This window comes from Bufo gargarizans, chromosome 4 (genome assembly GCF_014858855.1).
Source record: "Bufo gargarizans isolate SCDJY-AF-19 chromosome 4, ASM1485885v1, whole genome shotgun sequence".
Lineage (NCBI taxonomy): Eukaryota > Metazoa > Chordata > Amphibia > Anura > Bufonidae > Bufo > Bufo gargarizans.
The window spans coordinates 300,268,496-300,556,853 of record NC_058083.1 but is presented as its reverse complement, the minus strand read 5'-3'; the positions used below and the strand labels follow the sequence as shown (position 1 = coordinate 300,556,853).

The following is a 288,358-nucleotide window of genomic DNA, read 5'->3' as shown; positions in this document are numbered from 1 at the left end:
AACCTCACTGTGCAGCAAAGCCACCTAGGCCCTGGGCCCCATCATTCCACCAGCACAGCACACAAGCAGCGACGGCCACCGTCCAGCACCGCATAACGTGAACAGGTGCAAAGAGATCACCTGTTCACCTCTCAGGGACACCAACTGAGAGGTGGTAGGAATTTATAAACCCTATGCAGACTTCTGCTAATTAAAAGCACCTGAGCCGAATGGGGAGGAGTGCTGATCTGTTCACATTATGCGGTGCTGGACGGTGGCCATCACTGCTTTTGTGCTGTGCTGGTGGAGTGATGGGGCCCAGGGCCTAGGTGGCTTTGCTGCACAGTGAGGTTGCTTTGTGGCGGCTGGGTCCTGTTGCCTGCTGGAGCGGTGCAGGGGCACGATGGTCGCCGCACAGTGCCGCGCCAAAGTTAGAGTAGGTCCCCACTTGATAGAGGCAACCTTGTCATGGTAAGTGGGCCTATGCTCTTTGATCAAACTGTATACTAATGCCTCCTAATAGTGCATAGCAATATATTGATAATAGTGCTGTATAGACATGTTTTATCATGCTTAAATTTTAAACAGTTGTTATATCAAAAGCATAGTAATGAGGATGTGCGATCCATATTCTCTCTCCCATATTGAATACATAATGTAAAATGGCTGCCAGATCGGGTTCTGTTATAGGGTGGGGGTGTGTCCATGTGCTGAAACGTCTCAATTGGCTGTCCTGTCCCACCTGATGGATGGTCATGGGTCAAAGCTCGGCGCAATGTAAAAGAATATGGCACGCGCGGACATCACCATATCTTCGCATGTTTGGCGGATCGCGAACGCGCAAAGTTCACCGCGAACCGCCCGCTGGGTGAACCGAAAGGCCATCAGTAATCATATGCTCATTTAGTAAATTTGAGATTCTTAGCAAATATATTTTATACAAAATTATTTGGCCCGTCTGCCCTTCTGCCAAACGTCATTGGCGATCTCTGTAAGACGGGAACCTAACACTAAACGCTACCTGTAATGAGCCCTCACAGCCACTATAAAATTCATGGAGTGTCGGTTCCACCTGCATGCTGGATACAATCTGCTACAGGGAACGCAGGTACCAACATGCATGCTGAGCTCACTCTGCACCTTACCTGGTGTCAAACGGCTTCCAATAACAGTGAGAGTCCACCCTATACCTCTCCGGATGCCAAAAGGTTTCAGGGAGAGCAGGCTACAGTTTTGTATATATACACAAACTGTATAGATATTCACTGTTGGCCTTGAACAAGGTCCAGAAAGGACTGAAACATTGGCCATATATACTTTTTGGAATATTTACTTTGTTCTTCTGCTGGATTAAAATAAACAGCATTTTTTTTTCTTACTTTGATTTTCTGGATTGCCTTGAGTGCTTTTTGTAGAAGAATACTGACAGGCAGACACAATACACTTCACTACTTATATAGTTCATAAAAAATGATTGGAGGTCAGCTCACCACAATGAGTCCTCTCATTGGCTTGTATACATGTCCATGCATAGTGACAGAAAAAAAGTACTAAAATAAAATCACTGACAGATGACAGGAACCAAGTCATGAGTGTCATGGATGGAGGGGATCAACCAGCAACTGAGTAGATGGAAGATGGATGGCATACAGGTAGATAGTGGATGAATGGCAAGGAACAGAAAATAGAGCAATACTGAACTGACCCTATTCTGAATTCATGTGTAATACTATTAACATGATAGCTTACCATGATTGTAGAATCGTCAAGGTCCGGAAAACAAGGTAGGAGACCAGTGGCTGTGACAATCTGGATGACGAGTTTACTAAAGCAAAACATAATCAAATAACCATCCAATTTCAGTACACTGATGAATGGTGACAGTTGTAGTGTGAGGCAGAGGTGTAGTCAGATAACAGTACAAGTTCAGTACACTGATGAATGGTAATAGTTGTAGTGTGAGGCAGAGGTGTAGTCAGATAACAGTACAAGTTCAGTACACTGATGAATGGTAATAGTTGTAGTGTGAGGCAGAGGTGTAGTCAGATAACAGTACAAGTTCAGTACACTGATGAATGGTAATAGTTGTAGTGTGAGGCAGAGGTGTAGTCAGATAACAGTACAAGTTCAGTACACTGATGAATGGTAATAGTTGTAGTGTGAGGCAGAGGTGTAGTCAGATAACAGTACAAGTTCAGTACACTGATGAATGGTAATAGTTGTAGTGTGAGGCAGAGATGTAGTCAGATAACAGTACAAGTTCAGTACACTGATGAATAGTGACAGTTGTAGTGTGAGGCAGAGGTGTAGTCAGATAACAGTACAAGTTCAGTACACTGATGAATGGTGACAGTTGTAGTGTGAGGCAGAGGAGTAGTCAGATAACAGTACAAGTTCAGTACACTGATGAATGGTAATAGTTGTAGTGTGAGGCAGAGGTGTAGTCAGATAACAGTACAAGTTCAGTACACTGATGAATAGTGACAGTTGTAGTGTGAGGCAGAGGAGTAGTCAGATAACAGTACAAGTTCAGTACACTGATGAATGGTAATAGTTGTAGTGTGAGGCAGAGGTGTAGTCAGATAACAGTACAAGTTCAGTACACTGATGAATGGTAATAGTTGTAGTGTGAGGCAGAGGTGTAGTCAGATAACAGTACAAGTTCAGTACACTGATGAATGGTAATAGTTGTAGTGTGAGGCAGAGGTGTAGTCAGATAACAGTACAAGTTCAGTACACTGATGAATGGTGACAGTTGTAGTGTGAGGCAGAGGTGTAGTCAGATAACAGTACAAGTTCAGTACACTGATGAATGGTAATAGTTATAGTGTGAGGCAGAGGTGTAGTCAGATAACAGTACAAGTTCAGTACACTGATGAATGGTAATAGTTGTAGTGTGAGGCAGAGGTGTAGTCAGATAACAGTACAAGTTCAGTACACTGATGAATGGTAATAGTTGTAGTGTGAGGCAGAGGTGTAGTCAGATAACAGTACAAGTTCAGTACACTGATGAATGGTAATAGTTGTAGTGTGAGGCAGAGGTGTAGTCAGATAACAGTACAAGTTCAGTACACTGATGAATGGTAATAGTTATAGTGTGAGGCAGAGGTGTAGTCAGATAACAGTACAAGTTCAGTACACTGATGAATGGTAATAGTTGTAGTGTGAGGCAGAGGAGTAGTCAGATAACAGTACAAGTTCAGTACACTGATGAATGGTAATAGTTGTAGTGTGAGGCAGAGGTGTAGTCAGATAACAGTACAAGTTCAGTACACTGATGAATGGTAATAGTTGTAGTGTGAGGCAGAGGTGTAGTCAGATAACAGTACAAGTTCAGTACACTGATGAATGGTAATAGTTGTAGTGTGAGGCAGAGGTGTAGTCAGATAACAGTACAAGTTCAGTACACTGATGAATGGTAATAGTTGTAGTGTGAGGCAGAGGTGTAGTCAGATAACAGTACAAGTTCAGTACACTGATGAATGGTAATAGTTGTAGTGTGAGGCAGAGGTGTAGTCAGATAACAGTACAAGTTCAGTACACTGATGAATGGTAATAGTTGTAGTGTGAGGCAGAGGTGTAGTCAGATAACAGTACAAGTTCAGTACACTGATGAATGGTAATAGTTATAGTGTGAGGCAGAGGTGTAGTCAGATAACAGTACAAGTTCAGTACACTGATGAATGGTAATAGTTGTAGTGTGAGGCAGAGGTGTAGTCAAAGTTCAGTAACAGATAAGCACAAGAGTTTGCAGGAAGCTTAGGAGCAGTAACTGGACTAGAGGTCAGACATATAATAATCTGACAAGGAGAAAGTGGCGGTTAGGCCTGGCTTAAATAGGAAGTCTAAGGCCCCTTTCAGACGAGCGAGTGTCTCGCCGCGGCCTGAACTCACATAGCATTATATTGACCAGAGAGTAAGACAGCCGGCACTCCAATATTCATGTGCGGTGCACGTGTCCAGGGTCGGCGTCCCGCAGCTATATAGAGAAGAGGACCGGCACTCGCTGAAGTAGATACAATACTTCTATTTATTGCCACATAGAGGACAGATACGACTTATCTGTCCTCTATGTGGCAATAAATAGAAGTATTGTATCCACTTCAGCATTATAGTGAGTGATAATGCTATGTAACCCTTACAGTTCTGGAATGTATTGGATAACACTGACAGCATTATGTCAGTGTCATCTAATATATTCCAGAACTGTAAGGCTTACATAGCACCATAAATCAATATAATGCTATGTGCTGGAAGTTCTGGCCAGGAGCTGTGCTGCAGACTCGCAGCATGACACACGCTCGTCTGCAAGGGGCCTAAGAGTGGAGCTAATTAGGCAATCAAGGTGCAAGAAACTGTCCATCAGATTCAGGAAAGCTGCTATCCAGAATTGCCAGTGGCTCAGTAAGAAGAGATACTGGGTTTAAATTCTAAAGGCTGTACAGGTCCTTCTCCAAAAATTAGCATATTGTGATAAAGTTCATTATTTTCTGTAATGTACTGATAAACATTAGACTTTCATATATTTTAGATTCATTACACACCAACTGAAGTAGTTCAAGCCTTTTATTGTTTTAATATTGATGATTTTGGCATACAGTTCATGAAAACCCAAAATTCCTATCTAAAAAAATTAGCATATCATGAAAAGGTTCTCTAAACAAGCTATAACCTAATCATCTGAATCAACTAATTAACTCTAAACACCTGCAAAAGATTCCTGAGGCTTTTAAAAACTCCCAGCCTGGTTCATTACTCAAAACCGCAATCATGGGTAAGACTGCCAACCTGACTGCTGTCCAGAAGGCCATCATTGACACCCTCAAGCAAGAGGGTAAGACACAGAAATAAACTTCTGAACGAATAGGCTGTTCCCAGAGTGCTGTATCAAGGCACCTCAGTGGGAAGTCTGTGGGAAGGAAAAAGTGTGGCAGAAAACGCTGCACAACGAGAAGAGGTGACCGAACCCTGAGGAAGATTGTGGAGATGGACCGATTCCAGACCTTGGGGGACCTGCAGAAGCAGTGGACTGAGTCTGGAGTAGAAACATCCAGAGCCACCGTGTACAGGCGTGTGCAGGAAATGGGCTACAGGTGCCGCATTCCCCAGGTCAAACCACTTTTGAACCAGAAACAGTGGCAGAAGCGCCTGACCTGGGCTACAGAGAAGCAGCACTAGACTGTTGCTCAGAGGTCCAAAGTACTTTTTTCGGATGAAAGCAAATTTTGCATGTCATTCGGAAATCAAGGTGCCAGAGTCTGGAGGAAGACTGGGGAGAGGGAAATGCAAAAATGCCTGAAGTCCAGTGTCAAGTACCCACAGTCAGTGATGGTCTGGGGTGCCATGTCAGCTGCTGGTGTTGGTCCACTGTGTTTTATCAAGGGCAGGGTCAATGCAGCTAGCTATCAGGAGATTTTGGAGCACTTCATGCTTCCATCTGCTGAAAAGCTTTATGGAGATGACGATTTCATTTTTCAGCACGACCTGGCACCTGCTCACAGTGCCAAAACCACTGGTAAATGGTTTACTGACCATGGTATTACTGTGCTTAATTGGCCTGCCAACTCTCCTGACCTGAACCCCATAGAGAATCTGTGGGATATTGGGAAGAGAAAGTTGAGAGACGCAAGACCCAACACTCTGGATGAGCTTAAGGCCGCTATCGAAGCATCCTGGGCCTCCATAACACCTCAGCAGTGCCACAGGCTGATTGCCTCCATGCCACGCCACATTGAAGCAGTCATTTCTGCAAAAGGATTCCCGACCAAGTATTGAGTGCATAACTGAACATAATTATTTGAAGGTTGACTTTTTTGTATTAAAAACACTTTTCTTTTATTGGTCGGATGAAATATGCTAATTTTTTTACATAGGAAATTTGGGTTTTCATGAGCTGTATGCCAAAATCATCAATATTAAAACAATAAAAGGCTTGAACTACTTCAGTTGGTGTGTAATGAATCTAAAATATATGAAAGTCTAATGTTTATCATTACATTACAGAAAATAATGAACTTTATCACAATATGCAATTTTTTTTAGAAGGACCTGTATAAGACAGATTATGCAGGTCATTGTCAGGAAGAAAGCGTTCCTTCCTGGCAATTGCCTGCTCGTTAGCTTGAGGAGACCGCTGCTTTTACATGCAGTGATCTTTTCCAGAGTATGGGAAACAGCGATCTTTTGTCCCCATATTAAATAGTTACTTGCCGGCCGCGGATCATGATTAGACAACACAATCTGCCCTTAGCAAACAATGATTTTTGAACCTGTTGAAAGATTGGGATTGCCTGATGAATGAGCATTTGTTCGTTCATCGGGTAATCCGCGACAGTATTAGGCTACTTTCACACTTGCGGCAGTGTGATCCGGCGGGCAGTTCCGTCGTCGGAACTGGCTGCCGGATCCACCGATCTGCCGCTGACTGAAAGCATTTGTGAGACGGATCCGGATGCGGATCCATCTCACAAATGCATTGCAAGGACGGATCCGTCTCTCCGCTTGTCATGCGGACAGACGGATCCGTCTTGTACATTTTTTCACATTTTTGCCGATCTGCGCATGCGCATGCCGGAACGACGGATCCAGCATTCCGGTATTCTGAATGCCGGATCCGGCGCTAATACATTCCTATGGGAAAAAATGCCGTATCCGGCGTTCAGGCATGTATTCAGTTTTTTTGGCCGGAGAGAAAACCGTAGCATGCTGCGGTTTTCTCTTTTGCCTGATCAGTCAAAACGACTGAACTGTAGACATCCTGATGCAAACTGAACGGATTACTCTCCATTCAGAATGCATGGGGATAAAACTGATCAGTTTTTTTCCGGTATAGAGCCCCTGTGACGGAACTCTATGCCGGAAAAGAAAAACGCAAGTGTGAAAGTACCCTAACACTGCCAGATCATCGCTAACAAATGCTACTATGATAATACAGGCTTCACACTATAAGATAGCCACACAAAAATAAAGCTGCAAACAAATCCCAAGAGTTAGCAAATGTGGTAAAGTGTATGGAAAAGTCCTGTATATCTCACCCAGGTTCCTCAATTGGGTGAGGTAAGTAAAATCCAGAAAAGCTAAAGTAGTTTGAGAAAGGTGTAGGTTGCTGAGACAGTTTTGTTAAAAGTTCAAGGGCTGGATTTTATTTGGACTGGGAAGGTAGGTTTGGTGGTGGGACCTCCCCAGTCCACCCCAATTCAAGGGCAGGTTTTCCCCTAGCCTGAGGGATCCCCAGGTGTAGCCAGCTGGGATCATTAGGGCGAAATAAAAGCACATCCCAGGCTGTCAGTCTGGGAGAGATATGCCTGGAAAAGTCTAGGAAGCTGGATGCCTTGCTGGCTAGAGACACCAGATTCTCTGTGTGTGACCTGCGCTCAATAGGTGAGCTAGAAACAAATTTGTATTAGTTAGAGCCCAGACGGGCAGGAGTTTATTTTGCTTTGTGGTGCTGGAACGTCACCGTACCTAGTGACTTATAACTGGTGTTGCCTGTAAATTGCCAGAGTGCCATAAAAAATAAAGCATCAATTTGGACTTTATTCCTGTGTCTGCAGAGGCATCTGCCACCACCGCCCTGCTTGAGAGAGCAATTGCTTACACAAGTAAGACCCTGGAGCTAAATATTCCAGAATACAAAAAAAGATGCAAAAGTATCTGGAAAGAAAGGCCCATGTAAAGGTATTAGCAATTGTGGCGCGCAAAAGCAAGCCCGTCCCCATAGACTCTACTAGTTCCAGAGTTAGGATGCTGAGCGGTAGAGTGACTATGGATGTCATAGTCCTGCACAGAAAGTTCGTAATTTGTAGGAACTGAAATGAGTAATTGAGTTGATTTACGAGATACTGGCATAAACAGATAGCAGCTCATACAGAATAACAGTAGCTCTTGGCTCCAGCAGGTTTTAGGGTGCACTGGCAATTGAACCAGGTTTTTTCCTCTATTACCACTGTGCTGAATGCTCCCTCTTGTCTGGTATCTTGCCCGGATTGATAGACTTTTGGGTCTCAGTTACAACTCTTACAACCCCTGGGTTAGGGCTGTAGATTTCCTGCTGTGCTCCCTGTTGGGCTTCTATGCCAGGGCTGCACTGCACTACTTCTTTAGCCTCTGGCTAGGACCAACAACAAGGAGAGAATGTAATGGTTAGTTCCATTCTACCTATATCTCACTGCTAGACACACTGTCACCTGCTGGTAAACCAGGCACAGTGCATAAAATACACTAAATAACAGCTACATAGCACTTTCCGAACAAACCTGGAAAAAAAACGGCATAGTGGTGTCACACATTGATTAGGCATTACAGACAGTAGCAGGTTGTAGGAATTGTAGTGCCCGCTCTGGAGTACTACACAATCACCCAATGAATGAGCAAATTCATCAGGTGAGGATTGAGTACTTTTAGCCAGCACAAAAATCATTGTTTCTGTGCAGCAGATCTTGTGTAAACAGGGAACTGCTGCCCAGAAACAGTGATGCTTTGTGCGGATATGTGATCCGTGTAGCATATGGTTGATAATTGCACGTAACATCGGTCACTGTAAAAGGATCTCTCTTAACTCCTGGATATATATAGGCTCAGCAATCCGTAAAGCCTCATTCATATGTCAGTGTTTGGTCAGTGATTTCCATCAGTGATTGTGAACCAAAACCAGGATTGGAGCCTCCACAGACATCAGGTATAAGGGAAAGATCTGCACCTGTTCTGTGTGTAGAGCTGCACCTGGTTTTGACTCACTCACAATCACTGATGGAAATCACTGACCAAAACACTGACATGTGAATGAGGCTTAGGCTACATGCACACGACCGTATGTGTTTTGCGGTCCGCAAAAAAAAAAACGGATGACGTCCGTATGGCATCCATTATTTTTTTTTTGCGGATACATTATAATAATGCCTATCCTTGTCCGCAAACTAGAAAAAAATAGGACATGTACTATTTTTTATTTTTTTTTGCAGGGCTACGGAACGGACATACTGATGCGGACAGCACATGGACCCATTGAAATGAATGAGTCCGCATCCTATCAGCAAAAAAACGTAACGGACAAAGAAACAAAGCACAGTTAGTAACTAGGTGAACATGGAGCAACAGGGAAATTCCTGTTGCTTGTAACATTACCCCCACCTCTTCAGGGAGGACTGAAAAGCCCTTAACCCCTTACTGACCAGCCTGTTTTGGACCTTACTGACCAAGCGTTTTTTCTTTTTTCATCGTTGCGTTCCAAGAGCTATAACTTTTTTATTTTTCCGTCTATATAGCTTTATGAGGGCTTGATTTTTGTGGGACAAGTTGTAGTTTTTAATGGTGCCATTTTGGGGTACACATATGTGACGAATACCACACCTCGTGCCTGCTTGACGTCGCCTACGTTGAGCTCACGAGATGCGGTATAGTCCCGGGTTACCAAAAACGTGACGTTACGCCCTCCAGAGGAGCAGGTAAGGTCAGGTTGGTACATTTTACACACACACCTCCTGTCCACGCGGGCGCAGAGAGGCAACAAGCTGAGAGAGCCTTTTTACTGCCGCAGTGAAAACAGCGCTGTCTCAGCCCGGGTATCTGCCACCAGCTTCTCGTTTGATATAAGCCCGGTCCGCTAAAGGGATTATATAGGGTGAGAAACCAACCCGCGGTAGCTTATAACTAGGCCAAAACACGGACGTAGGGGTTCGTGATCAAGATACCAGACAGCACAAGATTAAATTATATATTTAATCGCCGTAAGGGCACACTAGATATGACACAATATACACAGAGAATATATACAGTGGTCTGAGGTTACAGATGTGGGTTATATGGGTACAACAGGGTCAGGCCTCATGCACACAACAGTTTTTTTTCACGGTCCGCAAAAACGGGGTCCGTGGGTCCGTGATCCGTGACCGTTTTTTCGTCCGTGGGTCTTCCTTGATTTTTGGAGGATCCACGGACATGAAAAAAAAGTCGTTTTGGCGTCCGCCTGGCCGTGCGGAGCCAAACGGATCCGTCCTGAATTACAATGCAAGTCAATGGGGACGGATCCGTTTGATGTTGACACAATATGGTGCCATTTCAAACGGATCCGTCCCCATTGACTTTCAATGTAAAGTCTGGAGTTCTTTTATACCATCGGATTGGAGTTTTCTCCAATCCGATGGTATATTTTAACTTGAAGCGTCCCCATCACCATGGGAACGCCTCTATGTTAGAATATACTGTCGGATATGAGCTACTTCGTGAACCTCAGATCCGACAGTATATTCTAACACAGAGGCGTTCCCATGGTGATGGGGACGCTTCAGGTTAGAATACACTACAAACTTTGTACAAGACTGCCCCCTGCTGCCTGGCAGCACCCGATCTCTTACTGGGGGATATGATAGCACAATTAACCCCTTTAGGTGCGGCACCTAAAGGGGTTAATTGTACTATCATATTCCCCTGTAAGAGATCAGGGCTGCCAGGCAGCAGGGGGCAGCCCCCCCTCCCCAGTTTGAATATCGTTGGTGGCACAGTGTGCCCCCACCATCGCCCCACCCCCTCCCTCCCTCTATTGTATTAAATCGTTGGTGGCACAGTGTGCCAACCACCATCGGCCCCCCCTCCCTCCCTCTATTGTATTAAATCGTTGGTGGCACAGTGTGCCAACCACCATCGGCCCCCCTCCCTCCCTCTATTGTATTAAATCGTTGGTGGCACAGTGTGCCAACCACCATCGCGCCCCCCCCCCTCCCTCTATAGCAGTAACATTGGTGGCAGTGTGCGGTCTCAACAGTAGAAGATTCATACTTACCTGCTTGCTGCTGCGATGTCTGTGTCCGGCCGGGAGCTCCTCCTACTGGTAAGTGAAAGGTCTGTGCGGCGCATTGCTAAAGAACTGTCACTTACCAGTAGGAGGAGCTCCCGGCCGTTCACAGACATCGCAGCAGCAAGCAGGTAAGTATGAATCTTCTACTGTTGAGACCGCACACTGCCACCAATGTTACTGCTATAGAGGGAGGGGGGGGGGCGATGGTGGTTGGCACACTGTGCCACCAACGATTTAATACAATAGAGGGAGGGAGGGGGGCCGATGGTGGTTGGCACACTGTGCCACCAACGATTTAATACAATAGAGGGAGGGAGGGGGGCCGATGGTGGTTGGCACACTGTGCCACCAACGATTTAATACAATAGAGGGAGGGAGGGGGGCCGATGGTGGTTGGCACACTGTGCCACCAACGATTTAATACAATAGAGGGAGGGAGGGGGGCCGATGGTGGTTGGCACACTGTGCCACCAACGATTTAATACAATAGAGGGAGGGAGGGGGGCCGATGGTGGTTGGCACACTGTGCCACCAACGATTTAATACAATAGAGGGAGGGAGGGGGGCCGATGGTGGTTGGCACACTGTGCCACCAACGATTTAATACAATAGAGGGAGGGAGGGGGGGCGATGGTGGAGGCACACTGTGCCACCAACGATATTCAAACTGGGGAGGGGGGGGGTCTGCCCCCTGCTGCCTGGCAGCCCTGATCTCTTACAGGGGAATATGATAGTACAATTAACCCCTTTAGGTGCCGCACCTGAAGGGGTTAATTGTGCTATCATATCCCCCTGTAAGAGATCGGGTGCTGCCAGGCAGCAGGGGGCAGTCTTGTACAAAGTTTGCAGTGTATTCTAACTAGAAGCGTCCCCATCACCATGGGAACGCTTCTGTGTTAGAATATACTGTCGGAAATGAGTTTTCACAAAGTGAAAACTTAGATCAGAAAAAGCTTTTATGCAGACGGATCTTCGGATCCGTCTGTATGAAAGCAACCTACGGCCACGGATCACGGACACGGATGCCAATCTTGTGTGCATCCGTGTTCTTTCACGGACCCATTGACTTGAATGGGTCCGTGAACCGTTGTCCGTCAAAAAAATAGGACAGGTCATATTTTTTTGACGGACAGGATACACGGATCACGGCCTCGGCTGCAAAACGGTGCATTTTCCGATTTTTCCACGGACCCATTGAAAGTCAATGGGTCCGCGAAAAAAAACGGAAAACGGCACAACGGCCACGGATGCACACAACGGTCGTGTGCATGAGGCCTTAAGCAAAGTAAAAGTCAGTTACCGGGTAAATGGAAGTTCCTTTGGGTCATAAGGGTGGAATAGCCCTTGGCTGCAGTCACGTGGGGGCAGTGAGGTCAGCTGGTTCCTGGTCTCTCCAAACACATTGGCACGATGTGACCCCCTTCAGAAAAGACACCGCCTTCTGGCTAGCATGGACTTATAACCTGTAGCCGGCCGCTCCCCTCCCCACCCCACCTATAGGTAGGGTCCATCCCTCCTTCTGTGGTGCTGGGAGTAAATGACCTATAAAACCCCTTAGGGCTCATAGCCCCAGACCAGAATGTCGCAGGAAGATGGTTCCGGGCCCAATTGATCCGCCTGGGTTCCGGCTACAAGTAAAGTCCAAACATGGTACCGGTATTTGGTTTCTGTGGGGAGATATGGATATCTCCTTTCCCTGGCATGCCCCCGTACATCGTGGCCACCGGGACACAAATATGTATGTGGTTTGCGCCTGCGATGGCCTGGCGATTCATAATTCCTTATGAAATGTAGGTGCCAACATGTCTGGAAGGTATCCTTGATCCTGGCAAGGGCTGATACCTCCTGCTGGGAGTTTTCATGCAGGATTTAGCTTGCCTCCAACTTGGTTGATTGAGGTGTGACCTTCTCCACCTGGGGCCTCCTTGAAGCCTGGACCCCTGGGGCTTTCTTCCTTGCCAGCTGACACTCAGATGGCTGGGGGATGGGAACTTATTTTGCATGTACACTGATGAACATGCCAAAAGGTGAATCAAATGACAATCAGGGCTGGGGCTTTGAAGCAGGGCCCTCCTGTGGAGTTCACTACCTCCACTATCTGTCAGCAAACAGTAAATATTAATCCATATTCCTCACAACATAACTTTCTGATTAACTTTTATTAACTCTTTCTGGGAGGGAGATGGGAAAAACAGCAATACTGCCACTGCGTTTTTTCGTTATAAATTTTACGATGTTCATTTTTTGGTATAAATAACATAATATCTTTATTTTCTGGGTCAGTATGATTACAGTGATACCAAATACATATAGTTTTTTTTTACATTTTACAACTTTTTTGCAATTGCCGCTTCCCAAGAACCATAATTTTTTCTATAGAGTTGTGTGAGGGCTTTATTTTTGCGGGACGACTTGTATTTTGTATTGGTATCATTTTGGAGTAAATGGCGCTTTTTGATCGCTTGTTATTACGTTTTTTCTGAGGCAACTAAGAATAAATTAGCAATTCTGTCTTTTTTTTATTTTATTTTTACGGCATTCACTGTAGGGGATAAGTTACATGATATTTATGTAGTCCGGTTCGTTACAGACACGGCAATATCAAACATATGGGGAAGAATTTTTTTTTGTTGCAATTTTTTTCATTGAAAAACTATTTTTTTATTGGATTTTTTTTCATCAGTAACCTCCCTTCTTGCTTGTGGGCCAATGAGAAGGCTGCAATGTCTTTGTCTAAGCTTAGCAACATCCCTAGGAACCAATAGGAAAGTTGCCTACCCCTTACTATATAAGAACCTCCCCAGCAGCCATTTTCTACAGTTTTTTTAAGTTCTGAGAGAGACAGTAGTATCATTGCTGTGCTCTGTGCTTATATACAGTATATGTTACAGATAGTTAGTGGGAGATAGTCAGTGTAGGTTATATCCTGTGTAGCTGTTGCAGTGCAGTGTGTTACTCTAGGTAGTGTGATAGGTTTTGCTCGACATACATACATGCAGACCTGCTAGAATGTGAAGTTTCACGTATTGCACCAAAATATTCACATCATTAGTGCCGATTAGCGCAATTGCGAATATATTGGAGCACTCTAACTGCATATAAAGCCATTTTTAATGTTCTGCCGTGCCAACCATTTTCTCCAGTCTCAGGAAACTTCTAGCAGCTTTGAAAATGTAGCAAAAGTGACCCACGTCTGTATTTTGCGCGCATTACACAAATATTACATTGCTGATTTTTCGCAATTAAGAAAATAATCTCAAATTTGCGAATATATGACAAATATTCGCCCAACTATTCGTGAAATATCACAAATTCAAATATATCCCCTGCTGCTCATCACTATTAAACAGCCCGGATCGGCACTCCTTAGGCCCAGCCTGTCCCCTTAGTGACCGCCATCAAAACACATATGGGTGGTCACTAAGGGGTTAAAGGGGTTCTCCAGGAATTAATAAAATAATAAGTTTTTTCATTTTATTAGAAATATATTCCCAATTCCGTTATGCAGGGGAGTCCTCTCCTGATCCTGAGCCCTTTCCTGCATAACGGAAATGAGACAGATCCGTTTTGCAGACCATAGACTTCTATTATGACGGAATGAATAACCGAATGCCTCTAAAGGCATTCCGTCATAAAATTGCTTTATGGTCCGTGGTAACTGAATCCATAATGCAATTCTGCTTTTTTTTTTTTTTAATCAAATCGTTTTTATTGAAACAATAGCCGTAGGACATCATAAAAACAATACAGTCTTTCCTCATCATATCCACCATGTGGAATCGAAATACAACAGTTTCCATATAAATACCAACATATGTTTATACCAGGCATCTGTATACAACATGTACATTTGTAGAATCCGGTAATGAGACAAAAATTTGTACCTGTCCTAACTAGCCCCAAGACCCCTCCCAAGTTCCCAACCCCCCCCCCCCCTCACCCATCCCAAACCCCTCCCCACCCAACTAACTCGTCATGAGCCATCCAAGGTCTATATAACCACATGAGTATGAGATAGCCATTCACTCCACAATTTATCAAATTTCTGATAACACCCTCTCTTCACAAACACCCCTTTTTCCAATATCAACATGTCATGCACCTTCCGTTCAAACTCTTCTAATGTGGGCGGACTTCCCTGGATCCACCTCATGGCCACCAACTTCCTAGCCACATACAACAACCTCCCCACAGCCACCTTAACCGATTCAGTCCCTCCAATCTCAGACACATACCCCAACACACACACCTTAGGGTCCTTTTGAATTTGCAAAGACATTTTACTGTTAATCATATTCCTGACAGCATCCCAATAAACACCAATAACTGGGCAAGACCACAGCATATGCAACAAATCCGCCCCCTCTTCCATACACTTAGGACACTTATCATCACTTCTTACTCCAACCTTTTTTAGGAACACCGGCGTTTTGTATACTCTATGTATGATAAATAGTTGGGACAACTTGCCCTGTTCACTCAAGGACACCCTGGGGACTCCTTCCAGTATATCCTCCCATTTATCCTTAGACATACCTCCCAAGTCAGCCTCCCATTTCTTCATTCTTAAGAGCGGGAACTCCTCTAAGAATTTATCAAGTAAAAGAGCGTACACCTGTGATATCAGCCCTCTTTTCCCCCCTCCTGCCGAGAGAACAAGCTTATGAACCGTCTCCATTTGTGCTATCACACACCCTTTCCGCAGCGTGACCTCAAGGGCATGCCTCAATTGAAGATATTTATAGAACCATCCCCTAGGGATATTAAATTCCTGCTGCAGGTTCTGAAACGACTTGCATAACTTGCCCTCCATCAATTGGCCAATTCTCATCACTCCATAAGATTCCCAATTCCGAAGTCCTGTCATGGCAAAAAATTCAGGCAATAGGTGATTATTTCTAATAGGGGAAAGCTCACTGATTCCACCTACACCTCTCAGTTGCTTCACCTTTGCCCAAACTTTTTTCATAAGTTTAACCAGAGGGACTTTTCCCCTCCCACCATGCATACCTGACCCTTCCAGAATACCCATGAGGTCACGACTGCCCAACCAACTCTGCAATATCTGCCCTGTCATGTCCGGCACTTGGAAGCTAATCCAACCCTTGAAATGCTGACACTGGGAAGCTAAAAAGTAAATCCATGCATTAGGAACAGCCAGGCCGCCTTCAGACTTAGGGTACTGCAATGTCTCCAGTTTAATCCTGGCCTGACCATACTTCCATATGAGATCCCTAAATATAGAGTGAACTTTCTTAAATCTGTCCAGGGGTATCCACACGGGAGCATTGTTCAGTACATATAGCAACTGGGGCATCATAACCATTTTCAATAGATTCACTCTACCCACCACCGAAAGAAAAAGCCTACACCATGACCTCACCTTCAACCTAAAGTTAGCCAGCAACGGAAACAGATTAAGATCCTCAAAATCCGATAGTCTAGGAGTTATATACAGTCCCAAGTATTTAAATTTATCCACCCAGGGAACCAAACTATCTACACGCCTACCTGCCAGGGCCTGCCCATCAATCGGCATCAAAGAGGATTTTTGCCAATTTATCCGAAGCCCAGAAAAGCCTCCAAATTTGTCAATCAACACCATGGCCGCATCCAGGGATGTACCCGTGTCACCCATAAAGAGCAGAGTATCATCCGCGTACATGGCCACTTTATTATGCAACTCGCCGTACCTGAACCCCTCTATATTTGTTGATAAGCGGATATAGGCCGCAAGCGGCTCTATTGCAAGAGCAAACAACAAGGGCGACAATGGGCATCCCTGTCTGGTGCCCCTGGCGAGTGCGAAACAGTCTGACAACCCTCCATTTGCTCTGATTCTCGCCTTGGGACTAGAGTATAGGACCTTTACCCACTGAACGAACCGCGGACCAAATCCCATGTTGCTCAAAACCCCCCACAGGTAGCTCCACTCCACACTATCGAACGCCTTGGCGGCGTCAAGAGCAAGCAAGGCCCTGTCTCCACAATTATCCGCCGGAATATTTAGGCTAGCATATAACCTACGAAGATTAATAGCCGTCGACTTCCCAGGCATAAAACCCGTCTGATCCGGGTGCACGATAGTCAGAATCACCCTGGACAGCCTGTTCGCCAACACCTTCGCCAGGAGCTTAACATCAGCTGTGAGAAGCGAAATTGGTCTGTAAGAATCCGGTATCTTTGGATCCTTCCCAGGCTTAGGTAAAACCACAATTATAGCTTCCTGCATCGAATGTGGTAGCGAACCTGCCTCCAACGAGTGCTCAAACACCTTAAGTAATTCAGGAAGTAGTATCCCTTGCAACTTTTTATATACCTCTACAGGGAGGCCATCAGCACCAGGCGCCTTACCATTCGCCATACCCCCAAGCGCAGCTTCCAATTCCTCAAGAGCTATCGGCTCCTCCAGCCTTTCTCTATCCTCCTCTGACAGCACCGGTAACTGTGCCCCCACCAGGAAATCAGTCAGAGCCTCCTCAGAGCTAGAGCCAGTGGAAGCGTACAGAGATATATAAAAACTTTTCAGAATATCTAATATTCCTTTTGTGTCCTGCCTACCATTCCCCATGTCATCCCTTAGCTCCTGAATACAAGAGGAGGCACGCTGGGCCTGCGAGACCACCGACAACAGATGCCCCACCCTTTCACCCTCTTCAAAGGATCTTTGACGATAAAAACTCCTCTTTCTCTCTGCGGCCTGTACTAAATGACACCTCAACTGCTCCTGAGCTACCGCCAGCGCTTCACTATTAACCAGGGTGGGGAGTCTACCAAACTCTCTCTCAGCCTCAGCCACTAGAACGTGCGCCTTGACATCCGCCTCCCTAGACCTGGATTTATGCTTGCTAATTTCTTTCATCAGGACTCCCCTCAGGAATGCTTTCATGGCGTCCCAGACCCCCGGTATCGAAGCTGTCCCAGTATTAATAGCAAAAAATTCCCTAATTTCCAGAGAGATCCCCGACAAATCCTCCAACACATTCAGCCAATGTGAGTTACATTTCCACAGCCTAGGTCCCTGTCTGAGCACCCCCAGGCACAAGTCAATCTGCACCAGAGAGTGGTCAGACAACGACCGAGGATGATACACCACATCCCTCACCAGCGGCAGCATTACGTCATTAACAAGGGCCAAATCAATACGCGATAGCGAATGATGCGTGGCTGATCTGCACGAGAATGCACGCTTATCAGGGTTACGCAATCTCCATACATCATGTACACCTATTTCACACATAATATTCCTGAGGGCCCCGCTCCCCGGTGAACCCCCTGCTCCTTCCACCCTACACCTATCTAGGGAGTCATTCAGCGTGCAATTAAAGTCCCCAACCAGAAGCCACGGCAACCCAGGGAAGTCTGCCACAAATTCCATAATCTCTCTCATCAATGGGGAAGCAAATGGTGGGGGCACATACACAGACACCAGCACCAACCGAATCCCATCCACCTTACACACCACACACACGTACCTACCATCCGCATCCACACAATCCTGCATATGCTCAAATCTAATACTATTGTGCACAATCATGCTCACACCCCTAGAGTGAGAGGAATGGATTGAATGCAACGCATAGGACACCCAATTTTTACTCATCCATTGTAAATTGTCTCCAATCAGATGCGTTTCCTGAAGAGCAATTCTGCTTTTACCACCAAACAAAGCGTGAATGAATTTCATAACATGAAATTCGCTCATCTCTAATTATGACATCTGAAGTAATTTGTCCTGCTGTGTGATTAGGACAGGTTGTCTGTGTACTAGTTGGATGGCGGCCATTGTATTTCCCGATTGCTCCCCAGACAAAACGACCCATTATAACTAATAACAGGTATTTGGGAATATATTTATAGTAAGTAATATTTACGTATTTCCATTTTCCTAATTCCTAGAGAACCCCTTTAAAGGGGCTGTGCAAGCCATATACATTGATGACCTATCGTCAGGCTAGGTCATCAATATCAGTTTGATGGGGGTCAAACACCTTGTAACCCACCAATCAGTTATTTGAAGAGGAGGTGGCACTCCATCTGCGTGCTACTTCCTCTTCATTGCATTGCCTGTTGGGGGTTATCAATATATGTGGCTTGCCCAGCCCCTTTCATCTTGGGTTTACCTGGATTGACTGCATGAAAGACTCTTATCAGCATGGATGTTCCTAGTATGATCCTAGGATTTTTACTCTGGACCATTGTCCTGCCATTTAGCAAGTGTCACAACCAGACAGCTGAGAAGCTCTGACAGAAGCCTTTCAGAACCTCCTCCTTGAGTTTTCTTTGTTGTAGTGTTCAGTTCCTCATCTCGTTAGCCTCTCTCAGCTGTCATGTAGTTGGACTGATTGCTTCCCTTTAAACTCCTCCCCATAATGCATTACTGGGCGGCTTATACTTCTTCCTGGAGTGTGTGCATGCTGATCCTGTTTCCCAGTCTGCTACAAAGTTAAGTGCTGTACATTTATCGGTACTGGATCCCAGGTGACCCTGACTCCCTCAGTGTCTGGTGTAGGGAGCCGGTGGTCGTGTCCCCTCACTATTGTAGGGTGTTCAGGTGTTATATAGTCGAGGTACGTGGATATGCAACCATCCACCTCTGGGATTTTTGCATAGGCTGAGCAGCCAGGGAAAGTGCCAGGTTTTGTGCAGGGGTCTCCCTTTTGGTTCCTCAGCTTTGGATCCAGTGAGTCATATATGCATGTTGCATTGTCTTGTTTCCTGTACACCTTCCGTGACAGCAAGGCATGGTTGCTTTCTCCTAAAGGGAGACACAGCTTTAAATTCACTTCAAACCCAACTAAACAAAACTGAATTGATGTGTCTTAGTATAAATCTAGAACACACTTGCCAAATGGTTGTCTTAGCTAGATTTTTCTAGCAGTGTTGAGCGAACTTATGTTTTAAGTTCGGCTGTTAGAAATTATTATATATAAATATATACTATACACAATACACCCTTTTACTGGGTCTGATTCAAGGTTGGATGCAATAAATGAGACACAAGAGTGAACATATAAAAAAAGATATATTGTATAGTGTGGAAAATTGATATTACAGTATTATTATTGAGGAGCATGGAGTTACGGTGGAACAAAAATAAATTATTTTACCTAGAGGGAGACTTATACACACATGACAATAATTACAATTACTTCACCAATCCAAGAGGACAAAACTTATACAACAGACAACTCTTTAAACCTTACAGTACATATTTACCACACATGGCCTTTTTAGGTCTGTCCACCAGTCTCCTCTCCTGTCCCCTTCCAAGTTTCTCCCAGCCTCCTCCAGATTTTCCTCCAGCTTCTCCCATATACCCCAAAGCATCGATATTTTATTCCTTGAAAGCTCTTAATCCCCATTCTTGTCAACACCCATATCAGTTATCTGAGAGTCTGTGGCCTGCCCAGAAACTGAATCTTGGTCAACCAGTTATTTTAGCAATTTATGACACTTCTCCATTCCTCACACATTTTGGGTGCCTTTTGCTCTCTGCCAATCAGCATATGTAAGAGATAGTATGGATATAGAGACTGGCCCTCTAAATCTGAGGTCGCGCAGAGGGTTAAACATATAACTAATTTAATATCAATAATAAAAGTACAGAAACACACCCATGAATCAGATACATTCCAATGAAATAAGATAAAATAGGATAAAATAGAAAAGGATAACCCCCCTGTAATATGTAGGTATTAGTTCTGTGACAATTCACACTGTAATCACCTGATAGGGAGAGAAGAATGTAAACTGTTTAAAACAATATGGAGAGTATAGAAAAGGAGCACAATCTATAGATGCACTATTAGTCCACATCAAATCTGTCTCTAATGTGCTCTGTCCTGTATAACCACCATGTGGTATTTATAATATTGCCATCAGTTCAATATATAACGCTGCAGATGTTGTTTGTGGAGAAGATATATTACCACAGGGTGGCAGCAAAGACCAGAACTGAGCAAGAAGTAAGTACTGTATATCAGCTTGCTCAAAATATGTTCAAAAGGTGTACACATATAGCTGTAATTTTGTAACAGTAAGTTCCATCGGTTATTTCCGTGTGCTCAACATGCTTAATCCCGGTCAATAGCAAAATACCGCTGCTCTGATCAATGCACTAATCAGATATCACCACTTCTGCCGATGCAATTCACCAAGGACCAGCAGGGACAGTCAGAAATTATCTCAGCATGTATTTTTCAGTACGTCCATTTGGCAGATAGAATAATAGCAGGCCTGTGCTCCCCGATGTTCAACAGTGGCGTACCACTGTACACGGGTGTGCTGGCCGCTTGCCTGTCCTGGTGTCCGCCTGGAGCTCTCGATGTTGGTGAAGGCTGGATGCTTTGCCTGCAATTAGCGTCCCACGCGTTGCCTCCAGTTCGGCATCCCACGTGTGTGTATCGGCTCCGTGTATTTTGCTTGCGCGGGCAGATCGTTATTTGATAATACTAATGGAAGCGCTTCCACTTTAAATGCCCGGTATATTCCTTCTCAGAGCGGTGTATACGGGTGTTCTATCCTATCTTTTACACCAGACGCGTTTCGAAGTCAATTCCCGACTTCTCCCTCAGTGGTCACCCGTTACCCCCTGTTGCAGTCCTTTAATTCCCTCACCGGGTTAAATAGAAAAGGTGAAGTGGATCCCACAGTCAGATAGTCAGTGACACCATAGAATTATTCTTGCCGTACCGTTGCGTTATAGTTGTTCACATTTTTTTTCTTAACGGAAATGTAAATATGATCGGTTGTTCCATTCCCATATACATTTATTTCTCAGCAACATGGAGATATGTGAAAATATACCATATTCATTCAAAAGGGGTTTGAATGTTGTGCTAGAGTTCCTAGTGCAGTAAAAAAAAGTTTTTTTTTATCTTTTTCTGTACTCCCTATTCAAAATAAGTCTATATCACCTTTATGTGTCACAGAGTTATAATAGAATAGGATTATCACTAGAATAGAGTAGAATAAGATAAGATAATCCATTCCTAGATTTATACTATATCGCTAAATGAAAAATACAATAAAAATATAATAAAAAGCATGTATAAAAAAACATATATGAAAAAAATGTATAAAGAAAAATACACCAGATCATCATATTCATTAGTTCCAAGGCATCTTTATAAAAATAAAAAACATAAAAAACATACATAATCAATATCAGAGATACTCCCAATAAAGGGGGAGTGTATATCTGAAGAATGTAATATTTCTTGATTTGTATCATTACTCTTCTTTCTTAGTAGGGTATTGGAGTACTGTAATAATAATAATAATAGTATTGATAGAAGTATGGGGACAGGGGACCTTGCACCAAGGGGGGATCGGGGTGCTGATAAAACAGCCTGACACTGATTCTCCGTCGGCATCTGGGATTTTTATTTTAACTTGTTTGGTCATCTATGTGTGTTTTTGAAGGTCTGTCTTAATGAATACATTGTCTGTTGTCTGTAGCTCACACAAGAGCTATACCGTATTCTTCGCCCCATAAGATGCCCTTTTTTCCCACAAAAGGGGGGGAGAAATGCCCCTGCGTCTTATGGGGCGAATGCTTCCATTTTACATCGCAGTCTGCGATGGGGCAGGGCCCGGTGCAGTCACTGTACTCTTACACCGGGCCTCGCCACTCACCACAGTAACTAAAGCTGCGGTCTCCCCTGTATCAGTACTGTACTTACTAACAAGCTTCCATAGCAGGCAGAGCAGGCGGCAGCAGTAACGTCACTCACTGAAGTCACGCGCCTGCTCCTCCCACTTCCTCCCGTCTGCTCTGCATGCTATGGAAGCTTGTTAGTAAGTACAGTAATGATACAGGGGAGACCGCAGCTTTAGTTAAACTTATTAACAGGTTAAGGATTAATATTTATAAATACTGTGGTGGGTCGGTATATTGGGGGACATTGTTATGAGGGGGAACTGTGGATGACACATATATAGCAATGTCATCCACAGATCCCCCCCCATAACAGTGCAATCCACAGATGCCACCCACAGATTCAGCACCCCATAACAGTGTCATCCACATATGCCCCTCCCCATAATAGTGCCATCCACAGATCCCCCATAAGAGTGCCATCCACAGATCCCCCATAACAGTGCCATCCACAGATCCTCCACATGACAGTGCCATCCACAGATCCCCTATAATAGTGCCATCCACAGATCCCCTAAAACAGTGCCATCCACAGATCCCCCATAACAGTGCCATCCACAGATCCCCCACATGACAGTGCCATCCACAGATCCCCCATAATAGTGTCATGCACAGACCACCATTAGTTCATAACCCACCAAAAGCACACCTTTTGGTTAAAAATATATTTTTTCTTATTTTCCTCCTCAAAAACCTAGGTGCGTCTTATAGGCTGGTGTGTCTTATAGGGCAAAAAATACGGTAAATACACAGTAGTTTGTTAGTCAAGTATATGAAACGTCATACACAATATTATATTGTACATTTACACTACATTATCGGTTTTCTAAATATCACAAGGTCTCTCCAAAAAGGTATTTTCTCAAAGTGAGCTCTCTTTCTTTAATAAATAGCTTTTTGTATTTTTATGATATAACTTGGAACTGATATAGAGGTGCTGAGACAAAGGTGATATGGACAACCATAGCAATTGGCTGGTAGTACAATACTCTAATTTGGGTTAGTTTAGTAATAATTCCTGAAGCCACCAGTGTCCTGTTATCTTGTACCACAGGTGATGTGTCATATGTGAATATGTTTGCATTTCTGCTCCAACCTGAATAATGACTGCTCCAACACCAGTGCATCAGTGAACAAAAATCTATCCGATAAGACGGCTCTGATGGACTGAAAACTGTGAAATGGACATAATGGTGTGAGTGGCACCGAAAAAAGAAACAAGCACAGTCAAGTGAGATCCTAGCAGTCGTCCGGAAGGAGCCTCAAAGGAACAGTGTGAGCTCGCATAATAGTGGTGGTGGTGGTCACAAGTGTATTAAAGAGCAGAGAGTGTGGACTTTGTTGTGTTGAATATAAAACTTGTTTGTGTGGTGCGAGGTCTTATAAGGTGGCTGATGGAGCAAATAATACATTGCGGTATCTGTGAATAATATTAGATGGTACAAATTTAACTTCACAGAACATGAAATTATATTGATGGTTGTCAGGTTAAGTCTGTCTCAGTAATTCTTATCACTTCCAACAGTAAAGGTATCAGCACAACCCCCAAAATATCAGACACTCATGTCAAGTTATCATTATGGATTTATTTATATTATGTCTAGAGGGCTCATTCCTATGCAAGTTTTTCACCCTCTAGTGTGGGAATATGTAAGAGATACAGGTTTTGGAAATAATATATGCATTATGTTGCATTATATTTTATAGATTATGAAGGATTTATATGTGTGAATCAGAGACGAGTAGGTGCATTAGTATGTATCTACAGGGAGTGCAGAATTATTAGGCAAATGAGTATTTTGACCACATCATCCTCTTTATACATGTTGTCTTACTCCAAGCTGTATAGGCTCGAAAGCCTACTACCAATTAAGCATATTAGGTGATGTGCATCTCTGTAATGAGAAGGGGTGTGGTCTAATGACATCAACACCCTATATCAGGTGTGCATAATTATTAGGCAACTTCCTTTCCTTTGGCAAAATGGGTCAAAAGAAGGACTTGACAGGCTCAGAAAAGTCAAAAATAGTGAGATATCTTGCAGAGGGATGCAGCACTCTTAAAATTGCAAAGCTTCTGAAGCGTGATCATCGAACAATCAAGCGTTTCATTCAAAATAGTCAACAGGGTCGCAAGAAGCGTGTGGAAAAACCAAGGCGCAAAATAACTGCCCATGAACTGAGAAAAGTCAAGCGTGCAGCTGCCAAGATGCCACTTGCCACCAGTTTGGCCATATTTCAGAGCTGCAACATCACTGGAGTGCCCAAAAGCACAAGGTGTGCAATACTCAGAGACATGGCCAAGGTAAGAAAGGCTGAAAGACTACCACCACTGAACAAGACACACAAGCTGAAACGTCAAGACTGGGCCAAGAAATATCTCAAGACTGATTTTTCTAAGGTTTTATGCACTGATGAAATGAGAGAGAGTCTTGATGGGCCAGATGGATGGGCCCGTGGCTGGATTGGTAAAGGGCAGAGAGCTCCAGTCCGACTCAGACGCCAGCAAGGTGGAGGTGGAGTACTGGTTTGGGCTGGTATCATCAAAGATGAGCTTGTGGGGCCTTTTCGGGTTGAGGATGGAGTCAAGCTCAACTCCCAGTCCTACTGGAAGACACCTTCTTCAAGCAGTGGTACAGGAAGAAGTCTGCATCCTTCAAGAAAAACATGATTTTCATGCAGGACAATGCTCCATCACACGCGTCCAAGTACTCCACAGCGTGGCTGGCAAGAAAGGGTATAAAAGAAGAAAATCTAATGACATGGCCTCCTTGTTCACCTGATCTGAACCCCATTGAGAACCTGTGGTCCATCATCAAATGTGAGATTTACAAGGAGGGAAAACAGTACACCTCTCTGAACAGTGTCTGGGAGGCTGTGGTTGCTGCTGCACGCAATGTTGATGGTGAACAGATCAAAACACTGACAGAATCCATGGATGGCAGGCTTTTGAGTGTCCTTGCAAAGAAAGGTGGCTATATTGGTCACTGATTTGTTTTTGTTTTGTTTTTGAATGTCAGAAATGTATATTTGTGAATGTTGAGATGTTATATTGGTTTCACTGGTAAAAATAAATAATTGAAATGGGTATATATTTGTTTTTTGTTAAGTTGCCTAATAATTATGCACAGTAATAGTCACCTGCACACACAGATATCCCCCTAAAATAGCTAAAACTAAAAACAAACTAAAAACTACTTCCAAAAATATTCAGCTTTGATATTAATGAGTTTTTTGGGTTCATTGAGAACATGGTTGTTGTTCAATAATAAAATTAATCCTCAAAAATACAACTTGCCTAATGATTCTGCACTCCCTGTAGCTCCTTTTGTCTTACTCTGATTCTCACAGATAAAGGCCTTGTAGGATCCTGTATCTCTTACATATGCTGACTGGCAGAGAACAAAGGGCACCCAAAATGTGTGAATAGTGGAGAAGTGTCATAAATTGCTAAAATAACTGGTTGACCAAGATTCAGTTTCTGGGCAGGCCACAGACTCTCAGATAACTGATATGGGCGTTGGCAAGAATGGGGGTTGAGAGCTTTCAAGGAATAAAAGATCAATGTTTTGGGGGTATATGGGAGAAGTAGGAGGAAAATCTGGAGGATGCTGGGAGAAACTTGGAAGGGGACGGGAGAGGAGACTGGTAGACAGACCTTAAAAGGCCATGTGTGGTAAATAGGGCTGAAATGATTACTCGATTGAATTGAGCAATTTGACACAAAAAAATCATTGATGCAAATTTTTTTCATCAAGGATTCATTTGTGTCATGCGACCACGGAGTGGGAGTGAAGCGCTTGCTATTACTTACTGCTCCGTGGTCACCCGCCGGCCCGTACTGCGCTGCACTGGATCCTGACACATCGTCAGGTCATAGTGCACGTGAGCGCGCACCATGACCTGACGCTGTGTGACATCAGGATCCAGTGCAGTGCGCGGAGAAGAAGAGGAAATATCTGTGGAGTGGCGCCCCTACAGGAAATGTATTTTGTTTCACTGGCACTGGGGACAAGGCACTGAAGGGGGACAGTCGGCAATGGATGGCATTAAGAGGCAGATGGCAGTGGGGGGCATGGAAGGGCTGATCTGATGGCCCTGGGGGACATGAAGGGGCTGATCTGATGGCACTGGGGGACATGGAAGAGATGATATGATGGCCCTGGGGGACATGGAGGGGCTGATCTGATGGCACTGGGGGACATAGAGGGGATGATCTGATGGCACTGTGGGACATAGAGGGGCTGATCTGTTGTTGGCACTGGGGGACATGGAGGGGCTGATCTGATGGCACTGGGGGACATGGGGGGGCTGATCTGATGGCACTGGGGGAGTGAGGGAAATGGCAATGAATGGCATGGAGGGGCTGATGGCACTGGGGCAGTGCAGCTGAAGGCACTGGGATGGGGGACAGATGAAGGCACTCGGGGAACGGAGCTGATGGCACTGGGGTGGGGGAGAGCTGAAGGCACTGGGGGAACAGAGCTGATGGCACTGGGGTAGGGGGGGGTTGTTGATGGCACTGGGGGAACTGATGTGTAACACCCCAGAGTTGTGTTACTACACGGCTCTACTCCGCTACTATCTTCTATGAGCCTTTATACTGTTATCGGATGTGATTTTGCTTATGTCCGCCACAAATGTGCATACAAAACCATGTCAAATGCAATTGTTCATGTAATTTTCCTGGTTACCAGTAGGTGGCAGCAACACATTGGCAAGTGCAAGTCACAGTTTAGTGTATCTGAGCTGGAATGGATTATTCCAGCTCAGCTCCCCCTCTGTGGAGAGAGTGGGCTGTTCCCACTTCCTGCAGAATGGGTGGAGAAGGAAGTTAGAGTCTCTCCTGCTAGAAGAAGGCTGTGTTATAGTGTCCAGGAGATCCCCTGCATAGGGAAGATAGCAAGGACCTAGTCTCGGCTGAGACTTGGTCATATTCCCAGCAAGAGCACCTTCAGCTCTGCTGGATGAAAGGAAGCAGAAAACTACAGACTACATTCCCTGAGAAACCATCTGTGAGATAGGTCCAGTGACCTAGGAGAAGCCATATCCTCCTCAGCTAGTCTGTCCCCATACAGCAGCAGTTACAGATAAGTGCAGAAGCTAATGCTGCCACAGTTACAGAGCTACCAAGCAGACGTTTATTCTGCAAGCTCCACATTTAAAAGCAGAAGTATTCATTTATGCCAATCATTGCCAAAACCTGCTGGGACCAAGAGACCAAAGCTGTATACTGTTTGGATGCAAGTTATTTCAAGTAAAGCAATGTTTGAACTTCATCTAAAGGTCTGGACATCTTTTCTTCTGCAAAATTCCTCTATTACTCCTACTATCACTACGCTCAAATTTATCACAAGTGAGCCAGGAGTCCGGCCGTACCCAGGTAGGAGACACCGCGACACAATTATCACTACCCTACAGAGACATTATAGATGATTACACCACTCTAGCATTCCTAATCTGGGACGTGCGTTATAACACTTGGAAGGGCCCTGGGATAGTACCCTGCGCACGCTGCAATTGACGTCACGACAAATACAGAATATTATCCACCCGTATCCTGGCCTTTGCATTTTTGGCGTCACAAACAGGATCAAAATGTGTGTCTAACACTACTACAAAATGTAAGAACTGTGTTAAAACGCCGAAAATGTACTTTATTGCTTCTATTGCGGTGCCAGAAAGCACTAAACAGTGTGCACCAGCACTCCAAGGGTTAAACCACCATATTTCTGTAATGGCGCAGCTTCTTCATGACCCTCAGAAGTGGGAAAACACAGAAACGCCCTCAGGAGCGCAAAAATGCTGACTACGCCCCCCTAAAAGCGGGAAAAGTTAAGCCTGCCCACCAAGAACTTTGCAGTGTGAGCCAAGGGAGTGAAGACTCCTCCTCTCAGGCTCCACCTTCACTTCCTGCATCCAGTCTGACTGAAGTGGGACCAAGTCACCGTAAAAGGCGAACCAGTGTACGAAAAATACCCCCCGGAAGTCCGGGTCTCCCAACTTGTTTGCAAGAAAGGCCTGTCGGTGTTTGCCGTGATCCCAGAGGCTGCAGAACTCCATTAACAGGGCTGAAGCATAACTATCAGTAACTATCAAGAAGTAGAATAGTAAAATGTGTCTTAAACCTTTTTGTTCTACAAATCATTTTACAAACTGTATATCAAAGTTTTCATAAAAATCAATGACAAATGAAGAACAAATAAACCAAAACATAGAGATATCCAAATTAAGTTCTGACATTTTCACAGTCTTCATTAAACGGTAACTGCACCTGTCCATGGGAAGTGCATAAAAAAGGATATTATCTCAAGCTAAAACCTTTGCTACCTACGCTTAACAATGGTAATTGGGAACTACAAGCAGCTAATAATCTGTGTCGGAAAACAGTCCACAATAAAAGTCACCAGCACTGGATGATATGTGCCAGAAGTAAAGCACTTTTTTTTCAATCGTCACATGCGTCAAACAGCCAACGTTTCGGGGCCACACATGGTCCCTTCTTCTGGGCGACATAGTGACTGTCACTACTCTTGTGTACAGAAGAGCATGGGGGCAGATCTTGGTATGTGAATTTACCACTGCCATACCATTTGTCAAATCATCATATTTTTCCCATGCGTAATCAGACCTTTTACAATAGGCTATGTAATGGCCTAGAAAGCTTCTGGTAGCTGGTTGTCAAAATGCAACAACAGCTCTCTCTCGCTGGTGATAGAGGCAACTTACATTTTTTACCTGAAATTGTTCCTCATATCACTTGGCTTTGTTGTTACCTGCCACTCTGGACTGGAATATTGGTTCCATTCTTCAAAACTTTTAATGTCACAGCAAGTTCTGCTAGTGTAGAAGTGCAGTTTAAGAACTTGAAGCACTCTGTTCTCAAACATGAAACCTTGCCAATGCGAGTTGACAAGTTTCTCATCCATCACTTATCATACATAGAAGGAGGTATGAGAATATCAGCTGCAAAAGACAATATTTCCTAGGTGTTACCACAAACAGTGTGTGATGATACTGTCATAGCTGAAACCGGTATAGAAAATAAGGAGTCCCTTTACCCAGAAGATGATAAGGTTGTAGAGAATTGGAGAGGACTTGCTATTCCTCCAAAAAAACAAAGAAGTACATACCTTTCCCCTTGTACAGAGTGGTTGCATGCAGACACATCAGTCTCAATGAAAAAGGCAAAATTAGGTTTAATAAGGAATGGCAACATCAGAGACCTGCAACCTGTAAAGCCTTGCGGACACACAGTGAGAGTCACAAACACATGTGCATTTGATGCATTTTGTCAGTGCCTTTTGTGACAGCACATCCAGATCAGCTATGACAGCCATGCTAAATCTCAAGGTGTCAATTAACAATAGCTGCTGCTGACACGTAAAATACCGGCTTACTTCACCGAGGCCAGGAACCTCGGTGACACATACCATTCATCCACGATATTCTTACATACCCCCCTCTTTGTTCAATCCTGAGGGGGTGAACACCTGCTATACAGTATACCCGGGACAGGGCATCCGCATTTCCCTGCAACCGGACTGTCCTGTTTTCCATGAAGAACTTAAAGTTCTGTAAGGACAGGAACCACCTGGTGACTCTGACATTTCTCTCTTTGGCCTGGCTCATCCACTTGAGAGGAGAGTGGTCAGTCAACAGGCAGAACTTTCTCCCCCAAAAATAGTAACGGAGAGACTCGAGTGCCCACTTGATAGCCAGGCACTTTCTGGGCTTGCGGCTTGCGGCTTAAAAAGACAATGGGATGCTCCTCCCCGTTTACTTCCTGAGAGAGTACAGCATTGAGGCCTACTTCGGAGGCATCTGTCTGTACAACAAACTCCCTTTTGAAGTCTGGCGACACAAAAACCGGTGACCCGCACAGGGACGACTTCAAAGTGGAAAAAGCCTCTTCCCCCCGCTCATCTCAGCAAACCATCATTGATTTTCGTCTCTTCAAGAGCTCTGTCAAGGGCGCGGCTATAGTGGCAAAGTGGGCAACAAATCTCATTTAATAGCCTATCATTCCTAGTAACGACTTCACTTGTTTAGTGGTGACAGGTTGGGGCCAATTTCTTATCGCCTCTATTTTGTTTACTTGGGGTTTGATCACTCCGCGCCCAATGACATACCCCCGGTTTTTTGTCTCCTCTAACCCTATAGCACATTTTTGGGGGCTAGCAGTTAGTCCAGCTTTTCGAAAAGATAGTCTACTACAGCCTTCACTTTGGGCAGGTGACTTTCCCAGTCGGTACTGTGGATGACAATATCGTCCAGGTAAGCCGAAGCGTACTGACGATGTGGTCTCAGCACAATGTCTATTAGCCTTTGGAAAGTGGCAGGGGCGCCATGCAGACCAAAGGGTAACACCTTATACTGGTACAGCCCCTCCAGTGAGATGAAGGCCGTTTTCTCTTTGGCACCCTCCGTTAAGGGTACCTGCCAGTACCCTTTGGTGAGGTCCAAAACTGAAAAATACCGGGCTTGTCCTAACCTCTCAATCAGCTAGTCTACCCAGGGCATGGGATATGCGTTGAACTTAGATACCTTGTTTAATTTTCTAAAATCGTTACCAAACCGCAACGACCCGTCCGGTTTGGTATCAGCACTATAGGGCTGGCCCACTCACTTCTAGACTCCTCGATGACGTCTAGTTCCCAAATATCAAATTTCACGTTTACAAGTTGTCCAGAACACAGCCGCCAGACTGATAACTGGAAAAAAAACTGGGAATCTATTACCTCGCCCTTAAAGACCCTCCATTGGCTACCCGTGAAGGATCGGATCAAATTCAAGACCCTCAGCCTCACCCATAAATGTATACAAGGGAAAGAACCCCAATACCTCTGCAAAAAAATAAAGCACTACACCCCAGGTCGCCCCCTCTAGTCAGCTAACCAGATCCTCCTCCATATCCTCAAGACCCGCTACAAATCAAAAGGCGAACGAAGGTTCGCAGTCCAAGGACCCCGGCTATGGAGCACTCTACCTGCGGAGATCCGTTCAGAAGAAAACCATCTAGCCTTCAGGAAGAAGCTCAAGACCCACCTCTTCTGAAAGCACAGGCGGTCAAGGGCTGCAAAAGCACCTTGAGGCGATTTAGTTTGCAATTGTAGCGCTATATAAGTTATTCATTCATTCATTAGTTGTACTTCCTCAGAGATGGCCTGTTGCCGAGCCTTGGGTACCTGGTATGGTTTCAACTGAGGCTCAGTGACAATGTCATGCTGGATTATGGAAGTGCGTCCAGGGAGGTCTGAGAACACATCCGTGTTCCTGCTGACCAACTCCCTGGCCTCCTGAGTCTGTTTAGAGGAGAGGCTGCAGCAATCTTCACTGTGGCAACTGCTTCCCTTACATCAGACTTAGGGAGCGGAACCTCTCCCCCTAGAAAACTCGGCCGCGGGCTATCGTCAGTACTGGTCCCCCTATCCTTCCACGGTTTGAGTAAATTCACATGGTACACCTGCTCCAGCTTCCGTCGCCCTGGCTGGTGTACCTTGTAGTTTACTTCTCCAACCTTTTCGAGTACCTCGTAGGGTCCCTGCCACCTAGCCAGTAACTTACTGTCCACTGTTGGTACCAGAACCAAAACCCGATCTCACAGGCTTTACCCTATATAGCAAATTCTGGTGGACCACAAAATGGGGAAATATCTACTTGGCCCCAGGTTGTTGGGATACACCATCAAGTACTAACACATTCTCCCAGCCCCGGGATAGGGTTGGGTCTCGGCTTTGGGCTGTACCGAAATTCTTCCCGAGATGTTGAGATCTGCCAACCCAGGACCCGGTGGCAACTCCTCCACATCTCGCACCATTACCCCATGCGGGGTTGTCTCCTGTCTTCCACCGAAGTGGCGGTCACCCCTACTGCTGGCCCTTCAGCCTCATGTTCCAAGGGTTCTGGCCGTCCCCCTGAACGAGGCCAAACTCTCACAACCGGCCATAGAGCAGGGAAACCTGGAAAGTCTCTTCCTATTATGAGTTCATAGTGGATATTTGTGGCGACTGCCACTTCGTGGACCTACCTGCCGTCCACCGTGGTTAGAGACACCAGCGCAGTGGGGTAGTCTTTCAAGTCTCCAGGAATGAACATCACCCCAACTTTCCACCCAGTATACTCAGCGGACCGCACCAGGGTAGCCCTTACCAGGGTCACCAAGCTCCCTGAGTCCAGCAGTGCCTCCACTTGAGTTTCTCCCACTTCCACCTGGCACAAGTGGTCTAGAGCCTCTGGGGTACCTGTGGAACACAGTTTCCTAGCATATAGCCATTGTCGATAACTACAATTAGTGTCCATGGGCTCAACCTGATGAGGACACTCAGCCCTGGTGTGGCCAGGTTCCTGACACCGCCAGCAGATTAACTGAGTCCGGCCCATAGGGGGAACCTCCCGGGGTGGTTTCATTGGCTCATACCGGTGGGCCTGGGCTGGGGAGTTCTGGAGCTTGCCTGCCCTCCTCCCAAAAGAACCCCCCTTGCGTTCCACCAAGTCCACCATTTCCAGGGCATTTCCAGGAGACACCTGGCTGATCCAGTGCTGGAGAGGGCGTGGCAGCGCCCTCCAGAATATGTCAGCCAATAGTCTATCCAGCATCGCTGCGGGACTCAGTACATCAGGCTGTAACCACTTTTTCAAAAGGTGGAGCATATCATAATTCTGGGGTCTCGCATGCTCAGGCGGCTCAAACCACCACTGATGTACCCGCTGGGCCCAGACCAACATATTCACCCCCAGTCTTCCCAAAATCTTACCCTTTACCTTCGGGTAGTCGGCTGCTTGATCGTCCGGCAAGTTGGAAATACACCCGCTGGGACTCTGATGCCAGGAAAGGAGCAACAACCTCAGCCCACTGGTCTCAGGGCAGCTTTTCCCTGGTGGCCACTTTCTCGTACATAGCCAGGTAGGTTTCGATGTTGTCTGCTGGTGTCATCTGCACGGACTGCTTTCTGGGCATCGTGGACGCTTGGGGTTGCTCCTGCTGTCTGCAAAGCCATCCCGTGTTGTAGCAGCAACTGGTTGGTCTCTTGCTGCTGCTTATTAGCCTCCCATTGGTGCAGCTTGGTCTCTTGCTGCTGCAAATTAGCCTCCATGAGGGCCTTCACAACAGCCTCCATTTTGTTGTGTCGCACGGGTTGAAATACAGCTGGTTTGATGTACGACATACAACTGTGCCCAAAAATGCAAGCCCCAAAATATATCAGCGTTCACGCCAGCCTCACTGTGCTTGCACGCATCCTCCACCAATTGTGGGGATTCGCTCTGGTAGTTAGGACTAGCGGATGCAGTATAGAGGCAAAGTACACAGTTTTTTTATGAAACAGTGGTGTTTATTCACACATTGATGTATAACAAAATGCAGATAAGCTGTATCACAAAACATAGGTGGCTTGGTGTTTGTTCACACACAAGGAAAGTCCATAAACAAAAAAAGTCACCTTTTCTCCTGGGTGTTAATTCATACCCTGTTAGCCGTTCAGCCTCATCAAGTCCATAGGCGGCCTGTTTGCCTTTAGAGGGGCCTGAGTCCTCTAGACCGGCTCAAACCTCAAATCCCAGCACAGCCCTCAGTTCACAGCACTCAGACTCCTGAGCGCCACTGTCAGAGGGATGTAAACCCACACACCTGGCAGTGCTGGCTGGTTTTCATGCCTGGCACTTTGACTACTCCCAGTAAGAGCTGTCCCGGATTAGCTATCACAGCCATACTAAATCTTTAGGTGTCAATTAGCAAAAGCTGCTGCTGACACATAATATACCGGCTCTTACTTTAACGAGGCCAGGAACCTGAGTGACACATACCTTCCATCCACGATGATTCCAGGTACCTTCTTACAGCCCCCTTTATAGTAATAAAGTCCTCTGTGACCCCTCTGTATTAAAAACAAAAAAACACAGTAACTACTCACCTTGTCCCATTCCTGAAACTCACATACCTCTCTACCCTACGGTCTTCCTGCTTCACCATTCAGAGCGCCGCCGGTCTGAAGGAGGGGAGGAGTGCTGGGAGCTGAGTGGTGAGTGACAGGACCCAGCTTCTTGTGCTCCAGCAATGAGCGCTTCCATCTGTATTGATGGAAGCGCTCATTGCTTCTGGCAACTTTTCTGTGGGCCCCGGCATTTGCCCGGGTATGCCGGGTGCTGATGCTGAACTTACTTTAATCAAGTGTTTAATAGGGTGTTCTAAGATATTTTTAATGATATAATTTGGACATTGCCAATGCCTTCTCAAACAGCTGATCGGCAGGGATCCCGGATGTCAGAAGCCCCTGATCAGATACTGATGACCTATCCAGAGGCTAGGTTATCAGTAAAAATATTTCAGAAAACCCCTGTAAGCAGTCATTTGCCAGAGAAATGTAAAGTAATTTTAATGTTGGATATACAGAGATGATTTTTGCAGTAAACTTGCTTAGTACTGCAGCATGAAAATGCTGTCTGTCTGTCCTATTGAAGCAGCTTGGAAGAAACCTTTAACTTTAAGTCAAATACCCCTAGTATCTAGCAGTGGGGACACTTAAATGCATCTGTCGACATAGTTCATATCAGCCTGGAATCTCTTTGATATAAAGGTAATCTACTTGACATCTCTTGTGGAAAAAGCGGGGGCCTTGGGCAGATTCCAGAGATGCAGTAAAGGAGACAACAAGAGGGCGAATTTCAAAGGACACTGAATTTGCAGCTGTGGAATCACGTAATTGTTAATATTACTTAGGCCTCTTGCACACAAACGTATTTTCATTCCGTTCAGGTTTTTTTGCGGACCGTATACGGAACCATTTATTTCAATGAGTCCACAAAAAATTCCGTATGTTTCCGTATTTCCACTTTGCAAAAAAAATAGAACATGTCCTATTATTGTCCGCAATACGGACAAGGATACTACTGTTCTATTAGGGGCCAGCTGTTCCGTTCCGCAAAATACAGAATGCACACGGATGTCATCCGTATTTTTTGCGGATCCGTTTTTTGAAGACCGCAAAATACATACAGTCACGTGCAAGAGGCCTCACTCAGTGGAGTGCCAACAAACAGGTGATAGAAATACGGCTGTCATTAATTTGTCAATGCTTCACAATATATAAGTCCTAACATACTGTATCTATGACATGTCAGTGGAGGAAAATGCAAACATTACTGGAAGTGTTTAATCCAGATGGCAAAATAGTGAGCTAGATAGAGGAAGAGAGACAAAAGAGAAATAGAGAAATGTGGCTGCAATAAAACTTAAAGGGGTATTTAGCATCTGAGACATTCATGGTATATCAAAAGTACAGGGTGGGCCATTTATATGGATACACCTTAATAAAATGGGAATGGTTGGTGATATTAACTTCCTGTTTGTGGCACATTAGTATATGTGAGGGGGGGAAACTTTTCAAGATTGGTGGTGACCATGGCGGCCATTTTGAAGTCAGCCATTTTTAATCCAACTTTTGTTTTTTCAATAGGAAGAGGGTCATGTGACACATCAAACTTATTGGGAATTTCACAAGAAAAACAATTGTGTACTTGGTTTTAACGTAACTTTATTCTTTCATGAGTTATTTACAAGTTTCTCTTTGTTTACAGCCATTGACATGTCGCCGAGGTTAACACGTGCGGAGCGGATAGAAATTGTGTTGATGTCTGGTGACGTCATGGGTCAGTTGAATGGCCCCCAAGGTCTCCCGATCTGACCCCCTTAGACTTTTAACTTTGGAGTCATCTGAAGGCAATTGTCTATGCTGTGAAGATACGGAAAGTGCAGCACCAGAAACTACGGATACTGGAAGCCTGTGCTAGCATTTCTCCTGCAGTGTTGCTATCAGTGTGTGAAGAGTGGGAGAAGAGAGTTGCATTGACAATCCAACACAATGGGCAGCACATTGAACACATTTTTTTTTAATTTTTTTTTTTTTTTTTTTTATAACTGTTTTTATTAAGTTTTCAAATATTTAAAGAATAAACATACAAACAAAGGCAGTGTCGCACTGCTACCATTGGTATCCATTCTTACAAGTGCAAAATAATTTACCAGTTGTAGTGTCCGTGAACATACAGAGGCTGACAAAAACCCAACTAAGCTGTCAGTATTAGCCGTCCGCCTCCGTGGGATACAATAGCCGCCATCCCCGAGTGAGCCTTAATATTATAGATTGATATGATCCCCAGTGGGCTCCCGGGGTAGATGCCCTGATATTGTCTCATTCCTATTGTACCCTGTAGTAGTGAATTAGAGAACGACACAGACAAATAAAGAAAAGACTAGAACAAAAACGGAGATGCTCGGGACTGTTTGGGCTCAATGATCCCCCCCCACCCCCCAATCAGGATAGTAGAACCGGTTCTTCGCCAGCTGTCATCTGTTGCAGAAACCATGTGGTCCCCGAAAAGCATTCGTGTATGGCCTTACGGATATGTAACGGCAGTATATTAATAAAGCTTTCCCACACCTGAAAGAAATGTTCTACTAATTTGTCTTTTTGGTGTGACGCCTCCACCCAGTCCATGCGCATGATATAAGATAGTTTCTCCAAGAATAATTTAAAAGGGGGAATTGTGGGCTGAAGCCAGACTTGCAAAATTGCCTTGGTGCCCGCCGCTGCCACAAAGTGTAGCAGTTTCCTACATCCCGGGGTGCAGTTGTATTTGTCCTTATCCAAATAACCGAACAGCGCCCAAAGTGGGTCGCGTGGGGTAAAATTGGTCAAGTGTGCGTTAGTGAAGGTGATGACTCTGTCCCAGAACTTTCTTATCATTGGACAGTCCCATAGACAATGGTAAAGTCCAGCGTCCAAAGTCCCGCATTTAAAGCAATTGGTGGTGTCATATATACCCATTCTAAACCCCCTTCTCGGAGTCAGATATGATCTATGACAGATTTGTAGGATCATCTCTGTGTATCTTGCTACAGGTAAATGTTTGTATGAGAATTCCAGTGCCCGGAGTATCACTGATGGGGTGGCTTGTGGTACCTCTGTCTGCCATCTAGTCATGGGAACTGTGGATGTGGAATAGTCAATTGGTACATGGAGGAATTTGTAATTTGTTGAAATTTGTTTCTTCCCCTCATTGGGATTCGAGAACCATTTTTTAAAGTATGGACTCCACTCACGTTCCGTCAAGGCGGAAATCACTTCATTGATATAGCTTTTTGCTTGTAAGTATGGGAAAAAGGGAAAAACTATGTGTGGGTATTCCTTCTGCAAGTCCTGGAGTGGTTTAACCATTCGTGTTTGCGTGCTTATAAGTTTGTCAATGTTGGTGATGCCTTGCGATTGCCAGCATTTGAACGTTGAGTGGGAAGATCCGTTCTGAAATGAGGGGTTCCTTACTAGTGTCAGATGCACTGAAAATGATGCATGTAATTTACACAGAACTCTTGCCCTGCACCATGCCCGCCATGTTGTCATGAGGAGAGGATTCGTTTTTACTATTTGAGGGAGATTTCCGAATGAGATATGCAGTAGGTTCGGTAGTGCTATATGTGGAATAAAGGCTTGGTCCAGCGTAACCAGAGTGTATTTCGACGTAGAGTGTAGCCAGTCTCGTACCACTCTCATCAGAGCCGCAATATTGTATAATCTAATATTAGGAAAGTTTAGGCCCCCATTTAATTTTGGTTGTTGTAGTATGTGCCAAGCTATTCTAGGGCGCCTCCCATTCCAGACAAACATCCTATATAGATAGTTTATCCTTTTTTCATCTTTAGGCCTAAGGCAGATGGGCAGCATTTGGAGGATATACAATAGCCTGGGAAACTCTGACATTTTAAGAAGGTTTGTCCTCCCCACATATGAGAGTGTGAAATGTTTCCAGGTCGCCAGGGTAGACTCCAGAGAAGAGAGATAGGGTCCTATGTTACAGTTATACAATTGCGATGGTTTTCTGGGGATAGAAACCCCTAGGTATGTTATGGTCTTATCGTTCCATGAAAATGGGAACGCCCTTGTCCATATCGGCCTCCCAGGTCCGCTCACTAGTAGTGCCTCCGTTTTGTCCAGGTTAATGGTATATCCTGATAAAGTACCAATATCCTGGATCTCAGCCAATAAAATTTCAAGTGAATTTTTGGGGTCGGAGATCATCAGCAGGACATCGTCTGCAAATGCTGCCGTTCTCATTTCCGTGTTACCTATCGTCACCCCACGAAAACTATGCGTGGATTGAAGATGGTATAGGAGCGGATCCAGGGACAGATTAAACAAGATTGGGGAAAGGGGGCATCCTTGTCTCGTACCCCTAAAGAGGTCGAGGACTCCCGAGTTTTTCCCGTTAATAGTTATCATAGTTGTGACATCGGTATATGTATTAGTTATGAATTGCCTAAATCCGTTGCCAAAGCTGCGGATATCTAGGACGGTTTGCAGGAAGGACCAAGACACCTTGTCGAAAGCCTTCTCGGCATCTAAGCCGAGAAGGAGTATTTGTGGTTGTGTGGGGTCCTGAGCCGCGACTGTGGCTGCTACTACTCTGCGGACATTGTTAACTGCATGTCTCCCTTGTGTGAAACCCATCTGGGTGGGGTGGATTAGGGTCGGAATAAAGGTTTGCAATCTATTTGCAATGATTTTAGCAAAAAATTTGTAGTCTTGGTTCATTAAGGTTATTGGCCTGTAGGATTGTGGTAGGTCAGGATCCTTATTTGGTTTGGGAATCACTATCACCCTAGATTCGGTAAATCTGTCTACCTCCACACCCTCTTTGTACATTTGTGTGTACAACGTGGTCAGGGTTGGAATAATCTCTGGTGCTAACATCTTGTAATATTCCGCAGTTAGGCCGTCAGGCCCTGGTGTTTTGTGATTCAGCGTCTAAATATGTTTTTTGTTCTTCAGATAGGGAGGGCATGGACAGGGAGTTCAAGAAGGATCGATTTCTCCCCTGGTCTGTGGGGGAGGCCCTATAAAGGTCCTCGTAATATTTAAAAAAGACCTCAGTTATTTCATCTGTCGTAGAGTATAGGCGGCCAGTCTCAGGGCACTTGATTCGTGCAATTGGTTTAGTGCTTTTAAAAGGTTTAGTTAGGGAGGCTAGCAGGGTTCCCGCCCTATTGCCCCAGCGGAAATATTTGTTCTGTATGCACCGGGTAAACCAGTGTGCCTGACCCTGGACGAATGTATCTAATAGTGTTTTGGCATCTATGAACGCCTGTTTTGTTTGAGGTGTGAGGGACTCTGAATGGGCTTTCTGAGCTGACAGAAGGTCGCAATGTAACGTGTTGAAGCGATCCCTCGCCATCTTTTTCTTGTGTGCCATGTAAGCTATTACATGCCCGCGCATAACCGCCTTGGAGGTTGCCCATAGCAATGGGGTGTCTTCGAGATGCACGTCATTGTCATCCAAGTAATTAGTCCATTGGACCTTGAGGTACGTCCTAAAGTCCTCTGACTCAGAAAGGTATGTGGGGAACCTCCATAGGCGGGATCTTATTTGCGGTTGCAAGGCTTGAATAGTGACTGTTACAGGTGCATGGTCCGAAATTAATATCGGGTGTATAGTGGTATCCAGCAGATTATCCAACAGAGTGGTGGAGGTCAGAATCAGATCAATTCGTGAGAATGAATCATGGGTTTTGGAGTAGCAGCTATATTCTCGAGTGTTGTCGTGAATCGTTCTCCATATGTCACATAAGTGTAACCGGTCCATTAGTTGTAATATCGCGCGGGAAGCCGGTGAGGTTTGTGGTCTATGGTGTGATCTGTCTAAGTGTGGATTTAATGTGGCGTTAAAATCTCCTGCCATTATGAGCCTGCGTGACACTCGATTGGTGAGTATCCCTGATATTTTGGTAAAAAAAGCCGGGCTCGGGGAATTGGGGGCCTATATATTTAGTAAGGAGTATGGTACACCTTCTATCAATACGTCCAGAAGGAGGTAACGTCCCGCTGGATCTATTGATGAGTCTTGTATCTCATATTTTAGTCCACGTCTGAACAGAATCGCCACTCCCCTGGACTTAGAGGTGTGTGAGGCTGTCAGACACTCAGAGAGCCAAGGGGCTTTTAGTGTAGACTGGGAGGATTTCTTCCAGTGCGTTTCTTGGAGAAATATAATGTCGGGTTTAAACCGTTTAAGGTGTGTCACAACTTTCCTTCTCTTAGTTGGGGTATTTAACCCTGCCACATTCCATGTGAGCAGTTTTAAATGTGGTGAGGTGTTGTAGGTGGGTGTGGTGGATTCAAATGTGGTACTCATCTGGCCAAGGGGGTATATGGTAGTCATCGGAAGGGTCAGTCACATTGAGGTCCTCTCCCACCCGTCCCAGCGAGCGAGCAAGAGTGGCGTTACGCGGTAGAGAAGGGGGTCCCAAGTCCCGAGCATCACAGTTAACAGTCTGAAACATAAAACACAACTTGTAAAATACAAAGATAAACATTAGTGGATGTCAAGTGACATCCCTTGGTAGGGCATTCAAGTGCAATTCAAAAGGCAGAAACACAGAACAATTGAAATTAGGAGGTTCTCCCCCCAATGTGTGACGAATGTTCATCCCGCATCTGGTTGGCCGAAGAATCTTCTGGCGTCCGCTGGGTCGTCGAACAGGTGCGTGCGTCCCTCGTGTTGGACTCGCAGCCTTGCCGGGTACAGGAGCTGGAAGCGAATGCCACGGTCATGGAGGTAGCTGCATATTCCCACAAACGCTTTTCTTTTCTGTGTCACCAATGCCGAAAAGTCTTGGAAAATGAGTATTCTCTGGCCTTCTATCACCATTTGTCGTTGGTTACGGTAAGCTCTGAGAATCTTTTCTTTGGTGGCCCAGTGGACGTATTTAGCAATTGCGGGTCTAGGGCGACCCCCCCCTTGGTCTCTGGGTGGTCCTATTCTGTGCGCCCTCTCTACTATCATAGGATCAGCTGGCAGGTTAAGCTGTAGGGCCTGCGGAATTTTTAGTGCCAGATAAGCTGTTAGTGCCTCCCCAGTCACCGACTCTGGAATTCCCACAAATCGGAGATTGTTTCTCCTATCCCTGTTCTCCAGGTCTTCCAGTTTTTCTCTAAGCAGCGTCTCTGTGGCTTCGCACTGTCGTAATGAGGCCAACGCCGCCTCCATATTAGTTTCTCCTGTGACCACCCTGTTTTCTAGATCTGTGATCCTCTGTGTATTAGCGGTGATCTGGGCCATTGCAGAGTTAATGGAGGCGTGTAGGACGTCAAATCTTTTATCAAACAGTGGCAGCAGTAGACGGGTCACTTCTTGGGCCACTGCCGCAGCCTGTGCGTTGTCCTGGGGTGGCTGAGGAGACGGGCTGTGTGGAGGTGAAAGGTTTGGTGGCGTGATATCATCCGTTATCATTTCTTGCGAAGAGTCTTGCGAAGAGAGTGGCGACTCAGGAGCCTGTTCCTCCATTTGGGACGATGAAGGTGTCTGTTTATTCCTCAGCGTAGGTTTATTGGAAACTTTAGTTGGTTGAGATTTGGAAGCCATTTGACTTGGCTGCGTCTTGCGTTGTAGTCTCTGTGGTTGGGGTCCCATGAGGAATTTGTCCATTCCTGTGCCCTATGTAGGGAGAGTGAGGTCGGTCGGTCAAGAGGGGGCCTTAGAAGAACCAGATCTTTACATTAGGAGGGTGGGCCTCTCTTCCGCTGGAGTAATTTATAGCATTTGATGCGGAGGTCTATGACTGCTGGAAAAGTGAGCGATTGGTAAGAAGTTGCTCAGTGTTCTGCGCGGTTGTACGCATTAATAGGTTTAGATGTGCCAGCATGGAAGATATTGGGGTCCCAATTGGTCAGGACTGCTTCGTCTGATTGCAGAGGTATTCTGGAGAGCTATTTCAGTTGGCGTAAGAGATCCGTAGCTCAATTTGCCTTTTATGGGTTAACGGTCACACGGTACGTTCACCCGGTACAATATTTATACCAATAGGAATAAAAAGCAAGGTTTGGCCATAAAGAATTGCAGGAACAGTAGAATTAGTATTAGATGGTGTTATACAGGAATACACCACTAGATGGCACTGTTGGCTCAAAGATTAACCACGTGGAGAGAAGTGAAGAGAACTTCAGCATGGACGGGGAAGCGCTATCTTGGAGGTACTCACAAGTCCCTGTATTGCGGGTAAGGTACCTTCTTCACCCCAGGAGAGGGTTCTGTGTGGGGTCGCTGGTCTCCCTGGCAGATACACTATGTCCCAGCTTCTGGTGTTGTACAGTGGGGGTGGGAGGGTGCCGGCCTCGGTGGTGAGGATTTCCTTCAGGGCTCTGGCAGTGGATCTGTGGCCCCTGCGCTTCCTCCCCTTCCTGGGAAAGGGCCCGCCTGGTGTGCTGCTCTGTTGCTGGCCCAGACGATCGGATGGAAGGGGCCGGGTGGCAGGGAGCGGGTGCAGGCAGCGGCCTAAACCAGTGCTGTGCAGCTCACTGCTGCGGACTCCGGGCAATGTTATCGGTCTCCCTCCAATCTTTGTGTCCTGGAGGGTTTATGCCTTCTTAGTTAGGTATGTCTGACGCCTTGTTGGACGCCGATGGTGGCAGATTATTTGGCTGATGAGGAGGACGTTGTTAAAATGCGGCCATACTTGATGTCCCGCCCCCGGAAGTCCCCTGAACACATTTTATAAGTGGTCAGAAACTTGTAAATAACTCATGAAAGAATAAAGTTACGTTAAAACCAAGCACACCATTGCTTTTCTTGTGAAACTCCCAATAAGTTTGATGTATCACATGACCCTCTTCCTATTAAAAAAACAAAAGTTGGATTCAAAATGGCCGACTTCAAAATGGCCGCCATGGTCACCACCCATCTTGAAAAGTTTCCCCCCTCACATTTACTAATGTGCCACAAACAGGAAGTTAATATCACCAACCATTCCCATTTTATTAAGGTGTATCCATATAAATGGCCCACCGTGTATATTACCTAAATATCCGATTCCATTTTGAGGACTCCCACCTACAAGAAGAATAGGGTCTCATTCGCTCATCAGAAAGATGAAACTATGCATGGAAGCAGCCCTGTTAGTTGTAGTTTAACCGATTTCCTACCATTGCACGACTGTATACGTCAGCAGTAAGGACTTTAAAGATGGAGTGGACACCATTGTCGCTGGGTGCCTGCTGTTTAACATAGCAGACACCCAGGGCTAATGTCTACAAACGGCAATATAATGCTACTTTCACACTGGCGTTTCTGGGTCCGCTTGTACAAGCGGACCAAAACGGATCAGTTCAGCCCCAATGCATTCTGAATGGGTAAGGATCCGTTCAGAATGCATCAATTTGTCTGCGTTTCGTCTCCGTTGCGCTATTTCGACGGTCACTAAAACGCAGATTCTAAACTAATCTGTCCTGACTTACAATGTAAGTCAATGGGGATGGATCAGTTTTCACTGACACAATATGGTGCAATTGAAAACGGATCCGTCCCCCATTGACTTTCAGTGTAAGTCAAGAAGGATTGACTTTTTTAAAAATGAATAATGCAAACGGGTCAGTTATGAACGGATACAAGCGATTGCATTATCGGTGCGGATCCGTCTGTGTAGATACAAGATGGATCCGCAACGAACGCAGGTAGTCTAACCCTTCAGATGGTCACATTTAATACAAGGATGACATCTGTGTGCTGTCCGCATTTTTTTGCTGACCCACAGGAACGATTAGGTCCACCTGCAATCTGCAATAAATACAGATTAAACGTGGGCCCAAAATATGGTTGTGTGCATGAGGCCTTAATTTGAGGTGTCGCTTCTTTATAAATCTATAGGACAACAAATGTTCACTCTATCAAACCAAAAGCATTTCAATAGAAAAATGAACCTCTCTTGTGTAGACGAATGGTCACATAAGGAATACATCACACCAAATGTGCACATTAATCACTTGAATAAGTGGATGGCAAAACTTAAACACCCCGTCAGGCGCCAACCAACCTTTCCTAACAACTGTCCGTTCTTGATAAAGGTGATCTGGAGTTATTCCATAGAGTGACAATGGTGACAAGAGCAGAGTTCCCAGGTCTTAACCATAACTGTAATGGAAGGCAAGTACAATCTCTACTCCAAAATGATGACGCTGATCTGGCAAAACAAACTCCTTACAAAAATAAGAAAGAAGGTCTGGTTTTGAAAAACCCTGCAGTAGCCAAAACTGCAGTAGTTTCTAAAAGATATAATGAAGGATAGATTTTACTCAAATTTTTAAAGATTACAGACACCTTTGGAGACATTTTTATTAACTTACCGCATTATTCACCCTATAAGACGCATTTTTTCCCCTCAAAGTGGGGGAAAAATGTCACTGCATCTTATGGGGTGAATACTAATGTGTGTTTCAATTATGGGAGCACTTATTAGTACTGGGGGACAAGGAAGCGGTGAGGTGTACTATTTATATTGGGGCTGATTGTGGGTCTGATCTGAGGTCTGATTGAGGGTCTAATTAACATTGGGGGTCTGAGTTTTGATTAAGGGCTTGTTAACACGACTGTGTGAAGCCCGTGCCCATGCTGTGGACCACAAATTGCAGTCCGCAATGCACAGGCACCGACTGTGGACCAGCCGCATGGGAATCGCGGACCCATTCACTTGAATAGGTCCGCGATCCATCTGTTCCGCAAAAAGATAGAGCATGTTCTATCTTTTTGTGGTGCGGAGGCACAGAACGGAACCCCTGGAAGCACTCCGTAGTGCTCCGTTCCGCACTGTTCTGCATCTCTAGATTTGCGGACCCATTGTAGTGAATGGGTCTGCATCTGTGATGTGGAATGCACACGGAACGGTGCCCATGTATTGCGGATCCGCAAATGCAGGCCTCAATACGGCAACGGGAAGCACACGTTCTTGTGAATGAGCCCTAACACTGGGAGTCTGATTAGGGCCTCTTGCACACGAACGTATTTTCATTCCGTGTCCGTTCTTCTTTTTTTCCGGACCGTATACGGAACCATTCATTTCAATGGGTCCGCCAAAAAAGTGTGAATTCCGTTTCCGTATTCATTCTGTGGGATATTCTCAAATCCCGACCGGTAGGTGGGTCCCGAGCATCAGAGTTAAGAAACCCTGCTCTAATGCAAGCACCTATATTTGTCCAGTCAAAATCCAGCACAGATCCCTGCCAGATCCCATTATAACCAATAGGCTCCAGCGGTAAACGGCAGTATCCAGCTATGCTGGATACAGTGAACTCTAGATGTGAAAATGGCTGATCACCAAAATGCATATTAAACAATGACAATGATCTGTTTACAGCAGTAAAGAATAGCACGTGCCGCTGTGCCCATGCCTTTCCTAATAAATAAAAAAGCCGTGTCTGATGCTCATTCTGGCATGCTGCTGATGTAGTCCCAGTTTGCGATAAGCTTCACATGGTGTTCCTTCACACCGCAGGGAATTCAGGAAAAAAAGTCTATATTTAGAAGTGCAGAGGAAGAGCAACTAAGCGTAAGGCAGCTTCAGTACAGAGAGGATTGTCATACACTGCTACTCGCACAGAAATGCTACACTGTTCACAGAAGTAGGACACTGAACAACATTTCAGTACAATATGTGACGAGAAAACAAACTCAGAATAGCCTGGATAAGTAAAAGCATTTTAAAGTTATCACCACATAAAGTGACACATGTCAGATTTGCAAAAAATGGCCTGGTCCTTAAAGGGGTATTATCAACACGCCGTTTCATACTTACCTGCTCCCGGTGCGCTGTACACTTCCTGGTTTCGGCACTCGGCAGGGGACGGGCTCCATCTTGATTGAAGTTTTCTCCCGGCCGGGCCATGCGCTGGTCTAAACGCGCACGCCGAGGCCGCGCATGCGCCCTGGTGACTTCTTCCTGGCAATTATACTATACTGGCCCTGAAGAAATTACCATAGCACATGCGCAGCCTTTGTGTGCGCTTTTGGGACTGCACGCGGCCGGCCGGGAGAAGAGAAGAAGTCGTCTGTGCAAGCGCGGCCACCGCGATTCCTGAGAAGACCGGTGGCCGTAACCAGCGGAGACGGAAGACAACAGTCAGGTAAGTATATGTTTATTTTCTTTTAAGGGGTGGGAATTAGCTAATTAAATATATTTAGAAAAATGATCACTGTTAAATCATTAACAGATTTAACAGTGATCATTAAGATGAGAATACCCCTTTAAGGTGAAAAATGGCAGTGTCCTGAAGGGGGTTAAACCTCACAGAGCCATGTTTTATTCACAATAGAACATAGAACACATATCAGATGTTGAAAGTGAGACCTTTTACCATTATGGCAGCAATGCATCATAAAAGTTGGGACAGGACCATGTCCACCATTGTGTAGCATCACCTCTTCTTTTATCAACAATGTATCAATGTCCGAGAAGTCAGGAAACCAATTGCTGGAGTTTTGGGAGAGGGATTTTTTGTTTCATGATGTTTTCTATTGGTGAAAAGTCTGGACAGCAAGCAGGCCTATTCAGTATCCGGACTATTCTCGTACGAAGCCAAAGTGTAGTTATGGATGCGGTATGTGGTTTAGCATTGTCTTGCTGAAATATATAAGTACTTTTCTGAAAAAAACATTGTGCTAGGAGGATAAATCTGACATTAATTTGTCTCTGTATTTGTATGTCTTTCAGTATGCTTTCCTTCTCTTGCTGGCCAGCAAACCTATTTTTCTCTATCCTATTACTGGTATTTCTACAGACAGACTAGGGCATTATTCACACTAATGGGCTACGGTGGCAGCAGTGGGATTGCCGTTTGTACTGGACTAAGTGCAATTGTATAGTCAGTATATGGCAGGAAGAGGACGTTCCAGAAGATTTATAAGTATTTATTCTCCTAGACAATCTCAGCATACCAAGCAGACTAAACGTTCAAGAAGGGCAGAAAAACCTCTCTCAGCAGCTCAAGCTACTCTTGTATCTGAGATGGAAGGTACTCAGACAGAGGTGGGTGAACCTATGATTCCTGAGAAGGGTGTTGTGAATGGGACTGCTCTACCTGTAAGTTCAACTACTCCAAAAAGTATGGTGGAACTTCTTGTATGGTAGGTTCACTGCCAAGAATTAAAGAGCCACTGAAGAAGGGGTAACTTTATCCCGAAACGCGTCTGGTATTTGAACAGTGAGGGATTTACACAAACATCTGAATGACATCTTATCCATCCGGGAGAGCCTGACAGCTATTGGCCCCCTAAGATCAAGCAGAGACTGCGGTGGAACCCTTATTCCCAAAACGGAACTTAACACCTCCCCGCTTCAAGAGTCACATGTGAGATCTGCAGACCACATGGGGCGCCACACAGGACCTTGCAGGACAAAGCTAAGTGAAGTCCGGATCTTCTGCTCCACTGCCAAACATTCAACCTCCGATTGCTGAGTCCTGAGGCAACTACAGAGCGGTAAAGTACATTAAACTGCATACCACTGCCACTGTCTTCACGGCAACTGGCAGGAACTACTGTACAACAATCATTTTTGCTACACCCCGTTTACATCTTTGATACACTCTGCTTACATGTACAATACGTATGTGGTGAGGCTGTGACGGCACCTCCTGTGTGACACAGACTTTGTCACAACTAATCACATCACGGAGTGTGCATATTGGAATATAATATATCCATTCAATATAGGAACTTTCTATATCCACTCCGGTTACGTTTGCACCCCCCACAGGTGGTCCTACTCTAATATATTATATAGAGACACATGTGGTCATCCTCTATTATATAGGACTATATGGAATCCATCCTTTTGTGATCTACTATATACTATTGACACTTTTATCTTATGTTATTGATGCCATTTTATGTATTTATGTATATTATTTTCTATTATTAAATTGTTTTTAGAGATATTTTACATTCACCAGTCCATATTCTTGCCAAGTATGAGTTCCCCCATTGACTACTTCTACCCCCCTTTTCATTCTTTATCAGCATCGGGAGTGCTGAGGGGTCGTGCACCTGTTCATTTGTGGGTAGGCTAAGTGAGCCACTAATTTCACTTTCTTCTACTACCCCAAGAATTAAAGTGGACCTTTCATGGGTCCAGACATTATGAAATAAGTAGGGGGGCGTGTAGGGCATAATTCATGGATGCAATATTGTTTACTAGTGTGTCTGTCCGGCACTCTGTTCCCCCGCTGTTGCCCCAGTTCACTTTGCGCGACTGAGAAGCTAATGAATAGCATCAGTACAGGGAGGAGGAGACTGCCCTGTTTCTCAATGGGCGCCTCCTTCTCCCTGGCAGTAGCGCCATCCAATCACAGCGGAGAGCGTCACAGCCAGGGAGAACGTGAGCTTTTTTTTAATCCCTGGCTTTGACGCTCTCCACTGTGATTGGACCACGCTACAGCCAGGCAGAAGGAGATGCCTTTTGAGAAACAGGGCAGTCTCCTCCTCCCTGCACCGATGATATTCATTTCCATACCAGGCAGGAAAAATAAAAGGGGGGCACATCGGGGAACGGAGCACCGGACAGATAAGCTAGTAAGTGATCTAAGATGCCTGCACTATGTCCTACACAACCCCCTACTTATTTCATAATGTCTGGACCCATGAAAGGTCCTTTTTAAGTGACCTAAAACAGTAATAGTAGCTGATACAAAAAAGTTATTAGAAGCTGGAACAATGCCTAATCTGAAATATCCTGTGGTTCTAGGCAAGATATACCTGTTTTCTGTAGTACCGTATTTTTCGCCATATAAGACGCACTTTTTCCCCCCCAAAAGTGGGGGGGTGTATCAGCTGTGAGGGAGGAGGGGCTGGGGGCTGGCATCTGCTTTTATAATGACAGCGGGGCCCGTGCAGTGACTGTATTCTACTACACGGGCCCAGCTCACTGTATAATCGTATCTCTAATAGTTAATTGTTATGTATATAATCGCATAATGAGCGCTGTGTATTACTTACAACTACAAACGCTCGCCGCTCGGTAGGTAGCAGAGAGGAGGGAGGAGGCAGGCTGGGAGGACGGGCGCTGGCAGTGTGAGTCATACGTCACGCGCCTGCGCCGCCCACTTTATGAATCCTTATTACAAAATAAAACGCCCTCTACTGAGTAATGAGGGGGGAGTCGCAGAGAGCGACGAGGAGAAAGCAAAGCTATTAAATATTTTTTTCTCCACTGGATTCACTGAAGAAAATAAACTGTCAGATGAAATGCAGAATGTAAAATTAAATTCCCCATTAAAAGTGTCCTGTCTGACCCAGGAAGTAGTGCAGCGGCGTCTTAAAAAGATTTAAATAGACAAATTGCCAGGACCGGGTGGCATACACCCCCGTATCCTAAGAGAATTAAGCACTGTCACAGCCAGACCCTTATTTCTGATATTTAAGGACTCTATACTGACAGGGAGTGTTCCACAGGATTGGCGCATAGAAAATGTAGTGCCAATATTCAAAAAGGGTCCAAAAACAGAGCCCGTAGACTGTAGGCCGGTAAGGCTACTTTCACACTAGCGTTCGTCGGTCCGCTCGTGAGCTCCGTTTGAAGGAGCTCACGAGCGGACCCGAACGCCTCCGTCCAGCCCTGATGCAGTCTGAATGGAGCGGATCCGCTCAGACTGCATCAGTCTGGCGGCGTTCAGCCTCCGCTCCGCTTGCCTCCGCACGGACAGGCGGACAGCTGAACGCTGCTTGCAGCGTTCAGCTGTCCGCCTGGCTGTGCGGAGGCGAGCGGATCCGTTCAGACTTACAATGTAAGTCAATGGGAACGGATCCGCTTGAAGATGACACCATATGGCTCAATCTTCAAGCGGATCCGTCCCCCATTGACTTTACATTGAAAGTCTGAACGGATCCGCTCAGGCATCTTGCGCACTTAGAAATTTTTCTAAGTTATTAATGCAGACGGATCCGTACTGAACGGAGCCTCCGTCTGCATTAATATGATCGGATCCGTTCAGAACGGATCCGATCAAGCGCAAGTGTGAAAGTAGCCTTAGTTTAACATATGTCGTGGGTAAACTGTTTGAAGGTTTTCTAGAGATGCTATCTTGAAGTACCTCAAGGAAAATAAGCAAATAACGCCATATCAGCATGGCTTCATGAGGGATCGGTCATGTCAAACTAATTTAATCCGTTTTTATGAGGCGGTAAGTTCTTAACTTGACAGCGGAGAATCAATGGATGTCGTATATCTGGACTTCTCCAAAGCATTTGACACTGTACCACATAAAAGGTTGGTATATAAAATGAGAATGCTTGGACTGGGAGAAAACGTCTGAATGTGGGTAAGTAACTGTCTGAGTGATAGAAAACAGAGGGTGGTTATTAATGGTACATACCTAGATTGGGTCACTGTCACTAGTAGAGTACCTCAGGGGTCAGTATTGGGCCCTATTCTCTTCAATATATTTATTAATGATCTTGTAGAAGGCTTGCATAGTAAAATATCAACTTTTGCAGATGACACTAAACTGTGTAAAGTAATTGACACAGAAGAGGACAGTATACTGCTAGAGAGGGATCTGGACAGATTGGAGGCTTGGGCAGATAAGTGGCAGATGAGGTTTAACACTGACAAATGTAAGGTTATGCACATGGGAAGGAATAATGCAAGTCACCCATACATACTAAATGGTAAAACACTGGGTAACACTGACATGGAAAAGGACCTAGGAATTTTAGTGAACAGCAAACTAAGCTGTAAAAAACTGTGTCAGGCAGCTGCTGCCAAGGCCAATAAGATAATGGGTTGCATCAAAAAAGGGTATAGATGCCCGTGATAAGAACATAGTCCTGCCACTTTACAAATCACTAGTCAGACCACACATGGAGTACTGTGTACAGTTCTGGGCTCCTGTGAACAAGGCAGACATAGCAGAGCTGGAGAGAGTACAGAGGAGGGCAACTAAAGTAATAACTGGAATGGGGGGACTACAGTACCCTGAAAGATTATCAACATTAGGGTTATTCACTTTAGAAAAAAGACGACTGAGGGGAGATCTAATTACTATGTATAAATATATCAGGGGTCAGTACAGAGATCTCTCCCATCATCTATTTATCTCTAGGACTATAACTGTGACAAGGGGACATCCTCTGGAGGAAATAAGGTTTGTACACAAACTAGAAAAGCAGTGAGACTATGGAACTCTCTGCCTGAGGAGGTGGTGATGGTGAGTTCACTAAAAAAGTTCGAGAGAGGCCTGGATGTATTTCTGGAATGTAATAATATTACAGGCTTAAGCTACTAGAGAGGGGTCGTTGATCCAGGGCGTTAACGGCAAATGGCGTAACAGAAAAAAGGGTCAAAATGGACGACTTGCCATTTTTTTCATTGTTTCTCTTACCAAAAAAATGTAATAAAATGTGATAAAAAAAGTCAAATACACTCCAAAATGATATCAATAAAATCTACAGATCGTCCCGCAAAAAATTAGCTCCCACACAGCACAGTAGACATAACGCTAAAAATGAAAGGGGGCAGAATATAGTGATGTAAAAAATAAAAAATGTTTTCAAAGTTAAAACTTATTTTTACACTATTTAGACATAAAAACCTAGACATATGTGGTATTGCTGTAATCGTACTGATCCAGAGAATGAAGAGCATTGGTCAGTGTTGCCAGAAAGGGAATATCGTAGGGACAAAACCCACAAAACGGTGGAGAAATTGAGTTTTTTTCCAATTCCACCCCATTTGGAATTTTTTTCCCACTTCCCTCTACATTGTATGCTACAGTATATTAAATGGTGGATATCAAAAGTACAACTTTTGGAAGATAGGGAATAAAAATAAAAACGCAAAAATTAAAAAATCTCAGGTTATCCTAAGGGATATCATTATTTAAATATTTTTTTTTTCATGTGTATATTCCTCATACAGTTGTTATAGATCCAGGCTCAAACTTTCAGTCTAATTTAATGAAGCAAATACATAATCTTCTAGGAATTAAAGCTTTGTGGACTACCTCTTACCATCTCCAAAATGATGATTTAGTAGAACACTTCACAAAACTCTTAAAAGAATACTGTATAGGTTTGTGCAACAGTATCCAAGACAATTTGATTAATTGTTCCCAGATGTGTGATTTGCATACAGGGAGGTTCCCCAAGCATCCACTGGTTTATCCCTCTTTGAGCTGCTGTATGGGACCAAGAGGACCCTTGGATGTGATAAAGAAACACTGGGATCATTCATTTTTCAACAGGACAATGACCCCAAACACACCTCCAGGCTGTGTAAGGGCTATTTGACTATGAAGGAGAGTGATGGGGTGCTGCGCCAGATGACCTGGCCTCCACAGTCACCGCACCTGAACCCAATCGAGATGGTTTGGGGTGAGCTGGACCGCAGAGTGAAGGCAAAAGGGCCAACAAGTGCTAAGCATCTCTGGGAACTCCTTCAAGACTGTTGGAAGACCATTTCAGGTGACTACCTCTTGAAGCTCATCAAGAGAATGCCAAGAGTGTGCAAAGCAGTAATCAAAGCAAAAGGTGGCTACGTTGAAGAACCTAGAATATGACATATTTTCAGTTGTTTCACACTTTTTGTTATGTATATAATTCCACATGTGTTAATTCATAGTTTTGATGCCTTCAGTGTGAATCTGCAATTTTTATAGTCATGAAAATAAAGAAAACTCTTTGAATGAGAAGGTGTGTCCAAACTTTTAGTCTGTACTGTATGTCTGATGAATGTCTGTAGGAATGGAGTTCATGAGGAGACTTGAAGTACAGAGAGGACAGACTGTGGTAATGTGGGGATGTGGCAATGGAGACTGCATACAAGTGCTGCTGCTCATCAGCCACATCCCCACCTCCTCTCTGTACTTCATGTCTCCTTATAAACTCCATTCCTACAGAGATTCAGCTGAAGATCTTATCAGCTGTATTCAGGATCATAATACCTGACAAGCAGATCAGAGAGGAGGATGATGCAGCTCTTTAGCTCAGTGTTCTGTGTGCTCAGGATTTTGTGTGCACTAATAGGACGGCGGCAATTTTATTTCTCCTAATGATTGTTCAAGAGACTAATCGAGCCATAATAACTAATGAAAGGTATTTGGGAATATACAGTCATGTGAAAAAATTAGGACACCCTTTGAAAGCATGTGGTTTTTTGTAACATTTTTAATAAAAGGTTATTTCATCTCCGTTTCAACAATACAGAGAGATTAAAGTAATCCAACTAAACAAAGAAAACTGAAGAAAAGTCTTTTCAAGATCTTCTGTAAATGTCATTCTACAAAAATGCCTATTCTAACTGAGGAAAAAGATAGGACACCCTTGCCCCTAATAGCGAGTGTTACCTCCTTTGGCTGAAATAACTGCAGTGAGACGGTTCTTGTAGCCATCTACCAGTCTTCGACATCGGTCTGAGGAAATTTTACCCCACTCCTCAATGCAGAACTTTTTCAGCTGTGAGATGTTTGAGGGGTTTCTTGCACGTACAGCCCTTTTCAAGTCACCCCACAGCATCTCAATGGGATTCAAATCTGGACTTTGACTTGGCCATTCCAGGACTCTCCATTTCTTCTTTTTCAGCCAATCTTTGGTTGATTTACTAGTATCTCCCCCAGATTTGCCACTATATTTCTGTGTTTTTGTCTTGTTTTATATGTAGTGTATGTGCCTTTACCTGGCATTTAAACACTCTCCTGTGCACCTGGTAGCCTCTATCACATGGTCTGATATGGGTGTGGCTTACAGTCTGGCTTTGTTCACATTGCACTAGTTGTCCTGCTAGGCGGTTGTGTGGAAGCTTGGCTGTGAGCTGTATTACATCACCTTCAGACCTTGTTCACCCCATAGGTAGCGTAGTGGTAGGACCCCTTGCCATGCTGAGAGCCGTGACGTGGTGCATGTGGGCTCCGATATCTTCCTGACAGGAATATATTGGCGAAAGTCTCAGCTTTTAATATCTGCATTTATGACTAGCCAGTATAGTCAGTGGCATATCCGTTTGGTGCATTTCTTCTGTGATTTATGATTATATTTTCATCCGCACAATGCTCCGTTTTGTGTAGGATGCCTTTGTGGTGCATGTGGACCGCGCCGACATCCTCCACCGTATGCAAAATATTTTTTGCTGGGGATAGTCGTTTGCTGCGGTCCACATGCGGTGGGACTGCTCCCCCAATGAAAAACACGCTACAGTGTTAGGGGTTGAGCAGCTCCCCCAGATTTGCCACTATATTTCTGTGTTTTTGTCTTGATTTACTAGTATGTTTTGGGTCATTGTCATGTTGCATGGTCCAGTTCCGCTTCAGCTTTAATTTTCTAACTGATGGTCTCACATGTTCTTCAAGCACCTTCTGATACACAGTAGAATTCATCGTGGATTCTATGATGGTGAGCTGACCAGGTCCTGCTGCAGCAAAGCAGCCCCAAACCATGAAACTTCCACCTCCATGCTTCACAGTTGGTATGAGGTTCTTTTCTTGGAATGCTGTGTTTGGTTTACGCCAAACATGTCCTCTGCTGTTGTGTCCAAATAATTAAATTTTGGACTCATCTGTCCAAAGAACATTATTCCAGAAGTCCTGGTCTTTGTCAACTTTATCTCTGGCAAATGTCAGTCTGGCCTCGATGTTTCTCTTGGAAAGCAAAGGTTTCCTCCTTGCACACCTCCCATGCAAGTTAAACTTGTACAGTCTCTTTCTGATTGTAGAGGCATGTACTTCTACATCAACAGTAGCCAGAGCCTGCTGTAGTTCTCGAGATGACACTTTAGGGTTTTTGGAGACCTCTTTTAGCATCTTGCGGTCTGCTCTTGGGGTGAACTTGCTGGGGCGACCAGTCCTGGGCATGTTGGCAGTTGTTTTGAAAGCCCTCCACTTGTAGACTATTGTTAGCGGTTTTTCTCGGCAGGTTTATGATGGTTATATGGAGGCATCAGACCTCCACACCCGTGACTATTTCCCGGTACAACGAATATCCCATTTGCTTCTGATCAGAGAGATAAGACAGCCCTGACTCAACATAGGTTGTCAATATCTGAAATCTTTATTTTCCCAGCACATAGTTTATAGGGCTTGTTGGGGGTGGGAACATAGTGTCCTTCCAGATTCAATTGGACCAATCCTCCTAGAACTCAGCAGGCATTGGGAAATATGTGTTTGTCAATATACAGTTGAAACTTTGCTAAACAATGCTGACATCTGCTATATACAATACATGAAAGGGTTATTTTACATTGAACAGGTTTTTCTCTCCATGCTAACAAGTTAAATAGGAAATCACAGGTTCCTGTCAATGTATAGAGGTGAGATGTTAAATAGCCTTTTGGTCAGGAAGGCTTCTATTGTGTCCAGCACTGGCAGGGTGTGATATGTGCTAATTCGATGTGCTGCATTTCACAAGAGAGGAGGCTTGTATAATATATGTGTCTAATCTGTAATGTATCAAAAGTAAGATTATGAAAATCCCTTTCAATCCAACCATTGATCCCAACTTTTATATATATATATAAAAACGGGATCACTGTATGTTTTCCTCCATCTAAGGGTGTGTGTGTATATGTATGTATGTGTGTATGTACACATGTATATACACACATACACACATATATATATATATATATACATATATACATACACACATACATACGTATATGTGTGTGTGTGTGTGTGTGACACATGAAGACACTAAAGACTATGAAGGAGATGAAAAAAACCTTCTGTGTAATTCGGCGCACAGTAGGAAAAAATCTCCTGCATAGTGAAAAGAGAGAAGAAAGAAAAGTAAGAAAAAAACATAAGGCATGCAAGTTCTACACATAGATAGGATATTCGGGTTAGACCTTTTACTGGGCTAACCCCACCCTCTATGGCACATGGCTGCCCAGTAAAGTTGCAGATATGCAGGTACATTCCACCTTATGCCTTGACCGATAGAAATTTTCTTTAGACCTGGAAGGTATACATTCGCACATTTCCTGAGAGTGCCGGTGGGTGGCGCTCAAACACTCACCATCCACCACCACACCCAGAACACGCGCAAATGCTCCCAAGTGAATCAGCCCTTTTTTTAAACAAATGTGGCCCTAATCGGACAGCATCTATTTAATCTGGCACAAAGATGCCACTAACCCACAGTGAATCTCTGTTAGACATGGTTCCAAAAGGGGGGATCAGTCCCTGAGGAAGGTCTTTTAAAACAGGGTCGACCAAGAAAGGTGATATAGCATTCACATGGACACCAGTCTCACCAACCAATGTTTCATGTTGGGGCGCCCATGGTTCAGTGCGACTGGCATCAGCGTGCCATACCCCACCGTTGCTGATGAGGACCCGCTGGTAGCTTTCACTAAGAACATTGCTCTCAGAGCCAGCAGCCATTAGATCCCTCTCAAACCAACGGTGGCGGCTTTCACATGGGTAGCAGGAACCAGAGTGCTGATCGATAGACCTACATACCATTCCTAAGCCAAACAGAAAGTCTACCATAGTCATCCTATGCTTAATAAAACTTTCCACGACAGTTCCCTCCTCTCTGCAATATGTCCCCTGTGTTCTTTGAGTCTCTTGCTGAATCTTCATTTTCGTCAGCTTGCCCTCGTCGATTGTGGTGCTCCTTGGGTGTTATTGCCTCCATGATGATGATCCCTCCTTCGGTTCGATTCTTCGGGGAGTAGACTCTGAGCCCTGATGTGGTAAGGTGTGACGTGGAGATGAACGTTTAGTTGGACATCCTTTCCATCAAACACATAGGTTGATCCGTGGTGTATCTGGGAGCTGCGATGAGGATGTGATTATCTGCACGTGACTGGGCGATCCGATCGATCAAACAGCAGGAGCATCTCACCAGGATATATATGATAAAGAGAAAAACAACAACATGAGGATATACTCCTATTTCCTTCAACCAGTTACCTATGGAAAACAGGAAATCTCTAAAACCACCCAAAGCTGTGAAAGGATTCTATCTCTCAATAATAGCACTATCTATGCCCTGAATTACAGTGACCTGATCTATATGGGCCTGGACTTTATCCCTGGTATCTGCAGTCCTCTCCTATAAACTCACAGAAACCCCCCCTTAGAAGCTAAAAGATAATCCAGTGCCATCTTTTCCTCTAAGACGAGGGTTGGGTTGGTGCACCTGTTGGCAAGGGAAACAAAAGCGAAATATCATCATAATCAATGTTTTTATTTTTTCAATCAGTTTGGTCATATATTCCTCTTGTATCTGCTGCAAGTATCTAGGCATCAGAATTAATGGACTCATTGTCCATGGGGCTGGGAAAGGTCTGCCCATACTACTCCTCCCTTTGAGCATAGACCATTTTGTGTCTTTGCTCATCCCTTGAATCTTTGATGCCCTTGCATATATTGTTCTACTGGGCTGTTTAGCATGCTCAGACAAAACTTGTTCCTCAGGTTCTGTAAAGTCAGGAACCTGTGGCAGAGTCAAGTGTGCGCACATCTCATCATCTGATTCTGTTGTTAATTTTGTTGCTACGGGATACAATGGCACGTATGGGGGTGGGACAGGAGTTGGAGTCACAATGGGGATTCTACTTTGTTGTTTTGTATTCGAACTGCACAAGTCAGTCCAAAACTTCTGCACAGATAGCCATGCTTGGCCACAAGTTTTCATATACATTTTATTCCAATGAGGGTCTCCTTTGTACCATGGAAAAGTGTCTATGTCATTCAGACATAGGCCCTTGATCATGGCCATATGAAAGTCTGAAAAAGACCCTTCTTTTGGCAACGGGTCAGTACATTTCATTCCTTCTGTCCATTTACACATATTATCAACCCAAGGATCAGTATAAAATGGACCTAAACACCTCTGGTCAAACACATTTTTTTTTTTTTTTTAGACTTTCCCCCAATTCATTTTTAGGAGACAGTTTCGCCATAGAGATTTGCAGCAGACTCAGGGTACATGATTTTCAGTTCCAAATTTTAAAATTGTTTCTTTATGGGATCCTTCTTACCATAAGAATTGCCCATTTTTACTTAGCTAAAATATACAGTGAGATCAGCTGAATTTGAAGGTTTATCTAAGGATAATTATGTTTGTGTTCAGTGCGAAAATACTTACTGATAAACCTTATGCTTATCAGTTTATGTGTTTTTTTTTTTTATCCTATTTCTTCTAATTCAGGTTCATAACTACTCATGAATCTATGGCAGATTTTAAACTATTCTGGATGGTATTACTTCTAATTCAGGCTCATATTACTCCTGAATCTATGGCAGATTTTAAACTATTCTGGATGGTATTCTAATTCAGGCTCATATTACTCCTGAATCTATGGCAGATTTTAAACTATTGATGGCCAATTTTATACCTTCAATTTCAGCATGAACTCGCATACAATCTATACATAATCTATACACAGTCTATACAGTAAAATTCAACCTTATACATATATATAACGACTAAAAATGCTTAAGCAACTATACAGCTATATACAGGTTTAGCAAAGGATATTCGTTGCACACAATACTGTTTTTCAAACTAGGGGAATACAGACCCCATTTTTTTCTTCAGGAATATCAGATTCCTGCGGGACTTCAGATCCCTCTATTACTTTAGGAATATCAGATTCCTCTGGGATTTCAGATCCCTCTATTACTTTAGGAATATCAGATTCCTGGGAGACGCTTATCAGAAGCGCTTACCGGGTTCAAATAATCCACTCTTACAGTATAGGGCAGTAATAATATATATCTTAAATATAGAATCACTTACCCGATACTGCTTTGGCGGATCCCACCTTCTGACACCAAACTGTTAGCGGTTTTTCTCGGCAGGTTTATGATGGTTATATGGAGGCATCAGACCTCCACACCCGTGACTATTTCCCGGTACAACGAATATCCCATTTGCTTCTGATCAGAGAGATAAGACAGCCCTGACTCAACATAGGTTGTCAATATCTGAAATCTTTATTTTCCCAGCACATAGTTTATAGGGCTTGTTGGGGGTGGGAACATAGTGTCCTTCCAGATTCAATTGGACCAATCCTCCTAGAACTCAGCAGGCATTGGGAAATATGTGTTTGTCAATATACAGTTGAAACTTTGCTAAACAATGCTGACATCTGCTATATACAATACATGAAAGGGTTATTTTACATTGAACAGGTTTTTCTCTCCATGCTAACAAGTTAAATAGGAAATCACAGGTTCCTGTCAATGTATAGAGGTGAGATGTTAAATAGCCTTTTGGTCAGGAAGGCTTCTATTGTGTCCAGCACTGGCAGGGTGTGATATGTGCTAATTCGATGTGCTGCATTTCACAAGAGAGGAGGCTTGTATAATATATGTGTCTAATCTGTAATGTATCAAAAGTAAGATTATGAAAATCCCTTTCAACTATCTTCCGGACAGTGGAATGGCTGATTTCAAAATCTTTTGAGATCTTTTTAAATCCCTTCCCAGACTCATAGGCTGCTACAATCTTTTTTCTGAAGTCCTCTGACAGCTCTTTTGCTCTCACCATGGTGCTCACTCTCACTTCAACAGTCAGGAGCACACCAAACTAAATGTCTGAGGTTTAAATAGGGCAAGCCTCATTCAACATGCAGAGTAACGATCTACTAATTATGTGCACCTGGTGTGATATACCTGTGTGAGATCTGAGCCAATTTAAGAGGGAATACATGTGAGGGTGTCCTATCTTTTTCCTCAGTTAGAATAGGCATTTTTGTAGAATGACATTTACAGAAGATCTTGAAAAGACTTTTCTTCAGTTTTCTTTGTTTAGTTGGATTACTTTAATCTCTCTGTATTGTTGAAACGGAGATGAAATAACCTTTTATTAAAAATGTTACAAAAAACCACATGCTTTCAAAGGGTGTCCTAATTTTTTCACATGACTGTATTTATAATAACGTAATATATAAGTATTTTCATTTTCTTAATTCCTGGAAAACCCCTTTAATGCGACACAATCACATATAAAACAATGGTATGATGAATCTGCTAATAATAATAAATCTTTTACTGTTACTGCCAACTGCAGATAATAAACTTCTAGCAAGGTTGCAGGGACCATTTGAAGTCCTGCGCCAGACTAGCCCTGTATATTATGAAATCTCTATGCTTGGCAGAATTCAAGAAGAAAATCGTCCATGCCAATCTACTTAAAAAATGGGTTGCTTGTAATATTCTATCAGAATGTCACCCAAATATTCTTGAGCAAGCTTACTCTGTATTGTCTCCCAGAGAGAGGTAAGAAACTTTCTGATGATCAGAACAAAAAGTTAACAAATTTGCTTCAGAAATAGAAGGGGAGGTCGAAAATATGCTAAAAGTAGTGCCATCCTGTAGTCCCTGGTGTGCTCCTATTGTGATTGTACCAAATTTATTTCCACTTTTGATCTGACCAAGGGCTTTTGACAGATACCACTTGAATTCCCATGAAAAAATAGCTTTTGACAGTCCAAAAGCATTAATTCAATTTACACACATGTCTTTTGGATTACATCATGCCCCTGCTACCTTTCCAAGGTTAATGGAGACCATGATTAAACCATAAATTATGTTAAATAATATGTGATATAATATTAATTGGTATTTAATATCAAGTATGTATTACACTACACAGTGACACCATTTATAGTGATATACAAGGGTGATGGGAGGTCTGTATGAGGACGTCCAGAACTATATTTGAAGTCTACCATATATGACAATGTATAAGCCCATACATTACTAAGACACGCCTGTATCTATGGTATAAATGACTGACAGGGACAGACAAGGGGGGTCTTCTTACACTCACTCTCAAGTCTGTTGGGGGTTGTTGTTGCTGGAGAAGATCAAGACACATGGAGCTTGAAGAGGATTCCTGGCCTTCAACAATGATACTTCAAGGACTTTCAACATTCATTCATGGACAATAGATTAAAACCTTTCCTAAAATATTTTTGTAAGTAATCATCTTTTATGACGACTGATAATAAATCCCATTATTCATTTTTTTATATAACTCTTGTTGAATCCTGGTGATGAGTCCTCCGGGTGTTCTTTACTCCAAATAAGCATACACTAGATTTGGAGAGAATTACCAAATCAGGTTGAAATATTTTTCATACATAAATATTTTACATTTGGAGAGATATTACACATGATCATACTCTGCAGCCTATCTTAATGATGTCATTGTCTATAGTTCTGATTGGACATTTTTTTCACTACGACAATGCCATAGCAGGAGCAGGACTCACAATCAATCCAGACAAATGTACAATAGCACAGAAAGATACATGTTATCTTGGCTATGTATGGTAAAAGGTGGTGAAAAACTTAGACCAGAAATTCTAGGATGAAAGCAGTAAAGGACTCTCCAGTTCCAAAAACAAAGATCAGTTTTGGGACTGGCTGGCTATTACCACCAATTTATTCCAAATGTTTCTCATTTAGCAGCTTCACTAAGTGATCTTACTAAAAAGGAGGAACTTTGTTGCGTGGACATTTGATTGAGAACTTAAAAGAGACACTTTGTAGTGCACCTATATTGAGTAATCCAAACTATTCTCTACCTTTTGAAGTTCAGGTTGATGCATCTGAGAGAGGTATCGGGGCTGATTTATATCAAATCCAGTATGGAGAAGAACATCCTATTCTGTACATAAGTAGCAAATTATTCGCCAGGGAATAGAAATACTTGTTACCAGGCAAATCACCTCATCTGATGTCTCCTCCATTCTAACATTCTGCACCTACATTAAACTTCCAAACGTATAAATGCAGATGGCAGGTGCAGTGCATTTGAATTGAAGAGACGTCACATGGAGGTGTTTTGCCAGGTCACATGATCCTCCTTCAGCAGCCATTTTATGGACATGCCTTCTGTATAGACAACACAAAATACTTTGCAAACAAGGTGGCATTGGTCAACAGTAACTAGAAAGTGGCCAACCCTTTATAAAACGGAGTCAAGAATAAATGTGATAAAATCTGAATTTACTTTCACTTTCAGCTGCATTCACCGCCATCCCGATTTCTAATAGCAATATCTTCCAATGGAGTGAAGATAATGCTGTGATTGTCAAAAATTTGGATTGGATTGTTTGAAACAAGACAAAGCACATATCTCTAGGTGCTACCAATCTGTAGATATGAGCAGCTAAGCATTGTTCCACCCTCCCCTCTCTGCAAGGGCACTCGGGCAGAACTGTTAGGTGACTAATGCAATACTTATTGTGGTGCATTTGTAACATTTATGTTTTGGAAATTTATAGTGTGTGTGTCCCTTCAAGACTATGTGATTCAGGTTCTTGTGTACTTAAAGAGGTTGTCCAAGAATATTTTTTTTGTTCTTTGTATGTTTCTAATTAACCAAATTTAAGGGGTGTACAATTCACTTATTTGATCTGCAGTGCCCCTTTCTCAGATTTCACTGAGGTCACATTTCACTATGATGTCAGCTTCTTTCCCTGATCTGATAATGTTTCGTGAACAAGCCTTGGGAGCTGTCCTGTGTCTGTGCACTAGACGTCACTGTGCTGAACACATCCCCCTGCACTGGCCGATCTGCTGCTGTCTGCCCTGTGTCTCCCCTCCCACTGGATTCTTTAGAAAAGTTTAATCCCTTCTACCAACAGCAGCACAGACACAGGGCTGGAGGATTTGCTTTGAAGAGACAAATGTTGGGCATAGGATCTTTCCTCCTTACCCTGCAAACACAGAGCTGACAGACTCGAGAAGTCCTGCAGAGCATCGCACAAAAACAGGTAAGGGGTAGATCCTATGTGTATCAGCAATGTAATTATACTGTACAGCTGGTAGTCCCACATATACAGATGTAGCAGGGTTAGAACTCCTGCTCTTAACTCAAATTTCATAACTCATCGTGTTATCTTAAGACAAAAGCAATTGAAGGTGTTTGCTTAGATTAGATAACACAACTTAGAAATCTCAGAAAACAGGAGTGTTAACTCTACTCCATCCGTACAACGTGAGTATGCCAGCAGTCGGACATTTCACTCAGGGCAGCACTTTTATATTTATACATTACATACATGTAATCAATGGGCCAGAAGAGAACTGGATAAATGAGTATTTTTTTTTAAACTCGTACAACCCCCTAAAGACACCTATGGAATGTTCTAGGGTTTCATCATCAGTTCAAATTGTGAGCTGGAAACTGAGAGCAGCTACTTGCTACCAAGGTAGTTACAAATATGCCTACTACCTCCTACCTCTGGGGATAGTTCTAATTTTATTTTGTTTTGTTCATTTTTTTTTTTCTTGCTTAAAATAAATCTGAACATTTATTTTGCCAAAAACCGAGTGAAGGCTTTTTAAAACACCACATATTCCCACATCTCAAAAGTCAAATATTGTTTATAATTGTAGAACTGCGACCCTGAGTGAGGCGGCTTCTGTGTTTGCCATCCTTTGCCCCAATGCAGTTTGGGAACTGCGCATCACATTCAAAGCCCTCAGCTATTCGCAACCAATCATCTACCTTGGGCATCACCGTGTTCTGGAGTTGCTGCCAAATGACTTCACACGTTTGACAAACAATTCTAGAAATAGTTGAGACGCCCAGCAGGAACTCAAAATGCGGTGAAGGAAAATAATTGGCGATTGCCAGGAATCTAAATTGAGTAAAAAAAATAAAATTACATGTAGCTAACAGGAAAAATATTTGACACTATAGTGAAAAACCTGAGTGAAATGTCCGACTGCTGGCATACTCACGTTGTACGGATGGAGTAGAGTTAACACTCCTGTTTTCTGAGATTAATACACAAAGTCAGTTAAAAAAACCTACCTCAACGTCACGATGAGCCGTTCCTCTGGTGAAATGCAGCGCCTCATATTTGTGTCCTGGTATGTGAGGCCAGGGCGTAAAGACGCTAACAAAATATCAAAGCTGCTCACAGACATACGAACCTATGAAATTTGTCAGGATGCTGTTGCAGATCCATGTATAGCGTGTGGAAGTGGCCCTTCAATCACCGCTGAGAGACAATTGTGTGAACCCAATGCCTCCTCCTCGGTTCCTCAGTCCGCATAGTTGGCTGCTGTCCGAAATTCCGAGAAAAAAGCCAGCAAAGAAGAACCGCTTCCTCCGTATCATCAGACATAATGCAACAGATAGCAGTAGCCAGAAAACAATGCCAGCCAAGCACAGTATTCCAACAAATCGCTCTCAATGCTGAAACATGCTGAAGAGAATGCTGTCAATACAATCACATGACCATCTTATATAGGAGGAGTTAAAAATGGGAAGTGCCTAAAATCTGTAACTCTTTATTTGCTCAAAAAATGGATGAAATACGGAAACCACACAGATATGTTTTGTGCAATAATGGAATGGAAGAGGACTTAAATAAGAGAAAAAAAACTCAGATGCAGAGCAACGGATCCGTTAAAAACGGAATGCAAAACAACAACGGTCGTGTGCATGAGCCCTTACACTGAGACTAATCACAAAAATGCCTTTGCTAAGCAGCACAACACAGGGTATTCAAGAATGATGCAGCCTTTAAATGGTATAGGAGGTAGTGCAGCTTCAAAGCTACATAACCTAAAGATGTGTGGCTTTATTGAAAAAAAAAAATTGGACAAAAAAAAGAATACGGATGAGCCTTTTCCTGGCCACAGGGTTGTTTCAAGCCCTCCAGAGGTGATACATGAGCAGTAAGAAGATGTACAAGTCAACATCAATGACACAGAGTTTTCCCCTGAAAGCAGCTCTTAGCTGAGCTTTCAAACACAGTCACACAGTCCTGCTGAGCAACAACTAGAGAGCCTTCCTGCGCAAGAGGATGTTGTGGTAGAAATGGAAGAAAGAGATGACCTGGATTTGGTTGTAGGATCTACCAGCCTGACATTTGTACTGAGTCCTTCAAGATCCACTGCAGAAAAACTAGCATTTGTTGAAAAGCACCCTTATCCACCAACCACTGTGAATTGTGACACCTTCCATTTAAAGAAGCATACTTCTACTATAGGAAAAAACAAAATGGAGAACAAGTTAAGTGCTCTTGGCTAACTGTGAAGGTGGTAGACAGAAAAACTGAAGCATTTTTCTGCAGCATATGTATTGCATTTTCAAGTGGTGTTTCACCTTTTGTTAGCGGCTGTTCAAATTTCAGACACTGTGACCAAGCTGTAATTAAGCATGAAGCTTCAGTCATTGTGATGCAGCTAATGCATATTTAATTGCAAAGAAAGACAGAAGCACTGATACACTAATGAACAAGGATTATGCTTCAAAATGCAAGAAGGAGACAAAACATTGAAGTCATAAAGCACATTTTTTACATGGTAAAACTTCTAGGGAAACAAGGCTTGCCGTTCCAAGGCCATGGCACTAATGAATCACTCTACAACAGTGCTATTAACCATGGTTTCTTAGAAATAACCTTACTGCTATCCCAATATGACATGGCTTTAAAAAATCACCTTGACAAATGTAGTCAAGAAAGTGAAAAAAGAAAAAGGTACTTACAGCAAAGAGGAAAAACGACAGTTGGCCATGAAAGTCTTGTGACTTTTTTATCATACAAGACTGTAAATAAAGTTGTGCTGTCAGCAGCAGAACATTGTAATAGAAAAATGATTGTTTCACGAATCGGTGAAAAGAGATTTAGCATCCAAGTTGATTCCACCCAGGATGCATGAATTGTAGACGAGGCAACAGTTATTGTTCGATATGTGAAAAATGAAGACATCCAAGAACAACATATCTCTGTTCTTCCTGTTACAGATGCATCTGGTAGAGGATTTAATGAATTGTTGATGGCTAACTTTAAAGAGCTTGGGCTTGACAACCATAAAATTTCTGCCAAATCATTTGATGGTGCTACATACGTGCGGAGCTCCTATGTACTGTAGGACTACTAGCACAAATTGCAAAAGTAGTGCCTGATTCCATATATATATATGGTGTTACAGCCATACCCTAAATCTTTGCATTTCTGATTGTTGTGACGTCCTTGAAGTCAAAAATTCTTGGGACTTTTAAATCGCATGGCGTCTTTTATTGGAGATTCTCACAAACAGATGAACATATGGGCAGAACAACTACAAAAAAGGCAGTGGAAAGAAAACCTTTTAAGATTGCAGAAAATTGGTGAAACAAGATGGTGAGCAAAAGAGGAGGCTCTTAATTGGCTGTTTGGAGAAAAGCAATCTCTTTATTTAGATGCTATTGAGGTTTTATTTTTGATCTCACAATTGCACAACTGTGATTCAAGAACTACATCTGAGGCCACGTATGAAAAGCTGTGTGAGTTGAAGACCATTTTAACAGCACATATTTTTCTTCCAATTTTTGATGTGATTGGTCCAGATTCAAAATACTTGCAAATTAGTGGCCTGGACTTCATGGTAGCATGGACAATGATTGAGAATGCCGTTGACCAGCTGAAAAATTGAGTTTGAACAAATTAAAGAAAACGCTACACATTTTGCATTAAAAAGGAATGATCTAATTTCCAGTAATTAAGTAATTTCCTTTGTGGAGGTTGAAACAGAGATCCCAGTGAGAAGGGTGGCTAAAAAGAAGAGAATGGCAGGTGAGAGTTCAGTGGATGAACGTCCAACTGATGAAATGCAACATTTTTGCATAGAAGTTTACAGGCCTATATTTGACCAGAGAGAGAGAGATTTTCAGAAAACAAGCAGCTTTCGAAAGGATTCACTAAAAGAGGGAACTTTAAAAAGGATCCCGAAATTGGAAAGAGTGAATGAGGAGTCTCTAGTCAGCTTAGAAGTTTTTCACACCTCTTCCCTAGGCTAACAGGACAGTTAGAAGAACCAGAAAGACCAATTGTACTTCCTAAAGGAAATGGTGTCAATGGAGATGAATGGGGTGCATCTGCACATATAGAGGATGAAAAAACTAAATGTAAGTCTTGTAAAAACTGCTTCATCTGCTATCACCGACTACTTTTGAAGTACAACCCAGTGCTCCAGACTAAAAAAAATACCTGGTAGCCATTGGCTCCTGAACTGAAAAATTTAGGAGCCAAATCTAATTTTTAGTTGCCAAATCGAAACCGAATCAAAATTTTGGTATCGTGACAACGCTACTCCGATCAGATCGGCATAGGGTTGTTTTGATACCAAAATTTTGATTCACTTTCGTCACCATAAAGTATTGCGATACTCAATACCGCGCAAAAAAAAAAACAAAAAAAGCCGCATGCATTTTGCATATTATGAAATGTTCGGCCCATAATAGAGCAGTCCTATCCTATTTTTTGGGGTGACAAGGTGACGAAAAAATGGTGAATGCTCACCGCATAGGAGATATTTTTTAATAATTTAATAGTTTGGACAGCGCTATGTAATATGTTTATTTATTCTTTATATATTTTATATGTAAAATTGGGAAAGGGGGGATTTAAACTTAATATTTTAGGGTACTTTCACACTAGTGTTTTTCTTTTCCGGCATAAAGTTCCGTCCTAGGGGCTCAATATCGGAAAAGAACTGATCAGGCATATCCCCATGCATTCTGAATGGAGAGTAATCCGTTCAGGATGCATCAGGAGGTCTTCAGTTCAGTCATTTTGACTGATCAGGCAAAAGAGAAAACCGTAGCATGCTACGGTTATATCTCCGGCGAAAAAAACCTGAAGATTTGCCTGAATGCCGGATCCAGCATTTTTTCCCATAGGAATGTATCAGTGCCGGATCTGGCATTCAAAATACCGGAATGCACCCGCACTAAATCCAGACCCATTCACTTCTATGGGGCTGTGCACATGAGCGGTGATTTTCACACATCACTTGTGCGTTGCGTGAAAATCGCAGAATGTTCTATGTTGTGCGTTTTTCACGCAACGCAGGCCCCATAGAAGTGAATGGGGCTGCGTGAAAATCGCAAGCAAGTGCGGATGCGGTGCGATTTTCACTCATGGTTGCTAGGATGAAAGTCTATTCACTGTATTATTTTCCCTTATAACATGGTTCTAAGGGAAAATAATAGCATTCTTTAATACAGACTGCTTAGTAGAAGGTCAATATAATAAACATTGGTGGCGCAGTGCGCCCCCCCATCACCCCAGTATGATAAACATTGGTGGCGCAGTGTGCGCACCCAATATAATAAACATTGGTGGCGCAGTGCGCCCCCCCATCACCCCAGTATGATAAACATTGGTGGTGCAGTGTGCGCACCCAATATAATAAACATTGGTGGCGTAGTGCGCCCCCCCCCCCCCCACACCCCAGTTTGATAAACATTGGTGGCGCAGTGCGCCCCCCAATATAAGAAACATTAGTGGCGCAGTGCGCACCCCCCCCCGACACCCCAGTATAATAAACATTGGTGGCGCAGTGTGCCCCCCTCAATATAATAAACATTGGTGGCGCAGTGGGCAGTGCCAATGAGGGTTAAAAAAATAAAATAAAAATTAACTCACCTCCTCCAATTGATCGTCTCCTGTTCTTTCTTCATGACCTGTCAAAGGACCTGTGGTGACATCACTGTGCTCATCACATGATACATCACATGATTCATCACCATGGTAATGGATCATGTGATGAGCTCAGTGACATCACCACAGGTCCTGAAGCAAGAACAGGAGACCGGTAGCTACTCGATCAACTGGAGGAGGTGAGTTAATTTTTTAAAATTATTCTTTAACCCTCATTGGCACTTCCCACTGTGCCACCAATGTTTCTGATACTGGGGTGTTGGGGGGGCACACTGCCACCAATGTTTCTTATACTGGGGTGTTGGGGGGGCACACTGTGCCACCAATGTTTCTGATACTGGGGTGTTGGGGGGGGGGGCACACTGTATAGGGAGTCTAAGAAAGAATCGAATGAGTCACAGTCGGATCTTTAGTTCTTTTCACCTGTGACTCATTCGATTCTTTCTCCCTGTACTTGTCAGTGACTCAGAGCTGCTAGTGCTCGCCTTGCCTTGCCTCAGCTCTGATTGGTTGGTGGGCGGGGAGGGGAGGGGCTGGCAGAAGCAGCCTCCACTCTAGGATCAGATTACACTGCTCCCAGCCCCTCCCCTCCCTGCTGCCAGCGTCTCTGTGTGCTGTGACCGAGCTGACTGAGACTGAGAAGAACATCGCCGGCGGCGGCAGAGAACTATCAGCTCCTGTGCCCGCCGCTGTTCAACAGCAGAGCTGCCGCGGAGGCTCTAGTCGCAAATGGCGACAAGACTAAAAAGTCTTGTCGCCATTTGTAAATTCTAAGTCGCATTGGCGACCATTTTGGTCGCCATCTGGAGCCCTGCAACCTTTATTTAGCTTATGAGAACCTTGGTATATGAGTACTTACTGACTATCATTTACACGAGTGGCATGTGAAAGAGCATTCAGCAAACTAAAACTCATAAAAACAAGACCGTGTTACAATGAGACAAGATCTGCTAACATCACTTATGATTATGTCAGTAGAGTGAGATGTTTTGGAGTAAGTTCAGTTTCAAGATGTGCTACAAATTGTCCATGAAAGTTCACCACTAATGAGATCTTTGCTGACTATTTAAATAATTTTTAGTATTGTGAAGAGGACCAGTCTCTCTTGACAATGAGGTAATTAAAAGTAATATTATGGGAATATAGTAATATTTTTATTAAAATACATAAAATTGTAAATCAACCCTACATAGCTGCAAGGTATAAGTAAAAGTCCATATAAAACGTTTCAGGGCTCTGTCCCTTCTTTAAATGTAGGACTAGCGGATGTGATAGCATATCTTAGCTGAGATGAGAGAGTTTGTGGCAGAAGAGGGTGGTCAACTGTGTCAAAGGCAGAGCATAGATCAAGCAGGTGGAAGGCAGACAATGTCTGCCCAAATAATCAAAGATAACACACTAATGTTTGAATATGTTGTATGTTAACATAACATTTTACATAATGTACATTTATTTAAATGTTATCTATATATTTGTGTGCTTTTTTGATTGTTGGTTTATTTTCTTATTTTCTAATTTGTTAATAAATTATATATAGTTTGGCTAAGTACTAAAGAAACTCTTATTTATTGCTATTTATATCTAATAGTACAAAAGTGCAAAAACACTACCAACTGCTGCATCTTAATAAATTAAAACACAGTAACCATTATAGTTTTTATATGGCAGGCGGAGGAAAATAGGTTTAGGATGGGCCGCTACTCATGGGCCACTGCTGTGTGATTGCCCCCCAGGCTAAAGATTGCCAGGCAGCCCCTGGCATCCAATATTGACGGCTTTGTCTCTCAAGCACAGGGATTTCTCCAGATTCTCAGAATCTTTTAATATTATGTACTGTAGATGGTGGGATATTGAAAGTCTTTACAATTTTATGTTGAGGAACATTTTTCTGAAATTGTACCACAATTTTTAGACAAAGTGTTTTACAGATTAGTGAACCTCTACATATCTTTTCTTCTGCCTCTCCAACATGCTCTTTTTATACCCAGTCATGTGACTAGAAATTGCTCCTCTTAGGCTACTTTTACACTAAAGTTAATATTTTCGGGTATTTAGATACGTCATAGGGTCTCAATACCGTAAAAAAAAAGCTTCAGTTTTGTCCCCATTCATTGTTAATGGGGACAAAACGTAACTGAACAGAACGGAATGCTCCAAAATGCATTTGGTTCCATTCTCATACCGGAGAGCATGCTGCGGTTTGCTTTCCGTCCTGGGATACGGAGCAAGACAGATCCGTCATGACCCACAATGCAAGTCAATGGGGACGGATTTGTTTTCTCTGACACAATAGAAAACGGGTCCATCCCCCATTGACTTCCAATAGAGTTCATTACGGATCCGTTGTTGGTATGTTAAAATGAATACAACCGGATCCGTTCATAATGGATGCAGATGGTTGTATTATCAGTAACGGAAGCGTTTTTGCAGAATCCTGACGGATCCAGCAAAAACACTAGTGTGAAAATAGCCTTAACTGTTTATTGGTACCATCAGTGATGGCCAGTTCGCCGTGTTCGCCCCCGAACACATGCGAGCTGCCATCTTTACTGACAAGTCCGGCGAGGCACAGGTAAGTTCTTACCTGTGCGTGAGACGGTCTGAAATGAAATGCGGTCACCGGGAGCAGGCACTTCTGGGAACAGCCTCTGGGGGCCTTCATCGGGCTTTACTCGGAACTGCCTGCACCCGGAGACCGCATTTAATTTCAGACCGTCTCACGCACAGGTAAGAACTTACCTGTGCCTCGCCGGACTTGTCAGTAAAGATGGCAACTAACATGTGTTCGTGGGCGAACACGGCGAACTGGCCATCACTGAGTAACACTTACTTTTCCAGCTTTTTGTTGCTTCTATGCCAACTTTTTTAGAGATGCGTTTCTGCCATCAAGCTCTAAATGAGTTAAATTTTTTAATGAAATGGCAAAAAGTGTCCCTTTTAACATCTAATATGTGTTCTATTGTCAATAAAATAAGAGTCTATGAGATTTGCAAATAATTGCATTCTGTTTTTTTTTTTACATTTATTTACATTTTACAAAGTGTCCCAACTTTTTTGGATTTGCGGTTGAAAAACCCCCATGGAGATTTTCAGTCTTCTTAGGGAATGTCCACACCACTGAAATTCGGCAGAGTTTCTGATAGAATTCTGCAGTAAAATATTGACTCATTCACTTTCCAAGTACTGTACAACACTGTAAATCTCTTGGGTACGCCCATGCATCTGAAATGTTGCAGGTTTGCAGACTTGGATTTTCATGCAGCAAATCTACAGCGTTGCACAGTGCTGCAAGGTGCATGAGTGGGATCTGGGTAATTTAAGACCAAGTGGCTCTGTGTATTCGCATTTCGCTATACCCTCCACCTGTCTGGGTCTAGTAAGTGTCTATGTTTAGCAGACAAACAATGCTCAATAATTATGGCCCTGATTCTGCAGTCTTTAAAATTGCAGTGCATTCGGAAAGTTTTCAGTCACTTTCACTTTTTTCATATTTACATGGCAACCTTGTGGTAAATATAAAAATTAAAGCTTTCTCCCCATCATTCTGCACTCAATACCCCATGGTAAAAACAGAATGTTCAAAATCTTTGCTAATTTATTGAAAAGGAAAAAAATAAACATTGCATTGCCATAAGTGTTGAGACCCTTTACTCAGTACTTAGTTGAAGCACCTTTGGCAACAAGTACAGCCCCCAGTCTTCTTGGGTAGGATGCCACAAGGTTTGATTTTCTGTTTCAATTTAGTCAGCTAGATGGGGACCATTGGTAGATAACCATTTTCAAGTCTCTCCAGAGATGATTGATTGGTGTCAAGTTAGGGCTCTGTTTGGGCCACTCAAGGACATTCGCAGAGTTGTCTCGCAACTCCTGTGTAGTCTTGGCTGTGTGCTTAGGGTCACTGTCTTGTTGGAAGGTAAACCTTTGGCCCACTCTGAGGTCCAGTGTAGTCTGGATCAGGTTTTCATTAAGAATATCTCTGTAATCTCCTCCAATCAGCTTTCCCTCAATCCTGACCAGTCTCCCCGTCCCCGCTACTGAAAAACTGTCCCATAGCATGATGCTGCCACCATGCTTCACTGTAGAGAGGGTATTGGGCAGGTGAGCAGTGCCTTGGTTTCATCAAACCAGAGAATCTTGTTTCTCACAGTCTGACAGTCCTTTAGATGCTGTTTTGCAAACTCCAGATGGGCTTTCATGAGTATTTTATTGAGGAGAGGCTTCATTCTGGCCACTCTGTCATAAAGTTCAGAGTTGGTGAAGTGCTGCAGTGATGGTTGACTTTTTACACACAGAATCTTTGGTGCTTAGCCAGAGTAACCATTGTGTTCTTGGGAATCTCTATTACCAAGACCCTAATTACTTAGTTTAATCCCCTGATTAGTTTGGGGGCAACCAGCTGTAGGAAGAGTCCTGATTTTTCCAAAATTCTTCCATTTAAGAATTATGGAGGCCACTGGGCTTTTGGGAACTTTCAGTGCAGCAGAATTTTTGTGTAACCATCTCCAGACCTGTGCCTCCACACAATCCTGTCTCTGACTGGTACACAATGTGGCTTGGTTCTTGCTCCGATATGTATTGTCAGCTGTTAGACCCTATATAGACAGATGTGTGTCTCTCCAAAACAACTGTGTGTCTGTCCAATCAACTCAATTTACCAAGGTGGAATCCAATTAAGGGCTCATGCACACAACCATATGTATTTTGCGGTCTGCAAAACATATGGATGACGTCCGTGTGCATTCCGTATTTTGCAGAATGGAACAGCTGGCCCCTAATAGAACATTCCTATAGGACATGTTGTATTTTTTTGCAAAACGGATATGCGGATATAAGGAAACAGAATGCAATTTTGTTTTGTTTTATTTTTTTGCAGACCCATAAAAAAAAACGGAATGGATACGGTATAGAAACATCTAAGGTATAGAAACATCTCAAAGATGATGAAGAGAAATGAGAGGCCTGGCCCCAGAGCTAAATTCCCAGTGTTCAAGTGTCACAGCAAAGGGTCATGCAAAATGTTTTTCCGTTTTAATAAATTTGCAAAAAAATCCCAAATCATATTTTCACTTTGCTAACATCTGGTATAGAGGGCAGTATTTATTGAAATTTTAGCCCAATGGTGCATCATAACAAAATATCCTAATAGTTCTGTAGAGGCCTTAAGCTGCAAAATCATTAGAAATCCCCCCCCCCCCCAAAAAAAAAAAAAAAACTCCCTGTTTTATGTAGGGATGTTGTGACTGTTGTTTGGGCACATGGCAGGACTCAAAAGGGTAGAATTCTATATTGCTTTGTATGTCACATTTGTACAGCCCAGAGGTACTAGTAAAATGAAATTACAAAACCCAGAAATTGACTCAATTTTGGAAACAACACCTCTCAAGAAATTCATCTACAGTAGGGTTGTAGTGATTGTTTTAAACCCACAGGTTCAGATGTATCATATAACATTTTTATTTTCAAAACTCTTTTTATTGGTTTTATCAATAATACATTACAATGTATGAGTATTACACTTAGACACATAATGTAATATTAAATGGCATAAAGAGTTATCTAACAGTGAGACAACTTTACAAAGAATATCCCTTTGAACTGGTTTACATGTATGATAGCGCATGTCGTCTAAAGTTACTTCTGGCCTGCTCAGTCATATGGACAAAGATGGTGGTCAGATATAACACAAGTGGTCTAACTAAAAGCAAAAAGGGTGGAGGAAAAGTTAGGTACTGGGGGGGGGGGGGGGGTATGTAGTCCTACAGACACACATTTACTTACATCTGAGAGGTCCTCGAAAGGTCCATGGATCAATTTCTGTAGTAATAGTGTATATAAGAAGCTATATTGAATAAAGTTAGATGCGAGAGTTTATGTCTTAGAAAATAGGACGTGCGAAGATATGGAGATGAGGAAAAGCAGTGTGATTAGTATGGAGAAGAAGGGGGGGGGTTAAGTGGGGAAGTGTCTATGTTGAGCCCATGGGTTCCAGATGGGTTTGCAGAAAGAATGAGATTTATTTATCCAACTAACTAATTCTTCTAATCGGTGTAAGAAATCTACTTTTTCAGTCTATTGTGATAGGGTTGGAGGTGTACGTGCTTTCCAGAACATAGGGATTAAAATTCTAGCTGCGGCAAGAAGCTGTCTCGTAATACAAGAGTATTTTGGGGGATTTTATCTAGAAAGAGGCATAGTAAACAAATCTCTGGTATAAGAGGGAGAGATAATCCAGTGATTTAGTTAATTTTTTCTAAAACAGAGGACCAGTAAGGTTTAATAAGAGGGCAAGACCAGAGTAAGTGGAAGTATGTTGCCATATGTTGGCCGCATCTCCAACAGCAGGGATCGTAGTTAAGATTATATTTATTTAGTAATACTGGGGTAAGATGCCATCTAACTAATATCTTATAACCACTTTCCTGCATTCTTACACATTGGAGGATTGTGTAGGAGCTAAAAATAGCCTCTGAAGATCCTCAAGCGTGAATTTCCGGTCTAAATCAGATTCCCATGCCTGGATGAAGGAGTGTGTTATATCTCCTGGTGGTGATAGTAGTACTTTATTAAGGGTTAATAACACCTTTTTAGGTGGTTTCTGTTAAGCGAGGAAGGATTCAAATTTGGTCAGTGGTCTATTAAAGGGGTTGTGTCATGGTCTTACCTTCTTGCTGTTCTCCTTCGTTTGACATGTGCTGGCGGCCATCTTGGTTTCTGGGTTTCTTGTAGCCTCCCACCCTGCGGCTTCTCCTTCCCACTGGGAGGAGCTGGATGCCTAGCTCATATATATAGGAGGTCTGTGGCTTCAGTTCCTTGCTTGGTCCTCCTGTGTTCACATGCTTCTAAGACTGCTGCTGCTTCTGGTTCCTGATCCTGGCTTCGTCTGACTACCCTGCTGGTTCCTGATCCAGGCTTCGTCTGACTACCCTGCTGGTTCCTGATCCAGGCTTCGTCTGACTACCCTTCTGGTTCCTGACCTCTGGCTTCGCAAGACCCTGCTTCGGTTTAGCCATCCGTTTGGACTTTTGCCTTACAGCTTGATTTTCAATAAAGCCTTCTTATTTCCACTTATCTCTTGTTGTACGTCTGGTTCATGGTTCCTTGACAGGTTGTCCGAGTTATGGAAAAAATAAAATATATAGCACTAAAAATCTGATGAGAAGCAATATATAACTAAGCTAATATATATATTTCCTCATTTCCCTGGTTCTCTTCTGGCCCTTGTTTACATGCAATAAAAACAATCTCTTCCCCTCCCCCTGCACTGCTAAGGGAGTAGATACAAGAGCTGCCCTGAGTGCTGGGAGAATCAACAGTAACCTGTATGTGTAGAACTACAAGTCCCAGCTGTATAATGACACTGCTAATACACACAGGATCTTCCCCCTACCTTCTTGTGCAATGCTCTCTCTAGTCTGTCAGCTCCTGTGCCCAGAATTGTCACTGCCTGCAGCTACCCAGTCTGTGCAGCTGAAGGGGTTATGAATCCTAGGAGAGAGCAGACAGCCCGGCAAGTGAAGGGAGGCGTGGCCAGCACAGTGACGTCTCATTTACAGGCTTGTAAACAAACTTTATCAGAGCAGGGAGAGAAGCTGACATCACAGGTCATGTGACCCTCAGTCAAATCTGATAAACCAGGCACTGCAGATAAAGTGAGTTAATTGTAAAATTGTTATATTTGCCTAGTTAGGAACATAGAAAGAACAAAAAAATAACTCAGACAAGCCCTTTAAGGTTTTCTGCACGCATAAGCTTTTTAACATAAAGCTTAAATTTGTTATAGAGTAGTGGAGTTACAGAGGGACATCGTAGTTGTCTAATCAATGCCTCGAAAGAAGGGAATGGGTCTTGAGATAAGAAAGAGTCAATATTGGTAATGTTGAGTTTAATCTCTTTCAGTATAGTATTGTTGTAGGTAACATCTGTGGTCAAAGAAATATCTCTGATTTGCATTAGCAGAGATGGGAAGGGTGAGCACTTTAAGCAAACACCTCCTAAATTCCACATTTCCACGTTTCTGAGATCAAGATATTACAGATTTTGGGGAGGGGTGGGTTCTTTTTTTCTGAAAAGACTATCTGTCTAAGTGGGATTTGAAGAATTTCTTCTTCTATAGATATCCATAGTTTTTGAGGAGGTCTCCTGATCCAATCAATTATTCTATTCAGGTGTACTGCCTGCGTAAATATCTGTAGGGTAGGAAGATCTATACCTCCGAATTGTCTCGGAAGTTGAAGTGTTGAGTATTTAATACACTTTTTTTTGGAATTCCAGACATATTTAGAGAGGGTCTTGTTAACCAAAATATAAAAGGAATTGGGAATATGTATAGGCAATGCCTAAAGCAAATATCTGATTTTTGCCAATATGAGACATCTGCCAACATTTTTGTGACCAAGCCAGGACATATATGGGGTAGGCCATGATGCTAAAAATTGTGACGGGTCCGAAGAGATCTTTATGCCTAAAAATTTTATATGGGGTTTTGACCAGTCAAACGGGGATGTGTCAGAGAGAAGAAAATTGGTGGCTAGGGAGTGAAATATTTAATACATGGTATCTACTCATATTAACTTTAAAATTAGAGATCTTAACAAAATCTTGAAATAATTGTCATCCACATATGCTGCAGCCTTGTGTTCTCTACCTCCACAGCTAAGCCCACGAATTCGGGATTCTTGTCAGATGTTTTGCAGCAAGGTCTCCATCATCAGAACAAAAAGTAGGGGAGATAATGGACAACCCTGTCGGGTACCGTTGGAGATGCAGAACACAGGCGACAGAAAATCATTTACCAGAACTCTAGTTGTGGGACCCTTATACATAGAAAATATTGCCTCAATAACCACGGGTGGAATATAGAAGGCAGACAGTGAGGATTGTAAATAGTCCCAATCAACTCAGTCGAATGCCTTTTCGGCGTCAGTACGGAGCAGTATTAAAGGTTTGGCTGAGAGCTTGGCATATTGAATCAGTTGTAGAACCCTGTAAATGTTATCTTTCCCTTCACTATTGGGCACGAAGCCTACTTGATTGGGCAATGAGAGAGGGAAGAATATGGGTCACAATTCACATACATGGACAGCTTCTCTCTCCACAGCTAGGGAGACATGTTTCAGACTTGTTAGTCCTTACTCGTAACTAGTTACGAGTAAGGACTAACAAGTCTGAAACATGTCTCCCTAGCGGGGGAGGGAGAAGCTGTCCATGTATGTGAATTGTAACCATTATGAATAAAGAAAACATCTAGGTTTTATCCTGAATGCTGAAATTTTTCTTCGTGCATCGCCGGCCCTTCGTTACAAGTTGGGTGTAGAAATTGTAAAATTTTCATGCTATTTCTTCGGTTTTATATAGGGAATTGCCAGAGGAGTCTTTAACCCCTTAGGGACCGGGCTAATTTTCACCTTAAGGACCAGGCCATTTTTTGCAAATCTGACCAGTGTCACTTTATGTGGTGACTAATCCAGGCCATTCTGAGATTGTTATTTCATCCCATATTGTACTTCATGACACTGGTAAAATGGAGTAAAAAAAAAATTTGCACATTTTCAAGTTTCAATTTCTCTACTTCTATAATACATAGTAATACCTACAAAACTAGTTATTACTTTACATTACCCATATGTCTACTTCATGTTAGGATCATTTTGGGAATTACATTTTATTTTTGGGGGACGTTACAAGGCTTAAAAGTTTATAAGCAAATCTTGATATTTTTTTAGAAATTTTCAAAAACCAACTTTTTAAGGACCAGTTCAGATGTGAAGTCACTTTGTGAGGCTTACATAATAGAAACCACCCAAAAATGACCTCATTCTAGAAACTACACCCCTCAAGGTATTCAAAACAGATTTTACAAACTTTGTTAACCCTTTAGGTGTTCCACAAGAATTAATGGAAAGTTACAAAGCAAGGGTTAAAAGCCAAACAAAACTCAATATTTATAGCTCTGATTCTGTAGTTTACAGAAACACCCCATATTTGGTTGTAAACCACTGTACGGGCACACGGCAGGGCGCAGAAGGAAAGGAATGCCATACGGTTTTTGGAAGGCAGATTTTGCTGGACTGTTTTTTTGACACCATGTCCCATTTGAAGCCCCGCTGATGCACCCTTAGAGTAGAAACTCCAAAAAAGTGACCCCATTTTAGAAACTACGGGATAGGGTAGCAGTTTTGTTGGTACTAGTTTAGGGTACATATGATTTTTTGTTGCTCTATATTACACTTTTTGTGAGGCAAGGTAACAAGAAATAACTGTTTTGGCACCGTTTTTATTTTTTGTTATTTACAACATTCATCTGACAGGATAGATCATGTGGTATTTTTCTAGACCAGGTTGTCACGGACGCGGCGATAGCTAATATGTATCCCACTTTCTATTTATGTAAGTTTTACACGATTTCATTTTTTAAACAAAAAAAATCATGTTTTAGTGTTTCAATAGTCTGAAAGCCATAGTTTTTTCAGTTTTTGGGCGATTATCTTGGGTAGGGTATGATTTTTGCGGGATGAGATGACGGTTTGATTGGCACTATTTTGGGGTGCGTATGACTTTTTGATCACTTGCTATTACACTTTTTCTGATGTAAGGTGACAAAAAATGGCATTTTTTACACCTTTTTATTTTTTTTACGGTATTCACCTGAGGGGTTAGGTCATGTTTTCTTTTTATAGAGCAGGTTATTACAGACACGGCGATACCTAATATGTATACTTTTTTTTTTATTTATGTAAGTTTTAAACAATTATTTCTTTTTTGAAACAAAATAAATCATGTTTTAGTGTCATAGTTTTTTCAATTTTTGGGCGATTATCTTAGGTAGGGTCTCATTTTTTGCGGGATGAGATGACGGTTTGATTGGCACTATTTTGAGGTGCATATGACTTTTTGATTGCTTGCTATTACACTTTTTGTGATGTAAGGTGACAAAAAATTGCATTTTTTTACACCGTTTTAATTTTTTTATTTTTACAGTGTTCCTCTGAAGGGTTAGGTCATGTGATATTTTTATAGAGGAGGTTATTGCAGATGCGGCGATACCTAATATGTATACTTTTTTAATTTACTTAAGTTTTACACAATAACAGCTTTTTTAAAACAAAAAAAAGATGTTTTAGTGTCTCCATATTCTGAGCCATAGTTTTTTATATTTTTGGGGCGATTGTCTTAGATAGGGGCTCGTTTTTTGAGGGATGAGGTGACGGTTAGATTGGTACTATTTTGGTGGGCATACGCCTTTTTGATCGCTTGCTGTTGTATTTTTTGTGATGTAAGGTGACAAAAAACTGTTTATTTAGCACAGTTTTTATTTTTTACAGTGTTCATCTGAGGGGTTAGGTCATGTGATATGTTTATAGAGCTGGTCGATACGGATGCGGCGATCCCTAATAACCTACTTTATTTGGGGAAAATTACGTTTTTATTTATTTTTACTTGAAACTTTTAATTTTTTGGGGGGGAAACTATATTTTTTCAACTTTTTTCACTTAATTTTTTGTCCCACTTTGGGATTTCAACTTTTGGGGTCTAATCCCCTTTACAATGCATTCCAATACTTCTGTATTGAAATGCATTGGCTGTATGAGTAACACAGTGTGTATTACTCATACAGCTTCCGGCCTGTGAGATCCAGGGGGCTAGGAGGAGGAATAATAATAGGGTCAGGAGGCCTAGGAGGAGGAATTGCCTGTGGGAAAAAAAAATAAGCAAAGAAATGTGAAAGACATCATGAATTCAGAAAGAGTCAGGTAACTGCAGACGAAATTACACTGGATTGATGACAGAAATTATCTTGTAAGGTCCAATAAATTTAGGCACCAGTTTACCTGAAGGCACCTTGAGACGTAGATTTTTGGTAGACAACTATACTTGTTCACCCAACACTAAATTTGACCCCTTGGACCGTCTTTTATTGGCCTGTCTAGATTGGATGCTTTGGGCTTTTTCCAGGTTCTTGCAAGCCTGGGCCCAAACTGTGCACAGATCTTCTATGATAGCATCCACAGCAGGAGTTACAGAACTAGAACCACACACTGACAAAAATCGGGGATTAAAACCATAGTTACAATAGAACGGAGACATGCCACTAGAGGAACTCACATGATTGTTAATAGAGAACTCTACACAAGATAAGAACTTTCTCCAATCATTTTGGTGATCTGACACAAAGCATCTCAAGAATTGCTCCAGTACCTAGTTGACCCTCTCAGTTTGCCCATTAGTCTCAGGGTGGGAGGCTGATGAGAAGGAAAGCTTAATTTCGTGCTGAAACCTCTCCAGAAATTTGAGACAAATTGGACACCCCTATCCAAGACGATGGAGTCCGGAATGCCATGCAACCTAAGGATGTTATCAATAAACGAGGTAGACCACTCTTTAGCATTGGGGAGTTTTTTTAATGGGATAAGATAACGCATCTTCGAAAACCTGTCTATTACAACCCAAATGACCGACCTACCCTGGGAGGGTGGGAGGTCAGTGATAAAGTCCATAGAGATGTGGGTCCAGGGTCTCGGAGGAATGGGCAAGAGGCAAAGCAAACCCGCAGGACGTCTCCTGGGTACCTTGGTCCTAACACATACGTCACAGGCAGAGACAAAGGCAACCACATCATGTGACCAGGTAGGCCACCAGTATACCCGAGATACCAGATGCTTAGTCCCCGCAACACCTGGATGACCTGCCAACACAGAACAATGAAATTCCTCCAGTACTTTAAGGGGTAAATTTGGAGGTACGAACAGTTTGCCATCAGGAAGACCATTGGGAGCTGAATCCTGACAGCCACCTATCTTAGTGGCGAAATCTGAATTAATAGCGGCAAGCACAACCCCGGGAGGCAGAATATTTCCAGGCTCCGTAACAACACTCTGCTGCTCATCAAAACTCTGTGATAAGGCATCTGCCTTTACATTAGCAGCCCCGGGACGATAGGTCACAACAAAGTTAAAATGTGTAAAGAATAGAGCCCACCTTGCCTGCTGGGGATTCAAGCGCTTGGCAGTATCCAGATAGGTAAGGTTTTTCTGATTAGTCAGCATGACGATCTTGTGCTGAGCTCCTTCTAGGAAATGCTGCCACTCCTCAAAAGCCCATTTGATAGCCAACAACTCACGGTTACCGATATCATAGTTTTTCTCAGAGGGAAGAGAATTGCCGGGAAAAGAAAGCACATGGTTTAAGGTTAGTCAGGGAGGTCAGCCCCTGACATAGAACAGCGCCAACACCTACCTCAGAGGCATCCACCTCAAACACAAAAGGCTGTGTAACATCAGGCTGCACCAGCACAGGTGCCTGAGTAAAACTCGTCTTAAGAGTTTCAAAGGCAGACACAGCCTCAGGACCCCAGTGGAGAACATCAGCCCCCTTCCTGGTCAAATCCGTCAACAGTTTGGCAATGACCGAGAAATTCTTAATACATTTCTGATAATTATTAGCAAAGCCTATGAACCGTTGAAGGGCTTAAAGCGAAGTCGGCCTGGCCCACTCCATAATGGCACACAGTCGGATCCATGCAGAATGCAGAATTTTTTGGGGAAAATAATGTAGCTTAGGAAAGAGATTTCTCTAACTCCAAACTCGCATTTACTTAACTTAGCGGACAAATTATAGTCCCTCAGCTGCTGAAGAACCTTCCTCACATGAAGTACATGATACGACCAATCAGGGGAGAACACCAGTATGTCGTCTAAATACACCACAACAAACTGGCCAAGAAACTCCCAAAAAATGTTGTTGACAAGGTTTTGGAAAACGGCTGAGGCATTACAGTCCAAAAAGCATTACTAGGTACTCAAAATGCCCCTCCGGAGTGTTAAAAGCTGTCTTCCATTCATCACCTTTCCTGATTCTAATCAGATTGTAGGCCCCCCTAAGGTCAATTCTTGAGAACCATTGAGCTCCCACAATCTGATTAAACAGATCCGGAATCAGAGGAAGAGGATACTGATTAGATACAAGGGTGAAGACTACCGTTCTTTTTCCCAACAAAAACGAATCCAGCCCCTAGGGGAGAAACAGATGGACGAATACGCCCCTTCCTAAGGCTATCTTGAATGTACTCTCTCATGGCCAATCTCTCAGGCCCATAGAGAGTGAACATCCTACCCTTAGAAAGTTTAGCTCCAGGGAGTAAATTGATGGCACAGTCGTATACTCTGTGGGGGAAAGGCCTCAGAAGCCTCCTTAGAGAAAACATCCTGATAGTCTTTAATAAACCCCGGAATGGAACCCTCCTCCATACCTAGGCCATCAAGCTGAATAGACAGACAGTGACTAGAGCACTGGGAGCCCCATTTAATCAATTCTGCAGTACTCCAATCAAAATATGGGGAATGGTACTTCAACCAGGGTAACCCCAAAACAACATCAGCAGATAAATTATGCAAAACAAAAAATGAACTTTTTACAGAATGAATAGCATCCCCTCATCACTAACTCAATAGTCTGTAAATCAATGTATCTTCTGGCCAATGGTGTAGAGTCAATTCCAGATACCGGAAAGGGTTTAGGTAATTTACATACTATGGGACCCAGAGCAGAGATAAAATCATAATTAACGAAGTTGGCAGCGGACCCTGAATCAACAAACGCATGACCAGCAACAATCCTTCCCTGTAAGGATAAACTCACTGGCAGTAGTAGTCTACCACACTTGTCCGGCGTGACCAAAGCGTGCCATCGAGAGGGGGCATGGCCTAAGCCTGAGTCACCAAGGGGTCTGGCACCGTGCTGCAGTGTCTGAGCCCCAGACTGCAGCGCTGGAGCTCGGACAGGCAAGTTGTTGACAAGAACTCTTCTATCTCTTAATATTTTAAACATTTGGGGGGGTAGTAATAAATCATTTAATCTCCAGCAACGGGAGCTTGGGGGAGAAGAAGGTATTGTATATACCAATTCTATCGGAAAATAGATAGAACTTGAGACAGTATGGACGAAGATTGGCAATTTTGAATTTGATTGGTGGGTAAGAATATGTAGTCGATTCTTTGGCAGGGTATCATCGAACATTTTTAACATGTGAATGTTAATGCATGAATGCAAGTGAAAAAAAAGTTTTCAATTTGTGGGACAACCCCTTTAAATGAAAGTATATTTCTATATATTGGGGGTCATTTTCTGATATTTTAATCATGAAAAGACTGTGTAGGAAACCATATAATTACATCTAAGACAGTAAATTTCATGAGTAACTGAATAAAATATAAAACCTCCACAGTGATAAAAAACAGAATAATAATTGCTACATAAAAGTATAAAACAATTGAACATGACAAACTGATGACTGTCAAATATAATTGTGAAACTATTACGTGTATTTGACAGTCTGATGCGTTATGACTGATAACAAGTCATACGCATATGACCGTACACGTTTCAGCCACTAAAATGGGTATGACACAGCATTCTGTAGACTGCAGAACTCTTTATGGGGTGTCATACTGTAAACAAAGTTTCAGCTTGAAATCTTGGTTTGATGTGCAGCATCTAATATAATACAGGGAGTGCAGAATTATTAGGCAAATTGTATTTTTGAGGATTAATTTTATTATTGAACAACAACCATGTTCTCAATGAACCCAAAAAACTCATTAATATCAAAGCTGAATATTTTTGGAAGTAGTTTTTAGTTTGTTTTTAGTTTTAGCTATTTTAGGGGGATATCTGTGTGTGCAGGTGACTATTACTGTGCATGATTATTAGGCAACTTAACAAAAAACAAATATATACCCATTTCAATTATTTATTTTTACCAGTGAAACCAATATAACATCTCAACATTCACAAATATACATTTCTGACATTCAAAAACAAAACAAAAACAAATCAGTGACAATATAGCCACCTTTCTTTGCAAGGACACTCAAAAGCCTGCCATCCATGGATTCTGTCAGTGTTTTGATCTGTTCACCATCAACATTGCGTGCAGCAGCAACCACAGCCTCCCAGATACTGTTCAGAGAAGTGTACTGTTTTCCCTCCTTGTAAATCTCACATTTGATGATGGACCACAGGTTCTCAATGGGGTTCAGATCAGGTGAACAAGGAGGCCATGTCATTAGATTTTCTTCTTTTATACCCTTTCTTGCCAGCCACGCTGTGGAGTACTTGGACGCGTGTGATGGAGCATTGTCCTGCATGAAAATCATGTTTTTCTTGAAGGATGCAGACTTCTTCCTGTACCACTGCTTGAAGAAGGTGTCTTCCAGAGACTGGCAGTAGGACTGGGAGTTGAGCTTGACTCCATCCTCAACCCGAAAAGGCCCCACAAGCTCATCTTTAATGATACCAGCCCAAACCAGCACTCCACCTCCACCTTGCTGGCGTCTGAGTCGGACTGGAGCTCTCTGCCCTTTACCAATCCAGCCACGGGCCCATCCATCTGGCCCATCAAGACTCACTCTCATTTCATCAGTCCGTAAAACCTTAGAAAAATCAGTCTTGAGATATTTCTTGGCCCAGTCTTGACGTTTCAGCTTGTGTGTCTTGTTCAGTGGTGGTCGTCTTTCAGCCTTTCTTACCTTGGCCATGTCTCTGAGTATTGCACACCTTGTGCTTTTGGGCAATCCAGTGATGTTGCAGCTCTGAAATATGGCCAAACTGGTGGCAAGTGGCATCTTGGCAGCTGCACGCTTGACTTTTCTCAGTTCATGGGCAGTTATTTTGCGCCTTGGTTTTTCCACACGCTTCTTGCGACCCTGTTGACTATTTTGAATGAAACGCTTGATTGTTCGATGATCACGCTTCAGAAGCTTTGCAATTTTAAGAGTGCTGCATCCCTCTGCAAGATATCTCACTATTTTTGACTTTTCTGAGCCTGTCAAGTCCTTCTTTTGACCCATTTTGCCAAAGGAAAGGAAGTTGCCTAATAATTATGCACACCTGATATAGGGTGTTGATGTCATTAGACCACACCCCTTCTCATTACAGAGATGCACATCACCTAATATGCTTAATTGGTAGTAGGCTTTCGAGCCTATACAGCTTGGAGTAAGACAACATGCATAAAGAGGATGATGTGGTCAAAATACTCATTTGCCTAATAATTCTGCACTCCCTGTAGAAACATGGTGGGTGGGTCATGTATGACCAGATATATGCCACTTTTGCACTCCATAGTGTGGCAGAATATACAACTTATTCCGTGCTCACATCAGGTCTAAAAAAGTGGGCGTGCTGAGGGTAGGGAAGGTGATGGACATGCAGGCCTGTCTCATTTCCCATTTTCTACACCTGGTTTAGTCATAGAAAATTGTCTAAATGTAAGACAGGTAGAAAGCTGCTTTGCATTTAGAAGCGTCTGTGGATCTGCTGAAGTTATGTAGAGGCCGGCACCTATAAATACAGTATCTAACAAAAGTGAATACACCCCTCACTTTTTTGTAAATATTTTCTTCTATCTTTTCATGGGACAACACTGAAGATATGACCCTTTGAAACACTGTAAAGTAGTCAGTGTACAGCTTGTATAACAGTGGTGCGCCCTCAAAATAACTCAACACACAGCCATTAATGTCTAAACCGCTGGCAACAAAAGTGAGTACACCCCTAAGTGAAAATGGCCAAATTGTGCTCAGTTAGCCATTTTCCCTCCCCAGTGTCATGTGACTCATTAGTGTTAGTTAGGTACAAGATCCCCGGTGTGAATAGGAGCAGGTGTGTTAAATTTGGTGTTATCACTCTTACACTTTCTCATACCGGTCACTGGAAGTTCTCATGGTATCTCACGGCAAAGAACTCTCTGAGGATCTGAAAAAAGAATTGTTGCTCTACATAAAGATGACCTAGGCTATAAGAAGAATGCAAAAATCCTGAAACTGATCTGCAGCATGTTGATCAAGACCATACAGCGGCTTAACAAGACAGGCTCCACTCAGAACAGGCCTTGCCATGGTCAACCCAAAAAGTTGAGTGCACATGCTCAGCGTCATATCCAGGGGTTGTCTCTTCAAAATAGACGTATGAACGCTGTTAGAATTGCTGCAGAGGTTAAAGGGGTGGGGGTGGGCAGCCTGTCAGTGCTCAGACCATACACCACACGTTGTATGAAATTGGTCTGCATGGCTGTCATCCCAGAAGGAAGCCTCTTCTAAAGGTGATAAACAAGAAAGCCAGCAAAAAGTTTGGTGAAGACAAACAGACTCAGGACATGGATTACTGGAACCATGTCCTGTGGTCGGTAAGACCAAAATAAACTTATTTGGTTCAGATGGTGTCAAGCATGTGTGGCGGCAATCAGGTGAGGAGTACAAAGACAAGGGTGTTTTGCCTACAGTCAAGCATGGTGGTGGGTGTGTCATGTTTTGGGGCTCTTAGTGCTGCTCACTGTGGGGAGCTACAGTTCATTGTGGGTAACATGAATGCTAAAATGTACTGTAACATACTGAAGAAGAGCATAAGCCCCTCCCTTCGGAAACTAGGCCGCAGGGCAGTATACCAACATGATAAGGATCTCAAACATACTTCCAGGACGACCACTGCCTTGCTAAAGAAACTGTACCCTATTCATCTGTGGGGCATCCTCAAACAGAAGGTGGAGGAGCGCAAGGTCTCTAACATCCACCAGCTCGGTGATGTCATCATGGAGGAGTGGAAGAGGATTCCAGTGGCAACCTGTGAAACTCTAGTTATGCAGTGCTGGAAAATAATAGTGGCTAAAATATTAACACTTTGGGCACAATTTGGTAATTTTTACTTATGGGTGTACTTTCACTTTTGTTGCCAGCAGTTTAGACATTAATGCCTGTGTGTTATTTTATGGACACACCAAATTTACTCTGTTATACAAGCTGTACACTGACTACTTTACATTGTATCAAAGTGTCAGATCTTCAGTGTTGTCCCATGAAAAGATAGAATAAAATATTTACAATAATGTGAGGGGTGTATTCACTATTGTGAGATACTGTAACTTTGGTGATCCACAGCCAGTGCAGATCCTTAATAAATGTGCCCCATAAATTGTAGGAAAAATTATATTAATTTGACTATGGGACCAGACCCATTTATTATAGAAGATATATAAACCAGTCACCAGCCAAGGGTAGAACGTTGAACAAAGCAGAGTGGAGAGATGTCTGTCACTAGGTTGGGGACACAGACAGTAGTCGCTGCCGAAACATGTATTGCAAACTGTGAATGTTAGGAGTGAGTCTAGTGGCTTAGGGTAATGACAGTAAAGGAATTGTTGTCTATTTCTAAGTACAGGGTAGATTCAAATAATATAAAACCATTTAGAGCTTTCAATATATATTCTCTACAGAAGGGTTTCACTACTGCAGTGTGACTGCTTTATAACCATACTATAGGCCATATCAAGCCCACAGTGCCCAATCCAAAAGTCCTATAAGCAGCAGAGGGGTAGACGTAGAACCTCAAAGTTTCCAATGTGGCCTGTACTTACAACACAACTAATGGCAGGTGCTTTTTCACACTGTTACCAGCAGATGGCGCCAAGATACTGCTTATTGCAAGGCACAAAATTGGCATTATTTTAACACTAACATCATGGATCTGTTTTGCAATGGGATTTGTGATTGCTCTGTTCACCTATGCTTTGTAACAGATTCGGTCAGATTTTTTAATCCATACATCTTTATTATACAGATTAAAAATAGTAAATACATACAGCAAAATTTAAAAAGGTTCTCTCTCACATGACAGCAGCTGAACAGAAGAGAGTCACATAAAAAATATGTACACATCAAGGGCATATAGCCACAATGCAATCAAGCACTACAGTATACAGAGCCCAGGATAAATCAGGCCCATCCTGATCACTGGTAAATGAATACCTAGAAGGTTCAAACTACTGACAAAAGTATTATAGGTTAATCCTTAATCCTTATATCGGGTATTGCGTTTATTGGGATTACAATTTTTATTTATCTAAGCTTTTTTAGAACATCAACCGCGAAGCTGTATATTACAATTTACACTATACAGACAAAAGTACTGAGACGCCTACACATTACTCCCACAAGAGATTTTATGGCATCTCATTCTCAATCCATAGGCAATAATATGGAGTTAGTCGCTCCTTTGCAGCTAAAACAACTTCTACTCTTCTGAGAAGGCTTTCAGATTTTGGAGTGTGAATTTTGGCCAGTTCATCCAGAAGAGCATTTGTGAGGTCAGACACAGATGTTGGATGAGAGGGCCTGGCTCACTAGCTCCATCCTAGTTGATCCCAAAGGTGTCTGATGGTGTTGAGGTCAGGACTCTATGTGGGTCAGTCAAGTTCTTCCACACCAAACTCACCCAACCATGCCTTTAGGGATTTTACTTTGTGCACTGGGACACAGTCATGCTGGAACAGAAAAGAGCCTTTCCCAAATTCTTCCTGCAAGGTTGGAAGCATAAAATTGCGGAAATATCTTGACATGCTGAAGAATTAAGATTTCCCTTCACTGAAACTAAGAGGTCTAGACCCTGAAAAACAACCCCATAGCATCATCCCTCTTCCACTAAACCTTACAGTTGGTACAATGCAGCCAGGCAGGTAACTTTCTCCTGGCATTCACCAAACCCAGACTTATCCATCAGACTACCAGATAGAGAAGAATGATTCTTCACTCCACTCAGCAAGTTTCCACTGCTCCACTCTCCTAGCAACCGTGTGTGAAAATCGCACCGCGTCCGCACTTGCTTGCGTATGCTTGCGATTTTCACGCAGCCCCATTCACTTCTATTGGGCCTGCGTTGCGTCAAAAACTCACAATGAGGAGCATGCTGCGATTGTCACGCAACGCACAAGTGATAAGTGAAAATCACCGCTCATGTGCACAGCCCCATAGAAATGAATAGGTCCGGATTCAGTGCGGGTGCAATACGTTCACCTCACGCATTGCACCAGCGCGGAAAACTCGCCCGTGTGAAAGAGGCCTTAGAAACCCATGCCATGGAGCTCCTGACACACAGGTTTTGTGCTGATGGTAATACCAGAGGAAGTTGGAAACTCTGCAGTTATTGAATCAGCAGTGTTGGTTATATTTATAAGGCCTCATGCACACGACCGTTGTTTTGGTCTGTATCCAAGCCGCAGTTTTGGCGGCTCAGATAGGGACCTATTCACTTCAATGGGGCCACAAAAGATGCAGACGGCACTCCGCGTGCTGTCCGCATCCGTTGCTCAGTTCCGTGGTCCGCAAAAAAAATAATAACCTGTCTGATTCTTGTCCATTTTGCGGACAAGAATAGGCAGTTATATTAATGGCTGTCTGTGCCGTTCCGCAAATTGCGGAACGCACACGGACGCCATCCGTGTTTTGCGGATCCCCAATTTGCTGACGGCAAAACACACAACAGTCGTGTGCATATAGCCTAAATTATTGTGGTCCTTTATTAAGAACAGCGATTTATACGCAGGTCTTAATACCCCTGCTCACAAGCCTCTACATCACTTAGGCACATGTTCCGGCGGCATACAAGCTTAAACCTATGCCAGCTCCCTTGCTGGTGTAGATTTAAGCCATTTTCTACGCCAAAACCAACATAAAAAATTATGAGCCGGCCCTCTTACACGTCGTGGTCCGGTATAAGAGAGAAAGAAAGTATGAGGGTCAGACAGATCTATTGGAGGGGATTCCACTGGATCTGAAGGACTTGAGGCGCCTCGGGTTTATAGGAGTGGGGTAGAAAAGAGGGTTGGGTGCTAGGTACTAGAGGCTGCTCAGGGTTTCGTCAGGTCGACCATAGTGTCTGCCTGTATAGAATATGGTAGTATGCCAAAATAGGGGGACTGGTGGGTGGAGAACCCTCCAGGTCTCGCCTTTTTCTGAATAAAACCCTTTATGGCGCCAGTAGTGGTTGAATGATAGTGGTGGTTTTAGTTAGTTGAGTGTGTAGTATGTTTTTGCATCAGCGCTATAATTGAAAACAGGGGGGTGAAGGTAGAGGGATGTGTGTAGAGATATTAATGTGTAGGATAAAAGTGTATAGATATACGCACACATATGTTAAAAATCTGCAAAGAAGATCAATTGATGGTGTACACATATATAAATTCTGCTGATAGGATAAAAAAGGATAAAAAATTGTACACGTAGGTGGGATCACTGCATACCGTCTTGAGTGCCTGAGAGGCCGTGTTCTGCAGTATCGTACACAATGTAGTAGGGTACAGTTTAGGCGAATCAAATAGGTAAAAACAATGATTGTTTAAAAGGATACCAATACATATATTAATGTGGTATCGTAGGTAAATTACTCGCTTCACGAGGGGGGCGGTTTACCAGCATAAGCATAATACACCTGTAAACCGAGTACCCCCCCAGCCTGGATCGCTTCTAGTTTTAACGGATGAAGGCAGCCAATCACACGGGTGCTTCTCTTCAAAGGTCTTTATTGCATGTACATAATATCCGGCTCAACGCGTTTCGGGACAGGCACGTCCCTTCATCAGGAGCAATAGTGTCTCTGTGTGTGGTCACAGGTATTTATACCCTAAATGGCTGTTAAAATGGCCACTAATTGCCAAAAGGGCGCCAAAAAACTGTGTTGGGGTACCGCCCATGTGTGGTAAAGGGCGTTTTTATTAGATCTGTGTGGTCGGCCGGAGGGGGGAGTGTCCGGCCGCGCTTTTTTTCTATGGCCGGAAGTTTGATGTGCTCCAAGCTGGAGCGCATTGCAGCTTCCGGGGCACTAGCGGTGTGTGGGCTGTAATAGGGGGACCGCCCCTGTGGGCTGGAGTCTCTCGCCAATTAGTGTAGCCGGTCGGAAGGGGGAGTGTTCATGGCTTGCGCTTTTTGCGCATGACCGGAAGTTTGATGCGTTCCAAGCTGGAACGCATCGTAGCGTCCGGTCTGGTGATGGTTTCCTTGCTGTTTTTCTAGGGGCGGTGCTTTAAGCCGGAAGTTCGGCTTTGCGTTCCACGCTGGAACGCATGTTACGCTTCCGGTTTTAGCGATCTTTGCTTTTTCTATATATATATTCATTGTTATTTGGACTATCAGGTCATGTCAGGCTTCATGATTAGGGGGCATTGTGTATAGTGGGGTGGAGTCTTCTATAGGGTATAAAAACAAAGCTTTGCAGTGTCAGAGTAAGATTTGTGCTGATAGATCCTTTGTGGTGGCATAAATAAGGCTCCTGTAGGGTCAATCTTGTTATATTCCAAAATATAGATGAGGGAAAAGAACGGGGGCGGGAAAGTGGGGGGGTTTGTATTATCTTTATTTAGGTGTGTCCGTGGGGTATGTCGTGGACTCAATTTATGAATAAATGAGAAATATCTCAAAAATATTAAAAAAAAAAGGTTGAGAGATATAAATATAATTTTTATTTTATTTTTTAAGGTGAAAGTGGAAATAAAATGGGAATGGTTCTGGTGAAGGGGTCGTTTACCTCAAGGTACAATGGGTTTGAGTTTAATGGGCCGAGACCTATGTGTTTAATATTTTTATAAATAAATGAATAAATAAAATGTGAAATCAATTTGCTCTCTTTCGTGTTGTTTCGTCCTTAATTCCTTTGTGTGTGTATCTATGTGTATATAGGCAGATATATGTGTGTGTATATTTTCTTAATGTGTGGTCAGCTTTCGTCGCTCTTTCTAGACCTTTTTCTATTTACCTACTCCGTTCCGGGTTTTATTTAGGGATTTTTATATATTTAGGGATTTTATATACGATGCTGCGGTGTTGTGGTCTGAATATGTCACGCAGATAGGTGGGTAATGCATGTTAGTTAGGCGGTGTGGAATGCAAGTCTTGGTGGGTCTGAATATTTTGACGGGTTTGTGTTTGGTAGTAGTTGCTGATTAGTAGTTGGCGTGTTCCAGTGTTTCGTTAAGGCCAAATGGAGTAAGGGTGTTTAGTTTAAAAATCCAGAACATTTCTTTTCTAGAGTTGTTGGTAGGAAGTGGTTTGCTCTAGGGGGATGACCTTTAAATCTAGTGGATTACCTTGGTGTGCTAGTGTGAAGTGGCGTGAGACGCTGTGTGTCATGATTTTTCTTTTTATGTTTGATCTTTGTTCGTTCATACGTTCTCTCAGGGTTTGTGTTTTGCGGCCAACGTAATAGATGTTGCAGGGGCATTGGAGTAAGTAAATGACGTTTCTACTGGCACAGGTCATTTGTTGTAAGAATGTGATTTTGCCTATGGGGAGTGGAATGTCTATCTCTTTATTTGCTGTTTTCATCATCTGGCAGCATTTGCATTTTTTTACGCCGCATTTTGAAGATCCCTTGGATTCTGATGTTTGTTTGTTGATTTTTGTCTGTGTCATGGTTTTTTCGGTGTGTTTGTTTGGGCATGACAGGGCTAGGATGTTTTTAAGGGTTTTGGCTCTTCGGAAGGTAAGTCTTGGTGTTTTCTGAATTTCTTTACCTAAGATGGGGTCTTTTAGTAATACTGACCAGTGTTTAGTTAAAATATGTCTAATTGCTTGGTGGTTTTTGTTGTATCTGGTGATTAATCCTGGTGCGAATGGAGTTTCTTTGGTTACTTTTATTCTAGGTTGGAGGCTTTCTTTCTGGTCTATTCGTGAGATTTTCTTTTTGGAATTTTTGATGAGTTGTGGGGGGTAGCTTTTTTGTAGGAATCTTTGGCTTAGGGTTTCTATTTGTGTTTTCATGTTATCCGTGTTTGTGCAGTTGCGTCTTATTCTTTTCATCTGGCTATAAGGTATGTTTGTTTTCCATTTATAGTATTGGCAGCTGTTAAAATCTAGGAAACTGTTGGCATCTACGTTTTTGAAGTGTGTGCTGGTGGAGATAGTGTTGTTTTCGCTGTTGAGGTGGAGGTCTAGGAAAACTGCGTTAGTCGGGTCTGATTCTAGTGTGAGTTTAATGTTCCAATTGTTTTGATTGAGGGTCTGTACGAATGTTTTGAGGTCATTATTACTTCCCTGCCAGATGAAGATGACCCCACACATACGTCCACACCACACCCTCTCGGCACTGGCGTGAGCGGCACGGAAGTGGGGGAAGTCGCAGATTTTTTCTGCAGCAAAACACCTTTGCGACAGAATCTGTACCTAATATACACCAATTATATTTGTTAATAAATTATCCCCTATGTGCCTCGGCACTCACTGACCCCGTTGTGTAACTTTACATGGTCTTCATGGCTGAGTTAATGTGGCTCCTGAATGCTTCCTCTTAATGATAATACCACTCACAGCTGATGGTGGAATACTTAGGAGGGAAGACATTTCACAAACTGACTTGCTACAATAGTAGCATTCTATTAGAGTATCGCGCTGGAATTCAGTGAGCTCTATAGAACGAGACATTCTTTCACAAATATTTGTAAAGGCAGACTGCATGGCTAGGTGCTGGATGACTTGTTGCAGGAAAAAATATGTACTTAACATTTTTTTTCATTAAAGAGTTGTCCGGGTTAAGAGCTGAACCCAGGTAAACCTCTATTTTCACCCAGGCAGCCCCCTGACTTGAGAATCGGAAAAGTTCATGCTCCGATGCTCTCCTTTGCGCTGTGCTAAATTGCGCAGGGAAAATGCTCTTTTGTTTACAATAACACACTGCCGGGCGGAGGCTTCCGCCCGGCAGTGTGTTCGGTGACGTCACCGGCTCTGATGGGGGGGCTTTAGCACTGCCCTAGCCGTTTTACTGGCTAGAGCAGAACTAAAGCCCGCCCATCAGTGCTGGTGATGTCACCGGGCTCACTGAGCAGCCGGAAGAAGAGGCTTCAGCGCTCCTGCAAGGGACCTGGTAAGTCACCGAGTCTAAGAAAACTTCACTTCCGGCAAACATAGAAACATAGAATGTGTCGGCAGATAAGAACCATTTGGCCCATCTAGTCTGCCTAATATATCTGAATCCTATGAATAGTCCCTGGCCTTATCTTATATGAAGGATAGCCTTATGCCTATCCCATGCATGCTTAAACTCCTTCACTGTATTTGCAGCTACCACTTCTGCAGGAAGGCTATTCCATGCATCCACTACTCTCTCAGTAAAGTAATACTTCCTGATATTACTTTTAAACCTTTGCCCCTCTAATTTAAAACTGTGTCCTCTTGTGGTAGTTTTTCTTCTTTTAAATATTCTCTCCTCTTTTACCTTGTTGATTCCCTTTATGTATTTAAAAGTTTCTATCATATCCCCTCTGTCTCTTCTTTCTTCCAAGCTATACATATTAAGGTCTTTTAACCTTTCCTGGTAAGTTTTATCCTGCAATCCATGTACTAGTTTAGTAGCTCTTCTCTGAACTCTCTCTAGAGTATCTATATCCTTCTGGAGATATGGCCTCCAGTACTGCGCACAATACTCCAAGTGAGGTCTCACCAGTGTTCTGTACAGCGGCATAAGCACTTCACTCTTTCTACTGCTTATACCTCTCCCTATACATCCAAGCATTCTGCTGGCATTTCGTGCTGCTTTATTACATTGTCTTCCCACCTTTAAGTCTTCTGAAATAATTACTCCTAAATCCCTTTCCTCAGATACTGAGGTCAGGACTGTGTCAAATATTCTATATTCTGCCCTTGGGTTTTTACGCCCCAGGTCCATTATCTTGCACTTATCCCCATTAAATTTCAGTTGCCAGAGTTCTGACCATTCTTCTAGTTTTCCTAAATCCTTTTCCATTTGGCGTTTCCCTCCAGGAACATCAACCCTGTTACATATCTTTGTGTCATCAGCAAAAAGACAAACCTTACCATCGAGGCCTTTTGCAATATCACTTATGAAGATATTAAACAAAATTGGTCCCAGTACAGATCCCTGTGGAATCCCACTGGTAACATGACCTTGTTTTGAATGTTCTCCATTGACTACAACCCTCTGTTGTCTGTCACTCAGCCACTGCCTAATCCACTCAACAATATGGGAGTCCATGCTCAATGACTGCAGTTTATTGATAAGTCTTCTATGTGGGACAGTGTCAAAAGCCTTACTAAAATCTAGATATGCGATGTCTACTGCACCTCCACCGTCTATTATTTTAGTCACCCAGTCAAAAAAAATCTATAAGATTTGTTTGACATGATCTCCCTGAAGTAAACCCATGTTGTTTTTCATCTTGCAATCCATGGGATTTTAGATGTTCCACAATCCTATCCTTTAATAGGGTTTCCATTATTAAAGAATTTACTATAAGAAAACAGGGCTTCAGAAACATGTGGAAAAGGTAGAACATGGATGTATGTTATATGTAGGTCTGTCTTGTACGCATGGAATAAAGTTCGTAAATCCCGGACAACCCCTTAAAGTTTTCTGGTACTGAGTTCCGTCCTAGGGGCCAAATATCGGCTTCAGTTTTATCCATTTCTGAATGGAAAGCAATTTGTTCAGTATGCATCAGGATGTCTTCAGTTTAGTCACTTTTACAGTATTTGGCCAGAGAAAATACAGCAGCATGCTGTGGTATTTTCTCCGGCCAAAATTCCGGAACATTTACCAGAATGCTGGATCCGGCATTAATTTTCATTGAAATGTATTAATGCCGGATCCAGTATGAAGTGTTCTGGAAAAACAGTTCCGGTTTTCCGGTCTGCGCATGCGCAGACCTTTAAAAGTGCAAAGAAAATAAATACCGGATCCGTTTTTCCGGATGACACCGGAGAGAGGGATCCAGTATTTCAATGCATTTGTCAGACGGATCCATTTGCACAAGGATTTCAATGCATTTGTCAGATGCTATCCGTTTGCAAGATCCGGCAGGCAGTTCCGCCAACGGAACTACCTGCCGGAATCCTCTAATGCTAGTGTGAAAGTACCCCAAGTCTCCTAAATAAATAAAAAAGTAAAAGTTTTTTGTAAGTGCAGCCAAAATAAAGATGTGAAAATATATTTCTGATAAAAATATTGAGTAGTATTTATGTATGTGATATATTGCAAGTAGGAAAATATGCAGATTCTTAAAAATTTTCATAGATTTTTTAATTTTTTAATAAAGATATGCATATGTTATTGGTAAAATTTTACCACCTAAGTAGACAATGTGACGAGAAAACAATGTCAGAATTAGGGTCCATTCACACGTCCGTTTTTTCTTTCCTGATCTGTTCCGTTTTTTCAGGAACAGATCAGGACCAGATCTGGACCCATTCATTTTCAATGGGTCCTGGAAAAAATCGGACAGCACAATGTGTGCTGTCCGTTTCCGTTGTTCCGTTCCACATGTCTGTTTAAATATAAAACATGTCCTATTCTTGTCCTGAAAAATCGGATCCTGGTACAATACAAAGTCAATGGATCCGCAAAAAACGGATGCCATTCGGATGTCATTCCGTATGTCATCCGTTTTTTGCGGATTCCGTTCCTGGAAACACATAACAAATTATTTTTTTTTTTTTTTTTTTTTTTTTTCAATTTTTTTTCAAAGAAATCCAAACAACTTTATTTGATTATTGAAATGTATACATGTTTCCGTTTTTTGCGGATCCGCAAAAAACGGATGACATACGGAAACATTTTCCGGAACAACGGATCCGCAAAAAACGGACCGTTTTTCAGGATGAAAAAAAACAGGACGTGTGAATGGACCCTTAGGGTCCATTCACACGTCCGTTGTTTGTTTCCTGATCTGTTCCGTTTTTTGCTGAACAGATCTGGACCAGATCTGGATCCATTCATTTTCAATGGGTCCTGAAAAAAAACGGACAGCACAATGTCAGATTTTTTTCAGGACACATTGAAAATGAATGGGTCCAGATCTGGTCCAGATCTGTTCAGCAAAAAACGGAACAGATCAGGAAAGAAACAAAGGACGTGTGAATGGACCCTTACTTTGATGTGCAAAACCTTTACGGAGTTATTCTCTGCTAAAGTGACACATGTCAGATTTCTAAAATCTGGCTTGGTTATTAAGGCCCAAACAGGATTGGTCACTAAGGGGTTAAATCCCCCCCCCCCCCCCCTGTGCCAATAGCCATTACTTTTTTACTTTTCCATTCACATAGCCATAGCTTTTTTTTTTCTGGGACAAGATACATTTTTCTAATGCCACCGTTTAATTTACCATGTCTTGTATTGGAAAACGGTAAAAAAAAAAAATTGCGATACCTAAGGCTACTTTTATACTCGCGTTTGGTGCGGATCCGTTCAGATTAGGGGTGCACCGAAATGAAAATTCTGGTCCGAAACCGAAAATTCAGGATGCCCCTTGACCGAAACCGAAACCGCCTTTTTGCCCAAATACTTTTAAAATACTTTTTTTTAAATGATTTTATTAATAATTCTTTTTCATGAATTTAATAAATCATATTACCCACCCACCCCATAACAGTGCCATCTACAGACCCCCACCCACCCCATAACAGTGCCATCCACAGACCCCCACCCACCCCATAACAGTGCCATCCACAGACCCCCACCCACCCCATAACAGTGCCATTCACAGGCCCCCACCCACCCCATAACAGTGCCATCCACAGACCCCCACCCACCCCATAACAGTGCCATCCACAGACCCCCACCCACCCCATAACAGTGCCATTCACAGACCCCCACCCACCCCATAACAGTGCCATCCACAGACCCCCACCCACCCCATAACAGTGCCATCCACAGACCCCCCCACCTCATAACAGTGCCATCCACAGACCCCCACCCACCCCATAACAGTGCCATTCACAGACCCCCACCCACCCCATAACAGTGCCATCCACAGACCCCCACCCACCCCATAACAGTGCCATCCACAGACCCCCCCCACCTCATAACAGTGCCATCCACAGACCCCCACCCACATCATAACAGTGCCATCCACAGCCCCCCCCCCCCCCACCCATTGCCGCTCCAGTACAGACTAGTTATAAAATGTGTACAATTAATAGAAAATAGCGAGGGGGGACTGGGAGGAGGAGCTGGGGGCCGGTGCGTTCACTGTGCTCCGGCCCCCAGCTCCAGTAGTTATAAAATGTGTGCAATTAATAAGCATCCTATTCATGAGGCCCCCTCTACAGTAGAACATTCAATATAGCCATATCCTACTCACAGGGCTGTCATCTTAATGCTGGCCGGCCGGGCAGACGAGCGGCAGCGTCACGACTGACGTCACATGCCTGCGCCGCCTCCTTCATTCAGAAAGTAGGCCGGGCACATGACGTCAGTCGTGACGCTGCCGCTCGTCTGCCCGGCCGGCCAGCATTAAGATAACAGCCCTGTGAGTAGGATGTGGCTGTATTGAATGTTCTACTGCAGAGGGGGCCTCATGAATAGAATCCTTATTAATTGTACACATTTTATAACTACTGGAGCTGGGGGCCCGAGCACAGTGAACGCACCGGCCCCCAGCTCCTCCTCCCAGTCCCTCCCCGCTATTTTCTGCCGATATGTACAAATATCGGCCGAAATGGATTAGGCTCATTTTCGGCCACCGGAATTTCGGTGCACCCCTAGTTCAGATAATACAACCGTCTGTTTGTTCTATCTGTAACATAGCCAAGACGGATCCGTCTTGAACACCATTGAAAGACAATGGAGGACGGATCTGTTTTCTATTGTGCCAGCGAAAACTGATCCGTCCTCATTGACTTACATTGTGTGTCAGGACGGATCCGTTTGGCTCAGTTTTGTCAGACGGACACCAAAACGTTTTGGTGTCCGCCTCCAAAGCGGAATGGAGACTGTTTGGAGGCAAATTGATGCATTCTGATCAGATCCTTTTCCATTCAGAATGCATTAGGGCAAAACTGGTCCGTTTTGGACCGCTTGTGAGAGAGCCCTGAACGGATCTCGCAAACGGAAAGCCATACAATTGTAGGTGCATAGTGCTGTACATGTACTGCATGATTCGTTAAGGGCTGTTTCACACGAGCGGATGCCGTGCGTGACATCCGCTGCGTGAATGACAGCCAAGACCCGATGCGGACAGCAGAAGCGTTAACATGATTGATAATGCTCTTTGCCTCTCTGTGATCTCTTTACTATGAAATCACGGTGACAACTTTATCTCACTGTGATTTCGTAGTAAAGAGATCACAGAGAGGCAAAGAGCATTATCAATCATGTTACTGCTCCGTGCCTCTGCTGTCCACATTGGGTCTTGGCTGTCATTCACGCAGCGGATGTCACGCACGGCATCCGCTCGTGTGAAACAGCCCTAAGAGGCTGACCCTACATCTAACATATCTGAAAAACCTGTCTTATAGAGATCGCCTTGGCGTGCGGCAGACGGGCTCAAATGATTTTGTATAAAATTTATTTGCTAAGCATCTCTAAGTTATTAGCATAGCATTTGCAATGTAATCTACTTTTGTACTTTATTTGCTTTGTAGAGTGCTGTTGCACTAGATGTTTTTCAGATATACATTTGCAGCCACAAGCAACGTGCCCCTGCGCATTGGGATGTGCTGACCCCTACATCTAACATATGAGATGTCAGGAAGGGGCTAAGATATGGTCTGGTTTGTGCTCCAGCAGTAACACATAAAACACTATATAGGTTTGGTGTGGCTGCATTTGTACCCACCCCCAACATAAAGTTATCGTGCCATTTATACCACAAGGTAGATTACACGGCAAATTGCCCCAGAATGCTGGTACTGGAAATGACAACCCATCCCGCAAAAAACAAGCCCCCAAATAGCTAAGAAAAAAAACTTTTAAAAAAGGTACAACTTTCGCAATGCGGAAACGCTACTGCCAGAGGTTAAAGAAAAGGTAACATGTCGGTAACAGAGCCAGTCACAGCATAACGCACTGCTGTCAATGTCCAATTCCACTATGGCCGCCTCACCGCTCCCCCGCCCCTCACGCTGTCAAGCGCGTCTCCGTGTGTTTGTCCCCGCCCACACGTCAGAGGAGACCTCCCTCTACCCCTCGGGGTGGAGCTTCGCTGCTATGGCGCGCCGTTGCCATGGTAGCGCAGACGCTCTCTACAGCCGGGAGCTCTCTGCTCCCCGCGCACCCGGAGAAGCGTCCTGCTGAGCTCCCCTGCATATCGGCCACCGCTGGGCCACACTAGGAGGACAGGCAGGAGAGAGAAGCCACAGCAGGGGACAAAGGGCACAATAAGGTACGGTGGTAGCTGGGAGTTTCTGGACTACCCCTTTAAATAACCCTTTGCACATAGTCCACCATCTATGAACATACACATATACATGAATCTGCTAAATTGTATGTGACAGAGCACACATCCCTCCATGTATTTCTCTGCTCATTGATTGGATGTTCATCCTGACTGTGCCTGTGTGCTGGGAGGGGGAGTGGAAGCAGTGCTTGCCTCAGTCACTGTGCACAGGCACATCCTCAGGCTGCACATCAGCACATTGCTCTGTCCTAATTCCTATACCATTGTGGCTGTCTTGCCTCTGGAGTGTCATCACCATCTCACCCTCCCTGACTGTTTCCTAGGGGGGAGGTAAAAAAGGATTGGAAGACGTGAAGATGGCGACAGGGATGAGCTGGCATCAGCAACAGCATTACTACGGCGGAGGGGCTTCTACCAGTACTGCCAAGTTCGTGCCCTCCTCTCCGGGGGTGATGGCACATCAAGCTGGACTGAGTATGGAGTACACCGCAGAACTGCACCTTAAGATGAGCAAGAAGATCGCGCAGCTGACTAAGGTAAGCAGAAGGGGTTAATGCCGCTGGAATGCATAGTAGCGTCGGCCTCTACGGCGCTGCCTCCTAATGCCATTCATGAATGGTGAGCTGATATCATCCTGAGCTTGCTGATGAATGATTGCCGTGTTTCCTTGTGCAGTGAGAATATCTGTGGAAGGAGTTCATCATAGTAAGTGTGAACTTGTACCAATCATCTATTATATGAGATGTCTCTACCAGCGCCGCGCCATATCGCTTGGAGTTTACAGTAATTGTTTGTGCTTTTTTGACTGTCCCCTCTTTGGAAATAACTTCCATCTAGGGTGATATTTGTCACTGGAAGTCTTGCGTCAGTAATGGCATTGAGTGATGCCAACTTAGTGCGGAACGGATGCGGACCCATTCTGCGGACTTGTGAATGGACCCTAAAAGGGTTTTCCACCTAAAGGGGTTTTATATCATCAGTATCAGATCAGCAGGGGTCCGACACCCAGCACCACCTCCGGGGTGCACCGAGCCTTTCTGCTGCCTGAAATACAGGTTCTTAACCTAATCCCTTTGCCACAATGAAAGCGCTCATTGCCCATGGTGCTTCCGCTGCCCCCCTAACCTGCTGCTGCCTGAGGCGATCGCCTCACCTAGCCTCATTGGTGCTGCACCCCTGCCGATCAGCAGTTTGAGGAGGTTGCAGTACTAGGCAAGCGCTGCTCCTTTCTCACAGCTTACCAAGCACAGCGCTGTACATTGTATAGCGGCTCTGTTTAGTATTACTACACAGCTCTATTTACTTGAATGGGACTGAGCTGCGCCTAGGTCATGTGACCGATGAACGTTACGCCAGTGGCTTAATAATAGGCACAGCGCTCACAGCAGTGCCGCATCCTCCTTAAACAGCTGATTGGCGTGGTCCGGCAGCTGGATCTTAGTATAAAACATTTGGACACCCCCTTTAACTATATATATATATATATATATATCTATCTCCTATCCACAGGACATATGATAAATGATCTCTAGGGGTCTGACCCCTGGGACCCCCAGCAATCATGAGAACGGGAGTCCCTGAGTCTCGTGTGTGAATGGCTGATCGCTGTACTTGGCCGTCTCTCAGTTCTCTAGAAATTAACGGATTGGTGGTCCCGCATGCGCAACAAATCTCCATTCACACAGGGACTCCCATTCTCATAACTGGTGGGCTATCACCTATTATAAGCCCTTTATAGAAATGTATACTAGGCGGTATTGTTTTTACTCTATTCACTTGTTTTTATAGTCGGCTACGCTTTGGAATACAGGTGGAGGCCAACATATACCGGTCATTGAGGGGTTAAGTCTATGCACGTGGTGGTGTAAATGCTAGGAGATTCTTCAGACGTATAAGCAGATAGCGCCCCCGAGACCTGGTGTGAATTGTGCTAATGGAGCAGAGTATTACCCTGCTTTCACACCTGAGCGTTTCTCAAATGCGCGTTTTACACGCGTTTTTGTCGCGCATTTTTATGTGCGTTTTTTGTAATAGTAAACGCGCGTTTGACGCGATCGTACGCGCTGTAAAACGCCCAGGTGAGAACCATTCCCATAGGGAAGCATTGGTTTTCATGTGTTGAGCGTTTTACAGCGCGTTTGAACGCGCTGTAAAACGCTCAGGTGTGAACTTAGGGTTAGGGAGAATTGAAGTCTCTCTGTGGAATACACTGCAGATTACAGGCTTCCACAGCACACCATTCACAAACTATAGATCTCCCTACTTAATGACAGATTAGTAGAGCAACCGCTGGGATGTTTGAAATCTGCAAAATCCTTTGCTTCATTTTATTGCTGTGGAGAAAATCCAGAAATATTGTTATGAGTTCATGCACACGACCGTGATCGTCCCAGGAAACACGGTCCATGTGTCTGCCAGATCTCCTGGGCTGGCCGCGGCTTCCCCGATCAACTCACTGTATCTTAAGTGTTTTATGATATCAGATCGCGGAATCCAGTCCTCCCTGCTGGGTTTTATTTTTCCTGGCTGCAGCAGTGACATTCTGTACACACCAGGTCACCACTGCAGCCAATCACTGGCTTCGGCAGTCACATCCCATATACTGTTGAGGCCGGTGATTGGCTGCACGGTGACAAGGCGTGTACTGAACATCCAGCCAAGAAGATGATGTCAGCGCTGGAGAGAAGGGGTATGACGTTGTGTTATTTTATGACATTTAATGTAGCTTCCCCCTTTAAATTTGAGATCTTATTTTTTAATATACCATTTGCAAATCTCACCACGTGAGGAGACCCTAATGAAAAGAGGACATTCCCTGGTATTATTTTACATACCGTGAATAAGCCTGGCCCATTTGGGATTGTCTCATGAAGATTTTTATTTTATCACCTATATAGCGCTCATATATTCTGCTGCTCTTTACAGCCATTACTATTTCTTGCTGCCCCCAGTAGAGCTCACAATCTAAATGATATGTCTTTGGAGCGTGGGAGGTAACCCACAAAGCGCAGGGACAACACACAAACTCCATGCAGATGTTGTCCTTGGTCAGATTTGAACGTAATGCTAACCACGGAGCTACCTGCACCAGGATGCCCTGTCTATATTCTCTAATACGGCATATGGACATCATGGTGGGGGGAGGTCCTCTGCTAGGTGTCCTTTTTATGAGTCATTGTATTACACGACCATTCATCTAAATCAAGGATGCTCAACCTGCGGCTCTCCAGCTGTCACAATGTCCTCCTGTAGACTGATAGCTGTAGGCTGTCCTGGCATGCTGGGAGTTGTAGTTTTGCAACATCTGGAGGGCCGCAGGTTGGGCATCCCTGATCTAATTAGTCATCATGTAATACTACATTTCACCTGCAGGGGAAAAGCCCGACTGCCTGCAGCGTCTCTTGGCCGTGAGCGGGATCGGGATCGGGGGCTTCCTTTTGAGACCATTGATCTGTCTACTGGGTGAATTGACTTGATCTCATGTAGGTGCAGAGCCTCCTATCTCTTCAGGACAGATGATCCGGGGAGAGCTTTGTGTGATACACCTGGCTTCCCCGCTGGAATGCTGAAGACACAGGAGACCAGTTCCTGCCTGTCCTTTATCAGGGAAGATGGAGACTTGTAGACGGCCCTATTGTGTGCTGATAAACCTGGTCATGCAGCGTGCACGCCGTATATCTCAACACATTTATAGGAATCTTGGGGAGACGGGCGCTGATTTGTATAAATGCACATTAGCCAGAAGGGAAATCTTCGCCGTCTTCCCATCCAGGCTCAGCTCGGGGGGCTCTTACTCAAATGCACAAATTATGCTGGCAGTGGAAGGAAACCCAGATTAATCGAGAAATGTTAATATATGTAAAGCCGAAGCGGCTGATTTATCCATATACCGGTCCGCCACTTCATTAATATTACTGTATGTGGTTAAATATAGACCCGTATTAGATTGGACGAGCGCCCTTCACATTCTGACATCATCCTGTCAGACACTATGACCTAGATATATCAAGGGTACTAAGCATTAGCTCTTATTAACTCCGTGCAGGAGCGATGGCAGACCGTATCTTAAAGGGTTTCTGTCATCATTCGCGATGTGCTAATGTCAGCTGAACCTAACTAGCCTACTTTTATCTGTGCCCCCGTTACTCCAGAAATATAACTTTTATAATATGCTAATTAGCCTCTAGGAACAGGGGGGGCGTTGCCCCTGCTCCTAGAGGCCCCGTTCTCCCACCTCTGGCCACGCCCTGTTACACCAGATTGACAGGGCCAGGCAGCGTTGGTCTCCTACTGCTGGCCCTGTCTGCTGTGTAAATCTCGCGCCTGCGCCGTCCCATTCAGTATTCGGCGCAGGCACAGTGAGTGAAGGGCGCTTGCCGGCTGCCTCACTGCGCCTGCGCCGAATACTGAGTGGCACAAGATTTCTCCAGCGCACAGGGTCGGCAGTTGGAGGTGAAGGCTGCCTGGCCCTGTCAATCTGGTGTAACAGGGCGTGGCCAGAGGTGGGAGAACGGAGCCTCTAGGAGCAGGGGCAATGCCCCCCCTGCTTTTAGAGGCTAATTAGCATATTATAAAAGTTATATTTCTGGAGTAACGGGGGCATAGATAAAAGTAGGCCAGTTAGGTTCAGCTGACATTAGCACATCGCTAATGTCAGCTAGTGTAATAGGGTTAATTCTGGTGACAGAAACCCTTTAAAGAGTCCTCCTCTGGTATCCACCACCTCTGCCGCACTTCATTCCACTGGACTTTTGTAGTATAGCAGGTAATGCCATGAATCTGGATGACAGTATGCAGACCAAGTGGTGTCATTCATTAACCCCGAAGTGTCTGTTACTAACAATATGAAAATGCATACATAGGCCTTCAGAGGCAAAGAAAGATTTATCAAACTGGTGTAAAGTAGAACTCGCGTAGGGGCCCATAGCAACCAATCAGATTCGACCTTTCATTTTCCAAAGGAGCTGTCCAAAATCAAAGATGGAAACTGATTGGTTGATATGGACAACTAAGCCAATTCTACTTTACACCAGTTTCATAAATGTACCCGATAGTTTACCTGCTACTTATTATAGCGTCACTTACTGATGGTATCAGTTCTGAGAATATGGAGAATTAGACGTTATATATAATAGATAGAAGATATTAGATAGAAAAATAGATAGATGATAGAAGTGGAGAGCATAGCGGGTATAGCAGCACAATATATTACTGCCTGCCATAGACTGAGAGGAGCCTGATATACCATGGACTCCTATACCCCCACCCTGGACGTGTCCCCACCCCCCACCCTACCCAATTATTTCCCACTTCCTTTGGCAATGCTAAAATGTATTTAGTCCTGCCAATAAAGCTGATTTGATTTGATAGAAGATATTAGCTAAATAGATAGATAGATAGTATGAGATAGATATGAGATAGGATATATTAGATAGTTGATAGGAGATGGATACACTGTAGAAGATATTAGATAGATAGTATATAAATACTTATACTAAATGTTAGATTTGTTACATGATTGTGCTATAAATTGTATATATTTAGAGGAGAGCGATTAACTATTGGTTGACCATTAAAGAAGTTAACGGGGGAGATTTATCAAACTGGTGTAAAGTAGAACTGGCTTAGTTGCCCATAGCAACCAATGAGACTCCACCTTTCATCCAAAGGAACTGTGAAAAATGAAAGGTCGAATCTGATTGGTTGCTATGGACAACTACTACCTGATATTACAGATATTACCTGCTTACACAGCAGTAGCAGGACACTACAAGACGCTGGATTATGGGGTTTGCTGCAGTGACTTCCCTGGGGAAAGATGATACTGGCTGGCCTCTCTGTACCTAGAGGTCTCCTCCACCACCCAATGTGTGTGTAATAATAAACTGGGCGGTTTATTAAATAATATACCCAGTTTTATACAAACGTAGGCTGGTATCTGTAAGTAGTGCAGTCAGTCTACTGTGCCATGTACCTCTTATGTATGGGATGGGGGCACTAAGAGCCCATCTTGCTCAGGGGCGGATAGGCCATAGTTTTTACAGGGAAATTTCCCAGGGGGCCACCCAAGCCCCCATCTCTGCTGCTGGCTGGTTACATAATAAGCTCTCATTGGTAATTAACGCTGTGTGAATCAGGTTCTTATGTACCCAGCCAGTGACATGCCCTCCTGAATTCAACTATGTCCCGCATCTAAGCCCCCTGCTCCATATCTTAATCAGAGATAACTGGAAGAGAAGGAGAATGGCCGCTATTGATGGTCAGCTCAGAGGGACAGCTTTTGGGGCAATATATTGTGCGGCACTGTGGTATGTGGTATTCTGCGCTATGATATTGCTGACCCCCCTACCTTTGTTGCCCCTGTTCCTGTCAATTTAGACCCTCGTACAACATGGGCCACTTTTAAGTATTTTTTTTCTAGGGACACTTTAGATTTCCAATCCGCCCCCCAACCTCCCCGGGTGACCCGGGATTCATCTGTTCCCCTGTGGGCCAGTCTGAGCCTAAAAGAAGCCATACTCACTTTACCGATCTTCTGCTTCGTCTGTTCTAATGACTTCTGGTTCCCCTGACGGTTTCTTGTCCCTCTCCAAACACAGGAAATGTCCGCTCAGCCAATCACTGGCTTCAGAGCTGTCCTGCCTCAGCCAGGGTGATTGACCACATTGTCGAGAGGAACCAGCAAGCAGAGACCAGTGGGAAACCAGGAAGCATCAGAGTGGGAGCAGTGGGGGATTAGTGGAGTATGTTTAGATTATGTATTTGCTACAGCCTGGAGGCTGCTGGACTATTGGGCTGAGAAAGCCGCACCTGAGACAGTGTGTGAACTGTGATGTATAGGTGAGTCAGAGAGACACGTCATATGTTTAGTTAGAGCCTAGACGGGCAAGTGTTTATTATTTTGTGTGGCTGTCACACGCGATGAGTTGAAGCTGCGACTTCATAACCTGTTTTGCTGAAACATCCGAGTTTGGACATTCTACCCTTGTCTGGTGAAGTAATCTGTGATGGCGACTCCCTAAAAGTAAACGATCCCTTACAATTCTCTTACACCATTTTGAGCTTTTTAAAAAGATTGTAATTGTTCAGCCTTCTTTAATATGTAGACAGAATGTACAAAGAGAGTATCATAATAAAAAAAAACTACATTCACAGGTTCTTATTAGAAATTCCTGTCTCAGTTGAGCCCACATTGTGGGACAGTTGTACCATTGCTTGGTATGAAGAATGTGCTTTCTAAAATGCAAATCATCAGAACGTGTTTAGTGCAGACATTGAACATTTCAGAATGCTGGGAGATTTCAGCTCTGAAGCCTCCATATTTGTAAATGTAGTGCTTTGCTATAACACATGCTGTAACTCAAGAGCACAGTTAAGGAGTACAGTGTATTCATATTCAAGTTACTGAACTATGGGTAGATGATTTTTTTTGTTTTAATGAGCAGAAATTATTTTATCATACATGGCTGAAAGAGTATATAATTGCTGTATTCATGGCTGTTGAGTCACATTGATCTATCGATCTATCTGACTATCCACATATGTATCATATGCTATGTTCTAAAAGGCCTATATTTATCTGAAAACAGTGATAACTAGCAGGGCTTCCCAATTCCACAGCCCTGATTTTGACATGCTGATATTGTATAATAGGTAGGTTATGGAAAGTAGACATCTGGTCTAGCAGAATGTACATCTGGCACCTGACAAGCATTGTAAAGCATACAAGGGCTCCATAGTAATAGTTGTACATCACTCCATGTGCCGCCATGGCATGGACATGAGTACAACCTCCATGCCATGTACAAGCAGGGGAGCACTTCATAAGCAGGAGCCTATTTAGAATACCACTCAACCATGTAATAAAGAACCTCTATAAAATGCACAAATGAAGTAAAAGGGACGACTGTAGTCCCGCACAGCTACTCCCGTTCAGAAGTCATAACCGTGTTGATTGACATATTTACATATGCTATATTATTGTAGTTGGCTTTTACAAACATACACTTTGATAGTATTGCATTTTTTATTGTGTGAATATATATATATTATATTTTATAAATGTATTTTAATATGCAATTTTGTATTGAGGTACGCATTTTTGTAATGTAGCCTTAATGCTGTTAATACCATCAAAGTCTTTTTAAATACTGCTGTCATGTTGAAGATCGGTACAATATTGAAACACATTGGCCCAGATTTCCTGATCCTGTAGATGGTGTAAACTTAGACAGGCAGTCTAGACCTGCACCAGATTAATCACAGGGGCTCTGGCTGGGTGATAAATCCGGTGAAGGAATAGACTCCAGCAAACCACATTGAGAGCTATTATCCACAAATGGAGAAAACGTGGAACAGCGGTGAACCTTCCCAGGAGTGGCCGGCCTACCAAAATTACTCCAAGAGCAGATCGACAACTCATCCAGGAGGTCACAAAAGAACCCAGAACAACATCTAAAGCACTGCAGGCCTCACTTGCCTCAGTTAAGGTCAGTGTTCATGATTCAACAATAAAAAAGAGACTGGGCAAAAATTGTATCCATGGGAGAGTTCCAAGGCAAAAACCACTGCTGACCAAAAAGAACACAAAGGCCCGTCTCCCATTTGCCCAAAACATCTTGGTAATCCCTAAACCTTTTGGGAAAATATTCTGTGGACTGACAAGACAAAAGTGGAACTTTTTAGAAGGTGTGTGTCCCACCAGATTTGGCGTAAAACGAACACAGCATTTCAGAAAAAGAACATCATGCCAACAGTCAAACATGGTGGGAGTAGTGTGATGGTCTGGGATGCTTTGCTGCTTCAGGACCTGGATGACTTGCTGTAATTGATGGAACCATGAATTCTGCTCTCTACCAGAAAGTTCTGAAGGAGAATGTCCAGCCATCAGTTTGTGAATTTAAGCTCAAACATACTTTGATTCTGAAGCAGAACAATGACCCGAAGCACACCAGCAAGTCCACATCTGAAAAAAACCTAAATGAAGGTTTTGGAGTGGGCTAGTCAAAGTCCAGACTTAAATCCGATTGAGATGTTGTGGCATGACCTTAAACCGTTCATGCTCAAATATTGTCCAATGTGGCTGAATTAAAACAATTCTGCAAAGAAGAAAGAGCCAAACTTTCTCCACAGAGATGTGAAAGACTCATTGCCAGTTAACCCAAACACTTGATTGCATTTGTTGCTGCCAAGGGGGTAACTTTTTTTCCCTTTATAAATAAAATCATAATTTAAAAACAGTATTTTTGTATTTACTCAGGTTATCTTTGTCTGATATTCAAATTTGTTTGATAATTTGAAACATTTAAAGGAGTTTTCCCATCTCAGACAATGGGGGCATACCGCTAGGCTATGCCCCCATTGTCTAATAGGTGCGGGTCCCACCGATAGGACCCGCACCTACAATGAGAATGGAGCAGGGAAATGAAAAGAGGGCGCACTGCGCATGCGCAGCCTGCCTCCATTCATTTCTATGGGGCCGCCGAAAATAGCTGAGCGTTGGCTCGGCTATTGCCGTCTGCCCCATATAAATTAATGGGAGCATGGGCCGTGCATGCGCGGTGCGCTCCCATTCACTTGTATGGAAGCAGCGCTTGGTGGTGGACGGAAATCTGGGGTCCTCCAGCCACAGCGCTCCCCGCTTCGTTCTCGTTGTAGGTGTGGGTCCCAGCGGTGGGACCCGCAAATTGTCTGAGATGGGGAATACCCCTTTAAGTGTGACAAATGTGCAAAAACAAAAGAAATCTGTAAGGGGCAACTACTTTTTCACAGCACCGTATGTACACTTTAAAAAACAATTATTTTGAGTACTTTCCAGGCCAGGTGCATGAGCAGGGTGCCCCTATAATGTAAAACCTCCGCTACACATTCTGTAGGGTCCCCAGAATATGAGACACCGTAATACAAGTAGAATGCTAATTATAAGCATATCAAAATATTACCTTTAAAAAACAACCCGCCTCAGCAATGAACTGAATAAAAGGTTACAAGCACTGGTTCAACTATGAATGAAGGCTTAAAACCATCGTGCAATCATTTTTGTGCGATAAATGCCAGCACTCGTATGGTTAATTGGATGTAGACTGTTGCAGTGAGCACTGAGGCAGATCTGGGAGCAGATGATGAGATTGAGGTTGACACTGTTTGCTCTTCTATAATTACAAGGATATTGTTTCCTTGCTGTTGATAAGCGTCGGATTGGCCAATGTTTCAATTAAATGACTTATTCAGTTCAACGTGTAGCAGGTTAGAAGATAATGATTTGGTAATTCTGTCTGTGGATTCCCATGATATACAGCACCCAGTAAGTGCACAGCAAAGCATGATGATTGCTTCTCTAATGAGCCATTGCACTGCAGCTTGCTGCTCATGGACACACCAGGGATACGCAGAAATGAAAAGAAGGATAATTGGACAGGTAAACGACAAAATATTAAAGGGGATCCGTCCCCAGATATAAATGACCTGGACCAATTCCATAGCGTTCTATAAGCTGTTAATATATCACTCTCTAAAATGTCACCGCTGCGGCCAATGATTGGCTGCAGTGGTCAGGTGTGACCCTGTCAACAAGGACGTTGATTCCAAGAGATGTAGTAGCTGCGGAGGAGGCCGTGGAATGATGGAGTTGGGACCCAGTGAACCCCACCGCTGGTCCGGCCACATCTAAAGGGGTCTGATAAAATTTTACAGTTAGATAACCCCTTTAAAGGGGTTATCCAATCCCTATAATGACCCCCAGAATGCCCGGGCCCCTCCTCTAGTGCATACTTACCTGCTCCCCAGCACCCACTTCCCTCCGGATCCCTGCACTGCTGCATCTCCCCGTTGCGCGGATCAAAACTTTCAGGTGACAGGGGGAGCAGCCAATAGCAGGCCGCGACGGTGACCAGCCTCCTTAGCATTGTAGGTGACACGAGATGCAGCGGCGGCCGTGCAGGGATCCGGAGGGACGCGGGTGCTGGGGAGCAGATAAGTATGCTCTAGAGGAGGGGATGGCGCATACTGGAAGTCATTATAGGGATTGGATAATCCCTTTAATTCTGAAAGCTCTCTGCCCCTTAGGCTGGCTTCACATAATTCCATCAGCATGGTCCGATGGAAGAACAGACTGCCAGAATTCACTGTATCCAGCGTATATGTCGGCTTTCTGCCGGACAACAAAATGCTACGCGCAACATTCTTTCTCCGCCCGAAAACTGCCATATATGGCGGAAAGCTGCCAGATGCCATTACAGTGAATGAGAACTGGCAGTGCACGGTTGTATCCGGCTTTGCCAGATACAGTAAACTCCGGCAGTCCGTTCCACCGCCAGAACAGACTGCCTGAGTGTAAAAGCGCAGATGTGAACCCAGCCTTACAGGTAATGTTCCCTGTGTTCAAATGGCAGAGGAAGTATCTAAAATGGACCTATTAACAGTATGTGGAGCAGAGTGCCCAGAGGAGTAGGTCAGTGTTGGGCAGCTTCAGCTAGTAACGGCATAGCATGTTCAGGGATCTATATTTGCCTAGACTTTCCTTTTAAAGGATAATTTGTCTTCATGATGAGACAAATGTATAAAATATAGTCAGCAAATAAATAGTTTTTTCCTTTCTGTTATCCGTTGCTGTCACATTTTTCTGTTTGCCTCTTGATTCATGTCATTATCCTTGTTTTGGTTGCAGAGAACATGTATTTAATTAATAATAGATATTGCCGGGAAGACAAATGTGTGCAATTTGAAATGTTTATCATGTATTTTATTTTTCAGTTTCAAATTATATTTCTGAATAGTATTGGATATTATGCCAGGGGAGGTTTCAAGAGCTGGCAGCCTGGCGCTGATTCACATTTTGGCTCTAGTCTACCTCTTTAGATGTGTCAATATCAATTTGACATGTATTCAAAATGCAATCTATTTGGGATTTCTGGGTTCCCCACAGTGGTTTTTCACCCTGCTCCAGCTATGACCAATCAACATGACATGTGACCGCTGCAGCCAATTACTGACCTCAGTGGAGACGATATATCAGCACAGGAGTGGCAGGAGATTGAGTATTTCTAATTTTATTATTTTATTGCATTATAAGCTTTTCGTATAAAAAATTGAGGGACTGGGAAAACCCTTTATTATCTACAAGCCTGCATGGTCATATAAACTAAACATGTTCCTTATTTTTCCTTCCTCCCATGTCCCTGTCAATCAGTGTGAGTTTTCTCCTATTGTAAGACGGGGTCCACTCAAATGTATTACAGACACTTCCACATTTTGCATGTGTCACCTATCCGGATTATGGGTCTGACCTAAACTCACCGCCTCATAGATCCCTATAAAGCTGTAACTTGGGGGTCTGTAAACTTGCGGTTGGACAAGGTTAGGCTACTTTCACACTTGCGCTTGATCGGATCCGTTCTGAACGGATCCGATCATATTAATGCAGACGGAGGCTCCGTTCAGTACGGATCCGTCTGCATTAATAACTTAGAAAATTTTCTAAGTGCGCAAGATGCCTGAGCGGATCCGTTCAGACTTTCAATGTAAAGTCAATGGGGGACGAATCCGCTTGAAGATTGAGCCATATGGTGACCTCTTCAAGCGGATCCGTTCCCATTGACTTACATTGTAAGTCTGAACGGATCCGCTCGCCTCCGCACGGCCAGGCGGACAGCTGAACGCTGCAAGCAGCGTTCAGCTGTCCGCCTGTCCGTGCGGAGGCAAGCGGAGCGGAGGCTGAACGCCGCCAGTCTGATGCAGTCTGAGCAGATCCGCATCCATTCAGACTGCATCAGGGCTGGACGGAGGCGTTCGGGTCCGCTCGTGAGCTCCTTCAAACGGAGCTCACGAGCGGACCGACGAACGCTAGTGTGAAACTGAAATACAGATGCATTATATGTCCGTAATACACTTGTTTAGACCTGGCCTTATTCCCCATCTGGTTTCCAGCAACGTTCATGGCAGTACAGGTTTCTGACAGGATTATTGGAACATGTATTGAATTAGGATTGCACCAGGTATAGAAGTGTCTATACATTTTTCGATACTTTGATACCCAGTTAGGTTCAATACTGACTTTTTCAGTAGAAGGCTGTGGGGTAGCGGAAGTAAGAGTGGAGAGAGAGCGCTGGGAGGAGTTAGGACCTGGACCTTCTTCCATCCTCATGTCAGACCGCTGAGCTGCTGATAAGAACATCCCGCTGGCAGCAGAGCTTACAGGACAAGCACTAGGGGCTGGGCCATGCCCCCTGTATGCCCGCAGCTGGTGCCTTCTGCACTGCACCCTTTACCGTAACTTTGACCTCCATGTATTCCCAGTGGTCTCCGTTCACATAATATATAAGATATTGAGGTCCAAAATGTAGATGATATGAGGTGACTCCCTGTAGTACACTGTAATATACAGTTCAGACCAAAAGTTTGGACACGCCTTCTCATTCAAAGAGTTTTCTTTATTTTCATGACTATGAAAATTGCAGATTCACACTGAAGGCATCAAAACTATGAATTAACACATGTGGAATTATATACATAACAAAAAAGTGTGAAACAACTGAAAATATGTCATATTCTAGGTTCTTCAAAGTAGCCACCTTTTGCTTTGATTACTGCTTTGCACACTCTTGGCATTCTCTTGATGAGCTTCAAGAGGTAGTCACCTGAAATGGTTTTCACTTCACAGGTGTGCCCTGTCAGGTTTAATAAGTGGAATTTCTTGCCTTATAAATGGGGTTGGGACCATCAGTTGCGTTGTGGAGAAGTCAGGTGGATACACAGCTGATAGTCCTACTGAATAGACTGTTAGAATTTGTATTATGGCAAGAAAAAGCAGCTAAGTAAAGAAAAACAAGTGGCCATCATTACTTTAAGAAATGAAGGTCAGTCAGTCCGAAAAATTGGGAAAACTTTGAAAGTGTCCCCAAGTGCAGTCACAAAAACCATCAAGCACTACAAAGAAACTGGCTCACATGCGGACCGCCTCAGGGAAGGAGGACCAAGAGTCACCTCTGCTGAGGAGGATAAGTTCATCCGAGTCACCAGCCTCAGAAATCGCAGGTTAACAGCAGCTCAGATTAGAGACCAGGTCAATGCCACACAGAGTTCTAGCAGCAGACACATCTCTAGAACAACTGTTAAGAGGAAACTGTGTGAATCAGGCCTTCATGGTAGAATATCTGCTAGGAAACCACTGCTAAGGACAGGCAACAAGCAGAAGAGACTTGTTTGGGCTAAAGAACACAAGGAATGGACATTAGACCAGTGGAAATCTATGCTTTGGTCTGATGAGTCCAAATTTGAGATCTTTGGTTCCAACCACCGTGTCTTTGTGCGACGCAGAAAAGGTGAACGGATGGACTCTACATGCCTTGTTCCCACCATGAAGCATGGAGGAGGAGGTGTGATGGTGTGGGGTGCTTTGCTGGTGACACTGTTGGGGATTTTTTCAAAATTGAAGGCATACTGAACCAGCATGGCTACCACAACATCTTGCAGCGGCATGCTATTCCATCCGGTTTGCGTTTAGTTGGACCATCATTTATTTTTCAACAGGACAATGACCCCAAACACACCTCCAGGCTGTGTAAGGGCTATTTGACCATGAAGGAGAGTGATGGGGTGCTGCGCTAGATGACCTGGCTTCCACAGTCACCGGACCTGAACCCAATCGAGATGGTTTGGGGTGAGCTGGACCGCAGAGTGAAGGCAAAAGGGCCAACAAGTGCTAAGCATCTCTGGGAACTCCTTCAAGACTGTTGGAAGACCATTTCAGGTGACTACCTCTTGAAGCTCATCAAGAGAATGCCAAGAGTGTGCAAAGCAGTAATCAAAGCAACTTTGAAGAACCTAGAATATGACATATTTTCAGTTGTTTCACACTTTTTTGTTATGTATATAATTCCACATGTGTTAATTCATAGTTTTGATGCCTTCAGTGTGAATCTACAATTTTCATAGTCATGAAACTAAAGAAAACTCTTTGAATGAGAAGGTGTGTCCAAACTTTTGGTCTGTATTGTACTTCTTCTGGTATCATTGCTCTCTATGTGGTGAGGAACTGAAGGGGATGGGATGTTTAGCATAGGGTACCTGCAGCTTCTGCCCTACCTGAGCCGCATTCTTCAGGTCCAGTACTGTTAAAAGCACATTTTTTGGACCCCACTCATTGAAAAGTGAATCAAGTCAACCCTCAGGGGTCAGTATTGGGCCCTATTCTCTTCAATATATTTATTAATGATCTTGTAGAAGGCTTGCATAGTAAAGTATCAATTTTCGCAGATGACACTAAACTGTGTAAAGTAATTTACACTGATGAGGACAGTATACTACTACAGAGGGATCTGGATAGATTGGAGGCTTGGGCAGATAAGTGGCAGATGAGGTTTAACACTGATAAATGTAAAGTTATGCAGATGGGAAGGAAAAATGCAAGTCACCCGTACATACTAAATGGTAAAACACTCGGTAACACTGACATTGAAAAGGATCTAGGAATTTTAATAAACGGCAAACTAAGCTGCAAAAACTAGTGTCAGGCAGCTGCTGCCAAGGCCAACAAGATAATGGGTTGCATCAGAAGGGGCATAGATGCCCGTGATGAGAACATAGTCCTACCACTTTACAAATCGCTAGTCAGACCACACATGGAGTACTGTGTACAGTTCTGGGCTCCTGTAAACAAGGCAGACATAGCAGAGCTGGAGAAGGTCCAGAGGAGGGCATCTAAAGTAATAACTGGAATGGGGCAACTACAGTACCCTGAAAGATGATCAAAATTAAGGTTATTCACTTTAGAAAAAAGACGACTGAGGGGAGATCTAATTAATATGTATAAATATATCAGGGGTCAGTACAGAGATCTATCCCATCAGCTATTTATCCCCAGGACTGTGACGAGGGGACATCCTCTGCGTCTGGAGGAAAGAAGGTTTGTACACAAACATAGAAAAGGATTCTTTACGGTAAGAGCAGTGAGACTATGGAACTCTCTGCCTGAGGAGGTGGTGATGGTGAGTACAATAAAGGAATTCAAGAGGGGCCTGGACGTATTTCTGGAGCTTAATAATATTACAGGCTATAGCTACTAGAGAGGGGTCGTTGATCCAGGGAGTTATTCTGATTGCCTGATTGGAGTCGGGAAGGAAGTTTTATATTCCCCTAAAGTGGAGAAAATTGGCTTCTACCTCACAGGGTTTTTTTTTTTTTTTTGCCTTCCTCTGGATCAACTTGCGGGATAACAGGCCGAACTGGATGGACAAATGTCTTTTTTCGGCCTTATGTACTATGTTACTATGTTACTATGTAATCAAGCAGCCATGATTTACTAGGCGGAGTGTAGTTAAAAAAAAATTTAGGGCGCAGATTTCACCAAAAACTAGTTAAAACTGATAAATAAATGCAGGCTATTGTTCTTAGCTTTCTGCTGAATGAGAAGTGAGAATTATTCCTAGGACATGCTTCTCTGAATTGTATTCTTCATTCTGTTGTCAATGTAAACTTTCTGAGACAAGAAATATAAGTGAAATAAACCTAGTCAAACGTACTGTTTAAATATATATAATGTGGTTGTGCCTGCGCTGTCGCTGGATAGTTAACTCTATAAACAATTGGTAAACAGAGCCGGTGCTAGGTACCTAAATGGATGTTGGCTGCCCCGATCCAGTAAAACATGCAAGAAGTATAAAATAAATAGAGGTACCAGCGCTGGAATAAAGAGGAGGGGTGGTTTTATACAGTTAAGCTATTAAAAAGTACCTGTTCCGGTGAGGTGATAGCTCGATGTTGATAACTTGTAAGGCGAATATTCAATCCATCGATTTTGCGGGGTAAATCGTAGTGCTTCTTGCTCAACCTCAAAGCACGTGCACCACCCCGGCCGGTGGCTGGCGTGCGCGCGAAGGAGCCAGTTGGTATGGGATTCCGGAGCGTGGAGTGTGACGTCACAGCGGTCCTACGGTAAGTTCCAGAGACCCAAAAGCAATCCTACGCGTTTCGAAGCCTACAGGCTTCTTCGTCAGGCTCCGAAACGCGTAGGAAGCACTGCGATTTACCCCGCAACATCGATGGATTGAATATTCGCCTTACAAATTATCAACATCGAGCTATCACCTCAGCGGAACAGGTACTTTTTAATAGCTTAACTGTATAAAACCACCCCTCCTCTTTATTCCAGCGCTGGTACCTCTATTTATTTTATACTTCTTAAACGTACTGATTAGTATGTTGCTTCGTTTTAGAGGCAAGTTTTAAAAAAAGTTCCATTTTGCCAATAGATTTCTATCATGAAAAATGTTTCAAGATCAACACACAGCCGTTAGAGAATTTAATGCAAGTTGTACATGTTAGAACATGTTCACTAAACCTAAAAGATCCTAAACAGAATATAAATATGGCAGTTGCGGCCAAAAAGTTTGTTACTTCTTTTTTTATGGTAGCAATTTGCATTAATTCTAGATTGTTATGAAGAGTGATCAAATAAATTGCAATTAATTGCAGTCATTCCTTGTCATGAAAATTAGCTTAATCACAAACCCTATTTCTTTCCACTGCATTTCAGCCCCGCCACAAAATGACCTGCTAACATTATTTCAGTTAGCATAGGAGAAAGTATTGACAAGGCAGCTGATATCACTGAATTAGAAGAGCAGACTGGTTGCTTCGAAAGTCCTGCTTGGAATCATTGTTTTCTTCTGTTAACCATGGTTACATTCAAGAAAACACTTGCAGTCATCATTGCTTTGCATCAAAAGTGCTTCACAAGCAAGGACATTGCTGATTGGAAGACTGCACCTAAATAAACTATTTATTGGATTATTGAGAACTTCTAGGAGAGAAGTTCATTACTTTGAAGAACTCTTCAGGGTGCACAAGAGAGTCCAGCAAGTGCCACAACCATCTCTTAAAGAAGATTCAGCTAGAGGGTCGGGTCATCACAGACAGCGGGTACCATAGAGAGGGATATAATAAAATTTCACTGTATAGAAAAAAAACTCTAAAACGTAACTTTTAATGATCATACAGATAAAATAAAAAAAACAACCCGCAGATTAAGTATTGGTTAAGCAAAATAAATCATGGCCACGGGCATATGTGGGAACCAAAAGATAAACTAAAAGCATATCCAGTAGCAATATCAGCTCTGGTGCATCTTAGCACATATGTTGACGTGCAGCCTCAACCAGACAAGTCGGTTAACTTTTATTACTCATGGTTCAGTTTTACCGGGTATCAACTGAAGAATGGTCACCTTGAAGACGAGGTCGGGAGATAAAACTGTCCCTAGATTTCCCCTGCGGCTACCCCTACCTGCAAGCAGAGCACCTGCCCCGAAATGGGCGACCCCACTTCTTCGTGGCTAAACCCTCTGATGTCACCTGTAAGGCCCTGGATGAGCACTTCATAAACTTTGTAAAAAAAAATAAAATCCCAACGTATTTCCCCAATATTTGTTATCATTGGTTCTTCAGGGGACCAAAGTAAGAAGGTGGATAAAGTAATGATGAGGGCATCCTGATAATAATTTAAGCATCAGAAAGTGCTGATATATATACTCACTGAGTGATCAGGGTGGGGCACAAATTTTGCGCAGTTACTTGATACAAGTATGTACAGTAGCGAATGCTGGTGATAATAATGGTAATAGTAATGCAGTCACTTTCCACATATGTCACTTCCAGCCAGCGGAACGCATACTTTCAGCTCCTATCTCCGTGCCGGAAGTGACGAGTCCAAGGTCTCCCAAGATCAGCGTCTTGGTTACTCAGAAGTAGGGGGAATGTATTATGGCTAGATGTCAATGCTTTCCAAGCTGGAACACTAAACCATACTCCATCCCTATAGGGATTTACCAAGGATTACTGACAACGTTCCAGATAGGGGGGGGCGGGGGGTGTTGTCAGATTATTGATGCACCACCGGGTCGTGTCACCACCAGTGCAGAGCTTGCTCAGATATGCCAGGAGACAGGTGTGAGTTCATCTGCATGCACACTGAGGCAAAGGCTTTTGAAGGATAAATCCAGGAACAATTTTGTGATGAACAATGTTTTTTCCAACATGATGACACACCATGCCACAAAGCAAACAAGACGTTGACATTTTGGCTCTATGGCCAGGAACCTAACCAGATCTCAATCCCATTGAGAACCTGTGGTCAATTCTCAAAAAGCAGATGGACAAACAAAAACACAGAAATTGTGATAAACTCCAAGAAACTCCAGTATGTATTATTCAATTAATGGCAGCTCCAATGGCATCCAGCTCATGTTCAATGCACAGATGGATCCAAGGCCTCATCTCACTGCACATGCGCCAGATACTGCTGTAGATGCTTGCTTGGCAGGGCTGTATGACCGCTCACATGACTTTATAGGTAGCGCCTGCTACTTTATTTTTTCATCCTATATAACGCTATTGTGGCGGTTTAAGGGCTTCTTATTTGATGATAGGTTCCTATAAATTGTGGTGTATTATTTCCACACTCATTGACTGCTATGCTATAACAGAGTTTGCCTCTTTCTCTCTTCGATAATGTGCGATGTAATTTAACTGTAGTAGTTATATAAGTGCCCTTGATTTTAGCGTTTGGCTAAGAGCTCGCATAAGTACTGTATGCTTGTGTGTGCCAGGAGAGTCTTAATTCAAAGCTACTTGGAAATTTCAATAACATGCTGAATTTTCATGTGGGATTTATAATGTCATGTACGAAAGGATTTCGTTCCCATACAGAACTTGGCTTTTTTTAAATTATTTAACTCTTTTGCAGTTAAATCTGAAATATTTTTCACAGAATTGGAAGAGGAAAGAGTAGTCAAACACAGATGCTTCATAAAATATGGTGGCAGACTTTTCCGAAGTTCATTTAAGACCGTATTTTGTTTCCGTGTCCGTTCCGTTTTTTTTGTCGGATAGGATGCGGACCCATTCATTTCAATGGGTCTGCAAAAACGCGTACATCAGTATGTCCGTTCCGTTGCTCCGCCAAAAAAATAGTGCATGTCCTATTTTTTTCTAGTTTGCGGACAAGGATAGGCATTATTACAATGGATCCGCAAAAAAAACAGATGCCATACGGAACATCATCCTTTTTTTTGCGGATCCGCAATTTGCGGACCACAAAACACATACGGTCGTGTGCATGAGGCCTTTACCTGAGGAATGAATAAATTGAAGAGCCAAATGGCAAAGTAGTGATTTTGTGCTGAGCAAAATGTCTCAACGTCATATTTAGCAGATATTGGTTTGTTGTAGTCATGCCCCTTGAATACATCAGCCCCAATTTCAAAACTTTAAAAGGTTAACCAAAACAGTAAATGCTGAATTCACAGACCTGCAGAGCCATTTGGATCCATCTTTCAGACCAGGAATTGTGACTATGGCCTCTACATGTTGTTGAATATCATTTCAGCGCTGGCGTTTAAACAGTTTCCTCTATTTGTAGAACTACTTGTGTTATTGTCTACTGAATAGTCTTCTTCACAGTCTCCTGGCTTTGACTCCTTGGTTTGTTTCTGCATTATCTTCTTGTCTACTGAGCTACTCATTCTTCTGTTATTTCTGCACTGACTTTCAAACTGCTTCCTCTATTTGTAGAACTACGTGTGTTATTGTCTACTGAATAGTCTTCTTCAGTCTCCTGGCTTTGACTCCTTGGTTTGTTTCTGCATTATCTTCTTGTCTACTGAGCTACTCATTCTTCTGTTATTTCTGCACTGACTTTCAAACTGCTTCCTCTATTTGTAGAACTACGTGTGTTATTGTCTACTGAATAGTCTTCTTCAGTCTCCTGGCTTTGACTCCTTGGTTTGTTTCTGCATTAACTTCTTGTCTACTGAGCTACTCATTCTTCTGTTATTTCTGCACTGACTTTCAAACTGTTTCCTCTATTTGTAGAACTACTTGTGGTTGAGTGTCTATATCGCTATCTTTTAAATACTGGAAAAGCGCCATACTCCACTTGTTCTACCATACTGTCATGAACACTTCCATGCATTATCCAAATGAAATCACCATACAGGGAGTGCAGAATTATTAGGCAAATTAGTATTTTGACCACATCATCCTCTTTATGCATGTTGTCTTACTCCAAGCTGTATAGGCTCGAAAGCCTACTACCAATTAAGCATATTAGGTGATGTGCATCTCTGTAATGAGAAGGGGTGTGGTCTAATGACATCAACACCCTATATCAGGAGTGCATAATTATTAAGCAACTTCCTTTCCTTTGGCAAAATGGGTCAAAAGAAGGACTTGACAGGCTCAGAAAAGTCAAAAATAGTGAGATATCTTGCAGAGGGATGCAGCACTCTTAAAATTGCAAAGCTTCTGAAGCGTGATCATCGAACAATCAAGCGTTTCATTCAAAATAGTCAACAGGGTCGTAAGAAGCGTGTGGAAAAACCAAGGCGCAAAATAACTGCCCATGAACTGAGAAAAGTCATGCGTGCAGCTGCCAAGATGCCACTTGCCACCAGTTTGGCCATATTTCAGAGCTGCAACATCACTGGAGTGCCCAAAAGCACAAGGTGTGCAATACTCAGAGACATGGCCAAGGTAAGAAAGGCTGAAAGATGACCACCACTGAACAAGACACACAAGCTGAAACGTCAAGACTGGGCCAAGAAATATCTCAAGACTGATTTTTCTAAGGTTTTATGGACTGATGAAATGAGAGTGAGTCTTGATGGGCCAGATGGATGGGCCCGTGGCTGGATTGGTAAAGGGCAGAGAGCTCCAGTCCGACTCAGACGCCAGCAAGGTGGAGGTGGAGTACTGGTTTGGGCTGGTATAATCAAAGATGAGCTTGTGGGGCCTTTTCGGGTTGAGGATGGAGTCAAGCTCAACTCCCAGTCCTACTGCCAGTTTCTGGAAGACACCTTCTTCAAGCAGTGGTACAGGAAGAAGTCTGCATCCTTCAAGGAAAACATGATTTTCATGCAGGACAATGCTCCATCACACGCGTCCAATTACTCCACAGCGTGGCTGGCAAGAAAGGGTATAAAAGAAGAAAATCTAATGACATGGCCTCCTTGTTCACCTGATCTGAACCCGATTGAGAACCTGTGGTCCATCATCAAATGTGAGATTTACAAGGAGGGAAAACAGTACACCTCTCTGAACAGTGTCTGGGAGGCTGTGGTTGCTGCTGCACGCAATGTTGATGGTGAACAGATCAAAACACTGACAGAATCCATGGATGGCAGGCTTTTGAGTGTCCTTGCAAAGAAAGGTGGCTATATTGGTCACCGATTTGTTTTTGTTTTGTTTTTGAATGTCAGAAATGTATATTTGTGAATGTTGAGATGTTATATTGGTTTCACTGGTAAAAATAAATATTTGAAATGGGTATATATTTGTTTTTTGTTAAGTTGCCTAATAATTATGCACAGTAATAGTCACCTGCACACACAGATATCCCCCTAAAATAGCTAAAACTAAAAACAAACTAAAAACTACTACCAAAAATATTCAGCTTTGATATTAATGAGTTTTTTGGGTTCATTGAGAACATGGTTGTTGTTCAATAATAAAATTAATCCTCAAAAATACAACTTGCCTAATAATTCTGCACTCCCTGTACAGTGCCCAAATAAAACTGCTATACATTGGCCACTTAAAGGGATTGTCTGCTTTTTACTGTTGATGAGCTAACCTCAGGATAGATCAGCCATCTCAGATCTGCGGAGGTCCAATTCCCACCACCCCTCGTCGATCAGCTATATGAAAAGAAGGCAGCGCTCATGTGAACACTGCCTTCTCTGCTCTGTTTGCCTGCTCGCCTCAGCAATTGCAGTGATGAGCAGGTGTAATTACAAGTATGGCGTTCCCATTCACTTTTATGGGATGGCTCAGTAGTATTTACTTGAACAGAAAGAGCCCTCTTATAGAAGTAAATGGAGACACCATACTTGTAATTACACCTCTCACTGCTGCAATGTCGACGGCGAGAGCAGAGGATGCAGCGATTGCATGGTCGGCGGGGCGTCGGAGTTGGACCCCCACCGACCTGATATTGATTACCTACCCTGAGTATAAGTCATCAGTGGGAAAAAGCCCTTTAAAGGGAATCTGTCAGCAGCAACCTCCCTACTCGACTGTTTGCATTAGGGCTGCAGTAAACGATTATTTTAGAAATCGAGTATTCTATCAATTATTTTTAACGAATAATCGAGTACTCTAATAAGAAAAAATGAATTAATAAACTGTTTTCCTGTATAAAAACTCATCAGACCCCCTACCATCAGTCCCCAACACCCTTTGTTCCCCCCTATGCGATCAGCCCAAGTGCATCAGTTCCCCCCAGTGCCATCAGCTCCACTATCCCCCAGTGCCATCAGCTCCGTTCACCCCAGTGCCATCAGCTCCCAGTGCCTTCAGCTCTCGCCACTCAGTGCCTTCAGCTCCACTCCCCCACCCCGGTGCCTTCAGCTCCACTCCCCCACCCCGGTGCCTTCAGCTCCACTCCCCCACCCCGGTGCCTTCAGCTCCACTCCCCCACCCCGGTGCCTTCAGCTCCACTCCCCCACCCCGGTGCCTTCAGCTCCACTCCCCCACCCCGGTGCCTTCAGCTCCACTCCCCCACCCCGGTGCCTTCAGCTCCACTCCCCCACCCCGGTGCCTTCAGCTCCACTCCCCCACCCCGGTGCCTTTAGCTTTCCCCCACCCCGGTGCCTTCAGCTCTCCCCACCCAGTGCCATCAGCTCCACCCCCTCTTGTGACATTGTCTCTCCCCCTTGTGTCATAGTCTCTATCACTGGCACTATTGATGAGGGCACTGTGGCTGGCGCTATTGATGAGGGAACTGTGGCTGGCGCTATTAAGATAAGATAAGATGCCTTTTATTGTCACTGTACAATACAATGTAATACAATGTGCAATACAATGAAATGTTGTTTGGAGCAATCCTAGATATCATGGACAGGGGAACAAGAACTGACATTTAAACTAAAGCATTACACTAGAAAAAAACAAAACATTGCACTAGAAAGCATTACTATTCACAGTTCACAGCATATATATAGCAAGAGCAAAGTAGGAAGTACTTGTGAGTATATATACACTGATTCAAACACCACTGCAGACAAGAGGTCATCATGGGGTCATGAATGCAGCAGTCACTTTCAGTCTGTGGTAGTTTCTATCCTAGGAAGGGGCAATAATCTCCGACCATTTAGGAGACTGATTGCTTTGGGGTAAAAGCTGTTCTTCAGCCTAGTGGTGCAGGCATGTAGGGCTCTAAGACGCCTACCAGAGGGTAGGGGAATGAAAAGGCTGTGGCCGGGGTGAGTTGGATCCCTGAAGATAATTTTTGCCCTGTTGCTGCAGCGAGCAGTGAAGATGTCCTCCAGTGATGGTAACTGAGTACCAGTGATTCTGCCAGGAGGGCACTGTGGCTGGCGCTATTGAGGAGGGCACTGTGGCTGGCGCTATTGAGGAGGGCACTGTGACTGGCGCTATTGAGGAGGGCACTGTGGCTGGCACTATTGATGGTGACACTGTGGCTGGCACTATTGATAAGGTTACTGTGGGGGAACTGTTCCTGGTGGCCTTTTGACTGGAACTATTCATGGTGATTCTCTGGTTGGAGCCATTCATGGGAGCACTATGGTTGGCACTATACAGAAGGGTGCTCCAGCTGCCATCATATATGGTGACACAAACTGGCACTAGTCATAGAAGCACTCTGACACCCTTTTTTTTTTATTGTAGGCACCCTAGCTGGCACTATTTATGGGCACCTTTACTTCCTTTCTTGTATTATCCTGGGATCTCAAGGACACGTCCCCTGCAAGCTGGAGCTGCAGCCACCACACAGAGCTTCTCTCCCAGCACCCAGAGCTGTACCTGTCCATGCAGCCTGCCCTCCTCCTGACACCCAGAGTGCACAGAGTCATTGGTTGCTATGATACTGTGCACTCCAGGCGCCTGGCCTTAGTCGCGCCCCCACCCCCTCGCTGTAACTAACTTACCTTTCCAGCTGGGAGCCGCCGACACTCCATCGTTCCGCGCTGCTCTGGGCCTGGTGTCGCACAGCGCGTCAGGTCACGGCTTGTGGACGTCAGGAGGTCAGTGCAGTGCAGGACCATCGATGTGCCGTAGAGTGTCCGGAGGCCTCCTGCTGGAAAGGTGAGTATTGCGGGCCAGCGGGAGACCACGGAGCGGGAGTAATAGCAAGCTCTTCCCTCCCGCTCCGTGGTCACGTGACACAAATGAAAGGATTTTTTTTTGTGTCGAATTACTCGATTTAATCGAGTACTCGTTGCAGCTCTAGTTGCATAGCCACATAGCTGTGGCTCCCCTGATTAAAACGCTGTTTTTCTTTAGTTGATCCGAGGCTTCATTTCTGAGTTATGATACTATTTATTTTGCTTTGACAGTGATCACATACTGTGTTCTCAAAGAACCTTTTATATTCTGAAAGGGAATGGAATGTCTCAGTCCCTGCAGTTGAACATACATGTCATCAGTGACACGTCTAGACATTTACCCCAAAGTCTGAAACATACATAAGATGTAATCACGTAGCATAGCTCCTTGCCACCATCCTGCATACAGTTTTTTGCCAAAAGTCCATTTACTTGCATCCTACAACTGCCCATATGAGAGCACCAAACATGGACCAACGTTTGGCTGGCCATACATATCAGATAGCTATCAGCTCAACGCGTGTTCAGACAACAGCTACATGTATCTCTCCTGACCACTTTTTCCATACACATACATGGTCGACTTAAAGGTTTTGGCCCATCTCAGTCTTTAATGTCCTAGATGGGAATAACCCATAGTAAGGCCTGGACTGGGTAAACAGTTATGAAAATGGCGAGGGGCGCTTACTGTGAGTACAACTCCTGTAAAGTGCATGTGTTCTCAATAGGAAAAGCGCAGAAGGCTGCTGTAATACAACTCGGCTTATCTGACTGAGAACAAAAAGATTTTGAATGATGAAATCCAACTTGCCTGACCCTTCTCTCCCCTTACATTTGTTGTCAGGAGAGAGTTGGGAGACCCCCAAACACATTAGATAGTCGGCTGGAACTGCCAAATTCAGCGCATTCAGCCCACATACATCTAATGTATATGAACAGCTTAAAGGGATATTACAGTTATGTAAAGTTATCTCCTATCCAGAAATAAGGGGATATCTATTAGATTGTTAAAGCCCTACCACTGGGACCCCACCAATCATGAGAACGGGGGTTACCCATACCCTGTGGAGCCCCCTGAAATGAATGGAGTTGCCGGTCAGGCATGTACGCAGCAGCTCTATTAATTTCTATGGGAGTTCCGAAGATAGAGTACAGCAGTAGGTCAGGACCACTTTATATAACTGGAATACCCCTTAAACCTCTACCTCCCAGTATAATCAGATAATGTCTACTCTTGCTGGCAACAGTCTCTGCAGACCACTATACCTCTAACGTAGAGGTGTCTAGCGCTTGAACAGGCTCACTATTACAGCATCGGCTCTGCTGCTGCTGTGTATACTCTGTCTGGCGGTCCCGACTCTGGTCTGGCTGCTGGGTATGCTCTGTCCCTTCACGCAGGCTGTCGCATGCTTGCCAGCAAAGCCTTATGTCTCCTATGCAGTTAAATAGGAAATATTTATAACAGAATTTAAAGTGTATTCAAACACAGATGCTTCATAAAATATGACGGTAGACTTTTCAGAAAATAATGTTTAGCTGAGAAAATTTAATGAAAAGAATTGAAATTTCAAATTGGGGTACTTAAGCCACCTTTTCCTGTGGGAGGGTGCCTGAGCAATAGGATACCTAAATTGCTGATGTCCTGTTAAGGTCTGCTTGTGTACCGATGTACTGACTTTCTGTCCCTTTAGTGTATTCTGATCCTCCGTATTGTTCCTACACTGCCTGTCCTGACCTCCGATAGGTTACCGTATTGCATGTACTCCGTCAGTCCTGACTACAATTTTGCCTGACCCCTTGCAACTGTGTCCTGCAACTCTGTCAATCACATAAAGACTACTCCAAGAGGTAGTGGCCTGATGGTTCCCTTACAGCAAAGTCCAGATCCCTGTATAGGGCTAAAGGGTGAATACCAGGGGACTGCCAGGATAACACCCTCAGGTTTAGGCCTCATGCACACGTTTTTTTTTTAAGGTCCGCAAAAACGGGGTCCGTAGGTCCGTGATCCGTGACCGTTTTTTCGTCCGTGGGTCTTCCTTGTTTTTTGGAGGATCCACGGACATGAAAAATGAAAAAAAAAGTCAAGTTTGCCATTGACATGATAGGAAAAAACGGACACGGATCACGGACACGGATCACGGACACGGATGCCAATCTTGTGTGCATCCGTGATTTTTCACGGACCCATTGACTTGAATGGGTCCGTGAACCGTTGGCCGTGAAAAAAATAGGACAGGTCATATTTTTTTCACGGCCAGGAAACACTGATCACGGATGCGGCTGCCAAACGGTGCATTTTCCGATTTTTCCACGGACCTATTGAAAGTCAATGGGTCCTTGAAAAAAAATGGAAAACGGCACAACGGCCACGGATGCACACAACGGTCGTGTGCATGAGACCTTAGCCCACAGTCAAATCTGTTGGTTGACGCAGTGGTTCACACTCACTGCAGTGACATTCACTTTTATGATCTAACCACTTACCTCCAATTTTCTAACTATTGTTTTACATTTGTGGTAAAGATTGATAGAATTGTTGGTCCTGAATAGATAGCTGACATTTTTCTCTTTTATTTTAATTTCCATATATTTCCTCTGGCCATTACAAACATTTAAAGAAAGGTCTTCATATCAAGCATCTCATATTATGATCATATAATTTACTTGTTTTGGCAGCACCACTATTCTGATTCAGAACTTTATTTGCTTGGTTATTATGCAGATGGCAAGGAAAAGTAATTGGAGTTTTACAAGAAAAGAATCCAAGAAAAATACTCATGTCAGGAACATACCCAGCAATGTTCTAGTGTACAGCAGTTCCAGGAAGGCTGCCACGCTGACCAGCCAAGATGCCAGGCCAATCAGGTCCCTGACTAGGTGGGGGAGTTAAATAGGCACTTACTGCTTATCGGTGCCTGTGATTCTTTGATTCCTGGCTCCAGTTTGTTCTTTGTGCTCAGAGCAGTGCTACATTTCTGGGGACCTTTCTGTGTATTGACCTCAATTTGTTTCAGGATTTACTGTCTACAGAGTAGGCTTCTTCAGATTCTCCTGGCTTTGATTCCTTGGCTTGTTTCTGAATTAACTCCTTGTCTACTGATTAGGCTTCGACTGATTCTTCTATTCTGTCCTCCTGCTACTCCCTGGCATCTGGTAGGTATGTTGCCTGTGAGCTTGCACCTGTATTCTGCCACCATACTCCATAGCCGTAGCCTGGGTCCCAGAAGGCTCTGGTAAACACCTTGGGGTAGCCTACGATCTGCTAGCTGAAGTGGTGAAGTAAAATAAATAGCAGATTTAGAATTTACTGGTGATGGTCCCGTACGGAGACCCCGTATTGTTTTCTCACCTCTGTATTCATGCAGTATAAAATTGGTGGCATATGCACAATAGTGCCATGTACCAATCTAATATATAAAGCTGAGTGTATGTGTGTATGTATGTATATCCGCTAAAGCAATCCGCACCGTCGCATTTAAAATCACGAAATTTGGCACACAGGTACATCAGGTGTCCGGGAAGGTTTTAGATCAGGTCTTAGCTCTCTAGGACGTACCGTTCCTGAGACATTCCCAAAAAATACATTAGCGAATGGAAGCTTGGTCACATGACCCTTATCAGCCAATAGAAGCTCTCGGTCCTTCAGCCTCCACATACACAGTTTTACTCCAATATTACAGGCTATAGCTACTAGAGAGGGGTCGTTGATCCAGGGAGTTATTCTGATTGGAGTCGGGAAGGAATTTTTTATTCCCCTAAAGTGAAGAAAATTGGCTTCTACCTCACAGGTTTTTTTTTGCCTTCCTCTGGATCAATTTGCAGGATGACAGGCCGAACTGGATGGACAAATGTACTGTGTTTCCATAACAACACAGCCATTTATCTTCACTGCTGTAGGAGAGCTTTAAAGGAAATCTGTCACAAGGATAATTGCTATTGAAGTAAAGCCATGGCCTAATAGCACTTAGTACCTTATTTTAAGATGTGCCTTTGTTCCAGCAATTGATGTTTTTATCCTCTGAAAATCCAGTTTATTTGGTATGCAAATGAGCCAGTAAAGTGCCCAGAGGGGTGTCACTCTTGCAGGAAGAAGCCCCAGAAACGCCCCCTGCCACAATGTGTCCACCCTCAAAAGACTTAAACACCCGCCCCACTAAGCCACGCCCCCTCCCACTCCTGAGCCGACGGGGATTCAAAAAAATGAAGGTAAAAATCAACTTCTGTCAGCTGCAGGGATGGAAGGGAGGGTGACTTTCTCCCTGCAGCTTAGACTCAGACAGCACAGTGCTGCTGTCTTAGCGTGAGCGGTTCAAAAGGACACGGCCCTGATCTGGGTAGGCCACGCCCCTCCCACTCCTCAGCCAACTGAGATTGAAAAAATTAAGTTAAAAATCAACGTCTAGGTCCCGCTAAGCCACGCCCCGATCTGTTTAGGCCACGCCCCTCCACTCCTCAGCCGACAGGGATTGAAGAAATCAAGGTAAAAATCAACTTCTGTCAGCTGCAGAGGGAGAGGGAGGGTGACTTTCTCCCTGCAGCTCACACTCAGACAGTACAGTGCTGCTGTCTCAGAGTGAGCTGTTCAAAAGGAAACGCCCCCTGATCCAGTAAAGTCCACTGTTAAGGGGGCGGGCCCCTGTGGAGGTCACTATCATGGGGGTGGTATGCTATGAAAGTCACTGTTAAAGGGGAAGAATGCTGTAAAGGTCAAAGTTAAGGGGGTGGGCTGCTGTAGAGGTCCAACTTTAAGGGACGGGGCACGGTGGGGGGCTGTGGAGGTCACTGTTTTGGGGGCGGGGTGCTGTAGATGTCACTGTTATAGTGGATAGTGTTGATATCTTTTAACAACACACACAAACATTAATATAAATAGATTAAATATACCCGAGCGAAGCCAGGTCCTTCAGCTAGTTGCAAATATAATTCATATGTTTGGATGTATTTCATTATATATGTATGTATATGCCGTATTTTTCGCTTTATAAGACGCACCGGATGATAAGACGCACCCCAGATTTTAGAGTAGAAAAATAAGAAAAAATATTTTTCATCAGACCTCATATCAGCCCACTCTGAACCTTATAAAACCTGAGATTAGCCCATCAGTACCCCTAATCACACCTGAGATTAGCCCATCAGTACCCCCAGACCTGAGATTAGCCCATCAGTACCCCCAGACCTGAGATTAGCCCATCAGTACCCCCAATCAGACCTCGCATTAGCCCATCAGTACCCCAGACCTCAGATTAGCCCATTAGTACCCCCAGACCTCAGAATAGCCAATCAGTACCCCCATACCTCAGAATAGCCCATCAGACCTCAGATCAGACTAAAATAAAAAATCATCTTACCTGTCCTGCTCCGCGGCTCCTCTTCAGCTGTCGCGCTCCCATCTTCCAGGCCTGCGCTGCACTCTCACATGACTGTGTGCAGCGTCAGGTCATAGTGCGCGCTCTACGTCCTGACGCTGTACGGGGTCAGGACAGTGCATCGCAGGCCAGAAAGATGGGAGCACGACAGCTAAAGAGGAGCCGTGGCGCAGACCAGGGAGGGTAAATATTACCTGCGCTTGTGGCGTTTCGCTCCCCGCTTCTAATACATACTAGTAAGCGCTTCCATAATGGAAGTGCTCACTAGTATTCGTTTTATAAGACGCACGGACATTTCCCCCCCACTTTTTTGGGGGGGAAGTGCGTCGTATAAAGCGAAAAATACGGTATTTCATGTTACCTTTTTTCCAGAAATTATGGTTTTCTCTACACATAAGAAACAAAATGATGTGTATTTGTATGAATATCCAATTCTCTCCATTCTTGACTATTGAGCAGGTTAGATTTTATATAGCATCTGTCGGCAGCAAATAAATAGAATGTTCTAAACCTGAAATGCAATCTATTAGTGCTGAAACTATGAAAGTGCCATGGATGACAGGAAGCTTGACCTCAAGGGACAATGTGTTTCAGCTCATATTAATCTTCTGAACAAGCTTCTCCCTCTGCTGATCTAGATGTTCATCTGCAAGATTGAATTTCAGGTTTACCTTCATTATTTTTTTTTTTTTCTCTTGTCCCTTTAATATGACAAATAACCTACTTTTCTGCTTCTCCACATTTGCTGCTCAGTCCGATACTTATGCACTTTCTTGTTTGTGAAAAGTCAGCAATTTGCAACAGCGTTATAGCATTAGCATCAAATCATTTTTTGGTAGTCTTTGAAGAGATATATATTTTAAGTATGCAATTTCTTTTTCAACTCAGTCAAGAAATATCGTATCCTAACACTTGTTACATACAAAGCCTAATAAAGGGCTTTGCGGTCTACCTCCGCGCTGTACAGTTCCAATGATGTATGGGAAATTGCTTCTACTCTACTCCGCCACCATTCCTCATTTATAGACGGGCACAACTGACACAGATGATTTTACGTAAAGAAATAGGGAAGCTTTTTAGACTATGGGGCAGATTTACTAATCCTATAGCGTAAACTTAGGTTGTCTAGACCTGCACCAGATTTATCACACGGACTCAGGCTGGATGGGAAATGTGGTGCAGGGATGGACACTTTTGTCTAAGGCCTGTTTCTCACTGTCGCACACCTTCCCGCATGCTGTTTTGGCAAAGAATGCCAGCTATTGGTTGGACAAAAACAACTGCATATCGTTTCTCTGCATATTTGCCAGATTTTGGCCAGAGCACCGCCAGACCCCATTATAGATAATGGGACAGGACGGCATTCTGGCAGTGTCCGGCTATGCTGGATCAGGCAGGCTGTTCCCAGTATATACAAGTATGCAACTAAATCAGGGATCCATCACCTGTTGCCACGTGTGGCCCGCAATGCCATCATGCAGACCCCTGACCATCTGGCCACGCACCTGCTTGTCGGTGTCGGAGAGGATTTGTCCAAGGACACTGCACTCTGTGGCCATCTCTGAGACCCCCATATACTGGCAGAACGGAGGTCATCTGATCCCCGTGTGGTACTGGAGTATAAGGAGTAAATGAAGTGGAGAGGCGGCCATTCATTGTAGTTTTTGGGAGTGATGACTAATCTGATTCGGCAACTCACCTGATGCCCATTCTCCTCATAGGTGGGTGTCCTGGAGCTGGAACTGACAGGTATTAGACATGTATGGCATATACTTTTGATATGTCATAAAGGTTTGAGATGAAAATGCCATTTTACTTTTATTGCAGCCCTTGGGATTGATTCAGCCTGACAGCATGGTCCTCAGACCAAAAAAGGTCATGCATCCCTGATCTAAATGCATAAAAATCAATAAAAAGCTATTTTAAATAAAATAATGATTTATCTGTTTGGACTAGGAATGGTTAATTAGAGAGTTGGCGGATATGTAGCCATTACTAAAAAGTCCCCTCGCAGGGCTAGGTGCTGACTGTCCCTTTATCGGCTGCTCACAGTTGTCCTGGCATTTGGCATGAAGGCTATGCCACTAATGTGCCCCATCTGCAATCGCTTTTTGTAAAGAAGTGCTCTTTTCTGTTTAGTGCTGATCTTTAATACTACTTTACTAGGCACTAGTATTGGAGATGATCAGGCGTGTATGATACGGTATTGTTACAGATTCTATTCATATGCAGAACGGCACGAATGCCACTTCTCCTCATGGAGGAAGGTCCTATGTTCAGAGCTGTTATATAAGAGCAGCCATGCTTCTCCTCAGCAGACATGAGTCGCTGTCTTTCATATCTTTTATCAGGTTGATGCAAAACTGTCAAGTGAAAACCACTGGAAATGAATTACACAAATATTCTTGTAAAAACAGATGTTATCCGCACATAACCCTGCATTTCGGTAGCATTACATTACAAGGGCGAACCTCGGGAACTTGATTAATTGAACGCCTGGACCTGTCACCGCTCCTGACATGTCTGTTTCAGCAGCTCCATGCATTCCCTTATGTAATAACTATTCTAGAGCATCTATTCTTATAGCTCCTCTGTTATTTCTTCTATAAATTATTAAAGGGGTTGTCCGGGATTGAGGACTTTGTTCCATGAGTACAAGACAGACCTACATATAACATGCATCCATGTCCTACCTTTTCCACATGTTTCTAAAGCCCTGTTTTCTTATAGGAAATTCTTTGCCGGAAGTGAAGTTTTCTTAGACTCGGTGACGTACCAGGTCCCTTGCAGGAGCGCTGAAGCCTCTTCTTCCGGCTGCTCAGGGAGCCCGGTGACATCACCAGCACTGATGGGCGGGCTTTAGCGCTGCTCTAGCCAGTAAAACGGCTAGGGCAGCGCTAAAGCCCGCCCATCAGAGCCGGTGACGTCACCGGACACACTGCCGGGCAGAAGCCTCTGCCCGGCAGTGTGTTATTGTAAACAAAAGAGACCTTGCCCTGCGCGATTTAGTGCAGTGCAAAGGAGAGCATCGGAGCATGAACTGCTCCGATGCTTAAGTCAGGGGGGCTGCCTGGGGGAAAATAGAGGTTTGTCCGTGTTCAGCTCTGAACCCGGATAACCCCTTTTAATTGCCCGTGTTTCCAGTTGGGGGTCTGTCCCTGCACTGATTGGATAATGTTAGACTGTGTAGGGTCAGGCCCCCGACTGTTAGCACCCAGCTAGATCTACATTGCACATTGCTAACAACTCATTAATAAACGTCTATTAGGAATAGTAAAGGAACGGTACAACATAGAGCTATAAGAATAGATGCTCTCTCTGCAAATGCTGTGCCCTCTCCACTTTCATAGACAGGGCATCATGTCCGGCCCTGTCAATCAATGTGGAGAGGGTGCGGCAGTTGTAGAGAGAGCAGAGTCTCTAGGTGTAGCAGCAACACCTCCACTGCTCCTAGAGGCCCATTTCCAAATATTAAAACATAATACGTAATATTAAAACGTAACACATATGAACATCGGACCAACACAGATGACTTCAGTTGCCAACTGCACATACAGCAGTCTTGTAAGGTGCCCAAGGGCCTGTACGAACCTTCCTGGTGCCCAGCCACGCCCCCCCTGTGAACGAGCCCAGCACCGCCTATGTCCTCCGAATCTCCTCCTTTCGTTGCCGATAGATTGCCGTAATCTCGCAATGCGCAAGCTAGCGCATGCACAGTTCCTTCCCTGAGGCTGATGCCAGCACAGGGAAGGAACACCACACCGGCACTGCGCATGCGCGAGCTCGCGCATCACAACATTACGGCAATCTATCGGTGATGAAAGGAGGAGATTCGGAGGACATAGGCGGTGCTGGGCTCCTTCACAGGCGGGCGTGGCTGGGCACCAGGATGGTTCGTATAGCCCCTTGGGCACCTTACAAGACTAATTTGCATATCTCTAAAATCCTTTTTTAAAGAAAATAAAAGCACACAGCCCTATAGGGCAGGTATATTGCGGACATGCTAGAGGCGATCAAGCCATGCATGTCCGCATCTCTATAGCCTAAAACTTGGTGACAGAATCCCTTTAAATGAGTGACTGTTTTTTTTTCCTTTATTTTTTGTAGTCTCATTAGGGAACTTGAACTTATGATCCATTTATCTCCCGTAGGATAATCTGCAATACTTTTGTATTGCACTGTATTGTACCTGTCAGTCTTACACCGACAGGCTGCCTATTAGACCCTGGGGTAATGGGTGGCAGTCACTCTGGCAAACCCTTGAATGCTGCAGTTACTGACTGTGGCATCTAAGAGGTTAAACATCCTGGATCAGCAATATCGCCCAGCCATTGTAGCAGAACTCCAGCTGTCAGATACAGCCTAGCTCCTAAAATAGTATGTGTTTAACACGTGATTATTTTTACTGGATGCCATTGTATGGAATAGCGCAGTAGACTTGTTAATTCCATATTTAATATTTTTTTCTTTACAGTGGAACCCTATGGGTGTCGGAGGTCACAGCTGCTGTATGGCACCCATCAGAGGCATCCTTTAGACACAAGCACCATAGAACATGCATTAAACCAGGCATGCTCAACCTTCGGCCCTCCAGCTGTTGAAAAACTACAACTCTCAGCATTCCCATACAGTCTACAGCTATCAGCCTGCAGCAGGGCATGGTGGGGGTTGTAGTTTTACAACAGCAGGAGGGCCACAGGTTGAGCATCCCTGCATTAAGCAATAAATGTGATGTGAACATAGCCATATGTGTTCTTGTAGCCTAACGCATCATGAATTGGCCATATCAGATTTTCAACCTGCAAAAAAAATGGATTGTTAAAAAACCAATAGCTTCCATTTGCATTCCATTTTCTCCCCACTCCTACCAATGGAAATGACTAAAAAACAGACAAGACTAGGATGTGTGGTGAGACCCTTGGATAGGACACATGGATCCATGAAAAACAGCCAGATGTGTGAGTAGCCCCATTGGCCTGTATGGATCCGTGTGCTATCTAATAAGAAATAGCACATGAATGTAAAATACATTGGTCTAACTTTGCATCTAGAACTAACCTTTACAAACAACGAAACTCATTGAGAGAGTAGCCTGCCCCACCATGTACAGCTTTCAATCTAATCATATATCTTATTAAATGGGATGGATCATATGGTGTAGAATTTGCTGTGTGTCCATACAAAGCAACCAGCATTAACAGGATTTGGGTTGAAGGGGTTTTCCCAACTCGTACAATGGGGGCATTTCGCTAGGGTATGCCACCATTGTCTGATAGGTGCGGGTCCCACCTCTGCCCTGTAGTGGTGGAGAGCACACTGCGCATGTGCAGCTGCCCTCCATCCACTTCTATGGGGCCGCTGAAAATAGCTGAGCACTGTCTCGGCTATTTCTGTCGGCCCCGTAGAAATGAATAGAGAGCGGTGGGTGGCCTAGCAAGCGTGGTGCACTCCCATTTACTACTACACGAAGAATGCTTGATGGCCGGACCCGGGGAAAACAGGGGTCCTCTGGCCAACACATTCCCCGCTCCGTTCTTGTTGTAGGTGCGGGTACCAGAGGTAGGACCCGCACCTATCAGACAATGGGGGCATATCCTAGCGATAGGCCCCCCTTGTCTCAGATAGGAATACCCCTTTAAAGGATATTGGTTGCCAGCTATGTTAGACCACCAGTTTTACTGTTTGTGGGAAGTTTGTCTGTATTTGTTAGACCAGATCAGTGAAAGATAAAGATAGGGCTACACGGTGACACCTCATGGAACATAATGAAGGTAAACATGGCCACACTGTGACCCAGAAGTTGATATGATACGTAAGTCACCAGAAGGTTTGAATCTCTGGTGACTTGTGGGTGGTGGTCATGGAAATTTGTGGGTCGTGACATGACCACATTCACTTTCATTACGTTGTTTGGGGGTCATTTGCAATTCCGGTTTTGTACACAATTAAGCAGCAACACTTTTGTAGAGTAAGGCAGCAGTCACATCACCGCTAATGATTTCTGTAATTTTTCTCCATTATAGGAGTAGAACTAAAAGTGCTGCATCTCGAACATAAACCAAATGACACCAGACAGAACCCATTGACTATAATGGAATCCAGCATGCATCCATTAGGGAGTCCATCATTTTACTGGACAAAATAGTCCTCCAACCCTTTGGCAACAAGCAGCTAGGGTAGAGGTAAAGCACTGTACGATGTCAATTAAAAGGAATCTGTCACCCGGATTTTGGACTATTTTCAGGGGTGCACCTAGCCTTTCTGCTGCCTGAGGCGAAAACTGAAACTCCCGGCTTAGAAAATGCGATAATGATGACACCGACCTCTGATAGGCTACTGGAACTATGACTAAAGCCTATTAGAGGGAACGGTGGGCCAGGGAGACATCACTGCCGTCGCAGCATTTATCTGTATTGCTGTGCTGAGTACAGCAATGCAGTTCAATATGTAGAGATGAGCGTCTCTACAATGAAAGCGCTCATTGCCCATGGCCCTTCTGCTGTCCCTCTCGCCCCTACCTGGTGCTGACACAGGCGATCCATTCACCTGGCCTCATTGGTGGTGCACCCCTGACTAATACATGAGTGGTACTGCAGATAAGGAGTCCACATCACAGTTTTTTATTTTCCTACCGTTACCCCTTTCCCTGAATGTCAACAATCAAAGCTGCTCTGAAATACGCAGTCCAGACGGCAGTGCTATTCTAACATAATGGAGAGGACTCATGTGCGCAGCAGTCCTGACAATGCATTTCAGTGCAGCTCTGAGCGCTGACAGCGGGGAACAGCAGTCGGTAGGAAAATAAAAATATAGTGATCTGGACTCCATATCTGCAGTACTACTCATGTATTAGTGCAGATAACGATCCAATGTCAGGGTGACAGATTCCATTTAAGAGTGGCATGTAGGAAGTGGGGGGGGGGGGGGAAGCTTGTTAACTACAGTATCAGACCTAAATTGGACACTATTTTAGTAAGTAGTACTACTACCTGGAACAGGAGAGTTTCTGGGATCAGACCTAAGTAACACTGCAAAGGGAACTGTTCCTCATATCAGCGAGCTCAATAAGGCTAGTTTCACATATGTCATATATTCCAGCAGAGAAACGCCTGCCGGAATTCTCTGGATCCGGCACTGCTGGATTCAAACAGAATGCTCGCCGGCCCCATTAAGTACAGGGTGGCCCATGAAAAAGTAGCCTGCCTCCAGACGTAGAATGACAAGATGAATGAGCTAGTGGACTGTTTTATTTTATTTTTTATTACCCACAAGTCACAAAAGATGCTGAAAGTGTTCGCTGTTCACATCTACTGTATGCATCTGTTCTGGTTCTGACAAAGCTGCCAGTTTGATTTGATGTACTGCTCCAAATTAATTAATTAAGATACGTGCACGGAGAGATCAGACAGACAACTCACTACATGGAGTTAATCAGTATCTCTGGTTTATTTCTGAAAACAACATGGGTTTCATGAGAGGAGGGAGTGGGAGGGGGGGTGAAAGATAAAGTATATATTTTCTATTGGCTATGAACTCTCTACTTTTCTGTAACCTTGACGGCCAGAGGAAATTCCTTCTCCCTCCCCCCTGGGTGAAACCGTTACTTCTTTCTTTGTAGCTGCTTGCTTGAGCTGAACGGAAACCACAAAGAAACACATGATAAAAACACAAAGTAAGATTCTAGTTTATAGGTGTAGGCTGAATGCCTGGCCGCCATCTTAGCTCAACAAGCAAGTATCCATTTTGTATCAATAGTCCATAACAGTCCCCCCTTGGAGACTTGATTGTAGACTTTCCCTTCGCCTAGCGAATCCCCTGGGCATACCATTCGTATCCTCTTCACCCGCAGTGGCGACAACCTACCCCTTATAGGTAGGCTCCCGGTTGCTCGGACTTGTGGTAATACCCTGGGATTCATCTCACCCTATCTCAGCCAGGCATCATTGTGAGGAGGGGGAGCTGTGTTGAACGATGTTTCCTTCTGTCCTTCCTCATCGTAGAGGAGCATAATAGGTCGTTCATCAGTTTTCTTCATTCTTTTTGAAAAGCGGGTCACACAAATAAGAACGAGCTTAATCACTACATATATCACCAATATTATTAGGGCTACCTGCAATATTACCTGGACAATTCCCATGAGCCAACCCCCAATACCTTTGAACCAGTTATTGGGGTTAAGGGAAGAGAAGGTATCAGACCACCATGTATCTTTATCAGCTTTATGTGCATCCAGCCATTTATCTCTTAAATCCGCCATTTCTCTATACCCACCTTAACTTGCAAATTACCCTGCGGGTCTATGTAATGGCAACAAGAGGGTCCCACAACCTGGCACATACCTCCATCTTTAGCTGTAACATAATCTAGAACTAATGTGTGTTGGTTGGTGACAATGATTAACTGGTTTTGCACAATGTTTGAGGTATTCATAAGTCTCATCACTTCCCATATTTGGTCATCCAGGTAGTCTGTTGCTACTACCAGATGATCCCACATCTGCGCTATCATGGGATATATGAAGATGGAACTAACAATTTTGTTGGTAATGCTCATCTCTACTACATGTGGCTTGCCATTTGGTCTGGGTGTGTTATCTTTGGCCCTATGATACAAGGTGTGTTTAGGTACTGCATTTATGCCAATTTCAGAGTGTGGTACTATAAAGGTAGGCAGGAGTAAGCCTGGCGATGGTGCACAGTCCTGTGACATTCTCGGATAACCATTTGTACACTTTGTGTCCACAAACTAAGTATATGTCGTCTGGAACTGCTACTGCTGTGCCATTGAATAATCGGGTAATTAGTTTGGCTAATTGTGTCCCTTTCGCCAACTCATATCCTTTTGACTGACTTTCGGTGTCGTTAGCTAATATACCTGTCCGGAGATCCTGTACAGTACGGTTGTTACAGGGCAGATCCTTTCCGTTCTCAGCATCTACACCAATACACTGCACGTGGCTGTCTGTTTTTGAATCATTGCAACCTGAGTGTATGTGTGGACTAAATGTCATACCTTTGGTTTGTACTTGGAGACAATAACAGTGTGTCCAGCTAGGAAAACATGTGACATTAGCCCAGTGTCCCATTCATTACCCAGTGGCGTGAACACTGCAGATATGCCCACTGTCAAAGTCATGATCAGTATGTGAATCCTCATGGCTTATTGTTCCAGGGTCGTCGGGACAGCCTTTACTCTTTTACAATGTGAGGCGTGGATCCAGGTAAGCCTCCCTTCGAGTTTCACAGAGGTCGGGGTAGTCAGCAACACCTGGTAAGGCCCCTCGTATCGTGGTTCGAGGGTGTTTCTGACGTGTTTCTTGACCACCACCCACTCTCCAGGTTTGAGAGTGTGTATTCCCTCTAGGGAGTCAGGATCTGGAATGGAAGAGAAAACTTGTGCACATATGTTAGACAATTGTTTACTATGGGCAATCACATATTTAGCAACAGATTCATAATGCATTTGCAATTGCTGTGGGAAGTACTGTCCCATCCTAGGCCGTGTCCTAAACAAAATTTGGTGTGGAGGCCTAGGGGTGTGTCTAACTGAAAATAGTGCTATTGGCAGGCATTGTACCCAACTGAGCCCTGTCTCCCCAGTCATTTTCAGCATCTTGGACTTCAGTACCCCGTTCAGTCGTTTGACTTTGTCGCCGCTTTGGGGTCTGTAGGGTGTGTGATAGGCTAAGTGTGACCCTACCATCTTCCAGACTTCTTGGGTTAATCTAGCAGTGAATGCTGGGCCCTGATCACTCTCAATGACCTCAGGTACTCCGAACCTACAGACAAGCTCCTGCATCAGTTTTTTTGCAGTAGTGGTTGCTGTCTGGTTTCGGACGGGGTAGGCTTCTGGCCACCCAGAGAACAAGTCTATCACTACTAGCACATATTGAAACCCTTGGCACATTGGCATCTGGATGTGGTCAATTTGAATCCGTTGGAACGGGTACTGGGCTTTGGGGAGACATTTGGTTGGTGTAGGCTCAGGTCTTCCCGGGTTGCACTGCGCACAGATGAGGCAAGACTGAGTATGCCTCACCAGGACAGGGGTTATCCCTGGGGCCATTGTCTATTAGTTCTTTCATGATGGTCTTAGATTGGTGGGTGGGCCCATGAGCTATTGAAGCTATCAGAGGATAGAGAGCTTTGGGCAGAGATGCTCTCCTTCCTTGGGTCCACAGTCCAGATTCTTTCTCTTCTTGGGCTGACTCTTTTAGCCAATCCAATTTTTCTTGTGGCGTGGCCTGTTTCTGTATTTGTTTCAGGAGGTCCCATGTGATTTCTTCTTGTTCCAGGTCTTCCTGTGTTATCATAATCTGGTCTGACTGGACTCTTTCCTCTTTCACTGCTGCTTCCTTGCTGCTTGATCAGCTAGGGCTTTTCCTCTGGCTTCAGAGGTGTCAGCTCGAGTGTGCCTGTAGATCAATAAAATCTTCAGATTCTCCAGTATACTCCCCCCTTGGAAGAGGAAGGAGTGCAGCAGGATTGAGGATGTGGCACCTCTGAATGGTGACATTATCTGGCAGAAGCAAACTACACGGAAGCCGGAGGTGGCGCTGTGCAGTGAGGTGTTTAGGTTGAGTCTGCTGGAGGATGGCAGAAATGTCAAGGGGAGCCAGAATAGTGAGGGGATGACCCAGCACAACGTCAGATGTGACGTTTAGAAGAGAGCTGGCAGCATGGATAGCTCTGACACAGGAAGGGGCTTCTCTGGCTACTGGGTCCAGTCTCTTTGTATGGTAGGACTTTGGGGTCCTTCAGGGTCACAGTGACTGGTGGGACACTTGAGGTATCCAATATCCTGGGGTCCTCTGGCCCAGAGAGTATTGGGGATGAGGTGCAAAATGGTTTGCAGCGAATCCCCTTGCTCATATAAATCAGTGCAGAATTTTATTGTCAGACATCCGGCAGCTGTGGGTGTCACATAATTTGAGTGAAAACCACAAAGACCAAGAAGCGAGACAGTTTCTTATCAGAAAGAGGAGCTTAAACTAACACAGCAGAAACTAACATTTCTGTGAAAAGAAAAAAAGGTGGGGGTCAACTGATCCCCCGCAGCTGTCCTGCAGTGTGGTGAAATGATCTGCTTGGAATGATCTGCAAATTTAGCTTTTGTCCATTTCTGTAGTTGTTCTATAAAGAATTCTCCAGACTCATGATCTTGGGGGTCAAAGTTAGCACCTTTTAAGTTCAGGGATGTGGATTTGATCCATTATCAGTGAGGAGTATTCACCCGTCTTGTTTTCCACTATACTTTGCAGGTCCGACCATGTGCACCCATAGGTTTGATGCACTTGGGACAGTTTCCTGAAAAAGGGCATGGGATGGGTCTCAGGGTCAGGCAGTAAATTCACTATGGTGAATAACTGTTGTGGGGTGAAAGACACATATTTTGGTGGTCCCTGTGGCCGGTTAAGTGCTAGGGCTTCTTTCAGTGTCTCAAGGTTTCCCTGCTCAATTTTCTGTAAGTTCTTTTGTAACTCTGTAATCTGACCCTGCAGTATTTGATCTTGTGAACGTCGTGATGGGCGCACGGTCATGGGTACAGTCCACTGTGGTGCCAGGGGTAAAGTTGGCGGATCCCCGTAGTCTGTCGGGGTACCCCGCGAAGGAGTCTGCATATTACCCGGTGCATTTTGTATGCCCATTGTGGATTCTGCAGCACCGTCTGCATCCCCCTGTTCTGCTTCATCAGGTTGCCCCCCTACCATTATAGGAGTAAGGGTGGCAGGTGAGTGGGGTAGCATGAATGTACCGTCCGGGTTTATCATCGGGTACAAGGTAGTAGGAAGGGGCAAGGGTGACATAGGAGTGACGGGGGGGGTCCGGACCGAATGATATTAAAGGTCCGTTCATGGGCGTTGCCTGGGGACAAGATGGCGCTGTAGCTAACACGGGAAGTGATGGGACGTGCCGGGGAGTAGTTACCAAGGTGTGGTTTTGTGGGTGGGGAACCCCACAGGGAAGGCACGTATCACGGGAGGAGGGATTCTGTTGACCACATGTTTTGCAGGTCCACCCACCTGCTTTCTTCCCGGCGCCATTATAGGGTGGTGGCTAGTCATGTATCAATGCAACACCAGGCTTACAGAAATATCTGTCTTTTCTCATCAAAATTTAGTTCCCCCCCCGGTCTGTTCAAATTCTTTACTACAGTCCAACCACACACGGACCATGTCTGTCAATTAATCATCTTCTAACTTCCCTCTCTTCTCGTTTAACAGCACTTGCCAGGTAGCACTACATAGGATGCCTCCTTTACAGACACCTTTAACTCTTCTCCAACTTACTTAATCCTTTTATGAGGATGCCTCCTTTACAGACACCTTTAACTCTTCTCCAACTTACTTAATCCTTTTATGAAACGTTTGCCTCTCCTGTCCGCCACGTACTGTTCAGGTGAACAGTAACCCTTCGGGACACTTTCCTCATTTCCCATTATCTCTCGTACCTACTGAAGCCGCCTAAAGACCTCTGCATAGAGTAATCACTGGACGTGAAGACCTTTGAGTTCCGGTCAGCACACTCTGGGCTACCGCGAACCGCTCTCCACCCATCTGTGATCGTCCCCTTTATGGAGATTCGAGTCAGACACCGGGCTGAACTCCGATACAGGAACACAGGAGAACTCCGTGTCTCAGTCAATGATACTTGTCAACAGGGTCTTCACAACTTATAGGCACAACACAGTACATCAAGACTTTAAGAAAACATATGGGGTTCTTACTTTCATGCCCTCGAGGACGTCCCAGACTGCTTCCGCACCCCTCCCTCAGACGAACACCAAGAGGCTACACCAGGGGACACTTTATAGGCAAGATGACTCAATTTTCCTACCTCATATCACGGGTTGCGATCCCGGTGTCCGTTAGTGCGCCTCTCCTCGTCTGGTCTCTGGGGGTACGGGAACAGAGGGTCCAATCCTCGAGCCCCACGTTGGGTGCCAAAATTGTTCTGGTTCTGACAAAGCTGCCAGTTTGATTTGATGTACTGCTCCAAATTAATTAATTAAGATACGTGCACGGAGAGATCAGACAGACAACTCACTACATGGAGTTAATCAGTATCTCTGGTTTATTTCTGAAAACAACATGGGTTTCATGAGAGGAGGGAGTGGGAGGGGGGGTGAAAGATAAAGTATATATTTTCTATTGGCTATGAACTCTCTACTTTTCTGTAACCTTGACGGCCAGAGGAAATTCCTTCTCCCTCCCCCCTGGGTGAAACCGTTACTTCTTTCTTTCTTTGTAGCTGCTTGCTTGAGCTGAACGGAAACCACAAAGAAACACATGATAAAAACACAAAGTAAGATTCTAGTTTATAGGTGTAGGCTGAATGCCTGGCCGCCATCTTAGCTCAACAAGCAAGTATCCATTTTGTATCAATAGTCCATAACACATCCTTGAGCACATCGGATTATGTTGGCAGCTCTTCAACAGCGATTCTGCAGAAGAAAAAATTAGCTTTTTCCAACAAGATGGGGCAACATGCCGCACCTCACGGAACTCACTGGACGGGTTCATGAACTGTTTTTACGGAGAAGAGAACTGTGAGCAACGGGTTATGGCCACCACGTTCCCCAGACTTGTCCATGTGTGATTTTTATCTGTGGAGGAATGTAAGTGTCCGCTAACAATCCACATCCCCTGGATGAACGCAAGGAAAACATCAGAAACACTATCCGCAGCATCACAAGCAGTATCAGCCAACATAATCCGATGTCCCCAAAGATGCAGAGATGTCAACGGCGACCACTTTCAGCATCTTCTGTGACTTGTGGGTGATTAAAAATTAAACCATCCACTTGCTCATTCATCTTGTCATACTATCGCTGGAGGCGGACTACTTTTTCATGGGTCACCCTGTATAATGGGGTCTGGTGGAGATCCTACCGCATTTTGGCAAAAATGCAGAGAATCGGCCAGACACAAACCGCTGCGTTTGTGTCTGGCCGATTCCCGGCATAGTCTGCCGGATCAGGCGGCCTGATCTACGTGCCACGGATGTGGAACTAGCCTATGGAGTGCTGCTGCCTGAGACCGGATTGTCTCTAGGATCAGATCTGAATAAAAGTGGAAAGGGAATTGTACATCTGAGCTAGCTCAGTAAGTAGTGCTTCTTCCCAAAACAAGAGAGTTTGTTGCATTTAAAGGGTTTCTACCACTTCAGTATGACCAAATTAGCTTTCAGACACTAGCGATCTGCTAGTGTCTGATCTCCATAACCATGCAATTCTTAGACCTTTGTGTGGAGCCGTTTGATTAAAAAACTTTTATTCCTATGCAAATGAGCCTCTAGGTGCTATGGGGGCGTCTTTTCAGCACCTAGAGGCTCGGTCTACTCACACTGTATGCCCGCCCATCTCGTCGTGAATGCCTGCCTCCATCACAGCCATCGGACGAATTCTCGCGCCTGCGCCGTTCACTTCTGTCATCGGCGCAGGCGCAGTGAGTAAATGATACGCTCCTGGTGCCGGATTCCTCACTGCGCCTGCGCCGACTACGTCACAGTGAGGAAGCCGGCATCAGGAGAGCGGCCTTCGCTCACTGCGCCTGTGCCGAAAACAGAAGTGAACGCCGCAGGCGCGTGAATTCGTCCGATGGCTGTGATGGAGGCAGGCATTCAAGACGAGATGGGTGGGCATGCAGTGTGAGTAGACCGAGCCTCTAGGTGCTGAAAAGACGCCCCCATAGCACCTAGAGGCTCATTTGCATAGGAATAAAAGTTAGTTTTTTAATGAAATGGCTCCACACAAATGTCTGAGAATTGCATGGTTATGGAGATCAGACACTAGCAGATCGCTAGTGTCTGAAAGCTAATTTGGTCAAACTGAGGTGGTAGAAACCCTTTAAAGGGGTTGTGCAGCTTTTTTTTTTTTTTATATTGTTAGGTCATCAATATTAGGATAGGTCATCGATATTAGATTGGCGGGAGTGACTCCCGGCACCCCTGCCGATCAACTGTTTAAAGAGACCACAGAGCTCAAATGACGCCGCCCCATTCTCTTCAGGTGAATAGTAAGGAGCTGTCTCATTGTATATATAGAGAAGTAATAAACCAGAGGCCATCTCATTCCCACACCAAAGACTGCAGAGAATTGCACTTTTACAGTGATTTCATCAGGACTCTCTTAAGAAATTTCTTGTCACAGTATGTGCAATTCATTGGCATTCATAACCTGGAACAAAAGCTAGCTAATACTTTTCCAGATAACTTCCCTCTACTGCTGGGGAGCGGGATCAGCCATCTTGTTCTCTAGCACCAGAATGGAAAGCTGGAGGCACGTATGTTGATTTTTTTTTTCTTAGTTGTCTTCTTGTGCACTTTTCTTGTGCATGTTAAGTGCTGATACTAATGTCTACCATGAGCACGTAGCCTTCTTACTTGACCTGACCAATGGACGTGCAGCATTGCCACCACCTACATTGTATACGCAATGGGTCCGTTGTAGCACTAGGATGTGCCTTCACTTTCTAATCATCAGAGGCTGGCTGACTGCTGGGACCTCCACAACTCTTAGGATGTAAGGGTCACAGTGATGGTATCCTGTTACACACCCTTCAAAGTTTTACCCGGTGCACCTGGCCACCAGTAGTGCCGAGAACTACTGCACAGCCCCTTTCACTTAAATGTAGCTGAATTCTCAGTATTCACTATTCTCCCAGAGGAGAAATGTATTTAAGCAGAATAGTCCTGATTGGAATGACTTAGTTATCAGAAAGACTTGTTATTAAAATTACTTGCGCAATCATCACATATTATAATAGCCAAAAGAAACTTACAAGTTTGTCAGAGGCAATGACTGTCTCATCACAGTTCATTAAGGAAGAAAATGTAAAGCAAACTTGCAAGTCGTTTTCCAAGAAGCTGCAAATAGGAGAATATCTATAATCCGATAATTTACCTGTATCTGCTAATATTTAAATGGATATTGAAGCGCAAGAAAAAAATTGTCCCAGGGGCTCCACATGCTGTAAATACAAAAAAAATATATATATAAGAACTTACAGTCACCTAACCGATTCCCAGCTACTGCAGTTGTGACGGAGTGCCTTCAATGGAGATTGACCATGTGACTGCTATGGGGCCTGGGGGTAGGGAGGGCCTAGCGCCAAACTACTTCTCTACTAATTGCGAACAATTTTCATGCAGCCACCACTAGAGGGAGCCCAATGCAAACAGCTTTCATGTCAGTCAACTGTAACTGCATAAATCCCTATTCACTGAGCTCCCCCTAGTGGTAGCTGCAGTCAGCAAGCTTTGTAATAGAGGAAAGCAGGAAATGTATCAATGTATTTATGCCAGGCGTGAGTACATTGAGAAATATGGTGATCACAATGAGTGCTATATTTATGAAGCACCTGTTTCACTTTACTGGCATAGAAGTCAGATAAAGTGAGTGAGACCACGGGTGTCTTATTTTTACAATTTTTTAATAAAAATTTAATCAGCCTAATAAAAAAAAAAAAATTAAATTCATCAGAAATCTCGGATCTTACACGTTGCATTCTGCATTACCTAGAAGTGATTGATGCATGCGTACCAGGAAACTGGGTGGCCAGGAGCCCATACTAAGTTTTGCTATAGGGCTCTATGTTTATATAACATATAATTGTACTCGAACTATAGAATAATTACTCCAGGCCACTTTTTTTGTTGCTGTTGTACCGTTTGTCTTACTTTTTAAAAAAAAGGTTTCTGCCCCTGGATGGTTATTATTCATGTGTACAGTCGTGGCCAAAAGTTTTGAGAATGACACAAATATTAGTTTTCACAAAGTTTGCTGCTAAACTGCTTTTAGATCTTTGTTTCAGTTGTTTCTGTGATGTAGTGAAATATAATTACACGCACTTCATACGTTTCAAAGGCTTTTATCGACAATTACATGACATTTATGCAAAGAGTCAGTATTTGGAGTGTTGGCCCTTCTTTTTCAGTACCTCTGCAATTCGACTGGGCATGCTCTCAATCAACTTCTGGGCCAATTCCTGACTGATAGCAACCCATTCTTTCATAATCACTTCTTGGAGTTTGTCAGAATTAGTAGGTTTTTGTTTGTGCACCCGCCTCTTGGGGATTGACCACAAGTTCTCAATGGGATTAAGATCTGGGGAGTTTCCAGGCCATGGACCCAAAATGTCAACGTTTTGGTCCCCGAGCCACTTAGTTATCACTTTTGCCTTATGGCACGGTGCTCCATCGTGCTGGAAAATGCATTGTTCTTCCCCAAACTGTTGTTGGATTGTTGGAAGAAGTTGCTGTTGGAGGGTGTTTTGGTACCATTCTTTATTCATGGCTCTGTTTTTGGGCAAAATTGGGAGCCCACTCCCTTGGATGAGAAGCAACCCCACACATGAATGGTCTCAGGATGCTTTACTGTTGGCATGACACAGGACTGATGGTAGCGCTCACCTTTTCTTCTCCGGACAAGCCTTTTTCCTGATGCCCCAAACAATCGGAAAGAGGCTTCATCGGAGAATATGACTTTGCCCCAGTCCTCAGCAGTCCATTCACCATATTTTCTGCAGAAGATCAATCTGTCCCTGATGTGTTTTTTTGGGAGAGAAGTGGCTTCTTTGCTGCCCTTCTTGACACCAGGCCATCTTCCAAAAGTCTTCGCCTCACTGTGCGTGCAGATGCGCTCACACCTGCCTGCTCCCATTCCTGAGCAAGCTCTCCACTGGTGGCACTTCGATCCCACAGCTGAATCCTCTTTAGGAGACGATCCTGGTGCTTGCTGGACTTTTTTAGACGCCCTGAAGCCTTCTTAACAAGAATTTAACCTCTTTCCTTGAAGTTTTTGATGATCCTATAAATTGTTGATTGAGGTGCAATCTTAGTAGCCACAATATCCTTGCCTGTAAAGCCATTTTTATGCAATGCAATGATGGCTGCACGCGTTTCTTTGCAGGTCACCATGGTTAACAATGGAAGAACAATGATTTCAAGCATCACCCTCCTTTTTAACAGGTCAAGTCTGCCATTTTAACCCAATCAGCCTGACATAATGATCTCCAGCCTTGTGCTCGTCAACATTCTCACCTGAGTTAACAAGACGATTACTGAAATGATCTCAGCAGGTCCTTTAATGACAGCAATGAAATGCAGTGGAAAGTTTTTTGGGGGATTAAGTTAGTTTTCATGGCAAAGAAGGACTATGCAATTCATCTGATCACTCTTCATAACATTCTGGAGTATATGCAAATTGCTATTATAAAAACTTAAGCAGCACATTTTCCAATTTCCAATATTTATGTAATTCTCAAAACTTTTGGCCACGACTGTGCATGATGTGGCTATAGCAAATGGATGGGAATTGAATGTAAAACTAAAATTGGGTGTCTGTTCTATGGGTCTATCGACGTCAGATAACGTGTGCATCTCTATGCATGGGAAAATTACAGGATACATTTTTGGGGGTAAATATTTTTGATTGACCTTAAAACAAAACCCCAAAAAGTAGTAAAAGATTATTTTTTTTCTGTGTCTGACCTTTTTCTCTCAAAGGGGTTTTCCAGTACTTTAGATATTGGATGGCTCATCAGTATCAGATCAGTGGAGCACCCGACATATCCCATCAATTAGGCTACTTTCACATTAGCATTTTGGCTTTCCGTTTGTGAGATTCGTTCAGGGCTCTCAAAAGCGGTTCAAAACGGATCAGTTTTTCCCTAAAGCATTCTGAATGGAAAAGGATCCTCTCAGAATGCATCAGTTTGCCTCCTTTCAGTCACCATTCCGCTCTGGAGGCGGACACCAAAACACTGCCTGCAGCGTTTTGCTGTCCGTCTGACGAAGCAGAGCCAAAAGGATCCGTCCTGGCACACAGTTTAAGTCAATGGGGACGGATTTGTTTTCTCTGACACAATCTGACACAATAGAAAACGGATCCATCCCCCATTCACTTTTAATGGTGTTCATAATACAACCAGATCCGTTCATGACTGATGCATGCGGTTGTATTATTGTAAAGGAAGCATTTTTGCAGATCCATGACGGATCCGCAAAAAATGCTAGTGTGAAATTAGCCTTAGCTGTTTCGTGCAGCCGCTGGTGCCAGAAACTATACAGTGGGCATAACTGGAAGCACAAGATTCAGTCCACTGTGTAGTGGCCGTGTCGGGGTACTGCCACTCAGATCCCATTCATCTGACCGCGGCATACAGGGGGGGTTTGCAGCAGCTTGTACATCCCCCATCGGGTCCTCGTGCTGCGGTGACGGGGACCCGATAGTTGCTGGCATCGGGACTGCCAGCTACGGAAGCCCAGGAGATCCAGCCCCAGGGCTGGGTCTCCTAGGAAACTGTAAGCGTCTTACAAATGTGCCATAACAACCTGCTCTATAAAAATACCACATGATCTAACCTGTCAGATGAACATAGTAAATAACAAAAAATAAAAACGGTGCCAAAACAGCTAATTTTTTGATACCTTGCCTTACAAAAAGTGTAATATAGAGCAACCAAAAATCATATGTACCCTAAAATAGTACCAACAAAACTGACACCCTAGGCTACTTTCACACTACCGTTGTTTAAATCCGGCGTTCAATTCCGACACCGGAGACGTGTGAAAACGGATTACATTTGAATCCTAATCAGGATTTTGATCCATAATGAAAAAATGCATTGGAAAAAACGGATCCGCCTTTTATGGACTTTAACTTTTTTTCACATGTTTTCGGGTTTAACATGCAAAAGGCTACATGACCTTCCCAAGGCGGGAGTATGCAAGGACCCTCACATCTTACAGCAAGACACCCCTCCGCTGACTGAGGTATTGCAACAATTCCTCACGTCCGATAAGCCAGCGTCAAGCACTTTATTGAAAGATATGTTGTTAGTGTTTAATCAGGCTATGACAGCGCATTTAACCCAACTAATTGCACCAATCCAGTCCTCAGTAACAGAGTTGGGGAACAGAGTTCACCATGTAGAATTAAAGATTGGAGAGTTTGCGACTACCCACACCAATCTTATTGACTCTCACTCCTGTCTGAGGAAGTTGCTCAACTCAGAGCAAAAGTGGCGGATCTGGAGGACCGGTCCCGCCGGAACAACTTGAAACTGTGGGGGGAGCCAGAGAACATATCACCAGCGGGACTCCAGGAGTATATACAGGGGCTAATTAAACTCCTTTTGCCTTCATGCACGGAGTAAGATATCATTATAGATAGAGCTCACAGAATAGCCAGACCGAAACACTTGTCTGAGGATACCCCGAGAGATATGCTGGCAAGGATCCACTTCTACCATATAAAAGAAGGGGTTCTGGCTCCCTATCAGTCAGTCAAGCTGTTTGCTGACCTATCAGAGGCCACACTTCAACTATGCCGCAATCTGGCTCCTACCACATCAGCCCTGAGAGCAAACTCCATTGCATACCGCTGGGGGTTCCCAGTTAAGTTCCTAGTACACAGGAATGACTCCTTTGTGGTTATAAGATCTGTGAAGGAGGGGAAAGCGGCGTTGGCTTCCTGGAATGTTGCAGTGGAGGATATACAGAGTCCCCTGCTTATCCCAGCAGACGAGTGGCAATTGGTGGAGAGGAGACGCAAGAAGAAGACCCGCTGAAGGTATCTACAGTCCAAGAAAGAATGGCACTACAAGAGCTGATGAGTATACCCTCTCTCAGTGTTAATGACTGAACTTTCACCACAAGTACATAGGAGGCACCCTCGTAAGCCTCCCACTCTTTCTTTCACCTGCCCTTTTACTTGGGCAGTGAGTTTTTTTTACTTTTTTCAATGTGTTTTCAGTTTAACTTTTGGTAGAGTTTTTCCTATTCAATGGTATTTGTCTGAGCTTTCCCCAGCTGAAAAGGGTATACCTCCTTCCAGAGCAGATGTGTGCATAACTGTTATAGCAGTATCTATATTACCATGGTGCTAAAACTTGGTTCCTTGAATGTTTGTGGTTTAAACAGTCCTTACAAGCGCCGTATGATGTGAAAGGAGGCCCTCTTTCTAAAATGTGACATATTTTGTGCCCAAGAGACACACATCATTTCTAAAGATGCTAGTAGGATAAAACACCATTGTTTTCCTGTTGTCCTCCAGGCTCGTAGTGATAGGAAAAAGCGGAGTGTCCTCCTGGCAATCAGAAATTCCGTGGCTCACACCATTGTTTCTTCTACAGTTGACCCTGGAGGTCAATATATAATTCATGTATGCTATTTAAATAATGTACTATATAGACTGGTAGGATTATTCACCCCCAATGTGAGACCACACTTTCTGAATAGATTGTTCAGGAAGGTGCAGACTTTGCAGAGAGGTAGATTGCTCATCTGTGGCGATTTTAACATGGTCCCTGACCCTTCTCAAGACACGACCACCTTATCGAGAAACAACCCCCACTCTCTAGCACATACACTGCTAAAATACTTGCCTGTCTGTATCCAATAGCACCCCACACACCACGACCAAATGGCGGGTGGGGGGGTCTCAGGAATCAGGAACGGTCATTGCTTAAACTTGTAAGCTTAAGTCAAGCCTGATGTATGTGCCTTGACAATGCCTATTGTAATTCTCTACCTTTTTCTTTTCTTTTCTTTGAAGTTCCTTTATAGAAGGTACTATTGCTTTATGTCATGTTCCTTTTATATCTTATTGCTGATATACTAATCCCACAGGATCCTATATGTCAACAAAGCATAAATGCTCACTAGGTGATAATACTCTGTATAAATGCAATGAAAATACTTTGTTTAAATGTATTTGATAATTTGTTGTAAAAATCCAATAAAATACTCTTAAACATAAAAAAAAAAAGTGACATGGCCGCTTAAAATTATCCCAGTGAAATCTGCCTTCCAAAAACCATATGGCGTTCCTTTCCTTCTGCGCCCTGGCGTGTGCCCATACAGCAGTTTACAACCACATATGGGTTGTTTCTGTAAACTGCAGAATCAGGGCAATAAATATTGAGTTTTGTTTGGCTGTTAACCCTTGCTTTGTTAGTGGAAAAAATTATTAAAATGGAAAATTTGCCCAAAAAGTTAAATTCTGAAATTTCATCTCCATTTTCCATTAATTCTTGTGGAACACCTAAAGGGTTAACAACGTTTGTAAAATCAGTTTTGAATACCTTGAGGGGTGTAGTTTCTCAAATGGGGTCATTTTTGGGTGGTTTTTATTATGTAAGCCTCACAAAGTGACTTCAGACCTGAACTGGTGCTTAAAAAGTGGGTTTGCTGCTAAGCCTTCTAACATCCCCAAAAAATAAAATGGCATTCACAAAATGATCCAAACATGAAGTAGACATATGGGGAATGTAAAGTAATAGCTATTTTTAGAGTTATTACTATATATTCCAAAAGCAGAGAAATTTATAAATAAAAGTGACATTTTTGTACTCAATTTTACAACTGTCATGAAGTACAATATGTGATGAGAAAACAGTCTCAGAATGGCTTGGATAAGTAAAAGCTTTTTAAAGATATCACCACATAAAGTGACACATGTCAGATTTTCTAAAAATGGCAGGGTCCTTAAGGTGTTATATTATATAAATAAAAATATATCAACTTCAATTTCAAATAATAAAAAAAAAAAAAAAAAAAAAAGAATAAAATGTATTTATACGTACGCGGCTAATTATGTCAAGAGTCCTAAGAGTTCTTTAGGAATATATGTGACCCATAGAAATAAATAGCATCCTTCTGGATACCGTCTTGATAAGGGGACTATTCCAGGAGGAATTAAAGAAACCAATCATAAAACCCCTCTTGAAGAAACCATCACTGGATCCTGATTCTATGGCCAACTACAGACCTGTGGCAAACTTACCATTCCTATCAAAAGTTATAGAGAAGGCAGTCGCCAAACAGCTAGAAGCCAGGCTTACAGATAACAACATATTTGATACCTTTCAGTCAGGATTCAGGAAAAGGCACAGCACTGAAACGGCACTAGTCCGAGTAATGAACAATCTACTTACAGCAAGAGACAAAGGTGAATGCTCAATTCTGATTCTTCTTGACTTGTCTGCAGCTTTCGATACCGTGGCTCATGAAATATTAATCTAACAATTGAAGAATTACTGTGGCCTAGGGGGTGCTGTTCTCAGCTAGTTTCAATCCTTCCTATCTGGCAGGTCACAGCAAGTGTGCCTGGGCACCCTCTACTCTAATCCTGTACCACTTACTTATGGAGTCCCACAGGGGTCGGTGTTATCGTCGGGAACTATGGCCTAGGTTACCATTGTTACGCAGACTGATACACAACTGTATCTGTCCTTCAAGCCTGGCACTCAAGACCCATCAGCATCCATCAATGCCTGTTTAGTGGAATTACAAAACTGGATGAACACTAGCTGGCTGAGGCTGAACTCGGAGAAAACCGAGGTGTTGGTAGTAGGCGGTCCTCACATGGTGGATAAAGTCCAAAAGTCCTCACACTTCAAACTAGCAATTGGGGGAGATACCATGCAATATAAAGACTCTGTGCGAAACCTGGGGGTGATCCTGGATGGAAAGCTAACACTCAGACAGCAGGCATCTGCGGTTGTCAAATCCTCTTTCTTCCATCTGAGAAATATAGCAAGAATTAAACACCTTATCCCAGCAGAAGACCTGCCTACACTAATTCATGCACTTGTATCCTCCCGCCTGGACTACTGCAATGCCCTATTCATCGGATCCCCGGATAAAGTTCTGTGCCCATTACAACTAGTACAGAATACAGCAGCCAGACTCCTAGCCAATGCCCCACATGGCTCACACATCTCCCCAGTACTGCAAACTCTTCACTGGTTGCCAGTTAAATGGAGAATCCATTTTAAGATCTGCCTGATGACATTCAAGGCACTAAACCACAGGGGACCCAAGTACATAGCGGATCTATTGGAACTTTATGCCCCTACACGGCCCCTCCGCTCCACCAATAGGATGAATTTGGTTATTCCCAGGATCCACTTAAAATCATTTGGTGCACGGGCATTTTCCTATGCAGCCCCTACGCTTTTCCCGAGCCTTTGAGACTGCAGAATGCAGGGTCACAGCGATTTGAGTCCCCAGGGAGAAAAGCGCTATAAAAATATCATTATTATTATTATATACCCAAGTCAATTCAGTTTTTTATTTATTTTTAACTACAGTATGTCTTTCTTTGTGGTTTTGTAGCTTGTTCCTCTTCCATTTCCTATGGATGAAACTGATTGATTAAGGGCTCATGCACACGAACGTATTTCGTTACGTTTGCTTTGCGGACCGTATGTGGAACCATTCATTTTAATAGGTCCTCAAAAAAACAGAAGGTACTCCTTGTGCATCCTTGTGTCCTATTATTGTCCGCATTACAGACAAGGATAGTACTGTTCTATTAGGGGCCAGCTGTTCCGTTCCGCAAAATACGGAAAGCACACGGACGTCATCCGCAATTTTTGCGGACTGCAAACTACATATGGTCGTGTGCGTGAGCCCTAAGGCTGTATTCATATGATGCAGTCAAGTTGCTGTTTTTGCACAAATAGACCGATTTATGAAAACTGTCTAAAAGAAAACTGTCTTTGTTGCCCATAGCAACCAATCACAGCAGGACTCTGATTTTTCAAGAGCAAAATATGAAAATAAGTACTTTGATTGGTGGCTTTGGGCAACAAAGTCCATTTTTCTTTTGACAGTTTCATAAATCTCTTCCATAATGCCACAAAAAAACTGATAACGGCACCATTTGAATATGCCCTAGAAAGTGTTTAGTGGATTTTGTCTACACCATATGTGTTTTTCCCTACTTGCTATATAATGCTCATTTTCTACGCATGTCATATGAGCTTTGAGAGTGGGTTCTTTACTGCTACTTAAAACAGTGCAATCCGCGAGATCCCCGTGGTAACATAAAAGAGGTCGGTGATTCGACATTTGGTCAATGCGGCGAGACCATGTATCCCTTGTATGTGGAGGCAAACTTCTGCTCCCACAATATCAATGTGGATTAATAAAATACAGGAGACCATGAGGATGGAGGATTTGACAGCTTCATTGAGAGGTACCGACAACAAATTCCATAAGACATGGCAATGCTGGATTACATTCCAAAATTCTCAGGAATTCAAAATATTGCTAGCAACATAGAGAAAGACACATTATCATTTATATGCAGAAAACTGTTTTTTCCTTCCCCTTCCCCTTCGCTCCTGTCCCATCTGTACAACTATACTTAGTTTCCATGCTCTCTAATCAACACTTTGGTGCTCACTTAACCTATGCACACTAACCTGAGCAATAAACATTCATTGTCTTTTACTGTTATTGCAGAAAACTTTTCGAGGACAGTTGTCCTCTTGTATAATTAATCTGACACTTTTGTTGGGCTGCGTCCCACACTAGATATATATGGTTGTTTTCTAAAATATTAAAAATCTACATAAAGAATTAACAAAAATTTTTTTTGATGTGGTCAAGCATTATTATATTATAGTTAACAAAAGAAAACACCCAGCTCATTAAAAAAGGAAGATTTGGAAATGGACATAATAAAGAGAAATGAACATGGAGAAATCGTTCCATTTAGCATTGCTACGAGGCTGAATGGATGCGAATGAATTCCTGTTGATAGCACAGCCTTGTTAATCTTTCACACACACAACACAGAAATGTAATCTATGGCTCGCAGCTGTTTCACTCCGCGTCCTCAATAATCGCACACAGATCACTGTTTATGATGAAAATATTTCGGAGGTTATGAATGTAATGTGGAAATATGGAACACAAAGATTTGATACACCACAATGTATATATGAGATTTCAGCAAGACAGTTGGAGCCCCTTTTAGGCAGTTAAAGGGGTTTTCCAGGCTCCAGATATCGATGACCTTTCCTACGCATTTATATCTGATCAGTAAATGTCTGACAACTTGCACCTCCACCGATCAGCTGTTTCCTGGTGCTGGAACTAACATTTTGAGCCTTCGTGCGGCCCCAAGAGCTAATGGCAATGCTTCCTGGAAGATTGTCTCATGTGAGCTGCTGCCCACCCACAGAAAGGGAAGAAAGTCCTCAAGATAAGCACATAAGGGAGTAAAAAAGAGTATTGCATTTGTGGAATAACCCTTTTAACTAATTAAATGGATGTGGTTCCCTATCTGAGTGCCGCTGCATAAACTGTGACAGATACCCTTAGCAAAACACGGGGTTACTTCTTGAATTACCCCGTCATTTTACTAAAATCTGTATTGAACATCTCCAGCGCAAGCTGAATTCTGGAGTCTACACCATGCAGTGTACAAGCTTGGGAGTCTTCGTATTAATGAGGTGTTGGTTCTTTTCGCCCTTTCCTACGGAATGCAAAAGGGAAAAAATGTCAAACGGCAACAGGGGGTCAGAGGGGGAGTCAGGAGCTCAACAATATGAGGACTCTTAAGTGCATGCTGTGGATTGAACAGTTCTAGCTAAGGGGATCTGTCACCAGGTTAAGATGCCCTATGGCAGCATAAAGCTGGAGGCAACACATGTTTATTCAGCACTTTTAACCTATGTGTTATCCATAGTTTACAGCAGTTTTTTATTCCATCTTGGTTTGTAGCATTCAAGATAAAATGATGTTCCTACCAGCACAGCTACACAGTCTCGGCCCAATGTCAGATAAGTCACAGGGGCTTTCAATGAATGTAGTTCAATGTGGTACAGGTAGGATTGCCATCTGGCAACTGAAATAGCAGTCCTGCGAAGGCCAAGCTTTCAATTGAGTTTAGAAGCAGCAAAGCCCAAACGTTTGAAGTTGCTCTTATATAATGTATTCCTTATCCAGTTTATTTCAAATTGGGGCAAGAGATTACATAGAGAAATGATTAAAGCTGTCCTCAATAAAAAATAAAAAAAAATCTAAATGTAGAAATCAAACTAAATTTTTAATACTTCTAAGCTAATTCTGAAACCTGGACGACCATGTACCAGTTACGCAGACTGAGCCAGATGGCAGCTTCATCCCCCAGCTTTCCAACAGAGAAAAGACCACATTAATTTATTTCAATGAGCTATTAATTCTCTTCCACAAGGAGAAAAAAACAAATTAAAACGTCCTCAGGACAGCCTGGATGGAAAATACACACAGCAAAAAATAAATTGAAATTAAGGCCACAAATGAAAAATATTCAGTTTGTAGGTAAAGAGAAGTAGACAAAGAAAAACTGGTAAATACAAAATTTTATTTTTGAAAATTATCACCATTCACCAACAATAACAAATAAAATGTATAGCGTTGACACATCCCTCATCCTCATCCTTGAAGGCTGGGAGATGATAACCAATAGGGGAACATGGAGACTTCAGGACAGGAACGCCAGATAATTCGTGATTGAGCATATTTTATTTTATCTTAAAGAAGCACTCCGGGTTTTGTATTCTAGTAGTGTAATTTGTAACACCCTAACACAATTGCATCCATACTTCTTGAATCTTTTCACATTTTGGGAACCTGGTCATGTGATCTCAAGTATGACTGCAATCAAATCCCTCATGGTAGCTCTCAGGCCTCTCCCCTCCTCACACTCCTCTGTATATACCTGTATTCTGTTAAAGATATATGGGGTCATTTATTAAAACCGGCATTTTACATGCCCCCTTTTTTTAGACCTGACGTAAACGGGGAAAAGTCGCATATTCGGACGCAAATCCCCTGTGTGACCAAATCTGCAACAGATATACGGCAAAAATTGGCATTCAGCAAATGGCATTTATTATGTAGAGAAAGTTAATACAAGCCACTTACTGATGTATTGTGACTGTCAATATTGCTTCTTTTGCTGGCTGGATTCATTTTTCCATTACATTATATACTTCTCACTTCCATGTTTAAACAACCCTGAAATCCAGCAAAGGTGGTCGTGCTTGAATTCTGTACGGAAAAAAAAAGTGCCTCCAGAGAGGCCAGTGCTTTTTTTCTACAGTGTGGAAGCACGGCCACTGATACTGGATTGCAGGGTGGTCGTAACCATGAAAATGAGAAGTATATACTGTGATGTGATACTGCAAAAGAAAGCAATATGGACAATCGCAATACGTTAGTAAGTGCCTTGTATTAACTTTCTCTACATGATAAATGCTATTTGCTGAATCCACATTCCAGGTCAATTTCCGGGATCGCACTTGTTAAAATCTTATCCACTTAATTGTATTCCTCTGAAGATTTTGCCATCTGGTATGAGCAGCACTATCCTTAGGGTACAACCACACGGTCAGGTTTCTGCATGCCGTTTTTTAGGCCAATATCAGGAGTGGATCATAAAAGGAGAGAAAGTATAAAGGACAAACACAACTTCTCTTCTTTTTTTTTTATTCACTCCAGGTTTTAGCTTCCAAAACTGTATGCAGAAACCTGACCGTGTGGTTGTACCCTTACAGTTGAGATGTAAGATGTCTGACAGCAGACTATTTCCAGCTGCAATGAGGGAAATGTTAAATGAAGCTGTTCTGTAAATGGAGGAAGGAAAGTCGTTGCACAGGTAATTTTAGATTTTAGATACAGTGCCTTGAAAAAGCATTTATAACCCTTGAACGTTTCCACATTTTTCCCCTTAATTTATTTTATTGGGCTTTTACGTGATAGACCAACACAAAGTAGCAAGTATGTTTGAAGTGAAAAGAAAATGATACATGGTTTTCAAAATTTTTAATAAATACAAATCGGAAAAGTGTGGTGTTCATTTATATACAGCCCCCTGTATTCTGATATCCCTAAAAAAAAAAATCCAATGTGAACAACTGCCTTCAGTAGTCACCTAAATAGTAAATAGAGTTGACCTGTGTGTAATTTATTCTCAGTATAACTACACCTGTTCTGTGAAGGCCTCAGAGGTTTGTTAGTGATCAAACAGCATCATGAAAACCAAAGAACACACAACACAGGTCAGGGATAGAAGAAGTGTAAAGCAGGGTTAGGTTCTAAAAAAAATAAAAATATCCCAAGCTCTGAACATCTCATAGGGCACTGTTCAATCCATCATCTGAAAATGGAGTATGGCACAACTGCAAACCTACCAAGACATGGCAGTCCGCCTAAACTGACAGCCCAGGCAAGGAGAGCACTAATTAGAGACGCAGTAAAGAGGCCCATGGTCACTCTGGAGCAGCTGCTGAGATCCATGGTTCAGGTGGGAGAATCTGTCCACAGGACAACTATTAGTCATGTAATTCACGAATCTGACCTTTATGGAAGAGTGGCAAGGAATAAGAAGTCCCATTTGCATTTTGCTACAAGACATGTAGGGGACACAGCAAATACGGTATGTGGAAGAAAGTGCTCTGGCAAAATGAGACCTAAGTTGAACTAACACTGCACATCACCCTGTACATAGCATCCCCACTGTGAAACATGGTGGTGGCAGCATCACACTGTGTGGATGCTTTTTTTCAGCAAGGACAGGGAAGCTGGTCAGAGTTGATGGGAAGATGGATGGAGCTAAATACAGGCCAATCCTGGAGGAAAACCTGGTAGAGGCTGCAAAAGACTTGAGATTGGGGAGGAGATTCACCTTCCAGCAGGATAACAACTGTAAACATACAGCCAGAGCTACAATGGAATGGTTTAGATCAAAGCATAGTCACGTGTTAGAATGGCACCACAGTCAAAGTCCAGCTCTAAATCCCATTGAGAAACTGTGGCAAGATTTGAAAATTGCTGTTCACAGACGCTCTCCATCCAATCTGACTGAGCTTGAGCTATTTTGTAAAGAAGAATGGGCAAATATTTCAGCCTCTAGATGTGAAAATCTGGAAGAAACATACCCCAAAAGAGTTGCACCTGTAATTGCAGTGAAAGGTGGTCCTACAAATTATTGACTCAGGGGGGCTGAATACAAATTCACACCACACTTTCCAGATTTTTATTTATAAAAAAATTTGAAAACCATGTATCATTTTCTTTTCACTTCACGCATACTTACTACTTTGTGTTGGTCTATCACATTAAATCTCAATAAAATATATTTGTTTGTGGGTGTAAAATGAAAAAATTTGGAAAAATTCAAGGGGAACGAATACTTTTTCAAGGTACTGTAGATTTAAAGCAACCCTCCATTCAAGGGACACAATTTGATATGTGATGGGGAATAGGGTTTAATATTACCTGTGCTCCATCAGAAGCTGTAGCCAAAGTAGAGGCAGTAGAAAATTAGCTTCTCACGAACCCCTGGAACCCTTTGTGACTGGTTGGATGCTTCAGGGGACACAAAGAGTGAGTACAACGCTGACTTCAACACTCATCTATCCGGGTTCGGAATGGGGTCTCAGACTATCAACGGGTTGTCTAGAAAGCTGAAGAACATTTTGTGACAGCACAGAGGACTCTAAAACTCAGATCCACAGCAGAGGGTTTCAAAAAGAGGGCACCAGGTAATATACCTTTTTCCTTATAATATATCAAATTTTGTCCCTAGACCGGAGGGTTGCTTTACACTTAAAGAGGACCTTTCACCTTGAAAAACATTGTGAACGAAGTATGCTGCCATGGAGAGCGGCGCCCGGGGATCTCACTGCACTTACTATTATCCCCGGGCGCCGCTCCGTTCTCCCGTTATGCCCTCCGGTATGTTCACTCTCTAAGTTATAGTAGGCGGTGTCTGCCCTTGTCCTGTGGCTGTCTCCTTCTCCTAGGCTGCAGCGCTGGCCAATCGCAGCTCACAGTCTGGGAGTTTGTTTTCTCTCAGGCTGTGAGCTGTGCGCTGCGATTGGCCAGTGCTGCAGCCTAGGAGAAGGAGACGCCCACAGGACAAGGGCAGTCTCCGCCTACTATAACTTAGAGAGTGAACATACCGGAGGGCATAGCGGGAGAACGGAGCGGCGCCCGGGGATAATAGTAAGTGCAGTGAGATCCCCGGGCGCCACTCTCCATGGCAGCATACTTCGTTCACAATGTTTTTTAAGGTGAAAGGTCCTCTTTAAAAGCAGAAAGTTGAGACCTAAACCAAGCACTAGCAATAAACATATAGGAAAGTCTCTTTAGTGTTTTATTCTCAGTGTAGTTAATTGAGAAAGGTATTCTTTACAAGTTGGAAAGTCGCAAAGCAGAAAAGCTAATCACACCTGTGAGCATCTGAAAATGTCCACCACATGGCATTTTTCGAAACCTTTTCTGGTTTACAAAAGACTGCATTCACATTGCACCTGATCCCCAGAAGAATACTGATGTCACTTCAGCATTGTTATTATTCAGAAGCAGATTGAGAGCACTTACCCAGTGCCGCCAGTGAACACGTAACCTTGTTGGTACAGCTAATAATGTCTATTCAAATTTGCAAGAAACCGTTACAAATTAGTTTGTGAAATGAGGCATGGCGCTTACGTAGCAGTTAGCAAAATGGCAGGGGACACAGCTACAGAAAATATAGGCTGCTATTAGTATTTGCTCACAGGTTTGTGCACATTGTACATGGGATTAAATTATGAACATTTCATGCACTGCTAGTTATCACGCTTACTTTGCACTGCTGCATTTACTTCTGTACTGTTAGTTTTCCTGATGCCATTTTGGAAGCCAAAATCAGGAGTGGATCATAGAAGAAGAGAAAGTATGAAGGACAGATATGACTTCTCTTCTGGTTTTGGCTTCCAAAACTGCATCCAGAAACCTGAACGTGTGGCCCTACCCAAATTCCCAAAAGAAAAATACATTGATGCACCAAATAAGACACATTCGTATGACGATTAGTATCCACTTGACTAAAATACAGATTGCATGTGTAAGGTTTGCCCAGGGCCCACCAATAAAAAATATGTGCCCCCCTTTTATGGTAAAATGTATAGATGACCTATGGTGCGCACTGTCAGTGGCATGCTGTGCCCAATGGGCCTGTACCTAAACTTGTTGCCACTGTGTCTGTTCATTTGGTGCAAAAATGTAGAAATGTGAATGTTTTTTCCCTTTCAGCCTTGTATACTGTATATATGTACATGTTGTAAATGCATTGCAGTGTTTCACCTTGGCCACTAGATTCCCCCTTTTGCAGCCAGGAGGAGATGATTCAGGAGGCTGCTAGGCTGGAAGTGGGTTCAGTGTGTTACTGACATTGTTTGCTCATGTTGCTGAAGGCCATGCGAACAGATTGCCTAGTAAAGCAAGACCTGTGAGCACACAGGTAGCACTACTGGCCCAATATATTCTGATTATTTCCACCAGTGTGTGTTATGGTTTTTTCTGTAGTAGCTGCACAAGTCTGTGATTTAAATGCATAACTGTAGAGCCCAAAGAGAGACACAGAGCAGGTCTAGTGGCATGAAGAGAGATATTGTAGAGGAAAGTCATTAAAGGGTTCCAGAATATCGCTATAGAGCCAGAATGCCACAATATTGAGCCCAGAGAGACCAAGGGGGAGGCCAAAGGTTGTCATAGACCAAAGCTTTTACATAGTTGTGGAGAGCATGAAGAGATGAGCAAAAGGCCTGAGAGACCTAATCAGGTTGAGGAACGAGCCTCCAGCACATTGTGACACAGTGGGGAATGTTGTCAGAACCAAAGAGCATATGTCTTAGAAATAATGTAACCCTGAAGAATTAAAGGAGTTGTCGGGCCTGGAAGCCTAGGTGGGCAATTGAAAAAAAAAAAAAAAAAAATACCTGTCTATGGTCCCGCTGTTCCTGCACCGCTGCCTTATTTCTGGCTGGGTACTGGAACTGGCTGAGAATGGGGCAACCTCTCACGAATGACAGGACTGCAAACAGGTCTGTGTTTTATTTATTTATTTATTTTTTAATTGGCCATAGGTAAGGACCATTGGGTTTCTCAGCAACTAGGCCATACAGCCCCTTTAAAGCAGCTCCCATCAGCAGGACCAACTGTTCAGTGGTATATTGTTAAACTGTATATTATGGAACTGAGAACTGTGCCTATATGAAAGGGCATTTAAATATATATAAATAAGCCTTTAGGAGTAACGGGGCGTTGTTGTTACACCTAGAGGCTCAGCTCTCTCTGCAACTCCCACCCTTCTCTCCACTTTGCTTGACTATGAATCAAAGTGCAGAAGGAACAGCAGTTCCAGAGAGAGCTGAGTCTCTATGAGTAATGCCAACGCCCCCCTTGCTCCTAGACTCTTATTCGCCTATATCAAAAGATCATTTCTCTCAGCAGTGCAGGCACATATGAACATGGGACCAACACAGATGCCTTCAGCTGCTAAACACTCATTCAACAAGTCAGTCAGTTTCATAGGTACAAATCTACTGAAAGATGCCCTTTTCAGTAACTGCCAAGCATTATTGCTTATTGAGAAAACACCAAAAATCAAGTTCCTCCTGTAACAGAAGTATGACCTTCAAGTGTAATGATTTTTGGCATTTATGTGTTTATGCTTTATCATAAGATATTTCTGTCTAGAAATAATTATTTTATTTTGGTCATTTAAAGAGGTTGTGTCATCTTATACATTGGTGGCATATTGCTAGGACCTCTAGGACCCACTCCTATCTCCAAAATGGGGAGGCCCAAAGTAAAGGAGAACACGTGGTCTCCGTCCATTTCTATGGGAGTTATAAAGATAGCCGAGTGAATGCTCTCAGCTATTTTCGGAAGTTCCATAGAAAGTAATTGAGAGCACACTGCGCATGCACGGCCGCCTCTCCATTCACCTCTATAAGATTACCGAAAATAGCCAAGCCAGCGCTCAACTGTTTTCACAACTCCCATAGAAATGGGAGCACCTATCTGACATTGGTGGCATATCATACAATACGTCCAGACCTCTAGCTCTTGAACATCCAGACTCATATAGCTGAGGAAAGTCTTTCCTCATAGGATCTCAATACCAGAAAAAACACTTCCCCATTGACAATGAATGAATACAAAACGTAACAGAACAGAACAAAATGCTCCAAAATGTATTCCATTCCATTTGATTGCGTTCCCATACCGTCATGGGATGCGGAGCAAGACAGATCCGTCATGACTCACAATGCAAGTCAATGGGCACGAATCCATTTAACTCTGACACAATCTGACACAATAGAAAATGAATCCATCCCCCATTGACTTTCAATGGTGTTCTTAACGGATCCGTCATTCCTATGTTAAAGATAATACAAACTAATCCATTCATAACGGATGCAGATGGTTGTATTATCAGAAACGGAAGTGTTTTTGCTAAGCCCTGCCAGATCCAGGAAGAAACGCTAGTGTGAAAGTAGCCTAATGCACATCGCTTGCATGGACATCTGTGATCTCACTAATATGAAGCATACGAACCACCTCTACTGCCGTTTTGTCGCGCCTGAACTGATAGAACTTGTTGACGCCGATATTTTGCCTGGACGTCCACCGCTTGGCTTTGGAATGGATGGACGACTTCATTTTGTATTCTTGCCAGCTCTCATGGCTCTCACATGATGCAGTTTGGCAATTTTCTTGGCCGAGATACCTCTATAGATGAGCTGGATGATGCAGTTTCTCTTTTTGTGACCTTTCGCTTGGGAATTAACCTAATAACACGCTGAGCTATTAGGGAATGTAATAACAGGTTGTAATTTGTAGTATACAAGAAGAAAAATGTCTAACAGCAGGAGCAGAACAGTAACAATGCAGTTACTGACAAGAATCTGCAGAACTAATCATATGCTAAATAGTTGCAAGTCCAATTTATGTATGAGATAGCCAAGATGATTGTCTATAAAATGATGGTAGTCTCACGTTCGAAGCTGTAGTGGATGGTGAGATATGGAGCCTGAAAGTCAAAAGTTTAAAACATTGTTACCCTTTTGCTCGTCAGTATAAATTAAGAAAATTGCTTTCAGTTGTCTAATTGGGATAAACACACATCATTTATAGATTGTGGGAAGGTTCCTGGAAAAACATGTTGAAATTAAGCTTAGGAGACCTATCAGTTCTGAAAGGACTTAAAGACAAGAAAAAAAACAGAAGTAGATAGTTGCTGTAATGTGAATAAATCTTCTAGACTGCATCCCAAGCTCTTGCTTGAGGCAGGACTCACCACTGCTATTAATGTCTTGTCTTATAAATGTACTTTAATACAGTGTAAAACACTTTCTGTTATGTCCATGGTTTATTTATGCAGTCTAATGGTAAGCCCTGACTTAGTTTTTTTTCCTTAACTACTTCATGACTTCTGAGGTTCTGTATGGTTTACAAAACAAACCAGGGTTTGGGGGGGTGTCACATGTTGTCCATGTTGCCATTATGTGCTCGGCAATTAGAACACCCATGTATCTGCCGTGGATTGCACAGGAAAACTTTGTAGGCCTGCCACATGGCTTTTCGTTGATGTTTTTCTTAATACATTTTGTGGCTTAAGTAGATGCTACCCTTTCCCACCACCCCCCTGCCAAGCTTTGTCTCCAATCAACACCACTAGCATTGACAATTGGCTGTTACCATATCCCTTGTCAAAGGGCTGCGTCCCTAAACCGTGACTACTTAAAGGGGTTCTGCACTTTGTTTTAACTGATGATCTATCTTCCGACACCCGGGACCCCCGCCGATCAGCTGTTTGAGAAGGCAGCAGCGGCCTTCTCACTGTTTACCGCCTGCCGAGTTACGTCATGACTAGTAACAACTAGTAAGGGCGGGGCCAAGCTCCATTCAAGGGAACAGAGCTTAGCCGCGCCCAGGCCAGTTGATACTAGTCGTGACGTCACTGGGCCGGCAGTAAACAGTGAGAAGGCCGCTCCTGGAGCGCCGCTGCCCTCTCAAACAGCTGATCGGCAGGGGTCCCATGTGTCGGACCCCCGCCGATCAGAAGCTGATGATCTATCCAGGGGATAGATCATCATTTAAAACAAAGTGCAGAACCCCTTTAAGCATATATCCTTTGGCACCTACTATACACTGTCCTTATCCAGAATAAAATACATCAAGTACTGTAGTAGGTTTATGTGCCTCTGCATGGCTTTCTGAAAAGTTCTATACAAAGTTAAAACTGTGTAAACTAAGCATCCATTGAACATCACACTGAATCACAAATGTTTCACATGCTCAGCAGCAGAAAAAACTGTCAAATAGAGAAAAGAAAGAAAGCTAAATACTGAAGTGATAATGTAGAGAGTGGTAAGAATGAATCATGGGTAAATGTGACCAGATTTGCCGTCAGAAGCATCGAACTTCAATCATAGAAATGTTTTGCTTGTGTTGCATTTTCTCATAAGTTCCAGTATCTTTGCTGCCAATGAAAAAGAAAGCGCACCCACTTAATGTTATTTATCAGAGCCTAAATAACAACTGTGTTGTCATCACTAACCTCTATTACTAAGCCTTTAACCTTTACTGAAAGCTAAAAAAAACTAAAACATATTTCAGTATATTGCCATACTCCATTAAAAGGGTTGTCCCATCTGAAAGATTTATGATATATCGATAGGATATGCCATAAATGTCCAGTAGGTGCAGTTCCCACCTCTGGGATCCACTCCTGTCTCAAGAACTGGGCCTTTAGGTAAACATAGAGCACACCGCACATGCACAGCATCAGGGGCGAAGCTAAAGGCCCATGGGCCCTGGTGCAAGAGTTCAGCTTGGGTCCCCCTTCCCTCAGTGCTTTGTGGCAAGGGGCAGGGGAGCACATAGCCTTCATGCTGCCTGAAACGGCAACTGCCCTCATGCCAAATTCTTGACCTAACCCCTTCCCTCCAGCCAGAGGACTAACTTGTACATTGAACTGCTACCTCTGTATCCCCTATAGCTACGCCCCTGCATGGCTTCCCCTTCATTCACTGCCATGGGACTTCCCAAGATAGCTGAGCCAGCACTAGGCCATTTTCTAAAGTCCCATAGCGGTGGATGAAGGGGTGGCCATACATGCGTGGCTTGCTCTCTGTTCAGTTTGGGGCACAGTTTTTGAGATAGAAGTGGGTCCCAAAGGTGAATGCCCTATTGATATGTCATGTCCTAGATTTGAATACCCCTTTAAATCAGTTGTTAAATGGGTTGTCCATGAAGACAACCTTTGTCCATATGACCTATTAGAGCATATGGACATCATAGAGAGGTATTTGGGACCCAGACAATCTTTTGTAGTACATGGATAGCCATTCATCTGAGACGTCTATATGTACTACTACTATCGATCGCTACAAAGGAAATGCCTGGCTTGCCACTGTTTGTCTGGGGTGCCTGGAGCAGCGGTTACATTTCGGAAGAGTATGTCTCTATTGAGACAACCTTATTAGAATCACATATATCCACTACACAAAAGTCTGACTTAAAGGGTTATTTTGTAATTAAATACATTTATGATATATCCATATACCTGTGTTTTTTTCGGTTACTCAATAGAGCATGGTAGCAGAGGGGAGAAGAAGTTAGGAGAGTTTGTCTCCACTCTCCATTTATAGTTTGTGGGACATAGGGAAACAACCACTGGGCCCTGCTAATCAGACAGTTATAGTATATCCGACAGATAAACTATGCATATCTTTCATTGGAATAGCCCTTTAAGTGTAAGATCACAAATGAACAAATCTGACTTAGCAATGCAGAGCGGTAAGTGCAGAAAGCATTTGTATAATGACCACGTACATGGAGTCCTCTCAACGGATGTTATTGCTGCTGGGTTAAGTACATTATATAGAACATTTTTCAAAGCGCAACCATTAATTTTTTCATTGAAATGTTGACACTCAAAAGCACTAATATATGCTGAAGAAACACTGAGTAAAATGCTATTATTTCAATTACTGACTAAACTATTTCCTGAAAGCCCTAGTGGATACAAAGGTAAAAAGTGATTACATAAATTATACCTTTTTCATCTACTCTGCCCATCACAGCAGGAATCCCTTCATATGCAGCTTGTATAGAACATAATATATTAGCCAACACATAGGAATAATAAAGATTGCAATAAGTAGCTGGCACTTTCTTCCTGCACTGCGCTGCTCTGTAACTGGGTCATGTTCATGCACCTGCTCCCAACCTCTTAAAGAACCAGTAGGTGCCAAGAGCCCCTGACACCAACCCATGCCTGTTTGTCCCAGTCTATGAGGTCCATTTAATTTTCAGCCTGCTTGTTCCTACCCTTTACAGTGACAACTCAATATGTTTTGCAGACATTGCTGTCATCTCTGCTGCCTACCTAGATCTTTTCCTGCTTACACTTACTCTTGAACTCCACCTGCCTCAACCCCAACTCCGTCTGACCATGATTCCTGTCTAATGCACCACAGTTTGGAAACTCCACTTTGTATGTCAGACATTATTAATGGTGACTACATCAGGGGTAGTGATGTGGGGATTTCCCACGAGAAAGTCTATACCTCCTTGCTGGGGGTTATGGGTGAAGAATACACAATTCAAACTTACTAGGATAAGAGTCCACGACCCTTCTCCAGTGGTATCCGCCACAAGCACACTGTGCAGATGAAGCTGATTCCTCGCTTCAGGGTTTTCTGGTAATTATATAGTTCCTGCAGTATGGCCCCTGAAACAAAAGATTCATAATGACCTGCTCCACACTGCTCCAGTGGTCCATGCTGCTTCCGCCCTCTCAATTTTCCGGTCCCGGCACTGTTTACATTTGGCTGGCTATGGGCATGCACTGCTCCAACCAGTGACTGGCTTCAGCGATGATGTGGCCACAAACAGCACGTCACTGCTGAAGCCAGTTATTAGCTGGATGTAAACAGTGCCATGACTGAAAGATGGAGATAACTGAGTCAGTATGGAGGATAGGAGTGGTGTGGGGCAAAGAAGTATGAATCTTTTGTTTCAGGGTCGTGCTCCAGGAACTTGTTAAAAACGTGTTTAAGATCACCATACGGAAAATCAATTGCCAGCTCAATTGTCATGAACAATTCCACCACTGGAGCAGTATGATGGAAGAATCTGGGCTTGCCATATGCCTGGAGAATGCTAACCACCAGAATGTATAGTGCCTATTGTGAAATTTGGCAGAGGAAACATATTGGTATGAAGCTGTTTCTCTGTGTTTTGTTTAGACCTCTTATCCCTAGTAATGGGTAATATTACTGTTATCAGGGCCGGCTCCAGGTTCATGTAGGCCCTTGGGCAATAAAGCCTCAGTGGGCCCCCTTGTGGCATTTTGCACAACACACAACACAGAAAATAAATCCTGCCTGCAGATTACCTTAATAAATTGAAACACCAAATTAGACCCCTAAATTCACAACCTTATATTTAGACCCCAGATTAGACCCTTAAATTAGTTTAGACCCCACACTAGATCCTAAATAAAATCAAAGCCCCAAACTAGACTCCTAAATTTAGAACTTAGACCAGAACCCCTAAATTAACTCTTACCCCAGTCTTCTAAATTCAGACCCCCAGACTATGTATAGATAAATTATTCAGACCCCAGACCAGATAAATATAAATTATTAGGACCCCAGACCAGACTCACACAGGAGTTTGCATAGTGTGTGTGTGCTACCAAATACCACGTACTAATGCTACATGGTGTTTTTGGGTCCCCCCCCCCCAGCCTCCACTAATAGGAGAATAATGAGCAACAAACTTCTTTATGGGGGAATTCCTTAGAACCACTCCCCCCCCCAGGTATAGCTTAGGCTACCACATACTATGTACATATGATACATGTATATCGATGAGGAAAAGAAATGCACAGCAAGCAGTAAAGCAAATATTCCTAAAGGCTTAGTCAGCATGTCCAGCCTCAGTCAGCAGTGAGTCTGTCATTACTGATAACTTATCTGCTGACTGAGGCTGGACAAGTGGACATGCTGACTGAACCTTTAGGAATATTTGCTTTACTGCTTGCTGTGCATTTATTTTCCTCATCCACATGTATGTACATAGTATGTGGTAGCCTGAGGTATACTGGGGAGGGGTCTGAATTGCCCCACAAAGAGGTTTGTATTTTTTTGCTCATTATTCTCCTATTAGTGGAGTGGGGGCTAGGGGGATCCTTCCCCAAAAACACCACACCATGTATTAGTCAGTAGCCCCGAGGCCGCCCCCTCATATTACTGGCACATGTCTAATCTCCTGGTTTCTTCTTCGGCTCGGCTGCTATGCTATGCTGTCTTCTGCAGCTGCACTGCTGATCAGCTCCTCCGCTCCATCCCTGCTGTGACCCGTGACCACAGTACTCCAGTCCTCCTCCGATCTGTCTCGCAGGCCTGGAGATCCTGTGAGATGGCAGCAGCAGTAAAGTATGTCAAAATGTTTGGGACCGTGGAAACGAGTGGGCCCCAGCACTTGCCTGGGTTTGCCAGGTGCTGATGCCGGCCCTGACTGTTATAGCAGACCAATACATTCTAAACAGTTTATGACAATTACCGTATATGTTTCCAACTTTATTGAAACCATATAATTGCTTGATAGTTGGTTTAACAAGGTTGGTATAGAGAAACTTGAGTAGACTACATAGAAACTGAACTTAGCCCAGATAAATTGGTTATGAGCTAGAACTTTTCATCCAATATCAGTGCTTGACCCTTTCATCTCACCTTTTGGCTGAATTGCCACTATTTCTCACTCTCTAAAAACTTGTGGAAAAGCCTTCCCAGAAGAGTTGAGGACAGGTCACACCTTTGAAGACAGTCAAGTACGTGTTTTGGATAAGGAGGCCGATTGGTACAAACGAGGCGTGAAGGCAGTGCAGTTTCTAGGTAAAATTTCTCTCAGGGCGAGTGTCAAAAAAAACTCCCCCCCCCCCTCCCCCCATCAAAACTGCTCAATGAAATCATATCAGAAGAGTACTTGCAACCGTCTCACCATATACAGACGTGGACAAAATTGTTGGTACCCTTTGGTCAATGAAAGAAAAAGTCACAATGGTCACAGAAATAACTTTAATCTGACAAAAGTAATAATAAATTAAAATTCTATAAATGTTAACCAATGAAAGTCAGACATTGTTTTTCAACCATGCTTCAACAGAATTATGTAAAAAAATAAACTCATGAAACAGGCATGGACAAAAATGATGGTACCCCTAACTTAATATTTTGTTGCGCAACCTTTTGAGGCAATCACTGCAATCAAACGCTTCCTGTAACTGTCAATGAGACATCTGCACCTCTCAGCAGGTATTTTGGCCCACTCCTCATGAGCAAACTGCTCCAGTTGTGTCCGGTTTGAAGGGTGCCTTTTCCAGACTGCATGTTTCAGCTCCTTCCAAAGATGCTCAATAGGATTGAGGTCAGGGCTCATAGAAGGCCACTTTAGAATAGTCCAATTTTTTCCTCTTAGCCATTCTTGGGTGTTTTTAGCGGTGTGTTTTGGGTCATTGTCCTGTTGCAAGACCCATGACCTGCGACTGAGACCAAGCTTTCTGACACTGGCTAGTACATTTCTCTCTAGAATTCCTTGATAGTCTTGAGATTTCATTGTACCCTGCACAGATTCAAGACACCCTGTGCCAGACGCAGCAAAGCAGCCCCAGAACATAACAGAGCCTCCTCCATGTTTCACAGTAGGGACAGTGTTCTTTTCTTGATATGCTTCATTTTTTCGTCTGTGAACATACAGCTGATGTGCCTTGGCAAAAACTTCGATTTTTGTCTCATCTGTCCACAGGACATTCTCCCAGAAGCTTTGTGGCTTGTCAACATGTAGTTTGGCATATTCCAGTCTTGCTTTTTTATGATTCGTTTTCAACAATGGTGTCCTCCTTGGTCGTCTCCCATGTAGTCCACTTTGGCTCAAACAACGACGGATGGTGCGATCTGACACTGATGTTCCTTGAGCATGAAGTTCACCTTGAATCTCTTTAGAAGTCTTTCTAGGCTCTTTTGTTACCATTCGGATTATCCGTCTCTTAGATTTGTCATCAATTTTCCTCCTGCGGCCACGTCCAGGGAGGTTGGCTACAGTCCCATGGATCTTAAACTTATGAATAATATGTGCAACTGTACTCACAGGAACATCTAGTTGCTTGGAGATGGTCTTATAGCCTTTACCTTTAACATGCTTGTCTATAATTTTCTTTCTGATCTCTTGAGACAGCTCTTTCCTTTGCTTCCTCTGGTCCATGTCGAGTGTGGTACACACCATATCACCAAACAACACAGTGATTACCTGGAGCCATATATATAGGCCCAATGGCTGATTACAAGGTTGTAGACACCTGTGATGCTAATTAGTGGACACACCTTGAATTAACATGTCCCTTTGGTCACATTATGTTCTGTGTTTTCTAGGGGTACCATCATTTTTGTCCATGCCTGTTTCATGAGTTTATTTTTTTACATAATTCTGTTGAAGCATGGTTGAAAAACAATGTCTGACTTTCATTGGTTAACATTTATAGAATTTTAATTTATTATTACTTTTGTCAGATTAAAGTTATTTCTGTGACCATTGTGACTTTTTCTTTCATTGACCAAAGGGTACCAACAATTTTGTCCACGTCTGTATTTATTTTTTTAGAGCACACAAGATTTATTTAGAGCAAAAGAAAATCATAAATTACTGCTTAAACTGCTAAAAGTCCTAGGCAGAGTAATAGAGAAGAACTGCAGTATAAAGCAAGGCAATGCCCTTAGAACAGTAGTCATGAAATACAATCATCAATAATGTGCAAAACAATAATGTGCAGAGATACCTTTTTATTCATTTATTTATTTTATTGATACACCATGCTGTACAGTATATACAGGATGTACAGGATTATAATATATGCTGTACAGCATGGTGTATGAACTATGCTGTATATTGGCATGGTGTATGGATTATATGTACATTGTATAGCATGGTGTATGAATTATACTGTATATTGTATGGCATAGTGCAAGGATTACTGTATACTGTACATAAAATGTATGGAGGTTACACCATGCCGAACAATATAACCTCTGTGCCATGCTGTACAATAAACAGTATAACCCCTACACAGTGTAGCGGTATACTGTATATTGTGTGGCACGGTGTATGCTATGTGTATAACATAAACATACTCCACATGAAAACTTACAGTTACTTGGCTTGGACCTTGGGGATCTCGGACACCACTTCGGCTGGGGGGCAACGTCTAAGAACATGCCGTCCACTGGGCAGTATGTTTTTTTGGTTCTTCCTCTTCAGACTCTGTACATGAGGTAACAAGGGGTAATATAACTAAGGGGTATCAGAGTACATTATTATACAGGGCAGGGTAATAACTCAGGACTAGGCCTATCAGACATCATACAGTTATAATGACACTAGGGCTGCAGCTAACGATTATTTGAATAATCGATTAGTTGTCGATAATTTCATCGATTAATCAGGAAAAAACAAAAAATGACAAAAAAGGGGTTTATATAATCTTACTTGAAAAATTATTAAAACAAATTGTGAATGCCACTGTTATGGAGGATCTGTGGATGGCACTGTTATGGGGAGGGGGACCTGTGGATGACAATGTTATGGGGAGAGGGACCTGTGGATGACTATGCTATGGGGGGATCTATGGATGACACTATATAGCATCTTATGCTATATGTGTCATCCACAGATCCCCCTCCCCATAACATTGTCATCCACAGATCTCCCCATAACAGTGGCATGCACAGATCCCCCTTCCCATAACAGCCCTGGCCCCGCCGCTCACAGCAGTATTCCTTAACCGGCAGTAACTTTTACTTTACTTTACTTTTACTTTACTTCTGCTTTTACCTTACAATGAAGCTCCGGTACCGGCAGAGCAGGCGGCGGCGTAACGTCACTTACTCACGTGACGTGCCTGCTCCACCTACTTTATAAATGAAGCAGGCGAGCATGCGCGTCACGTGAGTAAGTGCCTTTTACTAAAGCTTCATTGTAAGGTAATAAAGATGCAGTGATCTAAAGTTCAAGGACCCGCAGGCATAGCGCCTGACCGCCCGCTCCCGCCCGCATAGCAACGAATCGGCCGATTATTCGATAACGGGATTCGTTGACAACGAATCCCGTTATTGAATATTATCTATAATTTGTCCTGAGTTATATTACCCTGCCCTGTATAATAATGCACCCTGATACCCCTTAGTTATATTACCCCAGAGGGGTAATATAACTAAAGGGACGGGGTATCAGGGATGGGTACATTATTATACAGGGCATGGGCAGGGTAATATAACTCAGCTCAGGACTAGGCCTATCAGACATTATACAGTAATGACACCCACAGCAGCATTCTAATGTCAATAGTGATCCTACTTTATTAAACTTAATGTCCCCCACAGTGGCCCCCATTTTCAGAAATCAGATATCTCCCACAGTGGCCAGCGCCCCCCATTGTAATTAATGCCCACCCACCCACCCACAGACCACAGACCACAGTGTCCCCATACTGTCCCCATTATAGAATTTGTGTTGTAACCTGACCAATGACATTGAATGCCTCTGGACTGTCACTCCAGTCTCTCACAGCAGTGCTTCTTTTCAGCACTGTTCAGGGCGGTAACATAGGCTGGCAGGCAGTGCGGCGCCGGCGCTCACTCACTTACTGTACGTCACGCGCCTGCGCCGCCTAGTGGGAGGAGCAGGCGCATGATGTCAGATGTGAGCGCCGTCCGCACGAACTGGAGGAGACACTGTAAGAGACTCGGCACTCGGCAGGAGAGATCTCAGAGGGGGGACCAGGGCGCACGAGAGTAAATGTAATAACAGAAGAACGACAACAAGAGGGCGCCCCTGCCGGCGCCCCCCTTCTGACAGCGCCCCGGGCGGTCGCCCGGCCCGCCCGGTCCTAGAAACGGCCCTGCGTGAAGGAGGCCATCTACGTAAAAACAGAGAAGCCAAGCTTGAATAGAGGTGGGAGGGTTAGACATCTATTGTCTACCACATACAATGCTGTCTTGGCACCTTTTTCTGGGAAGTCTTTATCACCTACTGACTCCAATTAGGATAATGGAATCAACACCTTTGACCCAATGCTGGGTATAATTACCAGATGTTGATTCAGTTACATATTTGTCCCAGAATTTTTGTACAATCACTCAGAATTGAGAAAGCTCGTTGGAAGAACGAGTGAAACGTTTTCAAGAAATCTACAGTACGTCCAGTTGCCTCGATTTATTCTTTGCAGATATACCATGACCTGGATAAATGAGAACCTTCACAGACATGAGGCTGTTATAGCTTCAAAAGTGGACCCAACTCTATATTAACACACATGGTTTTGTAATGCGATGTAGGACAACCTCACCACAGATTTTAACACCTGGTGTCCACACACTTTTGGCCATATAGTGTATATAGAGTGATAACAGCTATAACTGTATTTCTAATTTTCTGATCTTATGCTGTAAAGTCAATTAGTAACACTCTGCATTGAAGATCTTGAGAGTCCTGTGCAGATGCCATCATGTAAATAATCATGCATGCATATACCAGTAGGCACTTCTGTAGCTGTTGATAAATTATTCTGGTGTTCTATTAGCAGCGAGTTTTTCATTTTCTACTCAGCATTGTGACACATGAAATGTTACTCCCTGCCAGCACTTATCATTCATTTCTTTTGCTCTGCTGATTCTTCAAGATGGAAGACCCTTGTATACTAGTGAGAAGCTTTGAAGAGAAAGAAATTAAAGAAAACAAACTACATTAATTTACATATTCAGTGTAATGCAGTGCAAAGTAGAAGATATTCAGTAACCTTTCACAGTCTGTTGGAATTTTCATGTATAAATAGCAAAGAAGCTGGGCGGCACAGCCTAAATCCTCTGGTCATTCCCTGTAGCACAGGTAACACACATGCGAAGACACAAGCGCAATTGAGTGAAGCCTAACAAAAGCTGCTGCCTGCGTCCTCGCTCCACTATGCGCGTGGAATTCTAGCGGTGCTGCGAAGGGAGAGTGCGCCGCCGGCTCCCTGTGACAGTACCCCCCCTTCCATGAGGAGCCACTGGACCCATGATCTCTGGAGTGGGTTTCTCCAGGTGAGCCAGATGGAATTTTCTCACCAACCTCTCAGCATGCTTATTCTTAGCCGGTATCCAAGACCTCTCCTTAGGACCAAAACCTCTCCAATGGACCAAATACTGAAAAGAATTCCAGACCCTTCTCACATCAATAATCCTAGAGATCTCAAATTCAGGTTACCTGGCAACCTCCACTGGGGGCGGAGATTCCTGTGTAGGGGATACAGGGGACACATACTTCTTGAGTAAAGACTTGTCAAAAACATTGTGAATATGAAAAGAGTCAGGCAAAGATAACTTAAGGCACAGGAAATAATAATGTCTCCGAACTCATAAAGCCCAATAAACCGTGGTGCAAACTTATTGGAAGGTACCTTTTAAGGGCAAATTCTTGGTGGATAACCATACTTTATCAACCCAAAGTCTACTGCTCAAGAGTGCTTTTTATCCGCATTGGTTTTATGAACCTCTTGGGCTTTTTTCATGTTCGACTGAACCTGGGCCCAAACTGTGCACAGTTCTTTAGCTACCAGATCAGCTTCCGGAATTTGTGAGGAAGATGGCGAAAAATGAACTAAAACGCGGATGGAAACCAAGATTACAAAAAAAGGAGACCTACCAATAGATGAGTTCACCTGGTTGCTAATGGCGAATTCAGCCAGGGGCAGATGCTTCACCCACAGCTGTTGGTTGTCGGAGACATAACACCTCAAGTACTACTCCAGAGACTGGTTCAAACGTTCAGTTTGACCGTTGGTTTCCGGATGAAAGGCCAAAGAAAAAGGCAAAGAGATGTTACATTTGCGACAAAAAGCCTTACAAAACCTAGAAACAAATTGAACACCTCTATCCGAAACCACATTTTCTGGAATTCCATGTAACCGAATAACATGATCAACAAACAGAGAAGCTAAAGTCTTGGCGTTAGGCAGTTTTGCCAGAGGGACGAAGTGCACCATTTTGCTAAATCTGTCCACAACTACCCATATCACCGACTTACCCTCAGACATCGGCAAGTCAGTGATAAAGTCTATGGAGATATGGGACCAAGGTCTACTAGGCATGGGCAGTGGTCGTAACTCCCCCACTGGACGAGACCTAGGAGTCTTGGACCTGGCACAAACCTCACATGAAGACACATATGAGTGGACATCTCTAGACAGGGTACGCCACCAATAAAACCTGGAGACGAGTTCTTGGTGGCATTAATACCCGGATGTCCACTAAACACGGAATTATGAACTAATACTGGGGCGTTAACGAAACACCTCTTGAGTGTTTCAAAGGCCTATATGGCCTCTGGTAACCAATTCACTAGATCAGCTCCCTTCTTAGTTAGATCTGTGAGAGGCTTGGCAATAATAGAAAAGTTTCCTAATACATTTTCAATAATAATTTGCGAAACCTAAGAAACGTTGTAGTGCTTTAAGAGAGGAAAATCTCATTCACTCCAAAATGGCCTGTACCTTCCCTGGAGCCATCTTGAAGGATTGGGGTGTGAGAATATATCCTAAAAACAAAGTTTCCTGTACTCCAAAAATACACTTCTCAACCTTCAGGAACAGTCGGTTCTCCCGAAGGACCTCCAGTACCTGTCTAGTGTGAATAATGTGAGAATCCCAGTCAGGTGAATAAATCAGGATGTCATCTAAATGAAAAATTACTAATTTTCCAATAAATTGTCTAAAGATGTCATTGACAAAATTTTGGAAACCCAAACGGCATCACTAAGTATTAAGAATGACCCTCTGGGGTATTAAAGGTCGTCTTCCACTCATCGCCCACCTTAATTCGGATAAGATTATAGGCCCCCTTGAGATCAAGTTTAGTGAGTCAGTGAGCCCCGAGAATTTTATTAAACAGGTCTGGAATCAACGGCAACGGGTACTGATTCTTAATAGTAATCTTATTCAACTCTCTATAATCGATACACGGTCTCAATCCACCGTCCTTCTTAGCAACAAAGAAAAAACCTGTCTCCGTAGGCGACACTAAGGGTCTAATATGTCCTTTTTGTAGACTCTCCTTCAAGTAATCCCTCATAGGCTTCCGTTCCCGACCTGACAAATTATAAATACGACTCCTAGGGTACTTAGATCCCAGAACAAGGTCTATGCCACAGTCATAAGGTCTATGAGGGGGAAGGAAATCAGCCTCAAACATAGAAAAACTACAAAGTCACTAATGTATGTGGGAAGAGAGTTTGATTCCGCAGAGACTCCAGCCTGAATAATAGGTAGACAACATGCATCACATTTCACCCCCCTTTTTTCTAACTCACCCGTGGACCAGTTGATGACTGGATTATGATCCTGGAGCCAAGGTATACCCATAACTACCTCAACTAGTAAATTTTTAGAATACAAAAATAATTACACTCCATATGACAGACCCCCACAATCAAGGTTACTTACGGAGTATAATATTCTACTGTCCCGCCCACCAACGGTGTGGAATCAATAGCAATGACATGAATAGGGTCAGCAAGGGACAACATGGGCACCCCAAGGTAAATAGTAAAGTTATGGTCAATAAAATTAGCGGCAGACCCAGAATCAACAAATGCCCTTACTGGAGCAAAAATAAACAACCACCAGCAACAACACTTTCTCTTTAACCACCTTGGGAAGTACCTTTTCCTTCTGGGCATCAGGATGTGGAGATCTCCCTGAAGGAGGAACCTTAGGACATTGCCGTATACAGTCATACGATTCTCCACAGTAGAAGCAGAAAGCCTTTTGACGTTTCATATCCCTCCTGGTCATTCCGAGCTGCATGGGCTCCTCTGTATGATTCTCCAATTGGACTCTTGAGGGTAAAGGATCGGATGTAAGCACCAGCAATGGAGACGTCAGTTTTTCTCTTTGTCTTTCCCTAATTCGTGGGTCCAGTCTAACAGCTAGAGTCCTAGTCTGTTCTAAAGTGTCAGGGAGGGGGTAACTGACCAACATATTTTTAAAGTCTTCTGAGAGCCCCAACCGAAATGACATCTAAGCGCTGGATCATTCCAACCAGAGGAAACGCACCATTTCTGGAATTTGGTGCAATATTCCTCCAAGGGTCTGTTTCCCTGACTAAGAGACTTTAATTGACTCTCAGCTACTGCTGATTATCAGGTTCATCGTACAATACACTTAAGGCCTGAAAAAACGATTCAATATTAGCTAGACAAGGGGAATCCGTGGGGAGAGAGTAAGCCCATTCTTGTGGGTCTCCCTGCAACAAAGAGATAACAATGCCTACCCTTTATTGTTCAGAGCCCGAAGAATGTGGTCGTAAACCAAAATAAAGCTTGCAGCTTTCTTTAAATGTCAGTAAATTGTTCTTATCCCCTAAAAAACAGTCAGGCAGTTTTACATGAGGTTCAAGATTTTAAGCAGAAGAGGCCGCTACAGGTGGGGTAGGATGCAATTCTTGCTCCTGTAGCCTCTCTGCCAAATCCTGCACCATTTGAGCGAGACTATGTACCTTATCCGTAAGGACTCGCATAGGGTCCATGGTTTTAGGTAAGGCCTGTGATTCTGTCACGTAGGCAGGGAAGAGTGCAGCCCTGATCTCCACCTGCACTTCTGTCCCTACCTACTTGTACAGCCCATCCTAACTTTCGGCGTACAACTTGGTGGCGGTCCCTAGCTTATATACGTGCAGGGGCCCAAAGGGTGCTAAAGTAATAGGTAACAGAGTCAGGGAAGCAAAGGTCAAAACCAGGAGGCCACGCAGGTACACAAGGGAAAAAACACATAAGCAAGGTCAAAACAAACTGAAGTCAGAAGCCGAGAGGTCACGTTGATTCCAAGGAGGTATCAAGGTCTAGGTCAGAATCAAAGCCGAGGTCCAAATGCAATAGCAAGGTAAATAGGAACGCTGGTGAAGGTATAAAGACCAATCACAGGAAATCTGTGGCCAGCAGACTGCCTGTTTAAATAGCTCAGACTGGTGAGTCAGATGACGTGGCCAGCGTCACGTGAGTTGCATAACACAGCCCAACATAGCCGATCGCTGATCATCATTATCGGCGCTCAGCTCTCCTGCTGCTTGTTGTCTAAGGAACGGAGGCTGCTGGCCACACCAAGGATGCATGCGCGGCCGTATCCTTGCTGCCCCCTGGTCCCCATGGAGACGAGGACGCCGCCCGCGTCCTCGCTCTGCTATGCGCGCGGAATGCCGGCGGCGCTGCGAAGGGAGAATGCACTGCCGGCTCCCCGTGACAGTATTTCTGATATTATGAATTTGAAAAGCATTAGCTTTCCAAGTTTCAAATTATTTATTTTCTTAAATTTTTGTGTGTCAAGGAACAGGTTTATTTATGGATCCCATTTGTTTCTTTGGGCTGAAACAAAAGGTACAATGCTAATTTTCTCATCAAATGGCAGATACAGGGACATTTCATTTCCTCTGTATTTACCTAAAGTGCTGTAGGATGCAGAACATTTAGCAAGAGCAGACAGTGAACTGGCTGCAGGGAAGGTGTCGGGGGTTTTACTTCCCAGCAACTGCCATTCTCTACCTAAAGACGATACCTAGTTGTACAGGGAGCAGTTCTACTGGAAATAAGCGACATTGAATAATACAGGTATTAGTAAATGACCCAAAACAGAGGCACAATTTAAAGGGAAGGTTTCATCGGAAAATGACCTATTGTCTAAATCAAGATTTTGTGTTAAACATTTTTTTAATAATTTTTGATTTTTAAAATTGAACTTTATATGCCCAAAAATTCTAAAATCCTGTTGTTTTTGCAGTGCCCACTAGGCCTTATAATGTGTTGAGATTATAAATCATGAGATTATTATAACAGACAGGATTACAATAAAAGATAACACCTATATATAGATAGCACAGAATCTATTCAAGGTATATGATGGTGGCAGTTTATCTACTCCCTCCAGACCCCTGCACAGGTCACACAGCATGCCTAGAAAACTCTTTCATAGATGTCAGTGAGGTCCTATCCAGACTATTGTGTCATCAGACTATTGTGGTTGATGTGGCTGCTGTAAAGCATATCTCAAAATGTTGTTAAGAACAGTTCAGGCAAAATGGCAGCCCCCATGATACTGCTTAGAAAATAGAATTTTAAAAATGTACAATCAGAAAATAAAAGCAGATTAGAAGAAAAAAGAATGTGTTGCTACACATTATATGTAGATGACACATTCCCTTTAAGTCAATATACATTGACTAGTCATAACATATACTGTTTAATACAAATAACAAATACTGGTTTAATATTAGGTAGGCTTCCTTCATTCTACCAAAACAGCTCCAAGTCATGGTAATAACTTCACAAGAACTTTGATGGTATCTTGCTTCAAAACATAAGAATTGCACACCCACACCCACAAGATGTAAAATAAAACAAGATTAAAGGCACCAAACCACCTTCTATGGCTCCATGGTTCAGTTGAGATACTTACCTACGTGCCCATTGTAGCTGGATTTGGGCAGTGGACAGGGACCAGCATGGATGTTCTGATTGGTCTCTAGCTATGCAGTCCTGTAATCTTCAAACTGTGAACAGTGTCTTCTGTCTATCATAGACGGCAATTTGCAGTTTGTACTATAGCAGCTTTTCTTAGGCCTCTTTCACACGGGCGTTGCGGGAAAAAGTGCGGGTGCGTTGCGGGAACACGTGCGATTTTTTCCGCGCAAGTGCAGAACATTGTAATGCGTTTTGCACTTACATGAGGAAAATCGCGCATGTTTGGTACCCAAACCCGAACTTCTTCACAGAAGTTCGGGCTTGAGATCGGTGTTCTGTAGATATTATTATTTTCCCTTATAAGGGCTCTTTCACACCTGTGTTCTTTTCTTCCGGCATAGAGTTCCGTCGTCGGGGCTCTATGCCGGAAGAATCCTGATCAGTTTTATCCTAATGCATTCTGAATGGAGTGAAATCCGTTCAGGATGCATCAGGATGTCTTCAGTTCCGGAACGGAACGTTTTTTGGCCGGAGAAAATACCGCAGCATGCTGCGCTTTTTGCTCCGGCCAAAAATCCTGAACACTTGCCGCAAGGCCGGATCCGGAATTAATGCCCATTGAAAGGCATTGATCCGGATCCGGCCTTAAGCTAAACGTCATTTCGGCGCATTGCCGCATCCGACATTTAGCTTTTTCTGAATGGTTACCATGGCTGCCGGGACGCTAAAGTCCTGGCAGCCATGGTAAAGTGTAGCGGGGAGCGGGGGAGCAGCATACTTACCGTCCGTGCGGCTCCCGGGGCGCTCCAGAGTGACGTCAGGGCGCCCCACGCGCATGGATGACGTGATCGCATGGCACATCATACATGCGCATGGGGCGCTCTGACGTCACTCTGGAGCGCCCCGGGAGCCGCGCGGACTGTAAGTATACCGCTCCCCCGCTCCCCACTACTACTATGGCAACCAGGACTTTAATAGCGTCCTGGCTGCCATAGTAACACTGAAGCATTTTGAAGACGGATCCGTCTTCAAATGCTTTCAGTACACTTGCGTTTTTCGGGATCCAGCATGTAATTCCGGCAAGTGGAGTACACGCCGAATCCGGACAACGCAAGTGTGAAAGAGGCCTAACATGGTTATAAGGGAAAATATTAGCATTCTGAATACAGAATGCATAGTAAAATGGCGCTGGAAGGGTAAAAAAAAATAATAATAAATTTAACTCACCTTAATCCACTTGATCGCACAGCCGGCATCTCCTTCTGTCTTCATCTTAGCTGTGTGCAGTAACAGGACCTGTGGTGACGTCACTCCGGTCATCACATGATCCATCACATGATCTTTTACCATGGTGATGGATCATGTGATGACCGGAGTGACGTCACCACAGGTCCTGTTACTGCACACAGCTAAGATGAAGACAGAAGGAGATGCCGACTGCGCGATCAAGTGGATTAAGGTGGGTTAAAAAATATTTTATTTTATTTTTTAACCCCTCCAGCGCTATTTTACTATGCATTCTGTATTCAGAATGCTATTATTTTCCCTTATAACCATGTTATAAGGGAAAATAATAATGATCGGGTCCCCATCCCGATCGTCTCCTAGCAACCATGCGTGAAAATCGCACCGCATCCGCACTTGCTTGCGATTTTCACGCAACCCCGTTCATTTCGATAGGGCCTGCATTACGTGAAAAGCGCAGAATATAGAGCATGCTGCGATTTTCACGCAACGCACAAATGATGCGTGAATATCACCGTTCATGTGAACAGCCCCATAGAAATGAATGGGTCGGGATTCAGTGCGGGTGCAATGCGTTCAACTCATGCATCAAATCCGCGCGGAATACTCGCCCGTGTGAAAGGCGCCTAAAGGTTTGGACCAGATGGACTATGCTTCACTCTGGAGCTGTTCGTTACACAGCACGTGACAAAAAGTCCTCGTATTCATGTCTTCCCAGCTCTCTTCCTTGCCCCACTGCAGCTTTTTTCCTATTATAATCAGCAGGTGGAGAGACTTATTAGCTCTTGTGTACTGAACAGCTCCAGTGCTGATGCTGTTCAGTACCAATTTACTGTATGCCATGGTGGAGTCTAATGACATATCCAAGAGATTTTAATATTAAAGTAAAGTTGAAGGGGCTTTGGTGCTGAGGACTGTTGGCTTTCTTCTGTTTTAGTGCTTAGATTAGGTACAAAGCTCAGTCACTCCCCAAGTCGCAAGCTGTTTAGTACACAATGCGCATTGATTAGTCCTTAAGTTCATGTGGACCCGTGTTGCCCAGCCCTTTCCCCCTCTGCTGATTTTTTTCTCCTATAGCACTCAGTGCAGTCAGTGAGGAGAGCCAGGTTTTCATGAATATCAGGACTCATTGGCTTACATTGTGTATTGAACAGTTCCAATGCTAGAGCTGTTTAGTACAGATTTTTACTGGGTCAGTTGAAAAAAGCGATCTAGCATTTTGCTAAGGGGATATGTCACCAGTTTATTCTGCCCTTAGTTAAGGTAGCATAATAGTAGTTACAGATTCCCTTATAAAAGTATGTATAAAAAATTTACACCAGAGATAGTGTTTTGACAGTGGCCAGGAAATGGTGATGTACAGTAGGAAAACAGGTTATGTTAGTAAAGGGAGAAGAGCAGGAGAAAAGTGAAAAGTATTAAAATGGGGATGACGGCAATAGTTCAAATGAAAAAGAGTTGACACCCACATCTAAAAGTTTCTATGACCTGTTAAAGTGTTTTTGTAGAAGTTGTCATTGTATATTCAATCTAATAAAATATTAGTATACAGATATACATATGTCTTTAATGCTACAATACGCTATGATGGAGGATCAGGATTCTTTCAAATTGCAGTAATGCAAGTGTCAAATGCATTCAGGAAATAGGAGTTTCTTGTAGATATAGGCTTATGTAAATGTAGGTCTGAAATAGACTCTAACAAGCTAATCCGGAGTGACAGCTCACAGAAGATGTGTCCTCTATAAAAGAAAGATGAGGTGGAATGGGAAAAGGAAGAGCCTGAATGAGTCACAGTAGTGATGGTAAAGTCTTAATTTCAAAAATGCTGAAACAGCCAGACCACAGGAAGACTACCTTATTCAACTAGCTTTGGTCAAATTGAATAAAATAGATATCAACAATGTCCTTTTAGTTTTTGAATTTCTAGACACTGGGTGCTAGGCCCCAGAGGAAGATGGATGTTTATCACTTTCAATTTACCTAAATAGATTTAGAAATGTAACCACTAAGAGCATTTGCATAATAATTAGATTAGGGAATGAAACCAAAGAATAAGTAAAGAAGAACAGGAGAACTTTTTGTGTAGTTGGTGACCTTGTCGTTGTCCTGGTGTATACTATGGTGGAGTCTAATGACATCTGAAAAAGGTTCTCATGTTAAAGTTGAAGGGGGTTCAACCAGTTGATGCTGCGAGCAGAAACGTCTTCTTATTGCTTTGTGGCTTTCTTATATTTTAGTGCTTGTCTCACCTTTTTCAGGGAGAAAGATTAAGTACAAAACTCAGTCACTTCCCAAGTTGCAAGTGCTGACACTCATCTCTCCAGCCCCTGAACTCTGATTCTTTTTGCCACTGGCTTTTTTAGTTTAATGTATTTTGTAATACAGTGATATGTATGTTTGTGTGCCTAAGGTTCACCAGGAGATTGTTTGGAGATGTATAAAGCCTTGAGGGATACCAGTAGGGGCTGGGAAGTTTCAATCATCCAATGGAAAAGAGGGAAGGTTGGGTGGTCCCAATATTATAGTGGGAAATGTAATATTACCTAGACCATTCTTCTGTGATTTTGGGCAAGTAAACTTGTATATTTTGGCACATATTCATAAACTCCTCCATTACTTTTGGTGAATATACCTTAGTTTTCCCTAAAGCCCATTTGGTGCTTTTGTTTATGTGCTGCCTAGTAAGCCAGTACTTTCTTTTCTATCCAAGAAAAGGTCTTGGACCAGAAAGGGGCATTCTTCCTATTGTGCAGTGTTGTAGCAGATCAAGAGTGGAGTGTTTCACAAAAAAGTAGGTCATAAGCGGAGAGTAACATGAATAATCCTCTGTTATCTTGTATAGGGACAGTTTCCCCCCTTATATTATGTTATGTATGTTGATATGATAGATAAGAACCATAGCCAAATGAGCATAAAACCCTCCCCATAAAACAATTGTTTTATTTCTTCAAAATCTTTGTTTATGAAATGTAAGATGTGAACCGATATTAGGAATTTTTTTTTACAGACCTAAAAAATTTGAAATGTATTACATGAATACACAAAAATATTCCCCATAATCCTATGGTCTAATACTTTTATGAGACAACATGATGGTGGCAGAGAAAAAAAAACGTTGTCACTTTCCATGTAGTGTGATAAATATCATGCTATATTGCCTGGCTACTGAGTAGCTTATTAGACGTGCAGTGATCTGTGGACCCCTATACTTCCATACTCACTACCATTTCACCTTTCCTTTATTATTGTGTGTCGTAAAAAAATTGATACATATTGAGATGCATTGGTACTAATGTGTACTGTGCTATCCTGCAATCTCTATGAATGGTAGTAAGTCTAGTAATGATTATTTTGACTATTATGTGGTACTTAGTGAAAAAGAAAAATGCAGCTCACGCCTTCTTTCATATGTTATTGTATTTCATGTTCATAATTCTGTATATTTTTATTGATTGTCAGGTCATATATGCCTTAAATACTAGGAATGATGAGCATGAATCAGGAGTACAAGCCATTAAAGAAGCCCATGAAGAAGAAATTCAGCAAATTCTTGCTGAAACCAGGGAAAAAATATTACAATATAGAAATAAAGTGTCAGAGGAAACAGAGCTAAAAAGAAAAATACAAGCACTGGAAGAATCCTTAGAGGAACATAAAAAGATGAAACACCAAGCACTTACTGAATTTGAAGTTTACAAACATCGAGTAGAAGATATGCAACTTTGTGCAGAAGCCCAACATGTGCAGAGAGTTGTTACCATGTCCCGAGAGGTGGAGGAGATAAGGAAGAGGTTTGAGGAGAGGATACGGAGTTTTATGCAGCTTCAGGTCCAGTTTGAAAAAGACAAACGCACTGCCCTTGAAGAATTGAGAGCAACTCATAGATTAGAAATTCAGGAGCTCCTGAAAGTTCAACACAGTCAAAATGCTACTTTAAATAAGGGCCAGGAAACACTTGAGGAAATGCATCGATTACAAGTGGAAGAATTGAATAAAAAGTTGGAAGACCTACGTCTCGAGAGGAAAAAGTTAGTAGAAGATTATGAAGGGAAGTTGAGTAAAGCTCAGGCTTTCTACGAACATGAATTGGAAGCTTTGAAAAGGTCTCAGCACTTCACTGCTGAGAGTTTGCATGCCTGTAAGCAGAAAGAAGCAGAACTGAAGCGAGAATTTCAAACTCAAGAAGCTGTCTTACAGAAGAACCTTGGGATCCTTAAAACTGAATTCCAAGTTGTACAGGAAGAAGCAGGGAGTCTTAGAGAAAAGTGCCAAAAACTACAAGCTTCTCTGGCTACAGCAGAGAACAATGTTCAGGTAAATACACTGCTAGTGCTACTTTCTTAGATTGTAGACTTTTTAGATAAAACTACTTTTGGCATAGTATATAGTGGTCTACATTGCATAAATACTACAGCAAAAGTAATCACTAAATTAATACCTCCAGTATTAAAGGATAATTCTTAAAATTAATTACTTCCCTACTACTGGTTTATTGAATAGCTGTTCATGCTGCCATGTCTTGAAGGTTTCTTACTAGCATTGGGGAATAGCTTCTACTGTCTGGATCTTTTCCTTTGCAAATGAAGACCAAAGAAGGTCCATCAAAAAATTTGGGGAAAATGTACTTGCCTCCTGTCAAGAACCAGGGTGTGTGAACCCACTGTGTCACGTGTCCTACCTCCTCTAAGGGCATTGTCTAAGTGAACCCCTTGATCTTCACAGTACCCCTGATGGTGGGGATAGACTTTCCCAAGGGGAACACCTCTTAAGGAGGATAGGCACACAAGGAATCTGGTCCAGGTGGACCAAAGGGTACCTGAGAAAGGTACCAGAGGTACAGGCATTGTTAGCAGGCTGAGTCATCACCAGGAGCAACAGTGCAGGACTGAAGAATGAGGCAGAGGCGAACTCAGACAAGTCAGGGTACAGGTCAGGCAATCCGGATCAGCAACAGAAGAGTCAAGGCAAGCAGGCAGGGATCAAACAGGTAGCAGAGTCCAGGAATACAAGTACGAGTCAGGAACACAAGCGGATATCGGGAACCTTAGCAGGACACAAGGACCTTGACACTGAGGCATCTGGGAAGGAGGCTGAGCCACTTATATATGTGAAGGAGGGCTAGGATTGGTTGGCAAGGTCACATGATCCAACACATAAAACACAGGAAGTGATGCGCATCAGCACTTAAAGGGTTTCTGTCACCTGAAAAATAGGTATTAAGCTGAACATAACTATATTTGTGCCATCTAACTGCTTGCCGCCGGTTTTGAGAAAAACAAACTGTTATAATATGCTAATTGCCCCTGCTCCTAGAGGCTCCGTTCTCCCACCTCTGGCCATGCCCTGCTACAATAGATTGACAGGCATCAGTGGTCTCCTACCTCCGGCCGTGTCTACAGTGTAAATCTCGCGCCGTGCAGAATTCGGCGCAGGCGCAGTGAGGAAGTCAGCAGCCGCCGAGCGTCCTTCCCTCACTGCGCCTGCGCCGAATACTCAACGACGCAAGATTTACACTTAAGACACGGCCGGTGAGAGGAGAGCAGCACTGCCCTAGCCCTGTCAATCAAGAGAAGAAAGGTGTGAAAAAAGGTGGGCAAACGGAGCCTCTAGGAGCAGGTGCAATGCCCCCCCCCCCCCGCTCCTAGAGGCTAATTAGCATATTATAAAAGTTAGTTTTTTTTTCTAAATAAAGGCTTTAGGCCATGAGATGGCACTAATATAGTTATGTTCATCTGACATTAGTACATTGCTAATGTCAGCCAGCTTAATACCCATTTTTCAGGTGACAGAAACCCTTTAAGGAAATGTAGGAAACAAGCAGCAAGCATGCTGTGGCCAGGGCTGAAAGGAAACACTGGCAGCAGATCACCGGTGAACCAAGCGCCCGGGACCGCGGAGGTAAGCAGGGGAACAGCGCCGCACAGCCGCTGCTGTTTCACCTCCTTTGCTTCATCTTCTGATATTTTGTTTTGTTCAGGGGGATGTTTCCTTGTCATCTTCTTAGAACTGTTCCAGTTTTTAGTAAAAAGTTATAAAAATAAAACACAATGCAGATGTGCCCATACATAATCGAATGAATACAAGGAAAAAAACCATAGGAGCCTGTATCTAAAACCTAAGTGTATTGCTCATGCTCTTGAGGTGTGTGCATAGGCATGTGCTAGAAACTTTTTGTATGATATTGTGTCTCCCAATGGTATTATTAGTTTACTTATTTTTATATATATATATATATATATATATATATATATTCACTGAACTGAGTATGCCTTGTTGTTTAAAGTAAAAAAAAACCTTTTATTTATTTCTAATAAAATAAATGAGACACTAAATAGAGTGAAATCCTGCACTTATTTGGAGGGTAAACAGGGTATATAGTCACATGAATAGCCTGATGTTGTTCCTTATATAAAGGGGGGGGGGGTGGCCTAATGGTGGCTGGGGGTCGTCCTTTTCAGGGCGGGTGCCCCGATTACAGCCATTGAGGGATTCCCTGCCCATAGACTAGGTGAAACAAGGATAGTGCTTAGGGAGTTAGTTACCCGCCTCACCATTAGGCCACCCCCCTTTATATAAGGAACAACATCAGGCTATTCATGTGACTATATACCCTGTTTACCCTCCAAATAAGTGCAGAACTTCACTCTATTTAGTGTCTCATTTATTTTATTTGAAATAATTAAAAATTATTTTTTTACTTTAAACAACAAGGAATACTCAGTTCAGTATATATAGTTAGAGATCACTGAGATTATTTATTAGTAGGTCCATCTTCCTTAGACCTTTACTAAAAAACGGATTACATCCTTATTTATATAGCTCCAACATATTCTGCAACGCTGTTCAGAAATTGTCAACACTCACATTAGTAGCTGTAATTAGGGTTCACAATCTACCGGTAAATTCCAAATTAACCTATCAGAATGTTTTTGGTGTGTGTGTGGGCAGAGTACCTGGAGGAAACCCAAACATGTCAACAACATAGAAACTATGTACCGGTAGATGTTGCCCTTGGCTAGATTTGACCTAGCTTTGCAAGGATAACCACCAAGCCACCATGCTGTGCTACGATAGTTTAATAAATGCAAGCACTGTAAGAAAATATTGTGTTTCTCGAGGCATATTTATTTATTATGTTTGCTTAAATTTAGTGAAAATGCAGAGAATCAAAATGATATTGCAGAGCCTATGGAAGTACATTCATTGACAAGCTCGATAAATGCTTGCAGCTAGCACATGTTTGTTTCTAGGGTGATAGATTAAGTCACTGCCACCTTATGATGGAGTTTGCCATTTATTGCTGTAGGATTGAACAGACTCTCTGTCACGACTGCATTCTGTTATATATTTCATAAATTTTATATGTCCCCTTAGGTCCTTCAAAAACAGCTGGAAAATGTGAAGCAGGAGGAGATGTCTTTACTTAGCAAACAGAAGGACATGGAAAGTGAACTAGCAGCTGCTCGGGAGCGACTACAGCAGCAGGCTACAGAACTTGTGTTAAAAGCCAGTGGGTGTTTGGTTTTTATTTTTTATGAATTATTTTCTTTTTATATACTGGAACCACGTAAAATCCATAGGCTCACATAAATGTTTGATGATATTATCTTGTTATTATATTATACATGAAATAATACCACTAGGGCTTGTTAACATCCGAGTCAGAGGCCACATTTCCTTCAAAAATATTAGACAAAAAAGTCCTGTGTCAAGGACTTTTTTAGACCAGTAAAAAAACTGTTGTCCCGAACAAAAAACAAATAGACCCTATCATTGTCAATGGGGTCTGTTTAGCTTCATTTGTTTCACTTATGTGTTGAACCGCCACTTCCATTATTTTTGTTAATCTGCTCACCAGAGCAGAACAATGGAAATTGTTGATGCTGCTGTGGACCTAGCTTTGCAAATGTTTCTATATGTACACAAGTGTTGACCAGTGAAGATGAGAAGCACCACTTTTACCTAGGTCTTCTTATGGTTTGGTAACTAGATCTCACAATAAGTAATAATTCTAGGAAAAGATGACCCTAGCAGATTGAACCCACTCTTTAGCTGATATACTGACTTGACCCAAAAAATTACCAGCTCAGGCTTGGTTTTAACATTCAGGGTTTTCTTTAAGCAGCTTTGAAGCCAAAGCCATGAGTGGATTCAAAAAGAGGATAAGATAGCTCTCCTTTGTATGTTTCCTACATTTATGATCCACTCTTGACTTAAAAAACCTGGGCGTGTATTTTAATTATTTTCTTTTCTATTAAGACAACCCCTTTAGGCACATATGGACTGGTAGAAAACTTTTACTAATAAAATTGGCTTTTTTTTTTTTTTTTTTTTTTACAGGTCACATTGGAATGCTGCAAGCTACACAGATGACACAAGAAGCCACCATACAAGACCTGGAATCTGAAAAAGCTAGGATAAAGGAAAAAATAGTTAGACTAGAAGAAGAACGGGCTATGCTGCAAAGTAAAAATCAAAACCTGGATGAACGCCAAAGGCAGCAGATCCTTGCACTGGAAAAGGTTAGATCTGCATGTATTACATGTTAATAAACTACAGGCTTAGTTAGTTACAGCTGTCTAACATATAATGACTTAGAGTACATCTTTGTTCAGACATAACTGTGCTTGGAAAGGGTCATTGACGCTTGTCTAGTTTATTCATTTCAGAATATGATATGTCCCTGTACTATATGAACTACTGGACAAATTTGCTAATAGTGGGTAATTATAGTATCATTTTTTAGGATGTATGTTTGATATCACAAGCCCAATTCATCACCCCTCCATCACCATGCTTGACAGTTGGTATGAGGTGTTTGTGCTGATATGCTGTTTCTAGTTTTTCCCAACAAGGCACCATGCATTATGGCCAAATGTCTCCACTTTAGTCTCTTCTGTACAAAGAACATTGTTCCAGAAGTCTTGCGTTTTTTTCAGATACAGCTTTGCAAATGCCATTTTCTTTTTAGAAAGACAAGGCTTTCTCCTGGCAACTTTTTTAAACAGGACATACTTGTTCAGTCTTTCTCTAATTGTACTGTCATTAACTTGAACATTTAACCTGCTAACAGAGATCTTTAGAGTCTTCATTGTAGCTTGTTTTTTTGCAGTCTCTCTGAGCATTGTATGGCCTGACCTTGGGTTGAATTTGCTAGGACGTCCACTCCTAGTAATATTGTCAATTGTCTTTAACCTAATAATCTTTCTGACTGAGAATGACCATCCCAGATCGACGGGCAGCAACAAATGGTTCGCTGAGATCATTGCCGATGTCTTTCCTCCTTGGCATTGGGTTAACACAAGCTTGGAAGCTCCAGACTTCTGCTTTTATAGAGGTGGTCAAACTTGTTGCTGATCAGTTAAATAATGGCATTTCATTAGCAGCACCTGGTTTCTACTTACCATCTTAATTCCTATGATTGTAGTATGGGTGTACTTAATTTTTCACACATAGCTCCAGAATTTTGGCCTAGTTGTTATTAAATTAATAATTACACAGTTTAATTTGTCATGTGTTATTGTTCATCTGAGATTGTATTTACCTAGTTTGAAAGGGTTTTTTCAGGTTACTGATATTGATGACCTGTCCCCCTATCATTAATATACAGTCGGTGAGGATCTGGCATCCACATGATCGGCTTTTTTCTGCAGGAACTAGCAGTTTGAATACAACAGGAAGAATCTAGCTCTCCATCTTCCTATCTGTCTATCTATGATAGAAATGATTTATTTCCCAGGCAACATTTCAGCCTACTCAATGAGGCCTTTGTCAAGCGGCCTCATTGAGTAGGCCGAAACGTTGCCTGGGAAATAAATTTTGGGTCAATACCCTTTCACGAGAATTTGGAGTGCTGCCTCGTTCTTTGGATGTATCTATAGTGGAGGAGAAGACTGCCTTCCTTGAGGAATTGCATCCTATTCACACTGTCTGACTGTGCTACTGCTTTTTTCTTTGTGCTGTGACATCACTATGTTATTCCCGTACTATGACATCATAGGTGCATTATACTTGCATTTGGAACCACTGTTTGCATAATTCCAGTGTTGCAACGTAACTAAATAGATTATCCCTGTACAGTGCATTACGCCAAAGTTGTGACATCAGTGTGTGTACTATCCCTGTACTGTGACTTCACAGTATACATTATCCCTGTACTGTGACATCACTATGTGCAGTATCCCTGCACTTTGATATAACTGTGTGCCTTAGCCCTGTGGATTTGGGAGGCTAATCATAAGTGTTTCTGAACATGTTGCTGAAAGTGGTCATGGTGAAAAGGCACCACATTCAAAGTTTTACTGGGCTACTGGGCCCCATCATTACTTGTTACGCCCCTGCGGAGCTGATAACCAGTCATTGCAGGGAATAATCATTTTTAGCTCCTGAAGGCATTTGTACGAATGTCTAGCTTAATGTTTCACTGAGAGAGATCACCAAACTACATCTTCACACTCTAATAGAGGGGTCTTTACATTTCATTTACTACCTGAGAAATTATGTACAATATACAGGTTTTTTTAAAACCTGTAAAACTCATATAATCACTGCAGTCTTTGTTGTTTGCTAGTGACTGTGCACTGATATATTGTGAAGCAGCAGTAATCATATCACTTGTCTCTACTTGTCCGTTAATGTGTTGTAAAATGTTTCAGTCTATGTTAATGCACCGACATTGCCTATTACTGCGCTTCTTACATTTGCCTCTGAATTATTAATATTGTTCAGTTTACAGATGTAGAGACACTAATCTATGTGTAGTCTTAATGGAATTCAGTACAATCAAGTCGCCCTATCCAAAATAATCCAGTGCACTGAAGGTTTTCCGTGCTGCCTAGCCATGTTGCTTTCCAGTATGGAAAGATAAGGAACCTATTCCTGGTTTTGGCATACAAAAACCAATCCAAAATACTAAATATATGGAAGTGTATGTACAGTGAGGAACAGAAGTATTTGAACACCCTGCGATTTTGCAAGTTCTACCACTTAAAAATCATGGAGGGGTCTGAAATTCACATTGTAGGTGTATTCCCTCTCAGAGACAAAAAAAAAAAAAAAAAAATCAGGAAATCACATTGTATGATTTTGTAAGAATGTATTTGTCTTGCACTGCTGAACATAAGTATTTGAACACCTGAGAAACAGCAAGAATTCTGGCTCTCAAAGACCTGTTACTGTGTCTTTAAAAAGTCCACCTCTACTCTACTCATTAATCTAACTTAGTAGCACCGGTCTGAGCTCTTTAAAGACCCCTGTTCACCCCACAGTCAGTCAGACACCAACTACTTGGGGAAGACCAAAGAGCTGTCAAAAGACACCAGAGACAAAATTGTGGACCTCCACAAGGCTGGAAATGGCTACAGGGCAATTGCCAAGCAGCTTGGTGAAAATAGATCAACTGTTGGAGCAATTGTTAGAAAATGGAAGAGGCTAAAGACGACTGTCAGTCTCCCTCGGACTGGGGCTCCATGCAAGATTTCACCTCGAGGGGGATCACTGATGATAAGAAAGGTGAGGAATCAGCCCAGAACTACAAGGGAGGAGCTGGTCAATGACATGAAGAGAGCTGGGACCACAGTTTCAAAGGTCACTGTCGGTAGAGCACTACGCCGTCATGGTTTCAAATTATGCATCGCACGGAAGGTTCCCCTGCTCAAGTCGTCACATGTCCAGGCTTGTCTGAAGTTTGCCAATGACCATCTGGATGATCCAGAGGAGGCATGGGAGAAAGTCATGTGGTCAGATGAGACCAAAGTAGAACTTCACTCATCGTGTTTGGAGGAAAAAGAAGGATGAGTTGCATCCCAAGAACACCATCCCTACTGTGAAGCATGGGGTGGTAACATCATGCTTTGGGGGTGATTTTCTGCGAAGGGGACAGGACGACTGCACTGTATTAAGGAGAGGATGAATGGGGCTATTTATTGTGAGATTTTGAGCAATAACCTCCTTCCGTCAGAGCATTGAAGATGGGTCGTGGCTGGGTCTTCCAACATGACAACGACTCGAAGCACACAGTCAGGATAACCAAGGAGTGGCTCCGTAAGCATATCAAGGTTCTGGAGTGGCCCAGCCAGTCTCCAGACCTAAATCTAATAGAACATCTTTGGAGGGAGCTGAAACCCTGTGTCGCTCAGCGACAGCCCCGAAACCTGACAGATCTAGAGGAGATCTGTGTGGAGGAGTGGGCCAAAATCCCTGTTGCAGTGTGTGCAAACCTGGTCAAGAACTACAGGAAACGTTTGACTTCTGTAATTGCAAACAAAGGCTTCTGTACCAAATATTAACACTGATTTTCTCAGGTGTTCAACTTATGTTCAGCTGTGCAAGACAAATACACTCTTTAAAAATCATACAATGTGATTTCCTGAATTAAAAAAAAAAAAATTCTGTCTCTCAGAGTGGGAATGCACCTACAATGTGAATTTCAGACCCCTCCATGATTTCTAAGTGGGAGAACTTGCAAAATCACAGGGTGTTCAAATACTTATGTTCCTCACTGTATAGGAGATGTCTTTAATGTGGATTTTGTTGCTTTCGTTTGAACAGATTTTTGGAATAAAAGAAAACTGCTAAATTTTTGTAAAATATGTCTTGAAGTTGGCATAATTTAAAGAGCATGTGTCATCATGATCAACCCTATTAAGCCAGGTATACTACCTGGTAGGGTTGATTGTGGTGAATTAAATGAGCCTGTTATGTCTGCAATTGGATATGCTGTTGCAGAGAAATTCCTACTTTTATTTGTATGCAAATTAGGTGCTCAGAGCCCTGAGGGGCAGGCCTAACTACTCAAAGCACTGCTTCATCTCCTCCTCTTCCCCATCGCCACTCTACTTGACACAGCCAGGCATCGTCACTATTAGGATGCTTGGCCTTGAAATCTCAACCATGTTCCAGCAAGATTTCAATCAGCGTATGTGCAGTGCAGCTCATGAGGCTCTCTTTGCTCTGAGCTCTGCACTGCACATGCGCTGATTGAAGTCTTGCCTGTACATGTGTGAGATTTCAGGGCCAGGCATCTGAATACTGAGGATGCCTGGCCTTGTTAATCAGGACATGAGGTGGAGAGGTGATGGGTGAGAAGAAGTGAAGTAGTGCTCTTAGGGGTTAGGTCGACCCTTTTGGTGCTTCGAGCACCTTCTTTGCATAAGTATAAAAATAGAAATTTTGCTGCAATGGTATATCTGAATGCAGCCATAGAGGGCTCATTTAGCTCAGCATGATCAACCCTATTAGGCAGTATGCCTGCTTTAATAGGGTTGACCATTGTGACAGATGTTCTTTAACCACTTCAGCCCCGCTAGGTGAAACCCCCTTCATGACCAGAGCACTTTTTACACTTCGGCACTACACTCCTTTCACCGTTTATCGCTCGGTCATGCAACTTAGCACCCAAATGAATTTTACCTTCTTTTCTTCTCACTAATAGAGCTTTCATTTGGTGGTATTTTATTGCTGCTGACATTTTTACTTTTTTTGTTATTAATCAAAATGTAACGATTTTTTTGCAAAAAAATGACATTTTTCACTTTCAGCTGTAAAATTTTGCAAAAAAAAACGACATCCATATATAAATTTTTCCCCAAATTTATTGTTCTACATGTCTTTGATAAAAAAAAAATGTTTGGGCAAAAAAAAAAAAATGGTTTGGGTAAAAGTTATAGCATTTACAAACTATGGTACAAAAATGTGAATTTCCGCTTTTTGAAACAGCTCTGACTTTCTGAGCACCTGTCATGATTCCTGAGGTTCTACAATGCCCAAACAGTAGAAAACCCCCACAAATGACCCCATTTCGGAAAGTAGACACCCTAAGGTATTCGCTGATGGGCATAGTGAGTTCATAGAACTTTTTATTTTTTGTCACAAGTTAGCGGAAAATGATGATGATTTTTTTTTTTTTTTTTTCTTGCAAAGTCTCATATTCCACTAACTTGCGACAAAAAATAAAAAATTCTATGAACTCACCATGCCCCTCACAGAATACCTTGGGGTGTCTTCTTTCCAAAATGGGGTCACTTGTGGGGTAGTTATACTGCCCTGGCAATTTAGGGGCCCAAATGTGTGAGAAGAACTTTGCAATCAAAATGTGTAAAAAATGACCGGTGAAATCCACATTTGGGCCCCTAAATTACCAGGGCAGTATAACTACGCCACAAGTGACCCCATTTTGGAAAGAAGACACCCCAAGGTATTCCGTGAGGGGCATGGCGAGTTCCTAGAATTTTTTATTTTTTGTCACAAGTTAGCGGAAAACGATGATCTTTTTTTTTTTCTCTTTTTTCCTTACAAAGTCTCATATTCCACTAACTTGCGACAAAAAAAATAAAAATTCTAGGAACTCGCCATGCCCCTCACGGATTCCGTGAGGGGTATGGTGAGTTCATGTGAGATTTTATTTTTTGACACAAGTTAGTAGAATATGAGACTTTGTAAGAAAAAACAAAAACAAAAACAAACAAAAAATTTCCGCTAACTTGTGCCAAAAAAAATGTCTGAATGGAGCCTTACCAGGGGGGGTGATCAATGACAGGGGGGTGATCAATGACAGGGGGGTGATCAATGACAGGGGGGTGATCACCCATATAGACTCCCTGATCACCCCCCTGTCATTGATCACCCCCCTGTAAGGCTCCATTCAGACGTCCGTATAATTTTTACGGATCCATGGATCGGATCCGCAAAACACATGCGGACGTCTGAATGGAGCCTTACAGGGGGGTTATCAATGACAGGGGGTGATCAGGGTGATCACCCCCCTGTCACTGATCACCCCCCCTGTAAGGCTCCATTCAGACATCCGCATGATTTTTACGGATACATGGATCGGATCCACAAAACACATGCGGACGTCTGAATGGAGCCTTACAGGGGGGTGATCAATGACAGGGGGGTGATCAGGGAGTGTATATGGGTGATCACCCGCCTGTCATTGATCACCCCCTGTAAGGCTCCATTCAGACGTCCGCATGTGTTTTGCGGATCCGATCCATGTATCCATGGATCCGTAAAAATCATGCGGACGTCTGAATGGAGCCTTACAGGGGGGTGATCAATGACAGGGGGGTGATCAATGACAGGGGGTGATCAGGGAGTGTATATGGGTGATCACCCGCCTGTCATTGATCACCCCCCTGTAAGGCTCCATTCAGACGTCCGCATGATTTTTACGGATCCATGGATACATGGATCGGATCCACAAAACACATGCGGACGTCTGAATGGAGCCTTACAGGGGGGTTATCAATGACAGGGGGGTGATCAGGGAGTGTATATGGGTGATCACCCGCCTGTCATTGATCACCCCCTGTAAGGCTCCATTCAGACGTCCGCATGTGTTTTGCGGATCCGATCCATGTATCCGTAAAAATCATGCGGACGTCTGAATGGAGCCTTACAGGGGGGTGATCAATGACAGGGGGTGATCAGGGAGTGTATATGGGTGATCACCCGCCTGTCATTGATCACCCCCCTGTAAGGCTCCATTCAGACGTCCGTATGCTTTTTGCGGATCCGATCCATGTATCCGTGGATCCGTAAAAATCATACGGACGTCTGAACGGAGCCTGACAGGGGGGTGATCAATGACAGGGGGGTGATCAGGGAGTTTATATGGGGTGATCATGGGTGATCAGGGGTTTATAAGGGGTTAATAAGTGACGGGGGGGGGGGGTGTAGTGTAGTGTGGTGTTTGGTGCGACTGTACTGACCTACCTGAGTCCTCTGGTGGTCGATCCTAACAAAAGGGACCACCAGAGGACCAGGTAGGAGGTATATTAGACGCTGTTATGAAAACAGCGTCTAATATACCTGTTAGGGGTTAAAAAATTCGGATCTCCAGCCTGCCAGCGAACGATCGCCGCTGGCAGGCTGGAGATCCACTCGCTTACCTTCCGTTCCTGTGAGCGCGTGCGCCTGTGTGCGCGCGTTCACAGGAAATCCCGGCCCTCGCGAGATGACGCGTATATGCGTGACTCTGCACAGGGCCGCCACCTCCGGACCGCACATCTGCGTTAGGCGGTCCGGAGGTGGTTAAAAAGTCTCAGCCCTAGCGCATGTTCATCTACCAACAGTATTTAACAGTTCATACATAAAATGAATACATATACCGGTAAGTTTAAAATGGTGAAGCATTTGATGGGAAATGTTTAAATGTATTATATGTAGCAAATGCATTTAAAGACATGACATCTGAACTGTATAACTATTCCAAAAATCCAGACAACCCCAATAGCAGCTCCTAATATGGAGTCTCAGATACCTCAACCCCATATGTTACAGATGCATAAAACAGGATGCGACTCGGCTGTTGCAATGAAAACGCAGGGGTTAAATTTAAAAGCATTCAAGCATAATGAGAGCCTAACGTGCAGCCAGGGCGCAGAAATCACTACAGAATTGTTTATTAATGAATTAGTAATTAATGAATCATCTGCTCTCAACCTTTTATATAAATATCTCCAACTGAAAGAGTGCTATAATGATAGCAGGACACAAAAATTTGGAAACGTGCAATGCTCCTGTTACACCTAGACTAGTAAATTTTTAGGGTACTAAATGTAACGGCAGGCTGCATACGTCCAAGCCGCATCCACTCATGGCAGCCACAAAGTCATGCGTCCGTTGGCTGTTGTGGGTGGTTGTGGTTTGGCTGCATGCATTTTGGGTGCTGCAAAAAATGCATTTAAAAAAACGTGCATTTATGCTGCCTTTCCTTCTAGCAAAGGGGGGGAAAAGCAAATCCCAAATTTAGCGAAACGAAATTACATGAATTACTAAATAGAGTTACATTAATGTAATCTACGGTAAGTCTGCTCTGTGTTTTTCCTTTGCTAGAAGAAAATGCATCATAAATGCAGGTATTTTGTTACAAAAACTGCATGTGTTTGTGGTGCGTTTTTTTTGCCGCACAGCCGCAACGTGTGGCAGCACCCTTACTGCATTATGAATGCATGTTTGTCGATGCAGTAACAGCATGTAGTCAACTACACACAGTTTTTAACTGCATCACAACTGCGCTGTGGGGCAGCATCCTAAGGGTAAGGCCTCTTTCACACAGGCGTTCCGGTATTGCTCCGGATGCGTCACGTGTGCATTGCAGGAAAACCGTTGTGAGTAGGCATGCAATTGCAGTTTTTTCCGCGCGAGTGCAATGCGTTTACCAAGTGAATGTGGTACCCAGACCCGAACCCGGACTTCTTCACTGGGTTAAGAATGCTATTATTTTACCTTATAACCATGTTATAAGGGAAAATAATAAAATGAATACACTTTAGGCCTCATGCACACGACCGTTGTTTTATTCCGTGACCGTTGCACCGTTTTTCGTGATTTTCTGCGGACCCATTGATTTTCAATGGGTCCGTTGAAAACTCGGCTAATGCACCATTTGCCATTCGCGTCCGTGATCCGTGGTTCCAGTCCGTCAAAAAAATATAACCTGTCCTATTATTTCCATGGAAAACGGTTCGCGGACCCATTCAATTCAATGGGACCGCTAAAAAACGCGGAGGCACACAAGATTGTCATCTGCGTCCGTTTTTTTCCTATCTTTTGCATGGCAAACCTGTCTTAGACTTTTTTTTACATTCCTTTATGTCTGCTGGTCCTCCAAAAATAAAGGAAGACACACGGAAACAAAAACGGGAACTGATCACAGAACAACGGAACCCCATTTTGCGGACCACTAAAAAATATCGCAAAAAGTCGTGTGCATGAGGCCTTAATGGGATCCGGGGTTGCTTTCATCCCTATCATGTCCTAGCAACCATGCGTGAAAATCGCACCGCATCCGCACTTGCTTGTGGAGGCTTGCAATTTTCACGCATCCCATTAGTTTCTATGGGGCCTGCGTTGCGTAAAAAACACAGAATATAGAACATGCTGAGATTTTCACACAACGCACAAGTGATGCGTGAAAATCACCGGTCATCTGAACAGCCCCATTGAAGTGAGCGGGTCCGGATTCAGTGCGGGTGCAATGCGTTCACCTCACGCATTGCCCCCGCACGGAAAACTCGTCCATGTGAAAGAGGCCTAAGGGTACTTTCACACTAGCGTTATTCTTTTCCATTGAGTGTCGTTCTAGGGGCTTAGTACTGGAAAAGAATTGATCAGTTTTATCCCCATGCATTCTGGAAGGAGAGCAATCCGTTCAGTTTGCATCAGGACGTCTTTAGTTCAGTCTTTTTAACTTTTCAGGATGGAGATAATTCCGCAGCATGCTATGGTTTTATCTCCGTCCAAAATTCCGGAACACTTGCAGGAATACCGGATCCGGCATTTCTTCCCATTAAAATGCATTAATGACGGATCCGAGTGTTCCAACAAAACGGATCCAGCATTGCGGTTTGCGCATGCTCAGACCGCAAAAAATTTGAAAAAAGAAATGCCGGATCCGTTTTTCTGGATGACACCGGAGAGACGGATCCGGCACTTCAATGCATTTGTCATACCGATCAGGAACCTGATCCGTCTGACAAATGCCATCAGTTTGCATGCGTTTTGACAGATCCGGCAGGCAGTTCCGGCGACGGAATCTTCTGCCGCAAGTGTGAATGTACCCTAAGGCCACACGGTCAGGTTTCTGCATGCAGTTTTGGAAGCCAAACCAGGAGTAAATTTAAAAAAATCTGAGAAGATATATCTGTCGTTTATATTTTCCACTGCTGATTCTGGCTTCCAAAACTGCATCAGGAAACCTCACTTTGTGCCTGTACCATAAGGCCTCTTTCACACGGGCGTCATGTTTTTTGCCCGGATAAGAGGCGGGTGCGTTGCGGGAAAATGCGCGATTTTTCCGCGCGAGTGCAAAACATTGTCATGCGTTTTGCACTCGCGTGAGAAAAATCACGCATGTTTGGTACCCAAACCCGAACTTCTTCACAGAAGTTCGGGCTTGGGATTGATGTTCTGAAGATTGTATTATTTTCCCTTATAACATGGTTATAAGGGAAAATAATAGCATTCTGAATACAGAATGCTTAGTATAATAGTGCTGGAAGGGTTAAAAATAATAAAAAAGTTAACTCACCTTCTCCTCTTGTTAGCGTAGATGCCGGTCTGTTCTTTAGCTGTGGACTGAATGACCTGAGGTGATGTCAGATCACATGCTCCAATCACATGGTCCATCACCATGGTGATGGAGCATGTGATCTGACATCACCACAGGTCCTTCAGCCACAGCTAAAGAACAGACCGGGATCTACGCGAACAAGAGGAGAAGGTGAGTTAACTTTTTTATTATTTTTAACCCTTCCAGCCCTATTATACTATGCATTCTGTATTCAGAATGCTATTATTTTCCCTTATAACCATGTTATAAGGGAAAATAATACAGTGAATAGACTGTCACCTAGAACCCATGCGTGAAAATCGCACCGCATCCGCACTTGCTTGCGGATGCTTGCGATTTTCACGCAACCCCATTCATTTCTATAGGGCCTGCGTTACGTGAAAAACGCACAAAGAGGAGCATGCTGCGATTTTCACGCAACGCATAAGTGATGCGTGAAAATCACCGCTCGTGTGCACAGCCCCATAGAAATGAATGGGTCAGGATTCAGTGCGGGTGCAATGCGTTCACCGCACGCATCGCACCCGCACGGAAAACTCGCCCGTGTGAAAGGGGCCTAAGGCTCTTTTCATTACGTCAAAACCTTGATTGGCCATGACATTAAAATGATTTGCACTTGCGCCCAGTTCATCAGATAAGGCCACTTTCTGAGAGGTCTGCAGCTACACAGTCCCCTATGCTTCAAGCTGCAATTCATTGTGCGCTCTGACACATTTCTGTCATAACCAACATCAGCTTCAGATTTGCCGTAGAGAAGCTCTTCTGTGGGATTCGACCAGATGGGCTAACCTTCACTCCCCATGTGCACCAATGAGCTGTAGGTGCCCATCACTCGGGTTCATTGATTGTCCTTACTAGGACCACTTGTAGGCATTAACCACTGACAAGACCTGGCACTCTGGAGATGCTTTAAGGCCTCATGCACACGACAGTATTTTTTCACGGTCCGCAAAAACAGGGTCCGTAGGTCCGTGATCCGTGACCGTTTTTTAGTCCGTGGGTCTTCCTTGATTTTTGGAGGATCCACGGACATGAAAAATGAAAAAAAAAATCTAAGTCAAGTTTGCCATTGAAATGATAGGAAAAAACGGACACGGATCACGGACACGGATCACGGACACGGATGAAAATCTTGTGTGCATCCGTGATTTTTCACGGACCCATTGACTTGAATGGGTCCGTGAACCGTTGGCCGTAAAAAAAATAGAACAGGTCATATTTTTTTCACGGCCAGGAAACACGGATCACGGATGCGGGCGGCCAAACGGTGCATTTTCCGATTTTTCCACGGACCCATTGAAAGTCAATGGATCCGTGAAAAAAAAACGGCACAACGGCCACGGATGCACACAACAGTCGTGTGCATGAGGCCTAACCCAGTCATCTAATCACAATTTGGCCATTGTCGAGTCAACCAGTCCATTATTCCTTCTTCCAACATGCTGTATCAACTTTAAAAACTGATTGTTCACTTGCTGCCTAATATTCCACCCCTTGACAAGCACCAGTGTCAAAACTTAAAGGGGTTGTGTCACTTCAGTAAAAAACATTTATAATGTAGAGAAAGGTAATACAAGGCACTTACTAATGTATTGTTATTATCCATATTGTCTCCTTTGCTGGTGGGATTCATTATTCCATCACATTATACACTGCTTGTATCTGTGGTTACGACCACTCTGTAATCCATCAGCAGTGGCCGTGCGTGCACACTGTAGAAAAAAGCACCAGCCTACGTGAGCTCCCACGGTCCTGGACACCAGAGAGGCCGGCACTTTTTCCTATAGTGTGCAAGCACGACCACCACTGATGGATTAAAGGGTGGTCCTAACTATGGAAATGAGCAGTGCATAATGTGATGGAAAAATTAGGAAGCAATATGGATAATAACAACACATTAGTAAGTGCCTTGTATTAACTTTGTCATAATGTCATTTGCTTAAGTGAGACAACCCCTCTAATGGAGATTTGTTTTACTGTGTGTGATTTGCATTTTTTAATCCCTTTTTTGCCGCACCAAAAATGCAGCACAGCAGCTATGTGTAGAAGCACCTTTAGGCTTGGTTTACACCTGAGCGTATTCGGTATGCACATTTTACAGGCGTTTTTATCAGGCCTTTTACAGGCGTTTTTGAGGCGTATTTTGGGGCATTTTTGTATTTAGGAAACGCTTGTAATACACGCGTTTGTGTGATTGACAGCAGAGGCATCCAATTAAACGGCTGGGTATGACATAGTTATGGGGGATCTGTGGAGGACACTGTTATGGGGGATCTGTGGAGGACACTATTATGGGGGATCTGTGGAGGACACTATTATGGGGGATCTGTGGAGGACACTGTTATGGGGGATCTGTAGAGGACACTGTTATGGGGGATCTGTGGAGGACACTGTTATGGGGGATCTGTGGAGGACACTGTTATGGGGGATCTGTGGAGGACACTGTTATGGGGGATCTGTGGAGGACACTGTTATGGGGGATCTGTAGGGAAAATTGTTATAGGGGATCTGTGGAGGACACTGTTATGGGGATCTGTGGAGGACACTATTATGGGGGCTCTGTGGAGGACACTATTATGGGGGATCTGTGGAGGACACTATTATGGGGGATCTGTGGAGGACACTATTATGGGGGATCTGTGGAGGACACTATTATGGGGGATCTGTGGAGGACACTATTATGGGGGATCTGTGGAGGACACTGTTATGGGGGATCTGTGGAGGACACTTATGGGGGACCTGTGGATGACGCTGTTATGGGGTGGATCTGTGGATGGCACTGTTATAGGGGATGTGTGCTATGACACATAGGGCCATGAGGGGGGCCAGCATAAGACACACATATAGCATCTTATGCTGGTCCCCCTAATGGCCCTATGTGTCCCCTCATGTGTCCTAAACTGCACACATAACTGGCTTTGTGTGTAAAGTATTTTACTACTGTATTAAACGAGCTCTCTCCTATTGATAAAATGGCCAGCCTCTGTACTCACTTTCACTATGAATGCACTTCAGCGAGCGTCACTTAGTAACGCTCCTAATTCAGGAAGAAGGAGCGTTATTAAGTGACGTCAGTCACGCGCCGGCCGGCCAGTTCGCTGCCGCTCGCTGCAGTGCATTCATAAAAGTGAGTACGGAGGCTGGCCATTTTATAAATAGGAGAGAGCTTGTTTCAGACAGTAGTAAAATACTTTTTACACACAAAGCGGCGCGTACGTACGCGCATTTTTAAATTAGCAAACAAGAAACGCCCATTGTCGCGCGTTCCCGCTAAAGTCTATGGGCGGGAACGCGCGACAATACGCCCCAAAGAAGCTCCTGTACTTTATGGGGCGTAGGGCGTTTTACAGCGCGTTCGTACGCGCTGTAAAACGCTCAGGTGAGAACCATGCCCATAGGGAAGCATTGGTTCTTGAATGAATGAATGAATGAATAACATATAGCGCTACAATTGCGAACTAAATCGCCTCAAGGCGCTTTTGCCTGTGCCTTCAGAAGAGGTGGGTCTTGAGCTTCTTCCTGAAGGCTAGATGGTTTTCTTCTGAGCGGATCTCCGCAGGTAGAATGTTCCATAGCCGGGGTCCTTGGACTTCGAACCTTCGTTATGGAGGAGGTTCTGGTTAGCTGACCAGAGGGGGCCACCTGGGGTGTAGTGCTTTATTTTTTCGCAGAGGTATTGGGGTGCTTTCCCTTGTATACATTTATGGATGAGGCAGAGGGTCTTGAATTTGATCTGATCCTTCACGGGTAGCCAATGGAGGGTCTTCAAGGACGAAGTAATAGATTCCCAGGTTTTTTTTCCAGTTATCAGTCTGGCGGCTGTGTTCTGGACAACTTGTAAACGTGAAATTTTATATTTGGGAAGTCCTAGATAGAGAGAGTTTGCATAGTCCAGTCGGGAATTGATGGTTATTCCAACTACTGCTGCTGCGTCTCCTTCAGGGATGAAGGGAATGAGTCTGCGCAGCAGGCGAAGAAGATGATGGGATCCACTGACTACTGATCCTATTTGTGCATCCATTGTCATCTCTGAGTCAAAGATGACTCCGAGGTTTTTGACTTTGGTGCTGGGAGTAATGGTTTGTCCGAGGTGGGTGGCGTGCATGTCATGCTAGAGTTTTTGTTTTGGTTTGCATGAAGGAAGAGGAGTTCTGTTTTGGAAACATTGAGTTTGAGAGAGCTCTCAGTCATCCACTCGTCGATCAATGAGAGGCAGATTTCCAGTGCGGGGTATTGATCTTTTTTGTTGGTAATGCGTAAATAAAGTTGGGTGTCATCAGCGTAGGAATGATAGAGCAGATCTTGGTTGCTGATGATTTTGAGGAGTGGTCGGAGGTAGATGTTGAAGAGCACAGGCGACAGGGGTGATCCTTGAGGGACTCCGCATGTGATTTTACGTGCTTCTGAGGTGAAGGCTCCTAAGAAGGATGCAAACCAGGGTAGATCCGAGTCTGCGACTCCGGCTACTTCTGTGAGACGAGTGAGCAGGGTTTGATGATTTACTGTGTCGAAAGCTGCGCTGAGGTCCAGCAGCACCAAGAGGCATGATTCTCCTTCATCTGCTGCTTCGAGGGCATCATCCCAGATTTTGAGGAGCGCCGTTTCTGTCCCGTGACCAGGGCGAAATCCAGATTGAAGTGGGTCCAAGAGTTTGTGAGTGTCCAAATGGGGGTTGTAGCTGTTGTACTACTGCTTTCTCGATAATCTTGGAGATGGTGTTGAGGCTTGTAATCGGTCTGCGGTAATTTGGGTCTTTGGGGTCGTGATTGGGCTTCTTTAGGAGGGGTTTGATTATGCCTTGCTTGAGGGCGATTTTGTGTTAGCGCAGCTATATTGTTAGATAGTGTGGTTTTGAAAAGTTGTGAGTATAATTTCTTTTGTGATCTTGTCCAGTGTGCAGTTTTTAAGTGTGTTGGTTTTTGGCAAATGGTGTCAGTGGTTATTTTGAATTTGATGGCGTGGTGGTCCGTCCATGGCAGTGGCATGTCTTGCCTGTTGAGTGTTTTACAGTGCGTAGGAATGCGCTGTAAAACGCTCAGGTGTGAACCCAGCCTTAGGGTCCGTCGACTTCTTGTCGCAGAAAAGTCGCATGACTTTATATAATGACTAGCAGAAGGACCCGGTTTTGCACGGGTATATTTCATCTATTTCATTTGATGTTTGTGTGTGTCGTTAAAAGATATTGACAGTATCCACTATAACAGTGACATCTACAGTACCCCGGCCCTTTAACAGTGACCTACACAGCGGCCAGCCCCCTTAACAGTAACATCCACAGCTTCCTCCCCTTTAACAGTGACCTCCACAGCGGCCTCCTCTTTATTAGTGACCTCCACAGTACCCCGTCTCGCTAACAGTAATTTTCACAATAAACCGCTCCCTTAACAGTGACCTCTACAGAGGTCTGTTCCCTTAAAATGTGACCTCCACAACACCCCGCCCCCTTAACAGTGACCTCTACAGCACCGCACCCCTTAACACTGACTTCCATAGCGGACCGTCCCCTTAACTGTGACCTCCACAGTTCCCTGTCCACTTAACAGAGACCTCCACAGCAGCCCGCCCCTTTACCAGTGACCTCCACAGCAGCCGCCCCTTTATTAGTGACCTTTATAGTGCCCCATCTCCTTAACAGTGATTTCCACAACACGCCATCCCCTTAACAGTGGCCTCTACGGCAATCTGCCCCTTAACACTGACCACCATAGTGGACCGTCCACTTAACTGTGACCCCCACAGTTCCCTGTCCCCTTAACAGCGTGAGCTGCTAGGAGAAAGTTACCGTCCCTCCCACCCCTGCAGCTGACAGAAGTTGATTTTTACCTTCATTTTTTTTCAATCCCCGTCGGCTGCGGAGTGGGCGTGGCTTAGCGGGACCTGGGGGCGAGGTTTTTAAGTCCGTCTTTTGAGGGTGGCCTAAATGGCCACCCTACCTGCCCCTGAACTGTGACCTCCACAGCACTCCGCTCCCTTAAGAGTCATCCACAGCGCCCTGCCCCTTTAAAGCTGACCTGCAACAGTGAAGAAAAATGGCTGGGTTGTTATGGAAACCTGGTGTAAAACTGTGTGTATGTGGAGACTAATGGCATGTGAGCTTCTATTGGCTGATAAGGGACATGTGACCGTGTGTATGGCAGTTGGGATATGAAGAGAAAGACCTGCAGGCTTCTATTGGCTAATGTAGGTCATGTGATGTGCCATATTTCCATTTTCTGGGAATACCTCAGTAACGGTACGTGCTAGGGAGCCGAGACATGGCCTAAAACCTTCCCGGACACCTGATGTACTTGTGTGCCAAATTTCATGATTGTAAATGCGACGGTGCAGATTTCTTTAGCGGACATACATACATCCACACACGCACACATACATACATACACACATACATACACTCAGCTTTATAGATTAGATCAATGGTAGCCCCTTGTAGCTGGACCCTTAGGGTGCGGCCACACATCCAGTGTAATGCAGTTTTTTAAGCCAAAATCAGGAGTGGATCATAAAAGTATAGAAAGTATTACGGGAAGATACAACTTCTGGATAGGTCATCAGTATCTGATAAGTGGGGGTCCGACACCCGGGATCCCCACCGATCAGCTGTTTGAGAAGGCACTGGTGCTCACAGTAGCGCCACGGCCTTCTCCTAGCTTTTCCTAGCCCAAGCGACAACACATTCATCGGTCACGTGGTCTAGCTGCAGCTCATCCCCATAGAAGAGAATCGGGCTGAGCGGCAATACAAAGCATAGCCGCTGTACAATGTACAGCGCTGTGTTTGGTAAGCATGGAAAAGGCAGCGGTGCTCACAGGAGCGCAGCTGCCTTCTCAAACGGCTGATTGGCAGGAGTTCTGGGTGTCGGACCCCCAACGAGAGGACAGGTCATCAGTTATAAAATCTTGGAAAACCCTTTTAAGTTTAAGCATTTGTGTTAGGGTACTTTCACACTTGCAGCAGAGGAATCCGGCAGGCAGTTCCGTCGCCGGAACTGCCTGCCGGATCCGTCAAAACGTTTGCCAACTGATGACATTTGTAGGACTGATCAGGATCCTGATCCGTCTTACAAATGCATTGAAATGCTGAATCTGTCTTTCCAGTGTCATCCGGAAAAACGTATCCAGTATTTATCTTTTTGGGTCTGCACATGCGCAGACTGGAAGGACTGAGTCGGCATTGCGTTATTTTGAATGCTGAATGCTCTAATGCATTCCTATGGGAAAAAAATGCTGGATCCGGCATTCCGGCAAATGTTCCAGATTTTTGCCCGGAGATAAAACCGTAGCATGCTGCGGTATTATCTCCTTCCTGAACAGTCAAAAAGACTGAACTGAAGACATCCTGATGCATCCTGAACAGATTGCTCTCCATTCAGGATGCATGGGGATAAAACAGATCAGTTCTTTTCCGGTATAGAGCCCCTAGGACAAAACTCTATGCCGGAAAAGAAAAACGCTAGTGTGACAGTACCCTTAGATGATTATGGGCTGTTTAGATATATCAGTAATACTGCTGATATAACTGTGGCATTTTATCTGTGGTTTTAATAAATTTTGCGATTTTTCAATCTCTCCTCTAATTTTAAAGGGGTTTCTAAGATTAGTTAAAAAAGAGGAAACAGGCAGTGTATGGTCTAAAATAGGAAAATAAGCATTACTTATCTGTTGAATTTCCCACGGCTCCAGCACTGCCATTCTGGTCCTCCCTGCTGGTCGGTGTTTACAGGAATGTTGCTTGACTGCTAATGACCACTGCAGCAAATCTTTAGCCTCAACAGTGTAGCTCTGAGGCTGCTGACTCGCTGCCACTGTCACATGTTGTTGACGTGACGTCAGTGATGAAGCCCTGGTATGGAGGACAAGAATGGCGGTACTGGAGCTGTGGGCAGTTCAACAGGTAAGCAATTCATGTTTTGCCTCCGCTCTCGCCCTCTACCGCAGAACAGGGGGTATTGTCACATTCCCTCAGGTGACTGATGTCAGGAAATCAAGGAGATTGGCTGAGCGTGGTGGAATCTAACAGCCTCCTTGATTTCTTTTGATTCAGTGTGGATAGGGTTAATGACCACTTCCATTTTCTCAGCTGCTGCTCAGTGGTCATCACTTCTACCCTTTATAGTCTCACCCCACCCTTCTAACTATGCGGTTGATAGCGTCATTTAGGTTTGGCTGAGCTGGTGTGAGATCCTCTGATGTTCCTGTTCTTCCATCTCTACAGAAGTTAAGTGTCACATTTGTTTGTATTTGTTATATTCCCTGTTGTTGTATCTGGGCCTGAGACAGAGACTTCCATTCGTCCATCTGGGGAGGAATAGGTTGTCTTTGGTCCAATACTTCTTCCAGGGCCTTATAGGGAAATCAGGGCCTAGATATCCTGCTTATGAATATTCCTACCTTCATGGTCTATTCATATTGATAGGTAGTCAGGGCCTGGATTAGGGTTGTCTAGGAGGTGACCTGTTTCTTCCCTAGTTTCCAGGCCCAGTTACTGTTCCTCTTCCCTCCTGTGTTCAGTGTGGAGTTTTCCCCCCACACTGATCGTGACAGGTATCTGCAAAACTTGTTGTTTAGTGATATATAATTTGTGGTACAACCCTCATAGAAGTTTAGATGTTGGCTGGCCCCACTACCTTACCTTTAGAAAGCATCTAGTCTGGAGTTTAAGAGAGGAAGGAAGCAAATTTGATGTGCTCCTTCTTTTTGGAGCCTTAAGTTCCAGAGACTAACAGATCTCTGCAAGATCTACAGCAGAAGAAAGACTGACAGAGGGAGATAAAAGGAGAACTTGGAATATGCATGGTCAAGCAGAGAAGTCAGTAAGGTAATCTCCCACAACAGCCATTCAGATCTTCCTGCAGTAAAGGAATACTGTTAAGACACTCTTCACACTTGGACAGGGCCTGGTCAGACATGCCATGAAGACCATGTGGACATTACACCGATTACTACCAGAGTACTATTGCCTGCCATAGATTCTATCAAGAGAAACTTTAGCAAGATAGAGAGAAAAAAGGGACATAACTCCCATCCTTGCCGAAATCCATCCAACCATCCATCCATCCAACCATACATCCACCCATCCAAATACCTAACATCAAAGACACCCCAGCTACCATCAGACAGGAGCCCCAGAATTAGGGTGTCCCCCGAGGGAAGAAAGAGTACCCCCTCCTTTCACTGAACGGCCCTAGGGAGCAGCTTTTTTAAGACAGCCGCCATGATTGATTGTGACAGCTTCTGCTCCTCACTAGTCACTGCAAAACAATGCTCCCAATTCCATGGCTAAAATCTGAAGGGTATATTCCATGTGTGAACACACTCTTAGAGTTCACATGGAACTGGAGTTTACAATTAGTCCATACCAAGGTGGTTAAAAGTCATAAAGTTTAAATGAGTTTGGAGCCAGCCAAGATAATTTAATGAGTTTCCCAGCTGATGTCTAAGTTTCCATTTACAATGCCTGAAGGCGAAATGGAGAAATCAGAATTTCACCTGACATTTTATGTATCTCGACTGTCATTTTTTCTGTTTTCAAACAGTTCTCTAATAAATCATGTATGGCAAGTCATAGAAAGGAAATTAAATTATACATTTGTGAATCCTAGCCAGGCAAACAATGAAAAGCAAAATGTGTTAGTTTTCCGCAGTTGATTGATAGGTCTAAAGATTGATATATGGACGAGCAATTGCATAATGTGTTTGTCTTGTCTAATTCTTTGCAGAAGATCAATGAAGCGAAGCAAAACCAACGTGAATTTTATGAGAAAGAGCTGATTAACCTGCGCATCAAATTTGAGGAGGAGACTGTACAGCTAAAAGAGGCCCATGCAAAGACTTTAGAGGAGATGTCATGGAAACATCAAGAAGCGCTCGAGGCAGCACAAACCTCTACAAATAAGGAGAAGAAGAGGCTACAGATGGTGAGTCACAGTCAACACAGACACAACACTTAATTGAATGCTGCTATTTCTAAAAGCTGCAATGTTTATTTGCCAGATTTTCAAGCAAATGTTCATTTTTAGACAATAATTTACAGTTTACACGTTATTCTACATAAAATATTGAGTAAATAAATTCAATTAACTCAATAAATAAATCTGAAAATGACATAAACAAGTAGATTAAATAGGTAAATACAATAAATTGAGTAAATTGAAAATACATTAATTTACTTATGCAGAAGTGATCAGTTACAACTTGTATTAGCCAAAAACTGCATTCATAATTCTGCAGAACTCAAATCTCTCTTTGTTGCCAACCATCAACAAATTCACAGACAAACTTTTAGATAGTGTCCTTAAAGCATACCTGAGTTTTCAAAAAGAAAGTTTGCTTAATGGCTTTGCTTTATTGTAGAATCATAACTGTGAAAGAACAGGTCTTTTTTTTACCTTCCCTAATGTCTTTCTCAGCCACATTATTCCCTGTTTCAGCTGCACAGCTAGATGCATTTCTCTCACAAGCACACAAGCTTCTCTGCTCTTTAAAAGCTGGGTAGAGGCAGTGCTTCTATCAGGCTCATGAGCTAGCTTTCTGACGCTCCCCCATTTTCTGTGAACCGTCTGTTACTAGAGATGGATGTAGCCTAACAACAGGCAGTAGACTGCAAATTAGGTGGAAGTGAGACCCCTAGTTCCCATGACTTTACATCTTTTTTTTTTTTTGGGTGGATGCAGGCATATTTTTAGTGATTAAGAAATTTGCCAATTGCACCATTCTCTATTAAGTTAAATTAAATTGTGTGAAAGTACAGAGACTATTTGGTTTGTCTGAGAGAAATGAAAATCTACGACAAGCCCTAAAATTATTTAAAATTAAAAAAAGTTTTACTTGCCCCTACCGCTGAGGACAATGATTGGCTGCCGCGCTCACTTGCCCTATTCTAGCATGTCACTGGGCACATCATGAACACTGTGACATGAAATACCATAGAAAACATCTTATTGATGACAATGCCTGTTTTTATAGTGTATTCACAGTCTGTATTGGGAAACCTCCCAGAGCAATATCTTTTCCCCTCTGTTGACAAAGGGATAATCATGGGGGGATGGGTCTCCTTAGAGTCTCAAGCATTTGTAAAAGTCTCTTTTGAGGAGGACGTTTTCACAATTTGTTTGATTAGAAAAATGATCCCTTCAGAAGAGAAGTTGATGTCCTATTTTTTATTCTGTATAACAAATAAAGTTAGATTTCTATCTATCTATCTATCTATCTATCTATCTATCTATCTATGTATTGTAAGTGAGGTTGGTTTACCTGAAGGAGAGGGATTAACTGGAAACCAAAGAAAGGAAGGGATGGTTATGGGACCTACAGTGTTTAAATTAACAGAAACCCCTTTCTTGTTAGTACTGTATTAGTGTCTGTATTATAGAGCCAGCAATGAGAGCCACCGACGACAGCTCAGGGGGTGTGCAGTTTCTCAGGGGGAGGGTATGTCTTTTCTGCTGCAATTTATGGCAGTTGAAGGATGGAACTGAGCATGTGCGTCCACCTCAGTGAGCTGGACAGAGAATTTAGAAAACAGCAGGTGGCGCTATACAGATTGATTTTAGTGAATAACTCAGTGGCCATACTGCATTTTTAATTACGTGCAATTACAAAAGTATTCAGATCCAGGCGCTGGTTTGCAAAACGTTGAATATTTTTAGTTGGCCATCCCCTTTAATGAGATTTTTTAATTTCATGTGCACACACCACAGAAATTGACCTGCAGCACAGCTTTTAATATCCACAGTATGTCAATTGTTTGTGCAGCTTCACGGCTGATGTATTGTGGTTTCCCTATAGACTTCAATATGATTGTTAAAATATGCAGAAAATCCACTGACAATTTGGTGCGGATTTTGATGCATTTCAGCAGTGGATTTTTGTGCCTTTTTTATTTAATTTTTCACGTGGCTTTCATGTGGATTTTCCATAAACAAATCATCACTGTGTGCATTTACCTGTATAATATGAGGAGATGCGTGGGCAGCCCAGACCAATTTTATTTATTAGTGCCAACCTCGGGAGTTTATTTCGCCAAATATATGGCATTATCAATTTCTAAATATGAGGATGGAAACTGAGCTAGGATGTTACAGAAATAATAATTTGGAGGTAAAATCATAATTTTTACAGAGTGGTCGAACCACGTTTTAGAGATTTAGACAAAATGAGAGAGTTACATTGAGAAAGTGATAGGTTAACACAATGGAGTTTAGAAGAGGGATGGTTTCTCTTTAAGATGCCTTGATGCGCCAAAATGGAAAATAGAAGAGTGTTTACTAGTGATTTTTTTGCTAATCAGGAACTTCAGCAGCAATATGAAAAGGAGAGACTGGGTTTGGAAGAGGATAAAAGTCAACTGAGGCAACAACTTGAAAGCCTAAAGGAAGAGCTGACGAACAAGCTGGCGACCGCCAATCAGGAGGTAAATCAGTCACACATCGCAATTCTAATTATTCAGCAGCATTAATCTTGGTTAAGCCTCGTTTGTGTTCAATAATATTAAGACGTGACTGGTAATGTGAACAGACATGGCACTGTGAGTGATTGCTTATGTGTATCTGTGTCTTGTGCTGCTTATGTCACCGCTTATATGCTTCTTATAATTTACAGGAACAGCATTACTATGAAAACTTTCCTTTAGAAATATTTGCGCAAATCCTAAATATACTGTATAGGTTTAATTGATGGAATGTGGAATAATCAAGGCCTGACCATTTAAAGGGAATGTAGCGTCAGAAATTGTTTAAATCAGGGGCTTGTGCAGGATTAGAAAAACCATGAGAGCTTCACCTGTCCATGAGATGTGCTGATATAGATCAATTCCATTGAAATGCATAAGGTCGACCAGCAAATACATTGGAACATTGTATACTGTCGAAAAGTTATTTTTTCATAGGTGCCATGGGTAACATTGACAGGATCATCTGAGGGGTTAAAGGGAACCTGTCACCGGGATTTTGTGTATAGAGCTGAGGACATGGGTTGCTAAATGGCCGCTAGCACATCCGCAATACCGAGTCCCCATAGCTCTGTGTGCTTTTATTGTGTAAAAAAACGATTTAATACATATGCAAATTAACCTGAGATGAGTCCTGTATGTGAGATGAGTTAGGGACAGGACTCATCTCAGGTTAATTTGCATATGTATCAAATCGGGTTTTTTACACAATAAAAGCACACAGAGCTATGGGGACTGGATATTGTCGATGTGCTAGTGGCATGTCCTCAGCTTTATACACAAAATCCCGGTGACAGGTTCCCTTTAAATAGTTAATTAGACATAGAGGAGTGGTTAGATGAGCAAGCACTCATCATTTCACTCTTATTTCTGGAAAAAGGAAAGACTCCCCCCCCCCATATTTGATAGTCGGAGAACAAATATGCTCGTACGTCAACCTGCTCTAATTCAGGGGGGATAAGGACAAGAGCCACATTCTTTGTCTTGTTTTTAAGTGGTCAGCTCATCTCGAACATTGGTGGCATCTTGCTAGGTTATGCCACCAAAGTCAGATAGGTGCGGGTCCTACCTCTGGGACCTGCACCTATCTCTAGAATGGGACCCCCAAAGTGAATGAGGGCGCACCGCACAACCGCGGCCACCCTCCATTCACTTCTATTGAAGTGCCGAAAATAGTAGAGCGCTGGCTTAGCTCTTTTCGGAACTCCCATAAAGGTGAATGGAGAGGTGGCGGTGCACTGTCCATTCACTTCTATGGGAGTTCTGTTTAGAACTCCCATAGGAGTGAAGGGAGAGCAGGTCACGCATGCGCAGTGTGCTCTCCTTTGCTTTGGAGGCCCCGGTTTAGAGAGCGGTGCAGGTCCCAGACGTGGGACCCACACCTATCTGACATTGTTGGCATATCCTAGCTATATGCCAGCAATGTGTGAGATGGACAACCCCTTTAATCATGTAGTTAGACAGCATATCATCTGCTACTGGCTGAGACAGGTGAATGATTGGCTCAGCTGGAGACCAGTGGGAACACAATACAAATTTTACCCCGATGGATAAACCTTTTAATAAAGTACAAAATAACAAGTCAAATAGTGACCAACAATGACACATTTTTATTGTACAGAAGCACAAAGCCGTTATTTCTAGTGCTTTTCATTGTAAGTGTTTTCTTTTGTTACATGCTATTTGCTTGTGAGCAGACAGAAGACCTTTTCTTTTCAGGATTCTTGCCCTCAGTATGTATAAATCCACCATAATGCGTGGCTGTTAACTTCTCGACTGCTCGGCTATGATTCACTGCTCTCCATGTGTTGACGTTACAATGGAAATGAAACTGGTAAATTTAGTATCATTTTCCAAACAGCGTGAATAACAATAGTCATCCCTTTAAAAGCCGGCATATCAGCAGAGATCTCTCTTCTGTACGGTAAAGTAATGATCCAGGAGGACATGAAAAGAGAAACCCTATTTGTGCTAGCCTAGAGAGAGAACCTATAAAGACACTTTTTAAAGGGCTACACAATTACATTTTGTTGCACCAATGTCGCGTGACAATTTTTATAATGATAGTCTATGGTGTCGCACTGCGACATGCTGCAACTGCGACACAACAGTAGCAAAACATCCATCCAAGATGGATTTTTCTGCAACTGTCGCGTCGCATGTCGCAGTGCAAGACCATAGACTATCATTATAAAAATTGTCGCGCAACATCAATGTCGCGCATCACATGTTGCAGTGTGGTTGTGCCCTATGTGTCGCGCGACAATACATGTCGTTGTGTAGCTCTAGACCTGGCATGCAGTCTATGTAAAGCATGGCATCTGACAAGCAGCAACCGTGGGCTGATGGTGGCAGGGTCCCAGCAGGAGTGCTTATGGCTGGCAGTAGTAGGTAACTATTAGGGCTTCTGCACATGACCGTATCAACAAAACACGGATACCGCCATTTTTTTCCTGCAGAAATGTCCTATCCTTGTCTGCAAAGCGGACAAGAATAGGACGTTCTATTTTTTTGCTAGGCCGTGGAACAGACTTACAGATGCAGACAGCACATCTTTTACGGCCCCATTGAGATGAATAGGTCCTCATCTGATCCACAAAAAATGCAGATCGAATGCGGACCAAAACTATGGCCGTGTGCATGAGCCCTTATTGAAGGATTTTTCAAGATTGGGCAAAATTTGCCTAGAAATTCGGCAGTCTGCATTACATTGTTCCTGAGGGGGAATCCATTCTGCCTTTCATATAGCTGTGGATTTATTTCCACATATTTTAAAACCACATGAAGGTATCTGCACGCTGATTAGCCCCATTGAGTCAGCCTACAAATCTGCTGCAGAAAACCAAGGGCCAGTTTAGGATTTCTGGTGTGGATTTTGTGTCCTGATTTCCGGACCTGTTATTTCTCTTGTGTGAACAAATCCTTAGAAATTATTTACTGAAATGGTTTGATGGTGTAATGGGGATTACAGGGGTTATACTCGTTGTGCTGCGATGCTACGTTTGGGATATTTAGAGACTTTTTTATGTTTACTTTACAATGCAAATATCTAAATACATTGCCATAAACTTGAATTTACATCGTTAATTTATGATGAATTATAGAAGACTACATCTTATCAGGTTTTTAATCTCAGGTACGTTCTGAAATTCATAGTAAAGTCAGAAAAAGACTGAAGAGAAAGGGGAAACCAGGTTGGTTGGGAGGAGAGATCAGGCGCTATACATTTCTAGGATAAATCTTTGACCCTTTGACGATAGCTCTATAGCTGCTAAAATGGCTTCTGTAAAGAGGTCAACTACGTAACTGGCTGATATAGGCAGAAAACATTGAAAGAACAAGAAGACGTCTCGAGAACTGTTTTACAGTAAGGTTTTTTGTATAATTAGTTATTAGGCGACTCAATACTAATAGGAATTCAGTTGTGTTTTGTATATGGGAATGCAGTGGTCATTTTTCTACTACAGTAACTTTGCGTTTTATCCTTTCTTTCAAGAGCTGAACTACTTGTTTTATCTCCATCTACTGACCTACCCAAACCTGATATTTCCCTCTCAGTGTGTGGCACATAATGCCTAGGCAGCACGCCCGCTGTTTCGGATTATGTTTGACACTGATCTTTCCTTCACACCCTAAATTCAATTTCTTGGCCACTTAATGCTGCCTGCAACTCAAAACATCTCTAGAATTCACCCTTTTCTAGAAACAACAAAAACTCTCACTGTTCCTCTGATCAGTTCTCGTCTTGATTATTGCAACTCATTACTAATTGGTCTCCCCCCTCACCAGACTCTCCCCTATCCAATATATCCTGAATGCATCCCTCAGACCCATCTATCTGTCTAACCACCACTCTAATGCCTCTGCCCTGTACCAGTCATTGCACTGGTTACCCTTACAGTACAAGATTCAATTAACACTGCTCATTCTCACCCATAAAGCTCTCTATGGTGCTCCACCACCCTACATCTCCTCCCTCCTCTCTGTCTACCACCCTACCCATGCTCTGCAAATGATTTAGAGTGGTTGTCTCACTTCAGAAAATGACATTTATCATGTAGACAAAGTTAATACAAGGCATGTACTTTGTCCATATTGCCTCCTTTGCTGGCCTGATTCATTTTTCAATCGTGTTATACACTGCACTGTGCCCATGTGTGCTCCCACAGCCCCGGCCACTGCTGCTTGATTACAGGGTGGTCATAACCCGTGGAAACAAGTAGTGTATAATGCAATGGAAAAATGAATTAAGCTAGAAAAGGAGGCAATGTAGACAATCACAAGCCTTGTATTAACTTTCTCTACATGAGAAATTCCATTTGCTGAAGTGAGACAACCCCTTTAAGACTAGCATTCACCATAATCCAAACCTCTCACTCCCATCTCCAAGACTTCTCTTGCGCTGCACAAGTTCTCTGGGATACCCTACCCCAAACAATCAGTTTAATTCCCAACATCCACAGTTTTTGACGCTTCCTACAAAATCACATCTTTTTAGGGTGGCTTATCACATCAGGCTTTTTGTTATAATCTTGTGAATTGTTAGGAACGTGCACCTTCATACCCTTTGGTTTGTAAAAGTGGCCTATCACATGCCCTAATCAATGTATTCTCAACTCTGCGCCCCCCGCCCCGAGCCTGATCCATCATCCAGCTGTATCCATCACACCCCATGCATTCAGAAGCACTACAGATATCGACTGATGACTGACCCCACAGCTTTATATCTACTCCCATATTGTGTTGAGATGGCTGGACCATTGTACAGATCAAGCACTCGTTACTTTTTGTGTCACCCCCATCTCCTAACAGATTGTAAGCTCTTGTGAGCAGAGCCCCCATCCTCTTGTTTTAACTGTTGACTTGTTTGTTGCTGTGTAATGTATGATTTTGTTTATACATTAATCTTTTGATTGTAAAGTGCTGTGGAATTTGCTGGCGCTATTACTGACAACTAAGAAGTGGTTACAGTTTTTCCTACCTACATCTGCCTACCTATTATCACTATTACAGTCTTTCCTATCCTACCCTATACATAGTGGCAGGTGCATGAGCCAATGGTTGGCTAGGCTTATCCTTTACAGATTTAATTACTACTTATATGCACAAAATAGACTGAATAAATAAGCCATTTGCAGTTTAAAAAAGATTGTGTCTACCCATTCCTCTGGGTTATTTAAAAAGAAATGTATAGTATTTAGGGTTTTTGAATTCCTCGGAATTATGATGAAGCAAATTACTAGGTTGCAAATCAGTAAAGTGAGGAGTCAAGGTGTGCTACTAAATTGTGATATGGTATATATTTATATACTGTATACACAATACACATATACTGTATATGGGAACCTCTGTGTTTCTGTTTTAATTTTTCCTATTTCTTGCGTTTCCTCTTGGCTTGAGATATGACATGATCAGCTGCCTTGAAATTAACAGCTTTCAAGAAATAAAAAAACCTTTGTGTTACACACAATGCCTAAGAAATTATCATACGCATTTTTTTCCAAGGATGATCATCTTGTTTCATTTATCTTGGGAGTTTCGAGGTAATAGGAAAAGTAAAGGAGGACTCATCTGTACAGTATTTTGGCTACAGTTTATAGTGCTATACTATCTTACTAAATGCTTCCCCGACTGGAAAAAATTAGCCGGCTTTAAAGTTGGAGATATTCTTTGTATACCTTGGGATGGCTTATGGATAGTATTTTCTTCTATGGGACAATGTTTAACATGAAAATAATTTTTTTTATTTTTTCACAAAATAGATTTGCCGTCTTCAAGACTTGGTGAAAAAAAGTGAACAAGGACTTGGTTCAGCAGAATGTCACATCACAAGTCTTAAGGATGCTCAAGACAGGCTTCAGAATGAGTTGGATGTGACAAGAGAGCGACTGAGAGAGACAAGTGATTCCTTGTTTGCTGTTCAGGTAACCGTTACAAACGTGTACACAGCCTGGGTCCCAATGTTTTAGATTAATTTGGCTGTAGATTCCAAAAAAATGCAAATCATCTCTAATGATATCTTACTAAACCCACTGAATGTATAAATTAACAAATTATGCTGCAAATACATTTTAACATATGTATTGTCACCCCCCAACAATAATGATTCTCCTTCACACAAATGTGGTTCTGTTTTCAGTTTACCTCAGTTTCTCAGTAGCCAATTCAAACTTGAAAGCCTTGAATATGGCTGCACTTCCTGGTCACAAAAATGTCTATCATAACCAAACAGGAAGAGGCAGATTTATCAAACTGGTGTAAAGCAGAACTAGCTTTGTTGCCCAGAGCAACTAATTAGATTCCACCTTTCATTTTTCACAGCTCCTTTAGAAAATTAAAGGTGGAATCTGATTGGTTGCTATGGGCAACTAAGCCAGTTCTGCTTTACACCAAGTACAACACATAGCCTCAACAACAAATAACAAAGGCATGTCTAATGCATACAGCATATAGTCTACAAACATGTTCCCTAACGGAACAGGAAAACACCATGCCCAGTACTATATATCAGAACAATGTCAAATTTATTGAGCACAAAAAAAAAAAAAACATTATTAAAAACATAAATGGGGTAAAGAACAACAGAAATGGGTAACCATGACCAAAAATGCTGTACCAAGTCACTGGCCTCAGTACCCCCGAAAAAGATGTATAACGTCAGAAAACTCCAGGGCGGGACCAAGTGGGGGGATGAAATAACAATATCTATTCACATAAATAGCCTGTAAGTAATTGTACAATAGTATAGGAGGGGGACGTCCACCTAGATCCTCAAATAACCCAGCAAAATCAGGCAAATAGAAAAAATATATACCCACAGGAACCACCACAAAATACACCCACAGGAACCACCACAAAATACACCCACAGGAACCACCTGTAGACATGATTGAGGGAAGTGAACCCAAAAATGGCCAGAAAACGTCTTGACGCATGTTTCACTTCCTCAGCTTTTTCAGAAGATCAAAGATTCTCCAAAAGTTACATCATTTTATACAGGGAGTTTTCGCCAAAAACAACACAGGTGGTAAATATGTCATTGAAAAAACGCATACAGCGTGAGGGGGAGGGGTGGACCGCAGGCTCGGGATGGCACTGAACTGGACCATATATCATTATAAAATGACAGAAGATAATCTCAAATCTATGATACGATTAATATGAACAAAAATGACACAATAATGCAGTTCAGAACAGGCATTATGCGCAAACAAGCATAACAATTAAAGTGACAGTATTAACCTACTATTAAAAACAACTAAAGTGTCAGCGCATAACTAAGGTAAATTTTTATTTTTTTTTTTAAAACATGGTTTTCCAATACAGTTACTTAATCAGATATCGATGTACGATGTGCTAAAATGCAAAACTTGTGAATGCATAAAAATGACAATACCGTTACATAATCATGTTTGAAAGTGCAAAGTGCATAAAGTGCTAAAATACATAACTTGTGAATTCATAAAAGTCCATATAATCAGAATCATAAATATTGTTGTCTTCAAGTCACTATTCTTAATGGTTCGGTCTCATATCTAATATAGATTTCCAAAAGATCTCTACCATTGGACAGTACATATCTACTGTGCGGCGGTCCAGTATTCCAGACTATTAAACACGCCATAACCCAGCATATTCCCATCACAAAATGACATCAGAAATCAAAATATCAAAACTAGAAAAATAAAACAAGGACACAATATTAAACACTAATATGACATAACAATAAAACACGCATCATAAAAAGGGTTTGAACCTGTGGGCCTCATTTAGCCCCAGAGGAGTCACTGTATCTAGCAATACCAACCATCTCATCTAGGGGAGACATTTTTTAATATCCCCTCCCTAATCCCTAATCTCACTATATCAATCCCCTTGAAATAAATCCCTTTTGGGTTGCTTCCATGGACCTCTCCAAAATATTATGCAATGCATTTGAGTTTTTTCCGTTTTTCCTGATGGGTGACTTCACCTGCCACTTTTATATCTCGCACGTGCTCCAAGATTCTCACCTTCAAGATTGTAGATTTATATATGATTATTTAGCTGTATTGGAAAATCATGTTTTGAAAAAAAAAAAAAAATGTAGTTATGCACTGTCACTTTGTAGTAGGTTAATACTGTCACTTTAATTGTTATGCTTGTTATGCCTGGTCTGCACTGTATTATTATGTGTCATTTTTGTCCATATCAATCGTATCACAGATTACCTTCTGTCACTTTATAATGATATATGGTTCTGTTCAGTGCAATGCTGTTGGTTTTCAATGGATTTCCTGGCTCTGATGTCTCCCTGTTTGGAGTTTTGATGGGTTTTTGAATTCCTTGTTTACCTGTTCCAAGGCAATGGGATCCAATGTGCCTGATAGGTTGGTGGAGCGCATCATTAGGGTGCACTGCGTGTTCATGTCACTTGGGGGCCGTCTGGATCCCTGGCAGTTTCTTTGGCCTGCGGTCCAGACCTCCCACTGACACTTTTGGCGTTGTTGCGATGACATGGTACGTATCACCCGGTGGAACGCGCCATGTATTTACAAACTGTTTTGTTGTTTTTGACTCCAACTCCCTGTATAAAATGACATAACTTTTGAATAATCGTTGACCTCCTGACGAAGCTGAGGAAGAGAAAGACACGTTGAGGCGTTTTCTGGCCATTTTTGGGTTAACTTCCCTGATTTTGTTGGGTTATTTGAGGATCTAGGTTTACGTCCCCCTCCTATACTATTGTACAATTACTTACAGGCTATTTATGTGAATAGATGTTGTTATTTTATCTCACCACTTGGTCCCACCCTGGGGTTTTCTGACATGTTATACATCTTTTTCGGGGGTACGGAGACCAGTGGCCAGTGACTTGGTACAGCATTAGTGGTCATTGTTTCCCATTTCTGATGTTCTTTACCCTATATATGTTTTTAATCATGTGGTTTTGATTCTACTTTACACCAGTTTGATAAATCTCACCCAAAATGTCTGTATCTGTGAAAGTTAAAGAAAATCATAGAAAGTCGTCTTCTGCTCTACCTCTAACTTTTTAGTGGGTTGTCTTTAACCTGTTGTAACGCCATGTTTTATGAGACACAACTATTCTTACAGCAAATACTTGAAGAAGTTAGGAATATCAGAAACCATAAATAAACCCTTGCTTTGTGCGTGAATGTCTTGGGCGGTGAAATAGTTATTTTTGGAATAGGAAATAGAAATGGTGTGATATTGTATAATGCGACTGCTGTGGAGCCTGGCTCTTAAATTCCTCTAATTCTGACATAAAAACACTGCATTTTCATGCAGCTGCCACTAGGTGGAGCCCTAGTGACGGCTGCAGACAGACAGATTTGTAATGTCTTATGTGAAGGGAAGCACTTAAAAGTCGGATAAAACGGGTGAGGCCAAAGGTGACTTTTTTTATTGAAGTTTTTTTTCATCAAAATTTCTTCAACTCAGTGGGAGAAAAAAAATGTAAATTCATTAGAAATCTAGGGCATTGCTTTTTGCATTCTTCATTGCCTGGGAATGTTTGACACACGCGTAATGGCAAACTGGGTGGGGCAGTGGGTCCATATTGCTATGGGGCCCTATGATATTTTTCTACACCCCTGTATGTATATATACAGTACTATTCAAATGTTTTAGGCAGGTGTGGAAAGAAAATCTGCAAACTAAGAATGCTTACAAAAATAGAAATGTTAATAGTTTATATTTATCAAGAGAAATCTAAATCAAATCAATTTTTGGCATGACCATCATTTGCCTTAAAAACAGCATCAATTCTTCTAGGTACATTTGCACACAGTTTTTGAGGCAACTCGGCAGGGAAGTTGTTCCAAACATCTTGAAGGATTAATCACAGATCTTCTGTGAATGCAGGCTTGCTCAAATCCTTTTATCTCTTCATGTAATCCCAGACAGACTCGATGATATTGAGATCAGGGCTCTGTGCGGGCAATATATTAACTCCAGGACTCTTTGCTCTTTTTTTCATTGAATATAGTTCTTAGTCACGTTGGTTCCATGTTTGGGGTAGTTTTCCCTGCTGCAGAATAAATTTGGAGCTCATCATGTGCCTCTCTGATGGTACAGCATGATCAATAAGTATCTGTCTTTATTTCTAAGCATTGAGAACACCATTAATCCAGGCCAAATCAGGAAATATCTCTCAGTAGACCCTAGATAACTATCTATGTTGCTAGTACCTCCAGTGTTTTATATGATCTACTAGATAGGCACTACAGTGTGTAAAACATAACTTTTATTGAAAATTCTGGCTAGGTGTCCATCGACTAACCCCCCATCACTGGTAACATTGGAGCATCTGCCATGAAAAGAGTGACCGAAGCAAGCACAGGAACCTAAATCCTCCCCTGACTAATATAACCCTAGCACTAGACATCCTATGCGTTTAACCAGTGAAACTGAAGTGGTTCTTCAGGGAAAAAAATAGCCGTGGCTAGTCAGGAGAGGTTTAGGTTCCTGTGCAGGCTCTGATCACTATTTTCAGGGCAGGTACTCCAATTTTACCAGTGATAGGGTTTAGTCAATGGACACCTAGCCAGAATCTCCAATAAAAGTTAAGTTTTACACACCATACTCCCCATCTACTTGAGCGTATAAAAAATTGGAGGGATGTGGTCAGGATTAATTGTGTCCTCAATGCTGACAAATACAGGGAGATACTTATCTATCATGCAGTACCATCAGGGAGGCATCTGATTGGCTTCAAATCTGCAGCATGATGACCCTAAACATACAGCCAAGGTCACTAAGAACTATCATCAATGTAAAGAAGAATAAGGAGTCCTGGAAGTGATGATGTGGCCCCCACAGAGCCCTGATCTCAACATCATCGAGTCTATCTGAGATTACATGAGGAGACAGAGGATTTGAGCAAGCTTACATCCACAGGAGATCTGTGGTTAGTTCTCCCAGATGTTTGAAACAACTTCCTTGCTGAGCTTCTTTTAAAAACTGTAGTCTACCTAAAAGAACTGATGCAGTTTTGAAGGAAAATGGTGGCCACACCATATATTGATATGATTTAGAATGTTCTTGTTTATTCATTTAGCATTTTGTTAATAAATGAAAATAAGCTATTGACACTTCTATTTTTGAAAGCAGCATTTTTTCCACGCCATCCTAAAACGTTGGACCAGTACTGTACAGGGGCTGACTGGCAACTTTTGGCCCAGGGGGCAAGTAACACACAGAGGCCCACTGAGCCCCCCTCCTGCTTACCCATTTCCCCTGCCTCCTCCTGACCCCCCCCCCCCCCCCTTGACACTTTCGTCAGCCATGTAAATTACAACACAGGAAAACAAAATAAACTAAGGATGCTCCGATATATCAGCCGCCGAAACATATCAGCCGAAAATGGCATTTTTGGTATAATGCCGAAAGTGTCATTTTCTGGCTGATACAGTGTTGCATCCGTGTATTCTCTCCTCCCCGCTGGGCGCTGCTCTGTGTCTCTCTCCCCCCCCCCCCCCCCCAATGACACCTGATGACTTTTGCAGAAGAAACTGTATATTGTGGGGCACGGTATATGCTATGTGTGTATAACATAAACATATTTCATATGAAAACTTACAATTACTTGGCTTGGCCCTTGGGGATCTCGGACACCTCCACACTTTGTCCGGGGGCTCGGCGGAGCTGATGTGTTTTATCCTAATGAGAAAAATATCATAATAAGGATTTGGAGAAGGGGCAGAGGGATAGCAGAGCAGGGAGAGGCTGGTGCTGCTACTAGGGGCTCATACCATGGGGGAGTAATAAAGCCCACCATAATGCCCCCTTCCCAGTTGTAATAATTCTCCTTATAATAGACAGTGCCAAAAATACACCCTTGTAATGTCCCCAGTTGAGCTAATGTCCCCATAGTGCCCCCTATAATGTGCCAGTAGCCAATAGGCCCCCCTATAATGTGCCAGTAGCCAATAGGCCCCCCTATAATCTGCCAGTAGCCAATAGGCCGCCCTATAATCTGCCAGTAGCTATAGGCCCCCCTATAATGTGCCAGTAGCCATAGCCCTCCATATAATGTGCCAGTAGCCATAGCCCCCCATATAATGTGCCAGTACCCATAGCCCCCCATATATTGTGCCAGTAGCCATAGGCCCCCCTAATAATGTGCCAGTAGCCATAGGCCCCCCTATAATGTGCCAGTACCCATAGCCCCCCTATATAATGTGCCAGTAGCCATACCCCCCCCATAATGTGCCAGTAGCCATAGCCCCCCCTATAATGTGCCAGTAGCCAGATAGGGCCCCCCTATAATGTGCCAATAGCCAGATAGGGCCCCCCGATAATGTGCCAGTAGCCAGATAGGGCCCCCTATAATGTGCCAGTAGCCAGATAGGGCCCCCCTATAATGTGCCAGTAGCCATATTGGGCCCCCCTATAATGTGCCAGTAGTCATAGCCCCCCTATAATGTGCCAGTAGCCATACCCCCCCTATAATGTGCCAGTAGCCATACCCCCCCTATAATGTGCCAGTAGCCAGAGAGGGCCCCCCTATAATGTGCCAGTAGCCCATAGGCCCCCTACTATAATGTTCCAGTAGCCAGATAGGGCCCCCCTATAATGTGCAAGTATCCAGATAGGGCCCCCCCCCTATAATGTGCCAGTAGCCAGATAGGCCCCCCTATCAGTGACAGAAATAAGAAGGAAAAAAAGCCAGTCAGACTTATACTTACCTCCTACCTCCAGCCGAGTCCAGAACCTTCACTGAAATACTCCCGTCCCGCCTCCAGCGCTGCTGTTGATGTCCTTACTTTACGGCCGCGCAGCGGCTCAGTCAGGCGGCGCGATGACGTCATCTCGTCGCCTGCGCCGGTCCGGCGGCCTCTCTGATAGGCTGCCGGCCGCACGCCTCCCCAGCTCCCCGTTTCCCTCCGCAGGGCAGGCTGCAGTCACATATAATTCCGGCCCAGCCGGCCGGGACAATGAGCTGACAGAGAGGCCCGGGGGGCAATTGCCCCCCGGCCCAGTCCGCCCCTGGTACTGTACTTGGTATACTCTTTATATTACAGTGTGATAATATGTAGTTTTATGTGCATTTCCCATGCTTTACAGTCCTGATTTAATTTTCCAATTTGTAGTTTATCTTAGTGTAGAATCCACTGATTCAAGCAAGGAAGGGTTTGTCGTGTTGATAAGAAACTCTAGCTGACTACTTATTTACAGCTGTATTACTTGCACAAAGATCATTAGATCTGGTTGTTATTTGTCTCCAAGGAACGAAAAACATCTTGCTAACAAGCCCAGAGAATGCTTCAACTAGCATTATGCTAATCATGTTCTTGCAGAGTAACCAAAGAGTTTTGATGAATCAAGAATACTAAATAGTCACAGCATCAACCAATGCAGAGAATTTCAGACCTAAAGGTCCCTTTACACTAGATGATATACAAGAAGGTTGTCGTGAAGGAAGCGTTTCTTCCTGAAAATCTGCTGATCGCTGGTGGAGGAGACCGGTGCATGATCTCCTCTAGCCCCTCCGGTGTATGGGGTGGAGTAATGCTAATGCCATCGCTCTTACCCATACAGACTGGTTGTTTCCCGGCAGCAGATCGTGTTTACATAGCACAATCTTCTACTGAGAAGCAAGGTTTTTTATGATCCAAGAAACGCTTGTTTATTGGGTAATAGGTGGTGCATTTACACCACTAGATCATTGCTAATGAACGTTACTATGAATGCCCATTAGCGACAATCTGTTAAATTCTTGGCCCATGTAAAGGGCCCTTTACTAGGAGGGTTTTAACCATGAATTTCAATTCTTGATTCTTTTGTTCTCCCAGGAGATAAACCACTGCCAGAGGTGTCTGGCAATGGCTTTCTCCTCTCTCCCCATTGAAACACATAGACACTCAAACGTGTATGTGTATGGGTCAGGACACCGCGTATGATCACCTTTAGGCTCTGATTGAAAGCAGCTTTTACACTATCAATGTTAAACCAGTGGGGCCAACTCTCAGCACTTGAATGGGAAAAAGTTGTACAGTATGGAGCAAGGTTAAAGGGGTTCTGCACTTTGTTTTAACTGATGATCTATCCTCTGGATAGATCATCAGCTTCTGATCGGCGGGGGTCTGACACCCGGGACCCCCGCCGATCAGCTGTTTGAGAAGGGAGCGGCGCTCCAGCAGTGCCGCAGCCAGAGGATAGATCATCAGTTAAAACAAAGTGCAGAACCCATTTAACCACTGCCCCTTCAAGCAGCTGATCAGTGGGGATGCCAAGAGTTGAACCTAACAATTAGCCATAAATCTAAAAAATCTTTACAGGGTAAGGGTCTATTCACACGTCCGTAATTTGGGTCCACATTCGTTCTGCAATTTGCAGACCCATTCCCTTTCAACGGGGCTGGAACGGATGCGAATCTGCATTTCCAGGATCCGCATCTGTTTTTTCGGGATCCGTTTTTTCGGGATCCGCAATTCCGTTCCTGAAAAAAATAGAACATGTCCTATTCTTGTCCGCAATTACGGACCAGAAAAGGCATTTTCTGATATAGTGTCTTCGATGTGCGGTCCGCAAATTGCGAATCGCACGTGTCCGTGTTTTGCGGATCTGCAATTTAAGGATCCGCAAAACACTTACGGACGTGTGAATGGACACTAACTGTAATTTTTTTTTATTTGCTAGTTTATTAGAGCTAGGCATGTATACCTGAGTTAGTCTGTCAATGATTGTCAAAAGATCTGTAATTACCTTATAATAACAGCTTTCATTACTGTCCTCTGTCCCTTTCCACTGCTCCCTTAAAAGACCGTTGCTAGGGCTTGTCTGTCTTCCTTTTAGTATAAGCAGAAGACGGAGGGGCGGTCCTTTACACTGCATGCCTGCATTAGTGTCACGATCAGTGTGGTGGGGAAACTCCACACTGAACACAGGAGGGAAGGGGAACAGTAACTGGGCCTGGAAACTAGGGAAGAAACAGGTCACCTCCTAGACAACCCTAATCCGGGCTCTGACTACCTATCAATATGAATAGACCTTAAAGGTAGGAATAATTATAAGCAGTATACCTAGGCCCTGATTTCCCTATAAGGCCCTGGAATAATTATAGGACCAGAGACAACCCATTCCTCTGAACGAATGGAAGTCTCTGTATTAGGCCCAGATAAAACCACAGGGAATATAACAAATACAAACAAATGTGACACTTAACTTCTGTAGAGATGAAAGAACAGGAACAACAGAGAGGATCTCACACCAGCTCAGCCAAACCTAAATGAAGCTATCAACCGCATAGTCAGAAGGGTAGGGTTAGACTATAAATGGTAGAAGTGATGACCACTAAGCAACAGCTGAGAAAAGGGAAGGGGTCATTAACCATATCAACACTGAATCAAGAGAAATCAAGGAGGCTGTTAGATTCCTCCATGCTCAGCCAATCTCCTTGACTTCCTGACATCAGTCACCTGAGGGACTGTGACAATTCGGCTTCAGAGTGAGGAGGCGTGTCTCTCAGTAATCCAATCTTATTGGCTGTCAGGGAGCTGCTGGCTACAGCAAGTGTGTATGGGAAGTGAGGGAAAGCAGTTTTGGCCTCAGAAACTGGCAGAGGAGCCATCTTGAGAAGGTCCTCATATTGTAAATGTTTAAACAGCCATAACTAAGGGAAAAACTCAAGGAAAACAGTGGTATGTAAAGAAACTAAAGATTGCTTTATGCATAATGCTGCTGCAGCAGTAACATATACTAAAATTGTTTTTTTTTTTTTTTATGAAAACATGACAGTTATCCTTTAATGTTTATAATGATTATTGCTGATTGCCTAGTAATCAATCTAACCTAGAAATGTTCAGGGCTATAACTATATTTTATTGGTCAAGATACTTTATGTGTTGCCTTTAACAAACAGAGAAGCGACCCATGTATAGGAAGCAGTTTTTATGAGGAAATTCACAGTTTTGCCAAAAGTCCAGTTTGAAAGGCAATGTGTGACTTTTTAACTTTTTCTGACCCTGTTGCAACTTCTTCAAAAAGTGGTCAGGTTATAGGTGGGAGAATTCAGGATTGGGGCAAGATTTCTGAGGCCCAACTCATTTAACAACATGTGCTCCATAATCCTGGTGCACATTACACCAGAAATCTACTCCTGGCTGTAGTAGATTTCAGCAGATGCAACACTTTAAGTGGCATGCTTCTCTTAAAGAAGGGAAAAACTCAAGGAAAACAGTGGTATGTGAAGAAACAAAAGATTGCTTTATGAATAATGCTGCTGCAGCAGTAACATATGCTAAAATAGATTTTTTTTAATAAAAACATGACAGTTACCCTTTAACATTCCCCCTCCTTTTCCAGCACATCCACTTTTTCTGTACATTAAAAGCTACTGAACTACTACACTTTTGATTTTATTATCTAATATATTTAGCTCAAGTGAAATAGTTGAGGTTAAATAGTATACCCGTCTCATCATTTAGTGCTGAGCTAACTACAATAGGTACATATTTAAAGTAGGAATCTCAAGAAAGAAAGCACATGTATTGTATAGATGTTGCTGTAATAAAGTCAGTTTTAAAATAAGAATGTCACCAATGTGGAGTTAATAAAGGGGCTTTCCAAGAAGATTTAAAAAAATGGGACAGAAAATATTCAACTAAAACAGAAGCCATTCTCCCCTTCACCGATCCACTGCTGCTTCTGGTCCACCGCTGCTATGGTCCCTGCTGTAGTCTCCAAAAACAAGACCGGACATCATATATATTCTCATCTTTATTTAAACACGATTAAAAGTCAAATTGTAATATAAAAATATGTATAAGCAGCATATGAAACGTCAAATTAGCTAGATTTCATAACACCCTGGGTCCAATAAAGTGCTTAGTGCAATATTAGTATCTCTGATGCCAATTGACATTTAACATCAAATCATCAGGGACCAGCCTTAATAAGCAGCATAAAAAGCACCATAAGTACCAACATAAATCTATGAGTTATCTTTGTAATGCAGGATAGGACAGGTCCTCCAAAGCAAGAGATGCTTTTGTAAATGCTCTTCACTCTGGCCAGAGTTGAGGGTTCTGAATAGGGGACCCCAATCTGTTCTATCAGAATTTGTTAATCGGGCGTATGGGAGTTGTTTTTATAAACTAGACAATGCCTTTAAAGAGTAGGCCTGTCATTCCCAACCTTTTTACCACAGAAGAACCCCAAAGAAATGTCTCCATTTACACCTCAGCCTCAAGCGCTCACTGTGTATGCCTGGATCCAGGCTGCTAGAGGAGTAGTTCTGACCAGGCATTGATGTGCAGGATAGAAAGGGGGCAGGCGGGATTGCTGGCAATATTCAACTCAATTCAGTGATGGACACGCCCCAGTGACTCCAATAAGACAATATTCATGACATTAAAAATGTACCTAAAGTTGTTTTTTCAAACAAATACACTGATTATGAACTTCAAGACAACCAGCTTAGGAACCATGACAGTGTGACCAGTGTGCACATGTGATTAGCTCAATAGGGCCATTAAATGTAATCTTCAATTTGAAGCTAGTGTCTATTCATTTCTATAGAGTGAGCTGGAAAAGGAGAGACAGCAAAATGAAGCTATCATTTCTGGCCTGCGGGAAGAGGAAAGATTAAAGATTGAGAAGGTTGCCCGTGATCTGGAACTGAAATGGACTGAATCCCTCAGGTATATTATTAAATATAGGGAAGTCAGAAAATGTTAATCTTTCCTGTAAATCTTTATGGATATATATTCCTTTGTGCTGCACTTTTAAGGCAAGAATGTAAAGAGTTACGGGAAGAGCTGAGGGTGCAGCATGAGGAGGACAAGAAGTCTGCTCTGGCCCAACTAACACAGCTCAAGGAGCGGGAAATACACACTGCTAAGGATAACTGGCAAAAGAAAGTGGAGGATCTGCTTGAGCAGGTACAGAGATGGTTATCTACAGTATATCTTATATAGACAATTCAAGTGATTTCTATAGCTTTGTGAAGGTTCTCATTCATCCAGGTCGTGGTATCTCAGCAGTAATAAGTCTGAGCAACTTGTATTTTTTCTTTAAGGGATTTCAGCAGTCATCTTTCTCAATTAGAATGGCTTGCTTCTCATAAGGTCATTCTAATTGAGAAAACCAGTTTGATGACTAGTGAAATGTCATATAAGTGCAGTTGCTCTGACTTATTATTACTGATATGATTTCTATATCTGGATTCCTTTTTCTAGCCTATAAAAATACCCAGGAAAACTTGGCTTTCCTACTTATAAACGTTCTCCTGCTTAGCTAAGGCCTCTTTTACACTTGAGTTGTCCGGATCCGTCGTGTACTCTATTTGCCGGAATTACATGCCGGATCCGGAAAAACGCAAGTGAACTGAAAGCATTTGAAGACGGATCCGTCTTCAAAATGCGTTCAGTGTTACTATGGCAGCCAGGACGCTATTAAAGTCTTGGTTGCCATAGTAGTAGTGGGGAGCAGTATACATACCGTCCGTGCGGCTCCCGGGGCGCTCCAGAATGACGTCAGAGCGCCCCATGCGCATGAATGACGTGTCCATGCGATCACGTCATCCATGCCCGGGAGCCGCACGGACGGTAAGTATACTGCTCCCCCGCTCCCCACTACACTTTACCATGGCTGCCAGGACTTTGGCGTCCTGGCAGCCATGGTAACCATTCAGAAAAAGCTAAACATCGGATCCGGCAATGCGCCGAAACGACGTTTAGTTTAAGGACGGATCCGGTCCTGAACTGAAGACATCCTGATGCATCCTAAACGGATTTATCTCCATTCAGAATGCATTGGGATAATCCTGATCAGGATTCTTCCGGCATAGAGCCCCGACGACGGAACTCTATGCCAGAAGACAAGAACGCAAATGTGAAAGAGCCCTTAAGGTAACACTCCTTGCAATCAATTGATTGAGAAAAGAGCAATCATTTCTGCTCTGTATGTACGGTACACACACATACAAATGATGGGTAATTTACTGTTCTTAGTTCCAAATATTACATGACTATACCTTAAAGTGGAAGCTTTGTTTTGATTTATTTTTAATATTGTGTAAGAACAGGGATGTTATGTAACGTTTATGTAATGTACTTGATTAGGGAAAATGTTTCTTTCTGCTAGAAAACAGGGTGTAAAGAGTCTTAGCATGAAGAATCTGTTTTCAGTCTTCAGTGTTTTACTGAGCGCTGAAGATACCTATGTGTAACGTACAGAGGTTTCCAGCCTGAATCTTGTCGTTACCCCAGTTCCTGAGTAAGTACTAAGTCCATCACCCTGCCTATCTGACTTATTACAGTATTAGTAAGATGCTAAAGACTAAAGACAGACTCTCCTTAGGAATGCTTAAGACTCTTTAAAGTACAATGAAAGTTACACCTTAAAGGGAACCTGTCATGTGGATATTTGATTATAATCTAACTAATTATATACAATCATTAACTACTAAAAAGTGCCTTAGATGTATTCACTTACTGGTGTGACAGATGGTTACCTCATAATATACACACAAAGATGCCGCATGCTAATGAGCTGATTTGAGTCCAGCGTGATGTCATTTAGTCCAGTGTATATTTAATTCAGAGCTATAGCCACTCACCTGCCCACCTGCTGCTGATTCATATGGAAACAAACTGTCATTCAGCAGCAGGTAGGAGGGGAGAGTCAAGAGCTCATGAATGTTCATGACTCATCATCATCAGCTGTAGATTTTCAATACAAGATGTTGGCAGATTGACTGGGTCAATTAAAGAAAGTGACCCAGCATTTTGCTAAAAGAATCAGTCACTTATTTATGTTGCCCTTAGTTAGGACACCATAAAACTGGTGACTGGTTCCCTTTAAGTCAGTTCATGAGTACATATTTTCTTATGGTTCAACATACTGGACCACAATGATGTCTTCTAAAGCTATGTTCACACACAACAGGTTAGCTGCCGACATGGACGGTACCCGAGGGGCAATACCCAAAGCACTGAATGCTCCCATCTTAGTCCCTCTGGTTTAGCATGATAGCTGTCAGATTGACGGTAATTTAAACGCCCCTTGTCCCCTTCCTTCCCCACTAGTTATTGACTTTCTTTTTTATAATATATACTCCAAGTCTTCCCCAGTCATCTCTCTAATGTATTATGCACTGTAAAAGTCTATTCCTTTGTGACCAGTGTCATTTTCTCATCAATGCATTAATGTGGTTGGCCAGTTTGTATAAATATGTTGCAATAGCACTTACTCTATTTTTGGTATGATATTTGGTGGGGGGTGACGTGATTTATCCAGTGCATCGCTTTCTGTGCTGTCCCTTGACGGATCTTTTTCTGCACTTGTGCTAAACTTATTGCAGAAGAGAATCCACCAAGGGATGGCCAAGAAAGAGGCGACATGGGTGACTAACGTAATTGCTGCCACCTTGCAACCTATGGATGCAGCAGCCATGGATTGCAGATAATCACACAGCCCACTGATGGGGACCTGAGGTTTGGCGCAACTGGGGTAAGTCATGACATATATATGGATGTCATACAAAATAGATTAGATTACTGCAACATATTTTTGCAAATTGTTTAACCCCTCTAAAAAGAGGCGCCCATTGTATCTGAACACCTAAAGCAACAGCAGCAGATTGTGCTTCAGCGGATTCTTAGCACTTGCTGTTTTCATTTTCAGCGGACATCCTGCATGACTCTTCCATGACTGGGGTACTTTAAGAAAAGCAGTGATACGAAGCTTCTCATCTATCCCCTGAAATGATTGAGAAAAATAGTTAATAACTAGTCATTCACAACTTCAGAGAACATAGGTTTTTAATTAGTTTGTGGTGTCCAATAATTATTATGAAGAAACTGAGAGTATTATGCTTGTTTAATCTTTTATGTCTTAGAAATATGTTTTGAAGATTAGAAGGAACAAGTATTTTGCTGTCATAGCAACCCATGAATAGATTAACCAATTTCAAATTCAACTTTATATCACGCTCAGGCTAAAAATATCAGTTTTTGAAGAAGCATAATTTCTGAGCTATAAATTAACTGTTTTAAGAGAAAACCTGGAGACATGCTGACTGCAGTGCATCCCACAGCTGCTGGAGGGTGTGTGGGGAAGATCCATAGGGCGAACACAATCATCGAGGTGGTCCCACAGATGCTCAATTGGGTTCAAGTCTGTGGAATTAGGGGGCCAGGGTAGTACTTGGAAGTCTTGGTCATGCTCTTCCATACAGAGTTAGACATTTCAAGACATGTGACATGTCACATTGTTTTGCTGGAAGATCCCTTCGGCTCCAGGGAAGACAATTAGCATGTATGGGTGTATGAGATCTGCAAGGATGAATTCATACACAAATCTGTAGTAAGTGACTTCCACATGGATGAGTGGGTCTATAGAATACCAGGAAAACATTCCCCAGACCATAACGCTGCCACCACCAGTTTGTGTTCTTCCAGCAATGGGTGCAGGGTGTTTGTTCTCTGATGTTTCTCACCTGACACGCCAACATCCATCTGTTCGATGAAGCTAAGACACAAAGAAAGTTTCTGTGCGATATCAGGAGCGGTTAAAGCAGCAGTCCCAAAAAAAGCAGTAAGTCCCTTCTCCAGAAAGACAACCAAAGTACATGTAGATGGGTCCGCGCTAGGTTTCTCTCCTGAAGGAGAGAAAAAAATTTGCTGGTCGGTATCGGGATTGATATTGGAGATGCACTGGTGATATCGTGGAATCTCCATAGAATCTTCCTGTTCGATGAAGCAGAAAATGTGACTCAACAGAGAAGGCAACCCTATTCCAATCAGCGGAGGTCCAGTTCTGATACTGCAGCAAAAATTGAAGGCTTTTCTGCTGATGCAACTTCTTTAGCAGAGGTGCAGTGACCATCGGTCTGCTTCAGAGCTCCATACATTATAGAGTTTGCTGAACTGTTGTGTTAGACACATGTCTGGTAGCCCCTAGTTCATTTTGGTGGTGAGCTGCTCCACTGTAGAGTGTCGGTCCGCCCTCAGGTATCTTCGTAGCCAGCGTTTACTTCTCACATCAATGCCACATGGTGCTCCGAAGTTTCCATGTCGCTTACGCTTTCACCACAGAAGCACATGAACAGTTCACAAACTGTGCAGTTTCAGAAATATTATTGCAATTCTGATAAATGGACCCTTTACCCATGAGAACATTGAGGGATATGTGTGCACCTTTTAGCCTTTCATGAGCTAGGTGCTACCAACATTGTAAGTAGGAAGTGGTCATAATAATGTGACTCGACTGTGTACTAAATATATGATAAATGCATCATTCTACAGTATACCTAGAATACTTCATAAGGGCAGCAAATACAGTGTGCTTTTCTATTAGCAAGCCAGTCATCAACAGGAATTCTCTGTCTCTATTTTATAGTAGTATGTGTCTTCTGTCATAGTTGCTACATAGACAGAATATAGACTGCCCACTTCAACCTGTATTCCGCTGACAGATGCCCAAAGTATTAGGTCTATTTGAAATCCTAGCATCTTTTCTGCTGTACTTATGGCATTGCTCCCCATGAAAGGATTTTGGGGGAGATTTATCAAACTGATGTAAAGTAGAATTGGCTTAGTTGCCCATAGCGACCAATCAGGTTTCACCTTTCATTTTCCAAAGGAGCTGTGAAAAATGAAACATGGATTGGTTGCTATGGGCAACTAAGCCAATTCTACTTTACACCAGTTTGATAAATCTCCCCCATTATGATTAAAAGAATATAGTATGGATTTCCTAAGGCCTCATGTACACGACCGTATGTATTTTGCGGTCCGCAAAAAATACAGATGACGTCGGTGTGCATTCCGTATTTTGCGGAACGGAGCAGCTGGCCCCTAATAGAACAGTAGTATCCTTGTCCATAATGGGGACAATAATAGGACATGTTCTATTTTTTTACGAAACGGAAATACAGAAACCGAATGCACACGGAGTACCTTTTTTTTTTTTTTGTACGGAACGTACACTGAATGAAAATACGTTCGTATGCATGAGGCCTAATAGAGAGATGTATCTATCAAGGAAACCCATCCTCAAAACAAAGCTTTTTCAGCAATGAGGTGATCACCACCAGCCTGGCTGCTGAAACCCCGCAATGGTGCCCATTCAAATAAATGGGTGACCATGTAATACGTGATTATGGTGAGGGATTGTCCCCACTGATGGAAGTTATTTCCATATGTGTCTAGTGCTGTGATATATGGCAGTGCTATATAATTAACAAGAAACAAATAGTAGTAGTAGTATAGCAGAATAACGTGGAGTAGTACATACTCGAGGAATCCCAGAAAACAGGACCGTTTTGAGGGATGCTGCTGTATGAACTATTGTGTAAGCGAATAGCTTTATGGTCCCACTTCTTATGCAGAACATTGTATACTCTTTTGACACATTTTGTTTGGATTTATTACTGTAATGTAGTATTTTAGCATTTCATAATGATTTGTGTGTGAGGAATTACCGGTGCTCAGCCGTATTTTACACACTCTTCTGCTGTATTTAGTGATATCAGGAGAGGTTGATTTTTGTAAAGGGCTTTTTGATTAGGACAAAAATAGATGTAGTCCCCTACTGTGTCATAGTAAATAAAAGAGTAGCTCCAAATCTATGTCCATCTCTTCAAAAAATGACACTGCGTTGTAAGAGAGTATGTGAAAGGCTTCATTAGAGTTAAGTGTATATAAAAAAGTAATGGATCAGAAGAAGGTAAAAATTGTCATTTTTACTTAAAGGGCTGTTCCCTTCTCAGGCATTTATGGCATGTCCACAGGATACACTTGCTGAGCTGTTTCCTTAAGGCCTCATGTACACGACCGTTTTTGTTTTTTTTAAGGTCCGGAAAAACGAGGTCCGTGGGTCCGTGATCCGTGACCGTTTTTTCGTCCGTGGGTCTTCCTTGATTTTTGGAGGATCCACGGACATGAAAAATGAAAAAAAAATCTAAGTCAAGTTTGCCATTGAAATGATAGGAAAAAACGGACACGGATCACGGACGCGGATGACAATCTTGTGTGCATCCGTGTTTTTTCACGGACCCATTGACTTGAATGGGTCCGTGAACCGTTGACCATGAAAAAAATAGGACAGGTCATATTTTTTTCACGGCCAGGAAACACGGATCACGGATGCGGCTGCCAAAGGTTTTTTTTCTCCGATTTTTCCACGGACCCATTGAAAGTCAATGGGTCAGCGAAAAAAAAACGGAAAACTGCACAACGGCCACGGATGCACACAACGGTCGTGTGCATGAGGCCTAACTGACATACAAGTGAATGGAGGGAGCCTTGCACATGTATGGCCACCTGTTCATTCTCTTTTTGGATGTGGAGGTCTCACCAGGTGGGACAGGGGCTCATGGGACCCCCATTTTAAATATAGTTTTCCCAGTGTTGGGACCTGCATCTATAATCTATATCATATTCTCCTGAATATAGCAACTCCTAATATGTGGAGGTGGCAGAAAATGGCTGTTCTGGCATAGTTTTAACTTTTTTTTGGGCGCTCATCTGAGAAGGTAGGTCATGTGATATTTTTATAGAGCAGGTAGTTACAGACGCAGCTATACCAAATATTTCTATTTTTGAAAATAAAATCTGTGTCACCATTTTCTGAGAGCCATATTTTTATTTATTTTTTTGTGGTGATGGTCTTATGTGGGGGCTTGTTTTTTGCCGCATGAGGTGAAATTTTCACTGGTAACATTTTGGTGTACATACTGTATGACTTTTTTGATTGCTCGATATTATGTTTTTTGAGAGGTAACTAAAAAAATGTCTGCTTTGGCACCTTTGGTATTTTTTTACGGAGTTCACTTGGAGTAGATCATGTGATATTTGCATATGAGACCCAACCATAGCAGCCATCGGCATCCCACGGAGAAACAAGACAGCGGGGTGAGAGAGGGATCTCCCTCCCTCTGTAAACCCTTAGATGCAGCGGTCAGCTTTGACCGTGGCATCTATGGAGTTAATCGACTGGCTTCTGTGTTTTCAGTGATACAGCAGGGGCCTGGCTGTTAGTAACAGCCAGGCCCGTGACAAAGATCGAGCGAGCACAGCTGCCTGCCGGCTGTGCCATATATGTACGTTGAAGGTCCAGAAGGAGTAATCCATTCTGCCCTTGTACATTTCTTCTTCAGGATTACAGATATTTGTTGTCTAACCTCTTTAAGAAATCATTAAGGAGATGTACAGTGGTGTTTGTGAACTCTTCGGAATTTGTCTATATTTCTAAGTCCTAATAGAAGATACATATAACCAATTCAAGCAAATAAGACAAAAATATTAGACTTGGTAATTTATTTATTAAGGAAACTGATCCTAAGCTTTCTGTATCTGGTGTCACCCCCCTTGTGCTATTATAACTGTAACTAAACATTTCCAGTAATTGTTGTTTAGTCCTGCACATATAAAACAGCTTCAACTCTGTTATGTTGATGGGTTTCTTCTCATGAACACAACATTTCTATTTGATTAAGGTCAGAACTTTGACTTGGCCATTCCAAAACTTTATTAATTCAGAATTCATTGTTCCATCAATAATGACAAGCTGTCCTGGCCCAAAAGCAGCAAAAAACAATCCCAAACCATGATACTACCACAACAGTGTTTCACAGATGGGATGAGGTTTTTATGCTGGAATGCAGTGCTTTCCTTTCTCGAAACATAACGTTCCTCATTTAAACCAAAAAGTTCTATTTAGTATTATGCATTCACAAAACATTCTTCCAATAGCCTACTTTCTTGTCCAGGTGATCTTTAGCAAACTGCAGATAGGCAGCAGTGTTCTTTTTGGAGGGCAGAGGCTTTCTCCTTGCAATTCTGTCACGCACAACAATATTGTTCACCTCCTGATCGTGGACTCATGAACATTAACATTAGAAAATGTGAGAAAGGCCTTTACTAGATTAGAGGTTACTTTGAGTTCCTTTGTGAACTGCGAACTTTAACATGTCTTGCTCTTGGTGTGATCTTTGTTGGTCGGCCACTCCTGGGGAAGGTAATATTGTTCTTGAATTTCCTCCATTTGTACACACTCTGTCTGTGAGTTGGTCTAAAGCCTTTATAGATGGTTTTGTAACCTTTTCCAGTCTGATGTGCATCAACAAATCTTCTTTTAAGGTCCTCAGATATCTTATTTGTTCAATTATACAATTCCACAAACAAACACATACAGTGAAGATCAGACTTTGATGGATCCATGTTGTTTAACTCCCTGTTCCTTAAAACAGGTTGCCCACTTACTCCTGATTTTCATCCCATTGATTGAAAACACCTGACTTGGGTCATTTTCCTCAATAAATAAATGACCGATTTGGTTATCTTTATCTACTTTTAGGGCTTGTGTGAAAATGTGATATAATTTAAGGTCAAATGTATGCAGAAATATAGAAAATTCTGAAGGGCTCAAAAACTTTCAGGCAACACTGTAGCTTACCATCTTTTATTAATAGAAGAGACATTTATGTTAATGGCTAGAGAATTTATAGATTAAATAGTTATCACCACATATAAAGGATCATATGCATGGGTTACGGGAATAGCTGTCAGTCGAACAAGCATTTGTCTGACAACTATCTCAGGTATATGGCCACCTTTAGAAATATAGCAGCAGGAAAGTGTGTATATACTGTATGTGTGTGTGTGTATATATATATATATATATATATATACACACATATATATATATACAGTACAGACCAAAAGTTTGGACACACCTTTTCATTCAAAGAGTTTTCTTTATTTTCATGACTATGAAAATTGTAGATTCACACTGAAGGCATCACAACTATGAATTAACACATGTGGAATTATATACATAACAAAAAAGTGTGAAACAACTGAAAATATGTCATATTCTAGGTTCTTCAAAGTAGCCACCTTTTGCTTTGATTACTGCTTTGCACACTCTTGGCATTCTCTTGATGAGCTTTAAGAGGTAGTCACCTGAAATGGTCTTCCAACAGTCTTGAAGGAGTTTCCAGAGATGCTTAGCACTTGTTGGCCCTTTTGCCTTCACTCTGCGGTCCAGCTCACCCCAAACCATCTCGATTGGGTTTAGGTCCGGTGACTGTGGAGGCCAGGTCATCTGGCGCAGCACCCCATCACTCTCCTTCATGGTCAAATAGCCCTTAAACAGCCTGGAGGTGTGTTTGGGGTCATTGTCCTGTTGAAAAATAAATGATGGTCCAACTAAACGCAAACCGGATGGAATAGCATGCCGCTGCAAGATGCTGTGGTAGCCATGCTGGTTCAGTATGCCTTCAATTTTGAATAAATCCCCAACAGTGTCACCAGCAAAGCACCCCCACACCATCACACCTCCTCCATGCTTCACGGTGGAAACCAGGCATGTAGAGTCCATCCGTTCACCTTTTCTGCGTCGCACAAAGACACGGTGGTTGGAACCAAAGATCTCAAATTTGGACTCGTCAGACCAAAGCACAGATTTCCACTGGTCTAATGTCCATTCCTTGTGTTCTTTAGCCCAAACAAGTCTCTTCTGCTTGTTGCCTGTCCTTAGCAGTGGTTTCCTAGCAGATATTCTACCATGAAGGCCTGATTCACACAGTCTCCTCTTAACAGTTGTTCTAGAGATGTGTCTGCTGCTAGAACTCTGTGTGGCATTGACCTGGTCTGTAATCTGAGCTGCTGTTAACCTGCGATTTCTGAGGCTGGTGACTCGGATGAACTTATCCTCCGCAGCAGAGGTGACTCTTGGTCTTCCTTTCCTGGGGCGGTCCGCATGTGAGCCAGTTTCTTTTTTTAGCGCTTGATGGTTTTTGTAACTGCACTTGGGGACACTTTCAAAGTTTTCCCAATTTTTCGGACTGACTGACCTTCATTTCTTAAAGTAATGATGGCCACTCTTTTTTTTTACTTAGCTGCTTTTTTCTTGCCATAATACAAATTCTAACAGTCTATTTAGTAGGACTATCAGCTGTGTATCCACCTGACTTCTCCACAACGCAACTGATGGTCCCAACCCCATTTATAAGGCAAGAAATCCCACTTATTAAACCTGACAGGGCACACCTGTGAAGTAAAAACCATTTCAGGTGACTACCTCTTGAAGCTCATCAAGAGAATGCCAAGAGAGTGCAAAGCAGTAATCAAAGCAAAAGGTGGCTACTTTGAAGAACCTAGAATATGACATATTTTCAGTTGTTTCACACTTTTTTGTTATGTATATAATTCCACATGTGTTAATTCATAGTTTTGATGCCTTCAGTGTGAATCTACAATTTTCATAGTCATGAAAATAAAGAAAACTCTGTGTATATATATATATATATATATATATATATATATATTTATATATTCATACAGTATTTTCAGTCTTGGCCATGACACATACATAATATTGAAGTTTTCCCAGACTATAGTAATGAAAGCCGCTGTGAAACTTTGTGGCACTTCCACAACACATAGGTCAGGGCATGCTACCTTCAGTTACATTTCACTCTACTTTATTGTGAAATTTAATTTCGGATTGCGCAATTGAAATTCCGGAAAAAATATGCTGTGTAAATTTCACTCTAATCGTGCCCATACATATTGTAGCCGAGCTGCAGTAATCACATATGGATTAATGCTGATTGTTGTCCTGCTGTGCTTACCATGGCATAGTCATGAGTCAGCCCCTTTAGGGTGCCCGTAAACTTTGCAGAAAGTTTCCATGCAACACTTGTACAGAGGAAGCAGTTGTAAACTACAAGCCAAGGGGTTGTCTCAAGAAGGCAATACATGTCTATATGCCATAGTAAGGCATATGGACATCATAAAGTTCCCCTTGAGCTTACTCAAGCTGTCCTTGTATAACATTCATAGTCAATCATGTGAATGGCCCCCATGTACTACTCTATTTTCCCTGCCCTAGCACCCTCCACCCCAGCAAAATCAGGTGAGTAGGGGGTGAGACCCAGGCCAATCAGCTAATCAAACTTGCAATAAAAACCACTTGGTACAAGGTACCGCGCATTACCTTCTCCACTACTTGTCCTGTTCCGCCAGAGATATACCACTGACACGTATTAATATTGCAATCAAGGTTACCTTACTATTGAATCCTCCTCCGTCGTACTTTCAGCTCCTATTTCAGGCTTGAAGGCAGGGTTTTTGGTGGATCGGGTATCTCTTTTCCACAAGAGTACGCCCCGGCCGGTGGTAAATTTGAAAGCTTGCACTCACGTGGAGCGACCTAGTGATGTCACTATCCGAGCTATGGATCACTACAAGTGTTGGGACAGCCCCTTTAAAAAACAAAACAAAAAAAAGAGATTTTGGTGATTTTTGTCCGCTTTTTTGGAGCAAAAAACACAGCAGACGTTACATGCTGACTAATCAGAAATTATAAAACACCCATAGGTGGACTGGGAGCTTAAAGTGGCCCTAGAAAGAACTTAAAAGTGACCCCATGTTTTAGGCGGGTCCAAATTGACAGAAAGTGGGGCAACACAAGTAGGCAGGGACAACAGAAATAGGGCGGTGCCTGCAATACTGTAGTGCAGCACAAAATACCACCGCAGCAGAACCAAATAGCACAGTGCAGCAGAAAATAGTGCCTCAACAGAAGCACATGCCACAGTGCTGCACAAAATGCTGCCACCCTCACCACAGTATTCACCTGTTGGCCATTGTCCAGGTGAATAAGTACCTGATGTTCCTAACATTAGTTAATGCTGAAAGAATCAGATTATATACCCAGTCGGCAGCCTTGAGGAGGGCTTGGGTGATCCCCTGGGTATCGGCCCACCTGGAAACTTCCCTATACGGTCCACTCCTTGAAAACACCCTTTAAACACTGCTGCTTTGTAGTGCAATTTTAAGGCTACTTTCACACTAGCGTTCGATCGGATCCGTTCTGAACGGATCCGATCATATTAATGCAGACGGAGGCTCCGTTCAGAACGGATCCGTCTGCATTAAAATGGCAAAAAAAAGCTAAGTGTGAAAATAGCCTCGGACGGATCCGTCCAGACTTTCAATGTAAAGTCAATGGGGGACGGATCCGCTTGAAGATTGAGCCATATTGTGGCATCTTCAAACGGATCCGTCCCCATTGACTTACATTGTAAGTCTGGACGGATCCGCACGCCTCCGCACGGCCAGGCGGACACCAGAACGCTGCAAGCAGCGTTCAGCTGTCCGCCTGTCCGTGCGGAGGCGAGCGGAGCGGAGGCTGAACGCCGCCAGACTGATGCAGTCTGAGCGGATCCGCTCCATTCAGACTGCATCAGGGCTGGACGGCTGCGTTCGGGTCCGCTCGTGAGCCCCTTCAAACGGAGCTCACGAGCGGACACCCGAACGCTAGTGTGAAAGCAGCCTAAGACAGTTTCCTTGCATTTTATTTAATTTTTTGCTCCCATATCTCCTTTTTTTAAATTTTACCATGCTTTGGGTGTGGAGTTTTTTCTTGGTGCTTTTCCATATTCTTCTCTATAGGAAAAAAAGTGTTTAAAAAAACATAACATAATGCCACACCAGAAAAAGCTTTTACAAATGGATGACTTTCACTGTGGTTTTTTACAAGTCAAAAAATAGCCAGGAAAAAGAAAACGTGTGACAGCGCCATTAAAGGTATATACATCTGCATAAATTGAAGCTTTGAAATTGGCAGCTTGGATGCGGACCCATTCACTTCAATGGGGGCCACAAAAGATGCGGACAGCACTCCGTGTGCTGTCCGCATCCGTTGCTCCGTTCCGCGGCCCCACTAAAAAAATAACATGTCCTATTCTTGTCCGCGCTTTGCGGGCAAGAATAGGCATTTGTATTGACGGCCGCCCGTTCCGTTCCGCAATTTGTGGAGGGCACACGGGCGTCTTCCATTTTTTGCAGAAGACGCAAGGCCTAAGTCTTGCAGTCAGTTTACACTCTGAGCGCTGCGCCACCCACAGAGATCTGTCAGTCCTGAAACAGTTCAAATCATTTTAAAGGGTATGTGCTGCTCTAAATTCAGTAACAAAGATAGGGAAAAATGAACTGGAAAATCAACGTATATTCACATGCAGCAGAGTTGTTCAAGTCCGTTCCATTCATCTTAATGAGGTTGCTTTGGTGTCAAGCACATGGATTTCTGCCGATGAATGGGGCAGTTGTAGAGATCGGGTTTGTGCACATGTGAAATTATTCATCTGTTCATTCATGTGAATTGAGTTTTCAGAAATCCATGCATGTGCCGCAGAATTAAAGGGGTTGTCCAGCCCTCAGGATAGGTCATCACTAGATGATTGGTGGAGTCTGACACCCTGCACCCCTGCTGACCATCTGTTCTGTGTAGCTCCATCACCATGCACAGCACTCACAACTGCAGCGCTACTCCAGTTGAATCCAAGTGAATGGAGGCAGCGCTGCAATTGCCCTCATGTGCAATACAGGAGTGTGAGCAGCATAAGGGGCTGTTCACTTCTTATTTTTGTTGTACGTGAAGCGGATACATTTGTAAACAGAAAAAACGTATATAAACGTATGGCTTGATGTGCCCATCGACTATAATTGGGCAAACATAGTCCAAAAGTGCATACTTGTCATTGTTTACATTTCTGTACATTTTTTATTTATTTTTTGCAGCTTAGAATAACGTAGCATGCCACGCATTTCAGTCTTTCAAAAAAATAAACAATGGGAGACGGATAGAAATGTACGACAATACGTTTCCATCTGTCAAATGTATCTGTTTTTTCTTTCAGATAATGCCTTCAAATTTTAAAATCTTTATAAAAAAATTCACAAAAATATGTCAGTTTTTGTTAAAAAATTGACACAAATGTATTGACACATATGCCCATCCATCAAACGTAAAAAAGGATAGATAACCACAAAATTGCATATGTCTGTCTACTTTTTATACTCTATGTCTAAACGTATTTGCCTGATGTCCAGCAAAAACGAGATGTCAACAGCCCCTAACATGGGCTGAAAAGCCACAAGACAAGCGCCACAAACCATTAACCCTTTATTGCCCCATCACAGTTGCAGCAATCAGTAGCCATAATAGTCCATAAAAGGTTCATATTAAGACTTTTATGACAGATAGCTTTGTGTGTGTGTCAATTTAAGTGTCACCACTACATTGTAAGTATAATCACCAATTACGCATCTTTTATGTATGTGACCTACAGTGGATAAAAAAGTCTACACCCCCCTGTTAAAATGTCAGGTTTCTGTGATGTAAAAAAATGAGACAAAGATAAATCATTTCAGAACTTTTTCCACCTTTAATGTAACCTATAAACTGTACAACTCACTTGCAAAACAAACTGAAATCTTTTAGGTGGAGGGAAGAAAAAATATAAAAATAAAATAATATGGTTGCATAAGTGTGCACACCCTTAAACTAATACTTGGTTGAAGGACCTTTTGATTTTATTACAGCACTCAGTCTTTTGGGGTATGAGTCTATCAGCATGGCACATTTTGACTTGGCAAGATTTGCCCACTCTTCTTTGAAAAAACACACCAAATCTGTCAGATTACGAGGGCATCTCCTGTGCACAGCCCTCTTCAGATTACACCACAGATTTTCAGGTCTGGGCTCTGGCTGGGCCATTCCAAAACATTAATCTTCTTCTGGTGAAGCCATTCCTTTGTTGATTTGGATGTATGCTTTGGGTCGTTGTCATGCTGAAAGATAAAGTTCCTCTTCATGTTCAGCTTTCTAGCAGAAGCCTCAAGGTTTTGTGCCAATATTGACTGGTATTTGGAACTGTTCATAATTCCCTCTAGCTTAACTAAGGCCCCAGTTCCAGCTGAAGAACAACAGCCCCAAAACATAATGCTGCCACCACCATGCTTCACTGTGGGTATGGTGCAGTGACGTTGTTAGGGCTAGTGTCACCCCCCGCGGTAGAAAATGGTGTCAGCCCCCCTTCCCCAAGCCCCCCCCCCCCCCCCCCCCCCCTCCCAAAGCAGTAATTTTTTAGCCATATAACAAAAAATATTTTGAAAGAAATCAAAGTTAATGCTTAAAAAAAAAAAAGTTTATTTTAAATTCAACCTTTACTGAACAAATAACATTTTTACAACACTAAATTTAACAGGAAAGAATTATAAATAATTAAATAACACAAAATTCAACAGGAACAAATAATAAATAACTAATTAAATAACAGAAAATTGAATAGGAACAAATACAAGTGCACTTGAACATCTCAATCAATTCAGAACTTTGCTTTCCTGGCCTTCAAAGCTGCAAAAATGTTAATTACTTAATTGAAATCAATGGTTTGCACTCATTCACTTTCAACTGACAACAGTACAAGATCAGAAAGCCTAGATTCTCCCATTGTAGATCACAGATCATTTTTCATAAGTTTAAGCTTTGAAAAGCTCCTCTCACACGAAGCCACGGATACTCAGATTGGGAGAAATAATTTCAGACATACTGAAAGGTGTGGGAGAGATTAAATAAAATCTCATTCAGCTATGAAGGTCAAAACTTGTAAAGCTGCCCAATCTGTGACTTCTTCTAGGTCCAACTTTGCAACTGTTAGGTGTCTTCTCAACCTTTGTATCTCCACTAACAGATCACTCTCGAATACCTCATCGTAGAAATTGGTCAGTTTTTGAATGGACACCTTTAATTTTCCTTCAGTGGCAGATATGAGACTCTTTGCTTGAACAGCTTCAAACATGCCTGCTACTCCCATGATGGCTCTTAATCTGGTCTGGAGTTCCAAATAAAAGCGATCAATGCTTTCAAGCATCAACCTTTTATTTTCTTCTTGGAGACTTGTGCTTCCAGTATCCAGTTCCCCTGCCATCCTCTTCTTGAACTTGGCTCTTCTCTCTACTGCAATTCCATATTCATCAGCTTTTAAAAGTGCCTGCTGAATTGCATTTTCGACTAGGTGACTGCGCTCCTCACATAGAAAAAGTCTTAGGCCCCTTTCACACGGGCGAGTTTTCCGTGCGGGTGCGATGCGTGCGGTGAACGCATTGCACCCGCACTGAATCCTGACCCATTCATTTCTATGGGGCTGTGCACACGAGCGGTGATTTTCACGCATCACTTATGCGTTGCGTGAAAATCGCAGCATGCTCCTCTTTGTGCGTTTTTCACGTAATGCAGGCCCTATAGAAATGAATGGGGTTGCGTGAAAATCGCATGCATCCGCAAGCAAGTGCGGATGCGGTGCGATTTTCACGCATGGGTTCTAGGTGACAGTCTATTCACTGTATTATTTTCCCTTATAACATGGTTATAAGGGAAAATAATAGCATTCTGAATACAGAATGCTTAGTATAATAGTGCTGGAAGGGTTAAAAATAATAAAAAAGTTAACTCACCTTCTCCTCCTGTTCGCGTAGAGGCCGGTCTGTTCTTTAGCTGTGGCTGAAGGACCTTTGATGACGTCAGATCACATGCTCCATCACCATGGTGATGGACCATGTGATTGGAGCATGTGATCTGACGTCACCTCAGGTCATTCAGTCCACAGCTAAAGAACAGAGTGGCATCTGCGCGAACAAGAGGAGAAGGTGAGTTAACTTTTTTTATTATTTTTAACCCTTCCAGCACTATTATACTAAGCATTCTGTATTCAGAATGCTATTATTTTCCCTTATAACCATGTTATAAGGGAAAATAATACAATCTTCAGAACATCAATCCCAAGCCCGAACTTCTGTGAAGAAGTTCGGGTCTGGGTACCAAACATGCGTGATTTTTCTCACGCGAGTGCAAAACGCATGACAATGTTTTGCACTCGCGCGGAAAAATCGCGCATTTTCCCGCAACGCACCCGCCTCTTATCCGGGCAAAAAACATGACGCCCGTGTGAAAGAGGCCTTAGTGTCTCAAGCTTTGTCACCACTTTATCGAGACTTAGTCCCTTAGTGTGCAGGTACTGCTGTGCATCATCAACTTCCCTCAGTACATCAGACCAGAAGTGCAGGTAGCATAGAAAAGTAAAATCACAGACAGCAGGTAGAAGACCTTGTGCTGCTCTTCTTATGTCCATATTTTCACAAGGTTCACAAAGAGTTTCAAGTGACACAAACATGTCAAATTTTTCTTTTACTGGATTAACTGCAGCATAATGAGCACTCCAGCATGTTGTGGATAGTCTTTTTACTGACACTCCAGCAATGTCAATTAACACATCCCATCGATGGATGGAAGCAGCAAAAAAAAAAAACATTGTCTGCAGAGTTCCAAAAAAGGTCACGCAAGATGCATTTTTCAGCAAAAGAGTGCTGACCACACAAGTTAAGGGAATGGTCCAAACATCCATTAAAAATAGCCTTCCTGTTTTTTTTCCTTCAAAATGGATTGTACACCTCCATGGATTCCAGCCATAGTAGCAGCATTATCATAACCCTGAGAGCGGCACATCATTATGTCTAGTCCATCACTTTCTAATTTTTTAAGAATATCAGAACTGAGGTCAGCAGCTTTTTTCCCCTTTAACCACCTCCGGACCGCCTAACGCAGATGTGCGGTCCGGAGGTGGCAGCCCTGCGCACGACGACGCATATACGCGTCATCTCGCGAGGGCCGGGATTTCCTGTGAACGCGCGCACACAGGCGCGCGCGCTCACAGGAACGGAAGGTAAGCGAGTGGATCTCCAGCCTGCCAGCGGCGATCGCTCGCTGGCAGGCTGGAGATCCGAATTTTTTAACCCCTAACAGGTATATTAGACGCTGTTTTCATAACAGCGTCTAATATACCTCCTACCTGGTCCTCTGGTGGTCCCTTTTGTTAGGATCGACCACCAGAGGACTCAGGTAGGTCAGTACAGTCCCACCAAACACCACACTACACTACACTACACCCCCCCCCCCCCCCCCGTCACTTATTAACCCCTTATAAACCCCTGATCACCCCATATAAACTCCCTGATCACCCCCCTGTCATTGATCACCGCCCTGTCATTGATCACCCCCCTGTCAGGCTCCGTTCAGACGTCTGCATGATTTTTACGGATCCGATCCATGTATCCATGGATCCGTAAAAATCATGCGGACGTCTGAATGGAGCCTTACAGGGGGGTGATCAATGACAGGCGGGTGATCACCCATATACACTCCCTGATCACCCCCCTGTCATTGATCACCCCCCTGTCATTGATCACCCCCCTGTCAGGCTCCATTCAGACGTCCGCATGATTTTTACGGATCCGATCCATGTATCCATGGATCCGTAAAAATCATGCGGACGTCTGAATGGAGCCTTACAGGGGGGGTGATCAGTGACAGGGGGGTGATCACCCTGATTACCCTGATCACCCCCTGTCATTGATAACCCCCCTGTAAGGCTCCATTCAGACGTCCGCATGCGTTCTGTGGATCCGATCCATGTATCCATGTATCCGTAAAAAATCATGCGGACGTCTGAATGGAGCCTTACAGGGGGGGTGATCAGTGACAGGGGGGTGATCACCCTGATTACCCTGATCACCCCCTGTCATTGATAACCCCCCTGTAAGGCTCCATTCAGACGTCCGCATGCGTTCTGTGGATCCGATCCATGTATCCATGGATCCGTAAAAAATCATGCGGATGTCTGAATGGAGCCTTACAGGGGGGGTGATCAGTGACAGGGGGGTGATCACCCTGATTACCCTGATCACCCCCTGTCATTGATAACCCCCCTGTAAGGCTCCATTCAGACGTCCGCATGCGTTCTGTGGATCCGATCCATGTATCCATGGATCCGTAAAAAATCATGCGGACGTCTGAATGGAGCCTTACAGGGGGGGTGATCAGTGACAGGGGGGTGATCACCCTGATTACCCTGATCACCCCCTGTCATTGATAACCCCCCTGTAAGGCTCCATTCAGACGTCCGCATGCGTTCTGTGGATCCGATCCATGTATCCATGGATCCGTAAAAAATCATGCGGATGTCTGAATGGAGCCTTACAGGGGGGGTGATCAGTGACAGGGGGGTGATCACCCTGATTACCCTGATCACCCCCTGTCATTGATAACCCCCCTGTAAGGCTCCATTCAGACGTCCGCATGCGTTCTGTGGATCCGATCCATGTATCCATGGATCTGTAAAAAATCATGCGGACGTCTGAATGGAGCCTTACAGGGGGGGTGATCAGTGACAGGGGGGTGATTACCCTGATCACCCCCTGTCATTGATAACCCCCCTGTAAGGCTCCATTCAGACGTCCGCATGCGTTCTGTGGATCCGATCCATGTATCCATGGATCCGTAAAAAATCATGCGGATGTCTGAATGGAGCCTTACAGGGGGGGTGATCAGTGACAGGGGGGTGATCACCCTGATTACCCTGATCACCCCCTGTCATTGATAACCCCCCTGTAAGGCTCCATTCAGACGTCCGCATGCGTTCTGTGGATCCGATCCATGTATCCATGGATCCGTAAAAAATCATGCGGACGTCTGAATGGAGCCTTACGGGGGGGTGATCAGTGACAGGGGGGTGATCACCCTGATTACCCTGATCACCCCCTGTCATTGATAACCCCCCTGTAAGGCTCCATTCAGACGTCCGCATGCGTTCTGTGGATCCGATCCATGTATCCATGGATCCGTAAAAAATCATGCGGATGTCTGAATGGAGCCTTACAGGGGGGGTGATCAGTGACAGGGGGGTGATCACCCTGATTACCCTGATCACCCCCTGTCATTGATAACCCCCCTGTAAGGCTCCATTCAGACGTCCGCATGCGTTCTGTGGATCCGATCCATGTATCCATGGATCCGTAAAAAATCATGCGGATGTCTGAATGGAGCCTTACAGGGGGGGTGATCAGTGACAGGGGGGTGATCACCCTGATTACCCTGATCACCCCCTGTCATTGATAACCCCCCTGTAAGGCTCCATTCAGACGTCCGCATGCGTTCTGTGGATCCGATCCATGTATCCATGGATCCGTAAAAAATCATGCGGACGTCTGAATGGAGCCTTACAGGGGGGGTGATCAGTGACAGGGGGGTGATCACCCTGATTACCCTGATCACCCCCTGTCATTGATAACCCCCCTGTAAGGCTCCATTCAGACGTCCGCATGCGTTCTGTGGATCCGATCCATGTATCCATGGATCCGTAAAAATCATGCGGACGTCTGAATGGAGCCTTACAGGGGGGGTGATCAATGACAGGGGGGTGATCAGGGAGTCTATATGGGTGATCACCCCCCTGTCATTGATCACCCCCCTGTCATTGATCACTCCCCCCCTGGTAAGGCTCCATTCAGCCATTTTTTTTGGCACAAGTTAGCGGACATTTTTTGTTTGTTTTTGTTTTTTCTTACAAAGTCTCATATTCCACTAACTTGTGTCAAAAAATAAAATCTCACATGGACGCACCATACCCCTCACGGAATCCAAATGCGTAAAATTTTTTAGACATTTATATTCCAGACTTCTTCTCACGCTTTAGGGCCCCTAAAAAGCCAGGGCAGTATAAATACCCCACATGTGACCCCATTTCGGAAAGAAGACACCCCAAGGTATTCCGTGAGGGGCATATTGAGTCCATGAAAGATTGAAATTTTTGTCCTAAGTTAGCGGAAAGTGAGACTTTGTGAGAAAAAAAAAAAAAAAAATCAATATCCGCTAACTTATGCAAAAAAAAAAAAAATTCTAGGAACTCGCCATGCCCCTCATTGAATACCTCGGGGTGTCTTCTTTCCAAAGTGGGGTCACATGTGGGGTATTTATACTGCCCTGGCTTTTTAGGGGCCCGAAAGTGTGAGAAGAAGTCTGGGATCCAAATGTCTAAAAATGACCTCCTAAAAGGAATTTGGGGCCCTTTGCGCATCTAGGCTGCAAAAAAGTGTCACACATGTGGTATCGCCGTACTCAGGAGAAGTTGGGGAATGTGTTTTGGGGTGTCTTTCTACATATACCCATGCTGGGTGAGAGAAATATCTTGGTCAAATGCCAACTTTGTATAAAAAAATGGGAAAAGTTGTCTTTTGCCAAGATATTTCTCTCACCCAGCATGGGTATATGTAAAATGACCCCCCAAAACACATTGCCCAACTTCTCCTGAGTACGGCGATACCAGATGTGTGACACTTTTTTGCAGCCAAGGTGGGCAAAGGGGCACCTTCCGGATTTTGCAGGGCATTTTTTACACATTTTGATTGCAAAGTACTTCTCACACATATGGGCCCCTAAATTGCCAGGGCAGTATAACTACGCCACAAGTGACCCCATTTTGGAAAGAAGACACCCCAAGGTATTCCATGGGGGGCACGGCGAGTTCCTAGAATTTTTTATTTTTTGTCACAATTTAGCGGAAAATGATGATTTTTCTTTTTTTTTCTTTTTTCCTTACAAAGTCTCATATTCCACTAACTTGCGACAAAAAATAAAAAATTCTAGGAACTCGCCATGCCCCTCACGGAATACCTTGGGGTGTCTTCTTTCCAAAATGGGGTCACTTGTGGCGTAGTTATACTGCCCTGGCAATTTAGGGGCCCATATGTGTGAGAAGTACTTTGCAATCAAAATGTGTAAAAAATGCCCTGCAAAATCCGAAAGGTGCACTTTGGAATATGTGCCCCTTTGCCCACCTTGGCAGCAAAAAAGTGTGACACATCTGGTATCGCCGTACTCAGGAGAAGTTGGGCAATGTGTTTTGGGGTGTCATTTTACATATACCCATGCTGGGTGAGAAAAATATCTTGGTCAAATGCCAACTTTGTATAAAAAAATTTGAATAGTTGTCTTTTGCCAAGATATTTCTCTCACCCAGCATGGGTATATGTAAAATGACAGCCCAAAACACATTCCCCAACTTCTCCTGAGTACGGCGATACCAGATGTGTCACACTTTTTTGATGCCAAGGTGGGCAAAGGGGCACATATTCCAAAGTGCACCTTTCGGATTTCACCGGTCATTTTTTACAGATTTTGATTGCAAAGTACTTCTCACACATTTGGGCCCCTAAATTGCCAGGGCAGTATAACTACGCCACAAGTGACCCCATTTTGGAAAGAAGACACCCCAAGGTATTCCGTGAGGGGCATGGCGAGTTCCTAGAATTTTTTATTTTTTGTCGCAAGTTAGTGGAATATGAGACTTTGTAAGGAAAAAAGAGAAAAAAAAAAAAATCATCATTTTCCGCTAACTTGTGACAAAAAATAAAAAATTCTAGGAACTCGCAGTGCCCCTCACGGAATACCTTAGGGTGTCTTCTTTCCAAAATGGGGTCACTTGTGGCGTAGTTATACTGCCCTGGCAATTTAGGGGCCCAAATGTGTGAGAAGAACTTTGCAATCAAAATGTGTAAAAAATGCCCTGCAAAATCCGAAAGGTGCACTTTGGAATATGTGCCCCTTTGCCCACCTTGGCAGCAAAAAAGTGTGACACATCTGGTATCGCCGTACTCAGGAAAAGTTGGGGAATGTGTTTTGGGGTGTCATTTTACATATACCCATGCTGGGTGAGAAAAATATCTTGGTCAAATGCCAACTTTGTATAAAAAAAATGGGAAAAGTTATCTTTTGCCAAGATATTTCTCTCACCCAGCATGGGTATATGTAAAATGACACCCCAAAACACATTCCCCAACTTCTCCTGAGTACGGCGATACCAGATGTGTGACACTTTTTTGCTGCCAAGGTGGGCAAAGGGGCGCATATTCCAAAGTGCACCTTTCGGATTTCACCGGTCATTTCTTACACATTTTGATTGCAAAGTTCTTCTCACACATATAGGCCCCTAAATTGCCAGGGCAGTATAACTACGCCACAAGTGACCCCATTTTGGAAAGAAGACACCCCAAGGTATTCTGTGAGGGGCATGGTGAGTTCCTAGAATTTTTTATTTTTTGTCGCAAGTTAGTGGAATATGAGACTTTGTAAGAAAAAAAAAAAAAAGAAAAAAACATCATCATTTTCCGCTAACTTGTGACAAAAAATAAAAAGTTCTATGAACTCACTATGCCCATCAGCGAATACCTTAGGGTGTCTACTTTCCGAAATGGGGTCATTTGTGGGGGTTTTCTACTGTTTGGGCATTGTAGAACCTCAGGAATCATGACAGGTGCTCAGAAAGTCAGAGCTGCTTCAAAAAGCGGAAATTCACATTTTTGTACCATAGTTTGTAAATGCTATAACTTTTACCCAAACCATTTTTTTTTTGCCCAAACATTTTTTTTTATCAAAGACATGTAGAACTATAAATTTAGCGAAAAATTTATATATGGATGTCGTTTTTTTTGCAAAATTTCACAGCTGAAAGTGAAAAATGTCATTTTTTTGCAAAAAAATCGTTACATTTTGATTAATAACAAAAAAAGTAAAAATGTCAGCAGCAATAAAATACCACCAAATGAAAGCTCCATTAGTGAGAAGAAAAGGAGGTAAAATTCATTTGGGTGGTAAGTTGCATGACCGAGCGATAAACGGTGAAAGGAGTGTAGTGCCGAAGTGTAAAAAGTGGCCTGGTCATGAAGGGGGTTTCACCTAGCGGGGCTGAAGTGGTTAAAGGGAAAAATCCCCCAAAAAAATTCCTGTTGGTGATTTGATCAGTATGCTGTTGGTGTGCTGTCAAACATGATGCCAAAGTACTTTGCAGACTTTATGTCCATTACAATCTTCTCCTTCACATGATTTGCCAGGACACTTATAAACTCATTTTGAGTTTGTGGAGAAAGATAGGAGACGGACACATTTAACTTTACAGGTGTGCCGCTTTAACCTAATTAAGTGTTCCTTCGGTACTGGATCATACTTGGATCTCAACCATCTCAAGAAAGTTCCCTTTATTCAAAGAAGACTCATCTTCCTTGTGGCCACGAAATGCCAGATTCTGCTTGGCAAGAAACAATGTGATAACCAACAATCTGTGCAAAATGTCCCTCAACTTTTTCTTCTCAGTCTCCATCCTAGAAATAGTTTGGGCATCAATGGTTTCATGCAGCCTCAGTCCTGATGCCAAAGTTTTCCACTTTTCCAGACAGTATAAGTTCTCTTCGGATGTCTCATGATTATTACTTTTGGGCTCAGTTTCTACCACTTCTGAAACCCAGTGAAAATTTTGGGTGTTGTATCTGGAGTACAGATGGCAAAGAGTCGGCAACAAAAGCAATATAAATTCCCGCTGACAGGTGAGTAAACCATACATGTCCTCAGAATTTTCTCTCCATTTGGCATGACCTTGTAAAACACACTTTTGACAGTTGACGCACTTCTCCATTTGCTGCAGCTTTTGCATCGGGCCTTTTTGTGACACTAAAAGGACCATCTTGGTTCTGGAAAGAAGCACTTCCTCTTTTCACAATTTGTACCCGAAAATGATCTGGAACCGGTATCTCCCGGAAGGACACATCAAATAAAATTTTCAAATCTTTCTCCTTAACTGCACTCATGTCTTTCATAGTATCAGGACTATGGCTTGAGTCACTTTCAGCACTCTCTTCTGCTTCAGATTCTGTCATTTCCATTCCTTGCTTTTCTGCTTGAAATTCTTCTATTTCCCCTCCTTGGTCTTCTTCAGATTCTGCCATTTCCACTTCTTGCTCCTCTGCAGAAAGCTTTCTAGCAAAAGCATCAGAAGAATCAGCTTGATCAATTTAACAATGAGATCCCTTTGATGCTTTGGAAGTTCTCTGTGGACCATGGCTTTTGCTGTGGGATGCGACTAAGAAAATTTCAGGAAAGACCAACTAGAGCAGCAGAACTTTATTTGGGGTTAGGCCTCATGCACACGACCGCTGTGTGCATCCGTGTCCGTTGTTCCGTTTTCCGTGATTTTCTGCAGACCCATTGACTTTCAATGGGTCCGTTTAAAACTCAGAAAATGCACCGTTTGTCATCCGCGTCCGTGATCCGTGTTTCCTGTCCGTCAAAAAAATAAGACCTGTCCTATTTTTCTGACGGACAATGGTTCACGGACCCATTCAAGTCAATGGGTCTGTGAAAAAACACGGAGGCACACAAGATTGCCATCCATGATCCGTGTCCGTAGGCTACTTTAGCACAGACAGATCCGCAGATCCGTCTGCATACAGCTTTTTCAGAGCTGAGTTTTCACTTCGTAAAAACTCAGACCTGACAGTATATTCTAACACAGAGGCGTTCCCTTAGTGATGGGGACGCTTCAAGTTAGAATATACTAAGAACTGTGTACATGACTGCCCCTGCTGCCTGGCAGCATCCGATCTCTTACAGGGGGCTGTGATCCGCACAATTAACCCCTCAGGTGCCACACCTGAGGGGTTAATTGTGCGTATCATAGCCCCCTGTAAGAGATCAGGTGCTGCCAGGCAGCAGGGGGTAGACCCCCCTCCCTCCCCAGTTTTTAATTCATTGGTGGCCAGTGCGGCCCCCCTCCCTCCCCCCCTGTATTAAATTCATTGGTGGCCAGTGCAGCCCCCCTCCCCTGTATTAAATTCATTGGTGGCCAGTGTGGCCCCCCCTCCCTCCCCTGTATTAAGTTCATTGGTGGGCAGTGCGGCCTCCCCTCTCCACCCCCCCCGATCATTGGTGGCAGCAGAGAGTTTCGATCAGAGTCACAGTTTAATCGCTGGGGTTCCGATCGGTAACCATGGCAACCAGGACGCTACTGCAGTCCTAGCTGCCATGGTTACTTAGCAATTTTAGAAGCATTGTACTTATCTGCGGTGTCTGTGACCGGCCGGGCGCTCCTCCTACTGGTAAGTGAAAGGTCTGTGCTATAAGCAATGCGCCGCACAGACCTTTCACTTACCAGTAGAAGGAGCGCCCGGCCGGTCACAGACAGCGCAGGTAAGTATAATGCTTCTAAAATTGCTAAGTAACCATGGCAGCCAGAACTGCAGTAGCGTCCTGGTTGCCATGGTTACCGATCCGAGCGCCAGCGATTAAACTGGGACTCCGATCGGAACTCTCCGCTGCCACCAATGATCGGGGGGGTGGAGAGGGGAGGCCGCACTGGCCACCAATGAATTTAATACAGGGGAAGGAGGGGGGTCTGCCCCCTGGTGCCTGGCAGCACCTGATCTCTTACAAAGGGCTATGATATGCAAAATTAACCCCTCAGGTGCGGCACCTGAGGGGTTAATTGTGCGGATCACAGCCCCCTGTAAGAGATCGGATGCTGCCAGGCAGCAGGGGGCAGTCATGTCCACAGTTCTTAGTATATTCTAACTTGAAGCCTCCCCATCACCATGGGAACGCCTCTGTGTTAGAATATACTGTCGGATCTGAGTTTTCACGATGTAACTCAAATCCGATGGTATATTCTAACATAGAGGCGTTCCCATGGTGATGGGGACGCTTCAAGTTAAAATATACTATCGGATTGGAGAAAACTTTGATAGGGACTCCTGACTTTACATTGAAAGTCAATGGGGGACGGATCCGTTTGCAATTGCACCATATTGTGTCAACGTCAAACGGATCCATCCCCATTGACTTGCATTGTAAGTCAGGACGGATCCGTTTGGCTCCGCACGGCCAGGCGGACACCAAAACGACTTTTTTTTTTTTACTTTCCTTCATGTCTGGTGATCCTCCAAAAATCACACAGAAGAAAAAACGGACACAGATTACAGAACAACGGAACCCCGTTTTGCGGACCGTGAAAAAATACTGTTGTGTGCATGAGGCCTTAATCAGAGGCACTTTAAATGATGGCAGGTGTATGCTGACTCCTACTTAACATGATTTTGAATGTGATTGCTTGATTCTGAACACAGCTACATCCTCAGTTATAAGGGTGTGCACACTTATGCAACCACATTATTTTAGTTTTTTTTTTTGTTTTCTTCCCTCCACCTAAAAGATTTCAGTTTGTTTTTCAATTGAGTTGTACACTTTATAGGTCACATTAAAGGTGAAAAAAGATCTGAAATTATTTATCTTTGTCTAATTGTTTTATATCACAGAAACCTGACATTTTAACATGGGTGTGTAGACTTTTTATATCCACTGTAAGTCATGCGTGTGTTTTCTGCGCAATAATGACTGTTCTCTCTGTGTTATGGTGCCTATGTGTCCCCCCTTTTTCTCCTTTGAGTTTTCCTGAATGTTTCCCTTTATTACTGTGATCTTCTTTTCATAGCGGCATTCTCTGGGTGAAGCTTTACATAAATCCATCAGTAATGTAAGTCAGCTTCCTATACGGCATTCACATGGAGGCATGCTTGCGTCATCATTGTGCACTGCAGCTTCTCTACAGATTGCTTGCTGCCATTCAGTAGTTAACTGTCCAAATGCACAGCACTGTCCTTAATCTGTGTCCATTGAACTATTGGAAATCCATCCCAATGAAAGTGGATCAGCAGCCGAGGAAGGTATGGATTGTACAACAGCGTAAGAGACCTTACAATCCCATTATCCTGCTTTCGCAGTTGTAAGTTCAGCATTTGCTTTGTGATGTTAGAAGGCTGGCTACGTTCAGGGCTTGCTAGAAAGCATGATGAGAATTTTGCATAATCTGTATAATTGATGGTGGTATAAAATACACATAAAGCTGTATTGCCGTAAGTGACTACTCCGTAGGATCAGTGTCTTGCCTTCATAGCCAAGGCTGATACCTGTCAAGCATGACATATAGTAGTGTTCGCTGCAGTTAATGCATGTTCTGCTTTGTATATGCAGTGTATTAAATGCATTATGTAATATTGTGAGAACGAAACCATACAGCAAGACACAAGATCAGCTGGTACAGTGAGAAAATACAGTATAGGAAAAGCTCTGATGAGATGAGACACTTGAAGAGAAGGAACTGGAGAAGCCTAAGGTCATTCTGACCTTATCGGCTGAGAAGGGGCTTGAGTCAGCAATTACTGTATGTTCTTTCATGGTGTCTAATCCAATAAAGGGCATACAAATCAGACAACATTGACAGAAGAGATTTCATAATTGTATCACTAAAAAAATGTTCAGACTAGCAGGACAACCAATTAAATTCTATTAAGTGAAGTTTTTTTGATAAGCTGCCATCTTTGTTATGCTCAATCCTCTTATGTAGAGACTTCCAACCATTTTGGCTGATGGAAAACAAAATATGCTGTCTAGGGAAAATTCTGGCTTTTCGTGGGATTTCATTTTTGTGACAAATTGGTTCTGTAGTGCTGCCAGCTAGTAGAAGTCTGGCATTGAGAGATAGACATCTCTCAAATGCTCATTTGTACCAGTCAATTCTCTTTGCAATTCTTATTGTCATTTATTTTCTATCGCACAGTTTTGTCTCATTAAATTCTATTTTAGAGGGGAAAAAGTTTACGTCTGTGTGTTATTTCTCTAATATGGAGCATTCTGCTGAATTATTATTTGTGATTATGGTGTTAACAGTCCAGATGCACCAAGTCTACGCTATCAACATCTTCCTGCACAGTTTAACACGCTCTATTGTTCCATGTTATCAACTGTTTCAGGATGTGGTGAGGCTGACTGGAAACATAGAAAAATGTCTGCCGCATATTTCTCTCTTTAGCTCGCATATTTCCAATTCCAAGAGACCCCAGAAATATTAAACTGCTTATCTTTAAATAATAGCAACTTTTTAAATACTTTAATCAGCTTTCTACTTTTGGTGACCTTCAGCAATTGGTATCATTGAAGCTCGGCTCCTGTTTCCAACATCTCTCTCTGCTTTCTCCCACCTGTCTCTCAGAGTTAGAGATAGCAGCAGGGAGGGGGAAGATGTTGTAAACAGCAGATCAGAGTGTGGAGAGAGGGGGAAAACATCCAAAGGGGACACCTCACACAGGCTGTAAATAGGGTAGAAAGCACACACAAAGCAGTTTCCAGGTGTAGAATCACATAGAATCAGGCTGTGTATGAGTGTAGAGAGGAAGCAGAGGACCCATGCCAACAGCAAACTCTGCAGGACGGGGGGTAAACACATACTCCTCAGCGGCCCAGTGACTGACAACACAAGTAACATAGTACATAAGGCCAAAAAAAGACACTTGTCCATCCAGTTCGGCCTGTTATCCTGCAAGTTGATCCAGAGGAAGGCAAAAAAAAAAACCTGTGAGGTAGAAGCCAATTTTCCCCACTTTAGGGGAATAAAAAATTCCTTCCCGACTCCAATCAGGCAATCAGAATAACTCCCTGGATCAACGACCCCTCTCTAGTAGCTATAGCCTGTGAGAGCAGATACCTGATGAGCTATAAATGGAGAAATCAGCCCTGGAATGTGCTGATATTGTAGTGTTGGTGAAAGCAGCAGCATTCTGGATATACAGACTGCACTTCCAAACTCCATTATTGGGAGGGACTCATACACATGAGAGAAATATGAGCTAGGGGCAGGTTGTAAATTGAATACCTGGTCTGAAAATGAAGGAATAAATATTGCAGCCTAATATATGTAAAAATATTTTTTTCCCATCTGAGTTTTTTTTTTTTTTGTTTAGGCTTGTGGCTGTAACGCTAGCTGGCCAATTCAGCCAACAGCTATGTCTCCCGACCCCTCCATACACATACAGTATTTGTTTGGTTTGCAGAACATGTATGTGTATTTAATGGGAAGAGAAAAGAAAGCTGCTGTCAGACAGTTGTGATGGCAACTTAGGTCCTGGGAAATTAAAAAGATTTTGCAAACAAATTAATTTCTCCTGAGCCTTCACTCCCCTCACATCATTTGTCAGGGGAGAGACGGGAACTCCTCACATACCATAGCTTGTTGGCTGAGCCAAAACACTAATGTGTATGGGGGTCTTCAGGTAGCAAAGCAGACCACAGATTTTAGTTATGTCTTAGGCCCCTTGTACTTTACCTTCAAGAGGTTTGATCCTTTTTTCATCAAGCGAGAGTGGAAATATTTCCTAACATTTTTTTTATGTTTCCTAGCTGTCTTACATTTAGACTATTTTCTACGCCTAAAACAGGCATAGAAATTAGTAAATGAGACCGGCCTGCCAGCCCTTCCCTGCCCATGCCAAGCCAACCTTTTTTAGACCTGGAGTGAGTGGGGAGAAGTCACAGATTGCGGCGCAAAGGACCTTTGTGCCGCAATCTGCGCCAAAAATATGCCTGATTTAGGTGTATTTCTGTTTGATAAATGGCCCCCTTTTTATTTATAACTGTGGTCAGTCACTAGATAGGGGGCTGTGAGTTTACACAGTTTTACTCATGAGAGAAACTAGACTGTAATTCCCTAAGTGTTTCTTCCAAGCAAAGCTAAGGCAAAGCATTTAGAGCCAGAAAGGCTTGACAGCCAATGGAAGCCAAAGAGGAACCTTCACTTCAAGGCCTCAGCTTCACTGCAACTTTTTGTAGCAAGACTGATTGATTTTAACTGTAGCTGTCACTCAGTAGTTAAAATCAATCAGTTGTGCTGCATGACCCTGGGTTCACACCTGAGCGTTCGCGATGGAGCGCTCTGTATGCGCGATTGTAATGCGCGTTTGCAATCGCGCATACAGAGACAAGCGAACGCCCATTGTCGTGCGTTCCCGAAAGTCTATGTATGGGAACGTGCGACAAGACACCCCAAAGAAGCTCATGTACTTGGGGCGTCGGGCGTTTTACAGCGCTATCGTACGCGCTGTAAAACGCCCAGGTGAGAACCATGCCCATAGGGAATCATTGGTTTCTCCTTGTTGAGCGTTTTACAGCACGTAGGAACGCGCTGTAAAACGCTCAGGTGTGAACCCAGAGTGAAAGTGTAGCCAAGGCCTTAAAAGTACGGGTACTTTCACACTAGCGTTTTTCTTTACCGGCATAGAGTTCCATCCTAGGGGCTCAATACCAGAAAATAACTGATCAGTTTTATCCCCATGCATTCTGAATGGAGAGCAATCCGTTCAGGATGCATCAGGATGTCTTCAGTTCAGTCTTTTTTACTTTTCAGGACGGAGATAATAAAACTGAACACTTGCCGGAATGTCGGATCCGGCATTTTTTTCCATAGGAATGTATTCAAATTGCCGCATTGACGGATCCGGTATTCCAGTCTGTGCATGCGCAGACCTTTAAAATTGTGAAAAAATATATATACCAGATCCGTTTTGCCGGATGACACCGGAAAAACAGATCCGGTATTGCAATGCATTTTTCTGACTGATCAAATATTTTTCAGACTTATCAGGATCCTGATCAGTCTGGAAAATGCCTGATCAGTCAGAAAAAATGACATGCGTTTGCATACAGTTTGAATGACCGGGAAGGCAGTTCAGGCAACGGAACGCAAGTGTGAAAGTACGCCTTTTGTTCTAGCAGCAGGTGGTGGTTTAGTACTTACCATAGATTTCTATCATTACTTGCATGAAATCGATAAATTGAGCAAAGCTTCACATCCGTGCTCAAAAGAAAAGATTGGCTGGTTCAGCAGTAAAATGTTGATTTTAATAGCCATAACTTATATAGCTCTCACTTCAGTAAAAATAGCAGCAATGAAAGTATTATTTTGGATTTTAATATAGTTAATCCATTGGTTGCTGATAGAAGATGAGCTCTGAAAAGAAAAAGTAATGCTCATTTATATGTAAATGTACAGCTGCAATCACAACATACTTTTCTCCACTTATTCCGTCATTTAGGTGTTTTTTTTGTCTGAATATCTTTTTGCTGTGCGTTAGATCTCCCTGCTGAAACAGAACCTTGAGATGCAGCTGTGCCAGTCCCAGAATTCTCTGCAGCAGCTGCAGTCGCAGTTTGGTCAAGAGCGACAGCGTCTAACCCGAGAGCTCCAAGAGTTGGAGGAGGAACATCAGCAGAGGCAGAAGTCACTGAAGGAAGCCCACATGTTGGCGTTCCAAAGTATGGAGGATGCAAAGGATCAAGAACAGAAAGCAAGTGCCACTTACAAGAATTTACATCTTTTTATATGTTTTTATTTAGCGTAGTCCTTCAATGCCACCTCCACGGCACAGCTCCTGGGCGTTTCCTATACTGTATGTTATTCTATGGTATTATTCTGGCAGGGAGTGCATTGCTAGTCTAGTAGTTACCATAATTCTATATTATTACAGATAAGCATGAAAACATTTAGTTTACAACTATGTAATAAAGTGTTGGTAAAAACTAGAATTATTCAACTTGAAATTCCATTTGCAGCCTGGGATTTGGATACATATGAATAACCTGACATGTCAGGCATGAAATATCATTAAAGCATAGTCATGTAAGCATTGGCGGTACAGTGCTTGCTTATACGTATATGTCAGTCATTTCAAAAGGAAATTCACTTTTATAAAACACTCCCAATTTCACTGACGGGATGCATGGTTTTAGTAGAAGATTGCTTTCCTAGTAGTGGAGCACTCTGTTCTGCACTTCGAGATAATTTGTACAATTTTCTTGTCTCGTCTCTTTATGTGCAATTTATCTTTCAGCTCAAGATGCATAGGGGTTATTTTCTCCTGCTGTATATCTTTATTCTGCTTCACAGGATCTGGAAGATCGTTTACATCAAAAGTACTCTGAGGAGCTGCAGTCTGTGAAAGATGCCCACAAACAAGTCATGGACATGCTGCGACTGGAGATGGAACAGGAGCTTCAAACCCTCCGCTTTGAGCTGGAAGATGAAGGCAAAGCCATGCTAGGTATTTTCTCCTGTTTTACACCTGACAAACCTTTTCTTTTACGATGACACATTGCATGTTTTGTACTAAAGCGAACCAAGGAAGCGATAGATTTCCCATTGAAGCTATAAAGCAAGATTTGAAGGGGCTGTCTGAGATAATGTATGGTATTGCTGCTGAACTGTAATTCTAGGCACAGCCATTGGACATCAATGAAACTTTCTGGAAAGAAAAAGGGGCTTCTTTTTTTGTAAGCACAGAAGACATAACATTCATGTCGTAGCTTAGTGCTACTAATACTGCAAAATGTATTGGTTTTACCAAGACCACAGCATTTGGCCATGACTTTGCAGAAGTTGCTACAATAAGCCACTATTTGACTGCTATACACTTGGCGTGCCCATGCTGTGCAACCAAAACCTCCTATGGTCTTACTGTGAATTATGGTGGTTCTCTTACACAGTTTTGAATGGGCCTCGAATATCCAAGCTATGTGGGTGAAAACTGCATTGCAAAAATTGGGAAATTTGCAGTGCAACTGTTATGTGTACGGGCACCCTTGGGGTGGAAAAATCCACAGCTGAATCCATGGCGGAAACCCAAGGCTGACCCTCTGGTTTCTGCCTTGATTTTGCATTTTTGAATGCAGCCGGTCCACCCTCGCCTTTTAGCCTCATTCCGTTTAGGTTAATTCGTGAGTGGACACCAACCACGGTTTCCAGCAGTGTCCACAAGGCAACCACACCAAGAACAGACATATCCTTTCTTGCTGCAGTCTGGAAATAATCTGCGGCTGCAGACTCCCATTAAAAACTGTGGCAGCTAGTTTCTGCATGGATTGTTGAATCTGGACCAGAACTTTTTGTCTACCCTTACAGGTAATGTTGACTTGACATTCCCCACACACCTCCATATGCAGAATAACAGATCCAGTAACTAATACAGCCATAGAAAGTGTGATCATTGAGGACAAATATGACTTAGTGATTTGTGAATGATGATATAATCTCCAAAAAATAAAGCTGACCCATTGTTGTATATTATTGCTTTGCAGCATCCTTGCGCTCTGAACTGAATCACCAGCATGCAGCAGCCATTGACCAGTTGAGGAATCATCACCAGCAGGAGTTGGAAGGTTTTGCAGATGAGCTTGAGAGGCATAAAGAGTTCAGCAGACATCAGGTATCACATACCATTATTCCAGAAGGATATAATGAAGCTACTATGAGTATTTTCAGTATAAGGCTACATGCACACGACCGTATGTGTTTTGCGGTCTGCAAATTGCAGATCCGCAAAAACAAAAACGGATGACGTTCCGTATGGCATCCTTTTTTTGGCGGATCCATTGTAATAATGCCTATCCTTGTACGCAAACTAGAAAAAAATAGGACATGCACTATTTTTTTTGCGGAGCAACGGAACAGACATACTGATGCGGACAGCACACAGTTAGGTCCATATATATATTTAGACAGAGACAACATTTTTCTCATTTTTGTTCTGTACATTACCACAATGGATTTTATACAAAACAATTGAGATGCAGATGAAGTTCCGACTTTCAGCTTTAATTCAGTGGGTTGAACAAAATGATTGCATAAAAATGTGAGGAACTAAAGCATTTTTTTTAACTCAATCCCTTCATTTCAGGGGCTCAAAAGTAATTGGACAAATTAAATAATTGTAAATAAAATGTTAATTTCTAATACTTGGTTGAAAATCCTTTGTTGGCAATGATTGCCTGAAGTCTTGAACTCATGGACATCACCAGACGCTGTGTTTCCTCCTTTTTAATGCTCTGCCAGGCCTTTATTGCAGCGGTTTTCAGTTGCTGTTGGTTTGTGGGCCTTTCTGTCTGAAGTTTAGTCTTTAACAAATGAAATGCATGCTCTATTGGGTTCAGATCAGGTGACTGACTTGGCCATTCAAGAATATTCCACTTCTTTGCTTTAATAATCTCCTGGGTTGCTTTGGCTTTATGTTTTGGGTCATTGTCCATCTGTATTATGAAACGCCGACTAATCAGTTTGGTTGCATTTGGCTGGATTTGAGCACACAGTATGTCTCTAAAAACCCCAGAATTCATCTGGCTGCTTCTGTTTTGCGTCACATCATCAATAAAAACTAGGGACCCAGCCATGCATGCTCAAGCCACCACACTGCCTCCTCCCTGTTTTAGAGATGATGTGGTATGCTTTGGATCATGAGATGTACCATGTACCATATTCCCCCCCCCCACCCACCCACCCATCATTCTGGTAGAGGTTGATCTTGGTTTCATCTGTCCAAATAATGTTCTTCCAGAAGAGTGCTGTTTTTTTAAGATTTTTTTTTTTTTTTTTATAGCAAAGTCCAATCTAGTCTTCTTATTCTTGAGGCTTACGAGTGGCTTGCACCGTGCATTAAACCCTCTGTATTTACTTTCATGCAGTCTTTTCTTCATGGCAGATTTGGATATTGATACGCCTACATCCTGGAGAGTGTTGTTCACTTGGTTGGCTGTTGTGAAGGGGTTTCTCTTCACCATGGTGATTATTCTGCGATCATCCACCACTGTTGTCTTCCGTGGGTGTTCAGGTATTTTTGCATTGTTAAGGTCACCAGTGCTCTCTTTCTTTCTCAGGATGTACCAAGCTGTAGATTTTGCCACTCCTAATAGTGTAGCAATTTTTTGGATGGGTTTTTTCTGTTTTCCCAGATGAAGGATGACTTGTTTCCCCTGCATGGAGAGCTCCTTTGACTGCATGTTTACTTCTCAGCCAAATCTTCAAAATGCAAGCACCACACCTCAAATCAACTCCAGACCTTTTATGTGTTTAATTAAGAATGAAATAATGAAGGAATTGCCCACACCTGCCCATGAAACAGCCTTTGAGTCAATTGTCAAATTACTTTTAGCCCCTTAAAAAACTGGGTGCCACATGTGAAGGAGCTGAAACTCCTAAACCCTTTATCCAATTGGAATGTGGATACCCTCAAATGAAACTATAACTTGAATATGTTTTAGTAAACAGGTAATTAAAAAAACTGTGTCCGTGTCCAAATATATATGGACCCAACTGTATGTATACTGTACATAACTTGATTTAGAAGTTTGACAAATAGCATGTGGAGGACTTGCACTTAAAGAGAATCTGCTGCCATGATCTTGGACTGTTATCTCTTACATGAGTAGACTCCAGATCAAATTTTTTATTTTCCTACTGCCCTCCGTTCCCCCACTATCAGCACTCAAAACTGTATTGAAATACACAGTCCAGACTGTAGTGCCACGCTAACATAATGAGCACAGCAGACCTGACCACGTATTTCAGTACAGCTTTAGGGTCTCTTCACACATCTATATGTGTTTTGCGGATCTGCAAAACACGGACACCGGCAATGTGCGTCGGCGGCACTCAATTGCGGAGACGAATAGGACATGTTCTATTTTTTTGCTGAATGGAAGAGTGGATCCGCAAATGCGGATGCAGACAGCACGTTCCGGCCCCATTGAAAATGAATGGGTCCACACCTGTTCCCAAAAATTGCGGAACGGATGCGGACCCATTTTGTGTACGTGTGAATGAACCCTTAAGCACTGACTTTGGGGGAACGAGGGGCTGTAGGAAAGAACAAAATACTGATCTGGACACCTTATCTACAGTAATACTCATTAGAGTTGGTCCATCTTTTAGATTTGTGTGCCATATTGTTAGAGTTCCCGATCACCTTACCTGTAATAGAATGTATGAGCTCCTCTGAGGCTGCATGAAAATAGCCACCGGCCATCAAAGCATTAAAAGAATTGCTTTTTAGAGCACACTATCTTTTCTTATAGGAGACCGAGTATTTTGGACGAATAGCAGAACTTGAGAAACAGCTCAAGCATCAAGAGCAACATGTTTCCAGTCTAAACAAGGAGCTGCTGATACTTCATGAGAGCATTAACACGCTGACTAAAGAGCTGGAATTCAAGGGAAAAGAGATCCTCCGAATACGCAGTGAAGCCAATCAACAAATAAGGTACAGTATATTGCCTGATTTCCCCTATATAGGTGGATATTAAATGGTGTCCTTACTTTTCACGATTCAACATTGGACCTCCCAGTTTTTTTAGTTCTCCATGCAGTCGTGTTTTACTTGACAAATCTGATGCCTGCTTCTTGCAAACCTGCATGCAGCAGAACATGATGCTGTCTGCTGGGAGTGATACCTGCAGTATCAGGCTAAGGCTACATGCACACGACCGTTGTGTGTTTTGTGGTCCGCAAAACACGGATGGCGTCCGTGCGCGTTCCGCAATTTGCGGAACGGCCCGGACAGCCTTTAATATAACTGCCTATTCTTGTCCGCAAAATGCGGACAAGAATAGGACATGTTATATTTTTTTAGTGGGGCCACGGATGCGGACAGCACACGGAGTGCTGTCCGTCTCTTTTGCGGCCCCATTGAAGTGAATAGGGGTGCATCCGAGTCGCCAAAACTGTGGCTCGGATGCCGACCCAAAACAACGGCCGTGTGCATGAGGCCTTAGGAGGGAATAATGTTTGTAGTCCATGACCATGGAGAACCATAGGTCTACATAGCAGCTGGAGACACAAAACTGTAGGATACTTTTAAACAAGCAGTTTCATTTTTAGTTAAGATGCGTCGGGGCAATACAAAGAAGCCTTAAAAGGTGGACATCGCCTTTAAATGGGTCATGTGGCTTACAATTCTTTAATATTCCAAAATATTTTTTAAGTTAATAGAGAGGGTCTCCTGTTCTGGACCCTCGTTTCTGAGTGGAGAGAAATTCAGCACTTGTTCCTGTGATCACGCATAAATTACAGCTGATTTCTGGAGGTTCCAGCACAAACACCCCCTGTGACCAGTATTTTTTTAAAGTGATCGTCCACATCACATCGCTTTTGTAGACCGATATTGTAGAGCACAACAAGTAGTGTAAAATCTATTACAACCAACTGAATGGAAGTTAGTCAGTATTTTGTTAAAGGGCATCTGTGAGCAGATTTGTACCTATGACTATGAATCTGTCTGACCTGTTACATGTGCACTTGGCAGCTGAAGGCATCTGTCTTGGTCCCATGTTCATATGTGCCTGCACTGCTGAGAAAAATGGAGCTTTAATATATGCAAATGAGGCTCTACAACGGGGACGTTACTGTTACACCTAGAGGCTCTGCTCTCTCTGCAATTGCTGCACCCACAACACTTTAATTAACAGAACCAGGCAGTGAAAACATCATCACACTTTGCCCAATCAGAGAGCATAGCAGTTGCGGAAAGCGCAACTCTAGGTGTAACAGCAACGCCCCCGTTGCTCCTAGAAGTTTATTTGCATATATTAAAATATAATTTTTCTCAGCAGTGCGGGCACATATGAACATGGGACCAACACAGATGCATTCAGCTGCCAAGCGCACATGTAACAGGTCAGCCAGATTCATAAGTACAAATCTGCTGACAGATGCCCTAATAAGCAATACAATGTAAGGGTTATTGTTGGATTCTCTACATTACTGCTTCTCAAACTGTGAGGTTGGCTTCACTGGTGAGGTACCCCCTAGTTGTTGAAGAGGCATAGATGTAGAGGAAGTTCTGAGATTAATGATCTTATACTACTCTGCCCTTTCTGGCCGTAACATTTAGTTTTGAAAGGTCTTCAAGCAATGGCGAGGACCAGGAATCACCACGTTCTGTATAGTAAGGTTCTAGTAGAAAACGTTTGAGAAGCCGAGTTCTGCATGAAGCTGTAAACAATGCAGCCTTTTTATTGTTCAATAGGAACAGTTGGGTGCAACGACTGTAAAAGAATATTCTACACCAGGCATCCTCAAACTGCGGCCCTTCAGCTGTTGCAAAACTACAACTCCCAGCATGTCCAAACAGCCTACAGGTATCAGCCTACAGCAGGGCATTGTGGGAGTTGTAGTTTTACAACAGCTGGAGGGTGCCTGTTCTACACTGTTGGATTTTTAGAGTACTACTTTACTAAATCTACATATGAATAGCTTATGGAAGAGAGATGTTGGTTTATATCCTATGAGGGGCATTAATAATATATATAACAGTTAAACAGGTTGTCCCATTGACATAAATGATCCCCTAGAACGGGGGCTGGGGATCGTCAGGCAGCTCCATTCAGCTCTATGGGGCTGCTGGAGATAGCCAGGTGCTTATAAGACTATCCCATAGAGTTGAATTGAGCATCGGACCCCATTCTCAAAGCCTTTTAATTAATAATGCTTTTCAAAAATGTTTAAGTGTACACATATTGAATCTCTTTGAAAAAAGGACACATGAGCAAGACTTAAACCAGAAACACGAGGAAGACATCAATGACTTAACTGCAGCCCACATCCAAGAGAAGCAAATTTTAATGGCAGATTTTGCAAAGACACAAGCAATGCTCGTGGAAAAAAATTCTGCCTTGCAAGTTTCGTAAGTTCAAGTAAACAAAGATACCTTTTAGAACATTGCCATTAGTGCAGCTTTTCTCCTTTTCTTACAATTAACTTCTTCATACTTCAATGCTAACCAATACTAACCAGTTTTGCTGTGCCTTGATCTAGCAACTAATATAAGTTAACATAAAGAGCTGCTATGAAGGCCTACATTATGGTACACTGGCCATGTTGTGTAGTATGAGGAGCAAGCAGAAGTCTGACGTTGGTTCCTGGTGCAGTGGTAGATGGGACAGGCAGAGTTTGTAATGGACTCCATTAAAGGTAATGGGGACTTAGCTCAGCCCCTTTTTTCTCTGAACTTCCAGTTTTGTGATGTCATGCTGGTGCACCCGGTCAGTCTCCAGCCTAAGATGGTGGAGACAGGAAGAAAAGGGCTCCTTTCTGCCTGTAAGATTTTAGCAAAGCTGCTTGCTTTTGCAGCTTGTAAACAGTCTTACAGGCATATGTTAGTCTACTTTCACACTGGCGTTTTGGCTTTCCGTTTGTGAGATCCGTTCAGGGCTCTCACAAGTGTCCAAAACGGATCAGTTTTGCCCTAATGCATTCTGAATGGAAAAGGATCCGCTCAGAACGCATCAGTTTGCCTCTGATCAGTCTCCATTCCGCTCTGGAGGTGGACACCAAACCGTTGCTTGCAGCGTTTTGGTGTCCGTCTGACGAAACTGATCCAAACGGATCCGTTCTGACACACAATGTAAGTCAATGGGGACGGATCCGTTTTCTATCACACAATCTGGCACAATAGAAAACTTATCCGTCCTTCATTGACTTTCAATGGTGTTCAAGACGGATCTGTCTTGGCTATGTTACAGATAATACAAACGGATCCATTCTGAACGGATACAGACGGTTGTATTATCTGAACGGATCCGTCTGTGCAGATCCATGACGGATCCGCAGCAAACGTGAAAGTAGCCTAACAGGGACATTTTAATACCTGTATTTAATTAAATTTTATGTGTTTTGAAGTTTACAATTCCTTTAACATACCAGATAAATCCTGTTATAATCCTTAATACAAATGGCATTTATCATGTACATAAAGTTAATACAAGGCACTTACTAATGTATTGTGATTGTCCATATTGCCTCCTTTGCTGGCTTGATTAATTTTTCATCACATTATACACTGCTTGTTTCCAGAGTTACAGCCACCGCCGCAGCGCAGATACAAGGTGACTGGATCGGTAGTTGCTGCGCATGCATGCATTTGCAAAAACAGCCACCATTGCTGGATTACAGCGTGGTCGTAACTCATGGAAACGAGCAGTGTTTAATACAATGGAAAAATTAATGAAGCCAGCAAAATAGGCAATATGGACTATCACAAGTGCCTTGTATTAACTATACCCACATGATAAATGCCATTTGCTGAAGTGAGACATCCCCTTTAAATATAGGCAAATGTCCAGGGTGCATAATTAAAACCTAACATTTTACTAGGTTTGGTCCTTATATATATATATATATATATATATGCAAACATAAAGCAGGCAAAGTTATCGCTGAAGCCACACAATTCGAGACATTAATTCCAATTTTTTTTTAGAAAATGTCTCTACTGTTTATATCTGCGCACAAAAATGTGGCTGCTGTCCAAGCAATTAGAGAAGCTGCTCACGCTTCTGAGCGGGCAATCAACCATCAGAGGAGATGGGATCTTTTTGTTGTACATCTTCGGTCTTGATTTTCTTGCCTTCCAGTAGACTATTGATTTGGTTGTTATTTCTGATATGATGGAAGGCCTGTCATGTTTATTTCTCTCGGTAGAGAATGGATGTTGCCCATTTAAAGAAGCAGCTTGCAGAAGGCCTAGCTTATGGAATAGAGCTGATAATGTCATTCCTACATATGTTTGGAGATGTTTTTGGAGGGTTTAGGAACTAGAGATGATTTCTGGCATAAAGGAGTGATCAAGGCAGAAGACTACTTTGTATCTCTTCCACTATTTACTACTAGATAATATGAAAGATGAATATAAGAATTTAAAGTGGAAAGTAAGGTTGAAACTGGAGCAGTTGCCTGCCCATCCTATCTCTAAGGTCTCCCCCTTTAGATTGCCCAATGTTCGGGCAGATTATCGCTAGCAAGCGTTTGTAGGAACGCTTGTTAGCGATAATCTGCCAGTGTTAAGGTGCTGCAGATTACTCGATGAATGAGCAAAACAACCATTCATCGGGTAATAGTATAGTTCATGTGGACCCCTAAATCATCACTTGTGGGCAGCAGATCGTGGTGTCTAAACAGCCTCTGCTGCCAACAAACAATGATTCTGTATGGGATGAGCGATGGCATTACTGTGAAGGAGATCATGCAGCGGTCTCCTCCACTGATGAGCAGGCAATTGCATGGCCCCAGCTGACTGAGGGATGTGTAAGCTGTTTCTGGGAGGCCACTTTCTTAATGGATCCCATTCACTATAATGGGGCCTGAAGGGTTTCTGGCATCAATGCCACCATTCTGCCAGAGAAATTACTGCTACATGCGGCCGTATTTCATCATTTTCTTTGCTGGAATCTGTGATGGAGGCTCCTGCCAGAACCTTATCCACAGATGTGAATCTATTCTCGATCTTTCAGTCCTGACGTCTTCCTGTTTCACCTGCCCTGTTGCTTTCTGCTGTCTCCACCCTCCGAGAAATTTGGTTGAAAAGAGACTGAATAGATGGATGAACAAGTACAAGTGCCAGCCATTTGAGGTCACATCTTACCTGAATACTTCCCCTTGCTTCCCCTCCCATTAGTCTTCAGATGTTAGCAATCACGAGACTACAAGAGATCATCAATCTTTCAATGTTCAGCCCCTTTCAGAAATGTGAACGATAACCCGACGCCAATGGTGAAAGTAGGCGCAGCCCTTAGTGACGTGATGAAGGCTCATATCATCATAGCGCATGAAGTAACTATATAACTTCCTGCGTCATGTGACTGAGGGCTGTATCGGCACAAATGACCAAGTTTGCATGTGAAGCTATATAAGTGCTTTATTTTAAGATGGTAGGGTACAAATGGGTATGGACTTATCAGTTCTAGTTCTTGTTCTCCTGGTTTTCCAAGCCATGATAAACTAAATAAAGAGAAACTGTGTTGTATTATCTATTAAAGGTTAACAGAAATGGAAGAAAAATACCAGAACAGAGAGTCAAGACCAGAGGACCTCCAGGTCATCTCTGAATTAAAGGAGATGATAGCAGAACGGGACCAGCTTATCAAGAAACTGATTGTGAGATGTTTTCCTGGGCTTTTTTTTATTCTTCTTAAACTAAACAGTTTGAAAGTGTTTACCACCAAGACCCATTGTCATTAACAATTCAGCGATCTTTAAATAACTGGAGCCTCATAAATAATAGCTGCCTCCATCAATTATTAAACCAGGCGGCATTTACAAATGAACAATTTGTGCTTAAAATATTAATACTTGATGTGTTTGAAAGCAATTATCTGAACGTGCAAAACTGCATGAAAGAAGCACAGGCAGAATGACACTTTCACTTTTTTGCAGGAAGACAAGAAGTTCTACCAACTGGAACTAGTGAACCGAGAGACTAACTTCAACAAAGTCTTTAATGCAAGTCCTAACGTTGGCATTATCAATCCTCTAGTAAAGGTATGTAATACAATGGATATTGCATAGGTCTCGTGCCCACATATAGAAATGACATTACCATCAGTTGCAATCTAGGATTAAGTCATTTATAACAAAACAAAATTAGTAGTTCCAGTGAATTTTTTTTTCCTCTTTGCATAACGTTTTTATTTTTTCCATTGGCATAGCCGTATGTGGGCTTGTTTTTTTTGCAGGACGAGTTGTATTTTTAGGGTGGTTCACATCACGTTTTATGCCTCCGTTTGACGTATACGTTAGGAAAAAAAAAGGATACAAAAACGCACACACACCACGTTCTTGTATTCTGCACAGGCTGGTAAAAAAAAGGTATACTTTTTTTTCCCAATGGTTAAAAAAACATATATTTAGCTTTTTACAATGAAACTCTATGGTGAATGGATGCCACTGTATAGTAACGTTGCTTGTATACGTTAAACGGATGGGAAAAAACATGATGTGAACCCACCCTTAATGCCACCATTTTGGGGTACTTCTGATGTATTGTATAACTTTTAAAATGTTCTTGGGAGTGAAGGTGTGAAATCAGTATGATTATGGAGGGTAACCACAGTCATATAGGGGGAGAGTTATCAAACTGGTGTAAAGTAGAACTGGCTTATTGCCCGAAGCAATAAATCAGATTTCACCTTTAATTTTCCAAAGGAGCTGTGAAAAATGAAAGATGGAATCTGATTGGTTGTTATAAGCAACTAAGCCAGTTCTACTTTATGCCAGTTTGATAAATCTCCCCTCAGTTTTCATTATGTTTTGCTACATTCAAAAACATTCAAAACCTTTAAAAAAAAAAGTGTGAATATATGTCACCATATTCACACCCATAACTTTTTTATGGGTGTGGGAGAACAATTTTTTTGTATGGTGAGCTATAATTTGTGTTGATACCATTTTGAATACATGCAAACTTTTGATTATTTTTTATTCCAATTTTTGGGCAGGCAAGGTTACTAAAGAATAACGATCATTCAGGCATTGGGAATTTTTCTGGGGTTCACTGCACATTGATATTTTCATTTTTGGGATGAAGCTATACCAACTATATTTCTTGTTTTTAATATGATAATATTTTTCAACCATTTTTTTTACATTTTATTTAGTCCTGTCAGGGTACTTGATGAATTGTACTATACTCTGTAATACTTCTGTATTACAGTGTATAAGGATATCTAGTTGTGTATCTACATAGAACATGCACATACAAATGCAAGATAATACACAGTCTTAACCGAGAATGTGCAGGACTCAGTGTTATATCAGTAATCTCTTCATCCTTATTGAGAACATTAGTATTACAGAACCATGTTTTATAATCGCCAAACAGAATCACTACTGCCATTGACGGGTTCCCTTTAAGATGAGTGTTACTCCTAGTGAACCTAGTAAATAAATCAGCGTGCACCCCATGTAAGGCTACTTTCACACTTGCGGCAGTGTGATCCGCTGATTTGGATGTGACTGAAAGCATTTGTGAGACGGATCCGGATCCGGATCCATCTCACAAATGCATTGCAAGAACGGATCCGTCTCTCCACTTGTCATGCGGACAGACGGATCCGTCTTGTATTTTTTTTCACATTTTTACCGGTCTGCGCATGCCGGATTCGGCACTAATACATTCCTATGGAGAAAAATGCCAAGACATTCAGGCAAGTCTTCAATTTTTTTCGCTGGAGATAAAACCGTAGCATGCTACGGTTTTATCTTTTGCCTGATCAGTCAAAATGACTGAACTGAAGACATCCTGATGCATCCTGAACGGATTGCTCTCCATCCAGAATGCATGAGGATATGCCTGATCAGTTCTTTTCTGGTATAGAGCCCCTGTGACGGAACTCTATGCCGGAAAAGAAAAACGCTGGTGTGAAAGTACCCTAATACAAAGCAAATTGATTTTGTCTGTTGAAATTCAGTGATAAATACTCATTCACTTCTTTTTTGCTGGAAGGGTACGTTAGGTTCTAAAGGGGGGCTCAGGACAATGTAGACATAAGTGCTTCTCCTGCCATACATTTCACTCTTTCTGGGTTTTATTCAGCTACTCCCTGAAATTAGGAAAGTTTTAAGGTGGCTGGGCCATTTTCATAGTCTAAATCTCTGTGGATTTTTAGACTTCACTGCTCACATGCGTTGGCCTATAAAATCCCTGGAGGTCCAGGGGTTTATAAAATACCTGGTTACCGAGTTGTAAATTCATAGACATTCAGTGATTTAAAAAAAAAATCTCAAGTGGTCTGCTCCATTATAATCCTTCTGGTGGTAACTTGCTTGTGCAAGATCAAGCTATGTTATAGAACTGCTGCGAGACAATCTCAAGGTAGTCCTGTGCCTACAGTATGGTGACAAGATGCTCAAATAGTGGTCCAAGGGAGTTAAAACATTTTGTCTTTAAATGGATTCGGTCATGTTGTTGTGCAGTCAGACTTAGTTTAAAGCATAGATACCTTTAGTATTCCTTTGTGGGTGTTCTATCTCCTTAAAACAAAGTTTATTTTATTTGCATTTAGGGTAAAAGTTTCTAAGAGCCCAAGCCTGCCCATTTACAGATCCCACTACCTCCCCCTCTGCTGGTGACGTTGGCTCTCTGCTATCTGCCTTGGCTAGCTCTACAGACCATATAGTAAGGGCATCAGCCTCATTAGACTTACTGCTCATGTGCAACATCACTGGCTTAGTCACTGCTAGACCGTGGCGCTCCCAGATTGACAATACCATTGGTGCTGCGCAGCAAGTATAATGGTAATGGCTTCCATTTTTAACATGTTGCTGTGGATCCATTGTACGAGTGATCCAGGCAATGACTAATGGACCCCATTGCCTTATTAAGTGGTTCAGTTGTGATTTCTGTCATTTTGACAGGAAGAATAGCCCTGAGCTGAAGTTTAGGGGAGAAATATTCTCACCAATTTCCTACAAGGCATCTTACTGCTGCAATCCCAGCAATCACTATAGACTTGGATACATAGTGCAATGGCGGGGGTCAAGAATAGTTATAGCCAAAAATATTAACCTAAAATGTAGTTTAGTAAAGAATCCACACTAATTCACATACAGATTGGAAACAATAATAGTCTGCAAATTTAGTTCTTCATGAAGCAGTAACTACTTCTATTAATTAGTTAAGCCTTCACATCTAGGTTATGTGCCCTCTTTGGCTCATTAATCACATCCAGTTAATAAAGTTCACAGTTGGGTAATTGAGAAAGCACATTGGTGCTATGTGAGTGGTTTCAGCACTGTGGGTGATATGAGCTAACGTGGGTTTAAGTACATTATCTCACTACACTTGTGGCAGGTTGTTAATATAACTACCCACTGCTAGTCGTTCTCTTAGGCAAACTATTGTCAATGGGACATGACATTTAAATCGTTATTTTTGAACTAAAGAATATTTTGTGCATTTATTGTATCAGTGTGGGTTGCAGTTCTAAATCCTGTAAATACATATTAAACACATTACTATTAATGTATTTATTAAATAATTAATTTAAACAAATTATTAATGTTTATCCACATACTACAAGCAATACAGTGCTCCCTCAAGTTACAATATTAATTTATCCTGGGACGGCTGTTGTAAGTTGAAACCATTTTAAGTTGAGACCATAACGCCAAAGAAATGAGTAACTAATGGAAAATATTGCTCCCTTAAAGGGGTTTTCCAGGACTGTCATTTTGATGCACTATCCTTAGAATAGGTCATTAATTGGTGAATGGCACCCCCACTGATCAGCTTTTTTGAAGCTTCTCTCCTTAGGAAAGGTCAGACCCAGCAGATATCAAAGGATCCTCCACTGACTCCAGGTTTTGATACCTTAGCAGGATGTGCCTGGTTAATCAAAGGACATCCCCAACTAAGATGTGAAGTAGATCATTTGTAGCTAGTGCCTATCATATTTTTTTTGTAACATACTGTTGTAAGGTTAAAAAAAAGATCAAGAGGAAGGTGAAACCTGTAAGGCAGAAGCAATTTTCCAAATTGGTTGTCCAAAAATCTTGTAACTATAACGTGTAATATTATTTTTCAGAAAGGCATCAGGCGTTTTTTCACTCTTTCAATGAACTTACCATGTCAATTTGCTAATAAACTGTTAGGAATTCATGATAGCAACAAAGTATATTATTGTAAAAATTACTATAGACAGATGATAGATAGACAAATACAATGCATTCCGAAAGTCTGCAGACTCTTTTTTTTCACATTTTGTTATGTTGCGGCCTTGTGCTAAAGTAAAAAACATCATGTTTTTCACTATAAATCTGCATTCAGTACCCCATAATGACAAAGTGAATTGACATTTTTGCAAATTTATTAAAAAAGGAAAAACTAAAATTTCCCATGGACATAAGTATCCAGACCCTTTGCTATCACACTTGACATTTAGCTCTGGGGCCTCTTATTTCTCTTGATCTTCTTTGAGATGTTTCTGCACCTTGATTGGAGTCCATCTGTAGTAAATTCAGTTGATTGGACATGATTTGAAAAGACAGACCCCTGTCTATATAATGTCTCACAGCCGACAAGGCATATCAGAGCAAAAGAACAAGCCATGAGGATGAAAGAACTGCCTGTAGAGCTCAGAGACAAGACTGTGTGGAGGCACAGATTTGGAGTAGGGGACAAAATTCTGCTTCACTGAAAGTTTCCAAAAGCACAATGGCCTCCATAATTCTTAAATGGACTCTTCCTAGATATGGACACCCACCAAACTAAGTAATCGGGGGAGAAAGACATTGGTAAGAGAGGTGACCAAGAACCCGATGGTCACTCTGGCTGAGCTCCAAAGATCCTGTGTGCAGATGGGAGAAACTTCCAGAAAGTCAATCATCACCCCAGGACTCCACTAATCTGGGCTTTATGTCAGAGGGGTTAGAAAGACGCCTCTCCTCGGTAAAAGATACATGAACACCTGCCTTTAAAATAAGCACCTAAAGGACTCTCAGACTGTGACAAATAAGATTCTCTGGTTTGAAGCCAATGTTGAATTTTTTGGCCTCAATTCTAAGCGTAATTTCTTGCGCTAACAGGCACTGCTAATCACCTGCCCAATACCATCCCTATAGTGAAGCATGGTGGTGGCAGCATCATGCTGTGGAGGTGTTTTTCAGCATCTGGGACAGGGAGAATAGTCAGAGCTGAGGGAAAGCTGAATGGAGCAAAATACAGAAACATTCTTAATGAAAACCTGATCCAGACCTCAGACTGGGATGAATGTTTGCTTCCCAACAATACATTAATCCTAAGTACACAGCCAAGGCAACACAGAAGTGGCTTAGGGACATCTCTGTGAATGTCCTTGAGTGGCCCAGCAAGAGCCCTGACTTGAACCCAATCGAACATCTCTAGTGAGACCTGAAAATGGCTGCTCACTGACAGTCCCCATCCAACCTGACAGAGCTTGAGAGAATGTGCAGACAAGAATGTCAGGAAATTCCCAAATCCAAGACAAACAATATATGGCAGCACATTACTATACATGCAAACAATGGAACTATGGCCTAATCTGAATTGCATCATTACTATACCTACTATACATGAAAAATGGAAGCTCTTTGATCACGTGTGTCTGGCCCATCTACCAACGACAAGGTGGCTTCTGCAGATGGGTACCTAACACTAACAGAATTGCCTCTGCTGGGCCTAAGATTCAGACCTTCTGTCTTCACTTTCTCATTAAGGGGTATGGAGTGCAGAATGAAAGAGAAAAACTTATTTTTTTTTTTTTAGCACAAGGCCACAACATAACAAATTATGAAAGGGTCTGAAGACTTTCTGAATGCACTCTAGATGATAAATAGATAGATAGATAGATAGATAGATAGATACAAACTGGATTCCCAAAAAGTTGGGACACTAAACAAATTGTGAATAAAAACTGAATGCAATGATGTGGAGATGGCAAATGTCAATATTTTATTTGTAATAGAACGTAGATGACAGATCAAACGTTTAATCCGAGTAAATGTATCATTTTAAAGGAAAAATACGTTGATTCAAATTTTCACGGTATCAACAAATCCCTAAAAAGTTGGGACAAGTAGAAATAAGAGGCTGGAAAAAGTAAATTTGAGCATAACGAAGAGCTGGAAGACCAATTAACACTAATTAGGTCAATTTGCAACATGATTGGGTATAACAAGAGCTTCTCAGAGTGGCAGTGTCTCTCAGAAGCCAAGATGGGTAGAGGATCACCAATTCCCACAATGTTGCGCAGAAAGATAGTGGAGCAATATCAGAAAGGTGTTACCCAGCGAAAAATTGCAAAGACTTTGCATCTATCATCATCAACCGTGCATAACATCATCCGAAGATTCAGAGAATCTGGAACAATCTCTGTGCGTAAGGGTCAGGGCCGTAAAACCATACTGGATGCCCGTGATCTCCGGGCCCTTAAACGACACTGCACCACAAACAGGAATGCTACTGTAAAGGAAATCACAGAATGGGCTCAGGAATACTTCCAGAAACCATTGTCAGTGAACACAATCCACCGTGCCATCCGCCGTTGCCAGCTGAAACTCTACAGTGCAAAGAAGAAGCCATTTCTAAGCAAGATCCACAAGCTCAGGCGTTTTCACTGGGCCAGGGATCATTTAAAATGGAGTGTGGCAAAATGGAAGACTGTTCTGTCGTCAGACGAGTCACGATTCGAAGTTCTTTTTGGAAACCTGGGACGCCATGTCATCGGGACCAAAGAGGACAAGGACAACCCAAGTTGTTATCAACACTCAGTTCAGAAGCCTGCATCTCTGATGGTATGGGGTTGCATGAGTGCGTGTGGCATGGGCAGCTTGCATGTCTGGAAAGGCACCATCAATGCAGAAAAATATATTCAGGTTCTAAAACAACATATGCTCCCATCCAGACGTCATCTCTTCCAGCGAAGACCCTGCATTTATCAACAAGATAATGCCAGACCACATTCTGCATCAATCACAACATCATGGCTGCGTAGGAGAAGGATCCGGGTACTGAAATGGCCAGTCTGCAGTCCAGATCTTTCACCTATAGAGAACATTTGGCGCATCATAAAGAGGAAGGTGCAACAAAGAAGGCCCAAGACGATTGAACAGTTAGAGGCCTGTATTAGACAAGAATGGGAGAGCATTCCTATTTCTAAACTTGAGAAACTGGTCTCCTCGGTCCCCAGACGTCTGTTGAGTGTTGTAAGAAGAAGGGGAGATGCCACACAGTGGTGAAAATGGCCTTGTCCCAACTTTTTTGGGATTTGTTGACACCATGAAATTCTGATTCAACATATTTTTCCCTTAAAATGGTACATTTTCTCAGTTTAAACTTTTGTTCCGTGATTTATGTTCTATTCTGAATAAAATATTAGAAGTTGGCACCTCTACATCATTGCATTCAGTTTTTATTCACGATTTGTATAGTGTCCCAACTTTTTTGGAATCCGGTTTGTAGATAGATAGATAGATACTGTAGGTACAAAAAAGGGAAGGAGAAACATTAAGATATATTTAAGATTTTTGAAGTTCTCTTATCTCTTCCTATAGTTCCTATGAGATTTAGCCATTTGCCATATTGGCTATGATATTGCAGCATACATAGACCCCTACATGGGGACAGCTGTTATTTTATAATGTGCCTCACATCTGTTATTTTCAAAAAACAGCAAAAGAAGAAGAATGATAAGTCCACAAACAGGTTTGTGAGTGCCCCTAACCTAAGTGCTGTGGAGACTAGTGGAATGGGAAATGGACATCCAACCCGCCTGGAACCCATTCCAAATTCACCCATCCACGATATTGAGTTCAACAGCAGCAAGCCTCTCCCACAGCCTGTCCCACCCAAAGAGGCCAAAACCTTTTTGAGGTGAGCACTGCCTCGCCAAGTCTAATTTGCTGCTGGTCATGAAAGTGCTGGATTACTGAAATAACCTTGAATTCTTTTTGTTAATTTAATATGGCATTTGCATCCTCTTTCTAGAGCTCCTTTTTGCGCATGAATTTGTTTAACCCTTGTGTCATTATTTGCTATGAACCCTAAGTTGCGCACACGTTTTGTTCATTATGCACCTTTAAGGCTTTAGGCACACGACCCTATTTTTCATCTGTGTGCTATTTGCATTTTTGCTGGCTCATTCACTTCTATGGAAGCATGCACACATCATATTTTTTGCGGACACGCGTGGCTGTTCCGCAAACATGTCCTATTCTGGTCTGTATTACAGACAAAAATAGTCCTTTCTACTGACAGGATTGAGAAAAATGTGGAATGCACATGGATGGTATCTACTGTATATTCTGCAGATCCGCGCTTTGCGGTCCGAAACACAGACAAGGCCGTGTGCATGAACCCTAAGGCTGATGCATGTACATATATGAATAAATATCTGTTATTAAGCAGTACATTTGGTATATTCAGTGTTAAGTATTTTCTTACAAAAATAGGCAAAGAATTAGAGTAACTTAAAATAAATTCATTGCTTTTATTTAGAATTCTTGAGTAATCTGTGGCTCCTAAAATAACTTATTTTCCAGTTATTTTCTAAGGCTTTACTGCTAAATCAGTATTACAAATACCAACTGAATGCATTAGTGCCCTCTAGTGGTGATTGTGAAAATGTACATATTAGAAAATACTTGCCACTGAATTGACCGGAGCATGCATATATATTGTATTTTATGTCATACTGTATGAAGCATGTATATTTCTGTTTCTGCATGTAGATATATATAAAGATATATCCCTGTAATTGATGTCCCTGTGTGCTTCTTTCATACAATGAGACGTTTTATAGCCCATTTATTGTACCTTCAGCCCGGCATCAAAAATGAAATTCCTTTCCCATGTCTATTAAATGTAAGCGGACAGAACATTTAGACATGCAAATGAACACTTCCATTGAACTGTATTTTAATCCTATGTGTTGTTTCACTGGTGTTAGAAATGATGCATGACACTGCTGGGTAATTTGGGTGTACCGGGAGTACCTGGTCTGCACCTTTATTGTGTTTTGTGCTCAGCAGATGAGAATGATATAGTGCTTGTGTAGCATATTGCCATGGGGCTTGACCCAGGTAATAATACTTCTAATTTAAAAAGGAGGCTAAAAGAGGAGGTAAAACAGACCAAAGGCATAAATGACCCATTTTACAAGGTCTACATGCTTCCTCAGCATCTGGTAGCTTGTGCTGCTGGGGACGTACAATGTAGTGGATGTGCAGATATGTCACACAGGGACAAGGACAAGAATCGGTATTGATTTTGGCTTTGCTTGCCAACGGATGCTTTATGTTTGCCGATGACCGCTACATTTGCTTTCTTCCCGGCCGTGTGTGATGTGTTTTTTTGACGTGTATCTCTTGTAATGTCTTTCTCTTTCTCTCTGGGATTTAGCCCTCCCCAGACTGAGACATCACCAGTGGCGTCACCAGATCCACAACGCCAGGAATGGTTTTCCCAATACTTCACTTTCTAAGAGACTGTATTTGATAATGTCTCTCTTTCTATTGTGGCACAGCTTTGATGTGGACTCTTTGTACAAGCATGACCATACCAAACCCTTATGACGTGACCAAGCTTTGCCGTAACTACTGTTTGTTCCAACACTGTGAACGAGAGTGTCTGTCTCCAGTTGGAAATGCATTGTTCAATAACACTCTGTGTTTGATTTCCTTCCAGTGAAAACCTCCTTTACATTTTACAAACAGGAAGAAAAAAAAACGGAATTTTATAGAATAACTGTGCTACCTCCTTGCCCTATTTTTCCCTTCTTTTTTATTTTCTGCCAAGCATAATTACTTCAGTGCTGGAATAATCTGCACCACATTGCTCTGCACTGATGTTATTGAGATGCCTTCTTAGTAGATCCAGCCGCACGGCTAAAATGTCTAGAAAAGACCATTGTAGTTTCCGTTAAATCCTGTTTAATAGTTTGACACCAGAAATAACAATGTGCCTGGAGTCAGATTCTCAGCTTCTGATTGGTATGTATATACTATGTATGGCTATTGTATTCCTATTGTTACAACATCAAACCCTAAGTCCTAGTGTGTTATTTCCTATGGAAGTCACTTTTATTATTCATATATAAAAAGATATTTTTCTTATAAAATGAATGTTTGGTATTGTTATTGGAAAACACGTGTCTTGAATTTCTTTACCTGTTTGGACAGATGAATTTAGTATAAAGGTCTTCTTTCAGGAGCCACCAGTCAGCGTATGCATTTCTTTCTTGATTGTAGACATTAAAGGGATTTTTCAACCCAATTCAGTGGGCTTTCCTTCTGGGCTGGAATTTAGTACCTTTACAGTACTGATAGCGGGAAATTCACAGCGCGACCCAGTGCTGCGAGAGAGATGAGTCCGATGAGCGTTGTGGCCCCGCCCTCCCTGCCTCCTGCCCATGACTGGCAGGTTTCTTTCATGTTACACATAGGAAAGAAACCTGTCAGTTAGGTGCAGGTGGGCAGGGCAACTTATCTCATCAGACTCATCTCTCTTTCAGCGCAGGAGAGTGCTGCAAGCTTCGCCCTGTCAGTACTGTAAAAGTGTTGAATACTAGCCCAGAAATGGCCTCCCGCTGAACTCAGCAGTTCTGTCACTATACTATGCGGGCCTCAGTGAGGGCAGCATACTAGAGGTGACAGGTTCCCTTTAAAATGGGCTGTACTAGGTATCTCCAAACGGAGACCGTTGGGGGACCAGAAATGCTTTGGCATTGGAGCTGCAGGGGATTGGTTAGGTGAGCATTTCTTTTGTTATTTTATACTATTGTACACTCTTTGAAAATATTACTGTTTGGACTGCAGAGTTGCTGCTTCCTAAAATGAAAATCCCAAACCAGAAAAATCTGAAAAAAAAAACCTCCATAAAAGAGAGGGATCATATAAAACCTAACCTTTAATGAGACTTGCTAAAAAATACAATAACAATAGAAAAATACGCCACAAAAATTGTATAAAAATGCTGGTGTAATCACAAATACTAGACCGTATGGTGCTTAAGAATGAAAAACTGTATGGTCTTACCGGATCCTGCCGGCATTTATCATGTACACAAGGCACTTGCTAATGTATTGTTATTATCTATATTGCATCCTTTGCTGTCTGGATTCATTTTTCTATAGAATTATGCACTTCTCATGTCCAGGGGTTGCAACCACCCTGCGATCCAACAATGGTGGCCGTGCTTACTATAGGAAAATGTGTCGGCCTCTCTGGTGGCCGAGACCATGAATGCATGCATAGACTGATGAGGCCGGAGCGTTTTCCTATAGTGTGCAAGCACGGCCACCACTAATGGATTGCAGGGTTGTCGTAACCCCCGGATGTGAGCAGTGTATAATGTGATGGAAAAATGAATCTATGCAGCAAAGGAGGCAATATGGACAATGACAATACATTAGTAATTGCCATGTATTAACTTTGTCTATAAGATAAATGCTAGAAGATAACCCCTTTAAGGTTCAGACCTGAATTCACAATCTTAAGACTTCAGAACATGAATCACCCAGCATTCATTGCTACCTCAATATATTTTGTGACTGTGATTTACATTATTAGGGCTCATGCACACGACCGTATGCCCTCTGAGACAAACGGACCATATGTCCCGGAGCGGCAAACATTGTGCGCACGGAAGCGCACAGCATCATAGGTTACTATTATCTTGCACTCATATGATCTTATGAGTGCAGGACAATAGTCCTGCGGGCGCACGATGCGCGCAGCATCATAGTAACTTGTGATGCTGTGTGCTCCCATGTGCATAATGTATGCCGCTCCGGGACATATGGCCCGCTCACGGACCATATGTCTCGGAGGGCCTATGGTCATGTACATGAGGCCTTAGGGGGAAATTTATCATGAGGGGAAAATTTGAAGTCAGTTTTGCTTGAGGCTGCGTAGGGAGTACTTTATGCCACATTTATCAAATGTCTCATGTCACTTGATAAATTTGTCTTATCCTTACACCTAGCACTTCTGAAGTTCCTCCAGTTTTCCTACTCCACCCTCCTCCTGGAGTGAGATTATGACTTTTTAGCAACTTAAAAAAATAAAATAAAAAGTCTTAATAATAAATCAGTGAAACTCATTAGCATAGCTAACTACACCTACTTTCCCACCCACATTACAAAACTAGAGGGAGTGGTGTACAACTGAAAAAAGTCGCAAAAGTTTGTGCAAGAGCTTTAATTTTGCACAAGCGAGTGCAAAAAGTCGCAAAAGCCCAATTTTTGCGACTTGTTCACGGCAGAATTCTGGAGTGAAGGTATGATAAATCAGGGCCTTAGTGTTTTTGTTACAACAGACACTGCATGTCTGTGTTCTCTTGCCAGTGGCTCAAGAATCACATGTGGCTCCTCAGCAGTTGACAGCTCTGGAAACTATTGTGTACTAGTAGCAACATGGAGGTCACAGCATTACTAGAACTTGGTACTCGGGTCAAAAGTATAAAAATCACGTGTTGATCACGGCACTCTATCTAAGGCTGATAGATTTAGGGTGCGCGTCTAGGTGCGTTCCTTGCTCCACCTCTCGGAACTAGTAAGTATTTTAAATAATTTAGACAGCACTCCAGTATGCAGTTAATGCTTTTTATTTGCCGGACATAAAAGGTCCTTTTAGGAACTGAGGCAAACTGCCTCAGTTCCTAAAAGGACCTTTATGTCCGGCAAATAAAAAGCATTAACCGCATACTGGAGTGCTGTCTAAACGGGTCAAAAGTATATCACTGGTAGGTAACACTAGGGCAAGAACCATACAGGTTATTTTCCATTTTAACTAACTTTGGCCTGGCACCATCTGTTGCAGTTAAAAGTGCCATGCTTTACATCACATCAGAAAGAACGTTCACGCTAAGCAAGAATTCAGAGAGAAAATACACATTGACAAAATGGTCACATAGCTGCATGAGGGATTTTTTTTTTGCGGGAC

At 43.1% G+C, this 288,358-nt stretch overlaps 1 protein-coding gene across 2 annotated transcripts; it reads left to right on the top strand.

The window, feature by feature from the left end:
* Positions 1-100,450: 100,450 nt before the first annotated feature.
* On the top strand, positions 100,451-285,456 carry FAM184A (family with sequence similarity 184 member A). 2 transcript variants are annotated; one of them, XM_044291911.1, is made up of 19 exons: positions 100,451-100,575; positions 100,914-101,126; positions 186,948-187,802; positions 190,863-190,998; positions 191,829-192,010; positions 212,282-212,479; positions 214,852-214,974; positions 220,773-220,934; positions 232,537-232,658; positions 232,748-232,898; positions 264,435-264,647; positions 265,247-265,400; positions 266,434-266,561; positions 269,203-269,387; positions 271,662-271,808; positions 274,939-275,056; positions 275,336-275,440; positions 283,090-283,289; positions 284,817-285,456. In XM_044291911.1, the coding sequence occupies exons 2-19, from the start codon at positions 100,947-100,949 to the stop codon at positions 284,896-284,898; spliced, it is 3,441 nt and encodes a 1,146-aa protein (XP_044147846.1). In that variant the 5' UTR covers positions 100,451-100,575; positions 100,914-100,946; the 3' UTR covers positions 284,899-285,456. The 2 variants fall into 2 exon arrangements, with proteins under 2 accessions (XP_044147846.1, XP_044147847.1); XM_044291912.1 differs by lacking the exon at positions 100,451-100,575 and having other exon boundaries at positions 100,886-101,126.
* The last annotated feature ends 2,902 nt before the right edge of the window (positions 285,457-288,358 follow it).

Bases quoted from the DNA above. Each gene is read 5' to 3' on its own strand.
- FAM184A (XM_044291911.1), top strand. From the start codon at position 100,947: ATGGCGACAGGGATGAGCTGGCATCAGCAACAGCATTACTACGGCGGA. The intron at 214,975-220,772 runs GTAAATCAGTCA...TTCACAAAATAG, and splicing joins TGGCGACCGCCAATCAGGAG to ATTTGCCGTCTTCAAGACTT. The intron at 265,401-266,433 runs GTATTTTCTCCT...ATTGCTTTGCAG, and splicing joins TGAAGGCAAAGCCATGCTAG to CATCCTTGCGCTCTGAACTG.